A 288,358-nucleotide genomic window follows, 5' to 3' on the forward strand; every position below is an offset into this window, starting at 1 on the left:
GGGTCGCGGAGAGTCGGACATGACTGAGCGACTTCACTTTCACTTTTCACTGTCCTGCATTGGAGAAGGAAATGGCAACCCACTCCAGCGTTCTTGCCTGGAGAATCCCAGGGATGGGGGAGCCTGGTGGGCTGCCGTCTATGGGGTTGCCCAGAGTCGGGCACGGCTGAGGCGACTCGGCAGCAGCAGCAGCCTCCCTCTGCCTGCTCTCTCTCTATCACCAGTGGCACCGGGGCCCTGGCCCATCCTGCGGCTCTCTGGGGGTGGGTTGGGGAGGAACAGATGATGGAGGGACGGGGCAGCAAGTCAGTCTGAAAAAAGAAACAGGAGAGCTCAATTCTTACCCCCACCACCTTTTTTCTTAACTTTTTTTTTTTTAATAATCTCAAACTTTGAAAAAATGGTAATATTAGTACCAAAAACTCCCATATGTCCTTCACCCAGGATCCTTAGAGTTTTGCCAATTCTAATGATTTCTCTTTTTTTCAGCTTTATCGAGCTATAACTGACAAAACAGTAAGATGCCTAAAGTATACATTTGATGATTTGATATGTGTATGTTTGATATATATATTAATATATACAAAGTATGATTCCTTCAAAATACTCTATAGTAAAAGGAGCCGATCGAGAAGCACATGGTCAGCCCAGTTGTCATGTGGCTCTAGTCTTCTGTAGACCAGAGTCCTTCGCCAGCCTTCCCTTGACCTTCTTGATACTGGCACTTTTGGAGATCACAGACCAGTCACTTTGAGGACTGTTCTTCCTATTTGACTTGTCCAGTGTTTCTTCATGATTAGACTCAGGTTATGCACCTTGGGCCAGAGTATCACAGAAGTGATGGTGTCTTATTCTTCTGTTTTGAAAGAATATTTAATTAGTTAATTTAATTTAACTGTGCCAGGTCTTGGTTGCAGCATGTGGGATCTAATTCCCTGACCAGCAGTTGAATCCAGGCGCCCTGCACTGCGGGAAAGAGGCTCAGCCACTGGAGCACAGGGAAGTCCTGGTGTGCTCTTCTTATTGCAGCCCATCAGTAGCATGTGATGTCAATTTGTCCCATCACTGATGGTGTTTGCTTTGATCACTTTCTTAATATGGTACCTGTTAGGCTTATCTCTGGGTGGCTCAGTGGTAAAGAATCTGCCTGTGATGCAGGAGACGTGAGTTCAATCCCTGGGTCAGGAAGATCCCCATGGAAGTGGGCATAGGAACCCACTCCAGTATTCTTGCCTGGAGAATCCCATTGACAGAGGAGCCTGGCAGGCTACAGTCCGTAGAGTCACGAAGAGCTGGACACAGCTGAAGCAGCTGAACACACATACAGGCTTATCTCTAAAAAGTTACATTTTCCCCTTTGTAATTAATGAATAATTTATAGGGAGATAATTTGAAATTATTAAAATCCTATTTCTCATCCCATTTTTACCCCATTAGCTTTAGCATCAAATGATGTTTCTACCTAAAATTACTATAATTGTTGTCATATGACAATTTTTTTTACCTTTGTTAGCATTGTGCTACAGCACAATGGAGAATGGAGAACCTTCCACTTATCTATCCACTTATTTGTTTATATCAGTGTGGACTTATGAACTCTTAGTTTATTTAAAGGGCCTAATGCATTTCTGGAGCTTTGCAGGTGGCTCAGTGGTAAAGAACCTGTCTTCCAGTGTAGGAGACATGGGTTCAATCCCTGGATCAGGAAGATCCCCTGGAGAAGGAAATGGCAACCCACTCCAGTATTCTTGCCTGGGAAATCCCACGGACAGAGAAGCCTGGCAGAAGTCCATGGGGTCGCAAAGAGTTGGACATGATTTAGTGACTAAAGAACAACAACAATGCATTGCGATCATTGTTTATTTTGATCCTTATATCGTCCCAATATTGTCCTAGGCACCCCTGCAATCTGGTTTCTGTATATTCGTAACATCTTCTTTTCATTTCTTGAGCACTTCCATATTTTCTAGCACAAAATGTTTCAGGCTTATCTTGTTCTTTACCTGCCCCAGCCTTGTAAGCCATTTTCTCCAAGGACCCTTGGTTCCTTTAGTGAAGAATGGTATTTAGAAACCAAGATCTGGGCTCTGTTCACTGATTGCTACTGGGGTATCAGTTCTTCCTGGCCCTTTCAGTGGATCAAACTAAGAAATGTGTGTGTATGTATGTATGTATACACATTTATATACACATATATGTCCATCTAGTCAAGGCTATGGTTTTTCCTGTGGTCATGTATGGATGTGAGAGTTGGACTGTGAAGAAGGCTGAGCACCAGAGAATTGATGCTTTTGAACTGTGGTGTTGGAGAAGACTCTTGAGAGTCCCTTGGACTGCAAGGAGATCCAACCAGTCCATTCTGAAGGAGATCAACCCTGGGATTTCTTTGGAAGGAATGATGCTAAAGCTGAAACTCCAGTACTTTGGCCACCTCATGTGAAGAGTTGACTCATTGGAAAAGACTCTGATGCTGGGAGGGATTGGGGGCAGGAGGAGAAAGGGATGACAGAGGATGAGATGGCTGGATGGCATCACGGACTCGATGGACATGAGTCTGAGTGAACTCCGGGAGATGGTGATGAACGGGGAGGGCTGGCATACTGCGATTCATGGGGTCTCAAAGAGTCGGACACGACTGAGCGACTGAACTGAACTGAACTGAATATGTATCTACAGATTGAAAACCATGAGCTCACACCAATACCTCCCATTCCAATCCAATACCATAGGGTTCATTTCAGTTCCCACTCCCCTTGCATATTTGTATCTCTCTTCACTATCACTGAGAAACTTGTCTCCAATTGGCTTCTACACATCAATTTCTTTGCTCAATTGCCCTATGTAATCAATTTTCCAATTCCCAAAGGGCCAGTCAAAACACTTCCTCATGAAATCACCAACCCCGGCTGGCTGTCCTCTCCAAGCATCAACATCCTCCCCGTGGCGCAGCTGTTACCCTGCTACCTTCCACTTCAATTTACCTTTCACATGCTACCATCTTCCTCTGGGAGACTCTCCATTACCATTCCTTGAACTCATAAAAGCACTCAAACCTTGTGCTTTCATTTCAGTTTATTCAGTTCTGTTCCTCACTGACAATCACAGCAGAATGAGTTGTTTTGTTTTATTTTTGCCAGATTCCCGGGACTTAGTGCTGAAGTATATACATTTGGAATTGAGTACTCACAGTTCTGAGAGGACATTTGCTTCCCACTCTGTGTTTAAAGTCAACAATCGGCAGCACCGTGTGGCCACTCACTGAGAACGGCCTGACTGCAGCTCTGTGCGGTTCTGGTTTACTAATTAACTTGTACCCTTCCACGATCTCTCTTGATCTTTTCTCTCACCAGGTCTTTTCTCCCATTGAAGACCCATCTATGGAAAAAAGGCTCTGCCTTTGATTTAAAGGCAAAGATCCTATTGATTTGCTTCAGTCATTCATTTACCACTCATTCATTCACCAAACAGTAACATGTATTTGGTAGTATTTATTTGACAGTAATATGGGCTTCCCTACTCAAGCTGCTCTGATGTTTCTTGTTTTTCATTCTGCGCTGGCCTCTATTTGCTGCTTGGCTGATTTAGGCTACCAGGGTGTGTAAAGCAGCAAGAGTAAAGGAAGTGAGTCCTTGTGAGATGACCAGTCCCCTTGAGACAGGGAGGAACGACCCCATCAGGGCCACTTTCCCTTCCCCTTGGGTTGTCAGCTCCTCACAGCACACCGAACACCAGGTCAGAATCCCAGAGAACCCATCAAAAGCAGGGAGTTCACCACCTGGGTTATTTCCTTTCTGGCTTCTGGGGATCTTCAGGAGGGGTGGCAGGGGAAGAACAGGTGAGCACAAGCCCCCACCTACTCAGGACTGCTGAAACAGCTCTGGGCCTCAGCCCTCTCACCCCATTTCCATTGCTCCCTCTCATAAATGCCTCTTCCTAGCCCAAAGAACTATGGAGGAGCAATCCTACCCTGCACATTCTGTGACCCGGGAGCAAGGTGGCGGCCAAGTTTATCTGCATTGTAGTCATGGGTTCTCACATGGCTGAGGGAAGGCCCAAGCAGGGCGTGGGCTGCAGCTGCAAGTCACCTTGAGTGACTGTGATGCTATCTAAGCCTAACGGTTTCCTTTGGTAGGCACTTCCGCCGTTCTGTTTGTGAACCAGAAACCTGTGCTGGGGCAGCTCCATTCTGAGCAGAAAGGAGGACTAGATGGAGGTTAGAAAATATGAGAAGAGACTCTGCTCCCATCACCAACTCAGCCCTGCACATTTGAAAAAAAAAGAAAAGGGAAAAAATTATATGCACAACTATGCATTGCAAGGTACCAAGAAACTTCCTTTCTTGCTGCCAACTCTGCTTACGAACTCTCACTTCTGCAGCTGTGTGGCTGGAATGGAAAGAGACTGGGAGTAGAATCCCATTCACTGGGCCTTAGAATGCCTGGGAATAAAAGAAATATTGGGTCCCTATTTATTTGAGCTTGTACATGAGGGTAAGCATTATAAAAGTAGCTACTCAAAAAAAAAAAAAGATGTAGATTTTTTTTCAGAGTGCCTACTAAACTGTACAGGTGAGGCAAATGAGGATCAGACTGGGTAAGTGACTTGTCTCAGAAAACACAGCTAGAAATTAGCAGAGCAGGAATTCAACCTTCAATCTGCTTCTGAAATAAAGGTTAGGCTAAGTTAAATGAACTAGAAAACACTCTGACGTTAGGGCTATCAGTATTTCAGAAAGGCAAGTCTTAGAAGATTCTACAGGGAAGAGGCCATGTTTCTAAGGCTGGTACCCAAAGCAACAATCTTAAGTGCTGAAAGTCTGCAGGGAGTGCTGGGATAAAGAGCGGAATTAGGGCAGTTCTTTGTAGTGTGAGCAAACTCTCAGCTGGATTCTTTTACCCATTTTTCCACATATCTCTCTTCACAGTGCTCATGATTACCTGGCCAGCTGTCTCTTTCCCAGGGTGAGTTGGGTGAGGGTTTGGGGTGGGGTGGGGCACAAGGACCCTGCGGAAAGACACAGAGGCATCCCTGTGGGCCAATCCTCTTCACACTCATTGGTCTCTGAAGGCTTCCGCCTTTTCTTCTCTGGGAGGGGTCCAGATCCGAAGGGGCACCTAGCACTGGCGACCAGTGTGTAAACTGGTAGCAGAGAGAGAAGCTGCTCCAGACTCCAGTTCCCCTGTCCCTCCCTTGCAGCTCTGTTTTCTTCAGCCTCTTTGCTGCTCAGGGGTTTGGGATGGCCCTGGGGGAGGATTGCTATGTTGAGCCTATGGGAATCGGATGTTCGGGATCTTGCCCTTTGCTCTATTTCTTAGAGTACACTTAGGAACAGCAAAAAGGCCCTTTAGCAACAAGCAGTTTGTGGGAGATGAAATTCCACAAATCCAAATACATCAATCCAATCGGGGAGAGAAAAAGACAGATTGCTACAGGGAGCTTGGAAAACTTTGCTTGGATTCCTTTTCTCCTCCTCCTCTACCTGATATACAGATGAGAGATGGATCGATTGATAAAGGTCTCCAGAAAATGTGAGACTGAGAGGTGGAGAGCAAGAGAGATGACAGAGGGGGAGGTACTTGAGTTTGCAACACCGTGCGTTGAAGGCACCGCCTGAACAGTCTCCGAGGGGAGGGGAGGAGGGGAGTGGGAGAGCCATTTATGCGTCAGGGAGGGTCCTCATTCTCCGCCCAGGAACGCCGGGAAAAGCAGGTATGCGGCGAATGCAATTTCTTTTTAAATGAGGAGAGACAGGGGTAGAGATGTATATAAAAGAAGTGAATAGAAAAGAGGGGAGATAAAAAGAATGGAAGAACCACTGTAACCTTTAGGGCAAGCGAAAAGAAAGAAGAGATGCTAAAGGAGGGAGAGGCTGAGGACTGACACCGAGCAAAGACCCGGGGTCCTGGAGGAGCTTCACGAGAAAGAGGGGCCACACGACTGTCCCATCCCCATGTTTGGGCAGCTTAATGGAGTCGTGGCTCCCTCGCTTGAGTCCTGCCCCGGGAGGGGACAGTATCTGTTTAGATTTGTGTCTAAATTTAAACCCTGATCGCCGGCCTCCTTCGCCAGCTCCCCACCCTCCCCGCCTCTTCTCCCTCCCCTCCCCTCCTTTCCCCTCCCCTCCCCTCCCCTCTCCTCCTCCTTCCTAGTTCTCTAGCGCGGGGCTGGGGCGGCCAGCAGTCAGTCCTGCAGCCAGCGAGCCGGGGGCGCAGCCGGTCACTTGCGCTGTGCCCGCCAGAGCCAAACCCGGTCCAGGCGGGAGCAGAGCGCTGAGCGGGCATCGAGAGCCCGGGACAGAGCGAACGCGCGCTGGCGGCGCTGAGCCGGCACCTGGAGGACATGGAGGTAAAGGACCCCGCGGCGCGCGAGCAGGGTCCGAGCAGGGAGCACGAGCGAGGCTCAGCGCTGCGGCACTCCGGAGGCTAGCCCCCGGCCTTTCCTAGGGAACCCCTGCCCGGCAGGCAGGGTGTCGGCCGGGAGGACCTCAGGGAGAGGGGAGGGGCCTTTCTAGAGGTTCAGCTATTTTGCTTAGGGACTCAAATGCTTCAGGAAAAAAAAAAAAAAGTTAGGTGCTGTAAACTTTGTAAATGGACAAATGTGTGAGCAAAACCTCTTTAGCAATCAGAAGCCGCTGGATCTGAAGAGATGAATATTGAAAGAGAAACAGAGCTGTTACCCCGAGGCACAGCCTCTGTGGGCTTCCCTTTTGGATGAAAATTGAGCTTTTAAAAGTCCAGTCACCCTCTTGCTTCTCAAGTCCCACTTTTGTCTGTTTCATCTTTCAGAACTTTCTGGAAACTCCCCTCATGGGCAAATGGCACTATTTCTGAACAAACTTGAGAATTTCCAGTATGTCCCTGCATGCACTGGGGTGTGCTGGCTACATCTCTGTGGGGGGCTCCAGGGTGAGGCCCACCACTGCTCCGCCTGGGGTTTTCCTGGGACAGTTCCAACCAGTGGGATCCAGGAACCACCCTCCAGTGGAGGAGTGGCTGGTGTATTCCCCTCCTCCCTGTCTTTTCCATATTTTGAGGCTCCCATAGATTTTCCCCTTGAAATAGACCTGACATTTAGCCCTAAGCCTATTTTAGCTAGATTTAGGCTTGCTTTTAAACAGAAGAAAAGCAAAGGTGATTCCCGTTTTCGAAAGCTGAACAGCTGCTGCCAGTGCTGTCGTCAGCACTCTCCAGGTTCACAGTTCTGCTAATTCTTCCCCTTCGCTGCTCTTCACCAGGACTCAGGTTGGCTCTTCTAAGCAATCCTCACTGCCTGCAAAGCGCTGGGACTTCCCTGTGTGGGCAATAGGTCTGTCCTGGGCAGTGGCAGTCAAGTGTCCAGTTCTATCAGTTCTCTTCAGGGATCACCTTCGGAGAGTCTTCATAAAGTGCAGGGGCCCATGGGATCCACCAGGGGCTAAGATGACCCTCTGGAAACATCTGTAAACTGGGGAAACTCCAGGCAGGTTAGGGTTGGGAAAGGGTGAGAGGAAATCCAGCAGTGGGTGTTCACCAGTCTACTCAAAGGTAGCCTAGAGCAACAAAATCTTTCCTGGCTGCAGCTTCCGAACCAAGAAGGGAGATGGCTCTGGGAATGCCCATACGAACAAGAAGGTTCCCAAAGAAGTTGCTTTAAGAGTTGGTTTCCTCTTCTGACAGTACAGGGTGCCTCAGGCCTTGGCTAGAGGTGCAGTGTAATTTAGGACCTCTTTAATCTCTTGCAGAAATGGATGGGAGATAAGAGCAAAGCAAGTTTTAGGCTTAGAAGCAAATTGCTTACTGTTAGAGGAGCAAATTTGTTCTAAGAAGACACAAGGGAATCCTTCCAAAGGTACTTTCTTCTTCAGTTGAGGAAGGAACAGTGTGTGGCAGAGGCCCTGAAACTTGCCTGAGCAACTTCCTGTGTGGAAGTGAAAAGAGAGAGGGGGGCGGGGGGTGAAAAGAGAAGTGAGTGGTGAAAAGAGAAGATCCTCCAGTCTATAAACAGACGTGCAGTCATTGATGGGGGATTCTGCCAAGACAGGAGCGCTGCTGGCCAGTCAGGAAGCGTGTCAGTTCACACTGAGTCTGCACAGGGCATGGATTTGCTGGTTGGCAGTGACTGCTTTTGAAGTTCTCTTGTCAAAATGCCTGAAAAAGGCACTCCAACAGCTAACACTAAGGCACTCCAACAGCTAAGGAAGTAAAGAGGAAACCAAGAGGCTGGAGAAGTGACGTTTCTTAGCCAGGAAGGAAACTTTTTCATGGTGGGACATGATATGCAGGAGTGGGATTTGGGAATTTCTGAAAAATCTCAGAGTAAAACTCTTTTGAGGGGAAACCACGTTTGAGACATGCCACTATATTTGATGAGAAAGGGAGCTACATTACTTCCCAGTACTAGTAATTTATACCAGGCCAGTAAGAGTTACTCAACATTCATTTTCTAGAACCCATTTAACTTTTGGAAGTCTTTGGGGAATCTTTTTTTTTTAAGTTACTTTACTGTTATCAACAATATCAATCATTACTTCAGCCCTCTTTAAGCTCTCTGGAGTAAGCAAGAAAAAATGCCTTTTAAAAGCTCACAATCCAATAGGGAAAAAAAGACTAATCTTGTCATGTGCATAATTTTCAAATGCAAAAGTGCCTTAGGGTATGGCATTTGCAGACCCTAAATTCTATAGTATTTCAGTATTTCTTACATTTCTGTGTAAGACTCAGAAGTCTTAAAAGAAAGGTGGGTGGTGAGGAGGAGAAGCCATGAGAAATGGGTGCACGGAGAACATGCCAGCTTTGTGCAGGAAAGTAAGCCAGTTGGCTGGAAAGGAAGATGAAGAAGCAGAGAAAGAAAAAAAATGAAAATAATAAGATAAAAACCTCAGGGCCTCCGAGTATAGTGGAGGCTGCCCAAGTGGGTGAGTGGGAGCTGGAATTCAAGCCATCTGGAAGGAAGGGTTACTTTGCTTTGTAAAAAGTCTCCTTGCCTAGCTGTACCCCAAAGGGATGCCTTTTTCTGATTCAGAGGCTAGCTGCAGCCCTCAAAGCCAGATAGTGGATGGCCCTGGATTCTGCGCCTTGGACAATAAGAAACTCTGAGTGGTGTTGAGTAAGGTGGCATCCACCTTGTAGCAGGGATGATATGGCAGAAATGCCAATGTATAGAGTGAGTAAGGAAACCAGACTCAAGAGCTACTTTGAGAGTCCAGGCATATTCTGACTTAGAGAGAGCAAGAATGAAAAAAATGGAAGAATAAAGACCATGTGTTCTATAAGGAACCGGAAATGACTCCTGTGTTTGAGCCCGCCGGGGTGCACAGGTGAGCAGGGTTCTCTGAGATGCCAAGGCAGTGGCAGTGCTGCTTCCACGCTCCTGTAATAAGCCTTTTGTGGGCAGCGACGCTCTTACTGGTCTTTCGGTCGGCAGAAGTTTGCACAGTGCCTAGATCATCATGTAATTTCTTGAGACGAGCTTGCTTGATAAATGAATTGACAGAAACAGAGAACTCTTCCCCTCTCAGTCTGCGGCTCAAACATCTCCACCTCGGGAAGCCTGTACAGATGCCCTCAGACTCTACAGCACACTCAGGGCGCTTTTTTCAAACTGAATTAGAGTACTAGACAGACCTGTAACTGTCTGCTTACCTGGTTCTCTCTCTGGAAAATTCCTCAAGGACAGGGGCCATATATATCTAGTGCCTGATGGCACTCAGATGCTTGTTGAATGAGTAACTAAATGGTTGAAGATGGGAGAAAATCAGTTTAAAACAACAACAACAAGGTTTAGATATGTTGGTTTAGGTTGTCTAACCAGGAATGTCCAGCCTACCACGACAAGTACAGGCCTCTTGTGATGAAAATATGATTCTTCTCTAGAAGAGAGGATAGGTGAGGTTACTCTGGATAGGAACTCAGAATGGAGAAGTGTATAATAAAGAAAGAGCTGGAGACTTCGTACATCAAAATCAAACCAGTACTCTTCAGTTCAGTTCAGTAGCTCAGTCGTGTCCGACTCTTTGCAGACCTGTGAACTGCAGCACGCCAGGCCTCCCTGTCCATCACCAACTCCCGGAGTCCACCCAAGCCCATGTCCATTGAGTCGGTGATGCCATCCAACCATCTCATCCTCTGTCGTCCCCTTCTCCTCCTGCCCTCAATCCCTCCCAGCATCAGGGTCTTTTCCAATGAATCAGCTCTTCGCATCAGGTGGCCAAAGTATTGGAGCTTCAGCTTCAGCATCAGTCCTTCCAAAGAACACCCAGGACTGGTCTCCTTTAGTATGGACTGGTTGGGTCTCCTTGCAGTCCAAGGGACTCTCAAGAGTCTTCTCCAACACCAGCACTCTTAGTTGCTTGAATATAAGTTGCAGGTACTACCGGATAACCTGAGAGTGTTTTAAAAGGTTTAATTTTACCACTGAACATGTAGTGAATTTCTGATTTAGATGGAGACAGTTAATGAGCCCTTTTCTCTGAGGTAACGCCACAGTCCTTTCCAGATAGTGTCATTCATCCGTTTATTCAGTATCTGTTGAGCATTTATTATGTACTGGATCTTGTGTGATGAATGTTAGTTAAATACTCTCAGACTATCTTGTCATCCTCACGGTTATCAGTGTTACTAATGACAGGTCAGTGTGTATGTGTATACGCTGGCACATATAATATATTCATTTTGTAACCTACTTTTTCCAATGATATCTTTTTACTCCATCAGTATTGGGGCGGGGTGGGGGGATGTTGTGCCAGGAATCTTGGAGCCCTAACCACTGGACCACCAGAGAATCCCCACACTTCATTAAATATCTTCTACCGCAGGGTCACCAACAGCCTTCGCTGGTTTTGGACCCGCCCTCTCACTGAGCCATATGCTGGCTGCTGACTGATGGGCCATAATAAGGGATTGCTTGGCCTCTGGAAGCTGGAATTTGGCTCAGTGGACTTGCAGGCTTGCCCAAGTACCCCCCACATTCCTGTCTGGCTCCCACTCTGTGGGACCCTCAAAGTACCACTGGCTTCCACTTAATAGACACTTCCATTCCCAGGACCACAGTGACAGGGAAGGTTCCAGCAGGCAGACTGGAAGGGCCCAGGCCCCCTCACAGGAGGGGGTGAGCACACATTCCCGAGCAGAATCAGGTTTCAGAGCCCAGTCCACAGCGTGGCTGCTGACAGCCAGGGCAGCCAGAAGCTGGCGAGTGCGCTTCCGTGGGAAATCTGAACACTGGAAGCTCAGCAGCCTGGTAATCTTATCAAGGCCTCAAGAGAACGTTTTGGTTCCAGAGAAATCTGAGGGCAAGTCTGCCATCCTAAAGTATTAGTTTAGGTTTGCAGAATCAGCTTGACCACCTCGACTTAATTCATTAGAATCTAAACATCTCAGAGCTCTGGGCGGAATGAAACGCTCTCCACCTGCCATATAGTGAAGGAGAAAACAAGACAGAGATTGAGGCTGCCTAGGGAATTAGGCACCACTGAACCTTTGGAAAGCTTGCAGTTTTTCTCTCAGCCTAAACCTTAAGAGGTAGAACGGTTTGTTTCATCACAAAATAAATATCCACCTCATTTTGGCCTTTAGAGTCAGGTAGATGTTTTTAATCACTCTGTGCAGAAGATATAATGAAACTGCTAATACAGTACTAAGATTTGGTCACCAGCATCAGTATTATTGCTCTAGGGACGCAGAGGAGTTCATCTACCCAGTAGATCTACCTGAGTCAAACACTCTCTTATACCTTGGTCATTTGCGGATTGAGCTCTCCATCTTTTTCCTTTTGGGTTTCCTGAATATCTATCTCCTGGGAATTGTGGGAAATGACTGCTGAGCTTATGAGATTCATCTTGCATGAGTCAAATCTTATCTTGAGGGAATGGGCCTCTGCAGTTGGGGCCCAGGACCTCCCTAGGAGAGGTGAGATGGGTTTTCAGGGTCTTTACATCTATAATGAGCCTCCTGAGATGCCATCAGAGCGCATACTCAATGGGGAGTGTTGGGGCCCCCAGGCTGGAAGCACTAAGTTCTAGACATTGGAGCTGGATATTCTCTTAAGCCAAGATGTCCCTAGCCCTTCATTTTGAACGTGCTTGCACTGTATCAGAGCCGCCTTCCTGGCCTTGGGATAGCAATCGCAACTCTTTCCTAAGCTAGATCTTCAATAATCGATAATAATTCATACAACACACTATAGCATACAACACACTATAGTTCTTTAATTAGGTCCAACAGACATATACTGAGGCCCCACTGCTGCCAGGCAGTGGAGACAGGAAGATGAAGTCTCACCCTGCTGGTCTTCGAACAGCTCTGGTCCAAGAGCAGGGCCAGCACCTATAGGCATGTGCAGAACAGGGGTTTGAATTCACGTGGACAGAGGAGAGGCATCGTACCCAGCCTGGGATTCAGACGGGCTTCCTGCGAGAGATGGTTTCTACGTGGAGTCTGGAGGGATGGGTAGGAGTTGACCAAGTGCAGAAAATGGGGAGGTGCCTTCTAGTTAGAGGGAATGACAAGCAAAGCACTGGCACTAGAAACAACATCGTGTGAGGTGCAAGCAGTCCGTTTCTGGAGAATCAGTCAAGATAAAGGTATTTGAAGTTGGGGAGCTAGAGGGGGGATATGGAGAAATAAAAGTTACAGTTCCTGCCATAAAAGGACCTCTGTTCTATTTGGGGAAACAAAATATACACATATGACACAACGTAAAAAAAGTACAAGATTGAAGATAAGTCCTCAGGTGTGTGAGAATTCAAAGTCAGCGTCTCTAATGGGAGCTAGAGAAAACTTGCTTCCTCTACTGGGGATTTCCCCTACAAGTGAGGCTCTTCCCGGGCTCCCTGGCAGCCCCGGGGGTGCACAGCTAACAGGGGATTTCAGCCCAACGATTAGCATACTCAGCCCAGGGCCTGCACCTAAAAGCTCTGAGGCAGAAATCCAATTTGAAATAGACCCCAGGCCACAAGGGAATGCCTGTGGTCAAGCTCAACCAAAGCCGCCCCCACAGCCCTCTTGCCTTGTTTGACAGAAAGAGGACTTTGGGAATTAACCACATTGACACACACAAAATCTCCTCGTTCAGTTCACAGCTCCACAGCCCTCTTGCCTTGTCTGACAGAAAGAGGACTTTGGGAATTAACCACATTCACACACACAAAATCTCCTCGTTCAGTCCACAGCTCCACCTGCAGCCCCACTCCTACATTCCTCTCACTGTGTTCACACGTCCTGTGCCTGCTCCAAAAAGCCAACATTTCTCCTCTTTGTCCAACGGCAGCACAGGCACAAGCCGAGGTGGGCCCAGGAGCAGCAGCCAGCCACGTGCCTCAGCTCAGGCTGGGTCCAGCAAAACAGTGCAAGAGAAGCAAGACGCCAAGGCTTGTGACTGCTATTACACAACCCAAGCATCCACACCAGAGGCCACAGAGAATTTACATCTCACAACGTGCCATAGAGGGCTTCTGGCTTCCTTGGGGCCTCACCCCTAGACCCTCACCTGTGATAATTTCTTCCAAGCACATGAGTCAAATGGACAGTTCTCCTACCTTGATGGGGCCACCCCACCCCCACCTCCATGTCTGAAATACATTCCCAAGCTTCAGATTCGTGGCTTGTCTTACTTTCGAGATATGTTTTGATGGATAGTGCAAAATGCATTTCTCAGCATCCATACTGATAATTCAGTCCTGAACATTCATCGGAAGGGCTGATGCTGAAGCTGAAACTCCAATACTTTGGCCACCTGATGCAAAGAGCTGACTCATTTGAAAAGACCCCGATGCTGGGAAAGATTGAGGGCAGGAGGAGAAGGGGACGACAGAGGATGAGATGACATGGTTAGATGGCATCACTGACTCAATGGACATGAGTCTGAGCAAGCTCCAGGAGTTGGTGATACACAGGGAAGCCTGATGTGCTACAGTCCGTGGGGTCACAAAGAGTCGGATACGACTGAGTGACTGAACTGAACTGATACTGATGTCAGTGTAGGAGAAACCTGAAGCTTGCCGTCCTGGTAATCCGCTTGTTGAACACCTTCTATATACAGATGTGTTACATAAGTTTATCTTTTTAATCTTCATAAAATCCTATTCCATCGGTTTTCTAGATAAGGATGCTGGGGATTCAATATGATTAAATTGTATGCCCAAGGTTTGGAAGGTGATTACCAGAAGTGCCAACATTTGAACTCACCCCGCTCGGTGGGATCCTGTGGCCCGTTCTCTTCCTTCTATAGTAGAGAGGCTCTGGCTGCCCACACAGTGCCCACAGCATGTGTGGCAGGGAGACCACATACCCCTTGACCTGTCCAGTTCTCCTCCAGCTCAAGGCCACTGGGGAGGCCAGCGGCTCAAGGCTTGGGGCCTCTAAGGTCTGATACACATTTACTCCGAGTCCTCATTTACACGTCTGATAGGCTTCTGAAAGGCTCCACTTGTGTTTCTGAATGAAACTAGTGCCAGCATCTGTGGCACAAAGGAAGTTTAAATAAAAATTCATTTTTATGGCTTAGAGTTTTGGGAGCAAGAAGGAATATTAGCTGTTTCTTTCATTCCCTTCATTCTAAAAATGAGGAGGGATTCCCTGGTGGTCCAGTGATTAGGACTCCTTGCTTTCACTGCTGAGGGGCTAGGTTCAATTCCTGGTTCTGGTTGGGAGCTAAGATCCCATGAAATGTTTGGCATGACCAAAAAATGAGGAAACTGACATACGTGCTATACTGATGGTCACACTTAAAGTCAGTGAGTGGCAAAGTCAGAACTAGATAAGATCTTCTAGGTCCCAGCACAGGAACCTCCCTTCTACAGGGCATGTGTGATCCACATGTCTAAATAAGTTCATAATTACTTTATTGCCTCCGCATGTCTGTGTATAGTCTTTCTGAGGCTTTCCAAGTCCATATCAGTGGTGCTTGGTTTCTAGGTTTTATCTGGCAAGCACCGTTAGAGGGGGATGGTAGGGGTCAGGGGAGATGGGCAGAGAGAGGGACAGCTATTATTATCAGTATCTTAAGCAACAAGTGCCAAGAGATCTTAAACTAAGTCTGCGAGGACGCCACCCCACTAGGGAGAGTACTCCAGTGGTCCTCCGACCCTCCTTTCTACGATGCCCTCAGAGGGTCTTTCTGGAGGAGTCTTTGGCCCCTGCTGCCTAGTCATTCCTGAATCACTTCACAAAAGCCTAGATTGAAGTACTTGGGAGGACAAGAACAAGGATGATTCCAAGCCCATGTGGAATGAATGGAAGACTCAGGGATGCTAGTACTCTGGGCTACTATCTAAAGCCAGTGGAGTTGGCAGATGCCTGAGTTTGCTAGGACTGCCGTGACACATGACTACAAATGCGGTCTCAGAAATCTATTCTCTCACGGTTCTGGAGGCCAGGTGTCTGAAATCAAGGTGTCACAGGAGACCTTAGGGGAGAATCCATCCCACATCTACTAGAACTTCTGGTGGTGGCCAGCTTTCTTGGCTGTGATCGCTGTAATCTTTGCCTCACGTTCCCTTTACCTTCTACCCTGTGAGTCTCTTCGTAAGGACGTGTTGTTGGGTTTAGGACCCACACTGATAAACCAGGATGATTTCCTCATCTCAGAATCCTTAACTACATCTGCAAAGACCCTTTTACTAAATAAGGTAACATTTACAGGTTCCAGAGATGGGGAAGTGATCATATTTGAAGGGGGGGGCACCATTTAGCACATGACAGCAGTCAGCCCGCTCTTCATTATAAGGGCGGGAGACTTCAGGCTTGGCAGGTCAATCCCCAATCCTCCCCCTGCTGTCCTGAGGGTGAACAGTGGTGGTGGAGTCCCTCAGTCATGTCCGACTCTTATGACCCCATGGACTGTAGCCCACCAGTCTCCTCTGTCCAGGGCATTTCCCAGGCAAGCATACTGGAGTGGGTTGCCATGAACAGCCAATTCATTGATTCTTGTCGTGAGACTAATGTCTTGCCTCTAGGGTAGCCCACACGCATGTATATACTGTACTGGCACAAGGGACAGCCACAGCCCTCTCTGCTCAGAGCCACAGTCGGGAGAGGAGAGAGGAGGTCTGCAGGGCCGGCGCTCCTCTCCACAGGGCCGTGAGGGTCTGCAGGGCCAGGGCTCCTCTCCATGGGGCCGTGAGGGTCTGCAGTTTTGGGCTCCTCTCCACGGGGCCATGAGAGTCTGCAGTTTTGGGCTCCTCTCCACGGGGCTGTGAGGGTCTGCAGTGCTGGTCTCCTCTCCATGGGGCCATGAGGGTCTGCAGTTTTGGGCTCCTCTCCACGGGGCCATGAGGGTCTGCAGTTTTGGGCTCCTCTCCACGGGGCCATGAGGGTCTGCAGTTTTGGGCTCCTCTCCACGGGGCCGTGGGGGTCTGCAGGGCCAGGGCTCCTCTCCACAGGGCCGTGAGGGTCTGCAGTGCTGGTCTCCTTTCCACGGAGCCATGAGGGTCTGCAGTTTCGGGCTCCTCTCCACGGGGCCGTGAGGGCCATCTCTCTCTGCTCTGGTCCCTTTCCCACAGGATAACTATGGTGTCAGCAGGTTGAGAAGAGCTACTTAAGATTATCTGGGATCACCTCTACCTTCAGAGAGGATTGTGTCTAGCAAGATTATAGAATTACATTTTATATGATCTCATTTGATATTTGGTTATCAAATACCTTATTCATGCATTCGCCCATTGATTCATCTAAGCTTCCCTGGTGGCTCAGTCATAAAAAAATCTGCCTGCCAGTTTTGGAAACACAAAGAATAGATTTGTGGACACCGGAGGTGGGCAGGGGCGCAGGGAGGAGAGGATGGAATGAATGGAGAGAATAATACAGAAACATGTACATTACCTTATGTAAAATAGATAGCCAGTTTGCTGTTTGACTCAAACTGGAGCTCTGTGACAACCTAGAAAGGTGGGACGGGGTGGTAGGTGGGAGGGAGGGGACATATGTAGACCTATGGCTGATTCATCTTAATATATGGCAGAAACCAACACAATATTGTAAAGCAATTATCCTTCAATTAAAAATAAATAGAATTTTTAAAAAAGACCCAGCATAGCCAAAAATATATAAATAAAATTAAAAATAAAATGAGCTAAAATTAATTAATTAAAGTGTTATTAAAAAAAGAATCCACCTGCCCATGAAGGAGATGCAAGTTTGGTTGCTGAGTCAGGAAGATCTTCTGGAGAAGGAAATGGCAGCCCACTCCAGTATTCTTGCCTGGGAAATCCCATGAATGGAGGAGCCTGGAGGGCTGCAGTCCATGGAGTTACAGAAGAGTTGGACACGACTTAGCAACTGAACAACGTGACTGAGCCGTTACCAGATGAGAGTTCATAAGACACAGTACCTGCTCTCGAGATCTGCACAGTCTGGGGTGAAAGAAAAGCAACGATTACGGAACAGTGTGACTGGCCCTGGAAAGGCGGCCTGATTGGACTAGTGAGGACAGGTGACTATAGCAGTCCAGGCAGCTAGCGTCACTGAAAGACAATTCCGTAGTCTTAGTGGCTGAAAAGAGTGAACGCTGTTTCTCACTCTGTGAAGCGATGCCTGGGGGCTCTGCTTAATGTTATTGTTGTCCCCCGGGAACCCTGGTTGACAGAGCAGCTACCAAAGCACATTGTCAGTTGTCACAGCAGATGGAGGAAGGGTTCTGGAGGACTTGTCCTGGCCATGACTCTGGCCTGAAAGGACTGGAACGAACCACAGTCAATTCAAGCCCAGGGAGGAGGAAGTGCAGTCCTCCCACATGCCTCAAGTGACGAGAGAGCTTGACACGTTTCATGACCATCATTCAGGTCCTGGTGAAATCTCAGAAGACTTCATGGAGCAGATGGCCTTTGAGCTAGTCTGGAAGTTAGACTGTTGTGTCTTTCAGGTTGACAAAGATGTGAAGGCTGAGGAAGAAAGCATTAATCTGTGCTCACTCAGGGCTCACTCGAGACTTATACTACTCTTGTGGTGAGAGATGTTCTTCCTGATTAAAACAAAAGCTGCTTTGCAAGCATAAAAAAATGTTTTTAGTGATTTTAGTTGTTCTTCATGCTCTGAGGTATGATTGAGAGGGGCGGGTAGATTTGAAAGAGAATTCAGGGGGTGAATATATGCCCTGTTTCTATGGGTAAACATTTCTTTATAGTCCAACTCTCACATCCATACATGACCACTGGAAAAACCATAGCTTTGACTAGACTGACCTTTGGTGGCAAAGTAATGTCTTTGCTTTTTAATATGCTGTCTGGGTTGGTCATAACTTTTCTTCCAAGGAGCAAGTGTCTTTTAATTTCATGGCTGCAGTCACCATCTGCAGTGATTGTGGAGCCCCCCCAAATAAAGTCTCTCACTGTTTCTGCTGTTTCCCCATCTATTTGCCATGAAGTGATGGGACTGGATGCCGTGATCTTAGTTTTCTAAATGTTAAGTTTCAAGCCAACTTTTTCACTCTCCTCTTTCACTTTCATCAAAAGGCTCTTTAGTTCCTCTTCACTTTCTGCCATAAGAGTGGTGAATTCTGCATATCTGAGGTTATTGATATTTCTCCCGGCAATCTTGATTTCCCAGTTGTGCTTCATCCAGCCCAGCATTTCTCATGATGTACTCTGCATAGAAGTTAAATAAGCAGGATGACAATATACAGCCTTGACGTACTCCTTTCCCTGTTTGGAACCAGTCTGTTGTTCCATGCCCAGTTCTAACTGTTGCTTCCTGACCTGCATACAGATTTCTCAGGAGGCAGGTCAGATGGTCTGGTATTCCCATCTCTTTAATTTTCCATAGTTTGTTGTGATCCACACAGTCAAAGGCTTTCACATAGTCAACAAAGCAGAAATAGATGTTTTTTCTGGAACTCTCTTTTACGATGACCCAACAAATATTGGCAATTTGATCTCTGGTTCCTCTTCCTTTTCTAAATCCAGCTTGCACATCTGGAAGTTCACGGTTCATGTACTGTTGAAGCCCGGTTTGGAGAACTTTGAGCATTCCTTCACTAGCTTGATGAGTGCAATTGTGTGGTAGTCTGAGCATTCTTTGGCATGGCCTTTCCTTGGGATTAGAATGAAAACTGACCTTTTCCAGTCCCGTGGCCACTGCTGAGTTTTCCAAATTTGCTGGCATATTGAGTGCAGCACTTTCACAGCATCATCTTTCAGGATTTGAAACAGCTCCACTGGAATGCCATCACCTCCACTAGCTTTGTTCATAGTGATGCTTCCTAAGGCCCACTTGACTTCACATTCCAGGATGTCTGGCTCTAAGTGAGTAATCACACCATTGTGGTTATCTGGGTCATGAAGATCTTTTTTGTGTAGTTCTTCTGTGTATTCTTGCCACCTGTTCTTAATATCTTCTGCTTCTGTTAGGTCCATACCATTTCTGTCCTTTATCGAGCCCATCTTTGCATGAAATGTTCCTTTGGTATCTCTAATTTTCTTGAAGAGATGTCTAGTCTTTCTTCTTCTATTATTTTCCTCTATTTCTTTGCACCGATCACTGAGGAAGGCTTTCTTTTCTCTCGTTGCTATTCTTTGGATCTCTGCATTCAAATGGGTATAACTTTGCTTTTCCCTTTTGCTTTTTGCTTCTCTTCTTTTCTCAGCTACTTGTAGGGCCTCGTCAGGCAGCCATTTTGCTTTTTTGCATTTCTTTTTCTTGGGGATGGTCTTGATCCCTGTCTCCTGTCCAGTGTCATGAACCTCCATCCATAGTTCATCAGGCACTCTGTCTATCAAATCTAATCCCTTGAACCTATTTTTCACTTCCACTGTATAATCGTAATGGATTTAATTTAGGTCATACCTGAATGGTCTAGTGGTTTTCCCTACTTTCTTCAATTTAAGTCTGAATTTGAAGCTGAAACTCTAACACTTTGGCCACCTGATGCAAAGAACTGACTCATTTGAAAAGACCTTGATGCTGGGAAAGATTGAGGACAGGAGGAGGAGGGGACGACAGAGGTTGAGATGGTTGGATGGCATCACCAACTAAATGGACATCAGTTTGAGTAATCTCCAGGAGTTGGTGATGGACAGGGAGGGCTGGCATGCTGCAGTCCATGGGGTCGCAAAGAGTCAGACACGACTGAGCTGAACTGAACTGATACCTGAATGGTCTAGTGGTTTTCCCTACTTCCTTCAATTTAAGTCTGAATTTGGCAATAAGGAGTTCATGATCTGAGCTACAGTCAGCTCCTGGTCTTGTTTTTGCTGACTGTATAGAGCTTCTCCATCTTTGGCTGCAAAGAACATAGTCAGTCTGATTTCGGTATTGACCAGCTGGTGATATCCATGTGTAGAGTCTTCTCTTGTTGGAAGAGGGCGTTTGCTATGACAAATGTGTTCTCCTGGCAAAACTCTAATAGCCTTTGTTCTGCTTCATTCTGTACTCCAAGGTCAAACTTGCCCGTTATTCCAGGTGTTTCTTGACTTCCTACTTTCGCATTCCAGTCCCCTATAATGAAAGGACATCTTTTTTGGGTGTTAGTTCTAGAAGGTCTTGTAAGTCTTCATAGAACTGTTCAGCTTCAGCTTCTTCAGCGTTCCTGGTTGGGGCATAGACTTGGATTACTGTGATATTGAATGGTTTGCCTTGGAAACGAACAGAGATCATTCTGTCGCTTTTGAGATTGCATCCAAGTACTGTATTTCGAACTCTTTTGTTGACCATGATGGCTACTCCATTTCTTCTGAGGGATTCTTGCTCACGGTAGTAGATATAATGGTCATCTGAGTTAAATTCACCCATTCCAGTCCGTTTTAGTTTAGATTGGATTGTTACAAGGCCTAAGTGAAGTAATGCCATCATACCTCAGTATACACAGGGAATTGGTTCCAGGAACCACCCCGCCCACTCAGATTCTGTGGATGCTCAAGTCCGTGTATAAAATGGCGTAGTTGTTATTATTCAGCCATGTCAGTTGTGTCTGACTCTTTGTAACTATGCACATCCTCCTGTATACTTTAAATCATCTCTAGATTACTTATAATAGTTAATACGATGTAAAAGCTGTGTAAATAGTTGCTGACACTTGGCAAGTTCAAATTTTGCTCTTTGGAACTTTCTGAAGTTTTTTTCTGAATATTTTGATCCACAGTTGGTTTAATCTAACGATGCAGAACTGTGGAATTGAAGGGCCAACTGTACTTGAGAAAAGCGTTTAGAACAGTGCCTGGCACATGTTTTATGGGCAATGATTGTCATTTTAATAAACAGCCGTTCTAAAAGAGATTGGCCTCTTTTGGTTTTGACTGCCACCCTGAATGGACAAGAGAACCCCCGAAGTTCTCCAGCCTGAGAGTGTGGGGGTAGAGGGGTGTTAGTGCACACCGCACGCCACCTCTCCTGATGGTGCACTCCAGACTCCTGTATGCAGTTGGTGTTTGGAAACAGAGCTTTAACAGTACCCACGTTAGTCCAGACTAGAACCAAGGTGACAGCCCTATGGGAGCCTTAGGCATGGAATAGCAAATCCAAGCTGCAGGCTCACAGGCAGCCAAGGCCTGCCAGCAGAAAGTATCATTAGCTCAATAAATGCATTTCAAAGAAAGGGAGACAGCAAGTGTATTCTATGGTTCACTGTGGTATAGCAGGTGAAATGAGGAGGTAGGAAAAAAGAAGAAGATAGTCCAAGTGATGTATGATTTCCCTTCCTCTTCCTCCTTCTTTCACTAGTCACCTCTTCCCTGACCTGTCCTCACCTTTCACACCTGCATGAGAGGTCCTGCTGGGGGGCTGAACAGGGTGGGATGCCATGATTGCAAAGACACCTGCAGGGATTGGAGGCTTAGAAGGTAACCGTGCAGAGCCCTTCTCAGCTAACGTCAGTCTCAGCTGACATGTATCCTGAGCTTTCTGCTGGGCTGCAGGAATTGAGTGCCTTCATATACCAACAAGGGCTTCCCTGGTGGCTTAGCGGTTCAGAATTCACCTGCCAGTGTGTGGGAGTCACAGTTTTGATCGCTGGTTTGGGAAGATCCCCTGGAGAAGGAAATGGCAACCCATTCCAGTACTCTTGCCTGGGAAATCCCATGGACAGAGGAGCCTGGCAGGCCACAGTCCATGGGGTAGCAAAAAATCAGACATGACTTAGCAACTAATCAACATATACCAGCAAGGGTATTCTGATTTCTCAGACAGTCAAGATTGCCCAACCTTCTCCGAATTCATCCTGCCAAAATAATTACTTGTATTACAAAGGGTGTTTTTTTTTTTTTTTTTCTTTTTGTAACCTGGACTCAGAGCAGGTTGAATTACCTTACCTGTAGTGGACCTTCAGTACACTTTGCATCCCAGGTCTTTCCCAAGGGGCATCTCCAGGGTCAGGCCCCTGGGCTCTATCATTGGCCCTGGCTTGTTTAATGCTTTTGTTAATGAATGACTTGAATGAAAAATAGAAAGAAGCCAGATGACCCACAGCTGGGATAGTTAATATGATACACGACATATTCAAGTTCAAAATGATTTATATAGGATGGGATGCCAGGCCAAAACCAACATAATGAAATTACACAGGGATGAACTTCAGGTCCTCTGCTTAGCTTTGGAGTGTCAGGCACCAGGGTAGGACAGACCTGGCTTGGAAATACTCCTTTGTTTAGTCAACTCCATGTATATTTATCAGGACCACTGTGTGAAAGATGCTGTCTGAACCCTCAAAGGGAGTCTGACATAAACATGATATCTCAAAATGCTAAAGGTTTGGTAGTGTTTGGGGGAAGTGATATGCATATCTATATAAACACAAGGTACACAATATGAAGTGTCATGTAAGTGATAAGCCCACGGGGCTGGGAGACTTTCTCAGAGACAGATCATGCTCAGCTGGTGGTGCAGCTGGAGGAGGCTTCATGGGAGAGGCTCACAGTGGGCACAGAAAACCAGGAAAATTCTCTCTTTTCTTTTTAAGCAGGTAGCTACAGTGAAGGAGAAAGAAGTAACGGTGGTAGTCAGCTAATGCGACACGTTGGGGGAGTGGGGAGCTATGAGTACCCTAAGTGACAAGTGGGCAAATATGTACACACATGTGCCTGGGTATGTGCCCATGGGAGTGGGGAGAGGATGAAACCAGGCTGTGCACAGACCAGAAAGACAGTGTTGATAACGTGGGCTTTCTTCAGTGGTATTGAAGGTCTTTGAAAAGTGGGGGACTCCTGGGATCAAAGGAGCACTGGAGGTCTGTTCATCTGGCCCCAGGGTGTAGGATGAATGGATGGGAGACTGGAGAGGCCAGAATACCAGTTGAGAGGCTAAAACACCTGTGAGAGAGGGCCTTGAGATTGGAAAAGCAAAGAAACTGCAGAATAAACTGAAGCAAGGATTCACATATTTGGCATTTGTGGAGAAGGCAGTGGCACCCCACTCCAGTACTCTCGCCTGGAAAATCCCATGGACGGAGGAGCCTGGTAGGCTGCAGCCCATGGGGTCGCTAAGAGTCGGACATGACTGAGCGACTTCACTTTCACTTTTCACTTGAATACATTGGAGAAGGAAATGGCAACCCACTCCAGTGTTCTTGCCTGGAGAATCCCAGGGATGCGGGAGCCTGGTGGGCTGCCGTCTATGGGGTCACACAGAGTCGGACACGACTGAAGCGACTTGGCAGCAGGAGGCTGCCATAGGGGTGGGAGTTAGACAGAAAGTGATCAGAGTGACTGCAGTTTCAGGAAGAAGAATTGTGCTGGTTTGGGAAGGAGGGAGGCTGTGTTTAGGTTGATGTCTTGGCAGGACATTCCAAATTGGATATTCAGAACTGGCGCGTGGAGAGGCAGTAGCCTGAGACAGCTTCAGCGGTCTTCTGCACAGATTGGGCTCTGCAGCTGGCACAGTGAGAGGCTACTGTAAAGTGAGGAGCAGGCCAAGGACAACGCTGTGGGTGTCCTTCACACTTGAGGAGCCCAGGATGACTAAGGACGGAGAAGGGGCAGTTCATGTGCAAAGGGTTGCGAGTTTTAGCTGATCACAAGCTTCCCATAACCTAGTCCTTTTTTCTTTTTTAAAGGAAAGACTCAATCCCAGGCTTCATGTCCGTATCCCACAAATATAGGACTTAAACTTTTTTATCCTGCCCAGGTGTCCTCCCGGAACTCTGTGTGGTCCCATCTCCTTTCCCCTAACTCTCTCTCAGTCCAGGAGCAGAGGCCTTGAGGCAATGGGCCTCAGTACTTTTAGGCTGTAACCTGGACGTGCAGATGTGCTGCCTGAGGCACAGAGAAAGGAGGGAGAGGGAGCAGAATTATCAGTCCATTAGGTGAAGGTCTTCTAAGTGCTTTTAGTGGTAATCAGGTTACAGGCCTCACATCAGAAAATTTATAGACCCATCCACAGCCTCATGCTGGAAAGGTCTTATTATTATTTTAAAAACAATGATAAAGCCATAATCAACAACAACAAAAGTCTTTTTTTAGAAAATCCTAGGTCTTGGTGTTCAAGGGTTTCTCTTTAGTTTTAAAACTATTACTTTATTTTTAAGCTAATATTAAACATTTTAAGGTAAAATTATTAAAACTTTCCATCTAACACAACTATGTTTTGTTCTTGCTCCCTTGTCATCCTCAATTTTACCCCCTTTATCATTAAAAAAAAAAAAAAACTGGGAGAAGAAGACAGTCTCACTTAATATAACTGCTTCCAGTTGTATGTCTCAATTATTTCTAGCCATATATGTAAATCTTAAAAAATTGTAATCGGTGTCTTTGCAACTCTGTACTCTTATCTTTTTACCTAACGTTATTTCCTTTTTCTGTATACTCATATTTTCACTAAAAAAGTCTGCATGATATTCTGTTACACAAATGTGCTCTCATTTGTTTAATCGTTATTCTATTTTGGGACGTGGCATTTGCTTTCCTTTTCTCCTTATTGTAAATAACATGGCTATAAACAGTACATGTATCTTTTTTTCTTCTCTTGGATTATTTCTTTGGAAGCAATTCCCAGGAGTGAAATGATTAGGCCAAAGGATATGAATGTTTTTATGGTTCTGATAAATGCTACCAAATTAGCCCTGAGCGGCCTTCGTTCTGCAAAGGCTTACTGTACCTAGTATATAAATTGCAGGCTAAGTGAGGTGTGCCAGGAAGGAAGTGTGAGGTGACAGTGCCCCGTGGAGTCTGGTTCAGTCCAGAGCCCCATCTTCCCACTGTACTCTTGTGGGTCCCGCCGCCCCTGCTAGCAGGGAGGAGGGGAGGGCAGGAAAGGGGTGTGGACACCATGGGAAATGAAGCAACCATTTGGACTTCCTACTGGAGCAGCTGCAGATAGGGGGAAATTACATACCAGCAAGAGGGGGGCAGGGCAGAGTGAGCCAGGGGACACTCAGAGCTTCACCGACAGATCAAGGATGGAGGCAGAATAGCCTGTTTCTAGGAAGCAACGATCGGGCTTGCTCCTAGGAAATCCCTTGCCATCACGGGCAAGGATGGCCTGGGTTAGGAAGAAGTGACCGCCACTCACTCCCTTGCTTAATAAAGGTTTCCTGTGTGCCCACCGTGTCAGGCTCTGTGCTGGGAATTCTGGACTCAAAGGGGAATAAAACTGGGACACTTCCCTCAGAGAGCTTGCAGTCTAGTAAGGAAGTCAGAAGAACAGATTATCATAGTTTGGTCAAGTATGCTGGTAAATGTGTGCTCAGCAGATAGATCTAGGTGTGACTCAGGGGATGGAAAGACTTCCCGAAGGAAGTGATGCCTGAGCACGGTTGGAAGGACGAGGAAGAGCTGGAGAGCCGAAGCGAGAGAAGGATGCTGCAGCTGGAGGGCATGCTGAAGAGGGAGGGGAGAGCGCGGAGTGCAGTTAGGGCTAGTGGGCGCCGCCCAAGACTCCCCAGGGCTTGATCCAGGAAGCACCAGGCTCTCCACGCAGAGCCTCTGGGGGCACAGTGCCGTTGTGAAGGGAGGGCTTAAGGGGCCAGCTTTGAAGCTGTATCTGTAGGGCAGGTACACTTAACTTAAACTGGACATGTATTTGGCATGGCTGCTGAGACTACAGGGAACGTTCAAGCTCTCAAAAGCCACACTTTGTGTTGCCCCATGGTTGAGTCCCCATGCAGTGGAGGACAGGGAGTTAGGTGATCAGATTTACATTTTAAAAAGTTCTCTGTGGCTATGGTCCCCAGGGAACGGATTGGAGAGAGCATGACATGGAGACCTTTCGGGGGCTATTCAGTTATCTGGACTAACAACCAGGCAAGGTAGGCTTTGGAAAGGACCATGGAGGCAGAGGGGGAAAGAGGAGCTTGAGGGGTGACCCTTCCTCACAGGCTGAGACTTTTCCATCTGAGTCCTAACTGAAGATGAAGGGAAGAGGCGGCGCGGTCCCCAGGGCCCGTGCAGGCGCACTGTGTGTGCGTGCTGGATGAGAACCAACTGAGTCTTACAGTACAGCTGGAAGGAGCCAGGCATGGCGGTACCGGAGTTCAGGGGTCTGCACCAAATTCTGTTGCTGTGGAAATTGCTGTGGGGTCTTGAATCATTGGTAGAAGACCTGGGGCCCTCACCAGGATGATCGTTCCGGCTTATTGCATGCCTGGCTTACTGGGAGGATTAAATGAGTTAATGTGTTCATTGTCAAGGACTTAGAAGAGGTATAAAGGATGGGACAGATGCGAGGTGTTGTCACCTCTGTGTTTTGCAAAACACAGGGAAATATCTGTAAATAACTTGGTGCCTCAAAGAGAAGCCTGCTCTCTGGAGTGTATGAGGCAAGGTAGGGGTGGGAGGTCAGTGGGCGTGTGCTTCTGCTTAGGCCTCTGCTTCCGCCTCTCCTGTGGTTTTTCTTTGAAGCTCAGTGCAGCTGTTACAGAAAGGCCAGGCTGGGCCCTGCCCAGATCACTCTGCTCAGAGGCAGAGGCTGCATTTCAAGCTACAAAGAGGAAACCAGTGGGGTGGGCAGGACTTCCTGACTCTAGTGTGTGGGTCCGTCCCTGGCCTGACACCCCAGGAACCTGCCAGGAGGCCCTGCGTCCTAAGGAAAGACCTGCTCTCCATGCCGGGAGGACCACCGCTTTGGCCCACCATCTAAGAGCTCTGTTCCAGCCACAGTAGGGGCAACGTTCAGGAGCTACAGGGACTCCCCCGGTCCAGTGAAGCATTTTGAATTTTAGAAGCAAAGGCACCAATTAACAGAGCATAGAGGGGAAAGGGCCAGAATCCACCCCAGCCAGTCACTCTGCTTACATGAAGTTGAGCAGTTTTGATAGAGCAGGGAAGGAGTTGAGGTGCCTTTGCCTTGCCAGCTGTGAGCACGACTATATACAGTATGACGGGCTGGGGAGGAATGGGGCGCGGCCTGTACTCGCTTGCTAGGGCTGCCTGAACAATGTACCACAGACTGGGCGCCTTAAACCCAGAAATTTATTTTCTCACAGTTCTAGAGTACAATCTCATCCTGAGGTACTAGGGACTAGGACATCAACATATAAATTTGAGGGATACAATCCAATATATAACAACATCCCCAGACCTAAAGCCTCACTTCCAGCTGTGGGTGAGGATGGAAAAAATTGCAGTAGAGGTCACCAAGCCACAGGGAAGGAAATGGAACTTGAAGTCTCTGAAGACCCAGCCTTTTGCTCCCTGCCCGGCCGCTTCCCGCACTCCTGCCCGGGGCCACTCCTAGGAAGAGGCACCCTGCTGTCTGCACAGCCGTGTTGCTGCCTGGCTCTCCTGCTCTTCCGCTCTGCCTTGAGCCCAGGCACAGCTTCAGTCACCTTCTGGGTAGATAAACTCATATCACCTCTCCTGCCAACACGGAGTACAATGCGATGGACTCCACCTTGAGTTTTCCGGCCATTCTGAGCTGCCTTTGGTACCCTCAGTCTTTAGGGCTCTGCCCCAAACTTGCCTGATCTTCCCGTTCTCCTCTGGGTAGTCTTGTCATCCTGGGGCTTTTACTATCCAGCCACTAGTCCATTTAGGGGGCCAGGGCTGCCCAGCCAAGGCGAAGGGCTGAGGCATGGCGGGGCCCCTTGTCCATCCTGACCCACCAACTCCCTGTCACCCTTCTATTCTGAGATCACTGGGCCAGCAGGAAGAGGCTGCGCTTCGGACAGGCACTCTCCCAGTTATCCCGGGGGCTGCCTCTGCCCGCAGCTCCGCCCCTGCCTGAGGGGTGGGCCTCAGAAGTCTCCTCTCTGCCCTGGAGAGCTTGTCACCAGCGCCCTTTCCCACGGGAGGCTGCTGCTCTGCCATCACGTCCTGGGAGGAGTTTTTCCCCCAGCCCTGCTCCTATCTCTCTTCACTGTCCATTCCTCGTGGAGGCAGTGATTTCCCCCCTTATCATCTGGACAGGAGAGGATATGAGTTGAAAAGGAACCATGTTCCTTTTAGTTGAAACCTCTTTAAAGTTGAAACCTCACCATGACCAGATTCTGGAGTGTATTTTCAGCCAAGAGGCCCAGCTAAAGATACAAGCAGTTGTCAGACTGGAACCAGGCCTGCCCTCCATAAAAAGAGACTGACCAGTTGCTACCCCAGCTGGGAGCACACGCTTTCTAATGACAAAAACTGTGAACAAATTCAGAGCTGATGAACAATGTTTTTTGCCCCATCTTTCCAAATTCACTGCCAGTTTTTGTCAAAGTATATTTGTATGACTCTCATTTTTGTACAAAACACTGTGAATGTCTCAGTTCTTTTTCTCTTTGTGTTCCGTGCACATCCGCATGTATTAGAAAGGTTGAATATTTGTAATTTTTAACAGGAACATTGTTTTATTGCCTTTATAGTCTATCATTTTCTCCAACTATTCTCTGAACTGTGATATTCAGATGATTTTTACATTTTCACCTCATGTGAAAAGCAATGCTGTAGATGATTTTGTATAAGCTGCAGATTTCTTATTTCCTCTGCATATATGCTAAAAATAGAATGAAGAATTTTCAAGATCTTGTTACATCTGTCCATCTGTCCTAAATTGCTTTAGTCATGTCCCATTGTGATGCCATGGACTGTGGCCCACCAGGCTCCGCTGTCCATGGCGTTCTCCAGACAAGAATTATGGAGTGGAGTTCCCATGCCCTCCTCCAGGGGATCTTCCCAACCCAGGGACTGAACCCGTGCCTCTTACCTCTCCTGCATTTGCAGGTGAGTTCTCTGCCACTGGTGCCACTTGGGACGGCCTCTTGTTACATAGTCCTCGATTATTGATGCAAGAGAAGGTAGGATTAGGAATGTGTAGCGCCAATAGCGGTTTCTAAGGGAACAATTTCCCCCACAGTCCTGGCAGCTCTGGCTTTTTGTTACTATAACATTTTGCCAATTTAATAGTGTGCATGGTTACCTTAAAGTTAATTTACATCTTGGTATTGACTGTCAACGTCTTGTGTCTTCCCAAATTATAACTTTGAGTCAGTATTTTCTCTCTGTGCTTTGGAAGTTTATCTTCTTTGATGTTTGCTGATGTTTATTGTACACAGATTTCATATGTATAAGTATGTTGTGTGCAAGCCTCTCCACCAAGTCTTCTTTAGATCCAAGTCATAGTTCTCAACTATGGATACATGTTAGAGTCACATGGAGTTTCTGAAATACAGACCCTGGGGGACTTCCTTGGTGATCCAGTGGTAAAGAATCTGTCTTTCAATACAGGGCACGTGGGTTTGATCTCTGATCAGAAGACCAAGATCCCACGTGCCATGGGGCAACTAAGTTAGAGTGCTGCAACGAAAGAAGCCCACACTCTGCACCTACTGAACCCAGTGCTACAACAAAGGCCCAGCACCGCCAAAAAACAAATAAAATAAATGGCTTCAGGGACTTCCCTGGTGGTCCAGTGGATGAAATAAAGAATCTGGGCCCCCTTGGGAAATAAAGGAGAGGAGCTGAGCAGACTGCTGGTGTCATCTAACAGATGGGGACCCCAAGGCCCAGGGACTTGATCCAGAAACCAAAACCTCAGTCTTTTCCAGTGGGGATGTCTTTAAACCAATAAATATTTTTTGTACACCTACTATGTTAGCCACTCTGCTAGGATATAGGGGAAAGTTGAGATGAAGGCTGTGGTACGTCCTTCAAGGGGCTCACACTCTGGTGAGGGGACGGACAGCTCAGAGTGGCAAGGGAAGTGTTATGAGAGAGGCTTCCATGGCTGGCTGTGATGACAGAACCCTGGGGAAGAGTCCGTGAAAGCTTCTGGGGGGACGGATCAAGAGTCTGGACCTGGGATGGAGACGAAGAGATATCCAGATAGAGAGAATAAATAAGGATGAAGGAATCTGAGATGGAGCCACAGGATGTACAAAGACACAGAGGCATGGAAATGCATAGTGTGTTTAGAGAGCTGCAGACAAGTTCATGCTAGGTAAGAGTGCTATATGGAGCTGGACTGCCAGGGTTGGAATCCCGGGTCCAGCACAGCTTTGTCACCTTGGGCAAGTCATTTAGCCTCTTTAAGCTCTGATTCCTCCATCCACAATGTGAAAATCATAACACTTGGCTGGTTGGTGGTAGATCCAATGAGATCATCTTTATTAAGCACTAAGTATAGTAGTTGGCACATGGTAAATGTTCAATAAGTATTGGCTTTTCTTATTGAGAAAAAGTTTTATCTTTTAGGGAGGAAAGATGGACAGGAGCCTTAGATAGAAGTTTTTTTTTTAATGATAGTATATTTTTATTTTATTTTTTAATTATTTATGCTCAGTTGCTCAGTTGTGTCCAGCTCTTTGTGACCCCATGGACTGTAGTCTGCCAGGCTCCTCTGTCCATGAGATTTTCCAGGCAAGAATACTGCAGTGGGGTGCCATTTCTTACTCCATTTATATTATTTGTTTGTTTATTATTTGTGGTTGCACTGGGTCTTTGTTGCTGCTTGTGGGTTTTCTTTAGTTGCAGCGAGCGGGGGCTATTTTGTTGTGGAGCACAGGCTCTAGGCACTCCAGCTTCGGGAGCTGCAGCGTGTGGGCTCAGTAGTTGTGGCTCAAGGGCTCACTGTGGCACATGAGCTTAGCTGCTTTGCATCATGTGGAATCTTCCCACACCAGGGATTGAACCTGTGTCCCCTGCCTTGGCGGGCGAATTCTTATCCACTGCTCCACCAGAAAAGTCCCATATTAAGATGTTTTTTGATTGTGTAGTAGGTACTATATAGTAGGTTGACCAAGCAAAGACAAATTTTAGACAGATTGTTTGGGCAGCAGAAGGGAGAATGGGCAAGAGAAAGAAAAGCAGAGGCAAAGAGACCAGTTAGGTGACCACAATCAAGGGCGAGATGATTGGGGCCCATAAGTGCAGTGACCGCAGGGATATGAAGAGGCCAGGCTGTAAATAGAGCTAGAATAAAAATGTCTAGGCTTGGTGACTTACTGGATGTGATAAGGCAAGGGAGGGAGCAGGAGCCGAGGTTTCCTACTTCTACCACCTTTCTGGTCTTCTCAAATTCATTTTTAGTTGTGCTGGGTCTTCATTGCTGCACATGGGCTTTCTCTAGTTACAGGGAGCAGGGGCTGCTCTTCATAGTGGTGCACAGGCTTCTGACTGCAGCGGCTTCTGTAACAGGAGGAGAGCGCTGACTCCAGGGTGCACAGGCTTCACTAGTCGCAGCACGCGGGCTCAGGAGTGCGGCTCCCGAGCTCTAGAGCGCAGGCTCGTTGGTGCAAGGAGTTAGTTGCTCTGAGGCATGTGGAATCTTCCTGGACCAGGGAGCAAACCCATGTCCCTACACTGGCAGATGGATTTTTATCCACTGCACCACCAGGGAAATTCCTCTACTGCCTTTAAATCTGCTCCTCAGCGAGATCCTGCAGGCTCAGCAGTCATATCCTTTCCAAATGGGCCTGCCATCCTTGATCTTCAGGACTCTCAGGAACTGCCTTGCTGGGATTGGGAAGGCTGTGGAGGAAGAGCACAAGAGCCTTTTATGTCCAAAACTAGATGGAGGCTACCCCTCTCCCAAGGAAATGAGCTCAGCTTCCTCAAATCTTCCCTCCTACAAAGGAAATCTCAAGTCTGGTGACTTGGACCCTGCTCAGGACCCTCATTGACACAATCTTAGGCATCCAGATGTCTTGGGCTATCAGAGCATGTGGTCCAGGCCTATGTCTGCCTGGGGGGGGTGGGGGTGGCCCATAGGAGGGAGGTGCTTTGCAGAGCAGAAATGGCTCAAACCAGATATTACCTTGTTCGCTTTCCCTGTGAAAAAAAGAGACCATTTTGCTTTCCTGTTTCATTTATTTTTTAGGGATCAGTCAGATATTTTCAATTCCTCGAGTTTCCTGCCGTCTACAGGTGTTTCCTGTGGTGTTGCACTCAGAAAGGGTAGAGCCAGGGCATAATCAGCTTTGTTCCTGAGACTTCTAAAAAGTCTGCCCACTCTGGCCTGAATGCGCCACATCCAGGTCCCCATGGGCAAGGTGGGGTGAATACAGGCCTCTTGCATAACTGGCTCCGCGTTCTCCACCGCTCACCTGTGGTGCAAGGCAGGACTCTCTCTGAAGACCAGCTGATAAGCAGAACTGTTGGGGAGAGAGGAGGAGAGGAAGTCTTTGGTTTTCAGTGTTAACTCTGGTTGTTGAGTGCCTAGCAACTGTGGCCTTATTGACAGAGGTGCTAGGTAACTCCAGTAGAATTACTCTTCACTGCTCATGTGTAGGCCAGTTCTCCCATCTCCAAACCAATTATGACAGCCTCACAGAGCAGGTGCTTGTTTGCTTTTATCCCCAAAAGTTATGCTAAACTAAAATTTTAGGGAAATCATCATGTGTCTCATGCACAACAAAAGCACATGATGAGAAATCCCTTTATCAAGTGAAGAAACTGTTAGTAAGGCACATAGTCTCTCTCAGTTGATCTATTTGACAGTATTTATGGAGCCTTATACCTGTCTTTTAGAAGGAATGAAGCAGACATTTACTGAAGACCTTTCTTACACAGATTATCTTTGAGAACCATCCCAGTTTTTCTGTGAGCTGGCTGTTACTGATCCATTTTGTTGATTAGAAGGTTAAGGCTCAGGATGGTTAAGGAGTCTAGTAGCTGCTGATGGGCAGGAGTGGTACCTGAACTCTTTTCATTCTATCTGGAGTTCTGTTTTCTAAGCCCCTTTAGAATTGAAGGAGAAAGTAATAATACCTTTGATACTTATATTATTAAGAACAATGGTATAGTGATGTACAAATAGTAAAAACAAATTTATATATTAAACCAGAAGTTACTTCCTTGGATTATCCAGGAAAATAGGTAGAATATGATAAAAACATACTTCCCATAAGTCAGAAGTAGCAAACTGGTGGCCTTCTGGGCCAAATGCTGCAGGCAAACATTCTCCACCCCCACTGAGGTTTTCTTTTCTTTTTTATCTGAACTGATGTTAAAAACAAAATACATGGTACTTAAAAATCTGGATTTTAATCTCTTGATAAACCAGATCATTTAGTGATGCTGGACCTTGAATTATCCTTTGAAAAACAGCTCTGTGTGACCCTTGCAGGCAGTGGGCTCGACCTGAAGAGCATCTGGGAAGGCAGGGGTTTTCTCCCAAACCCCTACCCCTTCCTTTACATTTCCTGCCTGGTCTCTGAAGGCTCTAGGGTTTGCAAGGCCCATCCCAAATGATGTGGGATGAGGCTGTGGAAACAGGTTGCAAAGTACACTCAGGACCTTAATGGGTCTTGCACCCTTTTCCATCTACTCCGAAAGAGGTCATCACTCCCAGCTGTCAGGCTGCATTCTCACAGTGGCAGCCCCGGCTCAGAATTCACATCATTGCATCTAGAGTAGAAGTAGCTTTCATAGAAGGGAGGATGTCTGTGTTATACTAAAAGTCACAGTGGCCAAGTTTTGAACCCAACTCCACTATACCAGCATGTGCCTCTGGAAAAGTAACTTTATGCTTCTTTGTAAAATAGGGCTAATAATATTTACTTCTCAAGACTGTTGAGAATTCAGTGAGCTATGTCTGTGATATGCCCTGAACATAATAAGCACTCAATTAATATTGATTACTGATCCTTTTTTCCTTTCCAAAAGTAATGAATACATAAGACCCCAGGGGACATTGCTTATCACCAGGGAGTAAATGAGTCCGCACTGAGCCATCCAAGACTTTTATAGAAAATCAGAGTATCTGCTAAGATGGAAGGGGACGTTTTGGCTTCAGATTGATCGCTTCCTTGACCAGAGAGCAGTTTGTAATACCAAAAAGAGAACATTTAAAAATGTTTGGGGAGCTATTACAAATGGGGCAAATTGGTCCAGATTTTAGTAAACCTAAAAACAGCTCTAAGGTCATGTTTTTAAACTAGTGGCACAATATCTTTGTGGAATTATGAAGTTCACTTCGTCCTTCTCCCCTCTGGGCGTGTGTCCTGTCCCTCAACGCCCAAGCCCTTGTTTTAATATTTTGAGAAGACTGACAACTTGCTACAAAAGTTTTTTCCAAGTATTTGTTCACATGAGACTTCCCCGAAAGATTTGATGAGTAAGCTTGAAACTCTCCTTTCAAAATTAAAAAAAATTTTAATTTGATGGTTTTCATACTATGTCTTGGCAACTTGCTTTCTTTCCCTTGAAAACATAATCATGGACAGCCCTATGAATTAGTTCTAATGTACTCTTTCAAATACACATACACCATTTTACATGACTGATATCATAGCAAGCATGCTGAGTTTTTACAGGCAGTGTTTTTCTTTTGGTTTGCCTCCTCCAAATTAGCTCTCCTCCCCGTCACCTCAGCTTCCAGAAACCTCATATATACCTTTCTGTAGGATATTTCATATTCTTTAACTATACATATTGTTGTTGCTTCTGTTTAGTTGCTAAGTCAGGTCCAGCTCTTTGCAACCCCGTGGACTGTAGCCCACCAGGCTCCTCTGTCCATGGGATTTCCCAGGCAGGAATACTGGAGTGGGTTGCCATTTCCTTCTTTAAGAGATCTTCCCAACCCAGGGATCAAACCCGCATCTCCTGCATTGGCAGGCAAATGCCTTACCTCTGAGCCACCAGGGAAGCCTGCATATAAATTATTCCATGTACATTATACACACATATGACGAATAGGCATGTGTACACATAGACACAGACGGGGATAGATTGCTTAGTTGTTGCTTTATAAAACCAGGATCATATTATACACATTTCTCTGCATCTTACTGTTGTCACTTCACAATTTTTCATGGAAGTTTGTAATGCTCCAATTCATCCTTTGTAATGGTTTTATAATAGCTTGTTAATGTGAATGGACCACAAAACATCTCCCTTTTATGGGTATTTAATTTGTTTCCAGAGTTTTGCTTCTTTAAACAGCACTGCAGTCAACCTCCATGTCTTTATATACTGGGGCTTATATGTCTGTGGAGCATGGGGCTGAGTCAAAAGGTTTGTGTAATCTAAATGTTGCCAGATAACTTTCCTAAAAGGCTGTACAGCTCAATTTCCTCCAGCAATCTGCGATGGTTCCTTTCCCATTTCCCAAAGAGCGATGGCTGTTTTATCCTCTCTTCCCTCTCCTTGCCTATCTGATATGCATAAAGAGAAATCTTAGTGCTATTAATAATTTAATTTGCATTTGCCTAAAAACTTGTAAGTTTGAGCATCTTTTTATGTTTATTGGCTTTTTAAATCTGCTTTTCTATGAATTGCTTATTTGTGCTGTGCTGTGCTTCGTCGCTCAGTCGTATCCACCTCTTTGGGACCCCGTGGACTGTAGCCCACCCGGTTCCTCTGTCCATGAAATTCTCTAGCCAGGAATACTGGAGTGGGTTGCCATGCCCTCCTCCAGGGGTTCTTCCCAACCCAGGGATTGAACCCAGGTCTCCCACACGGCAGGCGGATTCTTCACCATCTGAGCCACCAGGGAGGCCCAGAAATACCGGAGTGGGTAGCCTATCCCTTCTCCAGGGTTTCCCAACCCAGGAATCGAACCAGGGTCTCCTGCATTGCAGACAGATTCTTCACCAGCTGAGCTACCAGGGAATTCCTTGCTTATTTATACCCTTTCTTATATATTGTTCCCATCATTTTATGAGAGGATTTTGTATAACAGATATTATCTCCTTTTCATCTGTGTTACAAAAAATTTGGGGGGTCTATTGTTTTCTTTTTACTTCATTTGTAGTATTTTTGCCATTACAACAGTTTTTCTTTTGTTTATAGTGTGTGTGTGCACGCATGCTCAGTCGTGTCCAACTCTTTTGTGACCCTGTGAGGCTGCCAGGATCTGTCCATGAATCTTCCCAACCCAGGGATCGAACCCCAGTCTCTTGCATCTCCTGCACTGGCAGGAAAATTCTTTTCCACTGAGCATTTGTTTTTAGTAGAGGTACTTAAATATATATATATATATATATATATATATATATATATATATATATATATGTATATATCAGCCTCCAGGATTTCTTAGTTAAAAAGGGAAATGTTTCATTTTAACACTCTTTTACCCTATACTTTGCTGTTACACCTTGTTTCAGCTAACTAATCTCAGTTTGCCTTCAAAGTGACAATGAACCCCAGAGGCAGGCGTGGGAAGCTAGCAAAGCGCGCTGGAAGCTGTTACCACGGGCTCCTCTCAGGCCGCGTGTGCATTCTCTGCCCAGCTCCTGTAGCTGATACCAGCCTGGAATTTTTCTGTCCTCAGCTCTTAGCCTCTGTCTGCTCCTCCCTGCCCCCCCAGTGCCCTCCCCCATTTGCTCCTTAAATAGAAGTTTTTCCATCCATTTTCCCAGCTCTCTTCTGTATTCTGTCCTTCTTTCTGGTGGGATGCATGTTCCTGACCTCTCCATATCCCTGCTCCAGGACTTCCTAGGATCGCGGAGTTCTTTCCTGCCATCTGAGCTGGGTCCCCCACCCTCCCCTGGATGCCCAACCCTCTCTCCAAAAGATTGTCTTCATCACTGCCTGACTGCCCCTTTGCAGTTCTGGTTTGCATGGGAAGAATTCAGGACAAATGTTTTCCTTTAAACTCCGTGCTGGATTTACCCTTTCAGGATAAATTCCAAATACCTTGGCTTCAAATATAATAATAGACTGCGTTTAGTGAGAACTATTATGTGTCAGACTGTGCTGAATACTACATACCTCACTTGATTCTTACCCAAGCGTACGATGCAAATACTGCTATCCTCACTTTACAGACGAGGCCCCTGAAATTTGCAGAGGTTGGTTACCTGCCCAAGGACCAGAGTGAGGATATGAACAAACACTCTGTCTCCGGAGCACTGTCTGTAAGCACCTTCTATCCAGTCCCCCCGCCCCCATTCTTACTCCACCACTTCCCCTTCCTGGGTCTTCTGACACATCCACATTTACAGCATGGGCTGCTCCTTGGGCCATAGATCATGCCTATATGCACACAGCTTCTGTGCCATTGTCTGCTTAACTTGCTTTTGTGTTTGATCCACCTTTGCTTCATGTTTCCCCAGCTGGACTGTCAGCTTCAACAGAACAGGGACCGTGACTTAATTTCTCTGTAACTGTTCTCTCCTCCAAAGTTGTTGGCTGATTGCTTTTTATTTTTCAGGAACTTCCTTCCGTTCAGTTTAGTCGCTCAGTCGTATCCGACTCCTTGGGACCCCATGGACTGCAGAATGCCAGCCCTCCCTGTCCATCGCCAACTCCCAGAGTTTACTCAAACTCATGTCCATCAAGTTGGTGATGGCATCCAACCATCTCATCCTCTGCTGTCCTCTTCTCCTGCCTTCAATCTTTCCCAGCATCTGGGTCTTTTCCAATGAGTCAGACTTGGCATCACATGGCCAAAGTATTGGAGCTTCAGCTTTAGGATCAGTCCTTCCAATGAATGTTCAGGACTGATTTCCTTTAGGATGGACTGGTTGGATCTCTTTGCAGTTCAAGGGACTCTCAAGAGTCTTCTCCAACACCACAGTTCAAAAGCATCAATTCTTCAGCACTCAACTTTCTTTATAGTCCAACTCTCACATCCATACATGACTACTGGAAAAACCATAGCTTTGACTAGATGGACATTTGTTGGCAAAGTAATATCTCTGCTTTTTAATATGCTGTGTAGTTTGGCCATAGCTTTTCATCCAAGGAGCAAGCATCTTGGAATTATCTTGAAATTATCACAGCTGCAGTCATCATCTGCAGTGATTTTGGAGCCTCCAAAAGTAAAGTCTCTCATTGTTTCCATTATTTCCCCATCTATTTGCCATGAAGTGATGGGACCTGATATCATGATCTTAGTTTTCTGAATGTTGAGTTTTAAGCCATTTTCTTCACTCTCCTCTTTCACTTTCATCATGAGGCTCTTTAGCTCTTCTTCACTTTCTGCCATAAGAGTGGTGTCATCTGCATATCTGAGGTTATTGATATTTCTCCCAGCAATCTTGATTCCAGCTTGTGCTTCATCCAGCCTGGCATTTCACATGATGTACTCTACATATAGATTAAATAAGCAGAGTGACAATATACAGCCTTGATGTACTCCTTTCCCAATTTGGAACTAGTCTGTTATTCCATGTCCAGTTCTGAACTTCCTTCAGCCTTCACTAAATTGTTTATAACCAAGACTCTGTAGGAATATGCAGTTCAGTTCAGTTGCTCAATCGTGTACGACTCTTTGCAACCCCATGAATCGCAGCACGCCAGGCCTCCCTGTCCATCACCATTTCCCGGAGTTCACTCAGACTCATGTCCATCAAGTTCGTGATGCCATCCAGCCATCTCATCCTCTGTCGTCCCCTTCTCCTCCTGCCCCCAATCCCTCCCAGCATCAGAGTCTTTTCCAATGAGTTAACTCTTCGCATGAGGTGGCCAAAGTACTGGAGTTTTAACTTTAGCATCATTCCCTCCAAAGAAATCCCAGGGCTGATCTCCTTCAGAATGGACTGGTTGGATCTCCTTACAGTCCAAGGCACTCTCAAGAGTCTTCTCCAACACCACAGTTCAAAAGCATCAATTCTTCGGCACTCAGCCTTCTTCACCGTCCAACTCTCACATCCATACATGACCACTGGAAAAACCATAGCCTTGACTAGACGGACCTTAGTCAGCAAAGTAATGTCTCTGCTTTTGAATATGCTATCTAGGTTGGTCATAACTTTTCTTCCAAGGAGTAGGCGTCTTTTAATTTCATGGCTGCAGTCACCATCTGCAGTGATTTGGGAGCCCAAAAAATAAAGGCTGACACTGTTTCCACTGTTTCCCCATCTATTTGCCATGAAGTGATGGGACCAGATGCCATGATCTTCGTTTTCTGAATGTTGAGCTTTAAGCCAACTTTTTCACTCTCCTCTTTCACTTTCATCAAGAGTCTTTTTAGTTCCTCTTCACTTTCTGCCATAAAGGTGGTGTCATCTGCATATCTGAGGTGATTGATATTTCTCCTGGCAATCTTGATTCCAGCTTGTGCTTCATATTGAATCTTCCTAAATCTCACTTGACTTTAAAATACCTACAAATATGGACCCACCAAAATCTCTGCTTAACTTAAGGTGTTGACTACCAAACAAGTTCTAATGTGAGATCGTTCTTGGCCTCATTAGGTGAAATCAGTGGAAAGTATAAAATAGGAATGATCAATCAATAAGTATTGGCTGATAAGACACTTCCCATGCATGTTTCACTTCATCATGATAATGACCCTGTGTCGTAGTTCTCATTTCCATTTTACAGAGGAGGAAATGAAGTCCAGAGGAGGTGGATCTGGAACTATGAGTCCTCTCAAATTGCATCACAACAGCCTGTGCTTGGACAGCAGGATAATAGCAGAAAAGCCAGAGTGGCCAGTCTGGTCTATCAGCCCCATGCTGATCCTGAGGTGGAAATGAGCACCATCTGTGTTCTCTGCTTTCTGCAATCCCAGATTTTCTGTGTGATGTGGCCTGGGAGCCACTAAGAGTGGAGCCGCCTCTCCTGGAAGAGCCATGCAGCTGAAAGGTAGCTCAGAGGTATAATTTATAGGTATGCTGGAGTGATGGGATAAAGTACTGTTGGCCTGTCCATAAGAAAACCAAACCATCTTGTGAATTATCTGCTCAAATCTCTGAATGAGAAGCACTTTGGCCATTGTCCAGAGAGAGATTTTTCATGCATTTGGTGGCGGGCGGTACAATTGCTGATAAGAAGAGAGCAGGAGGAAGCTGGTTTACTTGTATCTTAGGCCTTGTATCATGTCTCTTGAGCTGGGGGCCTGTATATTTCTGTGTCCATACTAGGAGGATTTTTCTAGGGTCTCCTGTGAGGAACTTCTCAGAGCCTGGCAGCCCCTGCTCTCCCCCTCAGGGCCCCGGAGAGTCGTTCACCTTAGGGGTCCGTGGCTACTCCAGATGTGTCCCTGCTGGCCTGTTCTGTTCTTAGAGCCCCTAATTCTTGCTTCAGAACTGTGAGGCTCTCAAGCTGACTAAGGAGCTGAGCCCTTGGTATGTGGATAGCAAAAAAGCAATAGGCCAAAGGGTGTGAATGAGAGAAAACAATGCCTGTACTCGTTCCTTCTTTGTATGACTTCCAGAGGAAACCAAAATGAGGGTTATGGTTTTCCCCGGCTGGGGAGCAGTGAGCCTGGAGAGAAACCTGAATCTCTGCCAATACCCTTTCCTCTTTACAGTTGGTGCTTCTTCTGCCCTTATCCCTTGGTCGGGCTTGGTATTGTTCTTTGTTACTGATTTCTCACCCACCTTCCTCTTATTTCATTTATTTTTTTTGTTTTGGCTGCCTGGGTCTTTGTTGTAGTTGCCCTGTGGCATGTGGGATCGATCTTAGTTCCTTAATCAGGGATCGAACTCATGTTCCGTGCATTGCAAGGGGGGTTCTTAACCACTGGACCACCAGGAAAGTACCCTCTTTGCTCTTTAATGGTTTTCAAATGCCCCCGAGGCTATTTGAGCCCTGTCATCTCCCTGTCCTAAAACTCTTCTCTTTAAGAGAATTACCAACCCTAGTTTGCTAATGTGGAATGAAGGGATTATATCGGATTACCATTGGGTTCCTGTTTAAGAGTAGGAAGTGTTCCATTCTTAGAATCTTCTTTGGAAGAGACAAGAGAAGGAGGGATGGGGTTCTTTATAGAGCTGTGTGTCAAAATGGTGGGGGGAGGGGTGTAATATCACTTGGGATTCCTGATCTTCCTCTCAGAGTTTGCTCTGATTCTGCCTAGACTTAGTCGGGTATCCACCTCTGTTCATCCACATGAGGAAGATAACCTAAGTGTTCCCAATTTCCTCTTAGTGATGTTAAAGTTAAAAAAATTAGTTAGCCAGCTGCAACTGCTACTGCTAAGTCACTTCAGTCGTGTCCGACTCTTAGCGACCCCATGGACTGCAGCCCACCAGGCTCCTCCATCCATGGGATTTTCCAGGCAAGAGTACTGGAGTGGAAAGGGCCTTGGAAAGCATGCTGGGCAAGCTCTTCATCCTAGGGATGAGGAGACAGAAGGGCAGAGGTGGGTGGAGAGTTCACACAGCTCTCCTGACTGCTGGGTCAGCGGCCTCCCCTGCCCCTAGGGTGCTCAGTTCTTGAGATGACTCATCTGGATCGTCTCTTCTGACTTTGCAGGACATGTCTGCCAAGACATGTTTCTTCTTCCCACTTCCTGCATCCTTTGAACCCAAGCATGTTCCCTGGAGAGCTTCTCCAGCTGTTCATGCACCCACCCTAGCCCCTGAGGGTCCCTGATTAGGCTTGGACCTACAGGGGCAGGCACAACCCTCAAACACTGGCCATGAGGCTGAGTCCTGCCTCCTCTTGGTGCAGGGGCCTGGGTGAAAGGCAGGACTCTCCTCACCTGCAGAAGCCAGAAGTAGGCATCTTTCTAATAACTAGTGAACATCTTTTCATGTTCAGCGCAATAAGCTCTCAGTAAGTTATCTGCTTTATTATTGTTAGGAAAATACAATACAAAAAACTACTATTACTAATTCAAAACCAAACTAATTCAAAATTCTCTAGAAATGGCTTTCTAAAGAGAGCCATTTGATTAGTGGAAATGGCAACCCACTCCAGGGCTCTTGCCTGGAGAATCCCAGGGACGGGGGAGCCTGCTGGGCTGCCGTCTATGGGGTCACACAGAGTCGGACACGACTGAAGTGACTTAGCAGCAGTAGGTGTAAACCGAATCACTCGGTATGGGGATAATGCTGGACACAGAGTGGGCCTGAGCAGCCCAGCAGGTCTGGACTCCTGTGGGACTCTTGACCCTTGACCCTCAGTCAGTGACTGGAGGGGACACTCCCAAATATGAATCAGTCCCAGGCCCAAAGGGAGCAGGCAGAGGGAAGAGCAGGTGGAAGAGAGAGATCAGGCCATCTGCAAGCTGAATGTCAACACCCCACCCGTGCCTTTCCCAGTCAGCTGTTTTGCCCTATAAAACCCAATAGACTTTTCAAGTAAAGCAACTTAACTCAGCCTGGTGGTTTTCTTTTCTTCTCTCTGCTTCAAGACCCTTTTGGCCTCATCCCAATGAGTCAGTTTCTAAGGCAGGTAGAACTTTTCTTGTGCTTTGCATGGGGCCTCTTTGATATACCGAAGATTATGGATTCCTGCCTGGACCATCCCTGGGCAGCAAGGTTGGGGAGGACAGCCTTAGTGTCTGAGGACAGCTACAGAAATGTGAAATTTCACAGCTACAGCTATGTGAAATCCACATCAGAGCAGAGATGTGGATTTCACAGCCTGGGCAGGTACCATTCTACACTGATAGGAGACCCATGCCTTCCCTGCCTCAGTGGCTCCTTGATGAAATATGTCTGAAAGTCAATAGCCAACGGAAAGATTCAACCACTCTACATAAAGAAATAGACACATTTTAAGTATTTTTTAGATATGTCATGTTTTAGGATAGATTGAGTTAATAAAAAAAGAAGACAGATATACCCAGGGATGGGAAATATGAAATTATAATGCATTCTTTAGCTCCAAGTAGAAACTGGAGGCTCAGATTTTTAAGTACTGGATTCTTCAGGGAAGGTCTCATTCTTTGCCCTCTAGTTATACTATTCCAGTGACCTTGGCTCAGTTCAGTGAACCTTAATGAAAATATTCAAGCCTGGTATGCCCAGAGCCAACCCTGGCTGACACATTGTTTCCATTTTTACCTTGAGGCCCTGTTCTATGCTTATTAACCCCTCACAGTGTCAGCCCATTGGTGTTGGTTTACTGATGTATCATTCATTCATTTATTTGACATTATTTACTGAGTGCTGAATATGGTAATGGGCTAGGGGGTTGGGACGTGAATAACACAGGGTTTCTGTGCTTAAGGCAGAAAGAAACAAGCTTGCAAAACCGTGGGTATTTGAAAAGTCTTTTGATCCACTGTGAATCACAACTGTGGAAAATTCTTGAAGAAATGGGAATACCAGACCACCTCACCTGCCTCCTGAGAAATGTTTATGCAGGTCAAGAAGCAACAGTTACAACTGAGCATGGAACAACAGACTGGTTCTAGATAGGGAAAGGAGTACGTCAAGGCTGTATATTGTCACCCTGCTTATTTAACTTATATGCAGAGTACATCATGTGAAACGCCAGGCTGGATGAAGCACAAGCTGGAATCAAGATTGCCGGGAGAAATATCAATAACCTCAGATATGCAGATGACACCACACTTATGGCAGAAACTGAGAGAGGAGAGTGAAAAAGCTGGCTTAAAACTCAACATTCAAAAACTAAGATCATGGCATCAGGTCCTCTCACTTCATGGCAAATAGATGGAAAAAGAGTGGAAACAGTGAGAGACTTTATTTTGGGGGGGGCTCCAAAATCACTGCAGATGGTGACTGCAGCCATGAAATTAAAAGATGCTTGCTCCTTGGAAGAAAAGTTATGACCAAACTAGATAGCATATTAAAAAGCAGAGACATTCTACTTTGCTCACAAAGGTCTATCTGGTCAAAGCTATGGTTTTTCCAGTAGTCATGTATGGATGTGAGACTTGCACTATAAAGAAAGCTGAGCAACGAAGAGTTGATGTTTTTGAACTGTGGTGTTGGAGAAGACTTGAGAAACCCTTGGACTGCAAGGAGATCCAACCAGTCCATCTTAAAGGAAATCAGTCCTGCATATTCATTGGAAGGACTGATGCTGAAACTGCAACTTCAATAATTTGGCCACCTGATGCAAAGAATTGACTCACTGGAAAAGACCCTGATGCTGGGAAAGACTGAAGGCAGAGGAGAAGCGGACGACAGAGGATGAAATGGTTGGATGGCATCACCAACTTGATGGACATGAGTTTAAGTAAACTCTGGGAGTTGGTGATGGACAGGGAAACCTGGCCTGCTGCAGTCCATGGGGTTGCAAAGAGTCAGACATAACTGAGCGACTGAACTGAACTGAACTGAGTTCTATACATTGGCCTCCTTTTATTTCCTCAAACACATCCTGCTCTTCTCATTTCCAGGCCTTTGGGTAAACTCTCCTTGGAATGCCCTTGGCTATACCCCTCCCTCCCTTATCACACACACGCTGCTTGGATCACTTCTTCTCTTCCAGACCTCTATTTAAACATCACATTTTTGGGTCAGATCCCCTTATCCCTTGCTTTTCTAGTCCTTTCCCTCTGCAGTGTTTATCACCCTAAGAAACAATAAACTGGAGTAAAAATAATAATGGTTGCTGAATGGTTGCCCTCATTAGACTGCAGCTTCCATTATGAAAAGACCTGCATCATCTTGTTCATTGCTATATCCTGGCACAGGTCCTGGAGTACAGGAAGAATGAGTGAATGAATGAATCCAAGATGTGGTAAAGCAAAAAGAAGCCTCGCATCCAGCACTACACCCTGCCCAGGGGGACCCAACCCACAGAGCATCCCAAGAGACGTCCTGCTAAGAGTGCAGCTCCAGACTGCAAGGGGAAAGGGGAGGGAAGGAAGAAGAGCCGCTGTAATAGGAGAGGCTACAGCTAACTGGGAGGCAGGCCCTTGTCCTTGAGCAACTTGTTCTAATCTTAGAAGGTATGCTTGGGCTTACTGTTGGGACATGAAGGACAAATGTCCCAGGCCTCAGGATTCACTCACATGTCACTCCCACTTGGGAGGCAGAAATGGTCCCCCATGAAGGATATTATTAGGAGGCCTCCAGGTGTCTGCAGCAAACCCCAGGAGTCAGAGGGACTTGCAGCGAGATCAGGCTTCTTAGGGGACTAACCAGCATGGAGAGCATGTGACAGGAGTCTCTGAATTCTCTTTGAAGAGCAGATGGATTGTAGATTTACTTGTTGGCCTAGGCTGTGAATCCCCCTGAATCACCTAAGCTAGCTATGTAGGCATTTTTCCCACACTCTTCCCCTTTCCCCTAAAAAGAAAAAACAAAAACAAAAGCCAACTGCTCTGAGGCTGCCAGGCTCACAAGGTTGAATTTGATTTTCCTTCTCTGCACACCCACAGTTGGAAGAAGACTATTTTGGTGGTGCAGGCACCCAGCCTGAACTGCAAAGTCACTGCTTCCTCCTCTTCATCCCAGGACCCTCTCCATCTCCTTTCTCGCCTCCACTCACCCAGCCTGTCTTCGAGCTGAGCCAACACTTTGTAACAGGAGCCAAGTTTCAAGCGCAGGTTCATCTGACTCCAAAAATTCCAAGCTTTCAAGGATCCATCCTGGACCCTCTGCTGTGATCACTCTCCCCTTCTGGGCACCTTTTCCTTCTCTAGCCACCTCTTGCCTCTTTCCTCCTAGCCCTGCTCTCACTGGGGCTCACCATCTCTGTGGATGGCACCCCTGTCCACTCAGCATCTGGGCAGCATCTTGACTCCTCTCTGCACCTACCTGGTCTGTCACTCGTTCCAGATAGTCCTTTTTCCTAAGTTGCTTTTAAGTTCCTGTTAATGTTCTCCATCTCCATGGACCCTCCCCTAGTTCAGGGCACCATTCTGTCTGGTCTTGTACTCTTGAGATCTACAGTGTTGACTGCAACCCTATGTCTAAGTCATCCTTGAGAGAGTTGTTAATTCCTAGATGAACTTATCTGATCTTGGTCCCAGTTTTCTGCCTCTACTGAATCCTTGCTGTCCATTTTCCTGTAAGCCTGGGAGACCTAAACACTCTGAATCCTTGGCCTGTGTAGGGCTCATTATCTACTAGTGTTTGAATCAATAAACTCTGCCTCTTGAAGGCATTTCTTTACCACCTGTGGGGCACAGATGCTTGATTCTCACTCTACTGCCTTTAAAAAGCACCCACAAATACAAGCTGCCGCTTTCAGTAGAACTTCTGCTGAAGATTTGCAGATTTTCAAGAAGTGATCATAATGGCACAACACAGCTAGCAATTGTAAGTCAGTGACCAGAGGTTCCTATCCATCAAAACCTTTTTGGCTGGACTTCCCTGGTGGACTCTATTCTCCCACAGCAGGGGCCCTGGGTTCACTCCTTGGTCGGGGAACTAGATCCCAGATGCTACGATTAAGATCCTGAATGCTGCAACAAAGATCGATCCCATGTGCCACAACTAAGACCCGGCGCAGTCAGATAAGTAAGTATGCCTTTCACGACAGTGGCAGTGGCCCGTCCATCTCTCACACTGCAGCCAAAGCGACCATCGAAATAAGCCCATTCGTTTTAGCGGACCCTCTGTTTTACTCTTTTTCTAAAAACCTTCCAATGACTTAGCATGGCCCTGAGCACAGGGTCCGCTCTGGCCTCTGTTTCCTGTGCAGCCTCACCTTCCCCTCAGGCCACATGCCATGAGCCAGGCTTAGGGACTTCTGGTAGTTCAGTGAGGAGCCCCAGCCTTGCATCCTTCGCATGTGGCTCCCTCAGCAGAAGAGTGACTAACTCTGCCCACCCTCCAAGCTTGTCCACGTTGGGGCTTCCTTCTAGAAGTCCTCCTGGATACCTCTAGCCAGATTGGGTGCCCGTGTTATGCTTTTCACCCTGTCCTTCTCCAGTCACAACATCCTGAACTCAATGTCACCTCCGTCTGCTCCTCCTTGGGGAGGCCTCCTGTGACCGACCACTCCGGGCACCAACATGCACTCGCTTACTGGGTCACTGCCTGTCTCCCCTGGAATGTGAACTCCAGCAAGAGTATGGACTCAGGACTCTCTTCTTCAGCACCATGTCCCCAGACCTCAGAGCCCACAGTGGGTCAGCAAGTACTTACTGCCTGGTTTACTTTCGTATGGCTGATGCAATGAATGACCACAAACTTCGTAGCCAAAACAAAATAAATTTATTATCTTATCATTCTGGAGGTCAGAAGTTCCAAACAGATCTCACTGAGACTAGAATCAAGGTGTTGGCTGGGCTGCCTTTCTTCTGGAGACTTGCCTTTCCCAGCTTCTAGAGGCTACCTGCATTCCGGCATGTGGCCTCTTCCCCCATCATCAAAGCCAGCAATAGTAGGTCAAGTCTTTCTCATATCCCATCACTCTGACGTTGACTCTTCTGCCCTCCTCTCCTACTTCTAAGAGCACTTTGGATTGCATTGGGCCCACTTAGATAATCCAGGGCAGTGCCCCACTTTAAGGTCAACTGATTAACAACTTTAATTCCACCTGCACGCCTTGCCATGTAACCTAACATCACCACAGGTTCCACGGTTAGGATGTGGACATCTTTGGGGGCTATTCTGCCTTCTGCACTGGCTGACCCATCATACTTTTACAAAAATATTTATTGATTGCACCAGGTCTTAGTCGTGGTATGTGAACTCTTTGTTGCAGCATGTGGGATCTAGTTCCCTGACCAGGGATTGAACTTGGGCCCTCTGCATTGGGAGTGCAGTCTTAGCTACTGGATCAGCAGGGAAGTCCCTGATCCTGATCATGGTTTAAATACTTGCCTAATCACCACTGTTCCTTAGTAGGCCATAAACTCTGGGTGTGCACAGTATCCATCCTGTGAGTCTCTGTGTATCTCTTCTCCAGTGTGCTATAATTCACTGCATCCCGAGAGCCTCACAACTATCCCTAGAGGAAGTCAAGGCAGGTGCTCTTCCCACTGTACAGATGAGGAAGCTGAGGTTTCACTAGCTCATGTGTCTTGACCAAGGTCACACAAGAAAGGGCAGCTCCAAAACCATACTCAGGACTTAGTGTGTCCTTACTGGCAAGCCTCTGAGAGATGGTAGGAGAGCATATAAAATAATAGCAATAATCATAATCAGAAGAAGAAGGAGAGAAGGAAGAGGGGACATGACCTAGGTCATGACCTTAAAAGCTGTAAAATTACAGTCAGCTTTATTTTTCTTAATTGCCAGTTAGTACGCACATCAGTTTCTCAGGGATGGTTTGAAAACTCAGGAAAGGAATGTCTGTTAACCGTCCATCTTGTTAAGTATCTGTTACGTGTAGACCGCCAATGACCAACTCATGACTGCCCATTTATGAACTAAGAATGGCAGAAAGCAGCAAGGAGCATGTCTTAGCTGGCTGGGGCTCCCTCTGGGAGACCTGTGCCCCAGAGAGAATGGAAGGGCAAGGGTAGACTAGATGACAACCCGGGACTTCCCTCAGTGTATTCTCCCCATTTCATAGATGGAAACTGAGGCACAAAGAAGTTAGGTAACTTGTTCAGAGCCACAGTATATGCACAGTATATGTTTGAACCCAGGCAGTCTGGAAAGAAGCCTGAGCTGTATGCTCCCCTGCCCCACATGCGGCACCATAACCTGTGATCTGTACACTCTGCCTCTTGCATACAGGGCTGATTGTGAACCTTGCGGGGACTCAGGATATTGGCTGCCTCCTCCTCTTAGCGGGAGGAGGGTGGCGCAGGCTCCAGACATCAGGCACATGTTGCAGTTTGGTTTGGAGCAAAGGCCAACTGGGCCTCCCAGGTGAACCTGCCTGCCAATTCAGGAGATGTAAGGGATGAGGGTTTGATCCCTAGGTCAGGAAGATCCCCTGGAGGAGGACATGGCAACCCACTCCAGTATTCTTGCCTGGAGAATCTCCACGGACAGAGGAGCCCGGCAGGCTACAGTTCATACGGTTGCAAAGAGTCAGACACAATTGAAACAGCTTAGCATGCACGCACACACAATGGCCAACTGATGGCAATTTGGGTTGGAGGAAAGGCCAATGGATGTTAATAATCTCACTTACCAACAAGGATCCTGAGGCTCGAAAAGATCTACCCCCAATATGTGTCAGAGAAAAAAGACTTGATTTACCTCTGAATTAGCTGTTCTTTCTGCTCCTGTCATATCATCCGTGCACATCCCCAACCCCACAAGACTCAAAATGCATTTTTATCCTTATGCTTATACAACAATTGACAGGTTTCACGGAGAAATTTCACATCATCTCCCAGATTGCACCGATAAGGTCCTCGACCACCGTGACATTTGGGGTGAATGGCTCCCTCCCGTTGCTTTGTTGTCCTTGCTGTTACTCGAGACTGTGCCTGGGCTAACCCTGCCTCTGCCACCGCCACCAAGCCCACTGACCCCACCTGGGTGGCTGGCCAGGCCCCGGAGACTGAGCTACCCTGCTTCTAAGCCCACTGAAGCAGTCAGGCTGACGTCCGCTGACTCAGGGTTGCTTAACCCTGTCCAGGCCCCTGGGCTGTAGCACCACGTGCTGGGAGGCAGGGGAAAGCCCTGGAGGTCCCATGGAGTGACGAACTCCCCGGGGAATGGCCTGTGGATCCTTTGTGTGAGCTGGGCATCCTACCTGGGTTTCTCCCTGGGATAGAGCTTCAGAGGCTAAGGACTTGCCATTTTCAAACTCTTAAAGCTGACAAGTGGGGAGGTAGAGAATATTTGCACTATTTTTGGTCTTAATGCGAAATAGTTGATCAGCATTCATGTGTACCTGTTTCTCCTCTTCTGCCTTGCTTAGTTGTTGTACTTCTTCGTCACCTGCTCTCCATCCCTCCAGCCCCCACGGCCCCAGTCACTGTTATTCCAGTGCATTGTGAAGTGTCTACAGATGCCCAAGAAGTGCTGAATATCTGACCCAGCTGCATGGATGCAGGACACAAGACTTTCTCTTCCAATGGCATTTCAGGGTTTCTGATCCTCTCTCACCTAAATCTGGCCTCAACCCAGCCTGTCTGAAGTCTGCACCAAAATGTCTGCAAGGCTCCTCCTGGAATAAGAAAAGCAGTCCCATCACTGTTGTGAATGAAAGGCAGCTCAGTGCTAATAAGGAGTTCAGTCTCTGCACCTCTTCTCCAGAGACTCTTCTCTGTATTTAGACCTCTTCTCTGTATCTTCTGATTTTATTTAGTTTGGTGACTTCAAATACTATCACTATCTACTGACTCTCAAAGTTTTGTTTCCAGCCTGGAAACCTCCTCTGAATTTAAGACTTGGGTGTATATTTAACTCCCACCCTGCATGGATATCTAATAGACATTTCAAACGGTCAGGCTGCTGCTGCTGCTGCTAAGTCGCTTCAGTCGTATCCAACTCGGTGCGAACCCATAGACGGCAGCCCACCAGGCTTTACCAAGAAAGAACTATTGACCCCCTACCTTTCCCTACCCACATCTTTCTCCAACAAACCCTCCCCAACCCAGGAAAAAATATCCCGTGCATTCTGTTGTCCAAGTCAAACACCTGGGAATCCTCCTTGATTGCCCTTTTCTCTTCCCACACCCAGTGCATCAATAATTCGCAGCTGTCTCAGCTTCACCCCTTTTACCGCCTGCTGCTACAGTCCTGGTCCGTTCCACCGTCACTGCTCAGCTGCACCACGGCCAGAACCTTCCTCCTGGCCCCCCTGCTTCCACGGTCATCCGTTCTCTACAGACAGCCTTTTGATATGTACTTCAGGTCACATCTCTCCTCAAAACCCTCCAAATGGTGTTCCATTCACTTGGAGTAAAATATTACTACAAACTGCTTGCTATGATCCTCAAGGCCTCATGCAGTGGGGCCCAGACTGCCTTATGTCTCCTCATATTTTGGATGCGACAGGTCCCTGCCACACTTGTCTTCTCTGTCCCTCACCCTTTGTTCCTCTTGGTGCTTTCTGCTCAGAACAGTTTTCTTTCCACCTTTTTCCCACCTGGAAGTTCAGATGGCTCCTCCTCAGAGATGGCTGCTCACAGCCCCATAGGTGAAGCACCCTGTTTCCTCTTCTTCGTGGCCCTGAAGTTCTCTTCCTTGTTTCTCTGCTCTGTGTTTGCTGTTTGCGCCCCTCGCTGGCGCAGCCGCTCCCTAAGAGCAGGAACTCTGTCTTGTTCACTGCTTGAGCGCGGGGCTCGGGACAGAGGTGTTTGCTGAGACACTGACTGCTTGAGCGCGGGGCTCGGGACAGAGTGTTTGCTGAGACACTGACTGAGACAACTCTTGAAGAGAAGGGCTAGAGTTAACAAAGCGTGTCTGTGCGGAAGGAGATCTTTGGAATCCAGATAATGCAGCACTTACTAGCTTGAAGAATAAGTTAGCAATTCTGGGTCACTTTCTGTTCTAGAAGAGGTACTGTGAGAATGAGAGAAAAATGTATCAAGTGCTATAAGAACAGTGCCTCCCACGTAGCCGCTGCTCTAAGTAAGGTGGGTGCGTCAAACTGGCCGGCCTGGTTCCTAGTCCATCGTCCTTTCCATCATTCCCGAGTGGTAACGGTTAAGCTCAGTGGTGAATTGAAGAGTTCAGGTAAGGTAAGCACACAAAAAGACGAAGGAATCACTGCGGCATTCCCCCAAGAGACTGTCTGTTGATCCTTTTACAATGAAGATCTAAAAAATTAAAAAATAAATAAATAAATGAAATGAAGATCTAAGTTGGAAGCGGGTGAGTGATCCACTGCAGTTCTAAAAGAGCAAAGAAGCGAGCATACCTATGTTTTGAGGCTCTGGGTTGCCTGTCCTGTTTCTGGTGAGCAAGACAACCTTCCTGTTAGCTAAGAGCAGGGGTTCCTCAGGCCCCAGGCAGACCCCCCTCACTGATTCTCCCCCAAGCTGTAGATGAGGCCTCCCCTGGTGCCTTGTGACCCTGAACCGTGGACCATAGACTGGTAGAAACTTAGACCTGGGCCGAGGAGGAGGGTGGGGAAATGGGCACAGCCAGGGCAGAGTCTGACTTGGGCCTGTACACAAAGCTTCCACTATGCAAATGGTTGGCAGCATCCAGGTTGTATTTATTCATCGCGGCAACAGTGAGGGGGAAGTTCCATGCTGTCCAGACACACGGGCTCCTCAGTTCTCTGAAGAAAGTCCCATAGAAACAGAAAGTAAACCCCAGAGGTGATTTTCTTCTGGCCTTGGCAAAGTTGAGGGAACCATAGGACTGGTTTCCAAGCTTGCTGGCAGAGCTGGGCTGGAACAGTGGCAGCAAGGGCTTGGTCAGCAGGCTCTGGGCCCAGCAAGGTGGGTTGGGGGCTGCAGTCTGTAAGCATGAGTGTCAACTAAAGCAGGTCGCATGTGGGAATGGGTTGAGAAAATAGATTTAAGACATGGAGATTTGTCCCAAGAAGAAAGGATCCACAGAGATCAAAACGTGACCAAGACCTGGAGGTGGGTGCAGGTGGAGTTGATGGTGGCAGTGACTCTGGGAGCAGGGCCCAGACCCTGACACCACAAGCTGGGTTGGATGGGAGGTGGGGAAGAAGGCCCCCTTTGAGGACGACTTTCTGTGTTCCTGACTCTGTGTTCAATACTTAATGGATAACTTTGGAACAGAGAAAGAATGCTGCTTAGGGGGTAGGGGTGGGGGGGTCCCAGGAAAGTTTGGGACAAGGCAGAGATGCGAAAGTCATGCTCAGATCTAAGAACAATCAAGGTAGGAGCATGACCTTCCCAAATCAGTCTCAGGGCTGAGTGAGATAAGAGAGAGAGAGAGAGGGAAAAAATGTTGCTCACCTGCCTGGGGCCAAGGTGATGTGATGTTGACCCGCTGGAACAGGTCAGTAGTGGTACCTGCCACAAGTGCAAGGCAGAAATCCAGGCAAAGCCTCAAACAGGCTAAACCACAGTGCCTGACCATCCCCAAAGACACACTGGCTCCTTTGTACCCGTGTAACCCAGTGGCTTATAATAGATTTACTATTTATATATCACTTTACAGTTTTCAAAGCACCTTCACAAATTAGGCTATTTAACTGATGTTCATTGTTGGATTATTAGGTATTGGATCAAGTGTTTCTCAGATTATTTTGTCTGGCCTCTCCGGTGTGACTCTGGCTAAGTTACTTGCCCTCTCTTAACTTCTGCCCAACTGAGAGAAGGCAACAATCAATCACTCTTCCACAACACAGAATGAGAGGTGCTGGTAGGGAATGGATTTGCCGGGCTTCAACAAGCTCTGGAGTCCACAGACATTCTAAAGAAAACCCATTCACTGGGCTCCAGGAAAGCAAATTCAGACGCATCACAATCTTTCCTTCAACCTAGCTTTTAAGTCCTAAGTCCTTCCAGAAGGCTTGTAGTTCTCTCACCCCTTGCCAAGCCTGGTTTCAAGAAGGGAAGTTAGGGCGGAGTTTCTGATTCCCCTTCAGCTCTATTTTTATCTGGAACGTTTCTTCCTGCACCACCGGTGATTGGCGCCTTCGGGGCTGAGGTAAAGTGCGCTGTCAGCAGGTCGCGAGCAATAAATAGCAGCGGACAGAGAGACTGAGACCGACGGACCGGCCCAGCATGTTTGCCAGGAGCAGCTCAATTAATAAATTGCTCTGTCCCTGGAACCTCTCCATTGTTCCAGGAGGACATGATGTTCACCTCTGACCAGGCCTTGCATGGCCAGTGTGGGGCACATGTCAGGGCGGGCACTGAGGCTCCCCACCCCCTTCTCCAGCGCTGTGGGGAATTCTGGCATCTTGAAGAGAGGCGAATCCTTAAACATCTTTTTTTGAAATCAGTATTTGATATTTAGGCTGAAATGGGGATAAACTTGACTTATAGCAGGGACCTGCCTTTTCCTCTAGAACAGCCTGTTCACAGATCAGAAGCTCTGTGTCCCAGCAGTTCTTTCCTATCTCGAAGCAAAGCCCTCTTCTCAAAGTTTTGCCCACACTTACTCAACTTCACCTGAGGTCATTGTGGGGCAGGTGGTTGCCCCTCCTGCTCCAATGGGACAATGTCATGGTATTACCAGTGATATTTCCTTCAGAGGTAGCACTCAAATATGAAAGCTCAGAGACACTTTCAGCACAAAAAGGAGGGTGTAGGACATGTATGTGAGAGTATGTGTGTGTGCGTATGCGCATGGATGTGTGTGTGGAGGGATGCAAGTTTGCAGCTGGAGCGTGCTTGTAGGCCATGAGCTCCATGGAAAGACCAAGATGTCTTTGTTGGGCAACTGCTACCCAGATTCTCTCAGTTTCAAGCTAGACATGAGCAGGTGGAGTGGAGAGGTTTGCAGCCTGTGTGCAAAATGCTATCATCATGGTCACCAAAAATAAAAGCTGAATGTCACTAAGACTGGACATTTTTAAAAAATTATGAAAGTCAGGGGCTTTTGTAGGCCACATGTAATAAGGCAGAAGTGAAGTGTCTGTTTCCAGGGCTTGCTGACTCCTCGAATGAGTCTTGGTGGCAAATGGCATGCGAGAGTGAGCAGTGACTGTGGTTCACTGAGGTCATTGCCAAGGGTTCTTAGAAATAGCAGTAACAGCGCTTCTGAAGCTCTTATGTCCTAGGCCTTGTCCCCACACTTCAGATACATAGTAAGTCACTTGACCTGCAGAACCACCATGTGAACAACGTGCTACTGTTATCCCTACCGAGGTACAAATGGAGAAAGTCATTTGCCCAAGGTCACTGAGCTAAGGAGATGGAGCAACTCAGTGGTCAAATCCAGATAGTCTGGTTCTCATCTGCCATGCTATTTGACTCTCGTGTTGTTTATTAGCTCAACAAATATTTTCTGAGCGTTTCTATGACCAAAGCACTCAAACCAAGTAAGAGAAATAAGATGCAAAAATACTTGTCAAAAGTTCAATCCAGGACTTCCCTGGTGGCCAACTGGTTAAGAATCTGCCTGCCAATGCAGGGGACATGGGTTTGGTTCTTGGTACAGGAAGATCCCACATGCCTCAAGGCGACTCAGCCTTTGTCCCACAACTACTGTGTCTGCACACCCTAGAGCACATGCTTCACAACAAGAGAAGCCACCACAATGAGGAGCCCCTGCTCTCCACAATTAAGAGTAGCCTCCACTCTCTGCAACTAGAGAAATCCTGCATGGAGCAACGAAGATCCCCCACAGCCACAAATTTTAAAAAAATGTTTTAAGTTCAATCCAGGGCAGTTGCTCATCCCACTAGATCCAGTCATGCACTGGACTCGCTCCAGCGCATTTTGCCAGCCTCCAGTTTCCGAAGCGCCCTTTGGCTAAGGGGAGACTGTCTCTGATAGAGCCCTCTGCAGGCCAGGTCTTTGTAGAATGAGGAACCCAGCCTTGTCCTGCCTCCTAGATCCCTGGGCCCTCCGCGACCCACCCCCCAGGGCAACTTTAATTCCTTTCCAGATAGAGCCACACCCCGGGGCCGAGGACATTGTAGATATGCATACAAAATGCAGTTGATGAAGGAGGCTTTAAATCTCTGATGCAGAAGCCAATTGCAAAATGCTGGGAGAAGGCCTCACTGTCACAGAGCAGGCCCCTCGCGTGGCCCCTTGTGCTGACGCTCCGAGTGCCAGGTGTGTATTTGCTGGTTAACTTTGGCTTCCCCTTGGTTTGCCAGGCACAGAGGCCGGCACAGACCAACGCCATTGTGGACGACTCCGCACCCCCCTCGGTGGCCCAGTTGGCTGGGCGGTTCAGGGAGCAGGCCGCCGTTGCAAAGGAGGTGAGTCAGGCGGTATCAGCGCCCCTCTCCTGGGAGGGGGCTGGAGGAAGGGGAAGTCTGGGTCAGGCCCAGAGCAGAGGGAGGGAGGAGGTTTAGTGATTACCAAATTAGGAAGCAAGTCAGAGAGGGGTCTCTCTGAATGTGAGGAATGTTGCCCTGCCGCTGGGCCTGGGCAGGGTCTTTCCTCACCAGAGTGAGGCTTATACTTTGGCCAGGAGGGAGCAGACATGGGGCTGAGTGTTGAAAGGCCTGCTGTCCGAGATGGGGCTCTGGAACCCGGGGCTGGTCCAGCTCCATCACCCACTGATGGAGATTTAGATCTTGCACAGCTGTGCCAGGCCTGGGCTGGCGCAGAATAAAGAAGTCCCCACACCAGGCTCCTCCTCTGAGCATAGGAATTCAGAGCAAGGGTAGATTCCAACAGAGAACTGGGAAGCAAGGACTGACAGGGAAGTGCATTCAGATAGGAAGCAGGGATCAGAAAGGGAAGGGATCTGGTTAGCAGAGGATTCTAGAATCCTGATGGAGAGGACAGTGTCAAAGGGGCTTTGTAGTGCTGAAATCTGGGCCAGATTTTCTCTAGTCCTACGGTCTGAGAAGCTCCTTAGAAGTGGAATGTAGGAAGGGCACCCCAGTGTCAGGGGAGGTTTATCAATGGCCCCTTAGGGAGAACGAGAATGCTTTTTTAGATGCATTGTTTTGTGGTTTTATTTTCTATCTGAAAAACCCATCTGTAATTTCAAGACACGGTAGGCATGTTATGAATGGTGAAGGAAAGAGTACTGATCTAAGGCTCTGGCAGTACTCAGAAGCTGGATGCGAGTGTTATTTTGAAATGTTGCTTCAGGCTGATGAATCTCAAGTGAAAGAGGATGCCAGCAGGAGATCACTGGGAGAAGCTAAAAGTCTGAATGGGCAGACAGCTCACTGGAGTGACTTGATGGTTAACTGGCAAAGACGGGCAACGCTCCCTCCATTCTCTTCTCCACCAGACATTCCTGAACATTCCTAAAGCCAGTTTCCACTCCTTTCTCTTCCTCCCTGTTGCCTGATTAGCTCTCTCTCTTTTTCTGTGTGTCTGTCTGTCGCCCTTCCCTCTAGACACCAGCCAGTAAACCAACCAGAAGGAAACCGCCCTGCTCCCTCTCTCTGTTCCCCCCCAAGGTAGAGCTGGGCCAGAATGGTGAGGAGGTAAGTGCTGCTGCCCCTGGGGCTCCAAAGATGCTGGTTATGATTTGCTTTCTCCTTCTTAGGGAAAGAAGCACTCAGTTCACATTTTTAGACTTTAAAGGCGTGCAGGGAATTTCTCCTTTTCAGATTTAGGAATGAGCTTTTTTTCTTGATGTTTCCTGTTCCTTTACCGTGAAAATGAAGCCCCTTCTATTCCCTCTTATTGAGCTTCCCTTATGATTTTTCAAGGACAGTAGCACCATTTTTCAAGCCTGAGCGTTTCAGCCAAGAGAATGGGCCATAGAGTATTACCACATCACATCAGATTTAGGACTCATGAAAGTCATGTTTGATTCCCAGGTCTGACTTATATGATCTTCCATGTGCCCAAGGGGTCTGGAAAGAGGGTCTGCACTCACATGAGGTAGAATTGCTATGAGATAATTGAGTGTTTCTGTGGTATCTTGTACAGGATGGCTATTATTCTGGATCACTGGAAGAAAACCGGAGCCCCCAGGAGGCCTCATTGCCCTCAGCTATAAATAGCCAATGTTACCAACATAATACAGGCTCTGGTATCATAGATCATAGCCAGCAATGGATTCCCAGCCTGCATGTTCACCTACTCTTATTTATCTAATTGTAACTGTAAGAGTAACTTGTCCACACCCTCCCAGGAGCCCATGAACCTTCACTGTGGTTGCGGTCCCCACCAGAAACAGATTTGCATGTTCTATCCTCCAGTCCGGGAGGCCAATCCCCAAATAGAGCAAGCCAGCCAAAGATAGTCCAGTCCCCATATCCACTGTGACACCTCTTTCCCCACTGTCTTTTTGGGGGGCCGGCATCTTGATGACAGACGGACACGGTAGCCACATGGACTTGGGTGAGCCTCTCCTTGTCTGCATTTTCTCACCTATAAAGTGAAACATCTGGAGTAGAAAAATGATGTTCACACCTATTTGTCAAGCCAAGGCATATAAGCAGAAGCCCATCAGATAACTCGGAAAGAGCTGCTCCCTGTCAAGTGGAATGGAGAAAGGGGTGGTGTCTAGAGCCCCATGTGCTCTGGGAATACTACCCCCACCCCACCCCCCACCCCACCCCACCCCCCCGCTCACACACACACACACAATGAACAGAGATCTTCTGGGATGAGAATCTCCAAGAGGCACAGTTGAAAAACACTAAGTTTTTGGGGGGTCTCCTCATGTGCCCACATTATGATTCTGTGACTTTGTGGGTTCCTCAGCCAACATTCGGAGAAGGCAATGGCACTCCACTCCAGTACTCTTGCCTAGAAAATCCCATGGACGGAGGAGCCTGGTGGGCTGCTGTCTCTGGGGTCGCACAGAGTTGGACACGACTGAAGCGACTTAGCAGCAGCAGCAGCAGCCAACATTCTGACCAAATACATATCAACAACTTCTCTTTGCTGAGGGCCATCTTCCCCTGTGACCGCCCTCTGGGCTTGGGCCTGTGTTAGGCAACAGGCCAAGGCTGTGGCCACTAGGCGCCTCCTGTGAGGCTGCCCCCTGACTGGACTTGACCTTGGAGAAGTCACTGCACTGCACTGAGCCTGCTTCCTATTTTGTAAAATGGGACAAGAGCACTAACCAGTCATGGGGGCTGGAGGGGGATGTTTATTCCCTGGATAAAAGTGGAGTGAGCCAGGTTAGTTCAGTGGCTCTGGGAGAAATAAGTTTGCACGTTTCATTCCATGGGCCACCACCAGCAGTTATGGTCTATTCAGCCAAGGGCTGAATGAATGGGAGGTTGGATCTTAGAAGGAAAGTCCTGGGGTGACAGGGTGCTTGCATATGTGAAGTTCATTGCTTCTAGATATCAAAGATTCTTTGTCACCTTGAAATTCACACAAAAATAAAACAAACAGCCAGCTTTGTTTGGCTGGGTTAGATGGAGGCTGTTGTCTATCATCCTTCCATACTCCCACGGTACAGCCTGCTCTAATGCTGGGAGCCTTGGGGGCCTGCAGGGAAGACCCTAGTCAGGCTGCCTCCTGGTCTCCAGTGCCCAGTGCTGAAGGGGTCTTACTATCTCTTCTTCATTCCTCCCCACTCCCTGTGCCTACAGGAGCCTGAGATGGTGAGGCCAGCCGCTGCCCCCAGGGTGTATTGGAGTTACCCTCCTCTGGAGGACCCACCCAATACTGGGTTTTAATGTAGCCACAGCCTCACCTGCCCAGAGACGGACTGAAGAACCTGGTCGTTATTCTAGTCATTATTAGAATGTCATATATGGACATACGTATTCATAGAGAGATGTCAGGTTGACTTGATCCCTCCAACTGTGTGAGAGGCAGCTACTTGTCTAGAGCTGCTAGTTAAACAGTAAAGGAAATGCTGCCACTTGCTGCCATTCCTAGGAACTGCACTGGTGGCTTTTCTGGATTCTTCCTGTTTAGTGAAGTGAAGTCACTCAGTCGTGTCCGCCTCTTTGTGACCCCATGGACTGTAGCATACTACGCTCCTCCGTCCATGGGATTTTCCAGGCAAGAGTACTGGAGTGGGTTGCCATTTCCTTCTCCAGAGGATCTTCCTGACCCAGGATCGAACCCAGGTCTCCCGCACTGTAGGCAGACGCTTTACCGTCTGAGCCACCAGGGAAGTCCTGTTCAGTAGATCAATTCAAATCAATAAGGATTTTGTAGGGCATGAGCTGGGTTCCCAGCACTGTCCTATGAGGAAGGGGCTGTGTTTATTGAATTTTCACTCTCTTCAGAAGATAACGATCAGTTATGGAAGAGAGGAGTTATTACATGAAGTGAGTTTTGTCAGCACAATTGTTGCTGCAGTTTCTAGAACGGCATCTTCAAAAACACTGGCTCACGTGAATTTTCACTGTAAAGCCCAGAAATTAAGAACAACCAAATCTATTCTCACAGTGGCCACAAGGCTCCTTGAAAGTCTGACCACTCTGGAAATACGCCTGATGATGCAAACTCATGGAGCCAGAGGCACGTGACAGCTGGAGGAGGCCTTAGAATCGCCTATTCCAACCCACTTGCCTGCTTCGGCCTTGGCTGGGAAGGCTGAGGCCAGGGCATCCATCTAGCTCCTGTCAAAGCCAGTTGGGGACTTTTTGGGCAGGCCAGTGGTTAAGACTTCAAGCTCCCAGTGCAGGGGTCATGGGTTCAATCCCTGGTTAGGGGACTAAGGTCCTGCATGCAGTGCAGCCCCCCTCCCAGAAGAAAACCAGCATCAGAAAGGGCTGGGAGGGGGCCTCCTGAGTCCCAGCAAGTGACCGATCCACCCCAGCACCGCCCCCCCAGTGCTGGCCTTAAAAAGGTCACAGAGTTCTGTTGAGTGAGTCTCTCTCTTTCCATCACTAAAATCATCTCCCTCAATAAATATCTCAGGTTTATAAGAAATCGGTATTATTCCTCTTATAAGTCAAGTAAATTAGAATACGGGCGCAAGAAGCAATATCCCAAAATGTAGGAAACTCCTGTTGTGTTTTTTTCTGCTCTGGTCTCTGTCCAACAATATGGAAGTCATCAATTTCTTTTTCTTCATCACCATCATCATCATCATCACTGTCATCATTCCTACACGTTGAAGATCAATATACCTGTGGAACTAGAATCAAGCTGTAAGGACTTTACACAAAACAAGGAGTCAATCTTTTTAGATAATGTAAAATCCAATAGCAGACAAGAAACCTGACATATATTCATCACAAAAATATCTCTAACAGCATATATATGTACATATATTCTTATATATATATATAGGTATGTGTGTGTATGTATATGTATGTCTCAGACATCGACTGCTTTTAGAGGGCAGGCACACACTCCAATGGTAAAGAATCTCCCTGCAATGCAAGAGACCCAGGTTCAATCCCTGGGATGGGAAGATCCCCTGGAGAAGGGAACGGCAACCCACTCCAGTATTCTTGCCTGGAGAATCCCTTGGACAGAGAAGCCTGGTGGGCTACATACGGTACATAGGGTCACAAAAAGTTGGACATGACTGAGCAACTAACACTTTCACTTTCACAAAATCATGTTCATTTTTTTATATAACCAACACAATGTCTGGAATGTAGGGGGTACTCAATAAATGTCTGCTTAATCAAAATGAAAATTCCGTGTTTTGGAAAATGATAGTTTATAAACACTATTGGTGAGGTTTCCCAAAATATTATTAGCTCAAGGAAACAATTTCAATAATACCTCTGTCGGGTTTCACTCCAGCTCTCTGGTTTCTTGTGATATTTGTGACAAACAGAATGGATAGTCACTTGCCCTTTCTGTTTGAAATCCCCTCCAGTTGTTTTCCCACATTGTTAAGGTCATGGGCTGAAGATCTTATCCCCCTCAGACAGAGTCTGCTCCCTCATAATGACCGTGAAGTCATCCTTCCTGGGACAGGAGGCCTCCTGTGTTTCGGTTGTCCTGCTTGCTCCAGTGCGTAGATTCAGGCAGTCGTTAGTGGCAAGAAGAGGGAGAGGGGAGGGGGCACCGGCTGTGCCTAGTACCCGAGGAGGTAAGTGAGTTCCTGCAGCTAAGCGGTGAAGTGATGAAACCTACTTTTTGTTCTCATTCCAATTGTGGCTTCTGGGCTCCAACCAGAACCCCACTTCCCTTCACCTTACTCATTTGATTGTTTTGGTCCATTTGCTTTTATAGAAGTCACTGCCCAGTGCAAACCACCCTCCTAAAGTCAAAGTGAAGAGCTCACCTCTGATTGAGAAACTTCAGGTAAGTCCAGAATGATTACCTATCACTACCCCTTATCCAATATCTGCATGTCTTTGGGATTCCTAAGGGGAGTTCCATACGTCAGCTGGATGAAGTGAAGTGAAGTGAAGTGAAGTCGCTCAGTTGTGTCCGACTCTTTGCGACCCTGTGGACTGTAGCCTACCAGGCTCCTCCGTCCATGGGATTTTCCAGGCAAGAATGCTGGAGCGGGTTGCCATTTCCTTCTCCAGGGGATCTTCCCAATCCAGGGATTGAACCCGAGTCTCCCACATTGCAGGCAGACACTTTAACCTCTGAGCACCAGGGACGCCCTAGTGGATAGTTGGTCACCTGGATAGTTGACCTTTGATAACAAAGTAGTGATTAAAGTGCCCTGAAGGATGGGAAGCTCTACTTAAAGGCAATGAGGACCCTATAAAATGTGAAGTCAAGTCGTTAACATCTAGCAGAGAATGGGAAGAGAAGAGAATGGGATATCTTATGGGGAAAGGACATTATAGTGCAAGAAACACTCCAGGAATAGCCAAGTCCTCTCCAAGGCGTGAATGCAGTCACAGACCACTTCAACCTTATACAGGGCTGAAATTCAGTTGCTAGACATCACACCGCTATGGCCAAGTTCATTGTTTGGAAAGCATTCTGCCCTTCCTCATTGCCAGTTACCTTGCATGCCCTCCCCACTGTGCCCCCTGGCTTTCCTAGGAGAGTGAATGAGGCATATAACTGCACTTATCTCACAATCTTGTGGAGACAAGATTTTCACAGGTTAGTGTTGGTCACTCAGTCGTTTCTGATTCTTTACATGTCCATGGACTTTAGCCCACCAGGCTCCTCTGTCCATGGGAATTCCCAAGCAAGAATACTGGAGTGGGTTGCTATTTCCTTCTACAGGGAATCTTTCCCACCCAAGGATCAAACTTGGGTCTCCTGCATTACGGGCAGATTCTTTACCGTCTGAGCCAGTAGGGGAGCCCAGATTTTCACATATGATACAATAAAAGACATATGGGAGAGTAAATACCCGAGGTCTAAATTGTGGGTAACTATCCAACTCCTACTGCTTTAGACCATGACTTTTTTTTTTTTTTACAGTTGGTATGATTTTTCTTTTTAAAATGTATTATTATTATTTGGCTGCACTGGGTCTTCATTGCAGCATGGGCTTGCTCTGGTTGCAGCTCGTAGACATAACTGCCCCAAGGCATGTGGGATCTTAGTTCCCTGACTAGGGATTGAACCCACGTTCCCTGCTTTGGAAGGCAGATTCTTAACCACTGGACAACCAAAGAAGTCCCTAGACCGGGACTTTTTAACCTCAGCATGATTTGGGCTGGATAATTTGATGTTTAGCGGCAGTCCTTATTCACTAGATGCCAGCAGCACTCAATAAACTGACAAAGAAAAAATGTCCCCAGATATTGCCAAATGTCTCATGGGAACAAAATCATCCCCCTGTCCCCAACCTTAGGTGAGATACACTGCTCTAGAATTATGGAGCAAGAAGAAAGTCAAGTGGTCAGGAATAACTGACGAATGCTTTATGAAACACCTCTTCCCCGAGTTGGTCCTTAAGAAGGGTGGCTGGAAAGGAGGGAGGGAAGTTCTCTGGTGTGGGAACAGTGTGAACTGAAATGCAGAGGAGGAGCAAGCATCATATGTCTGGGTCAGGCCTGTAGAAGATGCTCAAGCTTTCACTGCAGTCTCAGCAAGGCTCTCCTGCACTGGATTCTCCTGTCTGGGTCCAACTGATGAAACTGATTCTTCAACCTTGTTGTGGAGCCATTCTTAGGGCTGTGTCAGGACAAATAGTCACAGCCTCTGTAGTTCCCAGCTACGGGAGAGCCCAGAGATTTGGCCCCCAGCCTGATTTGCGGTTAAGGAAAGCACCTCTGGTTTGGGGTCATGAGCCTACCGGGTGAAGGGTCAGAAGGAGTCTTTCTGAAGTTTAACGCATCATGAAAAGCCCTGATTCCATCTCAGTTGCAGGGAAGGGGTGGGCTGCCCATCACTGTAGAAGGATGCAGGGCTCCCATGTACCTCACAGGGATCTCTCACAAGGGACCCCTGAACTCAGACATGCCCCCCCACTTGATGTCAAGGGTGTGATGCAGGACATCTACCTCCGCCTCCCTGCAGCCCACCACAGACCTCAGTCAACTGCTAGAAATTATCACGAAGACTGTGTACCTTGAAATTTTGGTCTTATTCCCCTTTTCTGGTCATTAACAAGTGTCTTAGGGAAATATGGAAACCTGAGAATGAGGTTTGGATCTCCAATGGTTTAATCTTATGAAGAATGTCAGTAACAGTATATAATTTGGCCAAATCCCTTAGGAACCACTTTGTTGGAACTATGTAGGAAAAGAACTAAGAAATGCATCATCAGCTCAATTTTTCTTCTAAATATTCTATTGGATGAGATGGAAACTATGATGTTTCTTCACTGGAGAAGTTAATAATGCAAAGCTCAAGGGACTTGCCTGGTGATCCAGTGGCTAAGACTCTGCACTCCCTATGCAGGGGATACCTGGTCAGAGAACTAGACCTGGCAAGCTACAACTAACGATTCTGCATGCTGCCACTGAGAACCAGTGAAGCCAAATAAATAAAAATAAAATATTTTTTTAAAAGAAGTTTTCCACTGGCTAGAAGACCCACTTTATTTGTGAACAGTATTTTTTAATATATGTTTATTTATTTATGTTTGGCTGTGCTGGGTCTTCAGGGTGGCTCCTCTTGCTGTGGAGCACAGGCTCTAGGGCTTGAGGGCTTCGCTAGCTGTGCTCAGTAATTGCAATCGCCCAGCTCTAGAGCACATGCTCAATGGTGGTGGTGCGCAGACTTAGTTTCTCCCAGGCATGTGGGATCTTCCTGGATCAGGGATCGTCTCTGCGTCTCCTGCACTGGCAGATGGATTCCTCACCACTGAGCCCCCAGGGAGGCCTGTGAGCAGTCTGACAGAGAGAATTTCCCAGCTGGACATTGAAAGTGGAAGCAGACCTCGCTTAATGCCCAGCTAACCTCCCCACTGCCAGGAAGCCCTCCAAGCCATCCCAGTACATCCACTCCCTCAGCCTGTGTGGTCCAAACCTGTCCCTTGGTGCCTGCCATATGCTGCTTTTAGACATGGCATGGGCTCACGGTGTTGCTATTTAACTTTTATATTTTTAATTTTACTATGACACAATCTTGTCTATATTATAAATTCTTCCTAAAATCACAATAGAAGTACTAATGTCATCTTAAACATGCATAATGTTCTAGACTTTGCAAGCCCTAAAGTACCATCTAGAGCTCTTCGGGATGACAGAGCCTTGGCTACCAGGAGGGTAACACCGAGGAAAGTCTGGAGGGAGAGGGTGTGGGTCAGATAATGATAGGAGAGAGTAATGGGACCAGAGCATAAAAGACTCTGAAGGTCAGGCTCAGTCGATTGAGCAAATAAAAAATCCAAGATACTGAAAGGCTACTGGACTCTCTGTAGGTCACACAGCTATCAAGTGAAAGAGTAGATATCTGGAGTCAGATGGGTCTGCGTGGAGAGCATCGTCTGCCCTCAAGCCTGGTCCCTTCCCAGCAGACCTTGCTGCTGGCTTTCCTGCTCTGGCCGATGCAACTGGGCAAAGATTTGGAAACGTAGAGGGTAGAGCTGGAGGAGCCGGTTCCCCTAGATGATCCTGAGGACTCAGGGCGCTCACATTCAATCCCTCCTGCATCTTCTCTGAGGCAGTCAGATAGGTCTAGGACCACCTGCCTCCTCCCCGCCACCAACCTCATGACTCCCTTAGGCGCTGGTTGCCTTTGGGTAACCCCTTCTCTTTGCTTGCCCTCAGGGTTCATCTTAGCCTGCTTTCAACTGCACTGTGATGGCCAGGTTGGGGCACCCTTGCAGCTGCACTGCCAGCTCCCCCGGAGGCCTTGGTGGCCTGCTCTGTCCATCATTCTGGTTGTCTACTGAGGAAGACCCTCTACTTACTTGGAGGCTGAGGGACAAAGAGACCGGGCTTGAATCCCAGGGCAGATTCCTTAAACACTTTGCTAATTTGTGCCTTGGGAACAAAACTGAATGTGTAGGGTAGAGGGGGAAACTGCACATGCCCAGCAAAGAGGAGGCATCCTGTGAGTGGTAACTGCTACTGACTCTGACGAGAAGGATGGTGAAGCTGCTGACTTAGTGTGAGATCCTGGTGCCTGCAAGTCCTGGCAGTTGCTATTTTGTCCTCTTTGTCTATAAATTGGGACCACTCCATGCATTTTTCTTAGATCAAATCAGTACTTCCTGGGCATTCTGGAATGCAAGCTGGAGTAAGCCAGGTAGCAGAAGGTAGATAAAGTAAGCAGGTCTTCCAGGAGCAGGACGTGCTGTGACAATGGATGATTGGTTAGGAAGAAAAGCCTCACAGTCCCTAGTCTCAGTCAGTTCTAAGGCCAGGAAGTCAACATGCTAGCTTAGGAACGTTCATCTTCTCTCTACCCTTACCTGAAATTCCTCATCTTTCCCAACAGGCCAATTTAGTCTTTGATCCAGCAGCCCTGCTTCCTGGGGCCTCTCCCAAGAGTCCTGGATTCAAGGCCATGGTGTCACCATTTCATAGCCCACCTTCTACCCCCAGCAGCCCTGGAGTGCGATCCCGGCCCAGCGAACCAGAGGAGGTGCCTGTCAGCTTTGACCAGCCTCCTGAAGGCAGTCATCTGCCCTGTTACAATAAGGTACTGTCTGGGTCCTAAGTATTGTGATGTCTTTGTTTATAATGTCTGTGGACATGTGGGTACTGGGCAATCCTGAATTATCTCTACCCTGTGTTGTCCTGGAGAAAGGAGGACACACCTTAGCTGTGGTCAGAGCTGCTTTTTAACAAAGGATATGTCTCCTCTTTCTGGCAAGTGATCCCTGAACTAAGATCACCCTCTACCTAGCCTGTCTCTCTCATCCCCTCTCCCTGCAACTTGCTCCCCTCACCTGAAAGGCAGGCATGGGGAGGGAGCGAGTTCTCCATCCTTTGTGGAGAGAGAGGGAGGAAGTCACAACTGACCCCAGCTGAGACTTATGTCAAAAGCAGTGACTCAGCAAAAAAGGAGGACAGGGTCACTAGGTTGTCCTGCCCTGACTTGATTCGAATACTCCTAAGTGACCCAGAATAGGCTCAAATCATTTTTGCTGCATCTTGCCCTAGTTAAGGGGCTTCCCAGGTGGTGCTAATCATAAAGAACGTGCTTGCCAACACAGGAGACGTAAGAGATGCGGAATCGATCCCTGGGTCAGGAAGATCCCCTGGAAGGGAACATGGCAACCCACTCTAGTATTCTTGCCTGGAGACTCCATAGGCAGAGGAGCCTGGAGGGCTACAGTCTATAGTGTCACAAGAGTCGGACACGACTGAGGTGACTTAGCCTGCATGCACACCCCAGTTAAAAAACATCCAAACTGTTTCCTTTGCAAAAAAGATGTGTAACAAGGCTTGTTTCTGTGGATGCTACCTGGTACTCTGTGTGTAATTTCATCAGATCCCTGCCCTACTGGAAGGAGGGAAGAATCAGGAATCAGAGGTGCATACAATCCAATACACTCTGACAATACATGCAGCAAATTTGGGCCAGAGCCAGGGAGAGGCTAAGAGTTAAAGGGCTCCAATGCCAGGAAATGGTATTAATAAATGTATGTGACTTTAGAATTATGGATGGAGAGAGCAGGATCTTCTGGACCCTTCCAGAGAATCCATCTAAGAAAAAGAGATCAAATATGCAGAAACAGGTAGAGCCCAAGGAAACAAAGAGGTGATGGGGTGGCCTTGAGCCTGCTGGCTGGGGACAGAATAGGGATCCTTCAGCCCAGAACAATGGAGAGATCCCTGGGGACAGAGAGGAACCCCAGGGAGAGCCCTGATACTGGAGACTTTAGTCTTGTGACAGCAGTAAGGGAGCAGCTGGGATTATTTCTGAACCCTGCAGGCCATGAGGACTGAGGCCTTGATGGCGTGCAGGCTAGCCTCACTGTGGTCTCAGCAAAGTTTCTGGGAAGCTCTTTTAAAACAAAGCATTCATTCTAAACCACTGAGACAAAACTGGGATTGACAAACACAAAAATGTAACATGGCATGTGATATCTTAGTTTCCCAACCAGGGATCACACCTTTGTCCCTGCATTGACAGGGGGGATTCTTAACTGCTGGATTATCAGAGAAGTCCCTACTTTGCACATTAAATTTTAAAGGACACATCATGTGAATAAAGTAGGGCATCTGATATAAACATGCCCACTGAACTTCTGACGAAGTCCAGTGGACGAAGGTGAGGCCTTGTTCTGAGTCTCACACACCTTCCACTCATCTTTGTCAAAGTAGCGTCCTCAAAATGTTAAAACATGACTCTAATATGAAATAGAGATTTTGTTCAACTTGTCAGTTTATGAGGAAATCTATAAGATGGTAAAGCTCATTCAAAGAACTGGTTATTTATAAGCAATTAAATAGAACAAATGTGCGAATAAAATTGCTAAGTTAGACACCAAACTGATTGATGTTTTACAGAACCAATAAAATCTTAGGGTATCTTTTCTTATTGGGTAGAAAGCATTTTTATCTTCATCCACACAGAAAAAATTCTGCAGGTTACCATATAATACCATAACCCCATAGGGCTCTGCCTATAATAAATAGCAAACAGTGCTACATCCTCGTGGAAAATCAAATGATCCTCAGGTGGGGCTTGTGAAACTGGCATTGAAAGAACAGGCATCCTCACCTTGGCCGTTTTCACAGATGTACATTCCTTAACACTTTCTTCCAGGTGCGGACAAGGGGCTCCATAAAAAGGCGCCCTCCCTCCCGGAGATTCCGAAGGTCCCAGTCAGACTGTGGGGAACTGGGGGAGTTCGGGGCCGTGGAGCCTTCCCAGGAGAATGGTGCCAAGGAAGAGAGCGGGGACGAGGTGTTCCCGGCCAAGAGCAAAGCCCCAGGATCCCCTCCTCTGAGGAGGACGCCCAGCAGGACAGAGAAGCTGGAGGAGAAGAGCAGGGCTGTGGGGGAAGCCCAGGAGCCGGCGAAGGTTGTGGGGGGCTCTGAGGAGGGGGCTGGCCAGCATCCAGCCCGAGCCTCCAGCTCAGAGGCGGAGGATGGGTGTGGGAGCCCCAAAGAGGAGAGACCGGCTGGAGAGCAGGCGGAAGAGCCTACAGAGGTGAAGGAGAGGGTGGCCGGTGAAGAGGAGGAGCCCGGACAAAGCAGCCAAGACGCAAAGGGGCTGGAGGAGGGAGCCGCGGCGGAGGAGCCCCCTCAACCCCCTCCTGGAGAAGGGGCGGGCGGCCACAGCCCAGAGCAGGGGACCAGCGAGGAAAGGCAAGATGAAGGGGCCAGCCTCGAGCCAGGCTGCAGCCCCGACTCCGGCCACGCCCAGCCGGACACCAGCAGCGAGGTCGCCAGGACAGAGGTGGGCAGCCCGGCTTGTCCCTCCCACCCCACTCCCAACCCCCGGGACAGGGCAGGGCCAGCGCACCCTTTTCCCCATGCCCTACCCCTTCTATCTGTCACCAGTCAGCCGGGTGTGCAGTACCACAGGTGCTGGATTGAGACAGGCTGTCACCGATGGGGAGCAACCAGAAAGGGAAGTGTGTCTTACGCGCTGCCTCTCACTGCCTCGCAGTCCTGGCATCTTTCTAGGTATGACTGAGACCCACACATCAAGGCCTGCTGATGTAGTGTCTGGGCCTGGGCTCACTGCTGTGGTGGATTCCAAGAGCAAAGGAAGTACTCCTTCTGTAGAAAACTCACAGTCTAGCACCTGAGACCAGCAATTCCTTAGGGCGCAGTAAAGAAGGCGGGGCTTCTAGGGAAGCCTGGGGCTCAAGTGGGGGGAAACAGTTTGTATGTGGAGAGTGCCAGTGGAGCTTCAGGGTGAGGATAGCTTTTGATTTGGGCCTTTAAAGGAGGTTTTGTGACTACAATAAAAAAAATAGAATAAAAATTTTTAGTGTTAACTATACTCCAATTAAAAATAGAATGAAATAGTTTTTTAAAAAGAAAGCACACAAAATGAATAGAGGAGGCTTTATGTTCCATCTGTGTGACCTCCCTGGTAGCTCAGATGGTAAAGCGACTGCCTCTAATGCAGGAGACCTGGGTTCGATCCCTGGGTGGGGAAGATCCCCTGGAGAAGGAAATGGCAACCCACTCCAGTACTCTTGCCTGGAAAACCCCATGGACAGAGCAGCCTGGTAGGCTACAGCCCATGGGGTCGCAAAGAGTCGGACACGACTGAGCGGCTTTACTATACTTTATGTTCCACCTATTCATGCGCAGGGGTTAGATACCTACTGCACATGGGTAGGGGGAGTGCCTCAGTCCCTTCCTTCCTGCTGGGCATTTATTCACCTGGCTCCTTCCACCACTCCTAGAAAGCCTATCTTGACCTCACCTCCCTATGCCTCAGGAGCAAGACCAGCCTTCCACAAGAAAAGTTCTGTGTCCCATCCCCTACCACCACCCCTGACAATCTCATCAACAAAGTCACCCTCCAGTGTTTCCCCCTTCCCTTTGTTTTAGTTTATTCATTCACTCAAGCCACTGTCAGCCTCCGACTGCATTAGCCTCTTATCTGGCTTCCTGCTTTCATTTTTTCCAACTACATAGTCCATTCTATGTACAGCAACCAAAGAGGTGTGCTTGTGTGTTTACTCTCAATTTTAGTAATTTCTAAAATTACTCACGTCCTTAGGGCTGCCATAACAAATTACCAGAAATCGGCAGCTCAAAAACAATGCAAATGTGTTGTCCCACAGTTCTGGAGGCCAGAACTCCAAACGCAGAGTATTGGTAGGGTTGCTTCCTTATGGAGACTTGGAGGATGAGTCTGCTCCATGTCTTTCTCCTAACTCCTGCTGACTGCTGGCACCCCTGAGGAGCCTGTCTTGCCTCTTCCAGCTTCTGATGGTTGTCAGCAGTCCTTGGCCTTCCCAGGTCTGTAGACTTATCACCCCAACCTCTGACTCTGTCTTCACATGGCCTTTCTCTGTGTGCCTCAAAACTCCCTCTCCTCTCTCTTAAAAGGACCCCAGTCATTGGATGTGGGCCCACGCTAAGTCTAGAATGACCTCATCTTGAGATCCTTAAGCTCGTCTACAAAGATCCCCTTTCCAAATAAGGCCACGTGCACATGTACTGGGCTTAGGGTTGGACATACCTTTGGAGGAAGACAACTCACTCACCTCTGCTCCCCCTTGTTCCATGGCTTCACAGATTCCAAACCCTCTGTGAGGCCCTTCTCTGCCTGGGGGCCCCTGCCAAGCTTTCCCTGACTCACACCCTCTCTGTACCCCAACCCTGCCAGTGTGTTTGGATTTGTTTTTTTCGGTGGTTAATATCTAGATCCTTGAAGCAACCAGGTGAAATAATTTATAAGCACAAAATTGGTTGAACAGACTCAGAGCCTGTAGCTCTCAAATGCCATCTGAGAGCTGCCGTTTAGGACTGTGCCCAGATTACATAGGCCTGGCGTGTGTACACCCTTCCAGCCCCCCTTCTTTGTGGTTGTGTTTTTATACTCCAGATTGTTAGTGTTCAGGTCCTAATGTAACTTTTAATGTTCTTTCTTCAATAGTAATACTTTAAAATTTTTTTATTTTCAAGATGCTATTTTCATTTTTGTATTACTTAAATGCGAGGTGCTGCCTCTTTCCAAGAGCGTAACAGCATCTTGTTTCTCATTTAATTACGTGTCATATCCTCACTATGTGCAGAACACTGTGCTAGTTACAGTGTGTGTGTGTGTGTGTGTGTGTGTGTGTGTGTGCGCGCGTGTGCGCACGTGCGGGCAGCACACACATATCCACTCCCAAGGAGATTTTAATTGAAGAATGATAACTTCTTGAAAAAATTCTTGAGGATTTAGTATATTAAATTCTTTAATATACAGGGGTAAATATGGGTATGTGTGTGAGGTGCCAAGTGAACAGCAAAAAGACTCAGTTGAAAATAATGTATTTTCCAGAAACTATACATCCAAACTTCCCCTTTTTCCCTTGCATCAAACCAATAATAATATGCTATTCACTGGGACTTTTCAATTTATCTACTCTTCTTTAAGAATTGGCAAAATTTGGTAAGGTAAACAAAAGGTATGGTCTATAGATTCCTAGTGTAATTTTAAAATAGAAGCTGGAAGACATAGCAAAGACTTTCTCCTATTTTGCCTATTTTATTAATGTCAATTAATAAATTAATGAACTAAATTAATAAATGTTGGAATCATTTTCCAGCTGACCTGTATCTAAAATTACTGGGTAAGCTGTCTAATTTTTATTACATAGTGCACAGAATAAATTCTCATTTTAAAGATTCTGGCAACATGGGAGTATGGAGAGTGGATTTTTTTAATTGATTTATGATATTGTGCTAGTTTAGGTACGCAGTCAAGTGATTTGATTATACATATGTATGTCTATACATCTATATTCTTTTTCTTCTTTCTTTTCTATTATAGGTTATTACAAGATATCAAATATAGTTCCTTGTGCTATACAGTAAATTTTTGTGATCTGTGAGAATGAATTTTGAATCTCTGCCCTCATCTTTCTCTTTGTGCTTTCTCTTTTAGTACGCATAATCACCATAAATCACTCAGTGTTCATATTTTCAGTCCTATTTGGGTTTGATGGGCTGAGTTGCAGTTATTTCAGACAAAGATTTTTTTTTTAACTCCTGCATATACTTATCACTTCCTCTTGACAGTCTTTGACATTGAGTATATTCTTATGTAGTTGATCTGATCAATATATTTCTACCAATCAAAGAAGATGGGGGTTAGATGTGGAGGTTGGGGCAGGGGGGCAGTACTAGAAAAGTGTTTTTTAAGTGCGTGCCGCCTCTGCCTGATCCAGAAAAGACCTGGGACAGGTATGGTATCCCTGGGGAAGCCTGTGACCCAAGGGGCCTATGTCACAGTTGTCCTCATTGGGAAATCCTTTGGCACCATTGCCTGAGGTATTTTGCTTCTAACCTTGACCAGGCTTGAGAAGACCAAAAGAGAATTAGAAGCAGTGCCCCTCCCAGGTTACATAAATTATCTGGATTTGTGCAGACGTTTTTTTGTGAAGCAGCTTATACTGATGAGTAGAGCTGATGTCCTTTGTGTCAACTTGAGCTCTGTGACTTTGGATGATTCCTGTCCCTTGGAGACAGCCACTTATGAGCTGTCCTTCTTCATGTTCTTGTTGTCCTTCTGCTCCTTGATCTTGGTTTCACCATGGACCTGCTCTGGTTTTCTGTATTATCCCCAAAGTCCAGTCACTCTCACACCCACCTTCTTTGTCAAGACTTGTGAATGTCATTGGTGGAATTCACAAAACCATGCTGCCTGGATCTGCTATAAACTCTTACCAACCTGGCTGAACCATATCCGTCCTCTGCTGGGACACCCTTTCACTGCTTCTGTATCATCCTATTTTCATCCCCGTTCCCCCAGCTCGCTGCCTGCCTCTTCCTCTCCTGCTTTGCAAATGACCTCATCTCCTGTTTACCCAAAAGAAAGACCAGCCTGTTTGTCACCTGCCTCACACCTTCAAAGAGTCTCTTTTCCCTGTGAATCCAAGGAGAGGCCCTTTATCCTTGATAAGATTACCCGCCTTGTCTGCTGTGTCAATTGTTTTCTGGACTTTTCTACAAGATATTTGTAGAGCATACGTGTGCCTTTAAGCGAGGGGGTTAGACCGAGATTTTCCTGTTCGGTTACCCGTCTGTATTTCTAGCACCTCACTAGCTCGCCCCTTTCTGCCTACAAACATTCGTCTCTAATCCTAAAGATAAATCTCTCAACTCTGCTTTCTGACCCTCACTCTTACCAATGACTTTGAAGCTCAGTCGTGGCTTCCATCCACCAAAGACCTGACATGTCTGCTCTTGTCATCCTCACCTCTCTGAAACAGCTGATGCTGGCAACCCACCCTAGAAACCACGTCCATCCTTCCACCTCTGCCTGGCTGGGCTGCCCTGGCCCCTTCTCGGCCTCTGGGCAGCATCATGACTCCTGCACCTGGTCCTCCCCATCACCTCCTGGCCTCTCCTGACTGCTTAGCGCCAGCCAGGCTCTCACATGGTCCCAGCCGCACCCCACAGGCCCAGCAGCCCCTCATTCCACACGCCCCCAAACCAGACTGCTGCTTACTTTGTTTCTTCAGTTACTTTCAACTGACCTGAAACTCCTTTTTGCCCATATACATTCCTGCTCATGAGGAACTTTTCCTCTTTCTCTTTGATTCTTTAGCAGTGTTTCAGGATGATGAAATTAAAGGGAATGAGTGATGAGGGGAGAAGCTAGGGCCGCGAGGACATGGGAGGCCAAGCGTCAAGGAAAAGGCAGTGTCCTTGTTGAGAGCCCAAGCTCTGATCCCAGGGTTTAAATCCTGACTCCCCCACTTGCTAGCCATATGACCTAGGGGAAGTCACTTGACCTCTCTGTGCCTTAATTAACCCACCTATAAAACAGAGTAAATACAAGTATCAAACTCCTATTGCTTTTGTGAGGAATAAATGCGTTGATGAGTATGAAAAACTATGTCAGTCACATAGCATTATTATCACTATTACTGTTGTTGCCTGACTTAGCATTCCCAGGAAGACAAGCTGAGTGTCCAGGCTTCTCTACTCTCCTCCTAATTTATTCCTTCCTCTTTTGTTCTCAGGATAACACCCCTGTCCAGGACACTAAAATGTGAAGAGCACATTGCTTCTAGTGATGAAGCTGCTGGAGCCATGTCTTTGAAAGTAGCAGCAAAAAGGAAGCCATTGCAGGGCACGATGGGCTGAGAGTCTGAAGTCAGCCTGAAGACACAGGGTGCCGTTTCCCAGCCTGCACACCACTGCAGACGGAGAGCGGACCTGAGGGCAGAAGACTTTGATCAGCTTGAGTTTGTGTCACTTGATGGATTCCTTTTTCTTTTTTTTTTTTTTAAGAAAACTTATTTAAAACAATTTGCTGTTTTGACAACTCCCAGGGATACTGGTCAACCTGTGGGGCCCAGATCCACACCCACTTATCCCTACAGCTGACCTCAGAACTGGACTGGCATTTAGCTAATCAGATTGTGTTTATATAAAGTGATAGCCTTTTTATTATTCCTAAGTTTTCACAGTTCTCAAATATAAGTAAAAACTCATTTCAGGTGGCTAGAATCAAAGTAGTATCACTGGAAATATACATCCTGTAAGTTACAGAAGACCTGAAATTGTATGGAGACCCTGAAACAACCTTTCAGCTTGGTCCAAATGTGACTGGTCAACCAATTTTGAAAACACTGGACTAGAAGAGATAATTATTGAAACATTTGAAAATATATGTCTGTTCCAGGGACAGGAGCTTTGAAAGTGAAAGCAAAGTCGCTTAGTCGTGTCAGACTCTTTGTGACCCCATGGACTGTAGCCTATGAGGTTCCTCCATCCATGGCATTTTCCAGGATTTTCCTTCTCCAGGGAATCTTCTGACCCAGGTATTGAAACCAGGTCTCCAGCATTGCAAGCAGATGATTTTACTGTCTGAGCCACCAGGGAAGCTCCTCATCTGGTAATTTACCAGGAGCTTTGCCATCTGGTAATTCTCTAGTTAGGAATTTTCAGCTCATCTCCTACTTCCAGGGGACAAGAGACAGAGGCAGGCAGCAACTCCTTTGGGGAGGCAGAATGTCAAGAGGTTTCACAGGTCTGCACTTCATTTCCTCTTCTTGAAAGCAGAACAATGATACCTGAGCACTGCCTGCCCTCTGGTTTAGCCTGGGAAGATGAAGTTTGTGCTTCCAGAAGGGGAGCCCTGAGCATGAATTAGATATCTCCTGGGAAGTGCACTAAGCATCACGATGTGCAACCTACATAATAAGGGCATCCTTCCCCGACTTGAGTGGAAACCCAGGGTCTCCTCCCCGACTCAGGAGGGATGGAGTAGGTCGTTGGTCTGTTCTCCCTGAATAGCTCTTGCTTTAACGTTCTGTTGAGAGAGTGCAGGAAGCTTCGCTAGGAACAGGGGGCCTGACTACCCCTTTCTTAACATACTCTCTCCCCCCTTCACGCACTCCTGCTGAAAGATGCTCGTCCAAATAAATTTTAATCTTTAGAGTTGCTCCTTATTCAGATTTATTTCAGTATCTCAACATGCAGATTTGGTAGTTGGAGCAGTCATTTTTCTGGAGGTCTCTTAGACCGTACTCTATCTACTCTGACTTCAAAAAGTAGTTTCCCAGACTAAAAGGCCTTATCTCACCACTGGTACCTCAGTTTTTATCACCTCATTACAGTTTTTCTAACTCCAGAATAGTATTAATATTTGATATATACATTTTTCAAAAACTATTTTTAAATTGAATGTAGCTTCTAAATCTTGTAATCTAGTGAAGACTGATACTATAATAAGTTTTGTATTTTAGCAGAGTTTGGGAGATATGTGTGTCAGTTATTTTGAGATCTATATACTATCTATCATCTGTCTATCTACCTATCTAATCTCTTCACAGAGATGTATACCCCCTAAACAATACATGGATTTATTTATATATGTCTTTGGGTTGTTTATGCGTGCACATATCTAGGCAAGAGTTTTGAGAATGTGAGCTTGGCTGTGGGTGTGTGTGGTGAAAGGGGGAAATCTGCCATTCTTCCTTACTGGAAGAAGGAATGGAATAGATGGGATGTGAATGTAGAAATGAAACTCTATCTCACATACCTTACAGTAGCAGATGAAGGAGCAATAAAAATGACAAGAATGTGACACTGAAGGAGCATGTGTGATGCTATCAAAAGTCTCACCAGTTCCCTGTTAATCACATATTTGATCTGTTTTGCGAGAACATAGAGACCTATTCCCAGGCGTTGTTATTGGTGACTCCTGGTGGGGAATTCATGAAGCGAATGCAGGACCCTGTTCCCTGTTGGTGCTGCGGCCTGGGTGTTTAATGCTCTCTTCTCGAAACACTGTGGTTTGGTGATGCATCACTATAGTTGAGACTAGGACTTTACCCTGGGGATTAAAGAAATCCATTTGTGTTTTAGGTGGAACAGTCATCACCAGACCAGGAAGACTTTCTTTCATTCAGGTTCCGTTAATAGGTTGAAGGAAAACACTGTTTCTTCACAGCTACAAGGTTGAAGAAAAGAGTCAGAATCATTCTTCCAATTCCTTTGTAGTCCAGCTTGAATTTTAAACTGTGTTCCTCCTTTCTCCAGAGAGGGAGCATGAAAAAAACCTGACTGTTTTGAAGGAATATGCCAGTATTGAAAAGGGGCTGTGATGCTGTTTCAGCTGCATGTAGCATTAGGTAACCAACCAGCTATGACCACAAAAACCCCAGAGACGCAGGACTCCACTCTCTTCACTGAGGTCACCCTGAAAAGGATCCAGTTTGCCAGACCAGTTTTGACTTGTGACCAACTGACTAATCATTAACGTATGTTAGATAATGGAATAAAGGAGTGGATGGACAAATAGTTCGTCATCATCTTTTGATTAAGTACTCTTGGAGGTGTAAAAGTTTAATGCAGTTGAATGAATGAGGACCTTCAGCTGCTAATGAAAGGAACTCATACTGGCTGATACAAAACAGCTATGTCTATGAATCTCTCTCCCCCTCCTCCTTCTCTATTTGCCTGTACAATGTTAATATACATTGACAATCCATGGACAGACCTGAATACAATCAATTAAGCAATGTCTCTGCTTTCTTCTGTTGACCATAGTCTCAAGTAGGCTCTTCCCAGCCTGCAAACCCAATAGAAAGAGCTTATTGTTTCCTAATAACTGTAGGGGAAAATCCTACAAAGGTTTTCTGTAGGCTCCATGGGGATCACATATCCATGTCTGAACCGATCGTTATGAACAAGGAGATGCAGAGATCAGATCGGCCAGCCCTCAGTCACATGCTCTCTCCTGCAGTTAGGGGCTAGGTGAGTTAGTTCTGTCATCTTCAAGGACCGTGAATGGGAGTAACAGGGTGCCTCAAGGTTAAATCAGAGTGCTGTTACTAAAAGAAATGATGCTGGGTAGGCAACAACAAGAAACAAAACAGAGTCTGAGCAGAATTTAAGTGCTACTCAAATAAAACAGCATTTGTTTTCAGAAGCCACCAAAGAAAATAGTCTCATTTTTCATGTGATGTTTGCTGTGTCCAGAGCCAGTCTGGAGCTCCAATGGGTTAAGTCAGTGTCTGTGTTGTTCATTGTGCCAGTGCCTCATGTATTATAAGCAATCAATAAATACTTATTAAGTAAGGAATGACTGAGCTGATTTTGGACTGGAGTAAGATTATCTTCAGCATTTATCACTGCCCAATGGCTCCCTCACTGATACCAGATGCCTGAAATGTTTTAATTAGCAACTGATTCCACTGCCTCTAGTCTTCCCATTCAAAATGCATATCCTGAGAAAGAGAATATTTTATACCTTTGTCATCACATCTTGAATTGAGTTTGTTCTAGAAAACCTTCTAGAAGGGATTGAAAAAGAACAGCAGAGTACATGAAAGTCTAGGGGCAGTTTACACGCTTTCCTGACTTCCCAGTCTTGCTTAGAGTAAGCCAGGCCCAGTGATGTCATGATCAGAGTGCCTGCGGAGGCTGAGAAAACCATTACTCCAGTTCTGCCCTCAGTCAAGAAGAGCTATGGGAATTCTGGAGAAACCACAATTGCAGTCAAGTGGGGCAGGAAACTGTGGTTCTTTGATCCTCCTCAGAGAAAGAAGAGATGATGAATGTGTGAAATGCCTCACAGTATAAAGGGAGCCACCCACTTCAAAAACAGGAACAAAGAGAATTCTTGACTTCTCTTCCTGGAAAGTTCTGGGCTCTCCATGGTACCTGCAACACCCTGGCACAGTCAAGGAGATGCCATGAGGGAAACAGGATGTAGAAGGAAGAGGTTGAAATGGGCTAGGATTCCTCACTGGGCACTCTTGTCGGTAATGACTCTGGCCCTTGATGGTGTAGTTGTATATGAAGTTTTGAAAAAATTACTTGTATTTAGACAAACCAATAATGTCAGTTGCTTCCCAGGTGGCTCAGATGGTAAAGAATCTGCCTGCAAAGCAGAAGACCTGGGTTCAATCATTGGGTTGGGAAGATCTCCTGGAGGAAGGGCATGGCAACCCACTCCAGCATTCTTGGCTGCAGAATTCCACGGCAAGAGGAGCCTTGCAGTCTACAGTCCATGGCGTCTCTGAGTGGGACATGACTGAGCAACTAACACTTTCACTTTCATAATGTCAGTTGGGTTTCCTTGGTGGAAACCCAGTCAGTTCAGCCGCTCAGTCATGTCCCACTCTTTGCAACCCCATGGACTGCAGCATGCCAGGCTTCCCTGTCCATCACCAACTCCCGGAGCTTGCCCAAACTCACATCCATCAAGTCGATGATGCCATCCAATCATTTCTTCCTCTGTTTTCCCCTTCTCTTCCTGCCTTCAATCTTTCACAGCATCAGGGTCTTTTCCAATGTGTCAGTTCTTCACATCAGGTGACCAAAGTATTGGAGTTTCAGTTTCAATGTCAGTCCTTCCAATGAATATTCAGGACTGATTTCCTTTAGGATTGACTGGTTGGAGCTCCTTGCAGTCCAAGGGACTCTCAAGAGTGTTCTCCAACACCACAGTTCAAAAGCATCAATTCTTTGGTGCTCAGTTTTCTTTATGGTCCGACTTTCACATCCATACCTGACTACTGAAAAAACCTAGATGGACCTTTGTTGGCAAAGTAATGTCTCTGTTTTTTAATACCCTGTCTAGGTTTGTCATTGCTTTTCTTCTAAGGAGCAAGAGTCTTTTAATTTCATGGCTGCAATCACCATCTGCAGTGATTTTGGAGCCCAAGAAAATAAAGTCTGTCATTATTTTCCCATCTATTTGCCATGAAGTGATGGGACCGGATGACATGATCTTTGTTTTCTGAATGCTGAGTTTTAAGCCAACTTTTTCACTTTCCTCTTTCACTTTCGTCAAGTGGCTCTTTAGTTCTTCTTCCCTTTCTGCCCTAAAGGTGGTATCATCTGCATATCTGAGACTTTTGATACTTCTCCCTGCAATCTTGATTCCAGCTTGTGCTTCATCCAGCCCAGCATTTCATATGATGTACTCTGCATATAAGTTCAATAAGCAGGGTGACAATATACAGCCTTGACATACTCCTTTCCCAATTTGGAACCAGTCTGTTCTAACTGTTGCTAGAGTCTGTCTGGTTCTAACTGTTGCTTCTTGACCTGCATACAGGTTTCACAGGAGGCAGGGAAGGAGGTCTGGTATTCCCATCTCTTTAAGAATTTCCCACAGTTTGATGTGATCCACACAATCAAAGGCTTTAGGGTAGTCAATGAAGAAGTAGATGATTTTTGGAATTCTCTTGCTTTTTCTATGATCCAACAGATGTTGGCAATTGGATCTCTGGTTCCTCTGCCTTTCCTAAATCCAGCTTAGCATCTGGAAGTTCTTGGTTCACATACTGTTGAAGCCTAGCTTGAAGGATTTTGAGCATTACCTTGCTAGTATGTGAAATGATTGCAATTGTGCAGTAATTTGAACACACTTTGGCATTGCCCTTCTTTGGGATTGGAAGGAAAACTGACCTGTGGCCACTGCTGAGTTTTCCCAATTTGCTGGCCTATTGAGTGCAGCACTTTCACAGCATCATCTTTTAGGATTTGAAATAGCTCACCTGGAATTCCGTCACCTCCACCAGCTCAGTTCGTAGTCATGCTTCCTAAGATCCACTTGACTTCAGACTCCAGGATGTCTGGCTCTGGTGAGTGATCACACCATTGTGGTTCTCTGGGTCATGAAGATCTTTTTTGTATAGTTCTTCTGTGTATTCCTGCTTACTCTTCTTAATATCTGCTTCCGTTAGGTACACACTGTTTCTGTCCTTTATTGTGCCCATCTTTGCTTGAAATGTTCCCTTGGTATCTCTAATTTTCTTGAAGGGATTTCTAGTCTTTCCCATTCTATTGTTTTCCTGTATTTTTTTGTATTGATCACTGAGGAAGGCTTTCTTATCTCTCCTTGCTATTCTCTGGGACTCTGCATTCAGATGGGTATATCTTTCCTTTTCTCCTTTGCCTTTTGTTTCTCTTCTTTTTAGAGCTATTTGTAAGGCCTCCTCAGGCAACCCTTTTGCCTTTTTGCATGTCTGTTTTCTTGGGGATGGTCTTGATCACTGCCTCCTATACGATGTTACAGGCTTCTGTCCATAGTTCTTCAGGCACTCTATCAGATCTAATCCCTTGAATCTATTTGTCACTTCCACTGCATAATCATAAGGGAATTGATTTAGGTCATACCTGAATGGCTTAGTGGTTTTCCCTATGTTCTTCAAGTCTGAATTTTGCAATAAGGAGTTCATGTTCTGAACCAGAGTCAGCTTCCAGTCTTGTTTTTGCTGACTGCATAGAGCTTCTTCATCTTTGGCTGCAAAGAATATAATCAATCTGATTTTGGTGTTCACCATCTGGTGATGTCCATGTGTAGAGTCTTCTCTTGTGTTGTTGGAAGAGGGTGTTTGCTATGACCAGCATGTTCTCTTGGCCAAACTGTTAGTCTTTATCCTGCTTCATTTTGTACTCCAAGGCCAAACTTGCCTGTTACTCCAGGTATAGCTTGACTTCCGACTTTTGCATTCCAGTCCCCTATGATGGAAAAGACATCTTTTTTTGGTGTTAGTTCTAGAAAGTCTTTAGGTCTTCCTAGAACCGTTCAACTTCAGATTCTTTGGCATTAGTGGTTGGGGCATAGACATGGATTACTGTGATACTGAATGGTTTGCCCTGGAAACCAAGATCAGTCTGTCACTTTTGAGATTGCACCCAAGTACTGTATTTCAGACTCTTTTGTTGGCTATGATGGCTACTCCATTTTTCCTAAGGGATTCCTGCCCACAGTAATAGATAAATTGACCATCTAAATTAAATTCGCCCATTCCTGCCCAGTTTAATTCACTGATGCCTAAAATGTTGATGTTCACTCTTGCCATCTCCTGTTGACCACTTTCAATTTACCTCCATTCACAGACCTAACATTCCAGATTCCTATGCAATGTTGTCCTTTATAGCACCAAACTTTACTTCTACCACTAGACACATCCACAGCCTGACGTTGTTTTCGCTCTTGCTCAGCCTCTTCATTCCTTCTGGAGCTATTCCTTTGCTCTTCTCTAGTAGCATATTGGGCACCTATCCAACCGGGAGGTTCATCTCTCTGTCATATCTTTTTGCCTTTTCATACTGTTCATGGGGCTCTCCAGGCAAGAATGCTGAAGTGGTAATTACCTTGTAGCAAAAGCAATAGAATACACTGCTGGTGCTGCTGCTAAGCCACTTCAGTCGTGTCTGACTCTCTGCGACCCCATAGATGGCAGCCCACCAGGCTCCACCGTCCCTGGGATTCTCCAGGCAAGAACACTGGAGTGGGTTGCCATTTGCTTCTTCAATGCATGAAAGTGAAAAGTGAAAGCGAAGTCTCTCAGTCATGTCCGACCCTCAGCGACCCCATGGACTGCAGCCTACCAGGCTCCTCCGTCCATGGGATTTTTCGGGCAGAAGTACTGGAGTGGGGTGCCATTGCCTTCTCTGAATAGAATACACAGGTTAAAGTGAAAAAACAAACAAAAACAGATACAATATGGAATCAGATTTGTTCTTCCCTATGAAGAACAAACGAAGGGGAGGTGGTGCTAGGTCAAAGGTTCTGCCCACTGCCAGTGCCTTCTCCACTCCTCCAAGCTAACAAGGCACCAAACGCTGTCTCCCTCCCTGCCCCTTTCATAGTCCTCCGCATCCAAATCAACTTCTACTTGGGTAGTTGCTGTGCCTACCATGCTACTTCCTCGCCATGTCGCCTGAAATACCTAACTGCGAAATGAGGTTAGTACGTTAGAGACAGATTGTTACAGATAACGCAGTGCGTTCAGTACATCCAAGGCTCTAAAGAGAGTGCGTGATCTCAAAATGAACGTTGGAAAAAAAGTTATCTGTCAATACTCTCCCCTTTGAGAATTCTGTGTCCCAACACTCCCTTGCAGGGATAAGGTGCATCCTCTCCCATTTCTTGCCAGCTCGTCGAGGTTTTTCCCGCTCCACCCACCCTTGTCGGTCGTCGGCAGCCGAGCGTCTTCCGGCGGCCAAGCAGAGGCTGGGAATGCGGACGAGGCACGTTGCACAGAGCCAAGTGCTCTGAGGCTGATCTGAGCTGAGAGCGGCGGGACCGCCCCGCAAGTAACGAAACTGGCGGCATGGAGACCCTGGGCTGCGAGCCCCTGGCGGAGTCCGAGACGTCCGAGGGGCCCTGCCTGCGCCCTCCTAGCCCCGGCTTCCACCGCCCTGCCGCCCCCGCCTTCCAGGGGCTATCCTGGCTCGTGGAAGGCGGCTTCCCGAATCTTGGGCGGACGGCCGCAGGCGGCGGCGCAGAGCCGAGGCGCCGGAAGATAAGACCTACCCCGCTGGGAAAAAATGCACGTCCCTTCCTGGTGTCGCTTTGGGTGGCGAAAGCGTTTTGACCCAAGACCTGGGAAATGAGAGGAAATTCTCCAGCCGAGGTTGGTCGGGCGGTGCAGCTGGCGGTTGGATAAGGCTGAAGGGAGGCTCTGGGAGGCTTTTTGCCGAGAGCGGCTCGTTGGTCTAGGGGTATGATTCTCGCTTCGGGTGCGAGAGGTCCCGGGTTCAAATCCCGGACGAGCCCAGGCTTTTTCTTGCATAAGCAGTACAATTTAAAACTTTTTTTTCCCCCACATGGCTCATTTAATGGCTGAAATGAAACTATTCTAGTTCCTTGAGCTCAAACCTTGACCAAGACGACCGAAGTACTTTTCACGAAGTAAAATATCACATGAGATCAATTCGTACAATATGTGGTCTGTTTTCGTCTGAGGGCAAGATGTGAAAATGCTTGTACCACTTTGAAACACGTGCTCGGAAAAGAGACACGCCTCGTGCGGACCCCGGGGCAGCCCCGGAATACTCGAGCGTGAGTGCGGCACGGAGGGTCGGCGGGCCGGGTGAGCCGGCGCGCAGGCCGCCTCCCACGGTCGCTGTGCAGGCGGACGGGCGCGGGCGTGAGCAGATTTAGGTCGCACTTGTAGGCACCGGAGATGCCCAGCGAACGTGCTCGACTCTGGAACTGGCAGGAATGGGATGAGTCTTTTCAGAGCATTACATTGCTTTCAAACTTTCTACGTTTTCAGGTTATGTCGTTTAATGGTATTTGAACTTAAAGTGTGCTATAAGTTCAAAAGGTCTCAATTTTGTATTTTTCACCAACATGTATTTATTATATTTATAGATCTAAAGTTAATTTCTTTAGAAATGGATTTAATTCAAAGAAAAAAAAAAAAGAGGGCTCGTCCGGGATTTGAACCCGGGACCTCTCGCACCCTAAGCGAGAATCATACCCCTAGACCAACGAGCCGTCGTCTTCGCAGTCTTCCTGCCATCATAAAAGCAGGAAGAATTACTGACTTCTGTGTTTCCAAGCGGTTATTTACTGTTATGTGTTTATATTCCTCAGCTGTTTTGCGTTCTAGTGTAAAAGGATTTTCTTTTTCTCTTGATTTTTGAAAATCAGTAATACAGAAGAAAACAACGATGTCACTATCAGTGGAATAGTTATAATTTTATTTATATTTATGGCTGATAAACTGCAGTGAGTGTGTGGCAATTTCCCTGTGGCAGGTAGGTTCCAGATTCTCTCCCCTACTGAGTTCTGGATGTTGCACTTTCCAATAGTAGTGACATCGTCAGTTTCTTGCCTACACATTTTATCCTAGTGTTCAAAGCACCGTCTTTCCGGCCTTAAGTATTGCCATCCATGTGTTTTTACTCGATCTGTTTTCTTCAGCTGGAAAATCTGTTTCTCATTCTCTCTTTTGACCTCCTCAGAAAGAAATCCTTTAACAAATTAAAAACCAACTGTATGTGGTATATAACTGGGTTGCAGTCTTGCCTCTTCTAAACATTAATAGCAGCACTGAATTCTACTGTATGATTGGCAAACAATTGTTATAATTGGTGTCCAATTGTCCCAGTATCTCTAAGGCATGGCTTCTTAACTCTATTTTATTTATTTTTAATTTTTTTCCCAAAAGAACGTTTCACATATTTATTACTGAGCCACACGGACCTCTAGTGAGGAAACACCAAGAGTCACACATTTCGTTTCTCCCATGAGCTGTTCAGACAGCAGTGACTTTGCCCTGCTGTGATTCAGTTAAGGTGCCATAGCATAGATGAGTGCCAATTGGTAAATGAGGCTCCTTAGAGGCCCAGCTTGGGCCTCACCAGTGTCTTTTCTTGGAGTTATACCTAATTTTATTACCAGTTTTCATTCAAATCGATTGGGGAATGGAATGATTCTGCTTTTGTTTCTTGGTCAGAAATTGCTTGATCTTCAAATTCTTGTGAAAAGACATGGGGAGGAGTAAATTCGACTGCACAGAGGAAAATGGAGAAGAGAAAAGAGCTTTTTTACTATATTTTAAATTCTTAAATAGTATGGAGGCTTATGCTGGCAAAGCTGGTGCTCAATGACTAATTGCTGAATGACTGCAATATGTTCCGAATCCCTTAAAACTACAAATTTTGGTACTTGGACAATCAGTATTTGTGAATTGCAACTCTAACAAATAACTAACCAGATAGGAAACTACAAGTAGACAGAGTGACTATCCTAAATAGGTCTATTTATTTTATTTCATGTACCATTCATTGTTTATTCATTTGATTGCTCATTCACTCAAACATTTAGAGGCACTATGTGTTGTTAACAACACTCTAAGTTGTTAACTTTCTACTTACGGTTCAATGTGAGTAAATTTTAGTTCTGGAGTTCTAACATTAAGACCCCACCCTTTGTTTTATTTGAAAACATCCTAACTTGAGTCTTCAGTTCTTCTTAGGTCCCAAAGCAAGGAGGATAAGAATACCCTTTAAAAATATTCATTAGTTCTAGATGTCAGCAGAGTTTATTCATCAGAACCCAACTGGAAAAAAAATGTGCCCTGGACACTTAAGAAGTTTCTATTTCTCCTGGAAATAAGGAAACTACAAAATATAACTCGTTAGGTAAAATAATGTAATCACTTCCGTTTTCTGGGAACCTCCATCTCCACAGTTACCAAGAGGTCTGTTTTTATGCTCACCTTTCCCACTTTAATTTATTATTAAGTTATCATTTTAGGGCTTTTATTTTTCCTGTTTCTTCTTCTCTAGTGATTGCAAGGGTTTGTCTTGTATTCTGCAGGTGCCACTAGACTGTCACATTTCCCTCCCAATGATGATATAGAAAGACTGACAGTAACAAAACTCGGATATCAGTTGTCCAACTCACAGTGACAAATGTCTCTATCCCAGCAAGAGGAATGCCTGTGATACCTCTCCAGAGCGCATCGTTCCCTCATAGGTGAAGCAGAAGTAGTACATAGGTGCTGTTGGGGTACAGGGAGACAGAGAACCTTGAGGAACATTTTATCCCGGCCACAGTGAATGAACAAGCTGGAGACACATCCTTCTCCTATACAGTAAACCCTAAAGACCCTGTTACCAAGTTCTTCCAACTTGTGCCTCTGTGCCCGGGGATACCAGGGGCACCACAGGCGCTAGAACTTGGATTTTCAGATTTTCAAAACTTTCCTAGGAAAATGCAATCCCTTTCTGGATTGAGACAGTCTCTGTAGAAATGTTAATGAAACTGATTTAGCTCCAGATAAATCTTTCTCAGTGTGTCCTGGATTCATCTTTGACTCTATCTGATATCCATCAAATCTCAGTGCTCCTGGAATGGCTTGCTGTCACCACCCACAGATCACAGCATTCCAATCTTCCTCTGGCAACAGATTTTAAAATACAAGGAGGGAGAGAATACCACTGAGAGTACAGGAAGTGGAAGAGAATTCTACTACAATCACAACGATGTTGGAAATTTTGGTGCCTGACACTGTCTATTCTACTTTTCCCATTAATTCCAGCTCTAGAAAATTATGCCCATATATATTTGCTAGCACTAGCTGCTCCTGGCGGAGAAGGCAATGGCACCCCACTCCAGTACTCCTGCCTGGAAAATCCCATGGACGGAGGAGCCTGGAAGGCTGCAGTCCATGGGGTCGCTGAGGGTTGGACACGACTGAGCGATTTCACTTTCACTTTTCACTTTAATGCATTGGAGAAGGAAATGGCAACCCACTCCAGTGTTCTTGCCTGGAGAAGCCCAGGGATGGGGGAGCCTGGTGGGCTGCCATCTATGGGGTTGCACAGAGTCGGACACGACTGAGGCGACTTAGCAGCAGCAGCAGCTGCTCCTGGGTGCCTCTTATCTGATCTCTATTAAGAGAAGACTTAAAGCCCTGAGATGTTCCCAAGGCCAACCCTCCTTATTGTACTCTCTGTATACTACATGAAGCAGGAAGTCTGAGAGGCCAATGGATCTGTACATAGATAACTATTATCAGACAAGACTCTGCTCATGGTTTTCCTTCTTATTGACTCTGTAGGGAAAATTCTCTCCAAGAAGTCCACTCCTTTCAGAGGTAACATAGCCCATTAAAAAGACTTTACTTACCCATGGAAAGCCTTCAATTGATTCTGATTGTGTGCCTGGACTGACTGAGCTGAGAAGAGGGGTTTCCAGGAGGTAGAAGCAGGTACCTAAGGAGGAGGAGGTTTGTTAAGTGAGACTCTCAAGTTCACAATAGTGATTGAAAATCCAAAGGTTGGTTTGTTTTCCATTTACTATCTCTACAGAAGGATCCAAAACTAGAATGCAAGGACTATGGCTGAAACAACCTCACATGACTTTTTCTTTGTAACTTCTCTCGATTAATTTAATAAACATTCATTCATCTATTCATTCAGCAAATATTTATAATCTACTTATGATCTGATACTGGTTTTTTTGTGGAAACACTTTGCCGCCCTTGCAAGTTCTGGTTTCATGGTAGCCTCTCTTATTGCTTCCTTGGGCTCCAGACCTACATATCTAACTGCCTTCTAATTGACCATCTGGGTTTTCTCAGAAGTTTCAGCTGTGTTCAAGGCCCAGTTCATTAGCTTTCCTCACAGACCAGGTTCTCTTTCTGGGGTTTTTATGGTGGGCATTTTTTTCTTTATATAAAAGAAATTTTTTATATAAAAATTCCCTCCAAAAAAACCCCAGAAAGAGAACCTGGTCTGTGAGGAAAGCTAATGAACTGGGCCTTGAACACAGCTGAAATATATATATATATATATTTCTGTATATATATGTATATATATATGTATATAAAGGTGCATCTAGTCAAGGCTATGGTTTTTCCAGTGGTTATGTATGGATGTGAGAGTTGGACGGTGAAGAAAGCTGAGCGCCGAAGAATTGATGCTTTTGAACTGTGGTTTTGGAGAAGACTCTTGAGAGTCCCTTGGACTGCAAGGAGATCCAACCAGTCCATTCTAAAGGAGATCAGTCCTGGGTGTTCATTGGAAGGACTGATGCTAAAGCTGAAACTCCAATACTTTGGCCATCTCATGTGAAGAGTTGACTCATTGGAAAAGACCTGATGCTAGGAGGGATTGGAGGCAGGAGGAGAAGGGGATGACAGAGTTTGAGATGGCTGGATGGCATCACCGACTCAATGGATGTGAGTTTGAGTAAACTCCGGGAGTTGGTGATAGACAGGGAGGCCTGGCGTGCTGCGATTCATGGGGTCGTAAAGAGACACGACTGAGCAACCGAACTGAACTGAACTATGTACATATGTATATGTACATACACATATATATACATATACATATATATATCCTTGCACTTGGTACTGCTTCCTTATTTCTGAGTTTGCTTTTCCTGTTTCTCTCTGGTGAAAATTTATCTAGCCTATAAAATCCGCTTCAAATGCTATTTCCTCGATGCATCTTTTCTGGACACCTCGTGGGCCAGTGGTTCTCAGAAGAGGAAGTTATCTGTATTGAAGTGTGTCATGGGCAGCAGAGAAGCTTTTAACATGACACATATCTTTGAGGATCACTGCCTGTTGGCCTTATATTTCTCCTTGATTCCACCTTCTCTTCAAGCACTGAAAAAAAATTTTAATTCAGTACTTGCCTGCTACACTGACTGCTTTACTCTTGAGAGTAAAGCCTGGGTATTCTACATCTACAGCACACAGTAGGTGCTCAGTTAATGCATTTGTAGTCTTTCCAATATATGGCATTCCAAAAACGCTTCATGAGGATCTTGCTGACAGAGAAATAAGGTGAAATGGTGTTTTCTTGTTTGATTGGTTTTCTCTCACTGGGACTAAGGTAATTGCTATCAGTCTGCCATACTACAAGGCTAGCAGGCTAAAACAGCAAATATATCGGGAAGCCTGTTCATAAGATTGACTTGAAACAAAACCCTGAAATGAAGGGCTGCAGGGGAGTGCTCCTACCCTGCTCTTCTCCCCCTCTCATCCTGTCTAATACGTTTCCTTCTCCCACACTACAAGCCTCCCACCTGGATTCTTCCTTTTCTTCCTACACCCTCATTTTTCTCGTGTTCCTGCCCTTCCGTTTCTCCCTTTCCTAGGGTGTTCTCATAAGCACCCTTCCGAACACTTTCCAGAATTTTGGGGCAACCAGTAAGTGGCAGACACTGCTAACCAACTGGAGCCGGCTCAGGCATGGCACTTCAGTCAGGAGGGGAACTTGCCAATTTTTGATAAATCGAGGGACATTTTCAAAAGCAAAACCCCATCCACATGTGCTCCAGGGAGTAGGAGAGAATTCCCAGTTCTCAACCCATCTTAGCCAAAAGTGGGAGGGGAAGGGTTCCTTAGAGGAAAGTCAGACAAGATGGAGACTTCTTTTTAAGCTATTAGATTTCTCAATTTGCACACAAATTATCTGAATCCAGGCAAAATAGATTTGGGATACAGGGCAAGGGGGGAAATGTGTTCTATCTGCACGAGTGAATCAGAAGTTTCTCCCCATCTCATTCCTTTTTTTTTTTAATTGTGTAGACGAACTGCTTCTTTTTCTCTAGGTGAGGCTCAGAGAAACCGAGAAGAGCAGAAACGGAGGCGAAGACAATGAAGAGATCCGGGGGGCTGGACGCTCAGAGACGCAGAGGAGACGCGCGCAGGCCAGAGAAGTCGGGCGAACGGCCACGCAGGCAGGCGGGCAGGCACCGGGCTCGGCGGCGGCCGCCTCGGACAGCCAGGGACCTCCGCCGCTGGCAGAAGGGGCCCTGGGTGGGACGGAGACGGCGCGGCCCCGCCTGGAGAGAGGGAATGACGGACAGTCGGTGCCTTCCAATCGCGTCCTTCAGAGTGTGCGGGGCAGGCCAATGAGCTGACTGCTGTGGCCAGCGCGGGGAGCAGGCCCGGGCACACTGCTGGCGCGCTGAGGCTGGGGCCGCGAGCGGGGAGCGCGGCGTGGCACTGCTCGTCGGTACCGGCGACGACGAGTCCAGAGCCCTCGGCCAGGAGCCTAGCTAACTGCAGTGGGGACCGGGGCTCAGGGCCGCGGCGGCTGCGGCTGGAGGACGATGGCAGCGCCCGCCGGGGCCGGAGCACTGATTGCATCCCCAGACCGCCGGCGCTGTCTGTGGTCGGTGCTGGCGGCGGCGCTCGGGCTCTGTGAGTGATGCCGGGGCCAGAGCGGGGGCGGCGGGACCTGGGGCCGGCCCGGCGCTTGCGGGGCGCAGGGGTGGGCAGGGGGCGCGGCCTGCTTGCCCTGGGGCCTGGGGAACTGAGCTGGCGGGCGGGGAGCGCGGCCCGCAACCGGCTGGAGAGGCGCGGAGCCTCTTTCTTCTTCCTGGATCCCTGCGTGTAGAGGAGGCCGGGAGAATTCACCGCTTTGGTCATTTTGGGGGGCTTTCTGGGGAGGGGGCCCGGCGGGCGGCTGCATTGTGCCTTCGCTGGGTTGCCCACCTTCTCCGCTTGGTGACTCTGGGTCGCCCAGGCCCGACTGGGATTCCGGTTCAGGAACCCGGGCTTCTGGCATTCTCCACCTTTGGGAGTCGGCGGAAGGTTGAAGTGTTTTCTTCTGTGGGGCCTTTGTTGGTTTGTTTCCCTGTTGAACGACTTTTGTTTTACCTTGTTGGTTCCATTTCCAGTGCTCTCCAATCCGTTTTTTAAGTCTCGGAGATGGAAGGGCCCCAGAGTTTCATATGCCTTATCTCTGTAACCTGCAGGGCACCGAGAAGTATTAGCATTACTTCTGGGTTAGGGTGCAAAGAGCTGAAATACCACTGGAATGACCTGGCTTAACAGAGTTTCATGAAATCCATAATAATTCCAGACATAGTCACCATAGTTTGACAAGACATAGGATATTAAAAGGCATATCTGTCTTTGTTTAAAAAAAAAAAAAAATCCACATTTTTTCCTTTGCCAGATATCATAAGTGAGATATAAGGTTAAAAACCTCAGGGTGGATTTACTGAATTGGATGAATTGTTTTACGGACATCTGCAGTGGTGTCTGCCATAGAACGTTTTTGTGTATTGTTGCTCAAAGCAGTGAACTTGTTGCTGTCTCAGAATGTGGTTAAGTTATGGTTATAAAGAGAGCCAGCTCCTAAGAAACCGTGGAAAGAAATCATTTCTTTGTTTTGCAAAAATATCAGTTGCATCACAGTGTCTGAACATGAAAAACTCAATAATAACTTTTACAGAAAAGCCCTGTATGTAATTTTTGGAGCCAGGGAGAATATTTAATGAATGGCTTCAGGAGCTATAAAGTATAAATGTAAAAGTCCCTTCACTCTCTGGTGGTTGATAGGTGAAGATATACTTTGTATATATAAGACAATCCATTCTGTATAAATGTCTCTTCTGAAGGAGGGAAAAAGGTTAGGAGCATGTGTTTTTCGTTGGTGGTGGTGGTGATGGTAATATTCATGTTTTAGTGAACAAGTAGAAAATAGCTTAAAACTAATGTGTATCAGAACTCTTGTTTATTCATACAGAATTATTATGCATGAGAAGCTGACCTCTGTCTTTACTGAGGACAAAAGCAGAGAAATCTTAATTAAACTCAGAGTACTAAAAAGTAACTGAACTGAAGAAATAAATATTAATGGATATGAATGCAAAAAGATCATCAGAATTACATCAATACATACCTTGGACATAGCTAGCTCTTCAGTAATGGAAGATGAATGCTGATGTCTGAAAGTCAGCAGCTGTTGTTATTGGTTAATTTTAGAAAACTATTGAATGTCTCTTCTTTCGGGTTACCTTTTCTTGTCATGAATACTATATATAGCAGTTCATGTTTTACAGAAAGCCTTCTTAAGTTTGATCTAGATGCAGTTATTCCACAAACATTTACTAATCATTTTTTAAGTACTAAGCACTGAAAATATTCTAGGAAAGATAGTCCCTGGCCTCACATAATTTGCAGTTCAGTGGGAGAAACAAAGTGTGATAAGCAGTAGAAGAAGTCTTTCATTAACGGTTTGCTGTAAAAGCGCAGAGGAGAGTCATCATCTCAGACTGAATTTCAGACTGCTAAAAGAAAGGGATGCTTGAATTAAGTAGGAATTGGGAGAAAACAGTATTTGCAGATTCATGAATGAACCCGTTGGTCAGTCAGCGTGGTGAGAGGTTGGAGTGTATAGAAGAGATGGTGGGAGTTGAGGCAGGAGACCCAGCTAGAGGCTCTAACTCCCAATGGACTTTGTTTGCCATTAATAAGGCTGAATTTTATCCTAAGGGTATAGAGAGCCTGTGAAGGATTTCTCTGACTATTGAGATGTGAAGGGTGTGTTTGAATGATGTGAGGCTGAAGAAACCAGAGTGTTATGTAAGAAACAAGAGCAGGAGGATTGAAGACCTGAATTAAAACAGTGGGTTATGAAGAGAGGACATATCCATGAACTTGTTAGAAAGTAAATTTGATGGGGCTTGGAAATTGATTTGATGTGGACTTACAAGATGACCCTAAGTTTCCTGCTTAGGAAGCTGGGCATAGTTCTGCAAAGTTATGCTTTTCACAGATGAAGAATGTGGGATGAGGGAAAAGGAGTGTTGGAGGAAGAGGATGATGAAGTTACTTTTGGATATGTTGAGTTTAAGATGCTGCTGAAATATCTCAATAGAAATGGGACAGTTGGGTAGATGGTTCAGTTGGGTAGGTGAAAAGAAAGTTCTGGAAGGAGATATGGATCTGGGAGGCTTTATGTGGGTAGTAGTTAGAGCTATGGATTGTTTGGATGAGGTTAGCAAGGGAGAGGGTTCTTGAAAGAAATAGTAAAAGGCCAAGAACAGAGTTCTGGGGTATATGGAACCTGAGAGGGAGACTCGTTGAGTAAGACAAGCAGAAGAGTGCTGTCTTGGAAACAGAGTGTGAAGCTTTAACTGTGTCAGATGAAAAGTATGCACACTTCAAGGATTCACTGAATTTGGCAATGGGAATGAATGTCTTTGGTAACCTTTAGGTGGGCTTGAATACCCAGAACATGAAGAAGAAATCTCAGTAATTTGTACCACCCACTTCAATAAAGGGCACCATCATCCATCTAATTGCTCAACCCAGAAACCTAAGATCCACCCTAATTAACTTCCTATCCTTCAGTCCCCACATCCATTCAGTTCTCCCATTTCCAAAATACCTCTAGGACTCACCCACTTTCTTTTTTCCCCTCACCTACTTTTTTCCTGTTGGTCTACTCCTAGATTTTCACTCGAAATCACTGTCATTTCTTGGCTATGTTACTGTGGTAACAGTAGCCTCCCAGCTGGACTTCGCATTTCCCCCTTGCGTCTTTTTAGTTCCTTCTTTACACAACCGCAAAAATGATTTTTAGAAAAATGCAAATCAGTTCATGTAGCTTTCTTGTTTGAAATTCTTAATGGCTTCCCATTGCATTCTGAATGGCATTCTTTCTGTGGCCTACAGTTCTCTACATGATCTGGCTTCTGCCTGCCACTCTGACTTCAACTTTTGCCCCTTGCTCACTATATTCAAGCCATGTTGCCATCTTTCTTGGAGAAGGAAATGGCAACCCACTCTAATGTTCTTGCCAGGAGGATCCCAGGGATGGGGGAGCCTGGTGGGCTGCCATCTGTGGGGTTGCACAGAGTCAGACACGACTGAAGCGACTTAGTGGCAGCAGCAGCGGCGGCAGCAGCAGCAGCAGCCATCTTTCTGCCCTTCGACACTCATTCCCATCTCAGGTCCTTTGCCCTTGATACCTGATGTGCTCTTTCCCCAGAACTGCCCAGAGCTATCTCATTTTCATCAGTGAGGCCTTAGCCTAAGTGTCACTTCCTCAGAGAGGCCTTCTCCAATCACCCTATGCAGTGGGGTTCCCTGTTATTATTTCTTCAGTTCAGTTCAGTTCAGTCGCTCAGTCGTGTCCGACTCTTTGCGACCCCATGCATTGCAGCACACCAGGCCCCCCTGTCCATCATCAACTCCCGGAGTTCATCCAAACTCATGTCCATTGAGTCAGTGATGCCATCCAGCCATCTCATCCTCTGTTGTCCCCTTCTCCTCCTGCCCCCAATCCCTCCCAGCATCAGAGTCTTTTCTAATGAGTCAACGCGTCGCATCAGGTGGCTAAAGTATTGGAGTTTCAGCTTTAGCATCATTCCTTCCAATGAACACCCAGGGCTGATCTCCTTCAGAATGGACTGGTTGGATCTCCTTGCAGTCCAAGGGACCCTCAAGGGTCTTCTCCAACACCACACTTCAAAAGCATCAATTCTTCAGTGCTCAGCTTTCTTCACAGTCCATCTCTCACATCCATACATGACCACAGGAAAAACCATAGCCTTGACTGGACGGACCTTTGTTGGCAAAGTCATGTCTCTGCTTTTTAATATGCTATCTAGGTTGGTCATAACTTTCCTTCCAAGGAGTAAGTGTCTTTTAATTTCATGGCTGCAATCACCATCTGCAGTGATTTTGGAGCCCCAAAATATAAAGTCTGACACTGTTTCCACTGTTTCCCCATCGATTTCCCATGAAGTGATGGGACCAGATGCCACGATCTTCGTTTTCTGAATGTTGAGCTTTAAGCCAACTTTTTCACTCTCCTCTGTTCCTCTTCACTTTCTGCCATAAGGGTGGTGTCATCTGCATATCTGAGGTGATTGATATTTCTCCCTGCAATCTTGATTCCAGCTTGTGTTTCTTCCAGCCCAGCGTTTCTCATGATGTACTCTGCATAGAAGTTAAATAAGCAGGGTGACAATAGACAGCCTTGACGTACTCCTTTTCCTTCTTGGAACCAGTCTTGGCCCTTTGTTTATGTCCTTATTGTAATTTCTCACTGTTTGGTGGTTCTCTTTTCTCTTTCACTAGAATCCAGGACAGAGGTCGTGTTGATCTTGTTTATAGAAGTATCCCTAGGGCTCAGTGTACTGAATATGATAGATACTAATAAATACTTATTAAATGCAAGGAGGCTTAGGCATGTCTTGATAACAGTTTGTTAGTATTTTGCTGCATGTGTTAGGATTTGGCCTGGCACATAGGAGGTATCCAAGAAATGTTTGTTGAAAGAAGGAATATTTTTTCCAAGTTGATTTTTATGCATTATCTGATAATTTTCATTCTTTAAGTACTACTTCATATTCCTCTGATATATATGGAATAAATTAACATTCTTCGATCACTTTAAGCACTATAATTCTGGAATTACTACTTATTATGTACGATAATTGTTTTATCATGTTTGTTGTAGTATATAAGTGTTTTATCCATAAAACTTTTCTGTTTTTTGGTGCTTGTTGCTGTCTCAAATGCAGACTTGAGACACTTCCGCTGTAGTTCAAAGGCCACTAATCTCATTACCAATTCCCTCAGCCTTTTAGTTTGGATTTACTAGTTGTGATAATAAAATAAAAATTTAGTCTTTTTTTTTTTTTAATATTGTACCACACATTTTTGTCTGAACTCCAGGGTATTAAGTGGGCTCAGAAGCTGCCAAAAAAAACAAAAGAAAGACAATATTAAATGAAAGATATATGTATAAAGTGCATAAAATGTGAATTTGTGTATTTAAAAAATCATTATTCACTTATTCAACCAAATGAACACCTTCTGGGTGCCAGGCACTGTTCAGGCATCTTGGATGCAGCAGGGAGCCTAGATTCTAGTGGGAGTAACAGACTGTTCAAATAAAGAATGGACACCAAAGAGCAGTTGGTCCTTTGGCAATCACAATTTAAGATAATCATCAGTTGTGAAAGTTTGCAGTAAAAAAAAGAGACTTTTCTGTGGTGCCTGCAGCGCTCCCAGGAGAAGGCAATGGCACCCCACTCCAGTGCTCTTGCCTGGAAAATCCCATGGACGGAGGAGCCTGGAAGGCTGCAGTCCATGGGGTCGCTGAGGGTTGGACACGACTGAGCGACTTCACTTTCACGCATTGGAGAAGGAAATGGCAACCCACTCCAGTGTTCTTGCCTGGAGAATCCCAGGGGCGGGGGAGCCTGGTGGGCTGCCGTCTGTGGGGTCGCACAGGGTCGGACACGGCTGAAGCAGCTTAGCAGCAGCAGCAGCAGCAGCGCTCCCAATCCTGGGGGCATGGGTTCCATCCCTGGTCAGGGAACTAAGATCCCACATGCCACGCAGTGTGGCCAAAAAAAGAAAAAAAAAAAGAGAGAGAAAGAGAATACTATTGGCATTACAAAATAGATATTTTTTAAACTTATGAAGGATCCACCGTGGGATTCCATTAATGGTTGCTCTTTCCTGCTGAGTTTAAAATGTGATTTAATTGGGGGAAACATGATATACACAGTTTTCCAGAAATATTGCTGCCTCCTTTCCACCTGGTAAATGCTGGTCTACTAAGTATTTCTCACATTCCTTTCTATTGTGACTAAAGCTGCTTTTGTGTAGCCTTAATCACATTTCTTGTGGATGAGTAGAATCTTCTAACTGGAACCCAGTTGTGTTTTTACTGAAGTTGTAGCTTTTATCTGAGAATTTGGATTCTCTGTGTAGGACATGCATCTCACATATTGCAAAGATTATTTTTAGATATTCTTTGACATATACACACTGCTCTATTTATCATTCGTTTTTGGCTGCACTGAGTCTTAAGTGCTGCGTGCAGGCTTTCTCTAGTTGCCGAGAGAGTGGGAGCTACTCTTTAGCTGTGATGCACGGGCTTCTCGTTGCGATAGCTTCTTCGGTTGCAGATCCCAGGCTCTAGGCAGATGGACTTCAGTGACTGCAGCATACAGGCTTAGTAGTTGTGACTTGCTGGCTGTAGGGCACTCGCGCTTCAGTAGCTGTGGCACAGAGGCTCACTACTTGTGGTCTGTGGGCCCTAGAGTGTAGGTGTGGCACACAGGCTCTTGAGTGTGGGCTCAGTGGTTGTGGCCCAGGCATGTGGGGCACCCGCCCAGACCAGGGATCAAACCCCTGTCCCCTTGGGCAGGCAGATTCTTATCCACTGAGCCATCAGGGTAGTCCCACAAAGATTTTAATCTTGCTTTCTAAGACTATTGGTGTCATTTTTTAAAAAAGAGAATGAATGATTTGCCTTGACATGGAATTCATTATAGATTACTTTGGTCTTTCTAGCTTCCACTAAAGGAAATTTAATTATTAAAAAAAACTAGAAGCATTGCCTGAAGTCTCAAGTATATTGAAGCTCTTGGTCTTGCTCCCTAAGGCTGGTGAGATATGAAGCCTTTGCATATCTTGAATGATAGTCCTTTCTTCCTTTTCTACTTTTGTTTTGCCAAATATTTGACATTAGCCATGCCCAAAGTCATTGGAATTTTGGCTGCTTAGAAGGTGGAGGTCAGTTGGCTTTGTGATCATTCAGTTCGGTTCAGTCGCTCAGTCCTGTCTGACTCTCTGACCCCATGGGCTGCAGCAAGCCAGGCCTCCCTGTCCATCACCAACTCCCGGAGCTTCTTCAAACTCATGTCCATTGAGTCAATGATGCCATGCAATCAGCTTATCCTCTGCTGTGCTCTTCTCCTGCTGCCCTCAGTCTTCAATGAATCAGTTCTTCACATCAGATGACCAAACTATTGGAGTTTCAGCTTCAGCATCAGTCCTTCCAGTGAACACCCAGGACTGATCTCCTTTAGGATGGACTGGTTGAATCTCATTGCAGTCCAAGGGACTCTCAAGAGTCTTTTCTAACACCCCAGTTCAAAAGCATCAGTTCTTCGGTGCTCAGCTTTCTTTATAGTCCAACTCTCACATCCATACATGACTGCTGGAAAAACCATAGCTTTGACTAGATGGACCTTTGTTGGCAAAGTAATGTCTCTGCTTTTGAATATGCTGTCAGGGTTGGTCATAACTTTCCTTCCAAGGAGTAAGCGTCTTTTAATTTCATGGTTGCAGTCACCATCTGCAGTGATTCGGGAGCCCCCCCAAAATAAGGTCAGACACTATTTCCACTGTTTCCCCATCTATTTTCCATGAAGTGATGGGGACTGGATATCATGATCTTAGTTTTTGAATGTTGAGTTTTAAGCCAACTTTTTCACTCTCTTCTTTCACTTTCATCGAGACTCTTTAGTTCTTCTTCGTTTTCTGTCATAAGGGTGGTGTCATCTGCATATCTGAAGTTACTGATATTTCTCCCGGCAATCTTGATTCCAGCTTGTGCTTCATCCAGCCCAGCATTTCTCATGATGTACTCTGCATATAAGTTAAATAAACAGGATAACAATATACAGCCTTGATGTACTCCTTTCCCAACCAGTCTGTTGTTCCATGTCCAGTTCTGTTTCTTCCTGACCTGCATACAGATTTCTCAAGAGGCAGGTCAGGTGGTCTGGTATTTTCATCTCTTTAAGAATTTTCCAGTGTTTGTTGTGGTCCACACAGTCAAAGCTTTTGGCATAGTCAATAAAGCAGAAGTAGATGTTTTTCTGGAACTGTCTTGCTTTTTCCATGAGCCAGTGGATGTTGGCAATTTGATCTCTGGTTCTTCTGCCTTTGTGACTATTTGTAGCGCCTAAATTGAGAAATTGTCATCTTCTCCTGGGACCTTTATATCTTCGCTGTTAAGCTTCTATTTATAAAATCTTTGAATGCATGTGGGCTGCCGTATGTAAGGGCTTCCCTGGTGGCTTAGACAGTAAAGCCCAGGTTCGATCCCTGGGTTGGGAAGATCCCCTGGAGAAGGAAATGGCAACCCATTCCAGTACTCTTGCCTGGAAAATCCCCTGGATGGAGGAGCCTGGTAGGCTACTGTCCATAGGGTTGCAAAGAGTTGGACGTGACTGAGTGACTTCACTTGACTTGAGCTGCTATAATTTTTTATTCATTTATAACTTTACCTTGGTTCCCTTAGGCTTTTATCCAAGAAGAGAAAGATGGTTTCACTGATAAATTCTCTTTCAGTGAATTCTTTTTTTTTTTCTTCCCGTTGAAACTCAGAGTCTCCCAAGAAATTAGGATCTTTTGTAATACCTCTAATTTGCTGTCAGAGCCTGTGGCTTAAATAGATTTCCAACAGCCGTGATACATTGTACCTAGTTCTTAGGTTTAACTAATTGGGGTTAGAGATACAATGTCTTTGCTGAGCCTGGGTTATTTATTCTTATAGATGAGATTGACCCATAGAATGAAATCCATGACTTCATCTTGTTAGTACTGTGCTGTGATCAACTGAACAAATGTTGATGAATTTGCAGTTTACATGGTCTGTGCTGAGACTGTGATAGTCTATAGTACTTTGGGATCTGATGAGTTTGTTATGTGCAATTTAAAGCCATTTTTAAAATGCTTTTTATCAAAGTTAAGAAATGTATTCTTTTCTCTCCAAACATTGAAGGTCACAGTGTGCAGTTATGTAAACTTAACATAAGCCTGTGCTTCTTCCAGATAACACTTGAAAAGATAAAGGTGCTTTATTGTAGGCTAAGCTTCAGTGAGAACTTGGATGATCCTATACCAGCCTGTTTCCTACAGTTATTCACATCCAGGTCATAATTGCTATATACCCTCCTCTGAAGGATATTGCTAGGAAACATAAGTAAAGGACTCATCTTCCTAAGAGAAAAGTATGTTAAAATGCAAATATTTGAGATCTCCTAAATAGTTAAGAAGGGCAGAGAGAAAGTGAGTAGTTAGGAGGAAATTTTGAATTAATTAACCCATTATCTTTCTAGATATAGATACAGGTATATATATCTTTCTCTTTTCAACCAAGTATAACTTAGAAGTTTAGATATAAAACTAGGTTAAAAAACAAACAAAAAAAACTAGGTTCATGTTATTTCTTTTGTTCTGCTCTCATTAATTGAGTCTGTACCATGCGCCAGGCCTTTGCTAACCAATTTATATGCATTATTTCATCTCCTTACAATTCTGTGTGGTAATTATTATTTTTATTAATTTTACAGATGGAGAAACTAAGAATCAGACAGGTTGTGTGATGTGCAAACTCATTTAGCTAATGTGTAGTAGAGTTGGGACTCAAAACTGCAAAGCATGTGTTTGCAACCACTCTGCGTTATTATGGGTCTCCCTGGTGGCTCAGATGGTAAAGAATCTGCCTGCAATGCAGGAGACCAGGTTCAGTTCCTGCGTCAGGATAATCCCCTGGAGAAGGGAGTGGCAACCAACTCCAATATTCTTGCCTGGAGAATTTCATGGACAGAGGGCTGTAGTCCATGGGGTCACATAGAGTCAGACACGACTGAGTGACTAATACTTTCACTTTCTGCATTATTATAGAATTTCTCCTTCAAAGTCTCTAACCACTTTTTCAAAGGTTTCCAGGATGTCTTAAATGTTTGCAAAGAATCCTTTAACTGTCCCAGGGCATCCACCAGTGTCCTGTGTCTGTGGTCACGTTTGTGCCAAGAGCCCCATGCCTTGATGCTGCCAACTCCAACCTAGAGGATGAAGCTGCCATGTTGAAGCCTTCCTCACTGCTGATGCAGAATTGTGCCCTGCTCCTCCCTAGGGCTTGTGAATGGTGTGATTCTTGTAGTTTCTCACTCTGGTATTGCTCCCTCTGGCTAGGACGCAGCATGAATCCATTTGTCCAAGTGTCTGACACCGTATGAGGCTCAGAAATGTTCCTTGCCCCTCGTGTGGACCAAGCCACTGAGCCTTCGCTCTTCACTTGGGCTGAGTTTCTCCCTGGAAGCTGTGCAGATCCTTCTGCAGTTAGACTCCTGGCAGACTTGCCTTACAGGATGTCCAAACAGGCTCAGAATGTTCAAACCAAAAGCTCCTCACTGGGACCTTTCCTGGCCCTTCCACCCCACTGGCAGAGGTTCTGTAGCCCCGCTGCCTTTCTGCCTGCCTCGAGCAGGAGTTCCAGCTCTTGTCTCTTAACTCATAGGGACTTTTGGTCTGGATCACTTTCATCTGTTTGGAATTTATTCCAAACCCCCACCCCCAGTGAATGCAAATATAGAAGAACCCTGGTAAGGCGTGATGAACTTTATATACTAGAGAAATTAGAGAATATTTTAATAATAAGCAAAGATGATGCTGATTTGTATATGGATTTCAGAACAGAAAATGCTGAGGGGCAATTTCTCATTTCAAATTATAGGTCCACAGTTTTATCAGCAATTCTGAAATCCCAAAAGCTCTGGAAACTGAAAGTTTTTCCCTGAGTTTGATACATACTCTTTTGGCTGCATAATTTGACCTGAACTGGTTATAGACTATTTCAGTTGTGATCCACTTGGAAAAATAATCATATGAAACATAAATACTTATAAACCACAGAAATACTTATATATTTGATTGTGGGATGCTGTCTTACACCCGACTGGGGCTGTTGTATAATATATAATACATGCATTGTGTTAATTTTATGAAATCTGAAAAATTCTACCTCCTGAAACACATCTAATACATAAAGCTAATGGCTTGCTACTTAAAACACCTTCATTCAAACTCATTTCTTAACTTCTGCTAGTTTGGACCCTGTGGCCTTGTCTCTATTCAGCTGATTTGATGGAGGAGATGTGACTTTCTGTTTTTATGATTCAAGTTAGACTTTTATTCATGTGACCTAGAACTTTTGTGCTTACACAGATCAAGTAAGAATTTAGTGGGCTGCCCACCTATATCATTTCCAGGAACACTATGATCAATTAGCCAATGCTGCCCATCTCTGAGTCAGACTGTTCTGACTACTGCTTTCCCTCTGGTATTGCTGTGGAAATGCACTTGCCTTTGGCAGCTGAATGCTGCCACTTGGATCCAGTTCCTTCCATTGCCATTAGGGAACATCACATCAGTGTTAGCAATTCGCTCTGCAAGTTCTGGCCTACTGAGAGTGGTCCCAGGACTCTTCAAGGATGCTGGGGCTCTCCTCACAAATTTTTTTCTCATATATTCAGAAAGGCATGTCTTTTGGACCTGGGGATGGATGATTTGTCTTAAATGATAGTCCAAATTGGGAGATTGGAATCCATGTACATGCACTATTGATACTATGTATAAAATAGGTAACTAACGAGAACCTACCATACAGCCCAGGGAACTCTACTCAGGGCTCTGTGGTGACATAAATGGGAAGGAAATCCAGAAAAGTGGGGGTATATGTGAACGTATAGCTGATTCACTTTGTGCCATAGCAGAAACTAACACAACATTGTAAAGCAACTACAATAAAATTAATTAAAAAGAAGACAAACTCCCTCTAACTTTCCAATTTCCCTGAGCCTTTGAATCCCTTCCTCTTCATTAAACCAAGGCAGATCCGGCATTTCAAGCTCATTTTCTGTGGGCCACTTTTGGCTCCTGTTTTAGCCAAGGGACCAATACACACTGTTAGCGCTGTTTCTAATGCTCTTGAATTGCAACATTAAATGCAGAATATCTGTTTAATGGGCTCTTATCAACCAGTTTGGCCTGATTCAGCTTTCTGTTCCTACCACCCTTGTTCTGCATACTTAGTATCCATTCTACACATACTCCTTGGATTCCTGCCTGCTGTTATTCAATCACTCAGTTGTGTCCAAACTCTTTGGGACCCCATGGACTGCAGCACACTAGGCCTCCCTGTCCAGCACCATCTTTTGGAGCCTGCTCAGACTTGTATCCATTGAGCCGGTGATGCCCTCCAGCTGTCTCGTCCTCTGTCATCCCCTTCTCCTCCTGCCTTCAGTCTTACCCAGCATCATGGTCTTTTCTAGTGAGTCAGCTCTTTGCATCAGGTGACCACAGTATTGGAGCTTCAGCTTCAGCATCAGTCCTTCCAATGAACAGCCAGGACTGATCTCCTTTAGGATGGACTGGTTGGATCTCCTCGCAGTCCAAGGGACTCTCGAGTCTTTTCTAACATATCAGTTCGAAAGCATTGATTCTTCTTTCTGTGTGAATCAGAAAAATCAAGTAGTTCTTTTGGAGTGTAGTGTATCTCCTCATCGGTCAGACTCTGCACCTGTAGGAAGCTTCTGTGCCTTGAGGCTAGTGATCAGTCTAGAAACAAAGAGGAGTGGTAGGGCTGGGTCCTGAGGACACTCTTCAGTGTCTTTCACGGCAGCTGCCTCAGGGGAGTCCATTAAAGTTTCCCGGCGAAGCAAGGTTAATCCCAGGCTGGGGTATGCTTATCCTGGGAGAGGAAGCTCAGTCGTGGGGGCTCGCATGCCCAGCTCCATCAGGCTTCCTGCGTGGCCTCGTTACTGCTCAGTGCCTCCCGTTGATAGTAGGCGCCTGTGAAGCTGGAGACCAAATTGCTGTGTAATCCAGCCGGCGTCAGGATGAGAGTTTTGGGTTTGGTTTTCGCAGTCTCAGCTCTATGGCTGTAGGCGATAAGTACCCCTTTCAGGGAAGAAGTTTTCTGATCATTTATGAGCTCTTGAGTTGGGAATTTGAATCCTGGAGCTCATCCCATTTTTTCTCACTCTGTCTAGTGACTATAGGAGCAAATTGAACTACATCATTATCCTCACTAGTTTGACAAGAAATGTTCAAAAGTGTTATGTACATAGTCATCCCAAACTCCTCCTTTTCTAACTGTTTGATTGGGGTATTCATTGGTGATGGTTTGTGTATCTCTGTTGCCACATTTTTCCAGGGACTATCAGAGCTCTCTTTACTAAATGGTCATTAGTGGTTTAAATCTAATCAGAGTGGAGAGCCAATTCCCCAAATTCCAGAACCAATTCAGAAAATTCATCCTTAAGATTCTGTTCTAGAAAGAAGCACCCTTGGTACCAAAATCTGTTTTAGTCAGAATTGTCCAGAGACACAGGACCAGCAGGATAAACGGATGGGTGCATGGGTATTTTAAGTAAATGGATCACACAGTGGTCTCCACCACTTTGTGGTGGTTGTTCAGTCATTAAGTCATGTCCATCTCTTTGCAACGCCATGGACTGCAGCGCGCCAGGCTTCCCTGCCCCTCACTATCTTGCAGAGTTTGCTCAAATTCATGTCCATTGAGTTGGTGATGCTATGTAACCATCTCATCCTCTGCTGCCCGCTTCTCCTTTTGCCTTCAGTCTTTCCCAGCATGAGGGTCTTTGCTAGTGAGTTGACTTTTTGCACCAGGTGGCCAAAATATTGGAGCTTCAGCTTCAGCATCATTCCTTCCAATGAGTATTCAGCATTGATTTCCATTACAATTGACTGGTTTGATCTCCTTGCAGTCCAAGGGACTCTCAAGAGTCTTCTCCAGCACCACAGTTCGAAAGCATCAATTCTTTGGTGCTCCACCTTCTTTATGGTCCAACTCTCACATCTGTACATGACTAATGGAAAAAACACAGCTTTCACTCTATGGACCTTTGTCCACAAAGTGATGTCTTTGCCTTTTAATACTCTGTCTAGGTTTGTACAAAAAAAGTTCTTAATGACCTGGATAACCATGATGGTGTGGTCACTCACCTAGAGCCGGACATCTTGGAGTGTCAAGTGGGTCTTAGGAAGTATTACTAAGAACAAAGCTAGTGCATATGACAGAATTCCAGCTGAACTATTTCAAATCCTAAAAGATGGTGCTGTTAAAGTACTGCACTCAATATACCAACAAATTTGGAAAACTCAGCAGTGGCCACATGACTGGAAAATGTCAGTTTTCATTCCAATCCCAAAGATGGACAGTGCCAAAGAATGTTCAAACTACTGTACAGTTGCACTCATTTCATATCCTAGCAAGGTAATGCTCAAAATCCTTCAAGCTAGGCTTCAACAGTACATGAACCAAGAACTTCCAGATATACAAACTGGATTTAGAAAAGGCAGAGGAACCAGAGATTAAATTGCCAACATCTGTTGGATCGTAGAAAAAGCAAGAGAATTCCAGAAAAAATCTGCTTTTGCTTCATTGACTACACTAAAGCCTTTGACTGTGTGGATCACAACAAACTGTGGAAAATTTTTAAAGAGATGGGAATACCAGACCACCTTACCTGCCTCCTGTGAAACCTGTATGCAGGTCAAGAAGCAACAGTTAGAACAGGACGTGGAACAACAGATTGGTTCCAAATTGGGAAAGGAGTATGTCAAGGCTGTATATTGTCACCCTGCTTATTTAACTTCTATGCAGAGTGTGTGCACGTGTGCTTAATTGCTTCAGTCATGTTCAACTCTTTGCGACCCTGTGGACTGTAGCCCACCAGGCTTCTCAGTGGGACTCTCCAGGGAAGAATATTGGAGTGGGTTGCCATGCCCTCCTCCAGGGGATCTTCCTGATCCAAGGATCTAACCACCATCTCGTATGCATTGGCAGGCAGGTTCTTTACCGCTAGCACCACCTGTGAATCCCATCTGTAGAGTACACCGTGCGAAGTGCAGATGATACTACCTTGATGGCAGAAAGCAAAGAGGAACTAAAGAGCCTCTTGATGAAGGTTAAAGAGAAGAGTGAAAAGCTGGCTTAAAACTCAACTTTCAGAAAACAAAGATCCTGGCATCTGGTCCCATCACTTCATGGCAAATAGATGGGGAAAAAATGAAAACAGTGACGGAATTTATTTTCTTGGGCTCCAAAATCACTGTGTACAGTGACCACAGCCAAGAAATTAAAAGATGCTTGCTCCTTGGAAGAAAAGCTATGACAAACCTAGGCAGCGTATTAAAAAACAAAGACATCACTTTGCTGACAAAGATCTGTATAGTCAAAGCTATGTTTTTTCCAGTAGTCATGTATGGATGTGAGAGTTGGTCCATAAAGAAAACAATGCTGTAGAATTGATACTTTTGAACTGTGGTGCTGAAGATGACTCTTGAGAGTCCTTTGGACTGCAAGGAGATCAAATCAGTCAATCCTAACGAAAATCAACTCTGAATATTCATTGGATACTAAGTACTAAGTACTGATACTGAAGCTCCAGTACTTTGGCTACCTGATGCAAAGAGCCGACTCATTGGAAAAGACCCTGATGCTGGGAAATATTGAAGGCAGGAACAGAGGGAGGGGTGACAGAGGATGAGATGGTTGGGTGGCATCACTGACTCAATGGACATGAGTTTGAGCAAACTCCCAGAGTTAGTGAAGGATGGGGAAGCCTGGCCTGCTACAGTCCATGGGGTCGCAGAGTCCGACATGACTTAGTGACCTTAGTGACCTAACATTTAGGGAAGATGATCTGCTTTACTCAGACTCTGCCAGTTTCATTGGCAATCTCATTCAAAAACTTACCTTCATAAAAACATTCACAACAGTCTTTCAACAAAGATTATTGGCCCAGTTGGTGGCTCATGTAAGTTGAGACATAAAATTAACCACCACATCAGTAATGAATTATAAAAGATAAGCTGTAAGAGGAGATCTCAAATAGTTGATTTCCCTTCACTGTAAACAGTTCTCTTCCTTGCTCTACTTTAGCACTTCTTACGTCTCAACTCAGCGTGATCTGACTTCTGCCTCCTGTCACCTGTTTGACACTTTAATAAATGCTCAGACAATAAAGAATCTGCCTAAAACACTGGAGACTTGTGTTTGATCCCTGGGTTGGGAAGATCCCCTGGAGAAGGGCATGGCAACCCACTCCAGTATTCTTGCCTGGAGAATCCCTTGGAGAGAGAAGCTACACAGTCCATGGGGTCGCAGAGAGTTGGACACGACTGAGCGACTTTCACACACACACACCTGAGGTTGCCAAATCAGCTGACCTGTTTCATGTCTTTTCTTTCTGGACTTCTTTGCTTCCTTCACACTGTTGACCACTCTAGTCTTATTTCCTTTCTCTTTGTGACATTGCTTCTGATCCTCATCTCTCCTCACTGTCTGTTCTAAGCATTCCCCCAGCACCAGCCTGTGCCCTAATATTGATTTTTCCTTCTGTCCTGCTCTCAGCCATCTAGCCTCATCATGCTCATCTTTAGTGATTGCATCTAGTTTTTTTTTTTATTGCAATTCATATCTGGCAGATAAAGCATTTGATAAAGATTTATTAAATAAATGGTGACTCCCAAATATATCTCCAGTTCTTTGAACTGCAGACTCTTACCCACTGAATGTCCAGAAGCAAGTTAGACTTCCTGTTCTTAAAATTCAACTCCATATGTCTCTCCTTTCCAAACTATGCCTCTGCTTTAGTCCACTGGCCATTGTTCTCAGAGTTTCTCACTGTCCCGTTTGCCTTTCTCTTAGACACCTAAGACTAAAACTTGAACATCATTTTAGAATCCTTCCTTTTCCTCACCCCACCTCCATGGATTTAACTAGAGTCCTCCCAGTGTTCACCGGCTTTTTCTGAATCCATCTCTTTTTTCCGTTGTATTAGCTGTCAGTCTTTTTAAGTCCAGATGACTGCAGGAGCCTCCTAATTGGTCTCCCTAATGCTAGTCATGTTCCCCTCTGGACTGCCCTCGCAGGTGTTGCCAGAGGGATCTCTTGTGGACAGACTTAATGGTGCTGCCCTTCAGCTAAGAGCCTCCATCCCTCTCCGTTATCTCCAGGATAAGCTTGGGTCCTTAGCTTCTGCCATTAGCTTTCTTGCACTTTGTTTACAGCATTTCTGCATGATTCACTGTTTCGTCTCCTTGATTTTCTGTATGGTATGTTCGCTCTGCCCGCTGATTACCCTTCTCCCTATTTATTTACCTGGCTACCTCCATGTAACCTTCCATCTCAAGTGCAAACTCATCAGGCAGATATTCTGCAATAAGGCCAAGTGCCCTGCCTCTAGGCTTCTACTCTGTCATTTTATCTAACATCACGTTTTTATTTGGTCATTTCACTAAATGCAGAACTGTGGCTTATCTTTCTTTAGGTTTTCATTGCTTAAAACACTACCTAGAATGTAGTGGTAAGTGTTTAGTGGGTAGGAGGTGAACTGTTGAACAGAATCCCATGTGGGAACTATAAACATTAGAGCAGAGAGTGAGTGAAAATAGGAAGGTAGGTCCTCCCAGAACTTGGAACTTCAAGATCTAGGGAGCAGTCATTTGACAGTGATATGGCTCAGAGGAGAAACTAACCAAACTCTCAAGAGCACTGAATCCAATAAGGATATCATGTCAGCTTAGTGAGTTTCAGTGAGTATATAAATGCTGGGTGTTAGGACTTCCCTGGTGGCTCAGATTGTAAAGCGTCTGTCTACAATGCAGGAGACCCGGGTCAATCCCTGGGTTGGGAGGATCCCCTGGAGAAGGAAATGGCAATCCACTCCAGTAATATTGCTTGGAAAATCCCATGGACAGAGGAGCCTGGGTAGGCTACAATCCATGGGGTCGCAAAGAGTCAGACACGACTGAGTGACTTCACGGTCACAGTAGAATGTTTAAGTGGATTGAGTTGTTAATGTGTTTTTCTGCCTGTGAAATCCCTGACATTCAAGCTAGTTTTAGAAAAGGCAGAGGAACCAGAGATCAAATTGCCAACATCTGCTGGATCATCGAAAAAGCAAGAGAGTTCCAGAAAAACATCTATTTCTGCTTTATTGACTATGCCAAAGCCTTTGACTGTGTGGATCACAATAAACTGTGGAAAATTCTGAAAGAGATGGGAATACCAGACCACCTGACCTGCCTCTTGAGAAGTCTGTATGCAGGTCAGGAAGCAACAGTTAGAACTGGACATGGAACAACAGACTGGTTCCAAATAGGAAAAGGAGTACGTCAAGGCTGTATATTGTCACCCTGCTGATTTAACTTCTATGCAGAGTACATCATGAGAAACACTGGACTGGAAGAAACACAAGCTGGAATCAAGACTGCCAGGAGAAATATCAATAACCTCAGATATGCAGATGACACCACCCTTATGGCAGAAAGTGAAGAGGAGCTAAAAAGCCTCTTGATGAAAGTGAAAGAGGAGAGTGAAAAAGTTGGCTTAAAGCTCAACATTCAGAAAATGAAGATCATGGCATCTGGTCCCATCACTTCATGGGAAATAGATGGGGAAACAGTGGAAACAGTGTCAGACTTTATTTTTTTTTGGCTCCAAAATCACTGCAGATGGTGACTGTAGCCATGAAATTAAAAGACACTTACTCCTTGGAAGAAAAGTTATGACCAACCTAGATAGCATATTCAAAAGCAGAGACATTACTTTGCCGACTAAGGCCTGTCTAGTCAAGGCTATGGTTTTTCCAGTGGTCATGTATGGATGTGAGAGTTGGACTGTGAAGAAAGCTGAGCACCGAAGAATTGATGCTTTTGAACTGTGGTGTTAGAGAAGACTCTTGAGAGTCCCTTGGACTGCAAGGAGATCAAACCAGTCCATTCTGAAGGAGATCAGCCCTGGGATTTCTTTGGAAGGAATGATGCTGAAGCTGAAGCTCCAGTACTTTGGCCACCTCATGTGAAGAGTTGACTCATTGGAAAAGACTCTGATGCTGGGAGGGATTGGGGGCAGGAGGAGAAGGGGACGACCGAGGATGAGATGGCTGGATGGCATCACAGACTCGATGGACGTGAGTCTGAGTGAACTCCGGGAGTTGGTGATGGACAGGGAGGCCTGGCGTGCTGCGATTGATGGGGTCGCAAAGAGTCGGACACGACTGAGCGACTGAACTGAACTAAAGACAGACTATCCTCACAAGATTGCCCGGGGATTGTAGGATCCACTCAGTGGATGTGTTGACCATGATGGCTTTAGTCACTGAGCTGAAACACCCCTCCCTCCACGATTAGGCATATAAGTGGCAGACACCTTGGATTGGTTGAGTCACTCTCTTCACTGGAGAGTGCTGTCACATGCTAACAGTGATACTTTAGACATGAGGGGACAACCTCGAAACCTTAATTGGAAACCTTGATAGTTTCCTGCATCTTGAAAGCTTTCCTAGACGGAGAGCCTGTGATATAGAGTGTATATCTGTACAGATGACCAACATTAGTCATTGAAAGTGGATACTTACTCTTTTAAAAATATATATATTCGTTTATTTTTATTTGTGACTGCATTGGGTCTTAGTTGAGGCACACATTGAGACTTGGGGGCTTCTCTCTAACTGTGCCGTGGGAACTCCAGAGTGCATGGACTCTGTAGTGGTGGCCCGCAGGCTTAGTGGCCCCAGCAGGGATGGAAGCCTCATCCCTTGCTTCGGAGGGCAGATTCTTAACCGCTGGACTACCAGAGGAGTCCCGCTACTTTTTCTTTCAAATTCATGGACCTTCCTTTTTGTTTTTTAAATAATCAGTTCTGGGGCTTCCCTGGTGGCTCAGTGGTAAAGAATCCGCCCGCCAATGCAGGAAACACGAGTTCAGTACCTGATCTGGGAAGATTCCACATGTCTTGGAACAGCTAAACTCATGCACCACAACTACTGACCCTGTGCGTTAAAGCCACGCTCTGCAACAAGAGAAGCCACGGCAATGAGAAGCCGGCACGCTGCGGCTACAGTAAAGCCCAAGCCTCAGTGAAAACCCAGCTCAGCCAGAAATGAAACAGTCAGTTCTGTACAAGATTTCAAGGTACTTGTGTTTTGTTTTTATTTTTTGGCTGCACTGTGTGGTATGTGGGATCTAAGTTCCCCAACCAGGGATCGAACCCACACCTCCTGCGTTGGAAGCATGGAGTCTTAACCACTGCCACATACCACACTAACCCCATTATTTGCTGATCTCCATTGCTCTAGTGTGTATTCTCCCTACTGTTTATAGCTGAAAATATATTATTTCTTCCCTGTATGTTTATTCTTTTCTGGTTCTCCCACTAAAGTATAAATCTTCTCTAAGATCTAGAAAGCGCCTGGGACATAGTGGGAACCCAGTAAGTATTGCTTTAAATATATTCGTTGAAGGTTGGTAGAATGTTGCAACACTTTGTTAAGGTTCATTAGTTAAAAGTTTTGAAACAAGGGGCTTTTTAAATTTTTACATTAAAATGAAAGCTTGCTCAAGCTCTAAGGTATAATTTACCTAATACAAATGTGGAAATTGAGCTCTGAAATTCTCAGTAGGTGCTGCCTTCCCATAAGCAGTGCTGTGACACCCTGTGAAGCTCCAGGGAGCCCATTAAGTAGCTGTATCCCTGGGAAATGCAGCCAGAGAGCTTGTCTGTCCCTTACTCTTGAAGAGTACCTGGATTTACCCTTTCATTCTTCATATCCCTGTTGACCACAGTCACCTTTAGGAGGTCCCCAGGTGCATGCTGTCTTGTAAGGAGCTGTTTCTTACTACTCTGAGCATCTCCCACTCTGGCCATCTCTCTTACCCTTTTGTCTTCTCTGAGCCTAATCATCACCAGAAAGTGCACCAACTCCAAACCTCATCCTATTCGTCAAGATGACCTCCTTCTGACAGTCTCTCTGCGATGCTGTCTGGAACTCATTAAGACTTCGGACTCTTTCTCACTCTCTCATTTACATGAGTCACTTCCTGGCTGTTCCTCTCCGTTTCCAGCTTGGACTCCGTGGTCCATTGTTACAATCATTCCCTTTCAAACACTTCTGCCTCTCTTGCCCTTCTGTCCCTTTGTTGTAATCAACTGACTGACCCCCAACGCTATCATCTCTTTTCATCTCTTCAAGGATCTGTTGCTTTAGTCATTGCTTCTCTTTGGATCATTTTTATTACAATATAAACAAGCTCTAGAATTTCTCATCTTTAAAAATCCTTTCCTGGTCCCTCAGTCTTCCTAGCTACACTTCCAGACACCAGCTCTCAACAAAATTTCTGCAAAGGTGCCTGTCCTCCCTCCTGTCTTTGTACAGATCTCTGCCCTTCTCGCCTGCTCTCCCAGCTGCCTCGCCACACCGCGGAAGCTTCTCACATCAGGATTACCGGTGCACCGCAAGTTGCCACGCTCTCTTGAGCCTTTTCTGTAGTCATTATCCAATACCCCCTCTCACTCCTTTTCTCTTCACTTTCCTGACACCCCATCCTCTAGTTTTTTCCCTTCTCACAATCTGCTCCTTTTCACCCACTTTTGACAGGACCTTCCCTCTCTGCGCAGCTGATCTTATGGGGTGGTGTTCCTCAAGACTTAGGCCTGACCCTCAGCTTTTACTACATTATTTTATGAGAAGATGGCATTTTCTTCTGTGGTTTTAAATACCACCTGTATGCTCATAACTTCAGAAATTTATACTCAACCCAGACCTCTGAGTTTCAGACCTGCATATTCCGTTCCCTGCTTGACTCCATCTGGAGGTCTCAGAGACTTCGCAGACTTAACATTTCCAAAAATGGGGGTGGATTTATGTTCCTTCTCCCCAGTTAAGTCTCTAGCTGTGTAAGCACCTTGGTTTATCCAGGTGTTCAGACCAGAAACTCAGGCATTACTCTTGGCTTACTCTTTTTCTTCATTCTCATATTCAGTTGTTAGCAAGCAGTTCTGTTGATTGTCCATTTGTCTTTCCATCTTCTCTTCGCTAGTCCAGGTTACCATCGCTCTGTCGCAGAACTATTGCAGTAACTTCTTAATTAATTTACCTGTTTCTGCTTGTATTCCTCTCAGTTCTGTTTTCTACAGAGGCAAGAACTATTTTATTTTATTTTTGGGGGGTGGGGGGGCTTGCCATGTGCCTTTTGGGATCTTAGTTCCCTGACCAGGGATTGAACTCAGGCTCTCGGCAATGAAAGCAGGGAGTCCTACCACTGGGCCACCAGGGAATTCCCAGGAACTATTAGAAATTGCATATCATTTTCCTGAAAAGCTTTAAAACCTAGTGGTCTGGGGCTTTCCTGGTAAAAATTAGGTTTTAGGTGGTAAAGAATCTGCCTGCCAATGTAGGAAACATGGTTCAATTACTGGTCCAGGAAAATCCCACATGCCACAGAGCAACTAAGCCTGTGGACTGCAACTATTAAGCCTGTGCGCTAGAGCCCAGGAGCTGCAACTGCTGAAACCCAAGTGCATTGGAGCCCATGCTCTGCAACAGGAAAAGCCACTGTGATGAGAAGCCCACGTACAGCAACTAGAGAATAGCCCTCAGTTGCTGTAACTAGAGGAAAGCCCGTGCAGCAATGAAGATCCAGCACAGCCGAAAATAAATAAAATTTTTAAAAAACCTATTAGTCTGATCAAATTACTCTTATTTTCCATAATGTCAAAAGCCTGGAATATAAACATAAGAGTGTATTAATTGTTATATTATGGGCTGATATATTAATAGTAGCTTTCAAATGAAAAGGGTACTTTCCAACTTTTAAAATAAATGTACATGGATTGCTTAAAGGAATTTTGGTAAGGAGTCCCTAGTCTGGTATCAGTCTACCACAGTCAGAATAGGAATAATAAGTTTCAGTTTGTAATTAGTGCAGAAACTCTAGATATGTCATTTTTTAGGTGGTGGTAACTTTAAACCAGTGCGTACTATGTTTGGTATGATAGAGAATCGTAAATGTAACCAAGGAATGTCTTTTTTAACTCATTGAGTCGATAGTTTGTTGAGAAGCCTTATCATTCAAAATCAGATGCTTTGTAAGAACATTTTGCAGATCTTTTTATGGCTATTGGAGGCAGCTTCATAGGCAGCTGCTGCTGCTGCTAAGTCTCTTCAGTCGTGTCTGACTCTGCGACCCCATAGAGGGCAGCCCACCAGGCTCCGCCGTCCCTGGGATTCTCCAGGCAAGAACACTGGAGTGGGTTGCCGTTTCCTTCTCCAATGCATGAAAGTGAAAGTGAAGTCGCTCAGTCGTGTCTGACTCTTAGCGACCCCATGGACTTCTCCATGGATGGAGAAGTCTGGTTGACTCTCAGCGACCAGGCTTCTCCATCCATGGGATTTTCCAGGCAAGAATACTAGAGTGGGGTGCCATTACCTTCTCCTCATCATAATCACATAGGGCCTTGAACTCAGAAAGACCCTATACTGAACTTGGGGTTTAATGCTCCAAGGTCACTGTCTTGAAAGTGTTAATAATTTTTATCTTTGAATGTATATTTTGTAAGTGAAGTCTGATGAGACAGTGGGTGTGCATGGGCCTCAGAGCCTCAGCTCACATGGAAGCTTGCCTCCTGCTGCCTCCTTGCCTCCCAGGGATGGGTTTTTGCCCCACTACTCTCCAGCCCCACATGCCCTAGGGTGTCTTTGGATGGTACAGCATGGTGACCATTCCATTGCCCACTAGGTTGGCAGCACCCTAGAGGGTTAGGTGGGTGACTCAGCAGGGCCATCTTACCCTCCTGATGCAAGTACCACGCCCTCTGTACCCCAGTCTTGGGCCCTGCAAACTGTGTAGCTGCTGGCCAGGTAGGGTGACTGTTAGCAAGTCCCATGGAAAGTTTCTGGCCTTAAATTATATTGCCTGTGCTTTTTGGTCTAGAATTGGCAGTATGATCAATCACTTGTACTTTAAACTGGACCTCTCCCAAAGTCATTCTGTAAGAGAAGAGCTGCTGTTGCTTGCAAGGGGCGTTCCCATGGTTCACCTCCCACCCCTGTGTGAGATGGCCATGCATGGTGAGATCTTTGATTTGGCACCTCAGTTTTTATAATCAACCTGCTTTGTTCTTTGATCTGTCAGGAATGTGGATCTACCTTTGATAATCAACACAGACCACACTGGCTAAGAATACAGCCAGAAATGTTCTGCCAAACAACTTCTTTCAGGAGCCGGTTAAGGGAAGTGATGCTCGTAAAGGATTGTTCAAGTGATATGCAGTCCGTCTGTTTCTGTAGCTGTTCCATGTCCTATCCTTGGTTTAGTTTCTACTTGGGACAGTCATGCTTTGGCTCCTTACACAGTTGTTTTCTTTGAATCCTGTTGTGGTGTGATGTCATCAGCATTTTTTAAAATGGGGTTTCATGAGAGCCTCCTTTTAAAACTCACTGTTGGACTGCTCCAAGCTGTTCTTAAAGACAGGCCCCCTTATAGATGGTGGCTGGGAAAAGCGTTCTTTTAGCTGGTATATAGACCATATCTGCTGTGTGGAAGTGTTCCATTACCCTACTCCTAATCTTGATCTTTTAATGGATATTTTCCTAGTTTTGTGTTTTATTTAATATTTATGTCTCTGTGTATTTATACCTCAGCTCCTTAATATAACTAGGCAGAATGTAAGTAAATGAAAGTAACAATGCCTCTGATTTCTGATTTAAAGTAGTTAAGTCAGAGTGTTTTATTTTCCATTGCTCTGATCCTAGTTAAGCTGGCCTCTGTCTCTGGACTCTGCATGAATGCTTGTTGAACATTCTTTACTTCAGTTCAGTTCAGTTCAGTTCAGTCGCTCAGTCGTGTCCGACTCTTTGCGACCCCATCAATCGCAGCACGCCAGGCCTCCCTGTCCATCACCATCTCCCGGAGTTCACTCAGACTCACGTCCATCGAGTCAGTGATGCCATCCAGCCATCTCATCCTCGGTCGTCCCCTTCTCCTCCTGCCCCCAATCCCTCCCAGCATCAGAGTCTTTTCCAGTGAGTCAACTCTTCGCATGAGGCGGCCAAAGTACTGGAGTTTCAGCTTTAGCATCAGTCCTTCCAAAGAAATCCCAGGGTTGATCTCCTTCAGAATGGACTGGTTGGATCTCCTTGCAGTCCAAGGGACTCTCAAGAGTCTTCTCCAACACCACAGTTCAAAAGCATCAATTCTTCGGTGCTCAGCCTTCTTCACAGTCCAACTCTCACATCCAACATGACCACAGGGAAAACCATAGCCTTGACTAGATGGACCTTAATCAGCAAAGTAATGTCTCTGCTTTTGCATATACTATCTACGTTGGTCATAACTTTTCTTCCAAGGAGTAAGCATCTTTTAATTTCATGGCTGCAGTCACCATCTGCAGTGATTTTGGAGCCCCCAAAAATAAAGTCTGACACTGTTTCCACTGTTTCCCCATATATTGGGGATGCCATGATCTTCGTTTTCTGAATGTTGAGCTTTAAGCCAACTTTTTCACTCTCCTCTTTCACTTTCATCAAGAGGCTTTTTAGCTGGTCTTCACTTTCTGTCATAAGGGTGGTGTCATCGGACTGGTATTCAAACTACTGACCTCCAGACCCTAGACTGCCTGCCTGCCTAACCGCTACGCTACCGCAGCTTGCATTCTTTACTTAGAAACTACTTTAGAAAACTTTTCTTTTCAAGAAAAGCATATCTCATGGAGGCGCTGCTGAGGACACCCAGGCAGTGTGGCACTGAAAGTGCATGGCAGGCACAGTGGGGTACTGTGGGGATGACCTCTGCCCTCAAGGTGCTTAGAGCCCATTTGGAGAGGTTATTAATAACATGAAGTAAATGGGACCAACATGTTTAGACTCCCATCAGTTCAGTTCAGTTGCACAGTCATCTCCGACTCTTTGCGACCCCATGGACTGCAGCACGCCAGGTCTCCCTGTCCACCACCAACTCCCAGAGCTTACTCAAACTCATGTCCATCGAGTCAGTGATGCCATCCAAACACCTCATCCTCTGTCATCCCCTTCTCCTCCCACCTTCAATCTTCCCAGCATCAGGGTCTTTTCCAATGAGTCAGTTCTTCACATCAGGTGGCCAAAGTGTTGGAGTTTCAGCTTCAACATCAGTCCCTCCAATGAACACCCAGGACTGATCTCGTTTAGAGTGGACTGGTTGGATCTCCTTGCAGTCCAAGGGACTCTCAGAGGCTTTTCCAACACCACAGTTCAGAAGCATCAATTCTTTGGCACCCAACTTTCTTTATAATCCAACTCACATCCATACATGACCACTGGAAAAACCATAGCTTTGACTAGACTGACCTTTGTTGGCAAAGGCATGTCTCTGCTTTTCAATATGTTATCTAGGTTGGTCATAACTTTTCTTCCGAGGAGTAAGTGTCTTTTAATTTCATGGCTGCAGTCATCATCTGCAGTGATTTTGGAGACCCCAAAAATAAAGTCTGACACTGTTTCCCCTTCTGTTTGCCATGAAGTGATGGGACCAGATGCCATGATCTTAGTTTTCTGAATGCTGAGCTTTAAGCCAACTTTTTCACTCTCCTGTTTCACTCTCATCAAGAGGCTCTTTAGTTCTTCGCTTTCTGCCTTAAGGGTGGTGTCATCTGCGTATCTGAGGTTATTGATATTTCTCCCGGCAATCTTGATTCCAGCTTGTGCTTCCTCCAGCCCAGCATTTCTCATGATGTACTCTGCATGTAAGTTAAATAAGCAGGGTGACAATATACAGCCTTGACATACTCCTTTTCCTATTTGGAAGCAGTCTGTTGTTCCATGTCCAGTTCTATCTGTTGCTTCCTGACATGCATACAGATTTCTCAAGAGGCAGGTCAGGTGGTCTGGTATTCCCATCTCTTTCAGAATTTTCCACAGTTTGTGGTGAGCCACACAGTCAAAGGCTTTCCATTGTCAATAAAACAGAAATAGATGTTTTTCTTAACTCTCTTGCTTTTTCGATGATCCAGCAGATGTTGGCAATTTGACCTCTGGTTCCTCTGCATTTTCTAAAACCAGCTTGAACATCTGGAAGTTCACGGTTCATGTATTGTTGAAGCCCAGCTTGGAGAATTTTGAGCATTTCTTTACTAGCATGTGAGATGAGTTCAATTGTTTGGTAGTCTAAGCATTCTTTGGCATTGCCTTTCTTTGAGATTAGAATGAAAACTGACCTTTTCCAGTCCTGTGGCCACTGCTGAGTTTTCCCAATTTGCTGGCATATTGAGTGCAGCACTTTCATAGCATCAACTTTTAGAATTTGAAATAGCTCAACTGGAATTCCAGCACCTCCACCAGCTTTGTTCATAGTTATGAAGAAGGAAATGGCAACCCACTCCAGTGTTCTTGCCTGGAGAATCCCAGAGACGAGGGAGCCTGGTGGGCTGCTGTCTCTGGGGTTGCACAGAGTCGGACACGACTGAAGCGACTTAGCAGCAGCAGCAGCATGCTTCCTGAGGCCCATTTGGCTTCGTATTCCAGGATGTCTGGCTCTAAGTGAGTGGTCACACCATTGTGGTTATCTGCGTAATGAAGATCTTTTGTGTAGTTCTTCTGTGTATTCTTGCCAACTCTTCTTAATATCTTCTGCTTCTGTTAGGTCCATATCATTTCTGTGCTTTATTGTGCCCATCGTTGCATGAAATAATCCTTTGGTATATCTAATTTTCTTGAAGAGATCTCTAGGCTTTCCCATTCTATTGCTTTCCATCTATTTCTTTGCACTGATTACTGAGGAAGGCTTTCTTATCTCTCCTTGCTGTTGTTTGGATCTCTGCATTCAAATGGATATATCTTTCCTTTTCTCCTTTTTGCTTCTCTTCTTTTCACAGCTATTTGTAAGGCCTCTTCAGACAGCCATTTTGCTTTTTTTGCATTTCTTTCTTGGGGATGGTCTTAATCCCTGTCTCCTGTACAATGTCATGAACCTCCGTCCATAGTTCATCAAGGACTCTGTCTATCAGATCTAGTCCCTTAAATCTATTTCTCACTTCCACTGTATAATCGTAAGGGATTTGATTTAGGTCATACCTGGATGGTCTAGTGGTTTTCCCTACTTTCTTCAATTTAAGTCTGAATTTGGCAATAAGGAGACTCCATACTAATGCAGTAATTTTTCAGAGAAAGGAGAGGTTATTGTCTATTTTAATAGATAGTCCAGAAGCATCACATTGAACCAATATATCTAAATGTTCTTGCAGCTGCTTATCAAATGCTTATCAGATTATGATAGGCTAGGCACACTTCTAAGCCCTTTCTAAATATTAACTCATTTCTTTTCTGTAATAATTCCATGAGGTAGATAGTATTATTAAAGTGTATTTACAGTAGAAGAAGAGATTCCCAGGTATTTCAGTGGTAGAGAATCTACCTGCCAATGCAGGAGGCACAGGTGACACGGACTCAATCCCTGAGTTGGGAGGATCCCTTAAAGTAGGAAATGACAACCCGCTCCAGTATTCTTGCCTGGGAAATTTCATGGACAGAGGAGCCTAGTGTGCTATAGTTCATGTTGTCACAAAGATCTGGACATGGCTGAGCAACCCCACACGTATAGTAGAAGAAGCTGAGGCATCAAGAGGTTTTTGCCCAAGGTTACACATTATTCCTTGTTATTTCAGGTAGCACTCTGGTTGCCAGAGTTGCAGACCATGTAGCCACTTGGTGGTTTCCCAGGAAAAATTGTAGATATCTTCTTTAAAAAATTACCTTACTAGGGGGAGAATTTTTGAAGTAGATCCATTGGAAAGTATGTCTAAATGAAACCCAAGAGTTCTTTGTTTTTTTGACTGCACCACATGGCTTACAGAATCTTGGCCCTGATCAGGGATTGAACTTAGCCCCACGGTAGTGAAAGTGCCAAATCCTAATGACTGGACTGCCAGGGAATTCCCCCCAAGAATTCTGTAAGAACTTATACATCTACAGATGGTTTTCCCACTTCCTCCCTCTGAAATAAGTTTACATATAGGCCTTAGGATGGAGGAGCCTGGTGGGCTGCCGTCTCTGGGGTCGCACAGAGTCGGACACGACTGAAGCAACTTAGCAGCAGCAGCAAAGTCCTTATTATGAATGCTTTACCACAGCGAATAAACATTTTTATCTACTTGTATGATTAAATTTATTTACTTTAAATTGAGAGTGAAATCCTAACAATCTGCTGCCATCAATTCAAGAATAAATATTGCTGTGATCAGTCCGCAGAGGTGAGATGGACACCCCTCCTGAACCCCCCAGGTTTGGTTTAGATATAGAAAGTGATGATGCTAGATGAGAAGGTGTGAACAGATTTGTTAGTCATGCACTGGGCTTTCTAGGAAGAGCAGGGCAGGCTTGTTAAGCTAGTCCGAAAGTGGCTTGAATAACAGGGAAAGAAGGCTGGCTTTGCTTTTATTGTGATTAGATGGTGGGGCTGACATCAGAGCTTCTAGTTGTGCTGCGGGTCAATGCTGGGTTTTAGTTTCCCAGCTGCTCCACAGCTCCAGGCGAGAATACTGGAGTGGATAGCCAGTCCCTTCTCCAGGAGATCTTCCCAACCCAGAGATCAAATCTGGGTCACAGGTCTCCCCCATTGCAGGCAGACTCTTTACCATCTGAGCCACAAGGGAAGCCCTTTTTTTCATTATTCCAAAGGAGGTTTCACCTATGTTATCAGCTTGCTCTTAGGAACAGTTTGAACGTTGTCAGCAAACATCAGATTCTCTCTCTATTACAAATATATATTTTTAAGCTCTTTTTATTGTTTATATTATGGAGCAAAAATGTTGTCTTTGTACTAAGGTATTAGTCGCTCAGTTGTGTCTTACACTTTGCAACCCCGTGGACTGTAGCCCATCAGGCTCCTCTGTCCATGGAATTCTCCAAACAAGAAAACCAGAGTGGGTAGCCATTCCCTTCTCCAAGGGATCTTACCAACCAGGAACTGAACCTAGGTCCCTGCATTGCTTCCCTGGTGGCTCAGTTGGTGAAGTCTGTCTGCCATGTGGGAGACCTGTGTACTTTTAAAAACCCTGAAACATTTAACATCTCCAGTGTGTGTAGGTTAACACTGATGTTGAAATACTGGGTATTGCCTGTGTCACTGTAGGGCAAATAAACTTTTTTTAAGCTTTATATTTATGATTAATGATTTCTAAGTTTTATGACATTTTTGTACTTTATTAGAGAGATGCTTAATAGGAACTGGTTCTTTTTCGAGACTTTTTTTTTTGAAAAAAAATTTACCTTTATACAATTTTTAAATGCTACTTCCCATTTACAGTTATTACAAAGTGTTGGCTATGTCTCCCTGTACAGTATATCTGTGAGTTTATCTTACATCCAGTAGTTTGTGTTTCCCCCTCCTGTACCCCAATACTGCCATTCCCTGCCTCGCCAGTGGTAACCCCTATGTCTGAGTCTACTTCTTGTTATATTTACTAGTTCGTTATACTTTTTAGATTTCACATATAAATGATATCATACAGTGTTGATCTTTCTCTCTCTGACTTACTGCACTTAGCATAGTGCCTTCCAGGTCCATCCATGTTGATGCAAATGGCAAACTTTCGTTCTTTGTTATGGCTGCTGCTGCTGCTGCTGCTAAGTCGCTTCAGTCCTGTCCGACTCTGTCAGACCGCATAGACGGCAGCCCACCAGGCTCCCTGGTCCCTGGGAGTCTCCAGGCAAGAACACTGGAGTGGGTTGCCATTTCCTTCTCCAATGGATGAAAGTGAAAAGTGAAAGTGAAGTCGCTCAGTCGTGTCCGACTCTTAGCGACCCCATGGACTGCAGCCCACCAAGCTCCTCCGTCCATGGATTTTCCAGTACTTTATTTTGTAGTTGTACATCTCACAGGTTTTTATCTATTCATCTGTTGATGGATGCTTAGTTTGTCTCCTTGGCTTGGCAGTGTAAATATGCGCCTATGAACTTTGGGGTGCACGCATCTTTTTGAATTAGTATTTCTTTTGTTGTTGTTGTTTTTGGATATATACCCAGAAGTGAAATTACTGGGTCATATGGTAGTTCTCTTTTTAGGTTTTTCAGAAACCTCCATACTTTCCTCCACAATGGCTGCAACAATTTACATTCCCACCAACAGTGTTAGAAAGGTTCCCTTTTCTCCACATCCTTGCCAGTATTTTTTGTTTGTAGACTTTTTGATATTAGCCATTCTAACAGGTGTGAGGTGATGTCTCATTGTGGTTTTGATTTGGATTTCCCTGATGGTTAGTGATGTTGAGCATCTTTTCATCTGCCTGTTGCATTTCTTCTTTGGAAAAATATCAGGGACTCTTATTTTTAAATTTAAGTAAGTTGGACTCTTACTTTACACTGAGCATCTTGGGTTTTAGCTTCTGAACTGATTATTGGGAAGAATCAAATGTGAGTAAAATCCAAAATCTTAGATGCCAATGGGAAACAGTTATCAAGAGATGTGTTATAGGTAAACAGATAGATGGAAGACAGTATCTTTACCTTTCAGATTTGTGGGTTTTACTGCATTTTTAAAATTTTAAGATACTCAGTTTTAAGCATTCTAATATCTCTGACATTGGGATATGCCATACAGTCACTTGTGAGTCAGAGACAGCATTTTTATTTCCTGATGACACATAAAATGTGTCTTGACATCAGTGGTATCTTAGAATTTATGAAATATCCTAATTTTTGTCACTTTATAAGTCTTTTTAAAACAAATTCATTGAAACTTCAGAGAAAATATCCATGATTAGACCCCAAGTTTAGGGAGACTTTAGAGGTGATCATCTTGGAGTTGCCTTGAAGGAAGCAGGAATGTTGGCCCAGTTTGAGGGAGTGAGTTGGTGGAGATGGCATTGCAGACAAAAAGAGTAGTAGCATATGCAAAGCATATTGTTGTTAAAGAGTATACTGTGTCGGGGAAAGGGCTAGAAGTTTTATATGGCAGAAATGAGGACCTAGGGTGAGATGGGAAGAGTGGTGAACTGGCCAGAATGGTAACCTGGAGCCATGCTTTGAAAGGCTTGTGTGCCCTGCTACAGAGTCGAGCTATATTGACACAGCCATGCACTCTTGTAAAGCAGCTCTCCTCCCCTCTGTGTCATCAAGGGGGTATATAGCACTGACAACAATAATAGAAGAGTCTGGATAAAGCAGTATATCAGATAAGGTCAACAGTACTGAGCTCTTCAAAATGGAAGGAACTACACTTTGACTCCAGCTAGACAGTATGGAATTAAGTGGAAGGGAGAACTTCTTCACCAAGGGGGACCGTTTCCTTCTGCCCTAGTTGTGAGCAGAGTTGGGGTTCAGTGACCTGTTTTGGAACCTTGTTTCTGGATTAGCTCTATGACAGGGTTGGTGGAAAAACAGAGAATGGTTTCAGAGGGCAATTTGAATCCACTTGGATGGAAATTTAGGAGTTGAGCATGTAGGAAGTAGTATTTCTAAGCAGTATTTGGCTTTTTCTTAATGGTCATTTATTCTTAAATCTATTCCTAAATTAAACATCATTTCTTACTTTTAATTTCCTCTAAAGTATAATGTCTGATAGAGGGAGGTTTCATAATAAATTAAAGAGTATGTCTGTTGCTTCTGGTTCAAGGTGGCAGAGTAGAAGGGTGTGTGCTCATTTCTTCCTGTAAGAGCACCAAGATCACAACTAGCTGTTCTACAGCCACCGGCAGGAGAGCACTGGAACCCACCAAAGGAAGACACCCCATGTCGAAAGACAAAGAAGAAACCTCAGCGGGTAGGGAAGATGGTAGGAAGGGCACAGTCACAATAAAATCAAACCCCATATCTGCCTGGTGGGTGACCCACAGACTGGAGAACAATACCAAAGAAGTTCTCCCACTGCGGTGAAGGTTCTGAACCTCACTTCAGGCTTCCCAGCCTGGGGATCCGACAGAGGGACTAGGAATCCCTGGGGAATCTGACCTTGAAGGCCAAAGGAGTTTGATCATAGGACTTCCACAGGACTGGGGGAAACAGAGACTCCTGTCTTGGAGGGCACAGACAAAATCTTGCATGTACCAAGACCCAGAGGAATGGAGCAGTGACCTCACGGGAAACTGAACCCAAACTACCTGTTAGTGTTGGAGGGTCTCCTGTGGAGGGGCCCACCACAGGGATGAGGGCACTGGCAGCCTGGAAAGTCCCCTTGGTGTGAGCCCTCTTGGAGTTTGCCATTAACCCTACGATAGAGCCCACAGACCCCAGGGCTTGGTCACCTCAGGCCAAACTACTAACTGGGAAGGAGCACAATCCCACCCATCAGCAGATAATTGGATTTAAAGCTTTACTGAGCAGGGCCCTGTCCATCAGAGCAAGACCCAGTTTTTCCCATTGCCAGTCCCTCTCATCAGGAAGCTTACACAAACCTCTTAACCTCCTCCATCAGAGAGCAGACAAAAGAAGCAAGAAGAACAACAATCCCACAGCAGCTAGAAAAAAACCCATTACAGAAAGTTAATCACAATGAAAAAGCAGAACGTTGTGTCCCAGATGAAGGGACAAGATAAAACCCCAGAAACACAACTAAATGAAGTGGAAGTAGACAACCTTCCAGAAAACGAATTCAAAATAATGATAGTGATGATGATCCAGGCCCTTGGGAAAACAATGGAGAAGATGCACAAATATTTACCAGAAACCTACAAGCACTAAGTCAGTGGGCTTCCCAGGTGATGCTAGTGGTAAAGAACCCACCTGCCAGTGCAAGAGATGTAAGAGACTCGGGTTCGATCCCTGGGTCGGGAAGATCCCCTGGAGAAGGGAATGGCAATGCGCTCCAGTATGCTTGCCTGCAGAATTCCATGGACAGAGGCACCTGGTAGGCTGCCACTGGCAGTCCATGGGTCACGAGAGTCAGACACGGCTGACAACGTTCACTTCCCAAGAAATAAAGAACAAACAAACAAACAGTTGAATAATACACTAGAAGGAATCAATAGCAGAATAATCGAGGCAGAAGAACGGATAAATGACCTGGAGGACAGAATGATGGAAATCACTGCCACAAAAAGAATGAAAAAAAATTGAAGACAACCTAAGAGACCTATGGGACATTAAACACACTAACATTCGCATTATAGGGATCCCAGAAGAAGAGAGAGAGAAAGGACCTGAGAAAACATTTGAAGAGATAATTGCTGAAAACTTTCCTAACATGGGAAAGGAGATAGTCAACCAAGTCCAGGAGACACAGAGAATCCCAGGCAGGATAAACCCAAGGAGAAACACACTGAGACATATAGTTATCAAACTGATGAAAACTAAAGACAAAGATGAAATATTAAAAGCAACAAGGGAAAAATGACAAATAACATACAAGGGAACTCTCATCAGGCTCCCAGCTGATTTCTCAGCAGAAACTCACCAGGCCAGAAGGGAATGGCATGATATATTTAAAGCGATGAAAGGGAAGAACCTGCAACCAAGAATACACTACCCAGAAAGACTCTAATTCGGATTTGATGGGGAAATCAAAAGTTTTCCCGACAACCAAAAGTTAAGAGAATTCAGCACCACCAAACCAGCTTTCCAACAAATGTTAAAGGAACTTATCTAGGCAGGAAACATAAGGAAAAGTCCTACAGAAAATAAACCCAAAACAATTCAGAAAATGGTAATCAGTTCAGTTCAGTTCAGTCCCTCAGTCATGTCCAACTCTTTGCAACCCCATGGACGGCAGCACGCCAGGGTTCCCTGTCCATCACCAACTCCCAGAGCTTACTCAAACTCATGTCCATTGAGTCGGTGATGCCATCCAACCATCTCGTCCTCTGTCGTCCCCTACTCCTCCCACCTTCAATCTTTCCCAGCATCAGGGGCTTTTCCAATGAGTCAGTTCTTTGCTTCAGGTGGCCAGTCTACTGGAGTTTTAGCTTCAGCATCAGTCTTTCCAATGAATATTCAGGACTGATTTCCTTTAGCATTGACTGGTTATATCTCCTTTCAGTCCAAGGGACTCTCAAGAGTCTTCTCCAACACCATAAAAGCATCAGTTCTTTGGTGCTCAGCCTTCTTTATAGTCCAACTCTCACATCCATACATGACAACTGGAAAAACCATAGCTTTGACTAGACAGACCTTTGTTGGCAAAGGAATGTCTCTACTTTTGAATATGCTATCTAGGTTGGTCATAACTTTCCTTCCAAGGAGCAAGCATCTTTTAATTTCATGGCTGCAGTCACCATCTGCAGTGATTTTGGAGCCCAAAATAAAGTCTCTTCCTATTTCCATTGTTTCCCCATCTATTTGCCATGAAGTGATGGGACTGGATGTCATGATCTTCGCTTTCTGAATGTTGAGTTTAAAGCCAATTTTTTCACTCTCCTCTTTCACTTTCATCAAGAGGCTCTTTAGTTCTTCTTGGCTTTCTGCCATAAGGGTGGTGTCATCTGCATATCTGAGGTTATTGATATTTCTCCCGGCAATCTTGATTCCACCTTATGCTTAATCTGGATTCCCATCTCTTTAAGAATTTTCCACAGTTTGTTGTGATCTACACGGTCAAAGGCTTTGGCATAGTTAATAAAGCAGAAGTAGATGTTCTTCTGGAACTTTCTTGCCTTTTTGATGATCCAGCAGATGTTGCCAGTTTGATCTCTGGTTCCTCTGCCCCTTCTAAATCCAGAGGCATGGGTCGGCGGTGGCCTGCTGCAGGGTTGGGGGCACTGAGTGCTGCAGTGTGTGCCTGAGACTTTTTGAGGGAGGTCATCATTATCTTGAGAGTCTCTTAGACTGCAAGGAGATCCAACCAGTCCATCCTAAAGGAAATCAGTACTGAATATTCATTGTAAAGACTGATGCTGAAGCTGGAACTCCAATACTTTGGCTACCTGATGCGAAAAACTGACTCATTGGAAAAGTCCCTGATGCTGGGAAAGATTGAAGGCAGGAGGAGAAGGGGACAATAGAGGATGAGATGGTTGAATGGCATCATCAACTCAATGGATATGAGTTTGAGTAAATTCTGGGACTTGATGACGGACAGAGAGGCCTGGCCTGCTGCAGTCCATGGGGTTGCAAAGAGTTGGACATAACTGAACCAAACTGAACCATTATCTTCATTACCTCCACCATAGTTTGGCCTTAGGTCAAATAACAGGGAGGGAACACAGCCCCGCCCATCAACAGAAAATTGGATTAAAGATTTAGCCCATCAGAACAAGACCCAGTTTCCCCCTCAGTCAGTCTCTCCCATCCGGAAGCTTCCATAAGCCTCTTATCCTTCTCCATCAGAGGGCAGACAGACTGGAAACCGCAATCACAGAAAACTAACCAATCTGATCACATGGACCACAGCCTTGTCTAACTTAATGAAACTATGAGCCATGCCGTGTAGGGCTACCCAAGACAGACCAGTCATGGTGGAGAGTTCTGACAAAACGTGGTCCACTGGAGAAGGGAATGGCCAATCACTTCACTACTCTTGCCTTTAGAAACTCATGAACAGTATGAAAAGGCAAAAAGATAGGACACTGAAAGATCAACTCCCCAGGTCAGTAGGTGCCCACCATGCTACTGGAGATCAGTGGAGAAATAACTCCAGAAAGAATGAGGAGACAGAGCCAAAGCAAAAACAACATCCAGTTGTTTCGGATGTGACTGGTGAGTAAAGTCCAATACTGTAAAAAGCAATACTGCATAGAAACCTGGAATGTTAACTCCATGAATCAAGGCAAATGGGAAGTGGTCAAACGAGATAGCAAGAGTGAACATCGACGTTTTAGGAATCAGTGAACTAAAATGGACTGGAATGGGTGAATTTAACTCCAATGACCATTATATCTACTACTGTAGGCAAGAATCCCTTAGAAGAAATGGAGTAGCCATCATAGTCAACAGAAGAGTACTTGGATGCAATCTCAAAAACGACAGAATGATCTCTTCATTTCCAAGACAAACCATTCAATATCACAGTGAAAGTGAAGTCACTCAGTCGTGTCCCACTCTTTGCGACCCCGTGGATGATAGCCCACCAGGCTTCTCCATCCATGGGATTCTCCAGGCAAGAATACTGGGGTGGGTTGCCATTTCCTTCTCCAGGGGATCTTCCTGACCCAGGAATCAAACCCACATCTCCAGCATTGGAGGCACACGCTTTAACCTCTGAGCCACCAGGGAAGCCCTTACTATCACAGTAATCCAAGTCTATGCCTGACCAGTAATGCTGAAGAAGCTGAATGATTCTATAATGACCTACAAGAACTTCTAGACCCCAAAAGAGAAAATAACTACCTTAAGTGTAAACAGATTAAATGCACCAACCAAAAAACATAGACTAGTTGGGCAGATGAGAACGTGTGTGCATGCATTTCCACTTAATCACATCGCTCTCCTTGACCCCTCAAACTGTATGTAATTATTTTATATTGTTAGGTTAATCATGTTTCATTTTGGCTTACATTTGTAATTATCTTTCATTTTTTGTCTGGCTATTGATTGTGAAAACTGATAAACATCTTTTACCGTGTGAGTATGTGATTATGATTTTCTATTACTCGCTTAATACCATTGAATCATGATTGGTTAACAGATAAATAATAGAAATCTTTATCATAAAAACTACCATTTAATAGAAAAACCTGTAGTCACTTTTTAAAATCCAGATGCGTATCAGAATTACCTTTGAATTTTTTGAAAAACACAAATACCCAGATACTACTTTTTTTCTCCAATGCTCCACATATGTTGCTAATTAGCAGCTGTATTGAAAAACAACTGGACTATATGATGATCTTTTATCTAGTTTGTTTCACTTTTTCCATTTCATATTCAGTGTTCCCATTTCACTTCGTTTGTTTTCCAATTTCTCCATCTTTTTTTTTAATGTTCTTCTCAAGCCTTTATCAAGTGTAGTAGAAAACCCTTTCTATATGTAAATAGTATGTGTAATATATGTATATAATCAGAAAACTTATGATTTGTTGCCTAGCTAAAAAATGTATGACATTTTGACTCTACTTGTTTGACTTAGTGTGAATAGAATGCTAGATTTCTAATTTAAAAAAATAGATATGCAACAAAGATTTACTGTATAACACAGAGAACCATAGTTAATAATTATAATAACTTATAATGGAAAATAATCTGAAAAATAATATATGTGTATATGTGTAACTAAATCACCTTGCTGTGCACCTGAAGCATTGTGAGTCAACTATACGTCGATAAAATATATATATTAAAAAAAAATACGTATCTTGCCTTTTTTTTTTTTTTAAACAAGTTCGGGAATTTGATCTGAAGTTGAAGAAATTTAAGTTTGGGTTTCTTTTCAAGTAAGAGAAGTACAGAAAATTACTTCATCAAAGAGTCACTGAGATACAAAGCAGTAGAATACCAAAAGGGAAAAATGAATGGGTCCAGAATTAAACAGTATAGAAAAGGAAACTGTACTGATTTTTCTGTTACTTAAGGCTAATTTTAGTAACTTATTACCATCTACAGCCCTTGAGTGTATTGTTTTGCATACAGCTTTATATTGTCAAGCCAGTGGAAGGAACCAGTCTATTAAAAACATTTTCCAATTACATTTTATTTTTAATAAAAAATTTTGAATAGCACTATATTGACATAGTTCAGAAGTTTAGAAAGAATACATAATGGAAAATATTCCTACATCATCTTCCTATGTCTCCAGTTCTCTCGCTGAGGAGGCCAATGTTAGTTTTCTAACATTGTATCTTTCCAGCGATGTATTATGGAAATGTGAGTAAATGTGTAAGCAGTAGCATTCCATACACATTGTTCAGCAACTTCTTTTTTTTTTTAAAAACAAGTTCACTGAGATAGTTTGCATAATGTGAAATCCACCCTTTAAGAGCATAGAGTTCAGTGTTTTGTTTTGTTTTTTTAATGATTCACAGAATGGGACAGCCATCACTGCTCTCCAGTTTTACAATACTCATTCCCCGTAATAAAACCCTGTATTCATTAGTGGTCACTCCCCATTCCCCTCTGTTTCCCAGCCCCCACCAGTCTATTTCCTGTCTCTATGGGTTTGTGTGTTCTGGAAATTTTGTGTAAGTGGAATCACATACTATGGGGCCCTTTGTACTCAGCTTCCACTCAGCTGTTTTCGAGGTGCATCCATGATACAGCATAGATCAATATTTTGTTTCTTTTTATGGCTGAAAAATATTCCATTGTATGGATGTGCCACACTTTATCCATTCTCAGTTGATGGGCGTGGTAACCCCATGTTTAACCATTTGAGGAACTGCCAGGCTCGTTTTCCAAAGGGCTGCACTACTTTGCATTCCCATTCTCTACATTCCCAGCCATGTAGAGTTCTAGTTTCTCCACATCCCTATCAATACTTACAGTGTTTTTGAATAGCGACAGTAATCAACAGTATGTGAACTGACAACTTCCAGATATACAGGCTGGATTTAGAAAAGGCAGAGGAACCACAGATCAAATTGCCAACATCCATTGGATCGTAGAAAAAGCAAGGGAATTCCAGAAAACCATTGACTTCTGCTTCATTGACTACGCTAAAGCCTTTGACTGTGTGGATCACAACAAACCGGAAAATTCTTGAAGAGATGGAAATACCATCTCTCACCTTACCTGCCTTCTGAGAAGCAAGTCAAAAAGCAACAGTTAGAACCTGACATGGAAGAACCAACTGGTTCCGAATTGGGAAAGGAGTTCGTCAAGGCTGTATATTGTCATCCTGCTTATTTAACTTATATGCAGAGTACATCATGCGAAATGCTGGACTGGATAAAGCTCAAGCTGGAGTCAAGATTGCAGCTTGACTCTGCAATTGTCAAGATATTGTCAAGAAGTATCAATAATCTGAGATATGCAGATAACGCCACCCTAATGGCAGAAAGCGAAGAAGAACTAAAGAGCGTCTTGATGAAGGTGAAGGAGAGTGAAAAAGCTGCCTTAAAGCTCAGTGTTCAGAAATCGAAGATCATCGCCTTGTGTATCACACTGTGGTTTTGTGTGCCTTTCCCTAATTATTAGTAATGTTTGAGGATCTTTTCATTTGCTTAACGGTCATGTGTATTGAGTATGCCTTCTTTTGGAGAAATATCTATTCAAGTTCTTTGCTCATCTTTTAATTAGTTTGTCTTTTTATTATTGAATTGTAAGGATTACTTGTATATTTTAGATATAAGTCCTTCAACAGATAGTTGATTTGAAAATATTTTCTCCCATTCTGTGGGTTGACTTTCTTGATACCCTTGAGGCACAAAGATTTTTAATTATAAGTCCAATTTACCTATTTTTCTTTTGCCACTCATACTTTTACCATACCTAAAAACTATGTTGTCTTATAGTTTTAGTTCTTACATTCAAGTCAGTGATACAGTTTGAGTTAATTTTTGAATATGGTGTGTCTACCTTTTGCCTTTTCCTCTTGCTATGTCTTGGAGATCGTTTCATATCAGCTCTGAAGAACGTCCTCATTCGTACGATACCAGGGTATTTTCCTATATAGATTTATTAAATTTATTTAAACAATCCCCTCATTGATGGACATTTATATAAACATTTGGGTTTGGAAATTATTTCAAAATGTCTTGTGGCTTGAAACATTTCATACTAGCTTCCTTGTAATGGCAGTTTCAACCATTTGACAGACTTTGTTGTTATAAGCAGTTCTTACCACTCAGAAGCCTTTGAGTAAATGCCAGTCCTCTGAGGGGAATGATCCCAAGGAATTATTTCAAGAGTGTTCACTCCATTAGATGTTTACACTAAGTCAGGAGGCGGAAGATTCTTTCAGTTATCAGAAAATATCTGTAAAAATACTTTTGGAGGAACAAAGTGTCCTAAAATGTTGTTATACATTTTATACTATATTTGTTTACAGATGACTTAGCATGTGTCCTCCTGTGCTGTTCGGTGACATTGTTGTCTCTTGTGTATATGAATATAGGTGGGTAATACTCTAAGCTTTGGGCAATTCAGCCAGCCGTTCAGTAAGCAATAAAATACCTGGAGATTTTGAAACATGTGGGTTTCTTTTTTTAAATAAATAAGAAGTTTGGGGGAAATCTTGAAATGCACTGAACACTTTGATAATCTGCAAAGGCTTATCTGGCCATTTGAAGGTAAGCAAAAAGGCCAGGGGACAGCTAATATGAGAAAGGCCACACCTTATAGTTCCTGAGCCTTTTATTTTTTTTTAATTAAAAAAAAAATTTTGTTGAAGAAAAGTTGATTTACAATGTTGTGCCAATCTCTGCTGTACAGTCTCTGTGTACAATCTCTGACTGGGTTTTACACATATATGCATTCTTTTTTTATCCCATCAGTTTGTATATACTTTCCTATGCTCTACAGTACGACCTTGTTTATCCATTCTAAATGTAATAATTTGCATCTACTAGCCCCAAATTCCCAGTCCATCCCTCTTCTTTCCCACTTCCCCCTTGGCAACCACAAGTCTGATCTCGGTATAACACAGTTCTTTATTAAGAGACAGTTTCCTCTTATTTTATGCACCAGTCAAATAAGCATAATGTCACAAAAAGTATTTTGGAATTGTTCAAATCCTTTCTCTGTTCTTGATGATAATGGATACCGTCAGTAAGTTACTTACCCTTTCTGGAACTAGAGTCTTTTCATCTGTAAAATGAATATGAACTAGATGAATTTCCAAGCCTGTGATAAATTAGAACAGTTAAGTAAGAGGTAGAATAGGACATGCTGAAGGCAAACTGCAGTCAGCAATACTGACAAGTGATTACTTGATTGGAATGATAATTGTAAGAACATTTTTAAATTTTAATGTATAAAAGTTCAAAAATAATTGTGACTGGAGGCAACTGGATAGACAAATAGTCCTACATATCTGAGTGGCCCCAGAGGGTAACACTAAATTATAGTGTTCTTGATGTCCACACAAGTCCTGAGTTACCAAAGAGTTAGCCAAAATTTCAACAAAACAATATATTTATTTTTATCTTTATTTTGATATAATTTTAGACTTACAGAAAAGTGAAAGAATGCAAAGAATACCGTCTACTGTTCAACCAGATTTCTCAAATGTTAATATTTTATTACATTTTCTTAATCCTTGTATGTATATCTTTCAGCTATGTAAAAACAGCAGAAATGTTGGTACTTTACCCTTTAATACTGTGGAAGGTGGGGGTGCCACCTTTATCCTTAAATACTTTAATGTATATTTCCTAAAGACTAAGGACCCTGAGGAAGGCATGGCAACCCACTCCAGTATTCCTGCCTGGAGAAGCCCATGGACAGAGGAGCCTGGTGGGCTACAGTCCTTAGCATCACGGCACAACTGAAGTGCCTTAGCAGGCATGCATGAAGTCCAGTGGTTAGGACTAGGCACTTTCACTGCATTTTCACAGTGCCTGCCCTATTTCTCCACTGTAAAGGAACTACTTTTCCCCTCTGATTAATAACTACCTTATGGAGGAATGCTTCACAACTATGTAAATGTTGTTTCTCTGCAAATCTTCACTCACTGTGTTATCTTTTTATGAAGACAGAAGAAAAATAATGCATTTTAGCAAGATTTTCATCAAAATGGTTATGGTGTTAAAAAATAACCTCAAGAAACTGAAACTAGCAGCCATATGACAAATATGATCATGTAGCTGCTGCTGCTAAGTCGCTTCAGTCGTGTCCGACTCTGTGTGACCCCATAGACGGCAGCCCACCAGGCTCCCCTGTCCCTGGGATTCTCCAGGCAAGAACACTGGAGTGGGTTGCCATTTCCTTCTCCAATGCATGAAAGTGAAAAGTGAAAGTGAAGTCGCTCAGTCGTGTCTGACTCTTCGCGACCCCATGGACTGCAGCCAACCAGGCTCCTCCATCCATGGGATTTTCCAGGCAAGACTGCTGGAGTGGGGTGCCAGTGCCTTCTCCAATGATTATGTAGAATTCCTTACTATTAATTATTTCAAAGCAATTATATGTGTACAATTCTTTTGTACATATTTAATTATGTACAAAATAATTTAAATATTATTTTGTACATGATTTAAATATTTTTAAAAATATCCTTTACATATCTAAAGTCAATTTGTAGGTTAATAAATATAAAAATAATTTGGTTTCTTAGTTGCTTTTGAAAGATTTAGATGAGTTTTTCTGCTTTATCCAGTGTTGGGGGCAGATTGAACAAAACAAAAATTGTTTGAGAAAATATTCAAAATGCCTCTCCTTTCCTTCGTTTTTCTGTGTCTCTTCACATCTCTGCCAAGAAGCCCACTTTCACCTTATTGCCCAACTTAAAAATATGCAGTGTTGCCCATTTGCTCACAGGATGAGGTGCCAGCCTCTCAGCTTACCCTTTCAACTGTCTTGTTATTTCGCAGTACTTGCATTTCCCTCTGGTTGCGCTGGGTCTTCTTCGTTGCTGTGCACGGGCTTTCTCTAGTGGTGCTGAGCGGGGGCTCCTCTCCAGCTGTGGTGCTCAGGCCTCTCACTGCTGTGGCTTGGTGCAGCACTCAGGCTCAGGCCCTGCGGGCTCAGTCCTTGTGGAACCCCGTCTTAGTTGCTCCGAGGCATGTGGAATCTTCCCGGACCAGGAATCGAACCTGTGTCCCCTGCGTTGGCAGGCAGGTTCTTTTCCACTGTGCTTCCAGGGAAGTCCCCCCTTCGAGCTATGGCATTTTCTTCTACTCTGGCCAAACTAATGTACACAATCCATTTTGAAACAGTGTCTCAAGCTTTTCTGTTTCTGCAAAGTGCTTTTCCTATCTGTCTTGATTCTTCTCAACATTCCAGATAAAATTCTAGTATATTTTCCCTAAAATACTCCCTGACCTCTTCATTTCTCAAACTTCAACTTTAATTAACTACATGTAGTCTATTTACTACTTTAGGGAGATGCTTTATAGGAACTTTTCTAGGGACGGTAAGGTGGTATAAACCGGAAATAAAATACAGATAGGGTAGCCCGTAAGCCTTGTTTGGAGGGCTCTTTTGTGTCCTCCCTTATTTGCTGTATACATTCTTGTGTGTTTGTATATGTGCATACTATTTAATGAGACTGCATCCCCACAGAACCTAGCACTTATTTGCTATATAAGTCAGTTATTTAACTGATGTTACTGTCTTTATTTTAACAAAGCCTGCATCTCAATAGGAAAGAGGGCACATATTTTCATTCTTGTCTTGTATTTTACTTCTGTCCAAGGGTAAGCATTTACACTTGAACTCTTTCGGGAGCTGTAAATTGGTACTAATTAATCTGGACTGTTTTGCCAGATTTTTCCAAGAGCCAGAGAGTTTGAGTGGAATTAGATTTCCATTTTAGGGCAACTTCGTTTCTTTCTTCTTTTTTCAAAGGTAATTATATGTTTCATTAACCAAAGCCTCACATTATAGGAATCCTAAAAATGCAACTGTTACCTGTCTGCTTACTCCTTAAATGTTCCTTGAGAACTTTGTGGCCACCAGGAATTGTCTCCAGTGTTGGGTACACACAGGCCAAATAAGATGAGGTTCTTTCTTTCATAGTCTTGAGTCATGGTGAAGTTCAAGACAATTGCAGGACTAAGTATCAAAAAGCTTTGGCTTCTTACTTGAAAGCGCAGCTTCAGTAGACTGCAGTAATAGAGGGGCATGCAAGAAATATTGAGTAGTGGGGGGCAAGAGATAGTCAGATCAGGGAGATTTTTCCTGAAGTCCTGTTTAGGTGGAGTCAGGATTCTGTAGGATTTCAGAGGTGGCCTCATTCCCAATGGTGCCCAGAAATGTGCCAGCTGCATGGCATGTTGAAGAAAGCGAGGGCAAGCTGATACCAGCTCACCAGCAATTGCCCTCACCAAATATAAAGGAGGATGTCGCTTTGAAAAGCTTGGAAGCAAATAAGGGAGCTTTTAAACAGGGTTTTAAATTAAAAACTAGCATGGACAAATTTGCATTTAATTCAGAACCTGCCCAAAGAATCACCAGGTAAGATCAGCTCTTTCAATACATACCTGTGGCCCTATAAAGGTTGAGTATTTCCTCCCTCATTTAATTCATTTCCCCCTGTGTGCTTAAAATGTGGTTGGTCCGCTTAGAAAACGAACTTATGGTTGCCGGGGAAGGGATAGTTAGGGAGTTTGAGAAGGTCATGTACACACTGCTATATTCAAAATGGATTGCCAACAAGGACCTGTTGTATAGCGCATGGAACTCTGCTCAATGTTGGGTGCCAGCCTGGATAGGAGGGGAGTTTGGGGGAGAATGGATACATACATATGTATGACTGAGTCCCTTCACTGTTCGCTCGAAACTACCACAGCATTGTTAATTGGGTGTGCCTCCATACAAAATAAAAAGTTCAAAGCTTACAAAACAAACAAACAAAAATGTGGTTAGTCTGCTTGTCCAGCTTCAGGTTGCTATGATACTAGACCCTGGTTTTATACACTTAAACCTGAATTTCTCAAAAACCAAGCAGATAAGTGTTGTTTCAAGCTCTCATCAATAGACTTCTAGGGGATTTCAGGAACAGTACTTTAGAATTTCCAAATGTTTGATGTACATTTTGTTTGATTCTGAAGTGTGTATGTGTATGTACGTGTGTGTGTGTATATATGTATGGGCTTCCCTGGTGGCGCTAGTGATAAAGAACCTGCCTGCCAATATGGGAAACATAAGAAACCTGGGTTCAGTCCCTGGTTCAGGAAGATCCCCTGGAGGAGGGTGTGGCAACCCATGCCAGTATTCTTGCCTGGAGAACCTCATGGACAGAGGAGCCTGACTGGCCACAAGCCATAGGGTCGCAAAGAGTCAGATATACCTGAAGCAACTTAGCACGCACATATATATACACACACACACATACACATATATATGTGTGTATATATAAATATTATAAACTAAATATTTTATTTATTTATTTGGCTGTTCTGAGTCTTAGTTGCAGCTTGTGGAGTCTAGTTCCCTGACCAGGGATCAACCCCGGCCCCCTGCGTTGGGAGCACAAACATCTTAGCCATTGGAGCACCAGGGAAGTCCTCTAAAGTATGTTTTTAACAATTAAAATAATAATAAGGAATAGCATGCCACACATGAACTTACAGACATAATTTGGGGACTTTGGATACTGCCCCCATGATAACTCCAGCAGCGAGTGCATTCTTTAGAATAAAGCAGGACTTTGTAGTTTCTGTGTATACATTTAAACTTGTGAGTGTGCATTTAACAGTGTAGTAGAGCATTGCCACATCTTTTGAAAGCTTCAGATCCACGTACGTACACTAACATATATTTTACGGGTCAGCGTGCTTCTGCCTACATTCAGTGAAATGTCAGGCAAGGCTTGGCCCATCTGCTTCAGGCAGAGTCTTTTTATTATAGTGCAGCAGGCAGACTCCAACGTCTCATTGGTGTGCTGGATGGTGCTTACAAGTTTAGAATCACCCGTGTGCATGTTAGTTGCTCAGGCGTGTCTGCCTCTTGGTGACCCTGTGGACTGTAGCCCACCAAGCCCCTCTGTCCATGGAATTCTCCAGGAAAGTGTACTGAAGTGGGTTGTCATTTTCTTCTCCAGGGGGTCTTCCTAACCCATGGGTTGAACCTGGGTCTCCTGCATTGCAGGCAGCTTCTTTACCATCTGAGCCGCAGCCACCAGGGAAGCCCCTGAGGGCATTTTAAAATGGTGATGCCTAGGCCACAAATATGCTAATTAAATCAAAATCCCTGAGAGTAGGGGCAGGACATAGGCATCAGTATTTTTTAAATAGACTCTATTTTTCTAGAAGAATTGAGAGGCTGTATAGCCATACACTGGGCTTCCCAGGTGGTGCAATGGTAAATAATCCGCCTGCCAGGGCAGGAGACGTGGGTTTGATCCCTGAGTTGGCAAGATCCCTGGAGTAGGAAATGACAGCCCACTCCAGTATTCTTGCCTGGAAAATGCCATGGACAGAGGAGCCTGGCACGCGACAAGACGTGGGGTCGCAAAGAGTCAGACACACAGCCATGTACCCATATTCCTTCTGCTTTCCGCACGTGCGTAGCCTTCCTCGCTTTCAGCATCCCCACCAGGGTGGTTCATTTATTACGATGGGTGAACCTGCATCGATACATCATAATTAGTCAAAGTCCATCATTTACACGCTTGGTATTCTACACTCTTGATATTGACATATATCCATCAGTACAGTATCATACAGAGTTGTTTCAGTAGACATCACTATTTTTCAAAGCTCTCTAGGTGATTCCAAAATATAACCAAGGTTGGGAACCATTGTGTTGTATTCTACTTCTAGGACTTATTTATTATAGTAACTTTTGAATACTTCTTGTCTGTCTTGTATATGAAAACTACCCCTATCTTCATTGTGTATGGGGTTCCCTGTAAAATTTTTGTTTGAATAATATTAGGACTTTGTTAATCAAGATTGCCAGGAGAAATATCAATAACCTCAGATATGCAGATGACACCACCCTTATGGCAAAAAGTGAAGAAGAACTAACGAGCCTCTTGATGAAAGTGAGAGGAGAGTGAAAAAGTTGGCTTAAAGCTCAGCATTCAGAAAACGAAGATCATGGCATCTGGTCCCATCACTTCATGGGAAATAGATGGGGAAACAGTGGAAACAGTGTCAGACTTTATTTTGGGGGGGCTCCAAAATCACTGCAGATGGTGACTGCAGCCATGAAATTAAAAGACGCTTACTCCTTGGAAGAAAAGTTATGACCAACCTAGATAGCACATTCAAAAACAGAGACATGACTTTGCCAACAAAGGTCTGTCTAGTCAAGGCTATGGTTTTTCCTGTGGTCATGTATGGATGTGAGAGTTGGACTGTGAAGAAAGCTGAGTGCCGAAGAATTGATGCTTTTGACCTGTGGTGTTGGAGAAGACTCTTGAGAGTCCCTGGAACTGCAAGGAGATCCAACCAGTCCATTCTAAAGGAGATCAGCCCTGGGTGTCCTTTGGAAGGAATGATGCTGAAGCTGAAACTCCAGTACTTCGGCCACCTGATGCGAAGAGTTGACTCATTGGAAAAGACTCTGATGCTGGGAGGGATTGGTGGCAGGCAGAAAAGGGGACAACAGAGGATGAGATGGTTGGATGGCATCACTGACTCGATGGATGTAAGTTTGAATGAACTCCGGGAGTTGGTGATGGACAGGGAGGCCTGGCGTGCTGCAATTCATGGGGTCACAAAGAGTTGGACACTGTTCCATAATTGCTGAATAAGTCACTTGGGCAAGTTTTTTGCTTCTCTGAGCTTCCGTCCAACAGATAATACTCAACAGTGATGTTGGAAAATAATAAATGTACCATAGTTTGATAATATTTAACCCATAGTAAGCACTTAAGTGGTGGTTTGCTATTGCTCTTTTCCTCTTTGTCCTATTTTGGAGACAAAGAATATCCTTGCAATCAACTATAGGCAAATACTTGACCATCTTTTGTTTCGCTGTTCTTAAATATTTTGTATTAGCCTTTTCTGGCTTAGATTACATTTTGGATCAAATATCTTCTAATATACTGTAGGCCTTCTAATAATATAAATTTGAGTTTGGAAATATAGATTTACAGTACAGTGGCCTTTTGCTTGGTCTTTTGCCTTTTCAGCACTTGGGAAATACAAAGCATGTGAGAGTGTTATTCTGTTATCCATGGATATGCCTCCGGAGTTTACAACATGTTTTTTATGCTGAGCATTTAGTCCACTATACTCTGTCAGAAGTAAAACGATCTGATTTCTTCCCCAAAGTGTCTTATTTTCATTTGCTTGCTAAAAACTGAGAAATGTTTTGACAATTTTGGACAAACGTTTGGACACAGATGATACAATTCAGGTTGTGGCGTTTGTGTTGACTGCTTGATTGGAGACTTTGGACTTTGGTGGAAACTGCTCTGTCTCTAAGCCATTCTGGGTACATCCCCTCAGCCAGGCCTGGTGCCTCTGCCACTGTAGTATAGATGTTTGTTCATTTGTCTCCACGCGACTGTCCGTCCACTAAGGGCAGAAGCCTAGTCCCAGCATGGTTTGTAAGAATAATGGTTGATTGAAAGAAGGAAAGCCATAGCAAGAAAGAAAGATGAACAGTGCATACATAGAGGAGGGCAAGCAAGAAATGGCAGCGCTTTAAGGAGTCAAGTGATTAGTGCAATGACTGGTCTGATTCAGGACCTTTTGAATCTCTCAGTTGAAAAACAGAAAGGTCTTTGTTGGTGCAGAAAGATTAAGGGTAGAGATGTTGCCAGTTCGCCATCAATCGTGAGTGGAAGGAATCAACTCTGAAAGGAATCTGGTAATCCTGTGTGTTAGTAATAGTGCATAAGTTTTGTTTTTTTTTCTAACTTTATTTTATTTTACAATACTGTATTGGTTTTGCCATACATTGACATGAATCCGCCACGGGTGTACATGAGTTCCCAAACATGAACCCCTGCATAACTTTTTTTTTAATTGAACATTTCAAAAGATGAGTTGCCTTTGGGATTTTCTTATCTAAATAGGAAGGTGACTCTTGGAGGAAAGCTGTCTATCTAAGCTTCCTCTGAGATGATGTCAGCCTCCAAACTTGACCCTGAGTAATGTCTGCAGTTTTGTGTTGGGCATTATGCTGAAGCCATTGTTTGTGAAGCAAGTATAATTTTTTATGGCTGAGCTCAGATGAGTCGAGTTTGGTCCCTTTGATTCATTTCTTTCATTCATTCACTTTCCCCCTCACCATTCCGACAGACAGTCGAGCACAGTGACGGGCGGGCATGGTTTGGTAAACAAAGGGGGACCAGCCCCTGGGGGGCAGCTGGCCCCTCCTGTGGAGGGCGAGGGGTGCCTTGATGGGAAAGGCAGGATGTAAAGGGGCACAGGGTGAGAGGCCTGTGGGGCAGACATGGGGAGGAAGTCACCTTTGTTTAGATTGTGGCCTGAAGTATAACTTCATGTTCTTGACAAATAGCTTAATTTATTAATACTTATGGCTCCTTGAATAGAGTATATTTTTGTAGCCTTTCCTTACTTTGTGCCACCAAGCTGAGGCAGACCCAGAACAGCCGTGATGCATGGCAGAAGACCGCCCCCGTTGGCTGCAGACTGGCCTCTGACTTGGCACCGGGCTTGTTTCTGCCGACACACCCTGGGAGTCACAGCCACACTGGGAGAGCAGCGTGAGCTGGATGCTTTCACTGGCGCATTTGCAAGTTAAATAAGTAATCTCTTAATACCTACTGGTATCTTCCTCTCTCTCTTTAAAGTTTTTATTATGAGAAATAAAATATATACAAAAGAAAGAGTGTGTGTGCGTGTGCACACGCGCATGTGTGCATGCACATGGATACACTTTTCAGAGTGCACGTTACAAACAAGCTCCCATGGGGACTTGGTCCAGTGGTTGAGAGCGTCCACTACAGGGGACATGGCTTCACTCCCTGGGTAAGGAACTAATATCCCACATGCCCTGCACAGACCGTGTGGCCCAAACCAACCCCAGCTCCCATGCCCTCACTGCCTAGCCTAAGAAATTAAACACAACCAACAGTGTGTGCTGCACACATCCTGCCCTGGCCACCCTCTAACAGTCAGGACCACTAGCCTGAAGTTTGTGTTCAGTGTTCTCTCTCGTCCCCCTCTTTTACTATGTTTTAATAGGTCATATTTACGCTTGTGCTAGGATATATTACAATATCAGACTCTCAGTGTGGACCAACAGCAAATAAGAAATAAGCCAGAAAGCTGTTACATTGCCTGATTGTACTCTTAAAGAGGAAAATATACTGGCAACCTCAAAGTGCTTTAAAAAAAAAATGTCAAAACAAAAGCCTTTCAATTTCAGGGTTTGTTAAAAGGATAAGGTTTTTACAAACCAGGGTACTACGCATGGACCCAGCATTAACATGACAAGGAATTGCTTCAACAATAACAGGGAAAACATTGTTATTTTAAACCAGGCCATTAGTTCATAGTAATGCTGCTGCTGCTAAGTCGCTTCAGTCGTGTCCGACTCTGTGCGACCCCATAGACGGCAGCCCACCAGGCTCCCCGGTCCCTGGGATTCTCCAGGCAAGAACACTCCAGTGCATTTAAAATGATTTTGTGGTATCAGAGTTTACTGGTGTTAAAGGGCATACTGACGTGTTAGTTGGGAGACATGATTGACATTGTATGGATCATTTGAAACAGATCAGGAATAGCTCTTTGGGCAAACATTCTTGAGTTTGCTTTTCTTCTTTGTGGTTGTGATGGATGTTGTTTGTATTCTGTATTTGTGCCCCCCTTTCCCCCCTAAACTGCTCAGGTTTCCATCCAAAATGGAAGAATATCAAGTTTTGGGTGTCGTATTTGACTACTGTAGAAATGACCCTTAGCAAGTTGATTTCACAACTAAGTGATTATTTGTCAAATGACTTTGCAGGTGTTTTCAGTTTGAAAATGTATTTTGAAGATCGTCATCGCTCCCCTGCTGAGTGATACTTTGGGGCAGCATAGCTCGTTGAGAGGGCTTCCCTGGTGGCTCCGCGGTAACGAATCTGCCTGCAGTGCAGGAGACCTCGGTTCAGTCCCTGGGTTGGGAAGATCCTCTGGAGGAGGGAATGGCAACCAACTCCAGTATTCTTGCCTGGAGAATTTCGTGGACTGAGGAGCCTGGCAGGCACGACTGAAGTGACCAAGCAGCAGCAGCAGTTCATTTAGAAATTTATTTCCTAGAGCACGTCAGAACAGCTCTGGTTTCCATTCTGAAGCTGATCTGTAAGTTAATATGTAACTCAGAATACAAAGTTGGCCAGTTGTAAAAACATGTGCATATTACTTCATCTTTTTATTTCATTTCTATGTTTTTATTCTTGAAGCAGTTGGTTTTTCCAGGAGTCAGCAGGAAACCTTTCCCCCTATCAATGAGTTTTTAAACCACAGTTTTAATACTTTTCACAGTGGTTTTTGCCACTATTCCATAATCGTAAATCTGAGGCCTAAAAATACCTGTGATATCTATGTAATGTCTTACTCAGACTGGGAGTCCGGTCTACAGTGACGTGGGATGACGTGGATTAGAACAATAGTTTCTCTACATCTCAGTGTTCTTTATATTTGCATTCTTTAGCCATTTTAACTAGCCCCTTAAAACTCTCTTCTATGAATAATTTTACTGTGTACTTCCGTAATACTCCTAGTCACTTAAAAAAAAAGAATAAAAAGGCTGGACAAAGCAAACTATTTCCAATTGTTTAGGAATCCAGTGAATTCATCCCTGGCTTGGGCTACATGGAATGTAGTCTGAGAAGGCGATCTGTTTTCCCTTCTCTTTCCCCACACAGGAGAAGCTTTGTAACGGGTTCATCACAGCTGATCAGAAACTGCTCTAAGCACTTTGGGATTCTTTGATGTGCATGTAACCACACGCAGTGTAAATCCCTGCTGAAACTTCTCCCTGAGATCAGCTATGCAGAGTACCTTACTCCTAGCATTTCTCTAGTTTTCATGCATCACAACTTCCTGTCTCCCCATTCGTACTGTTCTCTGTCCTGGGGGCCAGGTGATGGAGTGATTGCTCAGCATGTTTAGGGGAAAGTGCAGGAGATGAGACAAAGTCTGATAGGTGGTTGGGACTAGCTTACCCTGGGCTCTATGAGGCACTGTGAGTGCTCAGACCTGATCCTGGCTGATGTGGGGAATCCTTGGAGCATTTTGTGTAGAGTGATAAGATCAGGGAGGCCAAATGCTCTCTGACCCTCTGTGTATTGGCTGCAGTTAAGTGGCTGAGGGTGGAAGAGAGAACCAGCTTAGGAAGTCACAGAAATAACCCAAGTGAAACATGATGGTGGAATGGACCAAGATGGTAGCACTGGAAGAGCATGCAGAGATCCATTTCTAGATATATTTTTAGTAGAGACACATATTTTGTGATGGCTTAGAGGTAAATTGTGAGAAAGAAAGGTGTCCAGAGTCTTAACCTTAGCCACTAGAAGGCTGGAGTTGTCTCTTACTAAAGTGGAGGGCAGATTGGGAGGTGGGAATCATCTTTACATTGTTAAATTTAAGATGCCAGTTAGATTCAAGTGACATTGTTGGGTAAACACTTGCGTATGAATGTGTGTGTGTGTGTGTGTGGTGTGGGGTGGTGGTGTGGTGTGGTGTGTGTGTGTGTGTGTGTACAGGAGTCATCGGCACTTAGGAGATATTTAAAGCCCTGAAACTAGATGAGGTCACCAAGAGAATGACTGGATAAGAGGTCAGAGGGGTGAGGGACTTGCCTGGTGGTCCAGTGGTTAAGAATCCACCTTTCAGAGCAGGGGACACAGGGTCGACCCCTGGACGGAACTACAAATCCAGATGTCACAGGGCAGCTAAGCCCATGTGCTGCACCTCCTGAGCTCGTGTGCTCCTAGCCTGAGCTCCACCGTTAACAGAAGCCCCCCTTGTGCTGCAACAAAGACCCAGTGCAGCCAAAATTTAAAAAAAAATTTTAAGAGCTCAGAAGGATGATCTGGGGCTGTCTAGCATATAGAGGTCAGGAGACTAGAAAAGAGGAGCTGATGAGAGAATCAAAAGAGATGAGATACTGATACCAAATTGGGGGGAAAAATTGTTCCAAGGAGGGAGTGATCAATTGTATCTAATGTAGTTCAGTCAGTAAGATGAGATTTGAGAATTAGCTGTCAATTTAGCCACGTGGAAGTCATTGGATTTCTTAACAAGAACCGTTTTAGTGGAGTGCTGGGGATGAAAGCCTGAACAGGGTTTATTCAAGAGAAAATGGGAGGAGGAAGACTGGGCACAGTGACTGGACAATTATTTTAAGATTTGTAGATTAGAGGAGGGCAAAGAGATCTTACCTGGGGGGGCAATGCAGGGTCAAGATTTTTTTCCGCTAAAGTATATAGTATATATAGAATAATAAATGCTATATGGCTGATGACAGTAACTCAGTAGAGAATGAAAAATTCAGGAGAAAAAGCGAGAGTTGCTAGATCAGTGTCTCTAGGTGACTGAGAGAAGATGAGACGCAGTGCACAGTGGAGAGGGGCACACACATTTCCTGCAGAGGAAAGACAGGCCACAAATGCAGGCGGAGGGTAGGATATGGCTGGGGACACAGAGAAGTTCTCTTCCGATTCTGTTTTCTCACGGAAACAGGCAGCATGGTCATTAGCTGAGCAGAAGCAGAGGGGGAGTCCACAGTTGAGGTTGAAGAGAAGGCATAAAGTAGTCATTTAGGAAAGTGGATCCTTGACGGAGAGAGGCATGTGGGAGGATCGCTCAGCACCATTAAGGGTCCTGTTTGACGTTAGTGGTCATGGATTTAAGGGGAAGCCCAGTCGGTGGGAGTGTGTGCGTTTCTCCATCTGTGATCGGCTGCCCTGGTAGAGATGCAGATTGGATGAGACTGTGAAAGGGTTGCAGGACTGATGGGGTCTGGGTTTTAATGTGGCTGAAGGATTCAATAAAATCAGGGTTTTGGAAGAAATGTTCTGGAAAGATCAGAGGTGGTCAGTCAGAGGGTAGAGAGCCTGAAAGAAGATTGTGGAGGGGGCACAGGTATTGATGGTAGGATCTGGGGCAGCAGTTCTCAACCAGGAGCAACTTACCCCTGAATAGGAGTTGTGGTTGTCTGAAGACATTGTTGGAAGCGGAGAAGATACTTCAGACACCTGGTAGAGGTCAGGGATGCTGCTAAACATCCACGCACAGGAGAGCCTCCACAACAAAGACTAGTCTGGCCTGACTGTCAGGAGTGCCATGGCGGAGAAGCCCCATCTAGACTGTGATTATGGGAATTAGTAGCTGGGATAAGCCTGAGGACAAGATTATTGGAAAAAAGAAGGTAAAGAGACCAGGGTTTTGGAAGTTTCTTCCTATGACTAATGGAATCTCCAAGAATTACAAAAGGAGTTAAGAGAAAGAGTCAGGGATAAGAGGAGGTTAACTAGCTATGTATGAAGTTATTTTATTTTTCTGCAACTAGCTGACTGGCTGGAGTTGGAATTGATTTTCCTGGCTCAAAAAACTACATGTCCAAATTAGCCAGAGTGATGGTATGTTGTTGTTTTTAAAAGTCACTTGTTTTTTAACCAGTTTTGACATAATTGTCTATCTTAAATACATTGTCTAAAAACCCATTTAGGGATTTGGTTGGTCTTTTGGTCAAAATTACATGACTGTAAACTTGGGCACTTGGCCTAGTTCCATCTTTAAATACCTTCTCAGGGTAACAGTTCTTGCAACTAGACCTTGTAGCAGAGATCTTGTTTGAGAAAATCGTTGAAAAACTTAATTTATTGATTTTAAAGACTGTGACTTTCCTTGCAGTGCTCCTCACAGTGGAGAAAACTAGTCAAAATCACACAGAGTAAATAAGGGTCACAAACCAGTGCTGCTTCCTGGAATAAGCCACATTGTCCAGTCTTGAGCTTTGTCCTTCATTCTGAGCTCAAGTGCCCTGGGGCTGCTTTTCTGCCTACCCACAATAGCACGGGGTGTCTTTTGTTTGCTTCTTGCTTAAAAGAAGGTCTTGTTTTGAGGTCTGGACCACAAATAATAATCTGCTGTTCTCTATAATAATAATCCACCCTCTTTAGCAGAAAAAAATCTACTTGATTCAGTGTGGCTATCAGTTTATTTAGAAGAATGGCCAAAAGTGCCCATTGTGTCCTGAGAATAAACATTTGGAAGATAGTTGGAGAGAATGGGGGAGTGCCGTTGCTCTCCTTGGCCTGGAATCATAAAGACCTCAGGGAGAAAAAATTCTGAAAATGACCATCAGTCCCGTGTGACAATGCCCTTCCTTATTCTACTCATCTGTTACATTCTGAGAATAATTGAAACACTGTAGATAGGGATTCTCTCCCAAATATTTCTTTAAAAAAGATCTTATTTTGAAAATGGGTGTTTTTAATCTTTTCTGTATTAACTCTGTTTCCACTTTTAGGCCAAATTAGTTTCTTTCTAATCTTCATTTAGGCCATGAAAGAGTTTCTTTTGGGGTGAAGATTATTTTGTCTTAGCAACAGTCCTTAATAATTCTTGCAGTTGCCTCTGATTGTAGATCTTGAAATGATAGACATTTTAATTACTATTTTCCGGGCTTAGGCTAATTGAAAAATTCAATGAGGAGAGGAATATGTGACCCAGTGTGATTAGTTATTTCTTGAGTACACATGTTATTTGACACACTGAAATTCAATGGTAGGTAAGATTTCATTAATGAACACAAGATATGTTACGCTTTTTTTTTCCCCTTAAATACAGGAAAAGAGTGTGTTAAATAAGGAACATGGCTTTAAAATAAAGTGATCTCAAAAAAAATAAAAAATAATAAAATAAAATAAAGTGATCTCTTACCTAGAACAGTTTAAATTGGTTTAAATATGGAAGATGAGAAAAGATCAACCTGATATAAATTGAAATGTAGGAGGTGAATATAAGAACCGTTTAAAGAGTTAAAAATATGGCCTCCACATCATTAAAAACAGAGCATCAGAGAAGCATGATGAGATGTCCTTCAGTAGATGTACTGATAAACTGAAGTACAAAGGATATTGTTCAGCAATGAAATGAAGTGGTCTGTCATGCCATGAAATGATATGAAGGAAGCTTAAATGAGGGAAGCCAATCTGAAAAGGCTACATTAACTATACGATTCCAGCTATAGAATATTCTGGAAGTTAGTGATACACTAATGCAAAGTGTACAATGTCACGAACCTCCGTCCATAGTTCATCAGGCTGTCTATCAGATCTAGTCCCTTAAATCTATTTCTCACTTCCACTGTATAATCATAAGGGATTTGATTTAGGTCATACCTGAATGGTCTAGTGGTTTCCCTACTTTCTTCAATTTAAGTCTGAATTTGGTAATAAGGAGTTCAAGATCTGAGCCACAGTCAGCTCCTGGTCTTGTTTTTGCTGACTACATAGAGCTTCTCCATCGTTGGCTGCAAAGAATATAATAATCTGATTTTGGTGTTGACCGTCTGGTGATGTCCATGTGTAGAGTCTTCTCTTGTGTTGTTGGAAGAGGGTGTTTGCTATGACCAGTGCATTTTCTTGGCAAAACTCTATTAGCCTTTGCCCTGCTTCATTTCGTATTCCAAGGCCAAATTTGCCTATTACTCCAGGTGTTTCTTGACTTCCTACTTTTGCATTCCAGTCCCCTATAATGAAAAGGACATCTTTTTTGAGTGTTAGTTCTAAAAGGTCTTGTAGGTCTTCATAGAACTGTTCAACTTCAGCTTCTTCAGCGTTACTGGTTGGGGCATAGACTTGGATTACCGTGATACTGAATGGTTTACGTTGGAAATGAACAGAGATCATTCTGTCTTTTTTGAGACTGCATCCAAGTACTGCATTTCAGACTCTTTTGTTGACCATGATGGCTACTCCATTTCTTCTAAGGGATTCCTGCCCACAGTAGTAGATATAATGGTCATCTGAGTTAAATTCACCCATTCCAGTCCATTTTAGTTCCCTGATTCCTAGAATGTCGACGTTCACTCTTGCCATCTCCTGTTTGACCGCTTCCAATTTGTCTTGATTCATGGACCTGACATTCCAGGTTCCTATGCAATATTGCTCTTTACAGCATCGGACCTTGCTTCTATCACCAGTCACATCCACAGCTGGGTATTCTTTTTGCTTTGGCTCCATCCCTTCATTCTTTCTGGAGTTATTTCTCCACTGATCTCCAGTAGCATATTGGGCACCTACTGACCAGGGAAGTTCCTCTTTCAGTATCCTATCATTTTGCGTTTTCATACTGTTCATGGGGTTCTCAAGGCAAGAATACTGAAGTGGCTTGCCATTCCCTTCTCCAGTGGACCACATTCTGTCAGACCTCTCCACCATGCCCACCCATCTTGGGTGGCCCCACAGGGCATGGCTTAGTTTCATTGAGTTAGACAAGGCTGTGGTCCTAGTGTGATTAGATTGACTAGTTTTCTGTAAGTATGGTTTCAGTGTGTCTGCCCTCTTGTAACACCTACCGTCTTACTTGGGTTTCTCTTACCTTGGACGTGGGGTATCTCTTCACGGCCACTCCAGCAAAGCACAGCCACTGCTCCTTACCTTGGACGAGGGGTATCTCCTCACCGCCCCCTCTCCTGACCTTGAACGTGGAATAGCTCCTTTAGGCCCTCCAGCGCCCACGCAGCCATTACTCCTTGGACTGGGGTCACTCCTCCTGGCCTCGGGCGAGGGGCAGCGGCTTGCCTCAGGCGGGGATAGCTCCTCTAGGCTGCCGCCCCTGACATGGACAGAGGTTCGTGGCACTGTGCAGGAGACAGGGATCAAGACCATCCCCATGGAAAAGAAATGCAAAAAAGCCAAATGGCTGTCTGGGAAGGCCTTACAAATAGCTGTGAAAAGAAGAGAAGCAAAAAGCAAAGGAGAAAAGGAAAGATATAAGCATCTGAATGCAGAGTTCCAAAGAATAACAAGAAGAGATAAGAAAGCCTTCCTCAGCAATCAATGCAAAGAAATAGAGGAAAACAACAGAATGGGAAAGACTAGAGATCTCTTCAAGAAAATTAGAAACACCAAGGGAACATTTCATGCAAAAGATGGGCTTGATAAAGGAGAGAAATGGTATGGACCTAACAGAAGCAGAAGATATTAAGAGGTGGCAAGAATACACAGAAGAACTACACAAAAAAGATCTTCATGACCCAGATAATCACGATGGTGTGATCACTCACCTAGAGCCAGACATCCTGGAATGTGAAGTCAAGTGGGCCTTAGGAAGCATCACTATGAACAAAGCTAGTGGAGATGATGGAATTCCACTTGAGCTATTTCAAATCCTGAAAGATGATGCTGTGAAAGTGCTACACTCCATATGCCAGCAACTTTGGAAAACTCAGCAGTGACCACAGGACTGGAAAAGGTCAGTTTTCATTCCATCCCAAAGAAAGGCAATGCAAAAGAATGCTCAAACTACCACACAATTGCACTCATCTCACAGGCTAGTAAAGTAATGCTCAAAATTCTCCAAGCCAGGCCTCAGCAACACGTGAACCGTGAACTTCCTGATGTTCAAGCTGGTTTTAGAAAAGGCAGAGGAACCAGAGATTAAATTGCCAACATCCGCTGGATCATCAAAAAAGCAAGAGAGTTCCAGAGAAACATCTATTTCTGCTTTATTGACTATGCCAAAGCCTTTGACTGTGTGGATCACAATTAACTGTGGAAAATTCTGAAAGTGATGGGAATACCAGGCCACCTGATGTGCCTCTTGAGAAACCTGTATGCAGGTCAGGAAGCAACAGTTAGAACGGGACATGGAACAACAGACTGGTTCCAAATAGGAAAAGGAGTACGTCAAGGCTGTATATTGTCACCCTGCTTATTTAACTTCTATGCAGAGTACATCATGAGAAATGCTGGGCTGGAAGAAGCACAAGCTGAAATCAAGATTGCCAGGAGAAATCTCAATAACCTCAGGTATGCAGATGACACCACCCTTATGGCAGAAAGTGAAGAGGAACTCAAAAGCCTCTTGATGAAAGTGAAAGAGGAGAGTGAAAAAGTTGGCTTAAAGCTCAGCATTCAGGAAACAAAGATCATGGCATCTGGTCCCATCACTTCATGGGAAATAGATGGGGAAACAGTGGAAACAGTGTCACACTTTACTTTTGGGGGCTCCAAAATCACTGCGGATGGTGACTGCAGCCATGAAATTGAAAGACGCTTACTCCTTGGAAGAAAAGTTATGACCAACCTAGATAGCATATTGAAAAGCGAAGACATGACTTTGCCAACAAAGGTCCGTCTAGTCAAGGCTATGGGTTTTCCTGTGGTCATGTATGGATGTGAGAGTTGGACTATGAAGAAGGCTGAGCGCCAAAGAATTGATGCTTTTGAACTGTGGTGTTGGAGAAGACTCTTGAGAGTCCCTTGGACTGCAAGGAGATCCTACCAGTCCGTTCTAAAGGAGATCAGCCCTGGAATTTCTTTGGAGGGAATGATGCTGAAGCTGAAACTCCAGTACTTTGGCCACCTCATGAGCAAGAAGTTGACTCATTGGAAAAGACTCTGATGCTGGGAGGGATTGGGGGCAGGAGGAGAAGGGGACGACAGAAGATGAGATGGCTGGATGGCATCACTGACACGATGGACGTGAGTCTGAGTGAACTCAGGGAGTTGATGATGGACAGGGAGGCCTGGCGTGCTGCAATTGATGGGGTCGCAGAGTCGGACATGACTGAGCGACCGAACTGAACTGAACTGAATGCAAAGTTTTAACAATGGAGAAAATTGGAACTTGGGGAAAGCAAGAGGGAATATATGGGAACTCCCCCCACTTTTTTTTTTTTTTGCCTGAAGCTCAGAGTCTTAACCTCTGGACCGCCATGGAGGTCCCAGGAACTACCTACTTTTCTGCAAACCTCAAACTGCTCTGAAAATTAAAGTCTGTTAATTCAAAGAAAACATAAATATTAGGTAGAACTGAACTAGTAAAAATGTCTTCTTACTAAAAAACAGAAATCCCAAACTCTAATATACAGTGATGGTGGGTTACTGTATACAGTTTGTAATGTTCTTTTATTTTTTCTTTGTCCTCAGATAAATATGCACAGTGGTATTCGTGCTAAATCCTACTCCTAAAGTGTCCTTATTCCTCTCTCTACAGTGACATATGCTGTATCGGCCTTGGAGGTGTATACACCAAAAGAAATCTTCGTGCCAAATGGGACACAAGGGAAGCTGCCGTGCAAGTTCAAGTCTACTAACTCGACTGGCACGCTGACCTCAGTCTCCTGGAGTTTCCAGCCAGAGGGGAGCGACACCACAGTGTCGGTAGGAACGCTTATTTCATCTCTACGGGTCCTCTCTTGTGGTGTTCTTTTTATTTCTTTAATTCAAGGATAATTAAAGGATATTATGGATATGTAAAGGATATATATATTATCCTTCTCATTAAAGGATAATTAGAGGATATTATGATTTTTTTTCCATACATCAACATGAATCTGAATTAGTTATACATTTAGCCCCTTCCTCTTGAAACCCCCACCTCCCTCCCCTTCCCAGCCCATTAGGCTGTCATGGAGCACTGGTTTTGGGTTCCCTGCATCATACATCAAATTCCCAGGGGCTATCTACTTTACTTATGGTAATGTATATGATTGAGTGCTGTTCTCTCAAATCATCCCACTCTCTCCTTCCCCCACTGTCCCAAAGTCTGTTCTTTAGGTTTGTGTCTCCTTTGCTGCTCTGCATATAGGATCATCAGTACTATCTTTTTAGATTCCATATATATGTGTTAATATACAATATTTGTCTTTCTCTTTCTGACTTACTTCACTCTGTATAATAAATAGGCTCTAGGTTCATCCACCTCATTAGAACTGACTCAAATGCTTTCTTTCTTATAGCTGAGTAATATTCCTTTATGTATATGTACCACAGTTTCCTTATCCATTCATCTCTCAGTGGGCATCTAGGTTGCTTCCATGTCCTAGCTGTTTAAATAGTGCTGCATGAACACTGTGGTGCATGTATCTTTTTCAGTTCTGGTTTCCTCAGGGCATACACCCACTAGTGGGACCGCTGTGTTATATGGTGGTTTTATTCCTGGTTTTTACGGAATCTGCATACTGTTTTCCACAGTGGCTGTATCAGTTTGCATTCCCACCAGCAGTGTAAGAGGATTCCCTTTTATCCATATCCTCTCCAGCACTTATTGTTTGTAGACTTTTTGGCGATGGCCTCATGAGATTCTTTACTTCTCTAGTGTGATTATTGATGATTCTTCTGGTTGGGCACTTGCAAAATAAGTCAGTGACGCTTCAAGGCCCTTTTCTTGCCTCAGACTCTCCAGGAAAAAAATAAGTTCAGCATCTCTTAAATGCAACTTTTTATTGATATTGTTACCAATATTAATATCTCTATCATCTGTCTACTGGGTTGGGATATATGCCTGATTTCCAAATCTTCGCGTGGACTTGTGTCCCTCAGGATTTATAAAAAGGGAGACCCTTGGGTGCTGTGTCTTAGAAGGAAGGAAAGATGAGGTAAAGTCCGAGATTACGTATTTAGTTAACTTCCTCATAGGGTCCAGATAGGTATAATTCTTGGTAAAACAGAGTCCCAGAGTGAGTGAGAGCAGGAACCCATACAAATATAACATGGGAAAACAGAGTCAAAGGCATTCTGTGGCTTCCCATAAACATGTTATTAATGTGGAACATGTATCCTATAGATGCAAAATTAAACACACAGATTTACCCAGCAGAGTTCAAAGAATTGTTTAAATTTGTAATAACTTCGCACTGATGTCTTTTGCCAAACTAGAAGGGAGGGATACAATCTATAGAAAGTAGAGCATCATCAGGAAGACACCTAGACGCTCTCCTTTGAAGAGCAATTCTGCTTATGCTCAACACATCCTTGCCATGTGCGTGATGCATGCTTACATACCCTCAGCCTTAATATTGAGAGCATGCTGGGAACTTTCCCAGTGGCCCACTGGTTAAGAATCTGCCTTCCGATGCAGGGGATGAGGGTTGGGGCCCTGGCTGAGGACCTACGATCCTACATGCCTCGGGACAGCTAAACCTGCACGCTGCAGCTACATGTGCCACGCGCACTTGGCACCACAGAGAGTCCATGTGCCACAGCAAAGACCCAGTGCAGCCAGAAAAATAAGAGAAGGGGCTGTATTTCTGGTTAATGCTACATTTTAGCTGATCAATTTATACCTACATATCAATCTGATCATAGTTAGTTCCAGAATGTTCAGTTACTGAAATAGGATGCTTTAACCCCTAGATGTTGGTGCACAGTTAATAAGATGAGCAGGATGCTCCTCATTTTTATGGATTTTCAAGAGAAGTAAAATCAAGCCCAGAATACCAAAGGTGGCTTTTCTGGTCCATGGAGTTAGGATCCCTGTGTCTAAAACTGAGCTCAACTTTTCTACCCAATGTTCCCATCTCTGCTAGTTGTATTTGGGTATGTATTTTCTTCTAGGGACCTGATTTTTTTTTTTTTTTTTTTAATCTTGTGTTTTGTTGGTGGGGTTTTTGTCCTTCCCTCCCCGATCCATAGCTTCTTCCCTTCCACTGTTCACACTCAACCAAGAAATAAGAACATGTGCTGGATCTTCCTACTTTGTATCTGGCATCTAGATTTTTGTTAACCTTCCTGCTTCTCTGCTCTCTGTTACATGATAAAAGCTCTGCCAGGGCTGGTGCAGTAACACCCCTGGGTATTCCTCCACTTCATATCATCCGTCTTTCAAGCCACCCCTGCAGTCCACCAGGTGCCTCATCTGAAGACGCTTCTTTCACGTCATCACTGCCCTCTTCAGAATCCTCATGTTTCCCGCTGCGAACAGTTCTTGTCTGGAATTCAAAACTCCTCACAGCTGAGTTCCAGCCCCACTTCTGTTCTCCTATGTGATCTCCTTCAGTCTAGTGTTTTTCCACTTCTTAGCTCTTACCATTTAAGTTCTGCCCCATCTTCACATTCTGATCCCTCTAAATACCTCTTCTGACCTTTTAGCTAGTTTTTTTTTTTTTTTTTTGGCCGTGCCACAAGGATTTGGGATCTTAGTTCCCTGACCAGGGATTAAAACTGCGCTCTCTGCACTGGAAGCGTTGAGTCTTAACCACTGGACCCCCAGGGAAGTCCTCCCTTTTTAGCTGTTCTTAAAACTCCCTGCCCACCTTATCTTGGCCACTCCTGTGAAAGAGTGTGCCTTACTAGAACAGTTTTACTCTTCATTATCTTGAATGGAAGCATTTTAAGGGTAGAGACCTATCTTACACTTTTGATGTCCCTCAGGATGTTATCCGGAGAAGGCAGTGGCACCCCACTCCAGTACTCTTGCCTGGAAAATCCCATGGATGGAGGAGCCTGGTAGGCTGCAGTCCACGGGGTCGTGAGAGTCAGACACGACTGAGCGACTTCAGTTTCACTTTTCACTTTCATGCGTTGGAGAAGGAAACGGCAACCCACTCCAGTGTTCTTGCCTGGAGAATCCCAGGGACGGGGGAGCCTGGTGGGCTGCCGTCTATGGGGTCGCACAGAGTCGGACACGACTGAAGCGACTTAGCAGCAGCAGCAGGATGTTATCACTGGCTTTTACTTGATAAATGTTGGTTGATAAGGAGATCTGATTTCCCTGGTGGCTCAGTTGGTTAAGAGTCTGCCTGCAATGCAGGACACCTGGGTTCTATCCCTGGGTTGAGAAGATCCCCTGGAAAAGGAAATGGCAACCCACTCCAGTATTCTTGTCTGGAGAATTACATGGACAGAGGAGCCTGGTGGGCTACAATCCATGGGGTCACAAAGAGTCAGATATGGCTGAGTGACTGACTTTCACTTTCAAGGAGATCTAGTCTCTTTTTTCGTATGAGTTTATTTTATTTTATTTTATTCTTGCCATTTTGTTACTCTTTCTTAGTGGTTTGACCAAATCGTTATCAGTCATGCAGTTCAGCAAACATATACAGTTCCAGTGATAGGCCAAGTGCAGAGAAGCGCAGAGACAAATACAGTTTCAGAGGCATCAGGTGTGATGAGGGAGGGGTTGCAGAGACCCAGCAGTGGGAAAAGGTGTAGTGTAGGTTTCCATTACTGTTTCAGAAATACAGGGCAGGGAGTGTCTGTAGATGAGGTAGAGAGGAAGGCAGAGACCAGATGATAGAAAGACTGCTTGCTAAGCTGAGAGCTTACGGTTTATTTCCTGGTGAAGAAGAGAGGGTGAAGGGCTTGGGCCAGGCAAGACGTGATCAGACATGAGAGGCATTAAAATAATAGAAATAGCTTAAGCTTTGAAATCAGAGCTGGCTTTGAATTCTGTCTCTTAAGACCTGTGACCTTGAGTAAGTCACTAAAGTTCTGAGCCTCACTTTCCTCACTTGCAAAATGTCTGGCAGGTGAATCTTACCTTGTAGAGTGGTTATGAGTGTCAGAATGTTATTTTTCATGGTATTTCACATTTCTGTACATCTTGCAAGCAGAGGCCTTGGCTGCCTTTCTTGTACAGTGACTAGTCTTAGCAGGCTGAGAGGGTATCTCCTTCTGGAGCAGAAGACAGGCTTGCTTACTGTCCACGATAGTAATATGCCTCTCTCTGGGGCAAAGGTCAGATGGGCTTACTGCTCATTATAAAAGATTGGGGTTTTCCAAGCTTGGGGCTCCTCAGCTGTGATGCAGAGCCTCTGTGTGCACAGCATCCACCCTAGTCCCTCCATGCTGTCCTTGTGGACTTTGAGGGGCAGGGGCCACAGATAAAGGCATGCGGCTGGCTGTTTGTAAGTAATAGGGTTCTTTGTGTCCAAGTCTTCTAACAGAAGAACAAAGACTTCCTGTGAGTCTTCTGTTTCTGCCAGCATCTGTGAACCTATGGCTGAGTTGCAGAGAGTGTAAAATCTCAGACCCTGCATAGTTCCTGATAAGCATTAGTTTATTTTAAACACAGGGTATATATTTGATAAATTTTTTTTTCCAGTAATCATTTAAGCATTATGGAGGATGGATTAGAGGAACTTGAGACCAGTTAAAAGGTCATATAGTCCAAGATAATGAGGACATAAAATCAGGTAGTATTGGTGGGAATCAAATAGAAGAGAGAAACTTAGGAGATAGAATTGACAGGTTTGGGAGACTAACTGAATGGGAAGAAAGATGAATCAATGATAATTCCAAAATGTATGGTTTGGGAGACTGGCATGCTGCTGTCAGTCAAGATGTCGCAGGTAGAAGCAGATTGTAGGAGAAGGTGGCAACGGGAGGGTGGGGACAGCTAAGCCAAAGTAAGCAGGTGGTTGGATTAGGAGTCTAGAGCTCCAGAGAGTACTATGGATGAGAGAGAGAGATTAAGAAGTTAACAAAATGTAGATGGCCATTAAATCGTAGGAATGGATGAGATTTCAGCTTCTCTAAAAGATTCTGAAAATGTTGTGTTTGGATTGCTAGTACAGCTCAGTGGTTGACTAATGCTGATTGCCACCCCCAACCCTACAATGTCCCCATCGGTGAAGAAGAACAAAGACATCAGGCCTCCAGCAGAGCCGTGTAGATTGGAGCCACATATGAAAATAGATCCCCACCCTCCAGGCCTGGCCTTATTTTCAGGGGACTGGGTTTGAGAAAGTTACTTTGAGAAATGAGTTCCTTTGCTGAAAGCAGGTCTGCAGGGAGAATGAGACTGCAAAGACAAAGGGCTGAAGGCTGAGCCTGCAAAGGCAGATGAGACTGTTTTGGGTTGTCTGGGCTGTGTTCCTTTCACATACCCATGACTTTCCTGTAGGAAACAAATAAGTAAAATGGGGTAACCCACCAGACTAACTGATCTGTGATATTTTGGCTTCTTTTTCTTGCTGCCCTCGTGTATCTTAATGGTAAGCTTTGTGAATTAAGGATGAAACTTTTGGATTCACTGGGCTCAATCATGATGTCCGTCAGAGCGTTGGCTTTGAAGAATCAGGTGGTCCTGACTTTGAATCTACCACCTGTTAATCATTGTGACCTTGAGCAAATGGCTTCTTTGAGTCTCAGTCTCCTTCTTTATAAAAATATGGCTGGTAATTGCTACATCACAGGAGTATTGAGAGGATTAGAGATAGTGTACAAGTTCATTTCTTCAACTGAAAGAGGATTGGGCTCCATGATTTCTAAAGCCCTGTCTGGCTTGGGTCCCGTTGCTTAAGATTTGGCATTTCTTTCATCGTCACATCTTGATGATGTGGCATTTCTTTCTGGATGCAGTCTTTTTTCCATGTCCTTCCTCCACAGTCTTGACTGGAGCTCCTCAAATGAAGTCTTTTTTAAAAAGAACCCTTCACTGTATGCCTATACTAGTGTTTAGAACTTCTGCCTTTGAGAATAGCTCATGTGTTCTTTTTTCTAATTGCAGTTTTTCCACTACTCCCAAGGGCAAGTGTATGCTGGGAATTATCCACCATTTAAGGACAGAATCAGCTGGGCTGGAGACCTCGACAAGAAAGATGCGTCGATCAACATAGCGAACACGCAGTTTATGCACAATGGCACCTATATCTGTGATGTCAAAAACCCTCCTGACATCGTTGCCCAGCCAGGGCACATTAGGCTTTATGTTGTAGAGAAAGGTACTTCCTTGACTATTTTTGCAGTAGTGATACAGTCCCCTTAAGAGTGATGTTTCAGGATGTGTTTGAAAGGGGTATTTCTGCCTTAGTTATGATCCCTGTGTCCATGGACTGTGGCTCTACGAAACATCCATGGGGGTCAGGGAACTCATTCCAACTGGAGTGTTCAATTTCTCCATCTATATACCTACTGTCCAGAGCATATGGATCAGATTCCAGGAGTATGAATTTTTCATTGTTAGTTAGAACTAAGACCAAATTCATTATAGTTACATGTGGTGGGTAGTGGAAAAGGAGATTAGTATTATTTTAATATTCTGACTTCCCTGGCGGCTCAGACAGTAAAGTGTCTGCCTACAATGCAGGACACCCGGGTTTGATCCCTGGGTTGGGAAGATCCTCTGGAGAAGGCAGTGGCAACCCACTCCAGTGTTCTTGCCTGGAAAATCCCATGGATGGAGGAGCCTAGTGGACTATAGTCCGTGGGGTCGCAAAGAGTCGGACAATGACTCAGCAACTTCACACACACAATATTCTCCAGGAGAAAGTTTTAACATTGGCAGAAACAGTATAGCTGTTTCTTCACCTTTTTTTGGGAGAATAAGCCAGGAAATGCAGGTTCTGGATCTCATTTTGAGACAAAGTCTGCTTTGTTGGAGAATAGATTGAGGTAAATTCACATACCCAGCTTTTCTTTGAATTAGAGCATTGAGAGGGATTTTATATATATATAAATGTGTTGAGTTCTGAAGCTCATTCTTTATCAGGTTAATGTTCATATGTCACCAGTTAGGTATTAGAATATCATAATTTGGATAATAAAAGAGTGTGTGGTAATTGCTAAAGGAAGACACTTGTTTATTAACTTGATATGATTTTATTTCTTCTCTCTATAGCGATGTACCTTAAACATATTTTGTTGTTCTTTCTCTCTAGAGATTTTGCCCGCATTTCCAGTTTGGGTAGTGGTGGGTATAGTTACTGCTGTGGTCCTAGGTCTCACTCTGCTTATCACCGTGATTCTGGCTGTCCTCTATAGAAGGAGAAACCCTAAACAGGATTACAATGGGTAAGAAGCTCTGCTTTCGAGGGGAAAGTTGGAGGGAAGGACTCAAAATTTGTGAAAACTTCTATATGTTGTATGGAAAAAGAATGGTGAAGAATTAGCTGCTGTTAACTTTCATGTCGGAACGGAGCTGTCTCCTTAAAAGGTGATTTGTGTGGGCGAGCAGGGATCAGGGACTGCCATGAAACGTGGACTGTGATGCTAATACCTGTTTCAGTTTCTTTCTTAGGTTTGGTGAAGTGGGCTGCTCTGTAGTCTGTGCTCTCTGAGTACCTTCCACTCTGAGATTAGTATTATTAAGCCACAGATCTCTTGCTCCAGTATGAGTTTAATTTGATCTCTTGGTAATAATCTTACAAGGCTCTTCTTTTCAATTAGGTAAATGTAATGGTCATAACAATGCCTGGGGAGAGTGTGCTGGTACCTGATGTGATGATGCAGGACTTTTCCTGTTTGTAGTTTTATAAGTAGTTTATGACTTGTTCTTGAATGCATGGCTAGACTCATCCAAGGGGGATAATAAGAGTTGAACACCAAAATATACCAGCAGTAAAGAAAAGTAGACTTTCTTTTTGCTTGTGGCTTCTCAAAGATAACACATTTGAGCAGAGGATGCATGTCTAACTGAAGGACCGTCTCTTTTTGCCACTCCAGCTGGACAGCTAGCCCATATAAGCTCTGTAGAACTTGTGTGGTAAGACTGAGAGTGAGGCTGGGTTTCAGCTGATGGAGCACGGGCCGCATCCCAAGTGCACGAAGGGACTGTGATCTGAGAGGGTTGCATGCCCTGAACTCCTTGGCTGGTGGATGGTAGGACCTCTTTCTTTGGGCTCTGCTGCTTTACTTTTTAGGAGTGCTGTGTTTTAAGGAGTTTGAGTGTTCAAATTCAGATATCACTTGCTTGGAATGTTTCTGTTTGCTGACTGTACCCGCTCCCTTGCATGGTGAGTAATTTATGATGAAATATAACCAGAACATTGGTTTTCAACATGAAACTAATCCGGGTGGTGACATGCCAATCTTAGTTCATGCTTTTGGGTTAATGAAAGCACTGAAAAGTGTGCCTTAGAATCTTGCATGGCGTCATGAATGCTGCTGTTCTTCTTACTTGTTTTTTTTCCCTCCTCCCCTGCCTTTTCTACCTTGGTGTGCCAAGATCAGGTCCTGCTTGTCTTCCACTTCTTAAGAAAAGCTGACATAGACGACACACTGGGACTAGAACAGGGCTGGGTCTTCTCTTCCACTCCCACTAGACACATGGTAACCAATCACACTGGCTGTTGCTGTTAATACTCCTGTGTGTGTACTCAGCCCATCTCCCTTGTTGACAACTAACCATCTATCTCTGAGCTAACCCAACAGCTATCATGGTTTGTCCACAAATATGTCCTGTGTCTGTATTAGAAACATGTTGAGTGTACCATCCCAATGAAATCGGGTTGTCAGGTTTGATGGTCATCTGAACATATATGTTCTTCATGTAAGATACCTATGTGTGTGTGTGTTAGTTTTTTTCAATACTTGAATTGTATTATTACTGAGTTAGACCCTCTTTGTGTTAGGATACTCAAACCATTTTGGTTTGGGCTGTATAGCCTCCTGGTTCAGAGAAAGCACAGTTTGCAGAATGCTTTGTATGATTTGAGCTTAATAACGACACTTTAAGTGATTCTCTCCATACTTCTAAGATTTCTTAAAAATACATCATAAAGGATTTTAGCTCTGCTGAAAACACATCCCATCAAGGAATCTGTAATGAGTTACCTCTTGGCGTCAATTCTCCCTGGTTTATTTAAGAGATAGGCCTTGCTGTTGAAAACCCCCTGTGCCCCTCAAAAAGTTCAGCCCGTGTGATTTGGCATTCCACAGTTTCTTATGATCCGTGACTTCCTGGATTTTCTTTGGTTTGGTTGCGGAATTGGTGAGGAAACAAACAATGGGGACCCAGGGAATCAAAGGCGTGAGATGAGCCAAGACTACAAGCCTGGATCTGTATCTGTCATTTTGGAAGCACATTCAGAAGAGGTTTGCCTTTGATGATCACAAAAGCGAATTGCTATCAAGAAGGTATAGCTTGCTCCTTTAAACCTGTATGCCAAAGGAGGATTGATAGCAGGGGAAAAACCCAAAGCAGCCAAAGGGTAAATGTATATTATAGCCAGAATCCCATTCAGCATGTATCTTTGTTGTAAACTGGGGCAAGGTGGTCATCCCACATTGGTTTCTTTTCCTCCCCTGGAGTCGCATCACTGGCTTGGAAGAATTAGTGTCAGGGATAAAAATCAGTTTCAAGAAATGTGATTGTTTTGATACTCATTGTTTTGTTGAGTTTTGTTTTTATATATCTGCTACTTCATCTTGTCATCACTTGCATTCCTGTATTTTATGTTTCCATTTTAATTATTTTTTTTTTACATTTGTTCTCCGAATTGCCAACTTATCAGCTGCAATACATCAGAGAATGTGTCACCAGTTAAGCAGGTTTCACAGAAGTCTCCCTCCGACACAGAGGGTCTAGTAAAGAGCCTGCCTTCTGGATCTCACCAGGTAACAGCTGATTGCGGTCTGTCCACTTACCGTGCTCTGCAGTTTGGTGCTGTGCCGTGTTCTGGGATGTGGAAAAGAATAATACTAAGCCGCGAAAGAGTGAAACAGAAAGACAGGGCAAGAGAAGCAGAGAAGAACATAGGGGTTGCTTTAGGAGGAACACGAGAAAGTATGTGGAAAAGAATCTGACTTGAGTAAAGGTTTCCACCAAACTGCCACTAACAGATTGGCTCAAGAAAATTAGGAGATGACTGTCAGATGTAAACACTTCTTCCCTAGTTGCTCAAAGAATTAAAGCTAGTGAACTAGATTCTATATTGAGGTGTACCTTAAGCCATGAAATTCACAGGAGTAAGTTGATTTTGGTATTGATAATAAAACAGAAAAGTTATTTTGTATGAATTCTTTAGAAGAAATAGAAAGTAAGCAGTTACTTGAATAATTAGTAGGCTTGATGAACAAGGAAAGTCTGGTTTCTGCTTTTTGTAGAAAGTACAGAGAAGAAATAACTTTTATTTGGAACTAGCATGGAATCTAGCATTGTGGTTAGTATCGTGTTTTATTCATGCTGATGTAACTATGATTGTGGCATGGCAGAAATTCCAGAGCTTAGTACTGATTCTGTTCTTCTGGGATAGAAAGTGTTAGAAGGAATGTGGCCAGTTATAACTTTGCTCTGAGGAGGAGGGATTAGGGATGTAGTGGGGTGGGTGGATTTAAGAGGAAGTAAAGAAAAGGATAACAGTGTCTTGTGGAAGAATTACCCCACAGTCTTAGACTGGAGTTGTCATACGTGGTGAGGACACGGAGGCATTGTGATGTTAAATTATTAAAAGCACAGAGCAGTTAGCAACAGAATTGGGGCTCGAACCTTAGATTTCTAGGCAGCGTATATTCTGTCACAGCATCAGGACCGTACTTATTCCTAGTCTGTCTGCTCATCTCTCTCATTCTTTTTGTCTGTGTGTCTTTCTGTCCCTCTCTCTCAGTTTACATAGTATGCCTCAGATACCTAATTCACTAATTTGGATTGTGAATAGGAATAAGGTTGTGAATAAAGGCATTAAAGTTACAGGTAGACATTATACCTAAAGAAGCCTTGAAAACTTTTGCTTCTGCCCTTGAAATGCTGTAGAGGGTGTTCTCCTATTGAAAACAAACTGGGGGTAGGGGAAGAAAGAAAGAATTCTCTACACTGGGAAACAGGCTGTTCAGTACCATGATTCCTGAGAGAGGGGAATAAAGGGCAGCCCCGTGATCGTCCCGGCTTCCTCAGGCATCTTCCAGACTGCGGTACTAAGGGCAGACGGAAACGCTCAGCTGTCCCACTGAGCTGGGGAGGCCAGGGTGGCTAGGATTTACGAGGCACCGCACCAGAGAAGAAGAAAGAGTGTAGAGAGAAGACGCGTTGGGATCTGGAGTGGGTCCCCTTGAGCCTTTGCTAAATACAGATTTGTAGATGCGTGGGCGACACGTCCTGGTGGCTGGAGGAAGAACTGCCTGGAAAGCAGTAGGTTGTACAGTGCCCTGAAACTTACCCAGGACCGGAAATAGTTTGTGTTCTCAAACGCAGAGTGGAGAGAGCTCATTATGTTCAGGGTATTGGTTGGAGTTCTCAGAATGGTCACACCTTAGCTGCCTAAGATCTTTGTGATGCCATGGACTATAGCCCTCTAGGCTCCTCTGTCCATGGGATTTCCAAGGCAAGAATTCTGGAGTAGGGAAAAAAAAAATACTGGAGTGGGTTGTCACTCCCTTCTCCGGGGAATCTTCCCGACCCAGGGATTGAACCCATGTCTCTTGCATTGGCAGCAGATTCTTTACCACTGAGCCATCGGGGTAATGGGACTAAATTAGCACCTTGGTAGTAGGGCTAAATCAGTACCAGATTATGGATGCTATGGACCCACCATAAAAAGGAAGCGTTTAAAGAATAAAACTAATCTAAAAGTAATTTAGATGCACGCCAACACAAAATCCAGTCTTTACAACAATATAGCAAAATCCAAGCATCTAAAGAAGTATATAGATATATAAAGTATATGTACAGAAAAGTGTATGTGTATATATGTGTGTGTGTGCGTATAGCTGAATCACTTTGCTGTACACTTGAAACTAACACAGTATTGTAAATTAACTATGCTTCAAGTTTTTAAAAAGACAAACACCGAAAAACAAAATCCAACACCTGCCACCGAAAAATTCCCAATGTCTGACTGGCTGTGTGTGTGCGCTACACCCCTTCAGGCATGTCTGACTCTTTGCAAGCCTATGGACTGTAGCCCGTCAGGCTCCTCTGTCCGTGGGATTCTCTAGGCGGGAGTATTGGAGTGGGTTTAGGTGCCCTCCTCAGGGGGATCTTCCTAATCCAGGGATCAAACCTACATCTCTTATGACCCCTGCATTGGCAGGTGGGTTCTTTGCCACTAGCACCACCTGGGAAACCTACCCCAATACAGAGGTTTTTGGTGTTTAAAAAAAAAAAAAAATTCACAATGTCTGACATCAGTCAAAAATTACCAAGCATACAAAGAAGGGGGAATCTAAAACATATAGTCAAGAGAAAAGTCAACCAATAGGAGCAAACCCAGAAGTGGCATAGGTCATAGAATTCATAGAATTCAAGGACCTTAAAATAAATATTAGAAACCTTAAAAATAAGCTTAAGGTTGTAAGGGGAACCTTAACATAATACGGAGAGAAATGGAAATATAAAAAAGACCAAAATGGAAGAAACGTCTAGAAATGAAAAAAAACATTGGATGGCATAAATGACAGATTAGACACTATGGAAGAAAAATTCAGTAAACTTGAAGAAGCAATCTAAACTAACCAAAACAAAGCATGAAAGGAACACTGGGAGACATGAGCAGAACTACAGTAGTAAGCTAGCAGACAATATTAAGCAACCTGATTGGAGGCTGAGAAGGAAAGGGAAGTAAAAAGAAATTTTAAGAAATAGTAGCCAAACACTTTCCATTCTTGTAGCTGTTTTAAAATTTTTATTTACTCTTTTTTTTTTTTTTTTGGTTGTGCTGGATCTTTGTTGCTGCACGTGGGCTTTCTCTAGCTGTGGCTGTTTTAAGCAGGGGCTACTCTTTGTTACGGTGCCGGCGCTGCTGAGTCAGCGGCTTCTCTTGTGGGAGAGCACAGGCTGCAGCGCGCATGGGTTTCAGTATTTGCAGCAGGTGGGCTCGCTTGCTCTGCGGCGTGTGGAATCTACCCTGACCAGGGCTCGAGCTCGTGTTCTCTACATTAGCAGGGGGATTTTTATCCACTGTATCACCAGGGAAGTTTCTCTCTTTGCCGTTTTTTCCCTGATATTTATCTTCATATTTCTGAGCAACTTTATTGCTGAATTTAGCCCCTCCCTTCAAGCCCTTCTTCCCAGCATACACTTTCAAGTATCTACACGGCCACATGCTCTTCCCAGTATGGATATGTGGTTAGGTGTTACTTTTCACTGTTACATATACCTGTTTTTGTCACTGATGTATTGCATACATTTGGTTTTTGTACAATTTTATTTTGTTTGTCATAGAGCTCATCTTTACTTTGGTTTTTATTTGCTTAGTTTTCTAAGTGCTTATCTATTAATGCACTCCATCTCAAAATTCTCCAGGCAAAAAAATCTGAGCACATTCAGACACATCAGATATTCTGTGGGTTTCATTTTGTACATGGAGACACGCCTGTTGAAATCTTCTGGCTTTGTTGTGCTTCAGGCTGCTGTGTAGGAGTCATCCTGGGCCTCCCCTCCCAAGAAATTTTCTTTCTCTTGCTTCTGTTGGACTTCACATCCTCACCTTTTTACTTTATTCCCATAGTGTGGTAGAACATATCCTCCATAACTTCTTGAGAAAGGATGCACAGCAGATACGAATGTTGAGGCTTTGTATGCTAAACAAAATAATGACCTCCAAAAGATGTCCACATCCTAATCCCTGGAACCTGTGGGATATGTTACATTACATGTCAAGATCGTTACCTTACGGATCTTGAGATGGGGAGATTTTCCTGGATTATCCATGTGGGCCAGATGTAATCAGAAGGGTCCTTAGCAAAGGGAAGCAAGAGGGTCCGGGCCAGAGATTTGAAGACTATTCTGGTGGCTTTGAAGATAAAGGAAGGGGTCACAAGCCATGGAATGCAAGCAGCTCCCATAAGCTGGGGAGCGCAAGGAAGCAGATTGTCCCTGGAGCCCCTAGGAGGAAAGCAGCTTTACTGATGCCTTGATTCACCCCAGTGAAACCCATCTCAAACTTTCGACCTCCAAAACTGTAAAATAATGTTTGTCTTCAGCAGGTCTGAAATTGTTTTTATTCTCCTCCCTCAAGTTTGACTGATAATCTGGTTGGGTAGGATTCCAGATTGGAAATCATTTTCCTTCAGCATTTTGAGGCATTGCTGATTTTTCTAGCTTCCAACGCCAAGAAGTTGATACTGTCCTGATGCCTCCTCCTTTGTGTAGGGCCAGTTTTATTCTCCTTCCCTTAGAGTCTTTTTTTATCCCTTGTGTTCTGAAATTTTATAAAATTGTGGGATTTTTTTGTACATTATACTGGCTACTCAGTGGACTCTTTCAATCTGGAAGCTATGTCCTTCAGTTGGGATATTGTCTTCCATTATTCTCTGGAAACTTTCCTCCTCCATTTTCTTATTCTCTGTTTTGGAAATTCCTGTTAAGAATTGGATCATTTCCTAGAGCAGTTCTTTCTTATTTTTTCTGTTTTGCAATTTTCTTCTAGAAAATTTCTACAACTTTATCTTCCAACTTTTATTAAATATTTAATTGCTGTTATCTTCCTCTTAATTTTCAAGAACTGTTACTTATTTTCAGATTCTAGTAGCGCATACTTGTTTTCATGAATACAGTGTCTTATCTCTCTGTATAATTTTTTCTTGTTTTATATGATTTTTTTTAATGTTTTCTTCTGTTATTGTTTCCTTTGAATTCCCTTTTTTCTCTTGTAACTTTTGTCACGTTAGAAGCTTTCCTCAAATGCCCAATGATCCTGGGTTGTCTGTTCACAGTGAAGGCACTCATTAAGTGGACTTAAAAATGAAAGTGTTAGTCGCTCAGTGGTGCCTGGCTCTTTCAAGGCCATAGCCTGTAGCCCACCGGGCTCCCCTGCCCGTGGGATCCTCCGGGCAGGAAGACTGGAGTGGCTGCCATTCCTTGGCTGCCCTGTTTCCAGCATCCGGACCCCACCCTGCTGTGCCTGCTGTCCATGAGTCAGAGCCAGGCTCAGCTCTCTTGTGAGTAAGCTCCCAGGGTTCTGCCCAGTCCTGACTCTGGCCTTTTCGGGAGGTTAGTGGGAAGCAGTCCACACACCGTGTCAATCTGTGCTATCTTTTTTCAGTGTTTGCAGTCAGACCTCAGGTCGGCTTTGAGAGGAGAGCCCCAGTGCTTCCCACAGTTTTGTTCCTGGGTTGTTTTCTCTGTGTTCAGTGCAGGTCCCCGAAAGCCTCTTCTCTCTTGTTGTTGTTGTTCAGTTGCCCAGTTGTGTCTAACTCTTTGTGACCCCAGGAACTGCAGCACGTCAGGCCTCCCTGTCCATCACCATATCCCACAGTTTGCCCAAATTCATGTTCATTGCACTGGTGACGCCATCCAGCCATCTTATCCTCTGATGCCCTCTTCTCCTTCTGCCCTCAGTCTTTCCCAGCATCAGGGACTTTTCCAGTGAGTCATCTGTGTGCATCAGATGACCAAAATACTGGAGCTTCAGCTTCAGCATTAGTCCTTCCAGTGAATATTCAGGGTTGATCTCCCTTAAGATTGACTGGTTTGATCTCCTTGATGTCCAAGTGACTTTCAGGAATCTTCTCCAGCACCACAGTTTGAAGGCATCAATTCTTTGGTGCCTTTTTTATGGTCCAGCTCTCACAACCATATATGACCACTGGGAAGACCATAGCCTTGACTATGCAGACCTTTGTCCACAGAGTAATGTCTCTGCTTTTCAACACACTATCTAGGTTTGTTATCATTTTCCTGCCAAGGAGCAATCATTTTCTGATTTCATGGCTGCAGTCAGCATGTGCAGTGATTTTGGAGCCCAAGAAGAGGAAATCTGTCACTGCGTCCACCTTTTCCCCTTCTATTTGCCATGCAGTAATGAGAAACGCTGGACTGGAAGAAGCACAAGCTGGAATCAAGTTTGCTGGGAGAAATATCAATAACCTCAGATATGCAGATGACACCACCCTTATGGCAGAAAGTGAAGAGGAACTAAGAAGCCTCTTGATGAAAGTGAAAGAGGAGAGTGAAAAGGTTGGCTTAAAGCTCAGCATTCAGAAAACAAAGATCATGGCATCTGGTCCCATCATTTCATGAGAAATAGATGGGGAAACAGTGGAAACAGTGTCAGACTTTTATTTTGGGGGCTCTAAAATCACTGCAGATGGTGACTGCAGCCATGAAATTAAAAGATGCTTACTCCTTGGAAGGAAAGTTATGACCACCCTAGATAGCATATTCAAAAGCAGAGACATGCCTTTGCCAACAAAGGTCCATCTAGTCAAGGCTATGGTTTTTCCAGTGGTCATGTATGGATGTGAGAGTTGGACTGTGAAGAAAGCTGAGTGCCGAAGAATTGATGCTTTTGCACTGTGGTGTTAGAGAAGACTCTTGAGAGTCCCTTGGACTGCAAGGCGATCCACCCAGTCCATTCTGAAGGAGATCAGCCCTGGGATTTGTTTGGAAGGAATGATGCTGAAGCTGAAACTCCAGTACTTTGGCCACCTCATGCGACGAGTTGACTCATTGGAAAAGACTGATGCTGGGAGGGATTGGGGGCAGGAGGAGAAGGGGACGACCGAGGATGAGATGGCTGGATGGCGTCACGGACTCGATGGAGTGAGTCTGAGTGAACTCCAGGAGATGGTGATGGACAGGGAGGCCTTGCGTGCTGCGGTTCATGGGGTCGCAAGGAGTCGGACATGACTGAGCGACTGAACTGAGCTGAACTGAATGGGGCCGGATGCAGTGATCTTAGTGTTTTTAATATTTAGTCTTCAGCCGGCTCTTTCACTCTCCTTCTTCACCCTCATCAAGAGGCTCTCTAGTTCCTCTTCCCTTTCTGCCATTAGAGTGGTATCATCCGCATATCTGAGATTGTTGATGTTTCTCCTGCCTATCTTGATCCTGGCTTGTAACTCACCCAGCCTGGCATTTTTCATGATGTGCTCAGTGTTCCGATTAAACAGACAGGGTGACGGCAGACAGCCCTGTCGGACTCCTTTCTTGATCTTGAACCAGTCAGTTGTTCCATACAGGGTTCTAACTGTTGCTTCTTGAACCGCATGCAGGCTTCTCAGGAGACACGTAAGAAGGTCTGGTACTCCTATCTCTGAGAGCTTTCCACAGTTTGTCATGATCCACACAATCAAAGGCTTTAGCATAGTTGATGAAACAGAGATAGATGTTTTCTGAAATTCCCTTGCTTTCTCTATAATCCAGTGAATGTTGGCAATTTGATCTCTAGTTTCTCTTCTTTTTCTAAACCCAGCCTGGACATCTGGGAGTTCTTGGTTTGCATAATGCTGAACATGTTGCAAATCAGGGTTTCTGTTAAGTGACATTACCTGGAGTAGCCTTTGTCTTACTTGGTTATTTTTAATCAAGTAATAATGTATCTTTTACTTTACAGTTGTACAACTTGTTAAGTATATTTTCTGCCTTAACCTGATTCTGAAATTTATAAAGCCTTTGCCAGTCAACATGAGACTTGGAACTGTGATTTCCTTGCAGATTTATCTTCCAGTTTTTGTTTTATTTAGGTTTTCATTCAGTGGTCACCTTAAAACGAGGGCTGCTATCCTGGGGTTAAAACATTTGCTTCAAATACTCCACAGAATTCCTAAGCACCAGAGGGCCTCAGGTGACACTGGTGTGTGCTCTTACTCACCATCACGTGGCACCCTCAGTGTGCGTGACAGAAACACCTCTCTGTCTGAGCACCAGAGGAGTTTATGGAAGTTGTTCTCACCAGAATCCTTTTGATATTCTATCTTCCACTTGTTCAGACTGAAGCAGAAAAGGTTTCTGTTTGGAGAAAACTGGCTTGACCTAATATGTTCCTCTTATTAGGGAATTTATGAGATTAAATACTTTTTATAAATTGAACATAACCAAACGTAGCAGTTGTTTTGACAACCTGATCTTTCCATTGTATGTATCACTTCCACACACATCTAAGCGCTCAGCATATATGCAATGTTAGCTGAACGTGGAAAACACAGGGATGATTATCATCTGGTCCCTGCCCTACAGAACCTCAGAGGCTCCTGGGTTGTTGGGATCATCTTCAAGCTTTTCCATGATATGGAGAATTTTTTTGTGTGTGCATCCTAACAAACAACCTTGAGGAAATCTTCATATTTATTAGATAGACATCTTAGTGTATTAAGGGTTAGTCATGTGTTACAAACCAGTATTGACTCTCGGGTCCAGCTAATGGTGTAAACTTGCAGGGAATTATTTTACTTCAGCATTTGTTCCCTTAATCTTTGAAATAATGGGTCAGGGCAAGTTGATGTCTAAACACCTTCTTTTAAATAATGGGTTAGGGCAAGTTGACGTCTAAAGACCTTCTCATTTTTCCTTTGCTAATTATAAGGGTTCATGGTACACTGCGGGCTTCCCTGGTGGCTCAGACAGTAGAGAATCCACCTGCAATTCAGGACACCTGGGTTCAATCCCTGGGTCGGGAAGATCCCCTGAGAAGGGACTGGCTGCCGACTCCAGTGTTCTTGCCTGGAGGATTACATGGACAGAGGAGCCTGGGAGGCTTCAGTCCATGGGGTTGCAAAGAGACACGACTGAGTGGCTAACACACACACATACAAGCAAACACGGCATACTGTGCCTTATGAGGACACAGTCACTGCCCACGTACTGCAGTCAGATGTGTGAAATGGACACTTGACAGGAATATTTGCAAACTATCCCTTAGTACTTTCTTCCAATGGTTCTATCAGGACATGTTCCTTGATCAGCAAAACCTTCCATTTTCTACCTGCAGGCATCACCTGAGAGTCTAATAGCATTAGTCATTACTATTTGAGTGAATAAATAACTCCCTGTTATTTTATCAAAAGAGAAACAATACTAGTGCTCCAGGAAGGAAATTTACAAAAGATGAAACCATGATAGCCAGGCAGGGCATTAATTGTGCTATATTACTCATCTGTCTTTGGCCACTATTTTTGTTATAATTGGAAGATTAGTAACAGAAGACCTGACTAAAAATACCTTTAACAGTAAGAGATTTGTTAACTCACAAGCGACCCCAGAGCAGGGTACCTCTGTGTTCATTAGTTTAGTAATCCAGTAGTGTCCTTAAGGCGCAAGTTCTTTCCATCTTATTCTTTCATCCTCTGGGCACATTGTTCTCAGGCGCCTTCCCTCAACCTCAAAATGACTGCCATGCTTTGAGGCAGCTCATGAAAAAAGGCACTTGTAGGAAGAGCTGAATCTCCTCCCAGGAGGAGGGAGGAGATTTTATTATGAAGGAAAATTACCAGAAGCCCCCCAGCAAACTTCTCCTAGTTCCCTTGGCCAGAGTGGGCCACATGCTGATGCCTCTTGCCAGTCTTGTGCGAGTGGGCAGCAGTTATAACTGACTTTACCCCTGGGGGCAGGAGAGGTGAAACTGAAAGTCACTCAGTCCTGTTTGACTCTTTGCAACATAATGGACACAGTCCATGGAATTCTCCAGGCAAGAATACTGGAGTGGGTAGCCTTTCCCTTTCCCAGGGGATCTTCCCAAACCCAGGGATTGAACCTAGAGATTGAACTAGGGCTCCCGCATTGCAGGCAGATTCTTTGCCAGCTGAGGCACAAGGGAAGGAGGGTGGAGTCAAATTACCTGAGTGAAGGGAGTGAACACCAGAACCAAATTAGGGCTCTTGGACTTGCCTGGTGGTCCAGTGGTTAAGAAACCGCTTTCCAGTACTAGGGACATAGGTTCAATCCCTGGTCCGAGAGGACCCACATACCACAGAGTGGCTAAGCGCGTGTGCCACAACTACTGAGCCTGCACTCTTGTGCCCACCAGCTGCGACCATTGGGACCCATGCACCTAGAGGAGCCGCCACAGAGAAAATCCTGCTCCCCGCAGCTATGGAACAGCCCCTGCTCGCTGCAGCTTGAAGAAGCCTGCTCATGGCAATGAAGACTCAGCACAGCCAAAAATAAAGTTGGTTTCCAAATTAATTAAAAAAAAAAAAAAAAAAAGGCAGGGGGGACTCTTCCCGCAAACAAAGTGGGAAGTTGGGTTGGGAAGGGTGTCAGGTAGGCACAACTTAAGAGTTTGGAGTATCTTTCTTTGTAAAGCTTAGTTTGGAATGACATTGATTTCAAATAATCTTTGTGTGTATATCTTTGGGACAATTGGTTTTCTAGATTCTTTTCTGGAAACAATGCTTTGTATACAAAAGGCAAGTGGGAACTCCCTAGCGGTCCAGTGGTTAGGATTTCAAGCTTCTGCTGCAGAGGACACAGGTTTAATCCCTGGTTGGGGAACTAAGATCCCACAAACCACATGGCACAGCCAAAGCCAACAGGAGGCAGGTATTTTTGGAGGACAGTGAGTGGGAAAGTTATGTTTGTGTCAACTTTAGTCTATAGATGTGTAAGGTCTCCAGAAGTACAACACGTGTATTGTCTCCTGTAGTTCTCACGGTGGTCCTGTGAGGTAAGTTCCTTCATTATCCCTATTTTACTTGTGAAGAAACCAAGGCTGAGCTAGGTTTAGTCACTTGCTCAAGGTCAGTAGTTACTGCCAGAGCTGGTATTAGACCCAGATCCGTGTGGCTCTTAAGACATAGACTTATCCTGTCCTGCCTATATCCAGTTCTTTTCAACTTTGTTTTGATAATTAGTTTCATTTATGTCAAAGAATGTCACAACACACACTGTTTCACGTCTGTATTTGGTGATGTGAAATAAGTACTGAAAATGTGTTTTGTGAACAGTCAGTGAGCATGTGGTTAAAGCAAATCTGTGTTAGGGTGTCAAGGGTGATTCCTCTAATGCCCGAAGGACCAGATTCAGATTCTAAAGGGCTATAGAGGCTATGGAGAGTGTAATTCCTGAATTACACATATTAAGAAATTAATATGTGTTGAGAGATAGGTATTCTTGCTCTTCCATAACCCTTTCTTCCTGGAGTTTCTCCCTACTCCGTCGCCACTGTGTTTTTATATTAGAATAAATTTCATGCAGGTAGTGTCCAGGGATAATTTCATTTCTAACTGGAACTAAAAGAATAAACCTAGGTCAAGCAATTAGTTTTTTGAAACATTTTTAATAGTAAGGATTATTTGTATAATAAATAGTTGAGGAAAATATGTATGTATGGAGTGATTTTTCACTTGGTTGGTGTAATTCTTTGTGGCAGCACCAAAAAAAAAAAAAAATAGAGGATGAGGAAAGGTGTCAGGATGTACAGTACAGCTAGGTTAGCATAGGTATTATTATTGATGCTGTTTTAACTCTCAAACACCCCAAAGTGCATGTTTTAGCAATATAGCAGGTACATTTCCAAGTCCTTGGTTCACTGACCCCTCCTGAAGTCCTCAGTGGTCTTAGCCTAAGAAGACCGTTGACTTCTTGTTAAAGTCCTGAGGCGTGTTCCACAGAGACTCAGTGTACCATCAGCTTCCAGATCTCCCTCAGACCAGACCTTAGAGAGCTATTCACAACTGAGCTACGTTCACTGGCAGATTCCCAGTCCCCCAGTATGGTGAGAATTCCTCCAGGTCCATTATTTCTTGCACCTTTCATGCACCTACAGTCTGCCAGGGGCTGTTCTAGGCATTTAACAAAGCCGCTGGCTGAAGAGCTCCTAAGGGGGAAAGAGGGAGGACGTTAGGAAGCAATTTGGAGAAACAAACCCATCAGTAGGAAGGGGCTCCTTTTATCCTTCTGTGTTTTCCCAGTTCCTTTTGACAAACTGTTGTGTCCTCGTACCGTGAAAGACCTGTCTCACATGAAAGACCTCCCTAGTTTCTTAATATTTACTGACTGATTCAGAGGTTATTCTGTTATTTTCCTTTGTTGCTTTCTCCGTTCTCTCTCTTTCCCACTCACACAGTGTATCGGTTACCTATTGCTAGATAATAAACCACTGTAGATAATGACTTGAACAACATTTGTTTGTTTAACTTTTTATTTTTTAGAACCACATTTAACTTGCAGCTTTCTGATATGAATATAGAGGGTTTCAGTTTGATTCAGTATTAGCAGCATGATCTGTTGCGTTACCCATGACAGCCCTGAAAAGTATCACACGCTGACCAAACACAAAGTGACCTTGCTTGACTTATTTGGTAACAGTGGTGTACTTTTAATTGTATTTGTATAACAGTGTGTTCATGATAAAAATGATTGCTGTATTTTGAATGCTGTCAGACATTGCTTAAGTTTTAGTTGTAGATATCATCTAATTCTTACAACAGTCTTGAGAGAGATAATACTATTGCTAGTGCCATGTTAGAGATGAAGACAGTAATGCTTGGGGGGTTAAGAACACGCCTGGCGTGAGGCCCCACGGCTGGTGCTCAGCAGCGCTCCTGCCGTGCTCAGGACGTTCAGACTGCAGCTCTGCCGGCGTTCAGATGGGTCTAGCCCTCGGCTGTCACTGTGTAAGTCTTCTTTCAGGAGCACCATTGCGTAGCTCGGTTTATCCCTTCTCTGGAAGCTGGAGTGCCTGAACTCCGCAGGATCCCACGCTGCGCATTAAGGGATGCTGCCTGTAGGACTCCTAGATGGGAGTGAGGATGTTTATTTTATTTTATTCAGTTATTTCTTATAAAGTAGACTTCATTTCTTAGGGCAGTGTTAAGTCTACAGAAAAATCTAGCAGAAAGTAAAGAGGTCCTATGTACTCCTTCCTCTCCAAAGGTTCCCTGATTGCTAACAACTTGGATGGTTGCGGTACCTTTGTGACGGTTGATGAATTAATACAGAGAACTTTCTAATTCACTAAAGTGCACAGTTTGTATTACGGCTCACTCTCTGTGTTGTGCATTTCTGTCATGTATCTACCATTCTAGATTCATATAGAAGTTTCAAGAGTGTTCATTTTAAACCACATGCTTCTGGCTACTGATCTTATGACTTCAAAATTGAAAACTTAAGCACAGTAGTAGACTATTCAAGGAGAGATTCCCTGGATTGGGACAATTGCCTTTGGGTTATATTAAACTTCTTTTTACCTCTAAAGAAGGCTGTTTTGTGGTAGTTGCTGTTGTTTACAGTTTTAGAATCTCTGGGTTGGAAGGGACTCTGAGAGTTGTGCAGTACAGCCAGCTGTCTCATACTTGAACCCTTGGTCCTCCCAAGAGTCAAGACTCACTCTACCCGAGGCAGCCTTGCCTTGCTGTCCTGGTGGGACCCTGCCAGCCCTCTTCCTTACTGCTGAGGGTGAGAGGAGGGCCTCTTCTAGTCCATCTAGGGCTTTTCCTTGTAAGTCTGTAGATGTGGCTTTGGGGTTATTTTAAATTTGAAAACAGGAAAAATGTTTACCTGATCTTAGATATCAAAGAAGCAGTATATGGGTTATAGTTAGACTAAAAGAATCATACTAGAAGTAGGCATGTGGAAGAATATAGGAAGTTTTTTTTTAAGTACCTATTTGTGTAAAATGATCAGTTCAAACTTGATTATATTTTCGAGTGGCACTGCATATGTTGATTTCTTGTATCATTCTTAAAGTCATGATTTCAGCGGGTCTTGGGTTGGCAGAAGGGTCCATCTTTGTCCTTGAGACTCTGATGCCAGTTACAAGAGTTGAGGAATTCTGTGACAGGTATTTAAGGGTAACTCTTGAGAAGGAATATTATATTGTTACAGATATTTTAAAACAGACACAAAAGTAGGCAGAATAGTATAACAAATCTCTGTGCACCATCTTGAACAGTTACCAAGCATACCCAGTCTTGTTTTGAAGTCAGTCCTGGACATACTGTTCCTAAGAAGAATATGTTCCTGAAGACATTCAAAAGGGGGGACTCTTTGCTCTGAAACCCTAACAATGTCACATTAATCATCGCTTCTGTCCCTGCACTTCACAAGGCCACCAGGTTTTCCATACCTCTAATTCTGCTTCTCTTCCCCAGGGCCCAGTCATATACGCGCAGCTAGACCACTCTGGCGGACACCACAGCGACAGGATTAACAAGTCAGAGTCTGTGGTGTACGCAGACATTCGGAAAAATTGAGAAGACCGCGATCATACCCTAACCAATAAGCAAATCCAAACTGGACTCTTGTGCAGAAAATGTGGCCCATAGGTATGTGTGGCCTTGGAAACCAAAACGTGGAGAAGCACATGTCTAGTCATAGAGGGAGAAAAAGATGTGTATAAATGTTCTATTTAATCTTCCTGGTGCAAGGAGCCAGTGTTGCATGATTAAGAGACGGTATGATTCTATGTGTATATGAATTGTCTTGCTGGTTTTGTACTTCCCATCAGGATCATTTACAGTTGAGAAAATTCGGACACATTCCTGTCACCATCGTTTAGATGTGGTTTGCCTTAATGGGGAAAGTAGCAGATCTTTTAGTATTCTGATAGACATGGCCTTTTAATATAAGGGCTTAACCCACCTTTGTGTGTACTGTAGTTGGAGAGTGGAGATTCTATGATGGAAGCATGTTCAGGATGGCCTTTAGCCCAGGGTATATCGCCTATTTGGCAGTTGTTTTTAGAAAGCATCCATTTGCTATGCCACTTGAAGACTATGTGATTTTTGTTGCTATTTTTTCCTCTCTAAAATACAGGGCAGTTTTCTGCTTTCAGTGTTGTGTAGACTATAAAATTGCACCCTGTAGCATATCATCTCAATTTGTGGATTCATCATAGCAAGATTAGCAAAGGATCAATGCCAGAAGTCATTTCTTTCCAAGTACTTTTACATCCATACCATAATCGATACATAATTGAAATCGAGAACCCGGACTGGCTTGAGGAGTAGTACTATTTGGAGAGCAAAAGGTATGGTATGTTCTTTGCTGAAGTCCTTCGTGCTTGTAACAAGTCCCCATATAGCTTAAGGAGCAGAATTTCTTTTCTTTCTAAGTAGCCAGAAATGGAATAATTAGATTGCCAGTCTCTGGTATGGCAGAGCTCTCTCTAGAGAATCATTATAAAGCTTCAGTCATTTTCCAGCAGCCTGGCTCCTATAATAATAGCTTCAAGGCCTTTGAGGTTAAAGACAGTTAGATCTGTAAAGAATTTTCTTCATTTAAAATTGAAAATACAGATGATATAGTCCCAGAACGCATTGGGGTAAGTGGGTGTGACAGGTAATGTTAGTTTTCATCTCATTTAGTTTGAGGTCCCCTAAGACCTGCTTCCTTTTTTCTTCCTGTCTTGTTCTCTTTGTGAGAGACTTTGAAGGCCAAGTTCTAAGGAAATAAAGAGTAATTTAGATTTGAAGATGTCTAGGAGGTGGTTACACAGAGAAAAAGTGTACGCGCTACAAACAAACTCTGCCCCATATGTGTAGTCTTTTATTTTCTGAGAGACTGCTGTTAATCCCATGGTGCTCCAGCTCACATTCTGTTGACATATATGTCAGCAGGACTGGGTTTTGTCGTCGCACGTGCCTGCCATCTCTGAGCCTGGCGTGTCTGGTCTGTGCTGCACGCTGGAGGAAGGCCTTTTGGCTCTGCTGCCTGTCCCTCCTTTGTGCCCACAGGCCCCATGCGGAAGAGGAATGAAGAACACTCGCCCTGAGCAGTTCTGCAAAGTCACCAGCTTTGCCTTGTACCCTGGGCTTCTCTGACTCCACGGTGAAAACTCCAGAACCTTTAGGAGACCTTTTTGTGTAGGGGGAGCGGGGGCAGTGGGTGGGGGGGGATGCGGGTGTTCAGACGTCCGCATTCTTCAGGCCACCAGGATGAGGACACTCCTGGTGAGCCCTCCCACTGTGAGAATTGTACAGCCATCCGAGATTTCAAGGAATAAGAAGATAAGCTGTGGAGAGACCAAGTGTATGCATTGATGTGTGTAATTTTCTTAGTCTTTTTTTTTTTTTTTTTTTACGGAGAAAAGAGGATTCTCCTTTTCCTCCTTTCTCAGCAGGTCCAATGAATCTACTATGTATGGAACATTCCTAACACCTCCTGAGAGCAAGAGCCCTATTTTTCTGCATGTTTGTGAAGCTCCCACCCAGAGCACCAGCTATCACTTCTGTTAGCACGGCTGTGAGCCTCCTCTCCCCGCCTCCACCGGGCAAGGGTCCCGGCTTCCCACTCTGGGTCTGTGACTGACTGGCCTGCAGGGAGCTGCTCACACTGGGGTGGAGCACTTCAGGGTTGGGGCTTTTTCTGAAACTCCTCATACCACCTCCTATGGATCTTTTGGCCCTTTCTCCTGGGTCCCAACATCCTCATCCCTGGACACAGACGACAACAGTGGAGCTGCTTCCAGATGGCAGACTGTCCTTTTCATGTCTGATTCTCAGCAGAATGAGGCCTCCTAAGACTGCACGTGGTTTTTCTAGGGGGGTACCTGCAAGGGATTACTTGACATTTAAATTTCCTCTCTGTAGTTTTTGAATGGAACTGTATTCAGCCAGGTAAAAACCCCATTCATGTTCATTAATTTTTCAGTTGTTTTATGAATATTTTAATACATCTTTTTCAATTACTGGATTGTGTTGTGTGCTCAATTTAGATCAAGTGAAGAAGAGATCAGAGCCCTTTCCTTAATCTCTCTCCAGCCACACAGGCGGCTTCTTCAGAAATGCCCCCCGTGTGCCTACCTCAGGCCCTTTGCACCTTCAGCCTAGAATACACGTTCTGTGCATTTGTGTGGTTTGCTCCTTCACTTCCTTTAAGTGTCTGCTCACATATCACCTTCTCAGAGAGACCTTCTGTGATATGTAAAAAAGCAACCTCGACCACCCCTGGCTCTCTCTAAGCCCTTAACCCTGCTGCTTTTCTCCCTGTCAAACCATACATGTGTTGATCTGTTTTCCCTACCAGAACGTAAGCACTAAGAGGCCAGAATTTGGCTGTTTTGTTCACTGTTCCATCTTTAGTGTGTAGTACATTATCTGGCAGTTAGCAATTGCTCGATAAATGTTGACTAGATGGATGTTGGAGAGATGGATTTATCTATTCAACAAATCTATATCCTATCATATGCCAGGCACTGTGCTAAGCATTAGGAACACACAGCTTCGCAAGGATCTTGCCACAGTAGAGGTGAGAGAAGGTGACATGGTAGTAATAATAGCTACTAGATATTAGTACTTTCTGTATGCCAAAAATTTCTTGCTCTGTTTAGCACTATGAGTCAATCCTAGTTGTGCTAATCTCAAACTCAGTTTTAGAAAGATAAAGTCAGTATATTACAGCAGTATTTTTTTGGATACATCTCTAAGAGTAATACAATCAAAAGCAAAAGTAAACTAATTGGACCTAATCAAACTTACAAGCTTTTGCACAACAAAGGTAACTAAAAACAAAAAGACAACCTATGGAATAGGAGGAAATGTCTGCAAAGACGCGACTGATAGGGCTGAATTTCTAATATATATAAACATCTCCATAGATCAATATATTAAAAAAAAAAAACCCAGTCCAAAAGTGGGCGCAACTTAAGTAGACATTTCTCCAAATAAGACATACTGATAGCCAACAAGCACATGAAAAGATGTTCAACATTGCTAATTATTAGAGAAATGGAAAAACTGCAATGAGGTATCACCTCACACCAGTCAGATTGGCCATCATTAAAAAGTCTACAAATAATAAATGCTGGAACAGGTATGGTGAAAAGGGAGCCCTCCTACACTGTTGGTGGGAACATAAACTGGTGAACCGTACAAGGGTCCCTTAAAATCTAAAGTCAGATCCATGACCCAGCAACTTGAGTCCTGGACGTATGTCTGCAAAAGGAGAAAACTAATTAAAAAGGGTACGTGCACCCTAGTGGTCCTTGCAGTGTTAGTTACAAGAGCCAGTTCACAGAAGTGGCCTAAATGTCTACTGACAGATGAATGGATAAAGAAGATGTGGTACAAATAAACAATGAAATACTAGCCAGCCATAAAAATGAATTATAAAATGCCATTTGTAGCAACATGGATGGACATAGAGATTATCATTACTAAGTGAAGTAAGTCAGGGAAAAATATAATACCACTTATATATGGAATCTTAAAAAATGATACAAATGAACTTATTTATAAAGCAGAAATAGACTCAGAAAGCAAACTTATGGTTACCAAAGAAAGGTGGGGAGCAGGGTAAATTAGTTTTGAATAACTACTTCCCTGGTGGTCTAGTAGATAAGACTTAGTGCTTCAACTGCAGGGTTGGGAGTTTCACCCCTGGTTAGGGAACTGAGATCCTACATGCTGTGCAGCAAGGCCACACATGAAATAAGAAAGACAAATACAATCCCCATCAAATTACCCATGACATTTTTCACAGAACTAGAGCAAATAATCCTAAACTTTTTATGGAGCCAGGAAAGACCCAGAATTGCCAAAGCAATCCTGAGGAAAAAGAACAAAGCAGGAGTCATAACCCTCCCAGACTTCAGACAATACTACAAAGCTACAGTAATCAAAACAGCATGGTTTGGGCACAAAAATAGACATATGAATAAATGGAGCAGAATACAGAGCTCAGAAATAAACCCACACACCTACAGTTAATTAATCTTTGACAAAGGAGGCAAGAATATACAGTGGGGAAAGGACAGTCTCTTTAGCAAGTGCTGTTGGGAAAATTGGACAGTTGCATGTAAATAAATGAAGTTAGAATACTCTCACACCATACACAGAAATGAACTCAAAATGGCTTAAAGACTTAAAAACAGGACACCATAAAACTCTTAGAACATAAGCAAATCATTCTGACACAAATCAGACTCCCAAGGCAAAAGAAATAAAAACAAACAGATGGGACCTAATCAAACTAACAAGCTTTTGCACCACAAAGGAAACCATAAATAAAACTAAAAGACAACCTACAGAATGGGAGAAAATATTTGCAAACTCTGTGACCAACAAGGGCTTAATTTCCAAAATATACAAAGAACTCATACAACTCAACAACAAAAAACAATCCATTTGCAAAATGGACTGAAGACCTAACTAGACATTTCTCCAAAGAAGACATGCTGTGCTCAGTTGCTCAGTCATGTCTGACTCTAAAACTGTAGCCTGCCAGGCTCCTCTGTCCATGGGATTCTCCAGGCAAGAATACTGGAGTGGGTAGCCATCCCCTTTTCCAGGGGATATTCCAGACCCAGAGATCAAACCCACATTTCCTGCACTGGAAGGAAATAATTAAAGAGTGAATCATAGTAAAATGAAACACTGTTTATTCAGGGGGACACACACTCCACAAGATGAGAAACCCCAGGGTACAGGGTTGTCAGTTTTTATAGGGTTGGATATTTTCATAGGCCAATGAGTGGGTGGATTATTCCAACTAATTTGGGGAAGGGGTGGGGATTTCCAGGAATTGGACCGCTGTCCACTTTTTGGCCTTTTTTGGTTCTTGTTCAGTCACTGAGTTGTGTTCAACTCTTTGTGACCCCATGGACTGCAGCACGCCAGGCTTCCCTGACCTTCACTATCTTCCACAGTTTGCTAAAACTCATGTCCATTGAGTTGGTGATGCCAAAGAAGACATATAGATGGCCAATAGGTACATGAAAAAATACTTAGTATTGCTAATTGTTAAGTTGCTAAATTGTATCTAAATCTTTGCAACCCCATGGACTGGCGCATGCCAGGCTTCCCTATCCTTCACTGTTTCCCAGAGTAGCTCAAACTCATGTCCAATGTGTCGATGATGCCATCCAACCATCTCATCCTCTGTCACCCCCTTCTCCTGCCCTCAATCTTTCCCAGCATCAGGGTCTTTTCCAATGAGTCAACTCTTCATAGAGAAGTCCAAATCAAAACTATGAGATACCACCTCACATCAATCAGAATGGCCTTCATTAAAAAGACTACAAATGAAAAATTCTGGAGAGAGTGTGGAGAAAAGGGAACCCTCTCACACTGTTGGTGGCAACATAAATTTGTGCAGCCACTATGGAAAACAGTATGGAGGTTACTCAAATAACTAAAAATAGAGTTGCCATATGGTCCAGCAATCTCACTCCTAGGCATATACCCAGATGAAACTATAACTTTAAAAGATGCATTCATCCTTATGTTCATAGCAGCACTATTCATAATAGCCAGACATGGAAATAACCTAAATATCCCTTGACAGATGAATGGATAAAGAAGATGTAGTACAAATACACAATGGAATACTACTCAGCCATAAAAGTGAATGAAATGATGCCATTTATAGCAACATGAATGAACCTAGATATTATACTAAGTGAAGTCAGAAAAAGACAAATACCACATGATATCACTTACATATGGAATCTAAAATATGACACAAGCGAGCTTATGTACAAGGCAGAAACAGACTTACAGAGAGCAGACGTGTCGTTGCCAAGGGGGAGGAGGAGTGTGGGAGGGTTGGAGGGGGTTCGGGGTTAGCAGATGTGCACTAGTGTATATAGAATGGATAAATAACAAGATCCTACTGGATAGCACAGAGAACTATACTCAATATCCTGTGATAAGCCATAATGGAAAAGAAATTAAATATATAAGTGAACCATGTTGCTGTATGGTAGAAATTAGCTATTGTAATCAACTATACTACCATTAAAAAAAAAAAAAGAAGACACTGTCAGGTTTAGGGTATATAACTTGCCCAAGGTCACTCAGCTAATAAGGTCCAGAGAGACAGGGCTGGGGCTGGCACCATTTGGTCCAGACTTGTTTCTTTGTCACTCTGCACTGGAACTCTTCTCACCAAAAGCAATCTAACTTACTTATCCAGATAAAGGCATTATGTCATTGAAATAAGGGAGGTGGTTGTGTAGGTGGTAGAAAAATGCCCAGGGGCCTTAACTTCAGTTTGGAAGACAATATGGTGACCTTGTCTGTTGAGAGCTGTGTCACAAATAACCTTACTAACAGTGGAAACAGTATCCGACTTCATCTGGGGCTCCAAAATCACTGCAGATGGTGACTGCAGCCATGAAATTAAAAGACGCTTACTCCTTGGAAGAAAAGTTATGACCAACCTAGATAGCACATTCAAAAGCAGAGACATGACTTAGCCGACTAAGTCCGTCTAGTCAAGGCCATGGTTTTTCCAGTGGTCATGTATGGATGTGAGAGTTGGACTGTGAGGAAAGCTGAGCGCTGAAGAATTGATGCTTTTGAACTGTGGTGTTGGAGAAGACTCTTGAGAATCCCTTGGACTGCATGGAGATCCAACCAGTCCATTCTGAAGGAGATCGGCCCTGGGATTTCTTTGGAAGGAATGATGCCAAAGCTGAAACTCCAGTACTTTGGCCACCTCATGCGACGAGTTGACTCATTGGAAAAGACTCTGATGCTGGGAGGGATTGGGGGCAGGAGGAGAAGGGGACAACAGAGGATGAGATGGCTGGATGGCATCACTGATCGATGGGCGCGAGTCTGAGTGAACTCCAGGAGTTGGTGATGGACAGGGAGGCCTGGCGTGCTGCGATTCATGGGGTCGCAAAGAGTCGGACACGACTGAGCAACTGAACTGAACTGAATAGAGCGTTGACATTTTCTGCTGCTGCTGCTGCTCAGTAGCTTCAGTCGCGTCCGACTCTGTGCGACACCATAGACGGCAGCCCACCAGGTGACATAAATCACCATGGATTCACAACGAGCTCCTGGCTTGCATAACGTGATGCTTTTCTGAACAGGCAAGATCACCTGTAGGGCTGAATCTCCTGTGAAATGCATCATGTGTGATGTGGCAGAAAAAGAACAGATGCTTCCCAAGCGTGCAAGGGCAGCAGTAATAAAATGAGGTTCCCTTGGTTCCTCCCAAAGTAGAATTAGGTACTGCTGAGTTTCCTCCTTCTTCTGGGTCTCTGACTTCCAAGCTGCACAAGAACATACCGACCAAACACACGTATACATATTCCTGAGGGTGATGACAGCCCTGAGGGGGCGGGCTTAGTGTTAGAAAGGGAACCTCACGCACTCTCTCGCCCGCTTCCAGGCTCAGGCCCCCTTCTGGCTCCTCTGGGTGATTACATCGATAACTGCATTTAGGAACAAGTGGCAGGGCAGCAGCTGTGGCTACCAGGGGGAAAGGGTGGGAACTTCATAGCAGGGGGGGTGCTTATATAACACAATGGAATACTACTCAGCTATTAAAAAGAAAGCATTTCAATCAGTTCTAATGAGGTGGATGAAACTGGACCCTATTAAACGGAGTGAAGTAAGTCAGAAAGAAAAACACCGATACCATATATTAACACATATATATGGACTTTAGAAAGATGGTAATGATGACCCTATATGTGAGACAGCAAAAGAGACACAGATGTAAAAAACAGACTATTGGACTCTGTAGAAGGCAAGGGTGGGATGATCTGAGAGAATAGTATTGAAACATGTACATTACCATATGTGAAATAGATCGCCAGTCCAGGTTCAATGCATGAGGCAGGGTGCTCAGGGCTGGTGCACTGGGATGACCCAAAGGGATGGGATGGGGAGGGAGGTGGGAGGGGGGTTCAGGATGGGGGACACGTGTATACCCGTGGCTGATTCATGTCAATGTATGGCAAAAACCACCACAATATTGTAAAGTAATTAGCCTCCAATTAAAGTAAATTAATTCATCTTTTAAACAAAGAAAAAATAACCTTTACAGGTTATAGGGGAAATTGACTTCAGGTTTGCTCACTGGTTAAACCAGCAGAGAAGCAGGTCCCTCCTAGCCCCTCAGGTTGACTGTCACAGACAGGCGTTTCCCTTTGATAACTAGCAGGGTGGAACTGTTCTAACCTAAGGATTAGAACAATCACTAGCTCGGGGCAGGAGTCGGGGGATGGGGGCTGGGCAAGCGTGTGGGCAGTTACTGTTTAGGGTCTACGATGGAGGAGGAGTCAGGGGAATTATTTGGGAGTCCGGTGGTTAAGACTCCACCTTCCAATGCAGGGGGCATGAGTTCAGCCCCTGGTTGGGGAATTAAGGTCCCACATGCTGCAAGGGATGACCAAAAAGACCCCCTCCTTTTAAAAAAGAGTTAGGGTGAGTTAACAGATGAGTTAGGGGGTAGGTGAGGCAGGGACTGGTTCAACAGAGGGTGTACAGAGAGCAAAAGAACAGTCATCTTGAGTGGTCCTAACGGATTATACTCTCCACCTCTACACACCCTGCTAGACACTCAAAATCTTGGCCCACCCATCATCTGCGACATCCCTGGAGCCAGGTATTAGAGGTGCACTGCAACTAGGCACCACAGATCAATACAGACAACAGAAGCTAATGCAGGTTAACAGGAAACACCCGACATGCTAAGCATAATGGCTCTCCCGGAAGTGGGCGAAGTTTGGAGCTAAGTGCTCATGTGGCCACTGGGGAGGAAGTCCAGGGCGGTGACGTCCTATCTAGCTATAAGGGAAGACCACTCTGGCCCCCACAAACCCAGAGCCAGCCCCGTGGAGCAGGGAGGAAGGCCTTGGCTTTAAAGGAAGCGTTCTGGTGGCCTAGCCAGGTGTCAGCAGTCACAGTGCAGGTCTGCCACCCCACATTAGGTTGGGCGCCATTAGTAGTGGACTGATTAGGTGTTTCCAAACAAAAAGCAGTTAATCCCACTAGTTAGATTTATCTGGCTGGGGGCCAGGCGACTCCACTCCACACAACATAACCTGAGGCGTCCTTCATGAGCAGTAATCCTGGCAACGTGTAAAATTGTTATACAGTAATGTTTACTGACAAGTGCACTTCTGACATAGTGGTATACTCCGGGACAGGAAGATGGTGAGCTGTCCCCACATGGTTGCATTACCTAGGGCCATTTTCCATGGAAGTCCAGAGGCGGACACCAAGGGCAGCTTGCTGCAGACCCAGCAATTAAAGACTCATTTTGCAGCGAGGCCATTGTTGCTGCCCACTCCATGAACAGATTTTCTCTGCTCAAGCTAAGGATGAGCCGTAAGACCTCTAACAGGCATAGCACAGGGGAGATCATGACTGTTAAGCAAAATGCAAGTAGAAACCATATTCTGAAATGATACCCTCCTGCCTGTGGTTTTTTTCTGGCCTATAATACAGTTCAGATAAGACAAGTTTTCAGTTACACAGAAATATGTCTAAAATCACATCTATATAGCCATCCTGCTCTATTTTGGATGCCTGAACTGTAGTTAATTTTGATTTTATATTTTTCTGGCAATAGCTTTGATTTAATTATTTAAAAGGAAGGATAGAAAAAAATAAGGGAGGGAGGAAAAGTCAGGAAACTTGGATACAACCTGAACTTTAAAATACAATGTTGGCTTTAGTTTGTGATTTTGTCATTTTGGGGACGCAACACTATTGGCTACAGATGATGCACAATCACCTTGACCTGAGCAGAAAAACTTCAGCGTGCTCCACAATGGCTGCATCTGAAGGAGACAGATGTTTGCCCTACGTAAGTGTTGTATGACCCAATGGATACATCCCTTGCCAAATAATTATATATCACTCAAAGATTTTTATAGCAAAATTTTGAATTTTAAATGTACTTTTTTTTTTAATGCTTAAAGCATACGTACCATGAATGTTTAATAGGCCACAAACTGGCTATTTTGGTTAGCCGAAAGTTTAATTATGTAAAGATCAGAATGACTTCTCTTAATATGTGAATATTTCTATCATTTTCTCCTTTGGATTGCAAATCTTTTGATGGAAAGCATTTATGATCAAAATATTTGTCCCCTGATGGTTGCTGCCTGCCCTGGGTCCACCATGTCCCGTGGTGCTCGGCCTCCTTTGTATATTACACACACACATAAATACCTAGTTACCCATGTGGGTGTAAAACTAATCAGACAAGCTCAGAGATGTGTCAATGGAGAAACATTTAATTAATCACACTGAACTGTTCCACGCTGTACACGTGCGGTTAGCAGCAGCCTTAAGGCAAGCAGTGCTACACACTAGATCTACGCTGCGACAGCTTCACTAGTGAGTTCTCTCTCTGTCCTGAACATTGAGGGCAACAGTACAGTTAGTAGTGAACACTAACTTTCAGTGTCGATAGGGAGAAAAACATTGGTTCAAAAGTTCAGTTGAATTAGAAGGATGGGCCTTAACAGGCTGGGCCCGGATATTTGGGTCAGTTGCCTGTCACTGCTGTCATCTTTCGGAGAAGGCGATGGCACCCCACTCCAGCACTCTTGCCTGGAAAATCCCATGGATGGAGGAGCCTGGTGGGCTGCAGTCCATGGGGTTGCTGAGGGTCGGACACGGCTGAGCGACTTCACTTTCACTTTTCACTTTCATGCATTGGAGAAGGAAATGGCACCCCACTCCAGTGTTCTTGCCTGGAGAAGCCCAGGGACGGGGGAGCCTGGTGGGCTGCCGTCTCTGGGGTCGCACAGAGTCGGACACGGCTGAAGCGACTTAGCAGCAGCAGCAGCAGCTGCCATTTTTCCTTGTGCTAGCGCGGGTGTCATTTGCGGGTAGCAGTCTCTTCTGTAGGTCAGTCCAGTGGAGAGGCCCTTCTCAAGTGGGAGTATGATTTCAAGACTTAGTTTCCTCCAGTTCTATTGTATACTTAAGAATATCTGATAAGCGTCCTTTTGACAAAGTTTCTGTTAATCTGTTTTATCATTTGCACTCATAGGAAATACTCCCCCACACTGGTTTGTAAGGTGAGACCTGCTACCACATCAATCCCAAGTATATTGTGGGATTGGGACTATGAACACTTCATATTAGGGGTGGGGGCAGCTACCCAGTTTGTGGCATCAGTGATATTCTTTTTGCTCTACCATTCCACCCCCATACCAGTCAACAATAGAGAGGGGGCCATGGAGCCAGTGGACATTTCTATATATTAATGTCCGTTCAGCCCTGGTGTTTACCATGACTAAACAATCTTTCTATTTTTTCAGTTCAGTTTAGTTCAGTCGCTCAGTTGTGTCCGACTCTTTGCAACCCCATGAATTGCAGCACGCCAGCCCTCCCTGTCCATCACCAACTCCCAGAGTTCACTCAAACTCACGTCCATCGAGTCGGATGGCCATTCAGCCATCTCATCCTCTGTCGTCCCCTTCTCCTCCTGCCCCCAATCCCTCCCAGCATCAGAGTCTTTTCCAATGAGTTAACTCTTCGCATGAAGCCAATAAATGGTTAATTCTACTTGAGGCGTCTGGTTCGCCGAAACCCACATTACCAGGGCCTTCCCCTGAAGCCTACATTTCTGTGACCTGGGATTTTCTGGGACCTTGACCATACCCCCCTAATCCAGTAGCCTTGGGGCTGACACATTCCTTCTACCACTGATGGCAGGCCTCTTCCTCTGGAGGAGTAGGAGGGCCTTGTTGTTCAGTAGCTCAGTTGGTAACCATTCAGGTTTTAGCTTCTGCCATAGCTCCGCTAATGCAGCACCAGGTTGCTTATCTGTCTTGGTTATAGGGGCCCCGCCACTTCTAGGTCCTGCCACCTCTGTTTTCTACTCAGGTGAGTCCCCAGAAAGAGCAAGGAGGAGCCGTACTTCCTTCTCCCTTTTAGGGAGTATGGTTCTGATCCCCTGGTGCTATATCTTTTCCATTTCTCTGAACTCTACTAGTTTTTGCACCACCTAGCAACTGGGTGCTCTACTAAGGGACTAAGGATGAAAACTGGCGCCCCAGACCGTTGCCCAGCAGCAGACTGGAGGACCGTGTTTTTCATGCCTGATGTAAATAGCTCATTACCTGGGCCCCATACTGCTGGCCATCTATGGCGTGTCTCACGCCTGGTTCTCTTAATGAATCCTATAGATTTTCCATGATTTACCAACAGAGAGGAGTAGGAGGTACATCCCCTGCATTGGGCCAGGCGGCCTGGCAGCCAGCCATTACCCAAGAAAGCAGGAAAATTACTTTGCCCTCATTGATGGCTCTGTATAAGTGCTGCTAAAAGGCCGGATGCTTAGTCACTGAGGCCATCATTAACATACCCTGGTCAGTTAACATCATGCCTTCCCCACTGACATCCCAGACGCATAGCAACCAAGCAATGACTGGCCTAAATTTGTCACCCAGTTCAACTCACTCAGTCCGAGTGCAGTCTCTGAGGGTGGCCAGTTTGCCCCTCTCTAGGGGTGGGAGCAAATCATTGCCTACACACTGTGCTCTAAGCTGATCTGGTTTATATTTGGTTGTCAGCACAGTGCTATCTACTGGCCTCACTGAGACAGAGACTTCCGTGGCCTCACCCCAGCCTTCTTCCTCACCAGCACCCTCAGTGGAGTCTCACACTGTGAGGTCCCAGATCGGACGGGCCATGAGCATCTGAACTGGGGAAGCTGCCTCCTCTTAGCTAGGCCATGTGGCAGACTAATGTCTCTAACTTCCCGTCTTGTTCCCTCAACCGACTCATGTGTCTGTAGTTTCGGTTTGGGCCAGTCTAGCATTTCTCTCGGAGAAGACAATGGCACCCCACTCCAGTACTCTTGCCTGGAAAATCCCAGGGACAGGGGAGCCTGGTGGGCTGCAGTCCATGGGGTTGCTAAGAGTCGGACACGACTGAGCGACTTCACTTTCACTTTCCACTTTCATGCATTGGAGAAGGAAATGGCGAGCCACTCCAGTGCTCTTGCCTGGAGAATCCCAGGGACAGGGGAGCCTGGTGGGCTGCCGTCTCTGGGGTCACACAGAGTAGGACACGACTGAAGCGACTTAGCAGCAGCAGCAGCAGCAGCAGCAGCATTTCTCCTGTGTTTTGACTCCTCGTCTAGATGCCTAACCTCAGCCTTGGCTGCTAGCTCAGCGTCTGTGGGCTTTCTGCCACAGTGAGGAACAGCTAGCGCACAGCTGCAGCCACTGCCCTATCATCTGACTTCTTTCCTCCCACTGTAATGGAGGCCCATAGCTTTGCAATACGCTTAGCAGTGTCTGTAAGTTCTGGTATTCTATTGGAAGCCCCCATTCATCAAGGACAACCACCACAGGGCCCCACATGCAAGTGCGCGACCACCCCAGGATTTTACTGGCAACTATCCTGTCCTATTTCCTGACATCTCAGCACTCATGAGAGTTTCCCTGGCCTCCTGGTTGGCTTGACAGTTGTTGGGTGCACCTCGCAGGCCTGCAAGATTTGTAGTTGCCCAGTCTAAAGTAATGCTCAAAATTCTCCAAGCCAGGCTTCAGCAATACGTGAACCGTGAACTCCCTGATGTTCAAGCTGGTTTTAGAAAAGGCAGAGGAACCAGAGATCAAATTGCCAACATCCGCTGGATCATCGAAAAAGCAAGAGAGTTCCAGAAAAACATCTATTTCTGCTTTATTGACTATGCCAAAGCCTTTGACTGTGTGGATCACAATGAACTGTGGAAAATTCTGAGAGAGATTGGAATACCAGACCACCTGACCTGCCTCTTGAGAAATCTGTATGCAGGTCAGGAAGCAACAGTTAGACCTGGACATGGAACAACAGACTGGTTCCAAATAGGAAAAGGAGTATGTCAAGGCTGTATATTGTCACCCTGCTTATTTAACTTCTATGCAGAGTACATCATGAGAAACGCTGGACTGGAAGAAGCACAAGCTGGAATCAAGATTGCCAGGAGAAATATCAATCACCTCAGATATGCAGATGACACCACCCTTATGGCAGAAAGTGAAGAGGAGCTAAAAAGCCTCTTGATGAAAGTGAAAGAGGAGAGTGAAATGGTTGGCTTAAAGCTCAACATTCAGAAAACTAACATCATGGCATCTGGTCCCATCACTTCATGGCAAATAGATGGGGAAACAGTGGAAACAGTGTCAGACTTTATTTTTGGGGGCTCCAAAATCATTGCAGATGGTGACTGCAGCCATTAAATTAAAAGACGCTTACTCCTTGGAAGAAAAGTTATGACCAACCTAGATAGTATATTCAAAAGCAGAGACCTTACTTTGCAGACTAAGGTCCGTCTAGTCAAGGCTATGATTTTTCCTGTGGTGATGTATGGAGGTGAGAGTTGGACTGTGAAGAAGGCTGAGTGCCGAAGAATTGATGCCTTTGAACTGTGGTGTTGGAGAAGATTCTTGAGAGTCCCTTGGACTGCAAGGAGATCCAACCAGTCCATTCTGAAGGAGATCAACCCTAGGATTTCTTTGGAAGGAATGATGCTGAAGCTGAAGCTCCAGTACTTTGGCCACCTCATACGAAGAGTTGACTCATTGGAAAAGACTCTGATGCTGGGAAGGATTGGGGGCAGGAGGAGAAGGGGACGACCGAGGATGAGATGGCTGGATGGCATCACGGACTCAATGGACGTGAGTCTGAGTGAACTCTGGGAGGTGGTGATGGACAGGGAGGCCTGGCGTGCTGTGATTCATGGGGTCGCAAAGAGTCGGACACGACTGAGCGACTGAACTGAACTTAGTCTCGAGACCAAAGAAACAGCCTGGAGCTGCCGACAGAGATGTCAGTGGTTTATGGGAGAGGGGAACACACAGGAAATTAGACACATCCAAAGCAAGGTCCTGGAGCCAACCTGCAGGCAGAATGAGGCAGCCATCTCCTACCAGGAGGGAGGGGAGGCTACACCCGGTTATAGGGGAATTGACATCAAGTTGGCTCATTGGTTACCAGGGAAAACAGGGGAGGAGCAAGTCCCTCATAGCCTCCTGGGGCAGATATTTCCCAGCTGGATGGAGCCATTCTGGCCTAAGGATTAAAACAATCACAAGCTGGGGGTGGGGGAGAGGAAGAGTGGGTGGGAACTATGTACTCAGGCAATTCCACTTGGGCTCTGAGATAACATCAGTCAGGTGAGTAGGGTATAGATGAGGCAGGGACTGGGGGCAGGGGATGTGTGGAGAGCAAGAGAACAGCAGTCTTGCATGGCCTAGTCATACAGCAGATTCCGCAACACCTGTTTTCCTGTATATTCAAGATTTTTTTAAAGAAGAATTTCAAATGTTGCAGGAAAGAGAATGGGGTGCAAGAGGATGGTCACATCCCAGGGCTCAGCGAGTCCCTGGGACAGCAGTCATGTGTGGGTTCTTAACTTTGTGCAGGAAATAATTCAAGAGCAGGTCATAGTAAAATGAAAGGTTTATTCAGGGAGATACATGCTCCGCAGACAGAATACGGGCCATCTCAGAAGATGAGAGATGCCAGGGTATGGGGCTGCCAGTTTTTAGAGGGCTGGGTATTTTTATCGGCTGATGAGTGGGAGGATTATTCTATTTGGGGGAAGGGGTGGGGACTTCCAGGAATTGGACCACTGTCCACTTTTTGGCCTGTTGTGATTGTTGTTGTTCAGGCACTGAGTTTGTTCAACTCTTTGAGACCCCGTGGACTGCAGCACGCCAGGCTTCCCTGTCCTCCACTATTTTCTGCAGTTTGCTTAAAATCATGTCCATTAAGTTGGTGATGCCATCCAACCATCTCATCCTCTGTCATCCCCTTCTCCTGGCCTTCAATCTTTCCCAGTGTCAGGGTCTTTTCCAATGAGTTGGCCCTTTGCATCAGGTGGCCAAAGTGTTGGAGCTTCAACTTCAGCATCAGTCCTTCCAGTGAATATTCAGGGTGATGTCCCTTAGGATTGACTGGTTGGATCTCCTTGCTGTCCAAGGGGCTCTCAAGAGCCTTCTCCAGCACTACAGTTCAAAAGCATCAGTTCTTTGGTGCTCAGCCTTCTTCACGGTCCAACTCTCACATCCGTACATGACTATTGGAAAAACCATAGCTTTGACCATACAGAGCTTTGTTGGCAAAGTGATGTCTCTGCTTTTCAATATGCTGTCTAGGTTTGTCATAGCTTTTCCTCCAAGCTTTTCCTTTAATTTCATGGCTGCAGTCACCACACGCAGTGATCTTAAAGCCCAAGAATTATGGTTGGCCTAGGACTGTCTTGGTGCCTGTGAGTGTGTCATTTATTATCATGGTTGTAGTTGTGCTCACATGTGTCTGAATCTCTGCAGCCTCACGGACTGTAGCCCACCAGGCTCCTCTGCCCCTGGAAAAATTTCCCAGGCAAGAATACTGGAGTGGGTTGCCATTTCCTTCTCCGGCGGAATCTTTGCAGATCAGGGATTGAACCAGCATCTCGCGCATAGTGGGTGGATTCTTTACTGTTGAGCCACCAGGGGAGATCTAGATCCTCCTCCTACATAACACTATACCTTTGAGTTCTGCAGGAAGTAAGGTCCCCACTCAGGTGAAGGATGTTGACCCTCCTGACTTCAATCAGCTAAAGCTTGGACTCTGTCAACCTCCATGCCTGAATTCTATGCTGAACTCTCCTCTGCTCAAGCCCCTTCATACATATGTATGTATTCTTCACTTAAAACTTCCCCAGTTTTGCTAGTGGGGAAATGCTGCTTTGGGAAATATTCTCAATGTTCTCCTTACTTGCTGCAAGTAATAATAAATCTTTCCTCCTCCTGATCTTTGGCTTGTTTGTAACTATTGGTTTGACATCCAACAAGAGGCAAAACCAGTTTGGGGGTAACAGTTGTACCATAAAGTTGTAACTTGTTTCTGGATATGTAGGTTGTTTCCAGTTGTCTTGTTTTGAAACTTCCCTTGTGGTCCTGTGAGTAAGACTCTGTGTACTTCAGGAGGCATGGTTTCAGTTGTTGGCCTGCTTGCTGTGTGGCCAAAAAAAAAAAAAAGTTGTACAACCAGTTGTCTTGTTTTGTCTATCATATGTGGTAACATAATTGTGTTTGTCCATACGTACTCTTTAAAAAAAAATGCCCAAAGAGGTGATCATCTCCCCTCCCCCTCCTCACATCCTGGCAGAAGGCTGCTCTCAAGTCAGACCAAGTCTGGTTACAAGGAAAACAACTGGGGCAGAAGGCAGGAAGGAGCTCTAGAACCTCCGGGAGACACGGCTGTGTTTACAAGAAGGAAGTACAAATCTTTCAAGTTCTGAGAGTCCTAGGAGAGCAGCTGCTTCCAGCATCTGTTTCCTTCTGAAAATAGGATGTTAAACTATTGTCTCTTTTTGGCTCAGGGTTTGGATTTAAGAATCCATCCATTCCTTCACTGTGGGTTTTATGGGTCTGGTCTTTTTTATTCCAGAATGTAAGAAAGGGATTTTTTTTTTTTTTTCCTAATCTCCCAACATCTGGGAAGAGGAAGTTGGACAGGTTTCATATTCTCACATTTGTTTTCAATTCCTGCCCTCCAGTGCTATGTGTCTGATACATTTGTGGTTACTTTTCCCTTTGGGGCATTAAGTAATTTCAGGCATGTGTACATGAATCACTGCTCTGCTGTGGGCACGGGTTGGGGTGGGGATAGGGTAAGGGAGGAGGTTAACTTGCTTAAGACCTGAGGTTGCCCTTCCCCTGTTAAGGACTCCATGGAGACTGAGTTTTGAAACTAGATTCAGTCTAGGTTCTTTCTCTTGCTTTGAATAAAATTGGTTGTGGGAAGGGGAGGACTTTGTTTTTTGCATAAGCTTTTTATTTTTTTATTTTTTGGTCTCATCACATGGCACGTGGGATCTTAGTTCCCTGACCGGAGATGAAGCCCAAACCCCCTGCAGTGGAAGTGTAGAATCTTAACCACGTTTTGTATTTTAATTGCAGTTTATTTCAATTAGATAAATGAAATATAAAATCTAAACCTATTTTGTAGGGCCTCTCTTAGAATGTACAATAGGCTCAGAGGAATATGGATCATTTTGCAAAGAGATGTCCTTGCTCTTACTGGCCCAGAAGAACCCTGGAGACTTTGTTTATAACATATCTGAGTGTTCCTATCTGGTTAAAAGCCCCGATCTTTTTTACATGTAAGTCATTGCTGAAGGAAGTGGATCTGGCAGGGGGGGAAATGGCTCTGAAAAGTGCATTCAAGGATCTTGGTCCCAAAGAATGTGAAACATCTGTGGAGCATGGGGCTGCTGGCAGACAGCAAGTGCCACGCCGCCTGTATCCTGCAGCAGTTGAAGCAGCTAAACCAGGGTCCCATGTAAAAGGATATGAGCCAGCACTGCGTCATCAGGAAGGTGCACACACCTCAGAGGGTGCAGCGTGGCTCCTGAGCACAGGACCCTCGGGACACGCCAGGCTCAGACAGGAGGCTCAGCTCATGACTGAATGTTGGCTAAATGGGCTTGGGCAAGAGAGAAAACAGCCCAAGGGAGAAAAATGAAGCAAACTTAGGAGGAGAGCTAGCACTTGGCTGGAAATAACTGGCCTCCTTTCATGTCCTCCCTCGAAAATACCATGAGAGAAAGTGAAAGATTTAGGTTCATTATGAATTTTCTATTTCAATTAACTTCAAGCTTGTAGACTGTGACTCTCCAAGGGCCACCCTTCAGGCCTCCTCCTCCCTATGGCCAGCATGCATTAAAGTCATTGCAGAATGCCAGCCCTGCCTGCAGAGGCGAAGGCCCAGTAAAGCAACCTCACCACTGTATGACTTGGGCATTAGACTAACATGAGATCTCTTATTAAGCATTAGTTTGGCATCCTGGAATCACATTAAATGGAGAAATATTGGGTTGGCCAAAAACTTTGTTCAAGGTTTTCCATAAGATGTTACAAAAACCTGAACAAAATTCTTTGGCCAACCCAATACATATTGATAAAAGGCTTAGCTTAACTGGTGTGATACCTTTTCTCTTATGTAGTAATAATTACCCTCTGATCGAAGCTGGTGTTATTCTCTGTCATAGACATGTCCCAGCTCCATCGCCAGTGGTTCTGTTCTGGCATTTTAAGGTGAACGCTCTTATAGCACTGTCCTAGATAATAGCTACAGGCCGCATGAGACCATTAATTTAAATTAATTAAAATTAAATTTAAAATTCAGATCCTCAGTCTCAAGTGCTCACTAGTTACATGTGGCGAAGGACAGTGCAGGGAGAGAACATTTCCTTCATCACAGAAAATTCTGTTGGACGGTGATAGTGCAGACCACGCCAGAGTTATCGTTTTGAATAGTTGTGCCAGATTATACACACACACACACACATACACGCTCACATCATCTCCCCACACTCCTCTTTTCTCTTCCTATAGAGGAGTGAAAGTGAAGTGAAAGTCGTGCCTGGCTCCATGGACTATACAGTTCATGGAATTCTCCAGGCCAGAATACTGAAGTGGGTAGCCTTTCCCTTCTCCAGGGGATCTTTCCAATCCAGGGGTCAAACCCAGGTCTCCTGCATTGCAGGCGGATTCCTTACCAGGTGTGGTGGGTGGGAATACGAATATGCCTCACAGTGGCGGTCCTGGTGGTTGCCACTCTGCAGTGGATAGATGGAGCTCACTAGCGCCTACTGTGTCCCACACACTGGGGGTGTGTAGGATGCAACTGTGAAGACAGAGCATGCTGACAGCCTTCTAATGTTTGACCCTACACCAAGTGTACCCCCAAGGGGATAGAAAGATGAGGGAGACAGAATCCCTGCCCTTGACAAGCTCAGAGGAGACAGCCCCACCGTCACAGTGAGCTCTAGACAGTCACGTGCGAGCGGCTCCAAGGAGAAAGGATAAATGTCTGGGCAGTAAGGATGAACTGATAAGCCCAGCTCAAGGCCACAAACATTCGAAAGCAAGCTGGGAGAATCCTGAGAGACTTGGGTAAAGACCATTCCAGTTGGAAGGACCAACCCAAAGTTTCAAGGTGGGAGTGAGGCCCATGTGATTGCAGCATCAGATTTGGCGAAGAACCAGGTCTTGAACAGAACAGCTTTAGGCTATTGAAATAACAATGTTAAGGAAACGCCTGTGTCAGTCATGCATAAATGTGCAGTGATTCCCCAGTGGCTCAGCAGTAAAGAATCTGCCTGCAATGCAGGAGACTCAGGAGATGCAGGTTCGTGGGTTCAATCCCTGAGTCAGGAAGACTCCCTGATGAAGGAAGTGGCAACCCACTCCAGTATTCTTGCCAGGAAAATCCCATGGACAGAGAAGCCTAGCAGGCTATAGTCCATGGGGTCACAAGGAGTCAAATGACTAAGCACAGGTCTTGAAAGCCCCACATTCTAGGCTAAGAAATTGGAAAGTAGTCCTGAAGGCAAATAGGATTTTAAGTAGAGGAGTAACAAATGAGGATTTGCTTTTTAGCAAGCTTATGCTGCCAGTTGGTGGAGGATAGAAATCTGAAATTAAGAGGCCAGTGAATTATGTGGCTATTACAGAGCTTCATCAGATATGACAGAACCGGATTTTCAGCAGTGGTGGGAATGTAACTGGGAAAGGTTAATTTTGAATTTATGGCTCAGACGGTAAAGCGTCTGTCTACAATGCGGGAGACCTGGGTTAGATCCCTGGGTTGGGAAGATCCCCTGGAGAAGGAAATGGCAATCCACTCCAGAACTATTGCCTGGAAAATTCCATGGACTGGTAGGCTACAGTCCATGGGGTTGCAAAGAGTCGGACACGACTGAGCAACTTCACTTCACTTCATGCTGGATCTACTTCTGTGACTTTAACCCTCATCTTGCCGTTTTTCTTATTGTAGGCATACCTAATGTGAAGGACTGTAAGGAAGTAAAACTAACACACTCCTCAGCCTGAGGTTTGCCATTCTAGAGGACATTTGCAAGGATTAAATAGTCTTTTTACTTTGTTTCCTCACTTCCCCTCATCTGTGATACATAAAAGAAACTGGCAATCAGGCCTAACAAGATGGTTATTTTGAGGAACTAGCCTGCCATCTTCTTGGTCAGCCGGCTCACCAATAAAGTCCCTTCTTCATCCCAATACCTCATCTCAGATTTATTGGCCTATCGTACAGTGAGCAGAGCGAGTTCAAACTTGGTAACAGAGAAGAGATGAGAAGGAGGGATCTGAGAGGTATTAGGCAGAACATTAAAGGACATTGGTAGGATATGACGAGCTGATGAATTAAAGACAGAAGAGTCATGATGATCAGTGGCTGGGACCATCAACAGAGATGACACACTGTGTCATGGGTGACCTTAGGTGGGGTTGAAAAGCTGGAGCTGCAAGGCTGGGGATGGGTGGGAGGGAACAGGAAGTGAATATAATTCTTACAGTAAGTAACAGGAAACATGCAAGTGTTTGAAACTTTTCAGTCCTTAGTTTATGCAGCCTCTTTCTATTTATTTGTTCATTTTGAATGTTCTCCTTGAAAAGCCAGTCTCTGATTTCAGTATCTACTATTCTAATATCTTTCAAGTCAGAGCCCTTATCTCTGTCTCCACTGTCCTTTCATTACTGCAGGACATCCTATCCCAGGCTTGCAATAAGAACCATCTCCCAGCCTTCATGTTGGCCTAGCTTGCTTCCAATCCATTCTCCACCAAGAGGGTGGTCTTTCTGAAGCAGAAGTGCGGTCCATGCGCATCTTCAGTAAAGCCATTCAGTGACATATAGCTGGCAGGCTAAAGTCTCAGCCTCTAAACTGCCCGGCCCAAAAGGCCTTAGAGCCTGCCTGCCTCTTACGGCTCACGCACACACCTCCCCTTGCTGCAGACCGAGTGGAAGTACCCAGGCTCTCCATGGCCTCCAAGCTTCTCCAGCACCAGTTCTGATGTGAAATGTCTTTACCTGGCTAAATCCAATTTCCTCTTCCAGGAAGCTTCCTAGAACCTTCTAAAGACATGCTAGCATATGTGCCTCTATTTTTCCTCTCCAGCAAACTCTGTGCAGTGTTCCTCATTGCTCTGAATTTAACTGTCTGTTCTCTCAACAGAATTGGGGCTTCCCTGGTGGCTCAGATGATACAGAAGACTTGGGTTCGATCCCTGAGTAGGGAAGATCTCCTAGAGAAGGCAAAGGCAACCCATTCCAGTATCGCTGCCTGGAGAATTCCATGGACGGAGGAGCCTGGTGGGCTACAATCCATGAGGTTGCGGAGTCGGACATGGTTGAGCAACCAACACAACATGTTGGGTGCATACATCTGAATTAACTCATAACAACCCTATAAGGTGCTTACTAACATCACGCTCAACTTATAAACAAGGGAACTGAGACACAAAGAGGTTTAATAAATTGCCCATGGACACAAAGCTAGCAACTGGCAGTATGGAGAACCAATCCAGTGAGGCCCCAGGTCCACACTTGTGGGGAAAAAAAATATTGCCTGCCATTCCAGCTCTACAAGGATCAAGCCGTTAGACATTGTAGTCGCCTCTGGGGAATTCAGGGTGGAGGAAAACAGGAAGCATTCTGTGCTTTGGATATCAGCCCCTAGATAGTTAAGAAACTTATCTATGGAAAATTTTCAGAGACCCCAGATTCTTGCATCTTCCCATACATAAAAAACACTAAATTCAATAAATATTAGGTTCCTCTTTCTAAGAGTGCCTGCAAGAATTAATTCAAAATGATCAAATGAAAATATTAATTCATTAATTCACGCTTTCTGAGCACTAATTCTGTGTCCAGGCACCGAGAATGGTGCTGGAGACAGGGAGTGAGGACAGGGCCTCTGCCCTGTAAGAAGCCATAGACGTGGGGAGAAGAGTTCACAAGCTCATGGGAAGGAAGGAAGGAAGGAAGGAAGGAAGGAAGGAAGGAAGGAAGGAAGGAAGGAAGGAGAAAGAAAGAAAGAAAAGGTAGATCTTCACTTATTCATTACTGTCTTCCTGGAAGCTTCATGAAATTATCTGCCCTCTCCTAAAAAGAATTCTAGCCAGAATCTACTTTCTCAAGTGATGTTCCTGAGAACCACATGCTGGAAACTTCTTATAGATACTGAGGAGAGCTACCATGGAAGCTGACATGGTTCTAAGTGTTCAGGATGAGGCTGTGGGTTGGAACACAAAAGCTTGGCTCTTGACCAGAAAACGGTTCCCTGGGCCTCCTCCAGAGCAAAGAGCTCATGTTGCCATCTGCTGGCTGCAGAGAAGATGGACCTGCGCCCAGCCTGTTGATAGGAGCTGGGAATGGCAGACTGGGAGGGGTGGGAACCTGTCACAACCTGTTTAGTTTGGAGGTGAGGAAACTAACGAAAAGGTCACATGGTCAGTCTTTGGTGTAGTCTGGGGCCAGAAAGCAAGTTCGAGATGCCTGTAGAGCCTGATGCCTGCTCCTCTGGATTGAGATACATGAAATGTAAAACCCTTCATTTGCACTTTGGTCTTTTCCTGGTTCTTCTCGATTTCTTTCATCAGTCCTTGGGGAAGTCGCTACACTTCCAGTAACAGACTACCCTCCCCTTGTCCACCTCCTCCAGTCTTGCTTTGGCTTGGTAGCAAGCCAATAAAATAAAGTAAAAGATGTTTTTGAAGTTTTGGAGGATGAAAGATGGTGGGTGAACCCAGCACCCAGCTTTTCACTGGAGGACTTCATCTGGGAGGTGCTGGTAAATTTAATGGAAAGGAAGAGGCATGTGCTGGGGGTTGGGAGGACAACACTTCACTTCTAGTCCAGCACGACATCTGCAGAGCAGACCCCCAGCTGCTGGGCTTACCTCTCCAATAAGCTCCACGCCAAACATCTCTCTGCTGTAGGCCAGCATTGCTCATGCTTGTCTCTGTGCGCACCTGCTCTAACACACTCACCTATCTTCACCCACATTTGCCCTCTGCCCTCCTCTGGAAGGGCCAGGGTAATCAAAATGACTTTGTGTCAGAGGCAGTTCAGCTAAGTCTTCAGAGTCATCTGGATTTTGTGTCTGCTACTCTCTCCACAACAAACTGGAAAATTCTTTAAGAGATGGGAATACCAGACCATCACATCTGCCTCCTGAGAAATCTATATGCACGTTAAGAAACAACAGTTAGAACTTGACATGGAACAATGGACTGATCCAAATTGGGAAAGGAGTACCTCAAGGCTGTATATTGTCACCCTGCTTATTTAACTTACATGCAGATTACATCATGTGAAATGCCTGGCTGGATGAATCACTAGCTGGAATCAAGGTTGCCAGGAGAAATATAAATAACCTCAGATATGCAGATGATACCACCCTTATGGCAGAAAGCAAAGAGGAACTAAAGAGCCTCTTGATGGTGAAAGAGGAAAGTGAAAAAGCTGGCTTAAAATTCAGCATGCAAAAAACGAAGATCATGGAATCCAGTCCCATCACTTCATGGCAAATAGACGGGGAAACAATGGAAAGGATGAGAGACTTGGGTTCCAAAATCACGGCAGATAGTGATTGAAGCCGTGAAATTGCTTGCTCCTTGGAAGAAAAGCTATGACAGACCTAAAAAGTGAAAGTGAAGTGCAAGTCTCTCAGTCATGTCCGACTCTTTGCGATCCCATGGACTACACAATCCATAGAATTCTCTAGGCCAGAATACTGGAGTGGGTAGGCTATCCCTTCTCCAGTGATGACAGACCTAAGACAGCATATTAAAAAACAGAGACATTACTTTGCTGACAAAAGTCCATGTAGTCAAAACTATGATTTTTCCAGTAGTCATGTATGGATATAAGAATTGGATCACAAAGAAGGCTGAGCACCAAAGGATTGATGCTTTTGAACTGTGGTGTTGGAGAAGACTTTTGAGAGTCCCTTGGACTGCAAGGAGATCAAACAAGTCAATCCTAAAGGAAATCTGTCCTGAATATTCATTGGAAGGACTGATGCTGAAGTTGAAGCTCCGATACTTTGGCCACCCGATGTGAAGAACTGACTCATTAGAAAAGACCCTGATGCTGGGAAAGATTGAAGGCAGGAAGAGAAGGGGATGACAGAGGACGAGATGGTTGGATGAAATCACCGACTCAATGGACATGAGTTTGAGCAAACTCGAACTTGGGAGATGGTGAAGGACAAAGAAGCCTGGTGTGCTTCCATGGGGTCTGTGGGGTCACAAAGAGTCAGACACGACCGAGTGACTGAACAAAAACAACTCTCTCCACCATGCTGTTTACTGTGTACATACCTGTAGTATAACTACAGTGAAATACAGACTTCTCTGGTGACTCAGACAGTAAAGAATCTGTCAGCAGTACAGGAGACCTGGGCTCAGTCCCTGGGTTGGGAAGATCCTCTGGAGAAGGGAATGGCAACCTATTCTGATATTCTTGCTTGGAGAATCCCATGGACAGATAAGCCTGGTGGGCTACAGTCCATGTGGTTGCAAAGAGTCAGACATGACTGAGCGACTTACACGGGCTGAGTTTGACTTGTGTGTCTGTTTCCTCTACTGGATGTATGAGCTCACCAAGATCAAGAATTGTGTCTTTTACATCTTTGTATTTTAATCTCTGGTATTTAATCCATGCCCAATGCACAGTGATTAGTCCAAAAAAAAAAGAAAAAAAGTTAGCTGGATGAGTATATAAGTGAATGATTAAGATGAATGATACATAAAATAATGGAGGTGATAAGAGCACACGGGACAAGTATGCAAAAGTCAACTACAAACTGGCCCGTGCCAAGAACACTCGCCAGCAAGGGAACAACAAAACCATGAGCATTCGCCATCTGCCTGCGCTGCTGTATCTGCTGACCTTCAACACCCCCTGAAGGGAACTCAGGGTGGAGAGTGAGGCACTCTGTGCACGAGAGAAACTGGTGGAACAGGGCTTTAGAGAGGTATTTTGGGGAACTGATTTCAGGATCCCAATCCTTGTATCTCCTCGTATCTAGAAAAGCACTAAATCCTTCATGGTGACATCAGCTCCTCGTGACTAGCAGAAAATCTCGTTTAAAGTAAGCACTTTATTGCACTGAACTCCCCTTCACCAAAATCTTATATATTGACTTTCCTCCACTGCTGCTTTGGAACAGTTCCTCAGAGCTACTTGAGGTGCTGTCTTTCAGGCTGCAGTTCTCATTTTGCCCCAAATAAAACTTAACTTTAAACTCTCATGTTCTGCATCTTTTTAGTTGACACAACTTTCAAGATGATAGCTTTGAAGGGGACAATATTTACATGAGCTTAATATTTGATGCATTTATTTAAAATCAGCCATGTATGATACTAATTTTTTTTTCACTCATAGAGCATGTTATGATTTTCAATGCCTTTTTGTCTTTACTGTCTTACTTGATACTCATACTCATGTGCTGAAATAGAGAAGTTAGGTGATGAGCCCCAGGAGTAAAGTGTGCTTAAAGCAGAGCTTATGTTGGAACCTAATGCTCTGACCTCCCAGACTGTTGTCCTTTTCACCAGGCCAGGGCCCAGCCTCTGTGGCTAAACTCCTAGTACCAACTGGCATTATCCAACCTCCTTAAGTGGTTATAATTCAGTTATATCACCAGGAGGGAAAACACGGCTTTGCCTTTTGCTAAAGGACAATGAAACGTTAGCCTGTTAAAAGAAGGCTCAGATGGCACACTACCTTTGGAAATCCCTATGAGAATTTGAGGTGGCCATTAAAGTCAGACATGGAAAACCTCCTTCCAGGACCGAAAGGTGAAGCGAGTCAACAAATCTGCTCGGGCACCTACTTGCGGAGGCCACCTGGGTTTGTGAAGTGAACCACAGGAGGGGACTGCCGCAGCACAGAGAGAGGCAGGGTCTCCACGGGTTCCTGGCGCACCGTTGGAGCGCAGAGTGCCTGTGCCAATTGCTCTGCCTGCCAAAGAGAGACAGTGACCACAGATGGCTTCTCCAACATCTGGGAAGTGAAGTGAAATGCTATGACTTTGCTAAATACAGAAATATGTAAACTCTAAGCACGTAAAGACACCCACCTCAAAATTGCTAATATTTCGATTTTGAAACATTTGTTTCCACAGATACTTGATGCATGCAGTCAGAGGGGCTTTGGAGGCTGCAGTCAGGCACAGCAAAGACAAACTTTGACCTTACAGCCATGAAGAGAAGTTGCTATCTTTTAATCCTGGGCAACATACAAAAGACATAACACTGGACATTTTAAAATAACCGTTTTCAGTTTAATAGATTACATATAAGCCTATCTGCCACAAAATGTATCATTTTGACACTAAATTTTTCAATCTGATACAATTCTGCATGGGCTGAAAATAAACAAGATAAGCTAAAACAGTATTAAAGGCAAAGGAAATTTGTGCAAAGCTGGAAGAAAGGAAAGCATGACACTGCCAACCCTCTCTGACCCTCCAGACAGAGGAGAAACCAGAGGTCTGGTTCTGTGTCTGAACAGAAGGAAATATGCAGGAACCTGGATGATGCTGCCTATACAGAAAGGTTAATAATGGATAATCGCAAGAGAGTGAGTCATTAAAATCTTTGTTCTCTTTCATGAAAGGTTAGAAAGGATTGTCCAGAATATTAACTTTCATCAGGAATTTGTTTTTCTGAACATCCTGCATGTTTACCTTGCCTGATGCAACTTTTTCCCACGATGGGAGATTCAAGAGTGTTTGAAGCCATTGGTCTTCTGTTAACTCAGAGTTTGAGTACCACCATTCCTGAGAGGAGGAAAAGAGAACACAGAATTCATTACTGCTCCTCAGCTTGTATGGTCAAGAGTGGTCTAACAGAAATGGTCAAATGTACCTGAGTTTTTAAAATGGGCAATGACTTTTGCTCCCCAAACTAGGATAACTCTAACACATAGAGGAGAAAATTCATTTACTTATTCAACAAATACTGAGTATAAGGCACTGTGTTGGAGACCAAATGATTTTTGTGTTCTAACTGTTCACATTCTCGAGGAGAGGCAAGACATGCGCATGAATTAAGGTGGCGGTGTTTAGTTTCTCAGTTGTGTCTGACTCTTTGCGATCCCATGGCCTGCTGCCTGCCAGGTTCCTCCGTACATGGGATTTTCCAGGCAAGAATACCAGGGTTGCCGTTTCCTCTTATAAGAGACCTTTCTGAACCAGGGATCAAACCCATGTCTCCTGCGTTTCCTGGATTGGCAGGCAGATTCTTTACCGATGAGCCAACTGGGAAGCCCCATGAAAAGGTAGAGATCTTGTTAAAGGGGATTTGAAGGATGGGAGGATCTCATGAGAACTCAAAGGGGAAGAGGAAGTGCAAATGCCAAACCTATGGATATGTCATCCCTCTCAGTAAGAGTACCGAAAGGCCTCTGCCGGCCTTCCACACCCAGTGAAATCCAAAGCAGGGAATGGGCTTCTTGGGCTCCTTAATATCCCCTGTGAGTGTCTTCCCCAGCTTGCTAGCTGATGCTACATACTTTGCTCATGTTCAGCCAGCATTTCTCCAGCACATTCCCTTGAGTTTCACAGAGCTGTAGGGCTGTGTTCAGGAAGAGGTCACAATTCTGCCCCTCTCCCATTAGTATACAGACATAGGCCATCAGATGGTAAAGCCTTGGGTAGAAGACAGGCCCAGTGGTGTTTTGAGCCACCAGATACTCCAAGTTCTAAAGGAAAAAGTAACATAATAGAATCAGAAAGGGATCCTTGACTGAAAGGATTTTTCCATCTCAGATCATTTGGGATCATTTCAAGGGTATAAGCAATCAAGTAAAAAAACACATTACAGAAACATACATAGAAAGTAGTGGAGATTAGATGATAAGAGTCAAGTAGAGTGGCCCCAGTGGCCAATCCCAACCAAGCATGTGATATGGGTCTGCTCATTAACCCTTTTTGGCAACCATTCTTAAAAAATGAAACAGTCCCTCTGAAACTCAGTTCCCCTGCTGAGTTTATGATTAACTTCTCTACCCAAAACCTTATTCTCTTTCTTGTCTTGCCCCATTCCCCTCAAGACTTTGACTTGAGGAGTATCGAAGAAAGCAGGGGACTGGAACTGAGTGAATTCCGCAGGGCCCTCCCATGTACAAAAGCCCTTCCACATCCCGTGTTTCTTGTTTGTAGAAAAAGGCTTCAGTCTCCTAGCTCTTCCCTGAGTTCCAAAGGGCAAATTCAAGCAGTTACTAATTAGGGAAGTAAGGGAATGTAGGAAAAAACCAGTCAAGAAACTATAGTTCAGTGATAAAAACAGAGTCTGAGCTCGTCCCCAAGGAAAATACATGACAATCTGATTCATATATTTGAGTTCTTCTGCAGGAACTAAGACCCTCACCCAGCTACAGGATGCTGACTCCATGCTGACTATAAGACACAGACCCCAGACTGGTTAGAACCGGGAGATTGATGATTAAGATTTGTGAAACACCACACTGTTACCTCACCACCAGCCAATCAGAATAAAGTCATGAACACGCAGCCTTCGCTCCAAATGTTGCCTTTAAAAACCTTTCCTTGAAAGTCAATGGGGAGTTTGGGTTTTTTGAATATGAGCCACCCATTCTCATTGCTGGGCCTGACAATAAATGCTGTGCTTTCCTTCACCACTACCTGGTGTCAGTAAATTGACTTTGCTATGTGGCCAGCGAGCAGACCCAAGTTCAGTTCAGTAACATTAGCAACATTTTCTTTTGTTTACCAAAGCAATATAATTTTTAAAATTTAAAGAATTATACCTCAACTGAAAAAAAATGTAAACACTGAAAAGGGGAAAAACAAACAGCACTGAATCAAAAAAAAAAAGGTAGGAAAAAAAAGAATCATTCATAACCCTAACACCTAAAAAAAATTATTTTGACATTTGGATATACACTTTGACATTTGATACACATTTTTATTTCTTTGCTATGGACAGGGAATGTTGCCCACCATCCCAGTTCTACAAGAATCAAGCCATTAGTCACTGTAGCCACCCACCAATGGTGTGCCCGAGAAAAACAGGAAGTATCCTGTGCTTTGGATATTGGTCATAGATAGTTAAGATGCATATTTAAGAAATAATTTCAGTGAATCTAAATCCTTGGATCTTATATATATAGAATGCAAAATGTTAAAATGTTAATGTTAAAATCATTAACTTGTGATGTCGTTCTTTGTGATTAGCAGTAATCTTTTGATGTTTTTCCCAGGAAAAAACCCCTTCCTTACTTCCTCAGAGCAGTTACTCAAAAGCTATCAGGGAGGCTGTTTCCAAGCTACAGCTATAATCCTCAGTAAGAACCCTGAGTTGGCTTAAAGCTCAACATTCAGAAAACGAAGATTATGGCATCTGATCCCATCACTTCATGGGAAATAGATGGGGAAACAGTGGAAACAGAGTCAGACTTTATTTTTTCAGGCTCCAAAATCACTGCAGATGGTGACTGCAGCCATGAAATTAAAAGACACTTACTCCTTGGAAGGAAAGTTATGACCAACCTAGATAGCATATTCAAAAGCAGAGTTATTACTTTGTCAACAAAGGTCCATCTAGTCAAGGCTATGGTTTTTCCAGTGATCATGTATGGATGTGAGAGTTGGACTGTGAAGAAGGCTGAGCACTGAAGAATTGATGCTTTTGAACTGTGGTGTTGGAGAAGACTCTTGCGAGTCCCTTGGACTGCAAGGAGATCCAACCAGTCCATTCTAAAGGAGACCAGTCCTGGGTGTTCATTGGAAGGACTGATGCTGAGGCTGAAACTCCAATACTTTGGCCACCTCATGAGAAGAGTTGACTCATTGGAAAAGCCCCTGATGCTGGGAGAGATTGGGGGCAGGGGGCAGGAAGAGAAGAGGATGACAGAGGATGAGATGGCTGGATGGCATCACCGACTTGATGCACATGAGTTTGGGTGAACTCCGGGAGTTGGTGATGGACAGGTAGGTCAGGTGTGCTGCGATTCATGGGGTTGCAAAGAGTCGGACATGACTGAGCGACTGAACTGAAGAACCCTGAACAAAATTTAACTTGCAATGTCACTTGGCACTATCTCACACACACACACACACACACACACACACACACACACACACACTCATACTCACCACAACTGGTATCATACTAAACAGCAATTCAAAATATTTTTTTCTCATTTAGCACAACATTATGAACTTTTTCCAGTGACATGACTCTTTAACATCAGATCTCACAAATCCAAATGCTGACAGAGTCATGAAAGAAACATAAATAAGAGGTAAGATAAGACAAGAAGCAAGGAGATTATGCCATACGGGAGAGAGTATGACCTAAATGCCACCCTTCATCAGTTCCAGCCAATAGCTGCCCTTTAGAATTGGGGCTTAGAGTCACCAGATACTGCAATTGTTAAAAGAAGAGTCAGAAATTCAGATTTTTTAATGTGAAAATGTCTTAATGTTTAAATATACCATTTCTGACATATATATATATATATATATATATATTTAAGTTGTGTCCAATGCTTTTGTGAACCCGTGGACTGTAGCCTGCCAGGCTCCTCTTTCTGTCAGACTTCCCTGGCAAGAATGATGGAGTGGGTTGCCATTTCCTCCTGCAGAGATAACCAGCATTTTGAAAGGCATATCACTTTTTTCCCCCTAGTTTTTTAATACTATAAATCTGAGATCAACATCTTTATATATATAATTTTTGTTTACCATCTGATTATCTCCTTAGGGTCATTCCTAGGAGGAGAATTAAATGATGTGCATATTTTAAAGATATTTATGCATTTTGCCAGAATGCTGTCTAGAAAGTTTATGAGAGTCCTTCAGAGTATTAATGTCTTCTCTGTTGTCTGGTAATTTGACCATCAGCAAGACAATGTCTTATTATTTTATTTCATTTACTTCAATATCATTGAAAGCAAAGGAACCAGAGATCAAATTGCCAACATCCGTTGGATCATAGAAAAAGCAAGGGAATTCCAGAAAAGCTTCTACTTCTGCTTCATTGACTAAAGCCTTTGATCATGTGGATCACAACAAACTGGAAAATTCTTCAAGAGATGGGAATACCAGACCACCTTACCTGCCTCCTGAGAAACCTGTATGCAGGCCAAGAAGCAATGGGTAGAACTGGACATGGAACAATGAACTGGTTCAAAATTTGGAAAGGAGTACATCAAGGCTGTATATTGTCACTCTGCTTATTTAATCTATATGTGGAGTACATCATGTGAAATGCCAGGTTGGATGAATCACAAGCTGGAATCAAGATTGCTGTGAGAAGTATCAATAACCTCAGATATGCAGATGACACCACCCTAATGGCAGAAAATAAAGAGGAACTAAAGAGCCTCTTGAGGAAGGTGAAAGAGGAGAGTGAAAAAGCTGGCTTAAAACTCAACATTCAAAGAACTAAGATCATGGCATCCAGTCCCATCACTTCATGGTAAATAGATGGGGAAAAAATGAAAACAGTATAGACTTTATTTTCTTGGGCTCCAAAATTACTGGGGACAGAGATTACAGGCTTGAAGTTAAAAGACACTTGCTCCTTGGAAGAAAAGCATTGACAAACCTAGACAACATATTAAAAAGCAGAGACATCACTTAGCAGTCAAAGGTCTGTCTAGTCAAAGCTAGGGTTTTCCCAGTAGTCATGTACAGATGTGAGAGTTGGACCGTAAAGAAGGCTGAGTACTGAAGAATTGCTACTTTCAAACTGTGGTGTTGGAGAAGACTCTTGAGAGTCCCTTGGACTACAAGGAGATCCAACCAATCAATCCTAAAGGAAATCACCCCTGAATGTTCATTGGAAGGATCGATGCCGAAGCTGAAGCTTTACTTTGGCCATCTAATGGGAAGAGCTGACCCACTGGAAAACACCCTGGTGCTGGGAAAGACTAAAAGCAGGAGGGGAAGGGGATGACAGAGAATGAGACAGTTGGATGGCATCAGCGACTCAGTGGACATGAGTTTGAGCAAAGTGCAGGAGATAGTGAAGGACAGGGAGGCCTGGCGTGCTGCAGTCCATGGGGTCACAGAGTCAGACACGATGAATAACAGCAACAACAAACTTCAATATCATAGAAATGGATTGAAACATAGATTTTTCCCGACTAAACTGTTACATGTTTTCATCTATCAATTCTTTATTCCAGAAATTAAACATCTACTGTATGTAATCAGCCCTATAGGACATTCCCAGAACAAACCATTCACACCACATCCTCTGCCTTCTGCTTGTTTGTAGAAAAGCTATATAGTCTATCTCCCAGGCCTCCAGTGAGTCAGAGAAGACTGGCTCCAGAATTAATGGCTGAAGGGATATGACTGTGTAGTGACAAGAATAGCAGTTAGGCCAGGAGAATTGACAACAATTTAAACAGTACATCAGCCATATGGCAGCCGAGACTCTTTAGTTCCTCCCTGAAGTAACTAGATAACAGTACCTGTTATACTTTTCCTGAGTTGTTTTATAGATGCTGAAACTCCCACCAGATGGAAGAAGTTAACTACTTAATGACCCCAAGATGTAGCCCCAGACCTACTGGAACCTGAGGATTGATCATGGTAACCTCTGGGACACTGCTCTGCTTCCTCACCATCAACCAATCAGAGAACTGTGCATGAGCTAATCACATACCCTGTGCCTTCTCTCCTTCTTGCCTTTAAAAATGCTTCCTTGAAACCTATTGGGGAGTTCAGGTTTTTTGAGTATTAGCTGCCCTAGACTCCTCATCTGGGCTTCCCTGGTGGCTCAGAGGTTAAAGCATCTGCCTGCAATGTGGGAGACCTGGGTTTGATCCCTGGGTTGGGAAGATCCCCTGGAGAAGGAAATGGACTCCTCATCTGGCACCTTACAGTAAAGGGTGTACTTTTCCTCATCACAACCCAGTATCACTAGATCGGCTTTACTGTACTTGAGAGAATGAACCCAAGTTTGGTTCAGTAACATATGTAAAAGGTATTGCTCTATGTTTAGCGGGAAATACCAGGTTTGATTTTGTGTTCTTTTGGGCTCTCTTATTCTGTCTACTCCCCGCCTCTACAACTCCCTCCCAATCCTGGGCTTCCCACCTCCATCACCTTGAGATCACAAACTCCTAAAGTACAAAGAGAAGGCTTTACTCATCTTTGCTGCAATCCCAATAGCAACTATTGTGTTTTTAGCCTGTTCTGTCTTTGGGATGGGATTCCCAGGTGACTCAGTGGTAAAGAATCTGCCTGCCAACGCAGGAGGTGCAGGAGATGCGGGTTTGATCCCTGGGTCAGGAAGATCTCCTGGAGGAGGGCATGGCAACCCACTCCAGTATTCTTGCCTGGAGAAGCCCATGGACAGAGGAACCTAGCAGACAACGTCCATAGGGTCGCAAAGAGTCAGATATGACTGATGTGACTGAGCATGAGCAGGAGCACGATTCATAAAATATCTTGTTTAGTAGTAAGTTTAAAAAAATGGAAATGCATGCACATATATAGAAGAAAATTTGGAAATTGATTTCTCAACATGCATAAAGTGGTTATCTCTCAGTAGTAAGGTAAGTAAGGCAATTCATGTTCTAATTATGGGGATAGAATTACCTTCAAAAACTTACCCTACAAACAGGCAGAACTTCTACAATCAGAGAAAATAATTATCACAGAAGGTAGAGAAAAAGCCATTTAAGGTATGAAGTCCCCTGGAAACCAAAGAAGAGGCCTCACCTTGAGCAGGTCGACTCCACTGTCTTGAGCGTTCTCTGACTGTTCTTCAATTTGCTTTTGAAGGTAAAGAACTTGACCTTCCATGTACCTACTGATACTTATGCAGTAAAGAGCTGTTGGGGTTCTTCTTGACACAAGATTTTTGGCTCTATTGGAAAATACATGAAAGCTGTTCCATTCCTGAAGTCTGGCATACCTATATTAACACAGAAGAATAAGAAAAATCCATATCACCCTTAGAATGGGCTCGTTTTCTGAAATGAGTCTCTCTAGAGGTGTAGCTGCAAGAATGTGGGTCTCTGGAAGCCTGCCACTGGCCTATTCATGGGAAATATCTGATACGGAACAAGGACAGAATAGAACTTTTTTGATCACTTGAAATTAATAGAATTGGGGGGAATACTTGGATAATATTAGGTACCATTTAACTCTCTGACTCTAAAAAATGAGGGAACTCCCTGGTGGTCCAGTGGTTAGGACTCTGTGCTTCCACTACTGAGGGCCCCAGTTCAATCCCTGGTCAGGGAATTAAGATCCTGCGAGCTGTGCAATGTGGCCAAGGGGAAAAATTACAAAGTGAAACAGAGCAGGCTGATTCCAAAGAGAGAGAGCCCAGGCTAATACTACTCAAAGTGTGGACCATAGAAAGGAATCGTCAGCATCATCTGAGTGCTTCTTAGACATGCAAGCTCTCTGGTCCAATCTAGATCTGCTGAATCAGACACTCTGGGGATGGGACCAGAAATCTGAGTTAATGGGCTCTCCAGATGATTCCTATGCCCATAAAGTGGGAGTAGTTTTGTCTTAAGCTACAGTTGTTGCAAGAACTCCTCAGGGAAGATAGAGTAGAATAAGAAATTAAGGTGATTTTTGAATTTTAGATTCTTGAACTTTAACTCATATGTGCAAACTAATTTGACTTTGGACTTCAATTTCTTTAGACTTTAGCTAGCAAAACATAAACTAAATTAACTTTTAAATCCAAATTTTTGGATTTTAATTTCTCCCAATGAGTTTTATAATAAGAGGAGATTTCTATTTGAATATGAAACTGCTCTAGTCTGTGGCACTTTATATCGGAATGTCTTTGCATTGTCATTTAACATTATAAAATCTCTAAATATTAGACTACATGACTGCATATGTAATTTGAGATGGGAAGTGTGTGTGAAAGTCGCTCAGTATGTCTGACTCTTTACAACCTCATGGACTGCAGCCTGCCAGGATCCTGTCCATGGAATTCTCCAGGCCAGACTACTGGAGTGGGTAGCCTGTCCCTTCTCCAGGGGATTTTCCCAATGCAGTCATTGAACCCAAGTCTCCTGCATTGCAGGTTGATTCTTTACCTGCTGAGCCACAAGGGAAACCCAAGAGTACTGGAGTGGGTAACCTATCCCTTCTCCAGCGGATCTTCCCAACCCAGGAATCAAACTGGGGCCTCCTGCATTGCAGGCAGATTCTTTACCAACTGAGCTATGAGGGAAGCCCACATGACTGCTTACATAATTTGAGATGGGAAATGGAATAGGGATTAACTTTCAAGTCTTGGGGATGGCTGTAGCAGTAATTTAGTTAATGTTCTGGAGCCTTACTATTAACCTACTTCCTTGAAGCTAAGGTCATAGTTGCAGCCTTACTGAGTTGAAAATGTATGGGTTAAAAGATGAAGCTTTAGTGGGTTAATGGCTTAATGGGTTAATGGGGCAGGAGGGATGCTTATTCCACCCTCTGTAGCTTCCTTCTATGTGAGGGAGCTCCACTGGTGTAAAACTCTCCATTTCTTTCCCTGCCTCACTCACACCTCCAGTGGTAAGGAGTGACTTGGTTGGCTGGTGACTTTGGGAGAGGAATTAGGCAGGTGTAGCTCTCTTTCATCTTGAGAGCCAGTGAGAGCCTGGGGCCCACACAGGGAGCATGGTACTACCTGCCTTAATGGGGTGGAGAAAGGGCAGAGTTTTCTAGAACTTCTTGCTGCTGATAGGGAAGTCTAATCCTGAGGTTCAATATCAAGAAGCTCACTTCTCTGCAGATATAAGCCATGTCTTCCAACATGGACTCTGCTGCTGCTAAATTGCTTCAGTTGTGTCTGACTCTGTGCGACCTCATAGATGGCAGCCCACCAGGCTCCCCCATCCCTGGTATTCTCCAGGCAAGAACACTGGAGTGGGTTGCCATTCCTTCTCCAATGCATGAAAGTGAAAAGTGAAAGGGAAGTCGCTCAGTCGTGTCCAGCTTTTTGCGACCCCATGGACCGCAGCCTACCAGGCTCCTCTGTCCATGGAGTCTTCCAGGCAAGAGTACTGGAGTGGGGTGCCATCACCTTCACCGAACATGGACTCTATCAACAGTGATTACGATTCCATCTTGGGGGTGGGGAGGGGGCGAGTGTGCTATATATTAGTCTCCCTCAAATCCCAACACTTCTCAGAAGCAAGTACTCTTTTCTTATCCATCTCTGTACTAACACAACATGCTTTGTATGAGATAAATGCTTGTTGCACTGAATACAATCTAAGTAGCATCACTGTTCTGGCCTTGGTTGAGGGGGATGAACTAGGTAATCCCCAAGGTGCCTTTCTGAGTAAATCTGCTCTGTCACCTTCAATCTGTCTTAAAAATTACTGTCCCTTTCTTTCCTTCCTTTTTAGAAAATCTCATAGAACTCTTCCAGGATTCAACATTTTCAAATTTGGGAATTTAGTGTTATGCAACACAGTGTTACCAGATAGCGATGCATGAGTAAAGTCCCAGGAGCATTCCACTTTGGAATTTGAGGATTCTGTTGTCTTCATTTTGGTGTATGAATTGCAAACATTCTTCAAAGGGTCTATAAACAAAGCCTTAAATAAAAGAGAAACAGGAGAGCTTGGCTGGTAGATTGAGAGTGGAGGGATATCATCATCTTTCTGGCCTAGTAACTCCCAGAATAGTTCCCACTCTGAGGAGAGGTCTCAATCTCTGTTACTTTATCAGTCCAAAGGGCCCCGTAGGTTGCAACAACCAGGTGGCTGCACCGCCCTGTGTTTGCTGAGTTTCTGCTTTTGTGGAAGTTTATGCATGTAACTTACAAATACATAGTGTCAACCAGGCAGAAGTGGGGGTTAAACCAACCTCCCTGCTTGCATCTAAGGAATCAGCCTCAGACTTGAAAATACGGGTGGGAAAAAGAGTGCCCAGGTTGGCAGCTCTGGTTTAATATGCACACTGAGGCCTGCCTGCCTGGTATAACCTGAAGACTATCAGGAAAGAACTAGTTTTCCAAATCACCAACAGCTACCAGTCAATGAAACCCTTAGTATTAGCATCCCTGTCCTTCACTGTAAAGCATGAAATCTCCAAGTATATCCTGCTAAAAATTAAATGCCCTAGTGGAAGGTACATAGCAAGACATCATCAGTCACAATCACTATCACAGTGTGACAAATGATCTGATACATTAACTGGCAGCTTACATTCTAAACTTTCTTTCTTCTCGGTTCTTTATAATTCTTGCACTTTTTAGATGGCTCCTTATCTCATAACGCCAGGCTCTCTCCTTCCCTTTCCTGTATGTCTTTCTAGCCAGAAACCCACAGGTCTCAGTACCCCTGCCCTGACCACTGCCACATCACACCAACACAAGTGCCGTGGACCCCCAGTTCTCATAAATTCCAAGGTCATGCTCACCAGCATAAAGCATGACATCCAAGCAAATAAAATAGAAAAACGCCCTGCTGAAGATATGCTCTTCTGCTACAGAAAGATCCCACAGCCACCCCAGAACCTGGATCAGCTGCTTGTATCTATGAAAAAAAAAAGGTGGTAGGATTAAGAAATGGTAGGGGGAGAGAAGGATGTTCAGTTCAGTCTCAGTCCTGCCCAGTAATGCAGAACCAAATACAATCCTGAAACAGACTTCAAACCTACTCTTAAATCTCAAATTGACTCTGTTCAATTGTTCTTTCATAGACGTCTCTATGAAGGTGGCCAGAATCAGACCAACTTGTCCTGGGCCTCTGGTCTTGGTTGCTATTCTCTGGGCATTTGCCTCTCCTATGAGCGCATTCCCTTTCTGCCCCCTGGCAGTGGTGGAGGCCTGATCCCCACACACAGGGGTTGACTGTCTGGCCCTCTTCCAGTTGCTGGCCAGAGCAACCAGGGTAGATATGGTGCCTGGGAACGAGTTCTGTGAGAGAGCAGTGACATCCAAAGGGTGGTGATCATTGGTTACACCAGCTTTTGGTAAACCCTACTCCCTTCCCCATCCTATGGCCAGGGTTAAGTAAATCCAGAACATTCCATAAGTATATCTTTCTTCCTCTCATTTTGGAAAGTTCCTCGAGATAAATACCTGTTTTTCAAGAAGAGGGATTTACAAAGCCAGCAGAGGACCAGATAGTGTTTATTGGGATTCCGGAGCAATGACCACATCTTGTGGGCTCGAGAACCTGGGAACAAAACAATTCCAGTATAGTTCTGCTTATTACTTGTATTTGCATGCCCTTTCTTGACCAGCCAGCCCTTACCTAAGTCAATGGCCAAGTCCAAGTGACCCATTAGGAGCTTGATATAACCAAGCCTATCGGCCACATAGGTCATGATTTCAACGCTCTCGCGTTTCAGGGGCAGGTTGAAGATCTGCTTCATGGCCATGACCTCGTATTTGAACCACACGTCCTCGTAGCCAGCTAGATGTTGATACAGCGAATAGTCCAGGTAGGCCTTAATGATCTGAAATGGCAGCAGTGGAGGAAAGGAAGAGAGATGGGGCAAGACTTAGATGGAACCCAAAGCAGAAAGACCAGGATATCACCCAATATCTGCCAGTAAACATGGATTCACTGAGCTTTGGAATGGAGCTGGACATTTGACCAAACCATGGGCTTAGATACAGAAACTAAGCTGAGTTCCTGCAGTTTAATGCATGAGTTCATGCATTAAACAAGAACTATATAAGACAAGCTCAGTGGCCCCTTTTGCCCATAGAGAGTCCTTGACAAAATCTAAGAACCTGAATTTTTGTGAAAAATAAAAGCAATAGCTTATATATGTGGATATATGACTGCATACCAGAAGGCCTGGAAGGATTTATTCCAAACTGTAAAAAGCAGTTTACCTATTTGTTGCAGTTGGAGGAAAAATTTGAGGAACTTTTAATTTTATGCATTTCTGTGATGTTTAATTTAGTGTTATAACAAGCATGTATTACTTTCCTTATTTAACAATAAAGAAAGGTTGATTTGTTTTTTTTTTGCTTTAAAAAAAAAGTAAGGATTAGGTCTAAACTTAATTGGGAGATTTATGAAAAGTTTGTTACTGTTTAAACAGCTCTTTAAAAATGATAAAGTTGCTCCAAGATAGAAATGTTTCGAGAAGGCCAAAAAGGGTCCCTGCTACAGACACAGTTTACTACTAAAAAGAAAAACACCAAAACTCCCACAAAGCTCAGACTACATATAAACTATTTTGAAAAATACAAACAGAAGAAAGACAGAACCTCGCATGGTAGAATGGTCTGGAGGCATTTAGGGAATTCCTTTACTCCTTGTTTAGAACGTGTTTCAAGATAATGTGGCCAGTAGGGAGGAAACAGGGGGTGAGAGAAAGAGAATTGTTGGGCAAATGAAAAATCACATCTATAATAAAGCCTAGTTCTTCTCCAATTTGGACCAAGAGAATTGAGGCCAACTGCTTCACTTTGTGGGGAAAATATAAAGCTACAAGTTATATTGATATAGTGATTTGCTAGTAGTCACACCACAGATAGATGTAGAGTCCTAGAAACTTCTCTCTCGGTCTTTTTAAAAATAATTATTTTATTCTTTATTACTATTTTCTGCCTTTATTACCTTTGGTTGCACTGGGGCTTCATTGCCGTGCGTGCACTTTCTCTAGTTGTGAGCAGGGGCTACTCCATGTTGCGGTGGACTGGCTTCTGTTGCCGGCGCTTCTCGTGTGGAGTCCAAGCTCTAGGAACACAGGCTCCAGGAGCTGTGGCCCACGGGCTTTTAGTGGCTCTGCACCATGTGGACTCTTCCCAGACCAGGGATTGAACCTGTGTCCCCGGCACTGGGAGGCAGATTCTTAGCCGCTGGACCACTGGGGAAGGCCTGGAAACTACTCTCCTGGTGCCCATTTTGTTTCTCACTGTTATCCTACACAGAGCAGCTCATCTGCTTGAACACCCAGGGGAGATTTTCCCTCCTCTTCTGGCCTCAGTCACAGCCATCTTGTTAACAAGCATCTTTTGATTCACTTTCCCATTTCGACTTTTCCCTTTTATGTCTTCCCTGCCCCTTACTCCACCACATTTTTAGGAGCTAGCCCCAAGGATGAAGGAGAAGTAAAGCATTTCATTGAAAAAAATATTTGTTGAGTACCTACTACATGGCAGACACCATTCTAGGAACTCAGGGTGTGAAGAGATCAAAGCTAATTGCATAACATCAAGAGATTTGGGCCAGGAAAAACAGTGAAAGAATTTGAAATGGGCCAAAATTAAACAAAACAAAATCAAAATGTGTCCTGTCCAGCTAACTTGCCAAGGTAATCTCTGCTTTTCACTGTCACTGGGCTACTTCACAATTCTGGATACTATAGAAAACTGGTAATAATGTAAATGCTTCTTTTTCATAGAAATATAAATGTTTGGTGATTTTAATATAAGTGATTTTATTCTTGCTCTGTGACTTGACTAGTTTTGCATACATTCATAAATTAAATTCTCCTGGCAACCAGTTGTAACATCTTACTAGTTCTCTCACTAATTTTAATGAGCTCAGTAAAATCTTTGATGTGTGCTCTTTTACATTTTTTCATTTTGGCCATTTTGTGCAGCTTATGGGATTTTAGTTCCTTGACCAAGGATTGAGCTGAGGCTGTGAGAGGTGCGAGCACAGAGTCCTAACATTTGGACGAGCAGGGAATGATTTTATCTTTTATAAAAAGAATTATCCTTTTACATTTTCTTTTTCACCTTCATCCTCTTATGTGTACAATGTGGAGTTTTCCAGGAGAGAATCAGGTGACATTACAAGGAAGTGAGGATAGAAGCAGGTTGAGATTTTCGCCTGTCTTCTGTGAAATCAGACATTAAGGTATTTGCAAAATGTAATACATGCCATTCTCACTAAATTTTTTGTTTGGGGAAATAGCATTTTTTTCCAATGAAAATGTTAATGATATTCATATGTCATTGGTTTATTTTCTTTATTTTTTTTTTTAAAGTAGGATCCCAGTTCCTTGACCAGAGATGGTACCTGTGCCTCCTGCAGTGGAAGCATAGAGTCTTAACCACTGGACTGCCAGGGAAGTCCCCCCGAAATATTTTTAAAGTACCTCAGTTTTTGTTTCATATATGGCAATATCAGTAGATACAACCTATATAAATGTATGAACCCATATAAAAGTATACAAGCCCATAGAAATATACAAAGCCACATAAAAAGCTATTGCATGCATGCTCAGTCACTTCCGACTCTTTGTGACCCTGTGGACTGCAGCCGCCAGGCTCCTCTCTCCATGGGATTCTCCAGGCAAGAATACTGGAGTGCGTCGCCATGCCCTTCTCCAGGGGGTGTTTCCGACCCAGGGATTAAACCTATGTCTCCTGTATCTCCTGCATTGCAGGCATATTCTTTAACCACTGAGCGACCTGGGAGGCCCATAAAAAGCTATTGGAGGTTCTCAATTATTGAAAGTATAAGGAGATTCTGGGATCAAAATGTTTGACAACTGTGGGCCTCAGCAGAACAATTCAGCCTGGAAGGCTTTTATGATTTTGAATATTGATTGGATTTCATCAGGCTTTTCTCTCCAAATGAGATTCAGATATATAAAAAGCAACTGTAAAAATACCCTACCTGGAAATCATCTTGAGTTTCCAGTGCAGTATTCACTTGCATCAGAGCTGCCAGGTGACAATAATACTTGTAGTGGAAAAAAAAATTTAAGCTATAGATTTGCCAGAGCAAGGAGAAACAAGTGGTTTGCTGGTAAAGCTGTGCCAGCCTCTTCTTCCTATTAAAGGATACACATGAGACAAAAGAAAAGGGTATCATCACCAACATACTTGAGGGAAGCACAGGTGCAGAGTCCTCAGTACCGGCTTGGGGGTCTGAATAGACGAGTTTGAGGCCTGTTTCCCTTACATGTAAATTAAGTTTACATGTTGCGTCCGACTCTTTGCAACCCCATGGACTGTACTGTCCATGGAATTCTCCAGGTCCAACACTGCAGTGAGTAGCCTTTCCCTTCTCCAGGGGATCTTCCCAACCCAGGGATGGAACCCATGTCTCCCGCATTGCAGGCATATTCTTTACAAGCTGAGCCCCCAGGGAAGCCCGTGAATACTGGAGTGGGTAGCCTATCCCTTCTCTAGCAGATCTTCCCAACCCAGGAATCGGACCGGGGTCTCGTGCATTGCCGGCAGATTCTTCACCAACTGAGCTATCAGGGAAGCCCTACATGTAAATTAACATGCACATTAATTTTTTTTCAGTTTTAGCAAGCAATATTTTTTATTGATATACAGTTGATTTACAAATGTTGTGTTAATATCTGCTGTATAGCACTGATTCAATTACACACACACACACATATATACATTATTTTTAAAAATATTCTTTTCCATTGTGATACATCACAGAATATTGAATATAGTTCCTTGTGCTATACAATAGGACCTTGTTGTACATGCATATTAGTTTTTATGAAGCCCATTTTCTCCACTGCACAATGGAAACCATAATGCTTTGTGATGATTAATTAAGATAATTTATTTTTATCTAAAAGCACAGATGTAAATCATTTTATTTACATCTATAAATTTATTTACAATTTATTTATATATAAGACCTGTCCCTGTCAGGTCACTACCATTTAAGTGAAATTATTTAAAAAGCACATTTATATAATGTTATCTTATTTGAGTCTGAGGACAACCCTATAGGAAAGGAAGGAATAATTAACCCCGTTTTACATAAGCAGAGAGTGAGACTCAGGTTAAGTAATTAAGTAAAAGTAACAGAGCTAGAATGTAACAGTGCCAGGACTCCAGCCCTGGCCACCTCCAGCCTAGCCAGTCCAGTGTGTCATTTCCTATACACATTGCTGTCAGGACCTAGGTCTTAGCTCAACAAATGAAATGAGTACTTTAAACAAATCCATTCTGCTGTGGTCTGAATTCATCCCCCCAAGTTTGAATTCTAACTCCTAAAAGTGACTGACTCTGGCTCAGATCATGAGCTCCTTATTGCCAAATTCAGACTTAAATTGAAGAAAGTAGGGAAAACCACTAGACCATTCAGGTATGACCTAAATCAAATCCCTTATGATTATACAGTGGAAGTGATAAATAGATTTAAGGGACTACATCTGATAGATAGAGTGCCTGATGAATATGGACTGAGATTCGTGACATTGTACAGGAGACAGGGATCAAGACCACCCCCATGGAAAAGAAATGCAAAAAAGCAAAATGGCTGTCTGGGGAAGCCTTACAAATAGCTGTGAAAAGAAGAGAAGCAAAAAGCAAAGAAGAAAAGGAAAGATATAAGCATCTGAAATGCAGAGTTCCAAAGAATAACAAGAAGAGATAAGAAAGCCTTCCTCAGCGATCAATGCAAAGAAATAGAGGAAAACAACAGAATGGGTAAAACTAGAGATCTCTTTGAGAACATTAGAGATGCCAAGGGAACATTTCATGCAAAGATGGGCTTGATAAAGGACAGAAATGGTATGGACCTAACAGAAGCAGAAGATATTCAGAACAGGTGGCAAGAATACACAGAAGAACTGTACAAAACAGAGCTTCACAACTAAGATAATCATGATGGTGTGGTCACTCACCTAGAGCCAGATACCTGGAGTGTGAAGTCAAGTGGGCCTTAGAAAGCATCACTACAAATAAAGCTAGTGGAGGTGATAGAATTCCAGTTGATGGAATTCCATCCTGAAAGATGATGCTGTGAAAGTGCTGCACTCAATATGCCAGCAAATTGGGAAAACTCAGCAGTGGCCACAGGACTGGAAAAGTCCATTTTCATTCTAATCCGAAAGAAAGGTAATGCCAAAGAATGCTCAAACTACTGCACAATTGCATTCATCTCACATGCTAGTAAAGTAATGCTCAAAATTCTCCAAGCCAGGCTTCAGCAACTCGTGAACCGTGAACTCCCTGATGTTCAAGCTGGTTTTAGAAAAAGCAGAGGAACCAGAGATCAAATTGCCAACATCGCTGGATCATGGAAAAAGCCAGAGAGTTCTAGAGAAACATCTATTTCTGCTTTATTGACTATGCCAAAGCATTTGACTGTGTGGATCACAATAAACTGTGGAAAATTCTGAGAGAGATGGGAATACCAGACCACCTAACCTGCCTCTTGAGAAACCTGTATGCAGGTCAGGAAGCAACAGTTAGAACTGGACATGGAACAACAGACTGGTTCCAAATAGGAAAAGGAGTACATCAAGGCTGTATATTGTCACCCTGATTATTTAACTTCTATGCAGAGTACATCATGGGAAATGCCAGACTGGATGAAGCACAAGCTGGAATCAAGATTGCCAGGAGAAATATCAATAACCTCAGATATGCAGATGACACCTCCCTTATAGGAGAAAGTGAAGAAGAACTAAAGAACCTCTTGATTAAAGTGAAAGAGGAGAGTCAAAAAGTTGGCTTAAAGCTCAACATTCAGAAAACGAAGATCATGGCATCTGGTCCCATCACTTCACGGGAAATAGATGGGGAAATAGTGGAAACAGTGTCAGACTTTATTTTTTGGGGCTCCAAAATCACTGCAGATGGTGACTGCAGCCATGAAATTGAAAGACGCTTACTCCTTGGAAGAAAAGTTATGATCAACCTAGATAGCATATTCAAAAGCAGAGACCTTACTTTGCCGACTAAGGTCCATCTAGTCAAGGCTATGGTTTTTCCAGCGGTCATGTTTGGATGTGAGGGTTGGACTGTGAGGAAAGCTGAGCACGGAAGAATTGATGCTTTTGGACTGTGGTGTTGGAGAAGACTCTTGAGAGTCCCTTGGACTGCAAGGAGATCCAACCAGTACATTCTGAAGGAGATCAGCCCCGGTATTTCTTTGGAGGGAATGATGCTGAAGGTGAAACTCCAGTACTTTGGCCACCTCATGCGAAGGTGACTCATTGGAAAAGACTCTGATGCTGGGAGGGATTGGGGGCAGGAGAAGAAGGGGACGACAGAGGATGACATGGCTGGATGGCAACACCAACTCGATGGACATGAGTTTGGGTGAACTCCGGGAGCTGGTGATGGACAGGGAGGCAAGGTGTGCTGCAATTCCTGGGGTTGCAAAGAGTCGGACACAACTGAGCGACTGACTGAACTGACCGAATTGAAAAGTGACAGGATTAGTAGTGGGGCCTTTAGGACACGATTAGGTTATGATTAGTGGAACCTTCTTGAATGAGATTAGAGCTCTTATAAAACTTCTGGCCCCTTTCCCCCAAGTGTGGATATGACAAAAAGTCTTAAGAGGGCCCTGGCCTCACTATACTGACACTAGGACCTCAGGCTTCCAGCCTCTAGAACCGTGAGCAATAATCTGCTGTTAATAAGCTACCCAGCCTGTGGCATTTTGTCATAGCAATCCAAACAGACTAAACCACATTCTGACTATGGGATGGAATGTCGCAGGAGATGGTGAACTTCCTGTGCTGGAATTATTCAAGAAAAGGATGATTGACCACCTACCGAGAATGTTTGGGGACAGTCTCAGCCTCCACAAATCATTTAATTGATAATGTAGCCCCCAATCTTTTCTGTTTGTGTTAAAAATGGGACCCTAAACTGCCTACAGTATTAGTAATTTAACAAAGCCAAGAAAACAAAATATAATTATAAATAGCTATTGAGAAAGATACTTTAAATAAAATTGAGAAGGAAGAAAGATATCCTAGAGAGTTTTTTTTTTTTTTAAGAATATTTATTTATTTGGCTGTACAGGGTCTCAGTTTAGTTGCAGCATATGGGATCTAGTTCCCTGACAAGGGATCAAACTCAGGCTCCCGCTGCATTGGGATACAGGGTCTTAGATACTGGATCAGCAGGGAAGTCCCTATCTTAGAAATTCGTAATGAAGAACTCCAGGTACTCTCAGTTCAGACACTGATAACATACATTCTGTTGTGGAAATTATTTTTTAAAGGTTCTAAGGAAACATCAGCTCAGTTCAGTTCAGTCACTCAGTCGTGTCCGACTCTTTGCGACCCCAGGAATCGCAGCACGCCAGGCCTCCCTGTCCATCACCAACTCCCAGAGTTCACTCAGACTCACATCCATCGAGTCCGTGATGCCATCCAGCCATCTCATCCTCGGTCGTCCCCTTCTCCTGCTGCCCCCAAACTCTCCCAGCATCAGAGTCTTTTCCAATGAGTCAACTCGTCGCATGAGGTGGCCAAAGTACTGGAGCTTCAGCATTAGTATCATTCCTTCCAAAGAAATCCCAGGCTGATCTCCTTCAGAATGGACTGGTTGGATCTCCTTGCAGTCCAAGGGACTCTCAAGAGTCTTCTCCAACACCACAGTTCAAAAGCATCAATTCTTCGGCACTCAGCCTTCTTCACAGTCCAACTCTCACATCCATACATGACCGCTGGAAAAACCATAGCCTTGACTAGACGGACCTTAGTCGGCAAAGTAATGTCTCTGCTTTTCAATATGCTATCTAGATTGCTCATAACTTTTCTTCCAAGGACTAAGCATCTTTTAATTTAATGGCTGCAGTCACCATCTGCAGTGATTTTGGAGCCCCAAAAATAAAGTCTGACACTGTTTCCACTGTTTCCCCATCGATTTCCCATGAAGTGATGGGACTGGATGCCATGATCTTCGTTTTCTGAATGTTGAGCTTTAAGCCAACCATTTCACTCTCCCCTTTCACGTTCATCAAGAGGCTTTTTAGCTCCTCTTCACTTTCTGCCATAAGGGTGGTGTCATCTACATATCTGAGGTTATTGATGTTTCTCCTGGCAATCTTGATTCCAGCTTGTGTTTCTTCCAGTCCAGCGTTTCTCATGATGTACTCTGCATAGAAGTTAAATCAGCAGGGTGACAATATACAGCCTTGACGTACTCCTTTTCCTATTTGGAACCAGTCTGTTGTTCCATGTCCAGTTCTAACTGTTGCTTCCTGACCTGCACACAGATTTCTCAAGAGACAGGTTAGGTGGTCTGATATTCCCATCTCTTTCAGAATTTTCCACAGTTTATTGTGATCCACACAGTCAAAGGCTTTGGCATAGTCAATAAAGCAGAAATAGATGTTTTTCTGGAACTCTCTTGCTTTTTCCATTGTCCAGCAGATGTTGGCAATTTGATCTCTGTTTCCTCTGCCTTTTCTAAAACCAGCTTGAACATCAGGGAGTTCATGGTTCACGTATTGCTGAAGCCTGGCTTGGAGAATTTTGAGCATTACTTTACTAGCATGTGAGATGAGTGCAATTGTGCGGTAGTTTGAGCATTATTTTGCATTGCCTTTCTTTGGAATTGGAATGAAAACTGACCTTTTCCAGTCCTGTAAAATCCCTTATAACAGGGAGTTCATGAAGCTATGGAAACTCTGACATCAAAGGTATTTTTTTGTGTCCTTATTTTTGAGATGAGAACCTTTTGACTGGAGAGTGTTTTAAGCTCTGTACTTTCTTCCTGATCATCAATTTTTCACCTTCTCCTCTTGTGCAGGTACTTCTTATTCCTTTACAAAATGGGGCTGTATATTAGGCTTTTTGGATTTAGGGAATGAAAATATAGGATGCTGAGTTAAATCTGAATTTCAAAATAATTCTTTTAAAGTGCATATGCCTTAAATATCTTGTGTGATACAATGTATACTAAACAAAAAAAATCATTCATTATTGACCTGAACTTCAAATTTAACTAGGCATCCTTTATTTCATCTGACAACTCTCTGTGACCCAAACTTCAGTGCTCTCTTATCTCTCAGAGAGATCTCTGCTGAGCCTCTCCCTGCCTGTCTCCTGGCATCCTCTGAGGCAGCAGGCTTTAGATTCTCAGGAGCCTGACCCCATCCTGCAAAGGGGCTCAGCTCCACCTCATTTCCAACCCTGTCCCCCTCCACCCTACCCCAGTCAAGAGGGGACTTTCAGGAAACTGGGGAAGGCAGTTTTTGGTGAGGTTGCAAAAGGATTGCAGCCATTTGCTCATAGAGATAGATATTTGTATCTCTGGCAGAACCTGTAGGAATATTGCTACTGGCCTCTCCCACGGTGGAACAGATCATCTGTCAGTTCTCCAGATCCCCAACTAGGTGACACCTCTTTTGGTATGAATTCCTAGGTAGGTAGAATATATTACAAAAAGTTTGATGTGGAAAATTTTAAACATACACAATAAAACAAAAAAATATGAGGTACATGTACCCAGCATTCAGCTTCAACAACTATCAACATTATCATTGCATCTGTTCTTTCACTCACTGTATCCCTCCCCTACACCACCACATTAGTCTTTGTAGTTCTTTTATAGATAAAATTTACATGTTGAAATGTACAGGTCTTAATGGTATAATCTTGATCGATAGATACCCTCTGTAACCCACAGATTTTTCTATCTATGGAGATACAAAAATGGGTGGGCCATTTTGTCTTTTAGCAGATGTCTGCAGGACCTGCCATCTTTCTCTGGGGTGGGGACAATACCCAGGGTTTTAGCACTGAATTGGAAGATGACTTTTGACTGAGGCTGTAGGAGCAGGGGGTGCAGATTCCCACTGAAACATGGATGGCCAAGGGGTTAGTGGGTGAGATGAGTAGCGGAGGCACTGGAGCCCATCTTGCAAAGGGCTCCTTTAAGTCTTTGTCACCTGAACTCCTTTTGGCAAAAGCTGCCTATTAAGTTGTTCTGAGGCAACCCAGCCCTGGCCTGGGAGCCCCACCACCTTTCCCTCACTAGTGAGCCACTTGGACTCCTTGCACCTGTTAGAGGCCCACTCTTTGGGGACTCTTGGACTATGTGTAGGTCTCTCTCCTTCTGGGGAGTGAGATGACCCCTAGCTCTCTGCAGTTCTTTCCTTACCCTGGAGGGGAGCTCTCTTGGGCCTGTTGATTCTGATTCACATAATGAAAGTGTCTGTTTTTTTCAACCCGAGTCTGGAGAAACAAGGAGATTAAGTTGTAAGGAAAGATTCTATTGAGGAACTTCAGAGCCTTCCTCAGCATTTTTTTGGCAAGCACCATCTGGCCCATGTTGAAACAGACCTAGAAGAAGAAGAAAGGGGAAGAAAGGAAAGAAAAAGGCGATGATTCCAAGCTTGGTTTATATGTTCCAAAAATAAGTAATTTAGGAATCTTTTTTTTTTTTTTTTTAAGTAATGTAAAGCCTAGGAACAAAATCCCCCTGAGCTTGGCATAATCTGAAATGTTTCTTGGATATATCTGTGGAAGGATGGTTGAATGACTAGGATTGTGCATCCTCATCCTTCATAATCTACCTCTGAGAAAATGTTTACTTATTCCTGTCCCTTTTTTGGAGGTCGTTACAAAAAATATTTCATAAAGCTGTCACTGAGAGGCTAAGGAAGCTCTTGCTGCAGAAATTGATGATGAGCAGGTTTGAGTCCCAGGGCTTGGGATCCTGGAGTCTTGGAAAAGATCTGTGGCAGAGGATGGGAGGAGGATGCAGAAAGTATAGGGATGACTTCTATTACTTCTATATAAAGTCCCAGTGATAAATAACAGATTAATCATGTTTCTAATGATTTCTTACCTGACCTTTGAGGGTAAAAAAGGTAGCCCATTCAAAAGTCTTACTCCAAGATTTGTCCTTCTTGAGAATTTTCAGCAACCTCTCTCCCTCATTCAAATATAGGTAAGCCTGCAACCAGCACAAGGAGCAGAAAGTGTTGCGTCAACAGGGATCAGGACCACAGGGGCCATTGCCCCAGACTCTACTGAAGGAAGAGAGTCAGGACCCCTCCAGCTCCTGATTCCATCTCTACCTTTAGCCCCTGATCAGAAAGGAGGGGTGGAGAAAGTTCCTACTGAAGATACATATCACCTTCACATTCATCTTGGTCACTGAATCTCTCATGAATCTAGAAATCACCTCCTTTCCTCATGTTGTCATGTAAGACATCTTACCTGAAGTTTTCCCCAGGGCAGTTTCCCTCTTTGAGTACTTCCATCCCCAGCTTCCCTATTTCCAGCTATGTACTCATGGCTTCTGAGACCATCGCCACATCCATGAAGGCCAGTCTCTACTTACGAATGTATCATGAACTGTTTCCATTTTTTTTCTGGTCAGGGCCATCTTTGGGAGGTAGAAGAGAAAGTTAAGGCCCTGAACAATCTTTGTCACTTCATCTTTAATGGAACATCATTAAGAGAGTCTTGGCACATGTGAACACAAAGGCAAGCTCAGACTTGAAGAGTGAAATAAGGTGAGACAATGTCCCCAAGTCTCAACCAGTCTAAGTGGTGTGTGCAGAAGGCTGAAAGAGGGGGACAAGGTTTCTTTGCTGGGAGAGTGGGATGCAAATGGCACATTGCAGGACCCTGCCCTAGGCTCTGCTTCCAATCATTGTTTTCCTGAACATTCATCACTCCCTGTGGAGAGATGCGGGTGAGCACAGGCTCAGCAAGTTGGCCCCCGAGGCTACCTAAACCTTCTCTTTCTGGGATTCCCTGGCCACATCACCCTCTTCTTCACATATGTGTATAAAATACATACAGGAGGCTTTCCTTCAAAATACTTGAGAGAACCAGAGCTCACTGACATTTTTAATAGTTTAATTTAAAAATCTTATATAAATCTGAGATGTAGGGATTAATTAAGCCACAACTATAAAATCTGGATTGGTCCACCAGTGCAGGCGTGAAGGGTGGCAACCATGGCTGCTCAGGTGTGGGAAGCTCTTCCTGAAGCTGGCTGGAAGTCTGATGAAGCAAGGCCCAGAAAGACATTTCCTCAAATGAGTTCATGGAAGCTTAGTCCAGCCAGCTACTCTATGAAAAGTGATCTAAGGCCAAATAAGTTTAAGAGAAACAGTACGTCCCAGTCCTAGCCCAACCCTCGGGAGATTTCTGTGTATCTTAGCATATAAAGGCTCTGAGTATCTATAGTACAGAAACCTGTTTATCCTTATTCAGTTCCGGGCTTCCCAACTTAACAATGAATTCTTTCATTTAATTATATGTATCAAATCCCCACATTTCTAAGGGCGTATTGCCCTGAAACTTATTTACATTTATCCCGGAGAAACATTCACTAGTAGCCTAAAGGTATGTATGATAATTTAGCACAAATTACCTGAAGACCAAAGTGAGTGAGCCCCTTCAGAAATCACAAGAGTAAAACTAAATTTGTTCTAATTCAAAGACCTACAGGTATTGTGCTGACAGATATTTGGGGAAGACAGAGGGCAAATGCAACTTGGACATTACTGAGGAAGTCTCTACTGAAACTGAATAGTTGAGACCAGAGTCTCATATAGGTAGACAATCCATAGCAAATTTTTAAAGGTGGGAATATAATGTATAATGGTAGTTGCAGTTTGTTCTGACTTTTTTCAATCTCAGGTCATTTGCCTTCTGAGCAATTTGATTTTCAAAGGAAGAGGGTACTGGCAGGAATCAAGAACACGAAGCAATAAACAAAACAAAACAAAAAAAACACTAGAGCTTCCCTTCTGGCTCTCTGGTCTGTAAGTCGTCTCAAGGATGGAGGTGATCTGAGTAGAAACAGCTTACCATATAATTATCACCCAAGACAAGATAAGCAGACACAAGTTCTAGGAAGTAATATAAGGCTTTGTTGTTTTCTCCCAAAGCAAGAAAATGGTGAGCCAGAGGCATGATGACAATCTCTAGGATCTCCTCACACTGGCAAGATTCCAAAGGGATGACGTCATCTTCAGATGTCCTCATTTTTGTTATAATGATATCAAAGAAACTCAAGATCTTTTCTCTTATTTCTTCAGAACTGTCCAAATGCAGAAATAAATAGGAGTAATAACTTGTAGATATACATAGGATTTGATATGAAAATAGTTTTTAAAACAAATAAAAGAGCAAGATAAGAAAACCTAATGTAGGGACTTCCCTGGTGGTATAGTGGTTTAGACTCCGAGCTTCCACTGCAGGGAGCTCAAGTTCCATCCCTAGTCAGGAAAACAAGATCCCACATGCCACACAGTATGGACAGGAAAAAAAAAAAGAAAATCTAATGTAGATTTCCTCCATTTGGTAGGTTTTAGCATCTGTCAAATAACTCAGGAAGTATGAATCAGATACTACTATCTACGTATTTTCAGAGAGCAGTTACATACAGCAGAGGACATGGGCTGGGGTGGGGTGCTGCGGTCTGTCTTGGGAAGGGCCCACCAGGATCCTGCTCAGTTACATAATGACTGATTAGACTTCAAACATAACCCTCTGACTTGTGCCTTAAAGAGCCAGAGTACTGACCAAACAAATGATTCTAACAACGGTCCAAATTTAATGCCAATTGTCCATGCTCTACTTTCTAAACAATTATAGATGACTGTACCTGAGATTTTCAGAAACTATTTCAGATTTCTTAGAAGTCTCTGTTCTTGAAAAAGTGGTCTCTTCTTCAGCTGGAAAATAAACAAACAAGTGAGTTGTATCAGTCGTTGACATGATCACGTGGCAGAGATGTCTGGGGTATACTGAAGCTTCCTGTTCCCCTTCCACAATAAAACTGTTGTTGCCTAGCCAGGATCTACATTTCTCAGTCCCTTTTGCATCTTTTTCTTTTTCCTTTTTGGTCCCTGTCATGCTGTGCAGCTTGCAGGGTCTCCGTTCCCAGCCCATGGCAGTGAAAGCACTGAGTGAGTCCTAACCACTGGGCCACCACGGAATTTCCTCCTATTACATTCACTCTCCATTCACTCTTAAGTGAAGCCATGTGTTAAGTTTAAAAATAGGATTCCATCAAAAATAATATATGTCACCTCTGAACTGAGATGGTTAGATATCTTCACCACCTTCTCCTTTCACAGGAAAACAAATTAATTGTGGAGATCTAAGGGAAAGCAAACCCACAACACAGAAGGAGCCTGGGTCCCTGACTGACTGTGAACAAGGCTCATTGTCAAAATGCTCATTGGATCATTACCTGGACAGGGAAAAACTATCATTCTATTGTGCTAACCCACTGAAATATTGGGGTTTGTTTTAGATGATAACACAATTATAATTTACTTAAAGTATCCTCCACTCCTGTATTCTTGCCTGGAGAATCCCCATGGACAGAGGAACCTAGCAGGCTGCATCCCATGGGGTCACAAAGAGTTGGACACAACTGAAGCGACTAAGCACAACTCAAAGTATAAATTAATGATGCTGAAGAAAATGATGTCAGCTTCTAATAGAGAAATAGACATTTAATGGAATACCCCCCAAAGGGCAATTACTTAAGGGCAGAGAGCCTTGAATTTAAAACCTTCAGTCTATCCAGACTGCAATAGGTTAGAAAATTCCATAAAGATCTTTAAACAGAGAACAAATGAGGATTGTTGAATCCAGCCACTTCTCCATTCGAGGAGAAGGAAGAATCCTAGAGAGAGCAGAAGGGGCTTGTCTCAGATCATACATCTGTTGGTGATAGAGGTCTCTGGACTCCAAGATAGATGCACTACTCCACAGATCTTTTAATTTATAAAATGCAGTCTGATCATCTACTACCACTTTCTTCTGAAAGCCTTCTCTGCTTTTGCCCCTTAGAGTTAGTGCCCCAACTTGTGTGTCCAATGACCCCATCCAGCCTCTATCATCATCCTTTATCATACTGTGTAAGGATTGATTTGTCTACCTCTCCTAGTCTGCTGTCTGGCTTCCCTGTAGCTCAGCTGGTAAAGAGTCTGTCTGCAATGCAGGAGACCCCAGTTCCATTCCTGGGGTAGGAAGATCCCCGGAGAAGGGAAAGGCTACCCACTCCAGTATTCTGGTCTGGAGAATTTCATGGACTGTATAGTCCATGGGGTTGCAAAGAAGCAGACACGACTGAGCGACTTTCACTTTCCTAGTCTGCTGTCTAGTTCATCTCTAGTGACTAGAACCTGAATAAACTGAATTATGCCTTTATCCTCCTGCTCCTCTAAAACTTTCTTGTTAGAGTTACCAGTAAAAACCAGTTGCCAAATCCAAACATTACGTTTTTGTCTGCATCTCATTATACCTCTTGGCAGCATTTGCAACAACTGACCTCTCCTTGCTTTTACCAGCTTCTGTAATACCCATTCCCTTGATTTCTTTCCTCAATGGCTGCCCACTGCCCATTTTGCTGGCTCCTTCTGCTCTATCTCTGTGCCTAAAACAACTTCTGGCACATATAAGAAACTCAATAAATATTTACAAAACGAGTAAATGAAATGTTGAATGAGAAAATCGCATATTGAGAAGATCAAAGGAATGAGAGGAGAGGTCCCTGAAGAATTAGGTGGAGCAAGCAGAAGGAAAGAACCCAGCAGGGGGCCTGTGGGTTGTCCAGCCTTAGAATGGATCAAAACTTAAGTTTTTAGGAAGGACGTCAGGATTGACAAAGAATTGAAAAGGGAATCAACTTCTTCACTGTCTGATTCATACCTAGTGCTGTGTTCTTGAAACTTGTATGATATTAACATGCCCTTTTCCAGTATTACTTAAAAGCATACCTCACACTTAGGAGAGATTTGGAGATAACAAATGTCTTTGTTTTTGTCTTTCAGCTAAGACTGAAACAGGATATTATAGCAAAGACATTGCAAAAAGAAAATTTCATAAAAACTGTAGGAAAAATAAACTTTTGTTAAGAAATCTATTCACAGTATATTACTTAGTTCTATAATAGCAGTTACATAGTCTTAATAATGTAGATACCTGATTCATTTATCTAATGATAGTATAACAATATTGGGAGAGAGGTGCCCAAGAGTGGTATAATACAGTTAGATTTTCACCTACCATAGCAAGACTAAAACAGGTGATGTCAGAATCTGATTTTTTTAAAAGCAGCATTAACATATCACTTAGCATTTGGAGGTAATGACTAGAAAGAAGAGCTAAGTTAAAAATATATGTCCTTGTGACTTCCCTCATGGTCCAGCAGTTAAGACTTCACCTTCCAAAGCAGAGGGTACAGGTTCCATCCCTGGTTGGGGAGCTAAGATCTCACATGCCTCATGGCCAACAAAAACAACATAAGCAATATTGCAATATTCAATACAAGATTTTTAAAATTTTGTTGTTATTTAGTGGCTAAGTCCTCTCTGACTTTTTGTGACCCTATGGACTGCAGCACACCAGGCTTCCCTGTCCTTCACTATCTCCCAGATTTTGCTCAAACTCATGTTCATTGAGTTGGTGATGCCATCCAACCATCTCATCCTCTGTCGCCCCCTTCTCCTCCTGCCCTCAATCTTTCCCGGCATCAATGTTTCTTCCAGTGAGTTGGCTCTTTGCATCACATGGACTAAGTATTGGAGCTTAGTATCACTGATGTCCTTTTGATGAATATTCAGGGTAATTTCCTTTAGGATTGACTGGTTTGATCTCCTTGCACTCCAAGGACTCTCAACAGTCTTCTCCAGCACCACAATTTGAAAGCATCAATTCTTTGGTGCTCAACCTTCTTTATGGTCCAACTTTCATATCCATATAAAACCACTGAAAACGGTCCACACCAAAAAAAAAAAAAAAAAATCTTAAAAAAAAATGAGAAGAACTACTGAACATACGGATGCAGGACAGTAGGTCTTGGGACTATCGTTTTTACGGTGAAGCTTTCAGGAAATCTAAAAAATGTCTCTATTTAAAGATATCTAGTTGATATCCTTCTAAATAGGTGAAAAATTCTGATAAGGGAGATAGTTGAGCCCTAGCCTCGGTGAAGAGGAGCTAAAAAGCCTCTTGATGAAAGTGAAAGAGGAGAGTGAAAAAGTTGGCTTAAAGCTCAACATTCAGAAAACAAAGATCATGGCATCTGGTCCCATCACTTCATGGCAAATAGATGGGGAAACAGTAGAAACAGTGTCAAAATTTATTTTTTGTGTCTCGAAAGTCACTGCAGATGGTGACTGCAGCCGTGAAATTAAAAGATGCTTACTCCTTGGAAGAAAAGTTATGACCAATCTAGATAGTATATTCAAAAGCAGAGACATTACTTTGCCGACTAAGGTCCATCTAGTCAAGGCTATGGTTTTTCCTGTGGTCATGTATGGATGTGAGAGTTGGACTGTGAAGAAAGCTGAGCACCGAAGTGATGCTTTTGAACTGTTTTGTTGGAGAAGACTCTTGAGAGTCCCTTGGACTGCAAGGAGATCCAACCAGTCCATTCTGAAGGAGATCAGCCCTGGGTGTTCTTTGGAAGGAATGATGCTAAAGCTGAAGCTCCAGTACTTTGGACACCTCATGCAAAGAGTTGACTCATTGGAAAAGACTCTGATGCTGGGAAGGATTGGGGGCAGGAGGAGAAGGGGACGACCAAGGATGAGATGGCTGGATGGCATCACTGACTCGATGGACGTGAGTCTGAGTGAACTCCAGGAGATGGTGATGGACAGGGAGGCCTGGCATGCTGCAATTCATGGGGTCACAGAGAGTCGGACACGACTGAGCGACTGAACTGAACTGGACTGAGCCTCACTCAGCTGAAGGTGCTGATGAATGGACATCAGCAAACATTTCTCAGAGACATCCCACCATATATGCTCCAGAGTGAAAGTTAAGGTACATTGGAGAACCTGAAATAACTCAAATTGTTTTCTCTGGTGGCCCTAGCCAGCCTGCTGAAGATCACCTCTGCTCCAATTGACCTGTCTGCTAGCTGCCAGCTGATTTTACTCCTCACCAAATAAGTAAATTAATTAAAACATACATATTTATATTATATATGTATTTGTAAAGTAAGACACACTGATTCCATAGAGTCTGGAATATTCTTTCCCTTTTATCTCTGTCAGTCAACTCTTTCCTATGAATACTTTCTCTGGTGCTTTGACTGTAGCCCTACTTTGGGACCCTTCACTGAAGCTACCTTGATCTGGTCATGCAGCTTCTTTAGCTCTCCATTGCCTGCTCTCTTAATGTTTGTTTTATTCCAGCACTCCACTACTGGGGGTCTTCTCACACTGTTAGGGGTACTCTTGGGAGCAACTTAAAATGGCAGCAGGCTGACTTTTTCTCCCAGGTAAGTTATATCTGATTTATGGGATAAACATATCCTTTCCCAAACTCTGGGAGGGAAAGTTGATCCTGTTTCAGCCACAGGGCACTTTGGCTTCATTAGGTTTCCTGTGTCCTCCAACTAACTTCAAAGGAGACACCTTCCTACACTTGGGGGTACATAGTTACTCCTCAGTTCAGCTCAGTTCAGTTCAGTCGCTCAGTTGTGTCCGACTCTTTGCAACCCCATGAATCGCAGCACGCCAGGCCTCCCTGTCCATCACCATCTCCCGAAGTTCACTCAACTCACTTCCATCAAGTCGGTGATGCCATCCAGCCATCTCATCCTCTGTCGCCCCCTTTTCCTCCTGCTCCCAACCCCTCCCAGCATCAGAGTCTTTTCTAATGAGTCAACTCTTCGCATGAGGTGGCCAAAGTACCGGAGTTTCACCTTTAGCATCATTCCTTCCAAAGAACACCCAGGGCTGAAGAATGGCCCTGGTTAGAATGGACTGGTTGGATCTCCTTGCAGTCCAAGGGACTCTCAAGAGTCTTCTCCAACCCCACAGTTCAAAAGCATCAATTCTTCGGTGCTCAGCTTTCTTCACAGTCCAACTCTCACATCCATACATGACCACTGGGAAAACCATAGCCTTGCCTAGACGGACCTTTGTTGGCAAAGTCATGTCTCTGCTTTTCAATATACTATCTAGGTTGGTCATAACTTTTCTTCCAAGGAGTAAGCATCTTTTAATTTCATGGCTGCAGTCACCATCTGCAGTGATTTTGGAGTCCAAAGAGATAAAGTCTGACACTGTTTCCACTGTTTCCTTATCTATTTCCAGACCACCTGACCTGCCTCTTGAGAAACCTGTATGCAGGTCAGGAAGCAACAGTTAGAATTGGACATGGAACAACAGACTGGTTCCAAATAGGAAAAGGAGTACATCAAGGCTGTATATTGTCACCCTGTGTATTTAACTTATATGCAGAGTACATCATGAGAAACGCTGGGCTGGAAGAAGCACAAGCTGGAATCAAGATTGCCAGGAGAAATATCAATAACCTCAGATATGCAGATGACAACACCCTTATGGCAGAAAGTGAAGAGGAACTAAAAAGCCTCTTGATGAAATTCAAAGAGGAGAGTGAAAAAGCTACTCCTCAGTTCTTGCCAAATCTCCCCACAAATCCTAGCCCTCTCCACACTCTTCCTCATTTCATGTCTTGAATGTGGATGAAGGATCCAAGATAATAACTGACTCTCAACTATTTCCTTTGTCTGTACATTTTATTTGTCGGCACATTCATCTATTTGCCTCACTTTAGATTGCAACATTTATTGTATCTAGGTACTTGGTACAAAGTTTAACATCATGAATCCCTGTTCTGAACCCAAGCCCTTTTTTCTGGGACCCTGACCTCTTTAGTCCTGGCTAATTGTCTCCCACTCATACTCTTTTTCTACTGGAACCTTGTTTCAAACTACACAGAGCAACAGCATTCTTATCTGCCAAGAAACATTACTCCCTCTTGGGTCATGCTCCCCTCCTTGGGTTTCACCCCTTGATGTGATTGTCTGTTTTACCCCTTTGGAAATTATAATTTGAGCTCCAGTCCTACCTCACTTCTACCAGAGTCCTTATCCCCATATCCATCCTGACAGTCTCACAGTGAGATTGGGTCTGCCAACTCAGTTGCATGTACACTCCTCAGCTCGCCCTGCCTCACTGGCCTACACTGCTTAAGTCTCATCATTTGTGGTGTCTGAGCCAGAAGAGGGCTTGAAACCCTCATGGTCTAGATCTGCTCCTTCTAGGTCTTGCCTTTGTTTTCCCTAGGAATGCTGCTGCTGCTAAGTCGCTTTAGTTGTGTCCGACTCTGTGTGACCCCATAGACAGCAGCCCACCAGGCTCCCCCATCCCTGGGATTCTCCAGGCAAGAACACTGGAGTGGGTTGCCATTTCCTTCTCCAATGCATGAAAGTGAAAAGTGAAAGTGAAGTCTCTCAGTCATGTCCAACTCTTAGCGACCCCATGGACTGCAGTCCACCAGGCTCCCTTGCCCATGGGATTTTCCAGGCAAGGGTACTGGTGTGGGATGCCATTGCCTTCTCCATAATTAGGACTAATTAGGAATGAAAAAAGTTTACTTCGAAATCCATGGGACTTAACCATCTTCCTAATGGTATCCAAGTCCAAAGTGTTGAGCCGGATATCCACTGCAAAGTGATGAAAGGGGACGAAGTCTCCACTTCGGCAGGGGTCACACCTGTGGGCATTTTCTTCCAGAAAGCGGGCACATTTCAAGTGCATTGCTTTCTTCTGGTCCTTCAACCACAGCTCATAGGCTGTTTTCTGCATCACTGGGCTGCAGAATCGAATGATGTGGCACTGAATCACCTCACTTTCCAGCTCACGGAGCTCTTCCTCCTCACCATGGTCTAGAGAGGACAGAGACACCGTGGACAATACGTCAGCCTCAGCTACAAAACACAGACCATTCCTTTATCAAGATGTGCCTTAAACTGAAGGAACTATGATTCATTTCCAGGCTCTACTCACCCATTCCTTCAATGAGTGGCTTCAGAGAAAGGGATCGATAATTCGCCTCAAATGAAGCTGCGTTCTTTTCTAGGGCCATTCGGAGCTCCTTGCCATTCTGGAAACAATCAAAGACGTTGGATTCCACAAGGGTTGCCAGGGCATTGATCATCATCTTCATGTCCCAACAAGGGAGAATCTCAAACAACAGCTCTGTAGTGAAAGTTAGGCCAATGATGGCAGCACATCTCACCAACATCTGGTGGGACAGGCTCATGCTATCCAGCTGGACCAGAGAGATTTCTGCAGGTAGAAAGCCACACAAATAGGGAATTTGTCATCTGTCTTTATCAAATGCATTCTAGAGATGGACAACTGTCCGGCTCTACAGTTCTTGTTCACAAAACTATACCCAGTTGAGCTGAGCCAAAAGAAGTATTTGCTTAGTACCTACTTAGCAGATAGCACTCAGGAGTACAAAAGATGGCAATGCTGTGACCTAAAAATATGCATATCCCATTGGCCATGGCAATAAGATCAATTTCAAGGTGTTCTGATTTTGTGTTAAAATGTGACAGGGGTGTGTGAGAAGAGGAGAGGTGATGGTAGGCCACAGTGGTCAGAAGGAGCAGGACCCAGGAATTCCCTGTCAGTTCAGTGGTTAGGTTTCCGGGCTTTCACTGCCAAAAGCCTGGGTTCAATCCCTGGTTGGGGAATTAAGATCCTACAAACTGCAGAGTGCACCCAAAAAAATAAAAAGGAGCAGGGCCTGACTTCCGTGTTCTATCATGACTTCTCCAGCAGGTTATTCTCTATCTTCTTCTCTAGCTACCCTTTCTCCTGGAACTTCCTGGCAATAACATTTCTCTATCTGCTCCAGCATTCATTTATTCTTGTGACAACTCATTATTAGCTCTATGATCAAGACCAAGTGGCAGAGAGCTCCTAGCTCCAAAGCCATCTTCTTATCTAAGCTTGCGTATCAGAAGTCACATAACTTCCTGGAATCTTGACCAGTATGTCCTTCTATTGCATCACCCACATCAGGACAAAATATGAACTCTTCAACCTGTCTACAGAACACTGTAGAAACCAAGCTGGTCCAGATGTGAGTAGGGATAGCAGGTATAACCTTTTATATGGAGAATGAATAAACAACAAGGTCCTACTGTATAGCACAGAGAACTATATTTAATAACCTATAATAAACCATAATTTTCCACAGTTTATTATGATCCACACAGTCAAAGGCTTTGGCATAGTCAATAAAGCAGAAATAGATGTTTCTCTGGAACTCTCTTGCTTTTTCAATGATCCAGCAGATGTTGGCAACTTGATCTCTGGTTCCTCTGCCTTTTCTAAAACCAGCTTGAACATCTAGAAGTTCACGGTTCGCGTATTGCTGAAGCCTGGCTTGGAGAATTTTGAGCATTACTTTACTAGTGTATGAGATGCGTGCAATTGTGCAGTAGTTTGAGCATTCTTTGGCATTGCCTTTCTTTGAGATTGGAATGAAAACGGACCTTTTCCAGTCCTGTGGTCACTGCTGAGTTTTCCAAATTTGCTGGGATATTGAGTGCAGCACTTTCAGAGCATCATCTTTCAGGATTTGAAATAGCTCAACTGGAATTCCATCGCCTCCACTAGCTTTGTTCGTAGTGATGCTTTCTAAGGCCCACTTGACTTCACATTCCAGGATGACTGGCTCTAGGTGAGTGATCACACCATCGTGATTATCTTGATCATGAAGACCTTTTTTGTACAGTTCTTCTGTGTATTCTTGCCAAGTTCAGAGACTATGTCATGCCAAAGCCTTTGACTGTGTGGATCACAATAAACTGTGGAAAATTCTGAAAGAGATGGGAATACCAGACCACCTGACCTGCCTCTTGAGAAACCTATATGGAGGTCAGGAAGCAACAGTTAGAACTGGACATGGAACAGCAGACTGGTTCCAAATAGGAAAAGAAGTACGTCAAGGCTGTATATTGTCACCCTGCTTACTTAACTTATATGCAGAGTACATCATGAGAAACGAGAAATGCTGGACTGGAAGAAGCACAAGCTGGAATCAAGATTGCCGGGAGAAATATCAATAACTTCAGATATGCAGATGACACCACCCTTACGGCAGAAAGTGAAGAGGAACTCAAAAGCCTCTTGATGAAAGTGAAAGAGGAGAGTGAAAAAGTTGGCTTAAAGCTCAACATTCAGAAAACGGAGATCATGGCATCTGGTCCCATCACTTCATGGGAAATAGATGGGGGAACAGTGGAAACAGTGTCAGACTTTATTTTGGGGGGGCTCCAAAATCACTGCAGATGGTGACTGCAACCATGGAATTAAAAGATGCTTACTCCTTGGAAGGAAAGTTATGACCAACCTAGATAGCATATTGAAAAGCAGAGACATGACTTTGCCAACAAAGGTCCATCTAGTCAAGACTATGGTTTTTCCTGTGGTCATGTATGGATGTGATAGTTGGACTGTGAAGAAAGCTGAGTGCCGAAGAATTGATGCTTTTGAACTGTGGTGTTGGAGAAGACTGTTGAGAGTCCCTGGGGCTGCAAGGAGATCCAACCAGTCCATTCTAAAGGAGATCAGCCCTGGGTGTTCCTTGGAAGGAATGATGCTAAAGGTGAAACTACAGTACTTTGGCCACCTCATGCGAAGAGTTGACTCATTGGAGAAGACTGGTGCTGGGAGGATTGGGCGCAGGAGGAAAAGGGGATGACAGAGGATGAGATGGCTGGATGGCATCTCTGACTCGATGGACGTGAGTTTGAGTGAATTCCGGGAGACGGTGATGCACAGGGAAGCCTGGTGTGCTGCGATTCATGGGGTCGCAAAGAGTCGGACACGACTGAGCGACTGAACTGAACTGAACTGAACTGACTGAATAAACCATAATAGAAAAAATAATGTGGAAATTCCCTGGAAGTCTACTTGTTAGATTTCTGGGTTTTCACTGAAATGGCTTGGGTTAAATCCCTGGTTGGGGAACTAAGATCCTGCAAGCCACATGCTACTGCTACTGCTAAGTCGCCTCAGTTGTGTCCGACTCTGTGTGACCCCAGAGACGGCAGCCCACCAGGCTCCCCCATCCCTGAGATTCTCCAGGTAAGAACACTGGAGTGGGTTGCCATTTCCTTCGCCAATGCATGAAAGTGAAAAGTGAAAGTGAAGTCGCTCAGTCGTGTCCAACTCCTAGTGACCCCATGAACTGCAGCCTACCAGGCTCCTCCATCCATGGGATTTTCCAGGCAAGAATACTGGAGTGGGGTGTATATATATGTATATAAATAAAAACAATTACATACTTTTTAAATACTGTATTATGTGGCTGTAGTTGTGTATTTATATGTATATAAATTGGAGAAGGAAATGGCACCCCACTCCAGTATTCTTGCCTGGAGAATCCTGTGGATGGAGGAGCCTGGTGGGCTGCTGTCCATGGGGTCACACAGTTGGACACGACTGAAGCAACTTAGCGCTTAGCATGTATATAAATATATATATACACACACATATATATATACTTTGTATATAAATGTATATATATAACAAAAATCACTTTGTTGTACAGTAGAAATTAACACATATTGTATGTAAATCAACTTTTTCAATAAAAAAATACTGGTGAAAAGAAACCAAACTAGTCTACATTGCTACTTTAGTAGACATAGTGAATGAAACACAAATCATGCTGTTTTGAAGACTGAGAACTTGAGGTCTCATCCTTCTAAACATTTGAACATTCCATAGATTGCATGCACCTGAGCTCAATGTATACTAGAACACTGCTTGAAATTAGTTTCTATTGAAATGAATAACAGTACATCCGTGTTATAAATTCCCTTGTTTGTCATTTCAGAAGTAGATAACGAGAAAAAGTATCAGTGTTAGATTTTCTCTCTCATTATTTGATTTCTGCTAATTGCAAATGTACTATACATCATTCTTCTATGCAGTTGAATAAAACCTTGTTCAAATCAAACTCCAGAATATGCACAGGGGGAAGGTGGCTTCTATTTAGAAAACGAAAAGCAAGCCTACCATGGAGCCTTCCCATTGCCTAGGTAACATGAAACTGATAAAGGCAGTCTTCTATCTTCCTTTTGAAAGGTTGTTGCTGAGCTGTGCAAGATGCCGGGATTCTTGGCCTTCGGAGAAGAATTCAATCCAGGGCCAGTGATGAGGCTTGATCGCTCAGAGCTTTTGTGTAATAAAGTTTTATTAAAGTATGAAAGCGATAGAGAAAGCTTCTGAGATAGACATCAGAAGGGGGCCGAAAGACTGCCTCTCCTGCTAGTCTTCAGCCAGATGTTATGTAGCTACTGTGTGTGTCTGTCAGTTGCTCAGTCATGTCCGACTCTTTGTGACCCCACAAACTGTAGCCCACCGGGCTTCTCTGGCCATGGAAGTCTTCAGGCAAGAATACTGGATTGGATTGCCATTTCCTTCTCCAGGGGATCTTCCTGACCCAGGCATCAAACCCAGGTCTCCCTCATTGCAGAGCAGACGCTTTAACCTCTGAGCCACCAGGGAAGCCCCTTATTAACATAGCTTAAGAGAATATTTGCATGAGTAAAACATACTCGTTTGTCAAGTCAGTTTTGAGTCTTAGGCAGAACCAACTTGAAGACAGTTTAGGATAAATACATAGTTCATTGGGACTTCCCTGGTGGCTCAGACGGTAAAGCGTCTGTCTACACTGTGGGAGACCCAGGTTCGACCCCTGGGTCGGGAAGATCCACGGGAGAAGGAAATAGCAATCCACTCCAGTACTATTGCCTGGAAAATCTCATGAACAGAAGAGCCTGGTAGGCTACAGTCCATGGGGTCACAAAGAGTCAGACACGACTGAGCGACTTCACTTACTTACTCACTTACATAGTTCATTAACATAGCTTAAGAAAAACATCTCCATAAGTAAAATGCATTGGTTAGCTCAAGGTTTGAGAAAAGTTAAGTTCAGGTAGAACCAGGTGTTGTCATGGCAACACAGAATTTTAAAAGAAACCTTTTAAATTTGTGCAGAGAAGGGGAAAAATATCTAACACTTGTAGTTTGTTTCCTCCTGCCACTTAAGAGAGAGAGAAAAAGTGTCTGACACTGCAGCCTATCTCCTCTGTTTGGAGACCCCTGGTCTTCCTGTCTGTTACCCTCTCATTTTCTCCTTTGTTGAAGCATCCTAAAGAAAGCAAGGGGAAGATCTAGGTCCTAGAAAATGAATACCAGGGTGGGGCGGTCCTAACATGGTGCAGGAACAGGACGGGAGACCACTTTCTCCCTCACAAATTCATCAAAAGAACATTTCAATGCTGAGTAAACTTCACAGAACAACTTCTGAATGCTGGCAGAGGACATCAGGCACCCAGAAAAGCAGATCATTGTCTTCAAAAACAGGTAGGAAAAAATATAAAAGATGGAAAAAAGAGACAAAAGAGGTAGGGAGGGAGCTCTGTCCCAGGAAGGGAATCTTAAAAGGAGAGAAGTTTCCAAACACCAGGAAACACTCTCGCTGCCGAGTCTGTGGCGAGCCTTGGAAGCACAGAGGGCAACATAACAGGGAGAAAAATGAATAAATAATTAAAAGCAACAGATTACAAGCCCAACGGTAACTCCCCCAGTGGAGAAGCAGCACAGACACCTGCATCCGCCACTAGCAAGCGAGGGCTGGGCAGGGAGGCGCGGGCTGCATTGCTTAGAGTAAGGATCTGTCCGAATGCCCCGAGCATAATCAGAGCGAACTAACTTGGGCTAGCAAACCAGACTGTGGGATAGCTACCATGCAAAAAGCTCTAACATAAGACACCGCCAGGACCACACACAGAACAAAGGATGGAACAGAATTAGCCGGCTGCAGACCATCCCCCTCTGGTGACAGGCAGCCAGAGCCGGAAGGGCTGGAAGGGGGCAATCGCAGCCCCAGAGAAACATTAACTTCCAAACTGCAAGCAAGCTTCTTTGCTAAGACTTCCTGGGGTTCTGGACAGTCCCCATCCGCCTAAGAAGGGGCGCCAGCGGTACACCCAGAAAACTGGGCAGCAGGGACGGGAAAGGCGATAAGTCGCAGCGACCGTGCTCGCCAGACACCCGAGCTGCTCAGACCCGGGAAGGGCACAATACGCAGGCCCAAAGAGTCTGCGCCTCTGAGGACTACCTGAGTGCCTGAGCCTGAGCGGCTTAGACCAGGGAGGCGCATGCAGCCCAGGGCCGGCCTCAGACAGTTCCCGGTAGAGCAACCTAGAGCCTGAGCGGTGTGCGCCGTGAGCGGGGGCAGGCCCAGCATGGCTGAGACACTAGGAGCACAGCCAGCGTTATTTGTTTGCAGCATCCCTCCCTCCCCACAGCGCGATTGAACAAGTGAGCCTAAAAAAGTAAAATAAAAAAGCGTCTACCACCGTCCCCCTTGTGTCAGAGTGGAAAACAGACACTGAAAAGACCAGCAAACAGAAGAAGCTAAAACAGAGGGAACCGCCTTGGATGTATAGATCTTGAGAAATATAAGCCAGACCAAGGAACTATCCGAAAATGAACTGACCCCACACTGCCCACAATAACACCAGAGAAAGTCCCAGGTATACCTTTACTATTTTTACGATCATTCTTTTTTTTTTTTACTTTAACATTTTTTAATTTTTAAGTTCTTAAAGCAAATGCCATATATATATTTTTGTGTGGTTGTTTTTTTTAAAATAATTCTTATGACTTTTTTTTGTTTGTTTTTTCTTTCCTCTTCTTCTCTTCTTTAAAATTGTATTTTTGAAAAATCCAACCTCTACTCTAGATTTTTAATCTTTGCTTTTTGGTATTTGTTATCAATTTTGTACCTTTAAAAACCCAATCTTTGGTACCCATTTTTACTTGAGAGCGAGATTACTGGCTTGACTGCTCTCTTCTCCTTTGGACTCTCCTTTTTCTCCACCAGGTTGCCTCTGTCTCCTCCCTCCCCCTTCTCTTCTCTACCCAACTCTGTGAATCTCTGTGTGTTCCAGACGGTGGAGAACATTTAGGGAACTGTTTACTAGCTGGATCTATCTCTCTCCTTTTCATTTCCCTCTTTTACCCTCCTGGCCACCTCTGTCTCCTTCCTCCCTCTCCTCTTCCCTGTATAACTCCATGAACATCCCTGAGCGGTCCAGACAGTGGAGAGCACATAAAGAAGTGATTACTGGCTAGCTTGCTCTCTCCTCTTCTGATCCCACCTCATCTCATTCCAGTCACCTCTAAATCCCCCCTCCCTCTTCTCTTCTCCATGTAACTCAGTGAACCTCTCTGGGTGTCCCTCAATGTGGAGAAACTTTTCATCTCTAACCTAGATGTTTTATCATTGGTGCTGTATAGATGGAGAAGTCTTGAGGCTACTGTAAAAATAAAACTGAAAACCAGAAGCAGGAGGCTTAAGTCCAAATCCTGAGAACATCAGAGAACTCCTGACTCCAGGGAACATTAATCGATAGCTCATCAAATGCCTCCATACCTACACTGAAACCAAGCACCACCCAAGGGCCAACAAGTTCCAGAGCAAGACATACCACGCAAATTCTCCAGCAACACAGGAACACACCCCTGAGCTTCAATATACAGGCAGCTCAAGTTACCCCAAAACCATTGACATCTCATAACCCATTACTGGACACTTCATTGCACTCCAGAGAGAAGAAATCCAGCTCCAGCCACCAGAACTCCAACACAAGCCTCCCTAACCAAGAAATCTTGACAAGCCACTGATACAACCCCACCCACAGTGAGGAAACTCCATAATAAAGAGAACTCCACAAACTGCCAGAATACAGAAAGGCCACCCCAAACGCAGCAATATAAACAAGATGAAGAGACAGAGGAATACCCAGCAGGTAAAGGAACAGGAGAAATGCCCACCAAACCAAACAAAAGAGGAAGAGATAGGGAATCTACTTGAGAAAGAATTCCGAATATTGATAGTGAAAATGATCCAAAATCTTGAGATCAAAATAGAATCACAGATAAATAGCCTGGAGACAAGGATTGAGAAGATGCAAGAAAGGTTTAACAAGGACCTAGAAGAAATAAAAGAGTCAATATATAATGAATAATGCAATAAATGAGATCAGAAACACTCTAGAGGTGACAAATAGTAGAATAACGGAGGCAGGAGATAGGATTAGTGAAATAGAAGATAGAATGGTAGAAATAAATGAATCAGAGAGGAAAAAAGAAAAACGAATTAAAAGAAATGAGGACAATCTCAGAGATCTCCAGGACAATATGCAATGCTCCAACATTCGAATTATAGGAGTCCCAAGAAAGACAAAAAGAAAAGAAGACAAAAAGAAAGACCATGAGAAAATACTTGAGGAGACAGTAGTTGAAAACTTCCCTAAATTGGGGAAGGAAATAATCACCCAAGTCCAAGAAACCCAGAGTCCCAAACAGGATAAACCCAAGGTGAAACACGTCAAGACACATATTAATCAAATTAACAAAGATCAAACATAAAGAACAATATTAAAAGCAGCAAGGGAAAAACAACAAATAACACACAAGGGGATAACAGCTGATCTTTCAATAGAAACTCTTCAGGCCAGAAGGGAATGGCAAGACATACTTAAAGTGATGAAAGAAAATAACCTACAGCTCAGATTACTGTACCCAGCAAGGATCTCATTCAAATACGAAGGAGAAATCAAAAGCTTTACAGACAAGCAAAAGCTGAGAGAATTCAGCACCACCAAACCAGCTCCCCAACAATTGCTAAAGAATATTCTCTAGACAGGAAACACAAAAAGGGTATATAAACCCAAACCCAAAACAATAAAGTAAATGGCAATGGGATCATACTTATCAATAATTACCTTAAACGTAAATGGGTTGAATGCCCCAACCAAAAGGCAAAGACTGGCTGAATGGATACAAAAACAAGACCCCTATATATGTTGTCTACAAGAGACCCACCTCAAAACAAGGGACACGTACAGACTGAAAGTGAAGGGCTGGAAAAAGATAGTCCATGCAAATAGAGACCAAAAGAAAGCAGGAGTAGCTATACTCATATCAGATAAAATAGACTTTAAAACAAAGGCTGTGAAAAGAGACAAAGAAGGCCACTACATAATGATCAAAGGATCAATCTTATTTGGGAACGCATGTACACCTGTGGTGGATTCATGTCAATGTATGGCAAAACCAATACAGTATTGTAAAGTAAAATAAAGTAAAAATAAAAATTTAATTAAAAAAAGGATCAATCCAAGAAGAAGATATAACAATTATAAATATATATGTACCCAACATAGGAGCACCGCAATATGTAAGACAAATGTTAACAAGTAAGAAAGGGGAAATTAACAATAACACAATAATAGTGGGAGACTTTAATACCCCACTCACACCTATGAACAGATCAACTAAACAGAAAATTAACAAAGAAACACAAACTTTCAATGATACAATAGACCAGTTGGACCTAATTGATATCTATAGGACATTTCACCCTAAAACAATGAATTTCACCTTTTTCTCAAGTGCTCATGGAACCTTCTCCAGGATAGATCACATCCTGGGCCATAAATCTAGCCTTGATAAATTCAAAAAAATTGAAATCATTTCAAGCATCTTTTCTGACCATAATGCATTAAGATTAGATCTCAATTACAGGAGAAAAACTATTAAAAATTCCAACATATGCAGGCTGAACAACACGCTTCTGAATAACCAACAAATCACAGAAGAAATCAAAAAAGAAATCAAACTATGCATAGAAATGAATGAAAATGAAAACACAACAACCCAAAACCTGTGGGACACTATAGAAGCAGTGCTAAGGGGAGAGTTCATAGCAATACAGGCATACCTCAAGAAACAAGAAAAAAGTCAAATAAATAACCTAACTCTACACCTAAAGCAACTAGAAAAGGAAGAAATGGAGAACCCCAGGGTTAGTAGAAGGAAAGAAATCTTAAAAATTAGGGCAGAAATAAATGCAAAAGAAATAAAAGAGAAGATAGCAAAAATCAACAAAGCAAAAAGCTGGTTCTTTGAAAGGATAAATAAAATCGACAAACCATTAGCCAGACTCATCAAGAAACAAAGGGAGAAAAATCAAATCAATAAAATTAGAAATGAAAATGGAGAGATCACAACAGACAACACAGAAGCACAAAGGATCATAAGAGACTGCTATCAGCAATTATACACCAATAACATGGGCAACGTGGAAGAAATGGACAAATTCTTAGAAAAGCACAGTTTTCCAAAACTGAACCAGGAAGAAATAGAAAATCTTAACAGACCCATCACAAGCACGGAAATTGAAGCTGTAATCAGAAATCTTCCAGCAAACGAAACCCGGGTCCAGATGGCTTCACAGCTGAATTCTACCAAAAATTTCGAGAAGAGCTAACACCTATCCTCCTCAAACTCTTCCAGAAAATTGCAGAGGAAGGTAAACTTCCAAACTCATTCTATGAGGCCACCATCACCCTAATACCAAAACCTGACAAAGATGCCACAAGAAAAGAAAACTACAGGCCAATATCACTGATGAACATAGATGCAAAAATCCTCAACAAAATTCTAGCAATCAGAACCCAACAACACATTAAAAAGATCATACACCATGACCAAGTGGGCTTTATCCCAGGGATGCAAGGATTCTTCAATATCCGCAAATCAACCAGTGTAATTCACCACATTGACAAATTGAAAAATAAAAGCCATATTATCTCAATAGATGCAGAGAAAGCCTTTGACAAAATTCAACGTCCATTTATGATAAAAACTCTCCAGAAAGCAGGAATAGAAGGAATATACCTCAACATAATAAAAGCTATATATGACAAACCCACAGCAAACATTATCCTCAATGGTGAAAAATTGAAAGCATTTCCCCTAAAGTCAGGAACAAGACAAGGGTGTCCACTTTCACTGCTTACTATTCAACATAGTTCTGGAAGTTTTGGCCACAGCAATCAGAACAGAAAAAGAAATAAAAGGAATTCAAATTGGAAAAGAAGAAGTAAAACTCTCACTGTTTGCAGATGACATGATCCTCTACATAGAAAACCCTAAAGACTCCACTAGAAAATTATTAGAGCTAATCAGTGAATATAGTAAAGTTGTGGGATATAAAATCAACTCACAGTAATCCCTTGCATTCCTATACACTAATAATGAAAGAGTACAAAAAGAAATTAAGAAAACAATTTCATTCACCATTGCAATGAAAAGAATAAAATACTTGGGAATATATCTACCTAAAGAAATTAAGACCTATATATAGAAAATTATAAAACACTGATGAAAGAAATCAAAGAGGACACTAATAGATAGAGAAATATACCATGTTCATGGATTGGAAGAATCAATATAGTGAAAATGAGTATACTACCCAAAGCATCTACAGATTCAATGCAATCCCTATCAAGATACCAGCGGATTTTTTCCCAGAGCTAGAACAAATAATTTCACAATTTGTATGGAAATACAAAAAACCTCGAATAGCCAAAGCAATCTTGAGAAAGAAGAATGGAACTGGAGGAATCAACCTGCCTGACTTCAGGCTCTACTACAAAGCCACAGTCATCAAGACAGTATGGTGCTGGCACAAGGACAGAAATATAGATCAATGGAACAAAATAGAAAGCCCAGAGATAAATCCACGCACCTATGGACACCTTATCTTCGACAAAGGAGGCAAGAATATACAATGGAATAAAGACAATCTCTTTAACAAGTGGTGCTGGGAAAACTGGTCAACCACTTGTAAAAGAATGAAACTAGAACACTTTCTAACACCATTCACAAAAATAAACTCAAAATGGATTAAAGATCTAAATGTAAGACCAGAAACTATAAAACTCCTAGAGGATAACATAGGCAAAACACTGTCCGACATAAATCACAGCAGGATCCTCTATGATCCACCTCCCAGAATACTGGAAATAAAAGCAAAAATAAACAAATGGGATCTAATTAAAATTAAAAGCGTCTGCACAACAAAAGAAACTATAAGCAAGGTGAAAAGACAGCCTTTGGAATGGGAGAAAATAATAGCAAATGAAGCAACTGACAAACAACTAATCTCAAAAATATACAAGCAACTCATGCAGCTCAATTCCAGAAAAATAAACGACCCAATCAAAAAATGGGCCAAAGAACTAAATAGACATTTCTCCGAAGAAGACATACAGATGGCTAACAAACACATGAAAAGATGCTCAACATCACTCATTATCAGAGAAATGCAAATCAAGACTACAGTGAGGTACCATTTCACACTAGTCAGAATGGCTGCGATCCAAAAGTCTACAAGCAATAAATGCTGGAGAGGGTGTGAAGAAAAGGGAACCCTCTTACACTGTTGGTGGGAATGCAAACTAGTACAGCCACTATGGAGAACAGTGTGGAAATTCCTTAAAAAACTGCAAATAGAACTGCCTTATGACCCAGCAATCTCATTGCTGGGCATACACACCGAAGAAACAAGAATTGAAAGAGACACGTGTACCCCAATGTTCACTGCAGCACTGTTTATAATAGCCAGGACATGGAAGCAACCTAGATGTCCATCAGCAGACGAATGGATAAGAAAGCTGTGATACATATACACAATGGAGTATTACTCAGCCATTAAAAACAATACATTTGAATCCATTCTAATGAGGTGGATGAAACTGGAGCCGATTATACAGAGTGAAGTAAGCCAGAAAGAAAAACACCAATACAGTATACTAATGCATATACATGGAATTTAGAAAGATGGTAATGATAACCCTGTACGCAAGACAGCAAAAGAGACACAGATGTAAAAAACAGACTCTTGGACTCTGTGGGAGAGGGAGAGGGTGGGATGATTTGGGAGAATGGCATTGAAACATGTATACTATCATGTAAGAAACGAATCGCTAGTCTAGGTTCGATACAGGATACAGGATGCTTGGGGCTGGTGCACTGGGATGACCCAGAGAGATGATATGGGGAGGGAGGTGGGAGGGGGGTTCAGGGTTGGGAACGCATGTACACCTGAGGTGGATTCATGTCAATGTATGGCAAAACCAATTCAGTATTGTAAAGTTAAAAAATTAATAATAATAAATAAATAATTTTTAAAAAGAACAAAAAGAAAACGAACACCAGGTCACATTTTCTTTACCTTTTAATGATGCTGGTGGTGACAAGTTTTTCAATCTGACACCACTAGCGAGGTTACAGACTTCTTCATTTTCCTCCTCAACACCAAAAGTAAACGTTTTCAAGTCCTCTGTTGGCTTAGCAAAGTTCTCTGTAGAGAGGTAAAGGGAAGAAGAGTTGAGTCATTGTCCTATTATTATCTGGGTTTTCCAATAAACTTAGAGATGGGTCTCACATGAGAATGAGCAGGCAGAGATGTGTGTCAGCCCCTAAAGTATTCTGGAATACTGTTTTAAGTAAAGCTGACATATGAAAATCAAAATTTACTCAAAGCATGTTTTTCTTTCCCTCCCCTGCCCAAGAAAAAAAGGACTGGTAATAAAAACTGAATGTCTTCCATAATACATGCAGTTTTACAAAAATTTGATTCAAAGATTATCAGGATGTATCTTACAGTTTATACTTTCTATATGTGCATGCATGCTAAATCACTTCAGTCACATCTGAGTCTTTGCAACCGAATAGACCACAGCCCACTAGGCTTCTCTATCCCTGAAGATTCTCCAGGCAAGCATTGCCATGCCCTTCTCCAGGGAATCTTCATGACCCAGGGATAGAACTGGTGTCTCATGTCTCTTGAGTTGGCAGGCAGGTTCTTGACCACTAACACCACCTGGGAAGCCCACACTTACTATATACGATATACTTATATGTATACTTACAGAATATACTTGTATGCACACTGAAATACCCACACTCAGAGGCAAGCACATTCTGTAGAAGACTGTACTCTACTTAAGATTGGTTATTGCCAGAAAGAGATATTAGGGACCTCCTTGGTGCTGCAATGGTTAAGACTCCACCTGGCAGTGCAGGGAACATGGGTTTGATCTCTGGTCTGGGAACTAAGACAACACATACCTTGGAGCAACTAAGCCCACTTGCCAGACTACTGAGCCTGTACTCTAGAGTCTGGGTGCTGCAACAAGAAAAGCCACCACAACAAGAAGCCCACAAACCACAACCGAGCAGCTCCACTTGCCACAACAAGAGAAAGCCTGCACAAAGCAAGAAAGACTGCTGCTACTGCTGCTGCTGCAGCTACGTCGCTTCAGTCGTGTCCGACTCTGTGTGACCCCATAGACAGCAGCCCACCAGGCTCCCCCATCCCTGGGATTCTCCAGGCAAGAACACTGGAGTGGGTTGCCATTTCCTTCTCCAATGCATGAAGGTGGAAAGAGAAAGTGAAGTCGTTCAGTCGTGTCTGACTCTTAGCGACACCATGGACTGTAGCCTACCAGGCTCCTCCATCCATGAGATTTTCCAGGCAAAAGCACTGGAGTGGGGTGCCATTGCCTTCTCCAGTAAGAAACACCAAGTGTAGCCAAAAATTAATTTAAAAAAATTTTTAAGATCTCATTTTTTAATAAAAGAAAGATATTAAAAATGAAGTTTGAATATAAACTTGCATAGTAATTTTTTCTCCTGGCACTCCAAAATGTATTCTTATTTGTCCCTCCAGTCATTCATTAACACTTGAGTTGCAATGTCATGGTCTGGGCAAAGGTTGGAAAAGAATTTCCAGATGAGACAGAATGAGAGGGAAATAAAGTTTATTAGAGTGGGAGAAGCTGTTAGAACAGCAGGCCAGCTCAAGCGAGAACTGACGTTGAATAGAAGTCCTCAGTCCACTTTCATACCCAGGGTACAAGGAGTGGGATAGGGGTCTTTCAGGTCTTTTGCTGATTGGATGAGGCACATAAACTGGGTGGGTGTGGGAACAGTAAGGCAAATATCTTCTCCCTATGGGGTAGGAGAGGAGACAGGTCATGCTTAGGAAGACCTGAAATCTGCTGGATAGTTACAACATAGGGGAGAGAAGGATGATAGTTCAGTCACTCAGTCATGTCCGACTCTTTGCGACCCCACGAATTGCAGCATGCCAGGCCTCCCTGTCCATCACCAACTCCTGGAGTTCACTCAGACTCACGTCCATCGAGTTCGTTATGCCATCCAGCCATCTCATCCTTGGTCGTCCCCTTCTCCTCCTGCCCCCAATTCCTCCCAGCACCAGTCTTTTCCAATGAGTCAACTGTTCGCATGAGGTGGCCAAAGTACTGGAGCTTCAGCTTTAGCACCATTCCTTCCAAAGAAATCCCAGGGTTGATCTCCTTCAGAATGGACTGGTTGGATCTCCTTGCAGTCCAAGGGACTCTCAAGAGTCTTCTCCAACACCACAGTTCAAAAGCATCAATTCTTCAGCACTCAGCCTTCTTCACAGTCCAACTCTCACATCCATACATGACCACAGGAAAAACCATAACCTTGACTAGACAGACCTTAGTCAGCAAAGTAATATCTGCTTTTGAATATACTATCTAGGTTGGTCATAACTTTTCTTCCAAGGAGTAAGCGTCTTTTAATTCCATGGCTGCAGTCACCATCTGCAGTGATTTTGGAGCCCAAAAAAATAAAGTCTGACACTATTTCCACTGTTTCCCCATCTATTTGCCATGAAGTGATGGGACCAGATGCCATGATCTTTGTTTTCTGAATGTTGAGCTTTAAGCTAACTTTTTCACTCTCCTCTTTCACTTTCATCAAGAGGCTTTTTAGCTCCTCTTCACTTTCTGCCATAAGGGTGGTGTCATCTGCATCTCTGAGGTGATTGATATTTCTCCCGGCAATCTTGATTCCAGCTTGTGTTTCTTCCAGTCCAGCGTTTCTCATGATGTACTCTGCATAGAAGTTAAATAAGCAGGGTGACAATATACAGCCTTGACATACTCCCTTTCCTATTTGGAACCAGTCTGTTGTTCCATGCCTAGTTCTAACTGTTGCTTCCTGACCTGCATACAGATTTCTCAAGAGGCAGGTTAGGTGGTCTGGTATTCCCATCTCTTTCAGAATTTTCCACAGTTTATTGTGATCTACACAGTCAAGGCTTTGGCATAGTCAATAAAGCAGAAATAGATGTTTTTCTGGAACTCTCTTGCTTTTTCGATGATCCAGTGGATGCTGGCAATTTGATCTCCCATGAACAGTATGAACAGTATGAAGGATGATAAGGGTATGGTTTTTCCATTCCTGCCTTCCAGGACCCTCCTTGGTTTTATCTACTCTTTCATCCTTGAGTCAACACATACAAGACACTGAGACAGGCAATGTGGAAATATGAGGGTGACCATAACTAAGTTCCTGAACTCCTGGAAAGAAAAGGTATATACAGAGGGAGTCAGATAACCAGACAGTAAACAAGTGCTACATGAGTAGGCACAGATGGTAAGTGTTGGAGAGTTCATAACACAGTATAGACTCTTTATGCATCAGAACCTGTGAAGGCTACAAATGTAGCTAGTGCATGCTTCTAGCCCTCAAAGATCTTAAAATTTATGGAAACTGATATTTAGGTAACTAATCATAATACAGGAAAAGTGAATTAAGAGCTAAAGAGCAAAGAGGAATACAGAATAAAGGACAACTAATTCAGTCAGTAGATTCAGGAAGGCTTCATAGAGGAAGAAATATTTTGGTTGAACCTTAAAGAATGAAGGGATATTCCAAGTAGAAAATAGAAGGGTGATCAATGCAAAAGCACAGAAGCCATGAGCACTTTGCAATTTAGGGAAATGTAAAGAGGCCAGTGTGACTAAACCACAGTGGGTGAAGTGCTGGAGTGCTACTTACTGTAGGAGATGTATGTACTTAGACAGAAAGTTTGAGAGCAGAGTATGCAGTGCATTCAATACCACACTATGAAGTTTGGGCTTTATTCCATAGACAATGGGGAAATATCCCAAGTTGGATAGTAGCGATCCAACCAACTATTTTTAGGAAGATAACACTGGAGTATGACCTTTCTAGGCAATGGAATGTGACTGTGGAATTCCAATGGAATTCCAACTATGACAATGGAATATCAGGAAGAGAAGATGGGTAGGATTATGCAAGTGATAATGTAAAATGGCTGTCTGGGGAGGCCTTACAAATAGCTGTGAAAAGAAGAGAGGCGAAAAGCAAAAGAGAAAAGGAAAGATATAAGCATCTGAATGCAGAGTTCCAAAGAATAGCAAGAAGAGATAAGAAAGCCTTCTTCAGCAATCAATGCAAAGAAATAGAGGAAAACAACAGAATGGGAAAGACTAGAGATCTCTTTAAGAACATTAGAGATACCAAGGGAACATTTCATGCAAAGATGGGCTTGATAAAGGACAGAAATGGTTTGGACATAACAGAAGCAGAAGATATTAAGAAGAGGTGGAAAGAATACACAGAAGAACTGTACAAAAAAGATCTTCACGACCCAGATAATCATGATGCTGTGATCACTCACCTAGAGCCAGACATCCTGGAATGTGAAGTCAAGTGGGCCTTAGAAAGCATCACTACGAACAAAGCTAGTGGAGGTGATGGAATTCCAGTGGAGCTGTTTCAAATCCTGAAAGATGATGCTGTGAAAGTGCTGCACTCAATATCCCAGCAAATTGGGAAAACTCAGCAGTGGCCACAGGACTGGAAAAGGTCCGTTTTCATTCCAATCCCAAAGAAAGGCAATGCCAAAGAATGCTCAAACTACCACACAACTGCACTCATCTCACATGCTAGTAAATAATGCTCAAAATTCTCCAAGCCAGACTTCAGCAATACGCGAACTGTGAACTTCCAGATGTTCAAGCTGGTTTTAGAAAAGGCAGAGAAACCAGAGATCAAATTGCCAACATCCGCTGGATCATCGAAAAAGCAAGAGAGTTCCAGAAAAACATCTATTTCTGCTTTCACTATGCCAAAGCCTTTGACTGTGTGGATCACAATAAACTGTGGAGAATTCTGAAAGAGATGGGAATACCAGACCACCTAACCTGCCTCTTGAGAAATCTGTATGCAGGTCAGGAAGCAACAGTTAGAACTGGACAGGGAACAACAGACTGGTTCCAAATAGGAAAAGGAGTATGTCAAGGCTGTATATTGTCACCCTGCTTATTTAACTTCTATGCAGAGTACATCATGAGAAACGCTGGACTGGAAGAAACACAAGCTGGAATCAAGATTGCCGGGAGAAATATCGATCACCTCAGATATGCAGATGACACCACCCTTATGGCAGAAAGTGAAGAGGAGCTAAAAAGCCTCTTGATGAAAGTGAAAGAGGAGAGTGAAAAGGTTGGCTTAAAGCTCAACATTCAGAAAACAAAGATCATGGCATCTGGTCCCATCACTTCATGGGAAATAGATGGGGAAACAGTGGAAACAGTGTCAGACTTTATTTTTTTTAGGCTCCAAAATCACTGCAGATGGTGATTGCAGCCATGGAATTAAAAGACACTTACTCCTTGGAAGAAAAGTTATGACCAATCTAGATAGTATATTCAAAAGCAGAGACATTACTTTGCTGACTAAGGTCCGTCTAGTCAAGGTTATGGTTTTTCCTGTGGTCATGTATGGATGTGAGAGTTGGACTGTGAAGAAGGCTGAGTGCCGAAGAATTGATGCTTTTGAACTGTGGTGTTGGAGAAGACTCTTGAGAGTCCCTTGGACTGCAAGGAGATCCAACCAGTCCATTCTGAAGGAGATCAACCCTGGGATTTCTTTGGAAGGAATGGTGCTAAAGCTGAAGCTCCAGTACTTTGGACACCTCATACGAAACGTTGACCCATTGGAAAAGACTCTGATGCTGGGAGGGATTGGAGGCAGGAGGAGAAGGGGACGACCGAGGATGAGATGGCTGGATGGCATAACGGACTCGATGGACGTGAGTCTGAGTGAACTCCGGGAGATGGTGATGGCCAGGGAGGCCTGGCATGCTGCGATTCATGGGGTCACAGAGAGTCGGACACGACTGAGCGACTGAACTGGACTGAACTGAACTGAACTGAATGCAAAGAATACTAATGATATTGAGAAAATGAGACCTAGGCAAGATAGTGATGAAGGTGAGAGAAACATGAGTGTTGCCAATAATCCAGCTGGGAAATACAAGAGGAGATGCAGTACGAGAGGGAGGTAATGCGTTGCATTTTATATTTTTTGAGTTTGGCGGGATGTATAGGACAGTCCAATGGGCAATTGGAAATATGGGTCTGGAATTAAGAATGAAATTAAGGTTGGATATTATGTATACAAACACACACATACTCACTCACATGTGCACTTTACACATAGAAGGTTGGAAAATTAATGAAAAACTGAAAACAAGTGGAGAGAGAGTACTAAGTTAGCAAAGAGAAAGGTTGAGAATGGAATGTGAAGAATGTCCTCCTCAGAACATAGACCCGGGGCAGGAGCCAATCTGAGGACTGGTCAGCGAGGCAAGTGGGGCAAAGGAAGAGTTCAGGATTGGGGCAGCAAACGAAGGGTAGCATACCAGAAGAGGGACCAGGTGTGCGTGTGTCATGGGGGTAGGAGAATAGGGATGAAGAATTTGACTTGACAGGGAGTCCCCTGGTAAGTCTAGTGGTTCAATTCAGTTCAGTTCAGTTCAGTCGCTCAGTCGTGTCTGACTCTTTGCGACCCCAAGGATCGCAGCACGCCAGGCCTCCAGATTCAGCATTTTCCCTACTGTAGCTCAGGTTCAACTCCTGGTCACAGAATTGAGATCTTACAAGCCGCACAGCCAAAAATATATAAAGAACACGACTTGATCCATGCTCTTCTATGCTTTTTAATTTCCCTTTCCAGGACCTAGCACTGTGATGACCATTCTTTTATCACTCTAGGTATAAGACCTTTAGGTACAGGCCATCCTAAGACTGGACATTCAGGAGTATATAAGACTTCCTGCCTCAGGGAGCTGACATTCTCACAGTGGAAGACAATAATAACCAACAGATAAATACATTAATAGGGTAACCTCATAATGTGAGTCAGTTTTGTGAAAGAAAGAAACACGGTGATAGAGACTAATGAAAAAGCTCAGAGTAGGGAAGGTCTTCCTTAAGTAAGCTATGGTCAGAGAAAGTGACTGTGAGGAGATAACACCTGAGATAAGGGCAAGAGGAAGTAGGTATGCAAAACACCTGAGGAGAGGGAGCAACCAGGAGCTCGGGGTGTCAGAAGAGCAGAAATGTGGCTGGAGCATATTTCAGAATGTTGGTGAGACCACAGAGGGGGTGGAAGGCAGCTCCACAGGGATCTCCAGTCCAAGGTAGGGAGTGTGGATTTCATTGTAAACTCAATAGGAAACCAGTAAAAGTTGTTTGGTGTTTAAAAAATGTGTTTATTTGGTAAGTTTCAAATTTATCAAAAGTTGTAAGAATAACACTATTAATCTTTATTCAAATTCTTCTATTGTTCACATTTTGCCCCATTTGCTATACCCTTTGTTCTCTGTGTATATATTTTTCAGAAGCATTTCATTTGAGTATTAAGTTGCATAAATTATGCCCTTTTACTCCCAAATGCTTTACTCTGAATTCCCCAAGAATAACAATTCTCTTACGTAAGTAGATATACTTATCATCTTTTACTGTTCATCTTCCACTTTTGTCAGTTGACCCAATAGTGTTTTTAGCATTCTTTGTTTTGTATACAGCCCAGGTGTCCTCAACAGGTGAGTGGCTAAACAACCTATGGTATGTCCAGACCATGGAACATTACTCAGCAACCGCTAAGACCAAACTACCAATACACACAACAGATAATCTTCAGAGAGTTATGCTGAGTGACAAACAATCTCAAAAGATTACATATACTGTATTATTCCATTTATAAAAATTTCTTAAAGTCACAAAATTATAGATATGAAGAACTGATTCATGATTACCAGGGAAGGAAGTATGGGTGGGAAAGAAGTGGAGTGGTTGTAACGGCAACGTGAGGGATCCTCGTGGTGATGAAAGTATTACGTATCTTGACTGTATCAATATTAATATACTGGTTGTGATATTATACTGTAGAGTTTTGCTGATTACTATGAGGGAAAACCAGGCAAAGGGTATATATTAATAGAATCTCTCCATATTATTGTTTTAGCCAGAAAGTTCATTTGAGTTTTCCCATAACACGTTATGGGAAACCCAATACTTGTTACAACTGTATGTAAATTTATGATCACCTCAAAAAGTTTAATTAAAGAAACTCATCGAGGCAACAAAGTATTATTGTATTCAGTCACCTCGTTTATATTCAAAGAGATCCCCAGAATGCCTACTGTGGTGTAAGACACAGGAAAGGTACTCAGTAGACCTTTGTTGAGTGAATAAATGCGAAAAGATTTGAGTTCCTTTATTCTACATTATAGAGCAAGTAGCTGGCAATAAAGGTTGTGACTAATCCCTAAATATCAGCTATTAAATGTCATATGGAGAACTGAAATCTGGACTCCTAACTTCAAAGCTAAAATTTTCTTTTGATTGCACTGTTCTAACTCTTTTTTCATAGCTGCCGCTTAAACCTTTGTGTCTAAATATAGTTTCTTTCTTTCTTCTAAATATAGTTCTTCCTTTCTTTTTTGCTAGCATATTATTTTTTCTCCTTATCACTGCCACCTCTCTGAATAACTAGCATACCCACCCAAGACATTTTCCTATCATTCACATTAATCCTAATCGTCTACACCCCAGCTTGCATCTGTACCCCTTCCCCAACCCCCACCCTTCTCCCCTCAACAAAACCATTTTCTTAAAAATTCCACCTGGCCTCTTTGTGCCATTATCTCAAAGTTCATCCTTCTGCATGTCTCAGTACCATGAAAACCTTGTTGACAATTCACTTTGAGATAATCATTTTACCTCTGGGAAACAAGTTATTCTTTCCCCCTGATAACACCCACATCCCTCACCACTTCTGATTCTGGGCTTTAAGATTCTCCGTTCTTTCATTTCGATTACAGGTCTACATTCTTCCTCTCAGTTCAGTGAGTCCCAGGCAATGTTAAGTTCTCTCACAGTCTGGGATATTAAGTCCAGCATTCACTGCCTCCTCAAACCCTTTCAGGAAGAAGCCTACAGAAAAGCCTACTCTTGCCACCCTCTCTTCAGAAGGAGAGTGAGAGAAAGAACCATCATTACAGGACTTACTGAACAGGTTATTCCAGGTCACATTTGTCTTTTCCTCAGACTCCATTGCTTGGAAAACAAGTACCCTGTGATGGTCTAGGTTTTTAAGCAATTCTTCACAGTAAAACGGAATTCCACAGCTTCCCTCTGCCAGATACCTGTAGTGAAAATGAGGCAACCTATTTATATCAAAGAACTATCTTTTAGGAAGGAAAAATATTTGAATCTTCTCAATCACTCAAAAATAATCACATTTCTTTCTCCATTTGTTTTGGTTTGTTTTCCATTTTTAGGGATTGCCTTTGCTTCTTTTTCTTTCATTTTTGAAAATTACATAAACATTTAAATCTTTCCAAATTCAGGACTATGTAATAAGGTACACCTTCAGTCTTGCTTCCCTACCTCACCTTATAAGTAACCATTTAGATTAGTTTCTGACTTATCTTTTCAAGGTTTCTTTCAAAAACTATAGAAAATGCACATATATATTTCACTCCCTTCCTTAGATTAAAAAAACACCACTTTGTACATACTGCACACTAGGCTTCCCCTTGTTTTTCCCTCAGTAATGTATCTTGGTCATCCCTCTATGTCAGTAGAACTTTCTTATTTCTTTTTGTAGCTATGTAGGGCTCCATTTTGTGGATGCATCCTACTTTACTCTAACTGTCCTCTTAGAGATGGACATTTGGATTGTTTTCTGTCTTTTACTAGTATAAATAATGCCTCAATAAAAACCCTGTCCATATGTCCAACCGTGTTCATATTTTTGTCAATATATATACAATGTTGTATTATTTTCAGGTATACAGCAAAGTGATTATATATACACACACACATACATATAACTGTGTTATATATATGTTCAGATTCTTTTCCCTTATAGGTTATTACAAAATTTTGAGTATAGTTCCCTGTAAATATATCTTTGAGACACAGTCCTAGAATTAGGAAGGCTAGATCAAAAGGTAATGCATGTATATAATAAATATATACATATTGAATAAATAAATACAGAGATAAAGAGGGAGAGACAGGGAGTCAAAGGGAGAGAACATGGCAAATTCATGCCTGGTGTCTGAGACATTGCTCTTCCAGAAGCAAGATAACCTCATTATAAAGAACAGATATCATGGTGAGTTGTAAACAGACAGCTAAGGAAGGGGCACTGTCTATGTTGTTAAGGGGACTGCTGACAAGACCCAGCAGAGGAGTCACTGAGAAGATATCAACGTCTACCACGAAAAGGAACACCAGTAGCAGACCGTGTTATTACTGGTGACTAAGGCCTGGCTCAGTTGTGGGTTGCGGTCTTTAATGTTTACCAATTTGCCTTTCATGTCACTTGCCCATGACTGTGACCTTAGTCACTGTAGGTTAGAGTTGAGTGTACCTAATCCCAGCTTGATGAAAGGGAAACAAAACTCATGCCTCTAAGCAAAGCTGAACATAATGTAACAGGGACCATAAAAAGAAAAGGTGAGCAGCATCCATCCTATCAAGCACGTTCAGTGGCCCCTGTGAAAGGCAGGACCAGCAAGAATACTGAAACGGGTGCTTTCAGACACAACCTAAGGACTCTGATGAAGTTTGGACCTGGTGAATAAGTGCAGCTGTCAAGGCCTTAGAATAATGGGTTACTCACGTGTCCAGTTCTTTGGGGATGCCCCTGACACTGAGGTCTAGGCAGACTTTGTTGAGGATGTCCTTAGGCTGCACAGGCCCCAGGGTGACATAGGTGGTGTTCCTGTTCTTCATTATGGCACTGGCGGCTGCACAGGGCGTGTTGGCAAAGGGGGACAGGGACATGACGATGAAGATGGGAACAGACCGGATCAGCTTTTCCATAAAGGTCCAGGAGGCTGAATCGATAAACTGGCCCTCGTCAATGATGAAAATGATCCTTTCCTCTTTCACTGTCTAAACAAGGCGAAGAAATAGAAGGAAAAATGCTGTAGGACTTCAGGGTTTTTTTGGTTTTGTTTTGTTTTTTGGCTGCACCACCAGACTTGCGGGATCTCAGTTCCCCGACAAGGGACTGAACTTGGGCCACAGCAGTGAGAGCACTGAATCCTAGTCGGACCACCAGGGAACTCCCATGAGTTCAGGTTTTTATACATATGTATGGGTATACATGTGTTTCCACTGAGTTTTGCGAAGCTAAGTTAAATCTTTTCTTTCCAGTATCTTTGTGATAATTTAGATTCTGCTAACTTGGAATTTGTGACCACCGGGACTGAATTGGCTGGAAGAAACTCATACTTGGTCAGATCTTTGTGACAAGATGATGTATAGGATAGATGGGTTGTAGTCAAGTTGAACATCCATCACATAAAAATAACTGAGATTTACTTCAAGTCATTCTAATTTATTGAAAAATGCAGGTCTCCTGGAAATACCTATTTGACATTTATTCAGCCAACATCTATTCAATACATCTTTACCAAGCACTCACTGGGCTGGGTGCGGGAGGCAAAGTGCTGAGAGGAATTGATCTGGTCTTTGCCCTGGCAGCAGTTTATGCTGTTCTAGCTTGAATTATAGCACGTTACACTTAACAACAGATCCAGTGTCCTTTTTGCATGTAGACTACTTTTCCCTAACTAGTCTGAATTATTTATTCACTCATTAAGCATTGACCGTGCATCGCTTAGTGTCAGGTGCTGTTCTGAGCACTGGGGACGCAGTATTAGACAAAACATAGAGCTCACATTTCAGTGTGAGCCCTTGTGTAGCGGGCTCTATATTTCCACAGTGTAAGATATCTAAATGGAGAAAACTTTTCCCATTCTTACTGCTCCAGACTACCCTTGGCTTCTCCTGGTTCCGTCTGAGAAGTGATTGTTAAGCAATTCTTTCCCTCTACGTGCTTTTATACACCAAAGCAGTGAAGGGTACTTCCAGATTTCAGAAGACGAAGCCTGTCATATCACATACACATTCTGAAGTATTATATAGCCTGTCTTATCACATACACATTCTGTCACCAGATTGTAAGCTCTTCACTGACTCTGAGAACATTTTAATGAATAGGGGTTAGCATCCCATTGCTTTGTTTTGTCTTTGACTAATATCTTTAAAACTCATATCTTTAAAAATATCTATGGGCAGATAGGAATGTGAGTTTTAGTCATAGAATGGTCTTATCAGTGAACTATTTGTGAATTGAGGAGAGTAAAGCAAGAACCAAAATCCCCACATGAATTCAATAGTACATCATTGGCCCCAGCTTCCATAGATTTAAAGTAAGAAGACTGAAGACTCCCTGGTGGTCCAGCAGCTGAGACTCTCTGCTCCCAATGCAAGGGGCCCCAGTCTGATCCCTGGCCAGGGAACTAGATCCCACATGCCACAACTATAAGACCTTGCATGCCACAGTGAAGACTGAAGATCCTGTGGGCTGCAACTAAGACACAGAACAGCCAAATATGTTTAAAAAAAATTTTTAATAGATTGAGTTGGGTCATATCTAATGTGAATAAAAGTCAATATTTACACTGTACCTACTATGTTCCCAGCACTGTGTGATGCACTTCCATAAATTAATTCATTAAAAATCTTCATGTTTACAGAGGTGGCACTATTGACTCTATTTACTGAGAAAATTAAGGCACAGAAAAGTTAAGCCACTTGCCCAAGATCACACTGATAGTAAATGGTCCAAAGATTGTCATCATAGCACTGAGTCAAAGCACAGCTTTAGTCACAGTTTCCAACTAGATTTGGATCAGAACCACTGAGGAATTTTAAAAACAAACTAAACAGATTCCTAGGCTCAAACCAAGCCTTTTTCAGTTTCAGATAGAACTCATAAATACATATATTTTATCAAGCTTCCTGGATATTTGTGATGCAAACAGTCCTCAAAATCTGACATTTAGAAGTTACTGATATGGCCTTATTTGCCTGCAGTGGAAAAGAAGGAAGTTCTATTGTACATTTATTGCCACAAACTTGAATTGTTTATTATGTGCCAAACATTCTTCTGGTCAATAGCGATACAAAAATGTATAAGAGGCTCCCTCTCCTTGAGAAATCCACAATCTCCTGAGGGAGAGAGACACAGATTTAAGTAGCAAATTGCAATACAGTATGGAAAACATAGTAAGAAGTATGTTCACAGTGTTACAGAGGCAGAGTGGGAGAGGAATTAGTCATGCCTTGTGATTTGGGGGAGTTCTCACTGGAGAGGTGACACTGAACGACGAGTAGCATTTCTCCAAGGTTAAAAAAAGGCTTTTGGCTTTTATCTCATTAGTATTGAGATTTGTTTGACTAGTATAAAGCAGAGGCTGGAGCAATTTGCATACACTCTGGCAGTTATATGGAGGACAAATTGCCGTGGAGAGGTGTGACGCACAGAGATGAGCTGGAAAGCTATAGTAACAGAAGAGAAAGAGCCTGAACTCTAGCGGGGAACCCAGGATGGAAGGCTTTCAGAGTCGGTCTGAGGTCGACATGTAGGACTTGGCCGCAGAGTAGATGCAGATGTGGCAAATAGTGAGGAAGGTAGCAAAGGTAACTTGAATGATGTGTGAATGAACTTGTTATTAACTAAATCAAAGGTCAGGATCAGGATGAGGAAGATCGGGTACTGAAGTAGGGGAAAAAAATGAATTTAGTGTTAGACACTGAACTGGGTATGATTCCCTGTATCCAAGTGGAATACACAGAAGGTTCTTCGAAATATGGTTCTGGTGCTTATAAGAGAGCTAGGGAATGGGATACAAAGTTGGTGATCACCCGCATATAATGCACAGTCATGATATTACTCAGAGAGAAAAAGTTAACATTGGCTGAGTGGCTTCAATAAAAGAGACTCTATTCTAAGTGTTTTACACATAATCTAGTCATTTAAACTTTATAACCCTGTGAGCTGGGTACTAGTATTTCTTCACTTTATAGAAGATAAAGTAAAAGCATGGACAGGTGGAGTCATTTGATCAAGCTTACCTAGGTAGCAAATGATAGGCCTAAGGGCTCAAGCTCTTATAGTCTGACTGCAGAGCCTGTATACATATCTGGTTTGATAGATTGCTTCTTATACAGAGGGAGGGAAAAAAAGAGGACTGGTTTTAAGAAGAGGCCAAACTCTCAGGAGTAATGTTAAAGGACTCCTTTCAAATACAACTAAATTCTGAATAGACTCTCACCTTGAGGTTTCGAAGGATGGAGGACAATGAAACACTTTGGGTTAAAGCTTTCACATAATTCACAGCTTCTTGTCATTGGAATCTGAACTCTTGAGGCAACCTGGCTTTGTGGTGAGACGCCTAGTTTCTCCCCTCCCCTCCATTATCTGACCCATAGATGCTCTTACTTGCTCCAAGATCTTCATAAACAACGCCTCCAACTGCTTTTGCTTTCTCATGGTGCTCATCTTGGAAACCTCTCGTGAAATAGGGAACTATATAAAAAATTATAAGAATATTGAGTATTGGAAAATAGCAGAGGGAACTACTAGTTGTATGTCTTTGGCAATTCACTTTACTGTTCTGTGCCTTAAAATCCTCGTATGTTAGATAATTCATAACATCTCTTCCAGCTCTAATACTCTATGTCATTGAATCTAATAGATATGAGAAAAAACACGGCACACTCTTTATCTTTGCATTGGCAATCACCTTTGGGAGCAGAGGGATTCTGTGCCCTTGACTAGCTAGTATAGTATACCTAGGATGGGAAGGTGAGGGGAAAAAAAAAAAAAAAAAAGAATCAGCGGGTGTTTATCTGGATTTTCTTGAGTCTGGTACCAATATATCTTAGGAAGGTGGGTGTTCATTCAAGGATTGGGAGCCATTTCCTTACCACCTTGGACGCCCTAGATAAGAAAAGGAAAGTATCATGAAAGCCAAAGAGATGCAGTGTCATAAAGCATGACAGAGGGATGGCCTCACTGCCCCTTAACAACTTCTCACAGGAGTCTAAACACCAGCTCGTTACCTGCACATGGAAAATGTCATTAAGAAGACAATGGAACTTTTCATCCAACAGTGACTTGACTTTACTTTGAAGGTTAGTCTGTCGCTCTTTATAATGTTTGCAAGTATCCAGACCTAGTACATTGGCCATGAGTATCTGGATGGTATAAAAATTTTGATTGAAGCTGATCTTAGTCAACACAATAGCAATAGTCCTGTTTATAAGAAAGTCAGGAATCAGAGGGAGTTTTTAAATGTATTTTGGGGGAAGGGGGAAATTTGGACACAGACAACACACATGGAGAGTATCACATGAAAATGGAGGCAGAGATTGGCGTAGTGCTCCCACAAGCCAAGGAATACCAGTGATCGCCAGCAAGCCACCAGAAGCTAGGAAAGAGGGACAAAACGGATTGTCCCTCACAGCTGATGGAAGGAACCAACTTTACGACACCAGGATCTTAAGACTTCTATCCTCCTATATACAGACAATATACTTCTGTTGTTTAAGCCATCTAGTTTGTGGTGCTTTGTCACGGTAGCTCTAGCAAACTAATACAACACTTGGGTACTATAAATACTCAGTAAGTGATGGAATAAATAAAATGTCTTTGGTTATTTTGAATTATTCCCTCAGGAATGTTAAATACATTCAAAAACTAGCCTCTCTCAGGCCTGACATTTAAAGAGAGTAGAAACATAGCCAAAACTAAGACTAATAAGAATTTCCCCATTAAGCCTTTATGTTAGATGGTGAGAGGATGTGTGACACAATTACCATTGTCTTGGTTATCGTCACTGTTATCGAATACCACACCGTTCACCTCCATGAGACAGGCTGTCCCAAAGACAGCCCCCATGACATTCCTTCTTTGAAAAGAGACAGATAGCAAGAGGCAAGTACATTAGCTCTGCCTTTCAAAGGAAAATCCAGAGGCCTTCCGTTCTCTAAGCACATTCTCAGGGCTCAGTGATTTGAACTAGTGATTCCCTGTCAACTACAGGATAAGCTTATGTATTTGCTTCAGACCAAATCTAGCTTTGGTTTCAGCATCTATACCATTTGTTCTCAAACTGTCTGAGCATTAGGAAACTTAAAATATTGATATCCAAGCCCCTCCAGGCATTAAATTAGGATCTCAAGGGGTCAACCCAGCTTTTTATTTTCTCACTTCAATATGTTTCTCATTAATTACTTATTTAGCATAAGGGGCATGATACCCAATAATAACTGATAGATTGTGGGTAGTTTATAAGAGGCAACCTATAAAAGGAGAGGAACATTAAAACACATGAAATTCTTAAGGATGTCAGGATTCTCTGGATCCACAAAAAAGTGGTCATTGCAAGACACTCACCTGTGGTTCTCACCTTGGGCCAGGTACTCAATTTCCACAAGTATCTGACTTTTTCCATATCCCGCTATTCCTTCATACATCAGGACTTGACTGCAGTTAGACATCAAAAATTTCTTCATAGTACACATGAAGTATTTGATCTCCTCCTCACGTCCTGTTATTTTTGTTTTTCAAAAAGGGAGCAAACCCAATCAACATAAAATTGTCTAGAGATATAAAAAAGCACACAGTGATACTGCTTCTAAGAATACCCTTGGAATTTCCATGGCATTGTTCATGGAGTTTCTTGAGGTCCTGTGCACTTTAAAATTTTTTTTTAATCTTCAGCTACAACTTTACAGTTAGTAGTGTGGTTTCACAGGTTTGTTTGTTTGTTTTGTTTTGTTTTGTTTTTTTGATGCCCATAAGCTGTGAGGGAAAGGATTCTTATAATGTTCACTATGATGTCAATTTAATTTTAGTGTAGGAAACTGAGATTTGCTTAGAATATACAATCAGGAATTAAATCAGGGTTATCTGACCCTAATGCTTGTTTTCTTTTCCCTTTTCTATTTTTTCTATAACACATTAGAAGTAACTACAGCTTATTACATGAAGAAATCAATTTATAAAGTTAAGGTTCTCATGTTGTACAGGATGGATAAAATATTTTTACTTTTAATTCTGTGAAGGAAACTTACTCTTTGTAAATGAGAAACTATACTTACTCAGGGCTACAAGAAGAGTTAACAGTGATAAAAAAAATCAATTTGTTTTTTTTAAAAAAACCTCATATATATGATTAATCATAAGAACAACATACATTTTAAAAATAAATTATACCATTTTTCTGATTATAAAATGAACATAAGCTCACTGTAGACAATAGAGAAAAATTAGAAAAAGAAAAAAGGAAAATAAGTCAGCTTGGGTTACAACCCTATCATTCTTATTTTTCTTATGTTTTTAAATATGAATAACGGGATACCCTGACTGAAATCTCAAACTCAGCCTACCATCTTTGAAACCTCGGTGGACAGAAGGAGTCACAGAAACATGTTGCTGTTGTTCAGTTGCTCAGTCATGTCCAATTCTTTGCAACCCCACGGATTGCAGCACTCCACTCTTGCCTGTCCATCACCAACTCCTGGAGATTGCTCAAACTCAAGTCCATCAAGTCGATGATGCCATCCAACCATCTCGTCCTCTGTCATCCCCTCTCCTCCTGCCTTCAGTCCTTCCCAGCATCAGGGTCTTTTTCTAATGAGTCAGTTCTTTTCATCAGGTGGCGAAGCTGATGGAGCTTCAGCTTCAGCATTGGTCCTTCCAATGAATGTTCAGGATTGATGCCCTTTAGGATTGACTGGTTTGATCTCCTTGCAGTCAAAGGGACTCTGAAGAGTCTTCTCCAACACTGCAGTTCAAAAGCATCAGTTCTTCAGCGCTCAGCCTTCTTTATGGTCCAGCTCTCACATTCATACATGACCACTGGAAAAACCATAGCCTTCACTAGACAGATCTTTGTTGGCAAAGTAATGTGTCTGCTATTTAATATACTGTCTAGGTTGCTCATAGCTTTTCTTTCAAGGAGCAAGCATCTTTTAATTTCATGGCTACAGTCACCATCTGCAGTGATTTTAGAGCCCAAGAAAATAGTCTGTTACTGTTTCCATTGCTTCCCCATCTATTTGCCATGAAGTGATGGGACTGGATGCCATGATCTTAGTTTTCTGAATGTTGAGTTTTAAGCCAGCTTTTTCATTCTCCTCTTTCACTTTCATCAAAAGGCTCTTCAGTTCCTCTTTGCTTTCTGCCATAAGGGAGGTGTCATCTGCATATCTGAGGTTATTAATATTTCTCCCAGCAATCTTGATTCCAGTTTTTGTTTCTTCCAGTCCAGCATTTCGCATGATGTATTCTGCTTTTAAGTTAAATAAGCAGAGTGACAATAGACAACCTTGACGTACTCTTTTTCCAGTTTTGAACCAGTCCATTGTTCCATGTCCCATTCTAGCTGTTGCTTCTTGACCCATATACAGGTTTTGCAGAAGGCAGGTAAGGTGGTCCGGTATTCCCATTTTTTAAAGAATTTTCCACAGTTTGTTGCGATCCACAGAGTCAAAGGCTTTAGTGTAGCCAATGAAGCACAAGTAGATGTTTTTCCAGAATTCTTTTTTTTTTCCTATGGTCTAATGGATGTTGGCATTTGATCTCTGATTCCTCTTCTTTTTCTAAATCTAGCTTGAACATCTGGAATTTCTCCATTCATGAAGTCTTACTTGAAGAATTTTGAGCATCACTTTGCTAGAGCGTGACATGAGTGCAATTGTGTGGTAGTTTGAACACTCTTTGGCATTGCCCTTCTTTGGGATTGGAGTGAAAATTTTTCACATTTTCCAGTCCTGTGGCCACTGCTGAGTTTTCCAAATTTGCTGGTATATTGAGTGCAGCACTTTCACAGCCTCATTTTTTTAGGATTGAAACCACTCAGCTGGAATTCCATCACCTCCACTAGCTTTGTTCACAGTGTGGCTTCCTAAGGCCCACTTGGCTCCACACTCCAGGACGTCTGGCTCTAGGTGAGTGATCACACCATCGTGGTTATCTGGGTCATGAAGATCTTTTTTTTATAGTTCTTCTGTTATTCTCGCCACATCTTAACATCTTCTGCTTCTGTTCGGTCCATACTGTTTCTGTCCTTTATTGTGCCCATCTTTGCATGAAATATTCCCTTAGTATCTCTAGTTTTCTTGAAGAGGTCTCTAGTCTTTCCCATTCTATTGTTTTCCTCTATTTCTTTGCACTGATCACTTAGAAGACTTTCTCATCTCTCCTTTTGTTCTTTGGAACTCTGCATTCAAATGGGTATATCTTTCCTTTTCTCTTTGCCTTTCTCTTCTTTTCTTAGCTATTTGTAAGGCCTCCTCAAACAACCATTTTGCCTTTTTGCATTTCTCTTTCCTGAGGATGGTTTTGATTACTGCCTTCTATACAATGTCACGAACCTCCATCCATAGTTCTTCAGGCACTCTATCAGATCTAATCCGTTGAATCTATTTGTGACTTCCACTGTAGAATCGTAAGGGATTTGATTTAGGTCATACCTGAATGATCTGTTCATGGGATTCTCAAGGCAAGATAACTGAAGTGGTTTGCCATTCCCTTCTCCAGTGGAAAATTCTGAAAGAGATGGGAATACCAGACCACCTGACCTGTCTCTTGAGAAATCTGTATGCAGGTCAGGAAGCAAGAGTTAGAACTGGACATGGAACATCAGACTGGTTCCAAATTGGAAAAGGAGTATGTCAAGGCTGTATATTGTCACCCTGCTTATTTAACTTATATGCAGGGTACATCATGAGAAATGCTGGGCTGGATAAAGCACAAGCTGGAATCAAGATTGCTGGGAGAAATATCAATAACCTCAGATATACAGATGACACCACCCTTATGGCAGAAAGTGAAGAAGAACTAAAGAGCCTCTTGATGGAAGTGAAAGTGGAGAGTGAAAAAGTTGGCTTAAAGCTCAACATTCAGAAAACTAAGACAATGGCATCTGGTCCCATCACTTCATGGGAAATAGATGGGGAAACAGTGGAAACAGTGTCAGACTTTATTTTCTTGGGCTTCAAAATCACTGGAGATGGTAACTATAGCCATGAAATCAAAAGATGCTTGGTCCTTGGACGGAAAGTTATGACCAAACTAGACAGCATATTAAAAAGTAGAGACATTACTTTGCCAACAAAGGTCCATCTAGTCAAGGCTATGGTTTTTTCAGTAGTCATGTATGGATGGGAGAGTTGGACTATAAAGAAAGCTGAGCACTGAAGAATTGAGCTTTTGAACTGTGGTGTTGGAGAAGACTCTTGAGAGTCCCTTGGACTGCAAGGAGATCCAACCAGTCCATCCTAAAGGAGATCAATCCTGAATGTTTATTGGAAGGACTGATGTTGAAGGTGAAACTCCAATACTTTAGCCACCTGATGCAAAGAACTGACTCATTTGAAAAGACCCTGATGTTGGGAAAGATTGAAGGCAAGAAGAGAAGGGTACAATAGAGAATGAGATGGTTGGATGGCCTCACCGACTCAATGGACATGAGTTTGAGTAAACTCCAGGAGTTGGTGATGGACATGGAGGCCTGGCGTGCTGCAGTCCACAGCGTCGCAGAGAGTTGGATATAACTGAGCAACTGAACTGAACTGAATGGTCTAATGGTTTTCTCCACTTTGTTCAATTTAAATCTGAATTTACAATAAAGAGTTCATGATCTGAGCAACAGTAAGCTCCCGATGTTGTTTTAGCTGCTTATGTAGAGTTTCTCCATCCTCAGCTGCAAATAATAGAATCAATTTGATTTCAGTATTGACCATCTGGTGATGTCCATGTGTAGAGCCATCTCTTGTGTTGCTGGAAGAGGGTGTTTGCTATGACATGTGCATCCTCTTGGCAAAACTGTTAGCCTTTGCCCTGCTTCATTTTGTATTCCAAGGCCAAACTTGCCTGTTACTTTAGGTATCTCTTGACTTCCTACATTTGCATTTCAGTTCCCTATGATGAAAAGGACATCTTTTTTGGTGTTAGTTCTAGAAGGTCTCACAGGTCTTCATAGAACCATTCAACTTCAGCTTCTTTGGCATTAGTGGTTGGGGCATAGATGGGGATTACTGTTATATTGAATGGTTTGCCTTGGAAATGAGCAGAGATCATTCCGTCATTTTTGAGACTGCACCCAAGTACAGCATTTCAAACTCTTTTGTTGACTCTGAGGGCTACTCCATATCTTCTAAAAGATTCTTGCCCACAGTAGTAGATATAATGGTCATCTGAATTAAATTTGCCCATTCCGGTCCATTTTAGTTCACTGACTCCTAAAATTTCCGATGTTCACTCTTGCCATCTCCTGTTTGGCCACTTCCAATTTATCTTGATAGACCTAATATGCAATATCGTTCTTTACAGCATTGGACTTTACTTTCACTACTAGACAGATCCACATCTGGGCGTTGTTTCCACATTGGTTTAGCCTCTTCATTCCTCTGGAGCTTTTCTTCACTCTTCTCCAGTAGCACATTGGGCACCTACCGACCTGGGGAGTTCATCTTTCAGTGTCATATATTTTTCCCTTTTCATACTGTTCATGGGGTTCTCAAGGCAAGAATGCTGAAGTAGTTTGCCATTCCCTTTTCCAGTGGACCACATTTCATCAAAACTCTCCACCATGACCTGTCCATCTTAGGTGGCCCTACACAGCATAGCTCATAGTTTCACTGAGTTAGACAAGGCTGTGATCTATGTGATCAGTTTGGTTAGTTTTCTGTGATTGTGGTTTTCATTCTATCTGCCCTCTGATGGAGAAGGATAAGAGGCTTATGCAAGCTTCCTGATGGGAGGGACTGGCTGAGGGGCAAACTGGGTCTTGCTCTGACATGTGGGGCCTTGCTTCGTAAATCTTTACTCTAATTTTCTGCTGATGAGTAGGACTATGAGTTTGGCCTGAGGCCAAACTATCGTAGGGGTAATGGTGGTAATGGCAACCTCCTTCAAAAGGACTTATGTCAGTATGCCTCTGCTCCCAGGACTGTTGGAGTCAGTGCCCCTGGCCCTGCAGCAGGCCACTGTCGATCCATGCCTCCATTGGAGACTCCTGCACAGTTACAGGCAAGTCTGGCTCAGTCTCTTGTGGGGTTGTTCCTGTCAAAAGAGCTAGAGAACAAATAAGGGCTGACTCTTCCTTCTTTGATGGACTGATTACTGTGGAGTGCCCTTTTTCCCCCCATTGATAGAATTAATACATACCCAAGTGTTATTTAAAATCTATTGAAAACCAAGACCACTACTCTAAGTTTAGAATTTCATACAAAGAAGCTTACATGTTTATTTGGTAATGTAAATTTCTGGGTAAGATTTAGTGACAACTACTCTGTAGACCATCCTGCTTCTTTTAGATGAAACATTTCCTTTCTGAAAATGCATTTGAATTTGGTTTTGTGAGATGTGTAGTACTGTTCCTTAGAGCCTGGTAGGCTACAGTCCATGGGGTCGCAAAAGAGTCGGACACGACTGAGTGACTTCACTTTCACTTCACTTCTTTGGCTTAAAGTTTACACAAGAACTCAGACAATAAGGCCCAGAAGGCCGCAGAGCAGGCTCTTCTAGCCTTTTGTGTTCTATTTGTATACAATACATAGAGGTAAGAACTTCTGAATTCTTTCTTTAGTTGGGTTCTGAAATGAGGACCTCTTGACTTGAAGTATGCGTGCCTTGTTTCTATTTAAACAAAGTCCTAATATATGAGAGTATTGTATGCATTTTTGACCCTTGAAAAAACACTTTTTGTTCATGTTAGTTTTGTTGTCAGTGTGCATATAGAAGTTCTTGTACAGGAGCTCTTCTAAGAGTACTTTCCATCCTGCTAACCTCAGACAGTCTGTTTTTGCTTACAGCTTTAAGGAACGATATATAGGCCTGGTTTTTATCTTATTCTGGTGAAATCAGGGCAAAAAGGCAACTAGACCAGCTGCAAAATATATATATATTATACCAATGTGTTCTAGTATGTCCGTCATACTGAGTCCTCAACCTTGTAGAAAGGGGGTTAAGATTTCCATTTGCTATCAGTCATGATCACAACAAGCATATCCTAGGATGGAAAGTAAGGCCTTGGAGAAAGGTGAGAGTAGACACTCCCTCTCCTTTCTAGCCTTCAGGAGTTTGGGGGTCTGGACTTGGAAGAAATGATGTGCATGCAAACTCTGAAAACTACCTGAATGCACTGAAAGTGAGGCATTACTGCTGGTTTGGGTGCTCTTTACTGTTTTGGAACTGTTGCTTTCTTTTAGACTATGCTGACATCAAGATTCTGGCCTAATACTGCCCCTCACCCTCACCCCACCAAAGTGTGGGGCAGAGCCTCCTCTTAATTCCCCTAACACAGATATGACCAGGATTTAATTTATAATGATACTTTTAGGTATGCTCAGGTCTAACAGAAGGAAATTACAAACCGTTATTCCTTCTGACAGAAGGAAACTACAAGCCATTATTAGAAACAGCGGCCTTCAGCATCCACAGGCCAAGCCGCACGTCGGTCTCTTTACCTCATTTTATGTCTACTTCCCTGTCTAGTCTTGAGTTAGCTTTCTTATGATAGGGTCCCTTTTACCAAGAAGTACAAAAACATCACTGCCAGTTGGGTCACAGCTCTAAAAGTAAAAGCTAAAACAAAATTTCTAGAAGAGAATGTAGGAAAGTATCTTCATGATTTGTGGGTGAGGAAAGATTTCACAAACAGTGTACAAAAGCACTAACTACAGAGGAAAAGACTAGTAAGATGGATTTCATTAAAATAAAAAAATTGTGTTCATTAATTATATCACTAATCGAATAAAAAGGCAAGTACAGAATGGGAAAAGTTACATAGAGTAAAAACAAATGGACTTATTTTCAGAATATATAATTCCAACACATCTATAAAAACATACAACCCAATTGAAAAATAAACAAAAGATCTTATACAGACAAAAGTGTCTGTTTTATAAAAGATGATTTCCAAATGTCCAATAAATATTCGGAAAAGGCGCTCAACCACATCAGGGTTGGAATAGATGGAAACCACATGATACACCACTATAATACCAAAAGAATTATTAAAAGTACAAAGACTGATAAAACTAAGTTGTTGGTAAGAATGAGAAACAAATAGAACATTTGTAATACTATCGGTCAGAGTATAATCAAACAACCATTTTAGAAAATTATTTGGCGTCATCTACCAAAACTGTACCTTTTGCAACAATATCACCTGTATATACATATATATTGGAGAAGGCAATGGCACCCCACTCCAGTACTCTTGACTGGAAAATCCCATGGATGGAGGAGCCTGGTAGGCTGCCGTCCATGGGGTCGCTACGAGTCAGACACGACTAAAGCGACTTAGCAGCAGCAGCAGCAGCATACATATATATACCCAACAGCAGAAATGCAAACATATGTTCATCATAAGACTTATACAAAACTTTTTATGGCAGTATTATTCATAAGAACCCAAACTGGAAATAACTCAAATGTACAAATACAGAAGGAATACATTGTTGTATATTTATAAAATGGAATATAGTCATCTCTCTGTATCCCACAGGAAATTGGTTCCAGGACCCCCAAGGATACAAAATCCACAGATGCTCAAGTCCGTTATAGAAAATGGTGTATTTGCATATAATCTACACATATCCTCTGTATATTTTAAATCATCTCTAGATGAATTGTAATAGCAAATACAATGTAAATGCAACATGAATAGTTGCTTGTGTGCAACAAATTCAAGTTTAGCTTTTTGGAATTTTCTTAAAAAAGGTATTTTTGCTTTGTGGTTGTTTGAATCCGTGGATGCTGACACTGCCAATACAGAGGGCCAACTCTACTACATAGCAATGAAAATGAATGAATTATAGATACAGCCAATAATATGGGTGAATATCACAACATAATGTTGACTAAAAGAAGGCTTATGTAACTATGCAATGTAGGATTTCATTCATATAAATTTTAAGAACAGGCCTGAGTAATTTAGGTGATGGTGGTGGTGAGTGGGTGATGGACAGGGAAGCCTGGCGTGCTGCAGCCCATGGGGTGGTAAGGAGTCAGACACTACTGAGCAACTGAACTGAACTGAACTGAAGTAATTTAAAGGGAGAGGAATAAAGCATCTGAGGGCTTCCAGAGTACTGCTATTTTTTTTTTCCTTTGTTAATTCCTTGGCCTGGATGGCGATTATATGTTCATTTTGTGAAAATTCACTAAGCTGAGGATTTATTATTGGTGTACTTTTCTGTATGTCATGTTATAGTTCAATAAAGAGGTTTAAAAATCAAGGCCCACTACCTACCCAGCAAAGGGTAACGCTCATTTCTGTTGCAGATGAGGTATGCCATCCCAAACATGCTGAAGAGAAGGAAAAAAAAAAAAAAGATGTTAGTGTCAAAATAGGGAAATATTGAAAGCCAGAGGGACTAGCTCTTAGTTCCCAGAAAGCCTCCTTTCCAATCTCTAACAGGAGTCTGTCCCCTGACTCAAGGGGTGCAGATGCCAAGAGGAAGGGAACAAAGAAGTTCTTACCTGGTAATAGAGTCTCCAAACAACTTACGTAGCTGCCTTTACCACAGAGCCTGATATGTTGTTCAAAAAATGCTTGTTGAGTCTGCATTGGTAGAACTGACCCTCTTCCAGGGAAACCAGACACTCAGTAGGGGACCCAATAAAGTTAGATGTGTTGTATCGTCTCCCAGCACAGAAAGATTCTACCAATTGCTCAAACAATAACAGCTCATCTTTGTGGAACACATGCTATGTGCCTGGCACTTTCAAGTGCTTTATATAATCATTTTCTTTACTCCAGACAAAAAGCTGATTAAAAGGTATTATTATTATTATGTCCATTTTACAAATGAGAAAACTGAGGTACAGAGAGTTTAACATGAACAAGATCCCATGGTTAGTGGTGACAGAGGATACTGACAGAGTCAATATCTAAAACTAGGATCAGGAGCATATGCTTGTCCACTGCATAATATCATCTCTTAAACAAATGACTTTTTCAACAAATGACTCATTCCCTTGTCTATACGATCATACTAAATATTTTGTTACGCCTTTGTATTATAGCACATACTGAAGTCTCCAATGGCGCTGATTTTGTGTATGTTGTCTTCCCCATTGGATTTCAGGACAGGAAACAGGCCCTGTTCATATTTGTATGTGTATTTCTATAGTCTCTTATTTTCAGAGATGGTATAGAGAAACGAAAAAGAGGGCAGGTTTCAGGATCACATAGTCCTGGTAGTTCAGAAACAGTGTTTCTATGGTAGACTGACTGCATTAATGGCTCCACTTCTTCAACCCTACTTGCATCTATGCCCTTGCAGTGTCCTCCCATGCTGGGCTCATCCTTGTGGACGTTTTGGCCCATGGGATGTTAACAAACATGACACAGAGGTTTGAAAAATGTTTGTGCATTAGACTTGCTCTTTCTTGCTCTTCTGATATTGCCATGACTACATGCCTGGGCTAGCCCAATATAAGGTACATAGAGTCACTGTCCCAGTTATGTCAGCCACAATTCCCAGTTATCCTGTCTGAAGCCATCCTGGATGATAACCTGCTCAACCCCAGGCATATGAACAAGCCTAGGCAAGATCAGCCAAATCCAGCCAAGAGCAATTGAACCCCACATATTCATGAGATAAATAAAAATGTACTATTGTATACCACTGAGATTTTGTGGTTGACTATGCACTTAGGCGCTCAGTCATGTCTGACTCTTTGTGACTCCAGGGACTGTAGCCCAACCAGGCTCCTCTGTCCATGGGATTCTCCAGGCAAGAGTACTGGAGTGGATTGCCATTTCCTTCTCCAGGTTAACTATAATGCAGCATTACTGTGGCATCTGAAAGCAATGTGGCTCCACAAATTACTAGATGTATGACTATGGACAAGTCATCTAACAAATCTCTGAGTCTCCATTTTTAAATTTATAAAATGGAGTTAATATTAGTTTGTTTCTACCTCATATAGTTGATATTGAGGTAAAGTCCCTAATATTTAATAAGGGCTCACAAAATATTATTATTCATTTATTTATTCAAACAGCATTTTATTGATGATCTACACATGCCAAGAACAGTGCTGAGCCCTGGGAATACAAAGATGAATAGTAAAGACTCACTGAACCAATTACAGCCCTAATTCTATTATCTGACCCTTTAAGACCTAGATTCTAGCTTGCTAATGTAAGGAATAATACCTTTTCACTTTCCATCCACCAAGCACTACTATATAGAGCTTCCCATGCTGTTCATTCATTTACTCATCATTATTGATGCCTACCAAGCATTGGGGATATAAGAATGAACAAAAAATAATCACTATCCTCAAAAAGCTCCCAGTGTAGGAAGTGAAAAGCATACTGAGTCAGTGGTTATTTTGAGTGTTCTAATGTGCTACAGAGTTACACAGAGGAGGAAAGAGCTAAACCATTGGACTTGGGATTGGGTAGCTTTCAGAGGCAGCTTTAGAAAGGAATAGATCCTTGAGCTGGATTTCAAAAATTGACTGCGGTTTTCCTAGTAGACTGGGGATGGAATGAATGAAAGAGAGGCTAATCCCCTTAGACACCCCCAGAGGAAGGGACATAGGAGGAGATAAGGTAGGAAAGGCCGGTGGTTACTTTGTGTGTCATTGCAAGGAATTTGAACATATCATGAAAATGACTGGAAGATACTGAGGGATTTTCAGCTCCTAAGTGAGCCCAAACTGGGCTTTGGGAGAATGTGTGTCACTAAGCACCTGGAAGAGGAGTAATCCCTATCAATGCCTGAACACACAGTTGAAGTGATCAATAGTTAATGGTTGGTGATTGGGTTCTTCTGAGTCCAAAGAGATACTCAAATGAGAAGACTCTCTTCTTTTTGTACAACCTTTGATAAATAACCATCATAGTCTGAAAACTGATGCCAGTAGACTGGCATCTTCCAGCATGTTACACTATCAGTGGGAGGGAGGAAGATGAAGGAATTTGAAATCTCAGTTTTAGCCTGGGAAGGACTAGATTTTAATTTTCTGAAATGGCTTCAAATCTGAAATTGGTGACCTACTGTTTTTGCTATCATAATTCTCCCACTTCTTTACTAAAAAGTACTGCAAGGTCAATGTCCCACACTCACACTTTCTCATTAAGGCCCAAACACTGATACACTGGTCCAGAATCTGCAACACCTTTCATGACTTTCTTTGGAAGCTCTTTAAAAAAGTAGGCTGGTAGGTTGCTGCCATTGTAGGTGACAGAGTCACAGGTCACGATTCCTGGATAGTACATCATCATTCTGGCAGCTATGTTGACTTTCTGACCAATGACTATAATAGGAAGAAGAGAGAAAGGCAAAGAACAAGGAGAAAACAGCCATTGAACTCAGTGTAATCCAAGGTATATTGTCCTCAGATGGCATTTTTACCCTTTACTCCATTTGCCTTCACAGATGACACAGCAATCTCACCTTCAACTAGCCAGATTTAGCCAATGGCTTCCCTCATAGCTCAGTCAGTAAAGAATCTGCCTGCAATGTAGAAGATCTGGATTCAATTCCTAGGTTTGGAAGATCCCCTGGAGAAGGAAATGGCAATCCACTCCAGTATTTTTGCCTAGGAAATCCCATGGACAGGAGTCTGGCCGGCTATAGCCCATGGATATATATAGCATATATCCAACGGCTATAAGCGTTGGATAACATAACTTAGCGACTAAACCCCATTTTAGAATATACCAGGAGTTAACTAGCCATCTGAGAGGTTAAGGGGATGATCTGCTCAAGGATTAGAAGGGCCTTGAATATGGAGAGGATCTCTCAAGCGGGATGGTGAGCAGGGCCTGAGGGCTCTCAGATGAAGTATAGTTGGTCTTCTGCTATTTAAGATAGATATACGTAAGCTTGGACAAGGACCCCTGACCTCCAAAGGAGGCACAAAATTGGGTCTGTATGTTCTGTGCATGAGCCTTCATTTGATTTTGTAAGAGTAAGTAAATAAGGCTGGAAGGGGTGTGAACTGTAGGATTCATTTAGGGGATATTTCTAAAGGTAATACACTGCAGTGCACAGACTCTGCAACCAGGCTGTGCAGGTTTGGATCTAGGCTCTACCTCTGCTATGCGTAAATTACTCAGGCAAAATATTCAAACTCTTCCATGCCTTAGTTTTCTAATTTGTAAAGTGGGGTTGATAACAGTACTTCTTTCAGAGTGTAGTTTATGGAGATTAATAAGTTAATACACATAAAGAACTTTGTGAAGTGCTGGGCTGCTAGTAAGCCCTCAATTAAGTATTAAATGTTGTACTTTGAGATAAACTTGAATACCCCTGATTAAGATATTCATTTTTTAAAGCCAGTTTATTATGGGGAAATTTGACCATACAATAAAGCATGGTATCATGAGTCTATACATCTATTACCCAGGCCCCCAAACCATTAACCATCTACTCTCCACCTTGTATTCTTTTGAAGAAAATCTCAGAGTTGTAATACTTCAGACATAATTGTTTCAGTGTTTTATATATATATGCAGTATTTTAAATGTATTACTTTTGAGCATTTAAAACCCTAATAGGATTAAACAGGAAAGAGCAGTGAAATCTTGAGATAACACCTACTTACTTTTGAGATTACTGCCATTTTTCAGTAATGCCAATATTCATAATTTTAAGAATCAGTCCTCATCTATCCCAGGAATTAAAAGGAGTAATCGTTTAATGTTAATAGGAAATCAACATAAAGGCCCATCATTCCCTGAGCTTATGGCCTCCCATTTGTGTGTGCGTGCTTAGTCACTCAGTTGTGTCCAACTCTTTTGTGACCCCATGAATTGTAACCTACCAGGCTCCTCTGTCCATGAGGATTCTCCAGGCAAGAATATTGGAGTGGGTTGCCATGCCCTCCTCCAGGGGATCTTCCCAACCTAGGGATCGAACCCAGGTTTCCTTCATTGCAGGTGGATTCTTTACGATCTGAGCCACCAGGGAAGCATGGCCTACCACGGTTCCCCTCTAAAGACTGCATATTTCTTATACTCAATCATAGACCCAGAAATACACATTTTTTACTCATTGAGCTGTCCAGGGACCAACCGGAAGACTGTAAACCTTTGAGCACAAGGTCCACGTCTGGCTAATTTTTGTCCTTTCTCCCACCCAGTTCAGTGGCAAGGCACAATGCCTGCTGAAAGAAAGACCTACATAAGCTAGTTCAGCACACCTGTATACTCGTGCCTCACAGAGTGTCCAACGATTCCACAGAAGACAATCCCGCTGGTCACGCCAATGGAAACAGTGCTGGCTCCGGGGAGAAAGAGAAAGAGAGTTGTGGGGAAAGAGATAAAGACAATGAACACACAGAAGGCAGGGAGGGTGGGGACAGGGTGAAGAATGGGGTGGGGGCGGGGTAGGAAAGAGTTTTCAAAAAAGAACACTCTTCCCTTTGTAGTTAGGTTAGGGCCATTGTACATGGCCTGGAGGGAAAAAGGAAGGGCAGTTTGAGACAGAGAACTAAGTTCTTAGAAGTGAGAACTCAGTTCACTTTTCTGCTACTTTTAAGTATTCATCTGAGCTAATTTCCTGGAAAATAATCTCATCACCCCAATGGACTTTCAATGTAGAATGATTGTAGTTGTTAAAAAAAAAATTAACTATCTTTTGTGGTTGCTAGAAAGAACTAAGTCATTTTTTCGAAAGGAAATGACTGGGTGGCATCAAAAGCTAACTTTTCTAATGCATGAAGATGGTTGCATATACAGATGACTAGAGGCTGAGAAGATGGAATATTCAGGGCAAAGGGTGGTACCTGTTGGAGTAGACCAGAGTGGGCCACAAGTCAGGATTATTGGGGTATACAGGGGGAGCCTGAGGGCACTGGGCTCTTGGACAGCCAGGGTCAAAAATCTTAACATCATCTTAATAATTTTACTTAGTGGATCATCTTGAGACCAGATCAATATATAAATTTCCAATCCTAGTATTTACTTTGGTGGTGGTGGTGGTTTAGTCACTAAGTCATGTCCGACTCTTGCAACCCCATGGACTGTAGCCTGCCAGGCTCCTCTACCCAGGGGATTCTTCAGGCAAGAATACTGGAGTGGGTTGCCATTTCCTTCTCCAGGGGATCTTCCCAATCCAGGAGTCAAACCTGGGTCTCCTGCATTGCAGGCAGACTCTTTACCGACTGAGCTATGAGGAAGCCCTAGTACTTACTTTATCTCCTAGTTATTAAAAATCATCTCAGGTCTCCAACATAGTTTGGAATATGACCTCTCCCAGGAAGCAAGTCAGAAGTATAGAGAGACAACCCAGTTAGACCCTCTGTGGTACACTTGAATTTGTTAGGAGTATCCTGTCTCTACCTGGCCTTGACTATCCCCTCGTTTGACTGCATCAGGGCTGGGTTTGCTCACCCTACCTGTACATTCAATAAATAATGAATGTAGACAGAAAGACAGTCTCCCACCTTCCTCTTCCCTGACCCTTGTCCTGTCTCCCCATATCCTACAACAGAGTCAGGAATCAGATGGAATCAGGTCAATACTTACCGGATTTTGTGGACCTGAGAGCAGAAGTCAAATATATCCACAGCGCTCTCCAAGGCATGAGTGACTTCATCAGGTGCCTTTTCCCCAGGAAAACCAAAGACACAGAGAAAAGAGCAGCCCTGTGAGGGAGAGAGGCAGCAAACACAACCGGTGGACAGATAGTTTTAAGCTGGACCATTTAGATCACCCAGTGGAGGATGGGCAGCAATTTTCACTCTCTGAAACAAATTTCATCAAATATATACCTATTTCAATGTCTTCCCTGGTAGCTCAGATGGTAAAGTGTCTGCCTACAATGCGGGAGACCTGGGTTCAGTCCCTGGGTCGGGAAGATCCCCTGGAGAAGGAAATGGCAACCCACTCCAGTACTCTTGCCTGGAAAATCCCATGGACAGAGGAGCCTGGTAGGCTACAGTCCATGGGGTTGCAGAGAGTCGGACATGACTGAGCGACTTCACTTTCACTTTCACACATTATATAACTTCTCCTGCCTCATCAACAGTAAGGTTAGAACCTGAGAGTGTACCCTCCTGTCTACTCTCTACTGTAGCCAAGGTCTTAGGTTGCAAAGTCCTAAGTTTAAGTCCAAAAGCAGCACAGAGCAAAAGGTACCAGTTCTGGGATCAGAAAATATGTGTTCTCATGCCACTTCCCAAGTGTGGAAGCTTGGACAAGTCAATCACACTCTATGAACTTCAGTTTATCAATCTAAATACAGGTAAAGCTTAGACTTGCTGAGGTTGGTTATGTTACTGAAAAATTAGTATGTTATATTTACATATATACACAGGCACCTCATTAACTCTAAAGTTCTTTTCAGATATTGTTATTATTCATTTTTCTTGAGGATAAAGGCTTAAGCTGGGAGTATTTTTTCTTGGCAAAAAGTTAACTCTTTCAAAGAGACAGTAAACTCTGAAGTTTGGCACTTTCACTATTAGTCCCTTAAAAAATGACTTCAGATGCTGTTTTCTGTAAGAAAATAGTGCATAGTGAATAAAAGTCAATGGGGTAAAAACTTGAGTCTATGTACGTTATATCCTGATAAAATGCAAAAGAACAGTAAAATGCCTCAGTTTCTTCAACCCTCTCCAAAAAGAATCTGACCAAGTACATGCTTAGTCACTAAGTCATGTCTGATTCTTTGCCTGCCAGGCTCCTCTGTCCACAAGATTTTCCAGGCTAGAATACTGGAGTGAGTTGCCATTTCCTCTTCTAGGGGGGATCAAACCTGCGTCTCCTGTATCTCCTGCTTTAGCAGGCAGACTCTTTACCACTGAGCCACCTGGGAAGCCCAGCTGACTAAGTGTGCTCAGTTGCACACTCGTGTCTGACCCTTTGTGACCCCATGGTCTGTAGCCCACCAGGATCCTCAGTCCATGGAATTTTCTAGGCAAGAATACTAAAGTGGGTTGCCATTTCCTTCTCCAATCTAAGAGTCAGATTCTAATTGGCACTAGGTTCTGTTGTGACATTGGTGGGACAGGGGGTTGGGGGGCATAGCCCTGAATCCAGGTCTGTGAACAGACTAGAGGGTAGCCCCTTTGGGGCACTGGTGGGTTTGCTTTGCCTGGAAACTCTGCCTGGTGGCTTGGCAAGATCTCATGCTGCAGTGAGACCAGCAGCCCTCATCTGCTGAGTGCTGCCTTGAACTAAGCATCACAACAGGTGCTTCACACATATATTTTTTTAAAACTTTCAACAATCATTTTAGGCAAATGCTATCCTCATTTAAATAATGTCCCTATTTTTATACAAAATAAATAGGAACAAACTAAGTCTCAGAGAAGTTCAATGACTTGCTAAGGACACACAGCTAGGAACTGTGGGAGCCAGGAACTGTCTCTCCAGGAATTGTCTGGAGTATCTGCAAGACACTAAAAACTGTTCTCTTGGGTCTATGTTCTTTTCTGATGATACTCATGAATGAATATGGAAGAAAGTATCAGACTACACTGGACTGGAGGTCTCCGTTGCCTCAGAACTCCCACAGAACAGAGTATTTTTTGTACAAAAATTAATTATTTCTGCCTGGCTCTGTGACGACCTGTGAGAGTTTCTCACCTCTGCAGCCCAGCCCTAGCTTTCCGTCGCGACCAATGCTCACTGTGTTTTTTTAATTAGTGAGTGAATGAGTGTGGAGCAGTAATTAAGTGGTCTGCTCTTACAATACAAAAACACCTGAGATGGTGAAATCAATTCTCATGAGCACTACTATGATAATTTATCACATCATTTTTCTCTGAACAGATAAAGAGCAGGTTGAAAACACTGAGCGCTAAAGGTGACACCCCCACCCCGTCTCAATTAAGGAACTGAAAGGGGAACTGGAAGTGTACATAAGGCAGATGGAGATTATAGGAAATTTCAGCTTCTAGGGTATGATGGTTACTAGAAGACTGACCTAAAAATCTCTGGGAGACTTATTATACCCTGGATTCCAGATATGTGTACATATAGTGAAAGCTAGTTGAATACAGTGGTTAAGAGCACAGACCAAGAAGGCACAATACCTGGGTTTGAAATCCAGTCCGCCACTTAATCTTATTTTGTCTCACTATCCTTAGCTTTACCTAAACACCCTCATCTGTAAAATGGGGACAAGAACAACAATACCTATCACTTAGGGCAGGCATGTGAAGAAAGAAGCAATATATGTAAAAGTGCAGAGAACAATGCCTAGCACACATTGAGCGCCACATCTGCTGTTACTATGCTATAAATAAAGACTGATGGTTCTAGGTTAAATGTGTCTGTTCCCTCTCTTTCTCCCCTGTCCATGGACATAATGCTAATCTTAAATTATTGGTAGGTTTCCACATCTTTAGTGTGGGAAATTTACCTTATCAAACATGAAGACCTTGTTGATTTGGCCTAATTTACCTTATCAAACATGAAGACCTTGTGGATTTGGCCTAATTTACCTTATCAAACATGAAGACCTTGTTGATTTGGCCTTGGAAGACCCTCAGGACAGAATTAATGTGCACGCAGGCATCCTGAATAGCTGAGCCTATAACTTCCGCTTTATCTTGGTCCTTAAACATCAGGTTCACAAACATGACTGTCACTGGGCGAAGCTCAGACAAATAACCCCGAAGCTGTTTGTCGTCAATCTGTAATTCAGAGGGAAGCTTTCCTTAACATGCGTCCTTGGCAATGGATCTTTCCTTCCAATATCATCACCACCACACCCAAAATTATCACTGGGAGGGAACTAGCCTTTTGAGATTCTCTAGGGAAACTGCAGTTATCAAAGTTGGGAGGTAGAACACAGCAGAGCCAGCTTAAAGTCAAAAAGACGGAAATGGAATGGACTGTCAAAATCTCTTCCAATAGGAACTTACAAGCCTGCTCATTTTTGGCCAGCCACCACTCCCGTGCCCCAGCTGCTAGCTCCCTCAGCCAATATGAGCCATCACAATAAAAGAACTGCTGTTTCTTTCGGCTCTCCAACAATTCGGGAATAAGAATAGCATGCTGCATAATTCAACCTAATATTTTCATAGCAAGATACTTTTCAGAATATTTCCATATTCCATCCTCCTTTATCCTCAAGTGAAATAAAATTACATTATCCTCATTTTACTAACTGGATAACTGAGGGATGGAGAGATAAGAAAAGTTTCCAAGTCATATGGGAAAACAGTAGCAAACAAAATCCAACTCTATGGACTTCTATCTGTAGCACCCCCATGCCTCTCTTTGGTGTGGTATTTCATTCAGCTCCCATCTTCACTCTAAGTCTATCCAAAACAGGCACAAGGAAAAGAAAGGTGAGTCTTTCCCAAATTACCCCTGCCTATATCATCAGCTCTGAATTTTGTTAAATTTAAGCACATAAGAAAACAATGGGGGCGAAGCATTGCATTGTTTCTCCCCCAGACAACACAAAAGTGTCAGATTCTCCACTGACAATATGAAACACATCTTCTGCATGAAAAAGGAGATTGTGTATAGGGAATCTTGGCATCGTGCTTCCTATCTAGCTGAGGTTTCATGTACTTTTCATAAAAGATGATTTAATAATTTCTAACTAGGCAACATGATCATTTTCTTTGATTTTTCAAATGATTTAAGTAGTTAATATTAAATACATAATACTAAACATGTTAAAGAAATTAAATTATTCCGTCAGGCCATGTATGCTGAGTTTTGGTTTGAAAAATCCAACCACATCTTTGTTTGTTAAGTGCAAGGACAGACCTTGGTAAAGCTGTGAAGCGTTTGTCTTTTGCCTCCTTTCAGCTCCTGGCTATTGTTGCTTACTTAGTGCGTGTTTGTCATTCCTACTCACAATATTCACAGTGACTCACAGAACCTCTCTTATATCCCTTTCCTGTAGACCTTGCTCTCCACTAGTAGCAGCTGAAGAAGCATAACATTATCTCTTAGAGGGAGGGAGGGGAAGAGTGGGATGGCTCTCTTGAGCTTCAAAAATCTTAAAGAATCCAACAGTTGCAGGCACTAGAGGGAGTGTCTGGAAAATCCCATGGGCGGAGGAGCCTGGTGGGCTGCAGTCCCTGGAGTTGCTAAGAGTAGGACACCACTGAGTGACTTCACTTTCACTTTTCACTTTCATGCATTGGAGAAGGAAATGGCAGCCCACTCCAGTGTTCTTGCCTGGAGAATCCCAGGGACAGGGGAGCCTGGTGGGCTGCTGTCTATGGGGTCGCACAGAGGTGGACACGACTGAAGCCACTTAGCAGCAGCAGCAGCAGAGGGAGTGTTTCTCAATTGAATGAAAGGTACAGGGGGGCATTCTGGCAGCTCCTCAACCCACACTGTGAAGGCAGCTGCCCACAGATGAGGCTTGTCCCACAAATATTTCCTTTAGGACCTAACTGCATTTTGACAGGATTAAGAATTAAAATAGGCATTATATTAGAGAAGATGTATACAGCCTCTGAAAAAAATGCAGGGTTCAGAGACAACAGGGTTCAAATCCTAGCTACATTTCTTACTTTACAATCTCAGGAAAGTTCATGGTATCATTCTGTCTCTGTTTTCTCATATATAAGGGATAAGGACATCTGCTAAGGATTGTGAAGAATAAATACATGAAAGAGCAGAGTGTCTGGTATATGGTGAGTGCTGAGAAATAGTTATAATTTGAACAGTTAATGCATTTGAATGAACCTAGATCTAAGCAAATGAAAAGAGAAAACTCTTAGGCTGGAGGTACTTCTGAGAGTTCTAATTATCTGTATTAACTTTCAAAGCTTAAGATATAATTCAAGTGACAAGAGAAACAGTATCATTCACTTGCTATGTGACATGTAGAAAGGACACGCGACATGCTTTTTTTCTTGTGTTTGTGACATGTTCTTACACGCTTGAGACACTTTCAGTTTGCCCAGTTCTATGAGGCCTAGTTTACCCCTGTTGTCACAGTGTAATTATGAATGATGCCCCTTTTAATTCTTAAAAACATTCTGATTTGAACACACGGAGAATGTCAGTCCCACCTCTTTCTATTTCAAGGAAACATTTTACAAGCTGCGGATTTTCTTGATCTTAGCAGCTGTCCAAGATCTCTGACACTCTAAAAGTCAATAAATTAAATTATTAAAATACCTGCTTCAAGATGCTTTCCATCACATACTTTTGTAGGGACAACTCCAGGTCAGGATCAGACTCTAGCATGCAAGCAAGCCTCAGGAGGTCTAAGAGGGCAGGAGGAGCAGGATCAGAAAGGGAAGCTGGCTCTGTACTGTGGGAGAGAGGTGCCTCCCAGCCCCCATTCCCTTGGGCAGTGGTCTTCACCGTTCAGTCAGAAAACTCTGGGCTACTTCATGGCCAAATAGGGCCAAGGGAAAGCCAATGAGACGTTCTCAGAAGTTGAGGGTTTCCCAAAATTCAGTTGCGTGTAGCTCAAAACCCTGTTCTAAATGTCATCACACTTCAGAACTTAAGGAGACTTTCACCTCTATACTTGAGCTAAAAGTATTGTCATAGGTAATGGGAATAAACAGATGAGGGGATGATAATGGAGGACAATGCTGACAGAATGCAGGGGTTGATCGAGTTGAAAGAGCAGCATGAGTAAGATTTAGGCGACTGGCTTCTGATCCTAAGTTTGATACCAACTTGCTGTGTGACTCTGGACAAGTCACTTCACTGCCCTGGTTGACTCTTATTTCCTCATCCAGGAAAAAAGCACTAGGCTTTCATCATCTCTATGATTATTTTTACTATAATGGTTGATTGCTCCATACTCTACAAAATAGACTGTTAGGAGGTGGTAAGAATGAATTTGAAGAAATCAAAAAATAATGGAAAGAAATTATGATAGGTTTTCAGCAGGGAATCCAATAATGATAATAATGTGAAAAAGATGAAAAATAACGGTGGAGTCTGAAAAGGATACAAATTGGGGAGCAAATGTTTGTCTTGAATGTATTCAAAACCTAGTATATTTTAAATACTGTGCTAGGCACTGTGTGGGAATAAAAAGTTCTTAGGAAACTGAGTTTTTCCTGGAGGCACTTATGCACATTCACATTCTATAATATGTATAGAAAAGTTAAATACAAAAAAGACCAAATGGGCTAATAGATTATAAAGACCAGAGACATTCAGAGAAATCAGTGGTCTAGATAAACTGGTTTAATCAGAAAATGGTTAAAAGGAGAACTAGGAATTTTACTGAATCTTGAATAACTTGTGGCTTTTTACTAGAAGGATGCATGCCCAGCAGATGTAGATTAAAGTCAAGAATGAGCAGAATATGTTAAAGCATTGGTAAAGACTAAACTGGCATGAGCCCCATGTGAGTATTGGAGATTAATAAGAAATGATGCTGAGCAGACTGTGGAGAGAAGCAAAGAGCTCAGGAAGAGAGCAAGCATTGTAAAGGTCTAGACGGTTATGGCAACAAAGGTTGTTTGTTGTTCAGTTGCTCAGCTGTATGACTATTTGCAGTCCCATGGATTGCAGTATGCCAGGCTTCTCTGTCCTTCACCATCTCCTGCAGTTTGCTCAAACTCATGTCCATTGAATTGGTGCTGCCATCCAATCATCTTGTCCTCTATCACCCCCTTCTCCTGCCTGCAATCTTTTCCCAGTATCAGGGTTTTCACATCAGGTGGCAGGTTCAGCATCAGTCCTTTCAATGGATAGTCAGGGTTGATTTCCTTTACAATTGACTGGTTTGGTCTCCCTGTTATCCAAGGGACTCATGAAGTGAAGAGAAGTTGCTCAGTCGTGTCCGACTCTTTGCGACCCCATGGACTGTAGCCCACCAGGCTCCTCTGTCCATGGGATTTTCCAGGCATGAATACTAGAGGGGGTTGCCATTTCCTTCTCCAGGGGGTCTTCCTGACCCAGGGACCGAACCCAGGTCTCCCACATTGTAGGCAGACGCTTTACCGTCTAAGCTACCAGGGAAGAGACAAATAATAAGGAATTTGGTTGGTCTTTGCTTCTGATAGCAGAGTAACTTCTAAATCTTTGGAATTTCCCAGATAATGAAACTGTCTCTGTTATTCCTGGTGGGCCCTTTGGACCACACCTGAATTTATGCTAATGAGATGACTCAGGATAAGGGTCTATTGGCAAAGACCAAGCATGTGATAAGAGGGTTGTGGCTTTAAACTAGGTGTTAAGAGCCAACCTTCATGACATCTGATGAGGGAAAAGGGGCTGGAGATTTAGTTCAATTATAAGCCCAATAGGGCTTCCCTGGTGGTTCAGATGGTAAAGAATCTGTCTGCAACGCAGGAGACCCAAGTTCAGTCCCTGGGTCTGGAAGATCCCCCAGGGAAGGGAATGGCTACGCATTCCAGTATTCTTGCCTGGAGAATTAAATGGACAGAGAAACCTGTCAGGCAGTCCATGGGGTCGAAGAGAGACAGACAGGACTGAACATCTAATGCTCACTTTTCACTATGAGGCCAGTTTTTCATAGTACATGCCTACTTAATAAACCACCAATAAAATATATGAACCTTTGCTTCCCTGGCTGGTAAATACTTTGATGCGCAAGGAGCATGATGTGTCCTGACAATCAAGAAGCTTCATGTTTGGGACTCTCCCAGACCTCATCCTATGTGTTCAGAGACCAATACAATACTGGTCCTCATTTGTATTCTTCACAATAAAACCATAATTATAAGCATGTACTTTCCTGAGTTCTGTGAGTTATTATAGTTAATTATTGAACTTGAGAGCATTGTGAGAACCCTTGGATTTGTAGCCAGTTGGTCATAATTGCAGGTGACTTACTAATCTCAGAGCTTGTAGCTGGTGATAAGAGAAGTCTTATGAAAGACTCCACCTCTCTGTGCTAACTCCAGATAGTTAGCAACAGAATTGCACTGTATTGCAGAGCCCAAAATAAGTTATTGAA

The 288,358-nt window shown here is 43.8% G+C and overlaps 3 protein-coding genes and 2 non-coding genes across 10 annotated transcripts in view; 3 read left to right on the forward strand and 2 right to left on the reverse strand.

Moving 5' to 3' along the window:
- RCSD1 (RCSD domain containing 1) lies at positions 5,642-76,986 on the forward strand. 3 transcript variants are annotated; one of them, XM_005677081.3, is made up of 7 exons: positions 5,642-5,709; positions 55,424-55,528; positions 56,630-56,719; positions 61,353-61,424; positions 65,931-66,134; positions 68,211-68,846; positions 74,092-76,986. In XM_005677081.3, exons 1-7 carry the CDS (start codon positions 5,659-5,661, stop codon positions 74,122-74,124), a joined length of 1,191 nt encoding a protein of 396 aa, XP_005677138.2. In that variant the 5' UTR covers positions 5,642-5,658; the 3' UTR covers positions 74,125-76,986. The 3 variants fall into 3 exon arrangements, with proteins under 3 accessions (XP_005677138.2, XP_017901935.1, XP_017901934.1); XM_018046445.1 differs by lacking the exon at positions 5,642-5,709 and adding an exon at positions 6,150-6,345; XM_018046446.1 differs by lacking the exon at positions 56,630-56,719.
- Positions 83,031-83,102, forward strand: TRNAP-CGG. Its single transcript has one exon. It is a non-coding gene; the product is annotated as a tRNA-Pro (tRNA).
- TRNAP-AGG lies at positions 83,757-83,828 on the reverse strand. Its single transcript has one exon. It is a non-coding gene; the product is annotated as a tRNA-Pro (tRNA).
- Positions 89,641-177,254, forward strand: MPZL1 (myelin protein zero like 1). 4 transcript variants are annotated; one of them, XM_018046447.1, is made up of 7 exons: positions 89,642-90,003; positions 150,521-150,687; positions 156,758-156,971; positions 157,908-158,040; positions 160,482-160,584; positions 170,649-170,789; positions 174,715-174,808. In XM_018046447.1, exons 1-6 carry the CDS (start codon positions 89,913-89,915, stop codon positions 170,763-170,765), a joined length of 825 nt encoding a protein of 274 aa, XP_017901936.1. In that variant the 5' UTR covers positions 89,642-89,912; the 3' UTR covers positions 170,766-170,789; positions 174,715-174,808. The 4 variants fall into 4 exon arrangements, with proteins under 4 accessions (XP_017901939.1, XP_017901936.1, XP_017901938.1 ...); XM_018046448.1 differs by lacking the exon at positions 170,649-170,789 and having other exon boundaries at positions 89,656-90,003; positions 174,715-177,254; XM_018046450.1 differs by lacking the exons at positions 160,482-160,584; positions 170,649-170,789; positions 174,715-174,808 and adding an exon at positions 159,907-160,475 and having other exon boundaries at positions 89,641-90,003.
- ADCY10 (adenylate cyclase 10, soluble) overlaps positions 202,738-288,358 on the reverse strand; it is a 95,533-nt gene continuing 9,912 nt past the window's right edge. Inside the window, exons 7-32 of the mRNA XM_018046606.1 lie at positions 285,586-285,674; positions 282,933-283,124; positions 280,009-280,127; positions 278,682-278,758; positions 276,602-276,791; positions 273,769-273,824; positions 264,897-265,050; positions 263,561-263,753; positions 262,938-263,024; positions 259,263-259,537; positions 257,639-257,775; positions 248,647-248,775; positions 235,530-235,811; positions 235,118-235,408; positions 228,350-228,419; positions 227,551-227,782; positions 225,569-225,676; positions 224,879-225,060; positions 217,665-217,821; positions 214,329-214,533; positions 214,154-214,250; positions 213,490-213,605; positions 212,546-212,663; positions 209,824-210,019; positions 203,634-203,822; positions 202,738-202,899 (exon numbers count right to left, since the gene is read on the reverse strand). Coding sequence (XP_017902095.1) covers positions 202,738-202,899; positions 203,634-203,822; positions 209,824-210,019; positions 212,546-212,663; positions 213,490-213,605; positions 214,154-214,250; positions 214,329-214,533; positions 217,665-217,821; positions 224,879-225,060; positions 225,569-225,676; positions 227,551-227,782; positions 228,350-228,419; positions 235,118-235,408; positions 235,530-235,811; positions 248,647-248,775; positions 257,639-257,775; positions 259,263-259,537; positions 262,938-263,024; positions 263,561-263,753; positions 264,897-265,050; positions 273,769-273,824; positions 276,602-276,791; positions 278,682-278,758; positions 280,009-280,127; positions 282,933-283,124; positions 285,586-285,674 — 4,103 coding nt within the window. The remainder of the gene's footprint in view (positions 202,900-203,633; positions 203,823-209,823; positions 210,020-212,545; positions 212,664-213,489; positions 213,606-214,153; positions 214,251-214,328; positions 214,534-217,664; positions 217,822-224,878; positions 225,061-225,568; positions 225,677-227,550; positions 227,783-228,349; positions 228,420-235,117; positions 235,409-235,529; positions 235,812-248,646; positions 248,776-257,638; positions 257,776-259,262; positions 259,538-262,937; positions 263,025-263,560; positions 263,754-264,896; positions 265,051-273,768; positions 273,825-276,601; positions 276,792-278,681; positions 278,759-280,008; positions 280,128-282,932; positions 283,125-285,585; positions 285,675-288,358) is intronic.

Source organism: Capra hircus, chromosome 3 (assembly GCF_001704415.2).
Source record: "Capra hircus breed San Clemente chromosome 3, ASM170441v1, whole genome shotgun sequence".
NCBI classification, from domain to species: domain Eukaryota; kingdom Metazoa; phylum Chordata; class Mammalia; order Artiodactyla; family Bovidae; genus Capra; species Capra hircus.

Bases quoted from the DNA above. Each gene is read 5' to 3' on its own strand.
- RCSD1 (XM_005677081.3), top strand. From the start codon at position 5,659: ATGCGTCAGGGAGGGTCCTCATTCTCCGCCCAGGAACGCCGGGAAAAG. The intron at 55,529-56,629 runs GTGAGTCAGGCG...CCTTCCCTCTAG, and splicing joins AGGCCGCCGTTGCAAAGGAG to ACACCAGCCAGTAAACCAAC. The intron at 68,847-74,091 runs GTGGGCAGCCCG...TTTTGTTCTCAG, and splicing joins GCGAGGTCGCCAGGACAGAG to GATAACACCCCTGTCCAGGA.
- MPZL1 (XM_018046447.1), top strand. From the start codon at position 89,913: ATGGCAGCGCCCGCCGGGGCCGGAGCACTGATTGCATCCCCAGACCGC. The intron at 90,004-150,520 runs GTGAGTGATGCC...CTCTCTCTACAG, and splicing joins GGCGGCGGCGCTCGGGCTCT to TGACATATGCTGTATCGGCC. The intron at 150,688-156,757 runs GTAGGAACGCTT...TTCTAATTGCAG, and splicing joins GGAGCGACACCACAGTGTCG to TTTTTCCACTACTCCCAAGG.